Below are 288,358 nucleotides of genomic sequence, written 5' to 3' on the forward strand. Positions count from 1 at the left end.
TGTTTTAATTTATTTAATCTTATATATTTTTTTAATATATAGGCCTAGGCTATATATAATTCCACCAAAACACAAAACTTGGAAAAATAGTAGGTTATACTCTGAACACGAATTTGTATCGACCTGTCAAACAGTGTAGCCTATTTGCTGGACCACGTTTATTTTTTATTTTTTACTTTTTGTGAACTCGGTGGCATCATCTCCCCTTTCCACTATTTTGGAATTAAGTTATTTGCTTTTTAGAGAGGTGAATAATTAATTGATCAGGAATGAGATCTGGGACAGAGAGGAATACTTTGACCTTGTTTTGGGGTCTGATGATGCTATTTGTCTCCACTGTCTGCCTATGGACCGCAAATGGAGAAAGTAAGTGCCATTGTGATGTCCTACTCAAAATAATACGGTATATCCTGTCAGGTTTCTTCGGGTTTATCCTCATTCATGCGAGCCGTTACAATGCAACAATGTTTTGTCGCTAATGGTTTAACATTGTAGCTATTTTATGTTATTATTATTTAGTTACAGCTTTATTGTTGGTCTGACTACAGTATCAGTATCTTGTTTTGGTCCACATGATTGTAAAGAGATACATAGGCCTACATGCTAGGCTACATGTTATTGTAGGCTTCATCGCCAGGCTCACGTCAATTCAGAGATTCATTAATTAGGTTAGGTTGATTAGTAGGTTGAATAGCAAAAGAAAATTGATGATTTTTAAAATAATGCCGTATCTAGCTTGACTTAGCTATGGAAATAGCTGAAAATATGGTCACATTGCATAATGTAAACATATATCACATTAGGCTTTGAGATTGTTGATTTTTCCACAGTAGCCCACAAACATATTAGCCTATATGTTTTTGATTTTGTTTCAATCTTATAGGCTCATATATTTTAGCAATGAATTAGGCCTACACCCGTAAAAATTTGAGCCTTTATAATAATGCTTTCCGGCAAACGAACGAGGATGAATCCATGGATGAAGGTTAGCCTACTACTTCGACCATGTGGCCATTTTGCATTCGTAGCGGTGGTGGTAGCGCGCGGTTTCCGAGTCCCACCAATGTCATTATGTGTATGCACATGCACGCGCATAGTATAGGTAAATACTGTCCTATTGGTTTATCTTAGCTTTTGGCCTTTTATTTTAGCGACAAAAAATGCATATACAACCTGATGTCACATCCTGGAGGACTGTGTTAAATTAAATAAGCCTAGTTTTTCACCAGTTTACAATAGCCTATACAATGGAATAGTGTGTCTCTTTATCCACTTCAGTGCATTCAAATAAAGGTACAGTCTTAGAAAAAAAGGTGCTATCTAGAACCAAAAAGGGTTCTTTGGCTGACCCAATAGAATAACCCTTTGAATAACCACTTTTGGTTCCGTGTAGAACCCTAACTGGTTCCACAGCTGTTTTTTTAGTTTACTCAACTTTTCGATCAGTCTTACCGGAACGTAACATTTTTTTGTTGGCCCAAATTTAGCTCCAACTTGAGAAAATGTTGTCGATTTAAAGTTATGTGTTTGCTCAACTTGTCTCATATGCTTACTCAACTAGAAATTATTATTTGGGCATCTTCACTAAAAAATGCTGTGGAGCAAGTTACACACACACAGTGCTTTTGGCATGCAATGTTTTCAACATACATATTTGACATACATGATGACATTGTGCATGTTCATTTATACAGTAATTATTATTCAACATCTCCTCACCTGGGATTTTAACTCATAATCTCTTGGTTCACGGCACACCGATCTTCCTGCTACGCCACCAATTCTGTGTCAATGACTGATTTCATCTGTGTTGCTATACTTTGCACTCCAAAGTAAATCTCAGCTCTGTTAAAAGTACACTCAAGTAAAAGTATTATTAAAGAGTAACATTAAAACAAAGTAATATTCCCCATCAACATTAGACAACTATACAGAAAAAACCCACATTTCATAAATAAGTCAATCAAATCAATGATGAGAGAATAGTCAGATGAACTGCTAATTGACACAGACATGGTGGCGTAGAAGAAAGATCGGAATGCTGTGAACCAAAAGGTAGTGAGTTCAAATCACAGACACGTTGAATAATAATTACTGAATAGATGAACATGCACAATGTAATCATGTGTGTCAAATATGTACGTTGAAAATATTGTATGTCAAAAGCACTGTGTGTGTGTGTTACTACACAGACTTTTTTTGTGTAAAAATGCCCAAATAATATTTTTCTAGTTGAATGAACATATGAGACAAGTTCAGCAAACACGTCATTTTAAGTTGACTGAGTTTTTGCCTAAGTTTTCTCAAGTTGGTGCTAAAAAAGTTGGAGCCTAAAAATGTTAAGTTCAGGTGACACTTTGACCGAAAAGTTGAGTAAACTAAAACAGGCTGTGGAACCAGTTACTTAATAATAATTAGTTGAAACTACTATATATATTTTTTTGCAGTGTATGCAACCTCTTAAAAGTGGTTCAGTAGGCCTATTCAGAAACAAGGACAAAGTCATTGGATACTCAAGTATCCAAAATGATTGTTAATATGCCATAAGTAGGCAAACAAGTGGTGGAATGCATATGAAATGCAGAAGACCTTCTCTGCAAAATTAAATTTACAATTGAGCTATTCTATTGACAATGCCGCCAGTCTTATCCACATGCATGTTCTTTGTCAAGGAAATAAACAGTTCTCAACAATTTTCTTAAAAGAATTTATACATAGTTCACACAAGTGCACCACAATGACTTTGAAGGACTGAGCAGCTTGTAAAGATGTGGATTATTTTCCATAGCATAAAACAGTGCATAATTCAATGTTTTGAGGACTGTTGCTGTTGTCAGATCAGCATTATTCTTTACATTTCCTGTACCTCATCTGTCTTGCAATTATTTTACATTTTAGTCATTTAGCAGACAGTCGTATCCAGAGCGATTTACAGGAGCAATTAGGGTTAAGTGCCTTGCGCAAGGGCACATTGACAGATTGTTCACCTAGTCGGCTCGTGGATTCAAACCAGCAACCTTTCGGTTACTGGCCCAACGCTATTAACCGCTAGGCTACCTGCCAGACATTAACTATTGCTTGCTCTAGTGGTTACCCTCAACAGCTCAGGGAACCTGGGCACCTGGTTCCTGCAACCTGTCATAGCATCTTCCAATTGTGCTGATTTATGTTAATAGTGTGCTTCATCATGTTTTGAGAAGGCTATGAAAAGGCAATGGCTTATTAGTTAGTGGAGAAGACAACTGGGCTTTGCTATAGCTTCTGACATCATCATTTGGAGCCCAGTTTCCAGCCAGCCTTCAAGAAGGGGCAGGTGTTTTTGGAGAGTGAATAAAGGGGTCAAATGTAATAAGGTTTCGGAGCAAGCTTTGCAAGGTTTGCGCAGTATCCAATTTTCTTGTCTCATTCGTTTACACCAGTAAAGACAGGTGGCGGTGTCTAACTAAATAGAAAATAGAACAAATGTTTAATCTAGTCATGTATTATCGGAATGGGAAAAGTATAATGAGGCTCAATGCATTTCTGAAGGTTGTGTCCCCTCTGAATTGAGTATTTGCCCAGTTTGTGACCATTAATAACATTTAGGCTACTGTAACAGCTCACTTTGATCATGTTTGAGTTTGACTGCTGTTAAGCAACTTAGTGGAATCTCTAAGGCTAAACACCATGTGGTGGAGCAAAGTGACCCAACAGTGACGGAATCATGTCTCCTGCAAAATCGATTAGGGGTGTAAAGGTACACATATTTGTACCGAACACGGGGAGTCAGTTCAGTCCGCACTGTGAACCCGAATGAATGCATAAAAAATATACTGAACAAAAATATAAACGCAACATGCAACAATTTCAAAGATTTTACTTAGTTACAGTTCATATAAGGAAATCAGTCAATTGAAAAAAATGAATTAGTCCCTAATCTATAGATTTCACATGACTGGAAATACAAATATGCATCTGTTGGTCACAGATACCTTAAAAAAAAGTAGTGGCGTGGATCAGAAAACCAGTCAGTATCTGGTGTGACCACCATTTGCCTCACGCAGCGCAACACATCTCTTTCGCATAGAGTTGATCAGGCTGTTGATTGTGGCCTGTAGAATGTTGTCCCACTCCTCTTCAATGGCAGGTTATGGGAGGAAACTGGAACACGCTGTCGATCCGGAGCATCCCAAACATGCTCAATGGGTGACATGTCTGGTGAGTATGCAGTCCTTGGAAGAACTGGGACATTTTTAGCTTCCAGGAATTGTGTACAGATCCTTGCGACATGGGGCCGTGCATTATCATGCTTAAATATGAGGTGATGGCGGTGGATGAATAGCATGACAATTGGCCTCAGGATCTCGTCACTGTATTTTGGTGCATTCAAATTGCCATTGATAAAATGTAATTGTGTTCGTTTTCCGTAACTTATGCCTGCCTATACCATAATCCCACCGCCACCATGGGGCACTCTGTTCACAATGTTGACATCAACCCGCTCGCCCACACAATACCATACACGTGGTCTGCGGTTGTGAGGCCGGTTGGACGTCGGTTGGACATACTGACAAATTCTCTAAAACGACATTGGCTTATGGTAGAGAAATTTACATGACATTATCTGGCAACAGCTCTGGTGGACATTCCTGCAGTAAGCATGCCAATTGCACACTCGCTCAAAACTTGAGACATCTGTGGCATTGTGTTGTGTGACAAAACTGCACATTTTAGAGTGACCTTTTATTGGCCCAGCACAAGGTGCACCTGTGTAATGATCATGCTGTTTATTCAGCTTCTTGATATGCCACACCTGTTAGGTGGATGGAATATCTTGGCAAAGGAGAAAGGTTCACCAACAGGGATGAAAACAAATTTGTGCACACCATGTCCTGGGATCTTTTATTTCCGCTCATGAAACATGGCACCAACACTACATGTTGTGTTTATATTTTTGTTCAAATAAAAACTAAAAACACTAGGCCTATAGGCTATGCTTATGCTGTGTTGTATGCCTCTTGAGTAAATCTGAGCTGAAAACAATTCTGGCTATTCCATTAAAACAACTAGAGCCTATGCGCACGTTGTTATCAAAATTTGAATCTTAATTGGTGCATTTCATACTGTCCTTTTGTGAGGCGCAGCCGGGAACTAGTTCTGTACGATGGTGAGTGGTGGGGTCGATGAACTAGGAGGATTCTCCATCATTGTTTAAATCTCCAGTTTGGGAACATTTTGTCTTCCCAGTAGATTAAATAGCGTTGGACAGAGAGTACGTCGCCACTGCTCAACGTGAATAAGCTATACAGCTGCCAACACCTCAAACATGTTGATGCATTTACACCGACATCACCCCAATATTCCTACCTGCGGAGCAAGACGGAAACGCAAAAAAACAACATAACTACGTCTCCCCTCTGTACTCAAGCAGCCCTTCGCAGCTGATTCTACAAGAGCGATAGGTATGTTTATAGCTGTGGATATGCGCCCATTCTCGGTGGTTGAGAAGAATAAGGGGTTTCAGCACCTCGTGAAAGTGCTCGAGCCACGTTACGAACATTGTCCTCTCGGACCCATTTTTGCAAGCATGTAGTACCTGCTCTATATAAGCAGGTTAAAGCCGAAGTTGTCAATGAATTGGCCAGTGCGTCCTGTGTTGCGCATACTACAGATGGATGGACCCCCAGGTCTACGGAGAGCTACTTAACAGTGACCGCCCATCAACAACAAAAACAAACAAGTAAAACTACAGTAACTGTTGGCATTTCATTTCCCCCTGTACCGGAACCGAACTGAACTGTGACCCCAAAACCACAATACCTACCGAACTGTTGGTTTGGTGAACCGTTACACCCCTAAAATCAATACATTAAGGCCCTTCAGAAACGAATGTTCACAATTGCTCAATAAGGGGGTGCCATTTGTTTATTAGTTAAACAATGACATTACAACTCACAGATTATACTTACATACAGTCTTTATTGCTGCTGTCTGTTAGTTGCTATTTATTGGTTGTCGGCTGTTTATTTTTCATAGCCTATATCTGTAGTACTTTGGTGGTTGCATTTACGTTATAAGTGAGTATGGGTATCTATCAGAAATGAAACTGACACATGGGTTCTTTAGGAGGGGTGGTTGTTTATCTATGTGATGCCTTGTTGATTTTGTATAGTTACTAGCTAGTGTGTTTGTGTAGCCCTGTGGATGTAATTGATGAGAACTGTGTTTTGTACTATGAGGAAAGGAAGGGGATGTGGGATATTGGAGATGATTTTGACATGGAAAGGAAACAGGGAACGATCTCAATTAGCATTAAAAAAGGAGGAGGACTCAAACAATTGAGAGCTATTGACCAGTGTAGTCAGGCCAGTGTTCTCGCCACTGTGAATCACAGAGTGGGGCATTTCCCAGCATCCTGCTGAGCACGACAGAATCCCACCGCCTCTGTAGGGGCATGAAAACTTTTTACTCTTGAACTTTGGGATTCCTTTGGACCTCAGTCCCTGAAGCCATGGGTGGAGTTTCTCAACATATAGCTCACCATCATGTGTAGGAGGACTGGAGACAAGTTCAGAACTTTCAGGTGTCAGACCAATACAGCCAAGATAACGGTAAATAAGTGCATGTTTACCATTTCACTTAGAGCAACAAACCTTGGTCACTTTCATTACATGGTAAAAGTTTTTTTTTACCCTAAAGTAGTATTGATGCCGGCCAATCTGTTTTTACAATATATATGATATTGGCCATTTCCCAAAGGTTTAAAAAAATCAGCAACATTGAATCAAGGGCTATATTTTATGCATAGAATATACAATTATTCTGGGCATAACAAATTAATGGCCATGCTCCATCAGGTCTTGTATACTTTCTACCCTATGCATTTTAATAATCTGTCCATGCTAATAAAATGTAATTAAGCTCGCTTTTAACTCTCACCACAGTAAACTTTCCATGCCATTGCTTCCAAGTATACAGCAAACAAGGCTCAATGATACATTGAGAGGGAGGGAGAGAGAGGGTGAGAGAGGGAGAGAGAGAGAGAGGGAGAAAAGGTGTGAGAGAGAGTTAGAGAGAGGAGAAAGTTGGTGTTTGGAAATAGAATGTGCAAAAATACTCCCACTAGGGAAACAGACATGGTTTTGTTGATTGAAAGAGTAGAGAGTTTGTGAACTGTTTTATTGGTCTTTGCTGTTCACACGGGCGGTCTCTGGACAGCCTGGCCTGGCAGCAGACAGATGCTCCTATCGAACCCCAGCCCCAGCCACACTCTGACACACACACTATTTGAGGTACTCCTTTTGGCTAGCATGACTCATCATTTTACTCAGCTGCCTCCTTGTTGGAGCTCAAGTAAAGGTTTAAGTGAAGTGTGGGATTCAGGGCTAAAATCACAATTTAGAGTAATGATGCTATCCTCACCTAGAGGGCCTTGAATGAAGACAGATCTCACTGTGTGCGTATTGTTAGACTCAGCTTCCACTGTTTGTTCATGTCCTGTGACTGCTGGCTCTTGTTTAACACAGACGCACTGGCATTTCTATTGCATAGTTACGACAGGACCCATTCCTCCTGGAAAGCAGAATGGCATTAGCTGTTACCAAGGTTACGCAGAATGGGGGTTAGATGTTCCTCTGCACTTGACATCCACGCTCCCTTTCTACCTTTGGCTAAGTGGTACAGAGGACTGTGATGCAGTGGTCCTTGTGACTGGGGCTTGGGCTAGTGACTCAGACATGAATGCATCCTCTCTCTCATGGGTGAGACAGTAAGACTCTAGGGATGTAACGATTAACCAATACGCATCAGTCCCCGGTTCAAATGTTTAAGATGCTAATGCATTCGGTTTGCGGGAGCCCAAACTGATCCAAAATAAGCATGCATCGGAAAGAAAACCGATTCAAACGTTACGAATCGCCGGTTTATTAATGTTTTTTATTCCTATTGTTTTATTCCGAAAATAAATCAATTTTGTGACTGAATTGATGCGTCCTCTCCTTCAGTTCAGTAGCCCAGGGGTTCCAAACTTTTCACTCGCACCCCCCTTCCAGCATTGGGGAACATCCCACGCCCCCGCTGCGCGAGCTCGTGCCATATGGGCGCAAGCACTGTTCATGACATAAATTGTTCACCTCTTGTTGGCGGAAAGAAAATGTTGCAGGTTTAAAGCTTATTTCCTGCAATTATGCACATGTTGTCATGGGGTACATAGAAAATGTGGCAGGTTTAAAACAAATTTTCTTGAAATTCTATGTATTTTGCCATGTTAAATGTGTATTCATGTGATATTTGAGTAACTCGAACATTACTACAAAATCTACGGGCTAAAAAGCCTAGCTAAAAAATGTTAGCTGACATGAGCTAGTTGATCTGGACATTTCTGACAAGTTATAAATAGCTCTCTAAGGTATACAATGACTGACATGACAAGAGGAATACTGATGATGCACTACCCAATTTAAAAATGTCACCTTGTGCGTTCTACTATTACAACGTTCAAGAGTAATTTGATATACACTACCAGTCAAAAGTTTGGATACACCTACTCATTCAAGGGTTTTTCTTTATTTTTACTATTTTCTACGTTGTAGAATAACAGTGAAGACATCAAATCTATGAAATAACACATATGGAATCATGTAGTAACCAAAAAAGTGTTAAACAAATCAAAATATATTTTATATTGTAGATTCTTCAAGTAGCCACCCTTTGCCTTGATGACAGCTTCACTTTACAAGCTTGACATTCTCTACTTTGAAGAATCTCAAATATAACATATTTTTTAATTGTTTAACACTTTTTTGGTCATTACATGATTACATATGTGTTATTTCATGGTTTTGATGTCTTCACTATGTCTCATAAGGCAGCGCACAATTGGCCCAGACTGTAGTGACGCCTCTAGCACTGAGATGCAGTGCCTTAGAACGCTGCCCCACTCTGGAGCCCAAAATGTGTAGAATTGTGTTATAAAACAGCAATTTTTCTCTGCACCATGCTAAAATGTGTTGAAATGCAGTAAGTTACCTGATATTTATTTTTTAGGATGAATAAATCCCCTCCCCCAAAAACAATATATACCACACACGATAGTCCTGTCCTAATAATTTCTAACATGCTGACCACACCGCCCGCGTTGCAAAATAAATTTAAACGTACATGTTATTACATTTTTGCATCCACACTGCTCGTGCACGCCAACGAGCGTCTGATTTGCCAAGCGCTAAAATAGAAGTCAGTTCTATTTGTGAAGCTGAACGCGATGCAAGTCCTGCCTCTCCCATCTCCTCATTGGTTTATAGAAGCAGATACCCACGTGCCATCTCCTCATTGGTTATTCCCACGTGGGTGATTGAAAGATGAACTGAGTTTGGTCGGTAGTCGTGGTAACTATGAAAGTTAGATGCCAATCGCCATATAAGTCCAAAGAAGAAAAGGCCTGGAAGGAGGAGAGATGACTAGAAAATATTTGGTTTACCCTTTTATCTGTGGATTAATTGTCAGAGTAACAACTCACGGTTTATATCCTAGGACAAATTAGCTATCAACAGCAAGCTAGCTAAATAGGACAAGTTAGCTAGCTAAATTGCCATAAATATTTAATGCTTTTTGACCTGTTCCCAAATTAACATAATTGGTTCAGAGTTTGTTTTGATATTTCAACCTGCGTGTCATGATCGCGTTTGATGTGGGGGGACAAAATCAATTTGCGCAAAATGGCACACGCGTGCGGCCGGTTTGAGTACGGTGTAATCGAATTGAACCGAATCGCATCAATTCCATCCCCTAATCAAACCGAATCGTACACTGAATCGTTTCAGACTAAAACGTATTGTTCCTGTATCGTATCAGAGCCCATGTATCTAGATGCGTATCAAATCATAATCAAATCAAATCATGAAAGGAGAGATGCACATTCCTATAAGAGTCCTACTCTATCTCGTGACTGGAAGTACCCACTGTGGAAGTACCCACTGTGCCTCTGCCCATCCCTCAGCCCTGGTTCCGCTAAGGGGGCAGTGATGCCGGCATATCGTGTCTCACCCCCAGCGAGGGAGTCAGCGCAGTGTGCATGCCTGTGTGTGTGTGTGCCTTGTGCCTTGTGCTCAGCTCTACTCTCTCACTGCAGTCCACACAGCGTGGCAGGCAGCCTGACAGGAACTGTGCAGGCAGGGATGGGAAAGTGTGTCACTGTGCTAGTTTATGAGAGTGCAGTCAAATCCTGTCCTACGGCCTCTCCAGGCCGCCAGCTGAGGTTTACAATGCTTAATTAAACACTTATTTAAAGTGGGCTGTCAAGAGTATTTGCTCATATGCAATCTCTGGCCAGACGCATACATGATCATGTACTGTGGCCCACGGGTTTAATAGCCCATGTAGTATTGTACAATTTGCAGTATGATTGCAAGTGTTATCTCTTCTAATAGATTGCACAGTGACAGGCTGCAGATCAAGAGACTGTGGCCAGATCCATATTGAAACAGTGACTTTCATCATTTTTATGATTGTTCTGGGGGAACATCCTCTCTTTGGTAATGTGCAGCTCTTTGATTTGTAACACTTGATATGGACAAACCATATAAATAAGCTGCAACATACTGTGGATGTCGTTTCAAATGGCTGGGGAGGTAATGTTTCAGCCTCAATAGCTCAACTGCTCAACTTAAGTGGTATTGGAATGTGACCTGATTGTGCAAACCCATTAAACATGACTATAAACTATATTTAAAAGACGGCAGGTATGTGTGTGTTTACCCCTTCTCTGCCATGCTGCAGTCGGGCCGAGGTGAGGGTTTGGAGTGTGTGTAAGGGGGTGACAGTGTTGTGTTACTAGTCTGGGTCTGATATCTGAACCTGTGCTTTTGAAGTGAGGACCATGCAGGGGAAGTGGCCCACCAGACCACTGGTCAGATGACTTCCAGCATGTGGGGGATTAAGTCAAGTTGAGGTGTCAGGTGTGAGGGACAAGTTTCAAGTTTTATTAGTCGTATGTACAGGATTACACCTGGTATACACCGTCCAATTAAATCCTTACTTGCAGGTTCCTTCTCGGCAATGCAACAGCAATAAGAAATAAGAAAAGATAAGAATACGAACATAAAGTACATGGCTCAGAATAGAATAAACATTTGAGCACAGTATAAAAAAACAAACCAAGGTTGAGCAGGAACCGGCAAGACTTGTGCCCTCCTCAGCGCTGCCATCTTACATTCAACTCGGAGGGATGGAGGGACCTGGTCCACTGCATTTGCAACTGCTCATCAGGCTCTCACATTTGTCTGCATTAGAGGTCGACCGATTATGATTTTTCAACGCCAATGCCGATTATTGGAGGACCAAAAAAAGCCGATACCGATTAATTGGACGATTTTTATATATATATTTGTAATAATGACAAATGCAACAATACTGAATGAACACTTTTATTTTAACTTAATATAATACATCAATAAAATCTATTTGGTCTCAAATAAATAATGAAACATGTTCAATTTGGTTTAAATAATGCAAAAACGAAGTGTTGGAGAAGAAAGTAAAAGTGCAATATTTGCCATGTAAAAAAGCTAACGTTTAAGTTCCTTGCTCAGAACATGAGAACATATGAAAGCTGGTGGTTCCTTTTATCATGAGTCTTCAATATCTCAGGTAAGAAGTTTTAGGTTGTAATTATTATAGGAATATTTCTCTCTATACCATTTGTATTTCATATACCTTTGACTATTGGATGTTCTTATAGGCACTATAGTATTGCCAGCCTAATCTCGGGAGTTGATAGGCTTGAAGTCATAAACAGCGCAATGCTTGAAGCACAGCGAAGAGCTGCTGGCAAATGCAGGAAAGTGCTGTTTGAATGAATGCTTACGAGCCTGCTGCTGCCTACCACCGCTCAGTCAGACTGCTCTATCAAATCATATACTTAATTATAATATAATAACACACAGAAATATGAGCCTTAGGTCATTAATATGGTCAAATCCGGAAACTATAATTTTGAAAACTTAACGTTTATTCTTTCAGTGAAATACGGAACTGTTCCGAATTTTATCGAATGGGTGGCATCCCTAAGTCTAAATATTGCTGTTACATTGCACAACCTTCAATGTTATGTCATAAATATGTACAATTCTGGCAAATTAATTACGGTCTTTGTTAGTTAGAAATGATCTTCACTCAGTTCGCAATGAGCCAGGCAGCCCAAACTGCTGCATATACCCCGACTCTGCTTGCACAGAACGCAAGAGAAGTGACAATTTCCCTAGTTAAAAGAAATTCATGTTAGCAGGCAATATTAACTAAATATGCAGGTTTAAAAATATATACTTGTGTATTGATTTTAATAAAGGCATTGATGTTTATGGTTAGGTACATTGGTGCAACGACAGTGCTTTTTTTCGCGAATGCGCTTGTTAAATCATCACCCGTTTGGCGAAGTAGGCTGTGATTCGATGATAAATTAACAGGCACCACATTGATTATATGCAACGTAGGACAAACTAGTTAACCTAGTAATATCATCAACCATGTGTAGTTAACTAGTGATTATGTTAAGATTGATTGTTTTTTATAAGATAAGTTTAATGCTAGCTAGCAACTTACCTTGGCTCCTTGCTGGACTCGCATAACAGGTAGTCAGCCTGCCACGCAGTCTCCTCGTGGAGTGCAATGTAATCGGCCATAATCGGTGTCCAAAAATGCGGATTACCGATTGTTATGAAAACTTGAAATCGGCCCCCATTCCGATTAATTGGTCGACCTCTAGTCTGCATATCTGAGAAAAACAAACTATGTAAAAAATAGACTAGAACTGAAAAGTGTACAGGATAGCATATTGTGTTCTGATGGTCAGAAACTTGTGGGTGAGTAAATTCAACAAGGTCCAGCCCGTGTTTTTTTCCCATCACATTACATTTCAAAGCCAAGAAAATACTTCCTCCTCTTAACAACTTTTCTGGAGTTTACAGCGGGAAAATATACAATTGATCCCATTCCGAGAATGGTCTCATACTGGTCTTTTAAATGGTTTCAGTAACCTCTGATAAACAGATACTGATCTTGAGTTGGGACTGACTTCCTCTCCTGTTATGGGACGCAGCTTAACCGTGAAAGTTCAGTTAACGCAGAATGTGATTTTTTTTTATCTGTTAAGAGATTGCGGCTGATATATTGTGATAGTCAAGGGGTTTACTAACCTTGGATTTTTACTTTGTTTGAGGATAGCAATATGCTTGATTTCACTCTTTCACAGGGTCACCTGTGTGTGTGTTTGTTTGTGTGTGGAAGACATTCCTATGTAAGGTCAGGGCAAGGTTATCAATCATAACCATGACCCGCTCGATTCCATTACACGCTGGAGATATGTGTGTTTACTCAGCAGTGTGAACAGTGCAAAGGGACAGGAAGAAGCACTTTATTCTATGTGTGCTTATCCCACTGTGAGGACAGTGGCCAGACACAGCTGTTACACAACAATAGGAAATTACTCCTGTCATGGTTGGCATTTTATTAATTTCCCCCATACGCTCTGTTCAAATGAATTTGGACAAATATGAAAATTGTTTAGATATAAAATACAGTCAAAAGGGATGCCAGTGTAATGCACCTTAATTCACCTTTATTGCTTATTAAGTGATAGCCCATCACAACATATGGATCAGGCTTAGCAGGATGCACAGATCCCCGATGGCTTACCTTTGAGGCAGATCTACTCAAGCCTTTTCCAATGAAATGATTGGAATTCCTGGTGCTTAACACAGTTAATGACTATAACAAGTGGGTGAGAAAGGAGGGAGTAGGAGTCTCTTTCTCCTGCTCTCTCTCTCCCCCTTTGTTGGCGTTATGTGGGAGAAGAGGATGTGGTGTTATGTTGGTTTGAGAACAGCGATGTCACGACATATTCAGGTGGAGGAGTGTCACAGGTTTACTAGTACTATTAGACATTCTACTAGTGTGGTCTTTTGTCAATCAATCAATCAAATGTATTTATAAAGCCGTTTTTACATCAGCAGTTTTCACAGTGCTTATACAGAAACTGAGCCTAATACCCCAAAGAGCAAGCAATGCAGATGTAATTGCCACAATAGCGTTCCAAAATACTTCTAATTTAATTCACCTTCTCCTTTTATCGCCGATGGGTTTTACACCAATAGCAAGGCCTCAGATAGTCTTGCCTGGCAGAAACTCTATCTCCTCCGTTGCCACAATATCCACCACTGCCCCTGCTCCTGTCTTTTCCCCACCAGACTCCCCCTGATTCTATTAATGCCTCCAACAGGAAGTGAGGCCAAGAGTTTCTCTTTACTTAACAAACAAATTAGTCTTTGTGTTTGAGTTGCTCCACCCCTCCTCCCCTCTCTCTGGCTGGTCGAGGAGCAGGGAAATTCTCAATGAAACAAAGAGGACATGCAGCTTGGTGGCTCAGAAGTGGATCCCCAGAGCTTTAGTGTCGATAGGAGAAAGCAAATACTATTTTCAACGGGAGTAATCATTTCCGTTCTAAATTTGAAAAAAGTCTACCACACTGACAGGAGAAAATAAAGTCCATTCATCCTGATAAACAATGCGGTCACTATTTTTGTCAGGATAGATTGAAAAAGGAACTTCAAGCATGATATTTTGTCACTACTGAAGTTGAATCTCTTTTAGGCTAGCCTACTGCTAGAAATAATGAGAGAGTAAATGTTTGGCCTATGGTGCAGTATGTGTTCCATGGATGTCATTCATATGAAAGAAGAGATGGCATCTTTTGGCTTCCATTCATTTTCAATAAAATTCTAATCTAAGTAGCAGTAGATCAACATGATTCAACTGGGAAGCTTAAAGATAAAAAAAAAAAAAAGTATTTTATTTCACCTTTATTTAACCAGGTAGGCTAGTTGAGCACAAGTTCTAATTTACAACTGCGACCTGGCCAAGATAAAGCATAGCAGTGTGAACAGACAACAACACAGAGTTACAGATGGAGTAAACAATAAACAAGTCAATAACACAGTAGGAAAAAAAATTGTCTATATACATTGTGTGCAAAAGGCATGAGGAGGTAGGCAATAAATACGCCATAGGAGCGAATAATTACAATTTAGCAGATTAACACTGGAGTGATAAATCATCAGATGATCAATGTGCAAGTAGAGATACTGGTGTGCAAAAGAGCAGAAAAGTAAATAAATAAAAACAGTAAGGGGATGAGGTAGGTAAATTGGGTGGGCTGTTTACAGATGGACTATGTACAGCTGCAGCGATCGGTTAGCTGCTCAGATAGCAGATGTTTAAAGTTGGTGAGGGAAATAAAAGTCTCCAACTTCAGCGATTTTTGCAATTCGTTCCAGTCACAGGCAGCAGAGAACTGGAGGGAAAGGCGGCCAAATGAGGTGTTGGCTTTGGGGATGATCAGTGCTGGAACGTGTGCTACGGGTGGGTGTTGTTATTGTGACCAGTGAACTGAGATAAGGCGGAGCTTTACCTAGCATGGACTTATAGATGACCTGAAGCAAGTGGGTCTGGCGACGAATATGTAGCGAGGGCCAGCCGACTAGAGCATACAGGTCGCAGTGGTGGGTGGTATAAGGTGTTTTAGTAACAAAACGGATGGCACTATGATAAACTGCATCTAGTTTGCTGAGTAGAGTATTGGAAGCTATTTTGTAGATGACATCGCCGAAGTCGATGATCGGTAGGATAGTCAGTTTTACTAGGGTAAGTTTGGCGGCGTGAGTGAAGGAGGCTTTGTTGCAAAATAGAAAGCCGATTCTTGATTTGATTTTGGATTGGAGATGTTTAATATGAGTCTGGAAGGAGAGTTTAGCTTTAGCTTTTGTTATGGTCATTATTGTGAGGTTAGGTACAGTTTAGCTCATTGTTCAACTTTGTGGAAATGAGCAGAAAACATATCGTCAATTAAATGGTGTGTTGACAGGGATCAGGGCCGGGTGGTTTAAAGCAGGACAATTTGTCACTGCACAGGCCCTGTGACGCTGACACTCATTGAGAGGGTGTCCTAAGCCTCTGTAAGAACATTACAGGTTTAGCCAAAGGAGCTCATATGTCAAGACATTTCTTCTACTGATTACTTCACCTTCCAAGTAGCATTTCAAACCTCTTGTAGATCTGTCGGGTGTTCTATGATTTTTTTGTAGTGTTTTACATTTTTAATTTTTAATTTTTATATCACACATTACTGCCTTGACCAATACCTGCCTTGACCAATACCGGCCTTGACCAATACCTGCCTTGACCAATACCTGCATTGACCAATACCGGCCTTGACCAATACCTGCCTTGACCAATACCTGCCTTGACCAATACCGGCCTTGACCAATACCGGCCTTGACCAATACCTGCCTTGACCAATACCTGCCTTGACCAATACCGGCCTTGACCAATACCTGCCTTGACCAATACCTGCCTTGACCAATACCGGCCTTGACCAATACCTGCCTTGACCAATACCTGCCTTGACCAATACCGGCCTTGACCAATACCTGCCTTGACCAATACCTGCCTTGACCAATACCGGCCTTGACCAATACCTGCCTTGACCAATACCGGCCTTGACCAATACCTGCCTTGACCAATACCTGCTTTGGACAGGGAGTTGGTAATGAGTGTAGCAGGTCTCCCTCCTACTCTGAAAGGGCATATGTTAATAATACTGCTTGTTTTGTTTTGCCTTTGTACTACAGTCCTGAGAATCTTAACACATTCCATGGTATGTCATGGCTACAATGTAGCTCTGCTTTCCTGGTGTGAATGGACTGTTAGAAGAAATCATTATTACATCATTACATACTGTACGTATCAATAGACCCAGAGGAGATGGCTTGCTCCAAGTGTTACAGTGAAATTATTAGCTTGGGTTTATAGGGAGACAGGGGCCAAGCAACAGCCAATACAGGTAGATGTGGGACATATAGTTTTGTTTACATTCTGACAGTACATTTAGTGTTATCCATGAAACACTTAGATTAACAGGGACTGGGTTTTATATGGTTTGTTATCATAGCAGTCTTTCAGTGGTGATATCCCATTATGTATGCTTGTATCCATTCCCACTTGGAGTAATTGACAGACACAATTAAAAGCAGAGATGATTGTCATTAATGAATAATAGATCAAGGTGTCAGTGTGTATGAGTGTGTGTGTATGAGAGAGATAGTCAACTTCGGGCACTTTGGTTTCGTGTGTTGCTTTCTGTGTGCTGAGCTAAGATGGATGGGATCTTTTTAAACACGGGTTATCCCGGTAAAGGAGAGGAACCTAGGATCCCAGATCTTACCAAAATATATTGCAATAGAATCTGAAAATATTGACCCTTGTCATTGAGAGAGAGAACTTCTGACGCCTGCTCAGAATGGAGAGCACACTCACCTCAGATGACCCTGTCTGTTTGTCTCTCTCTTGTCACAGTAAAATTAATAGTTATATCCATAAAACAATAGCAAAATAAACTTTTGTACATGAAGAGAACAACATAAGACATCCTGTTTTAAGCACTATCAAGTCCAGATATTTTCAGAGATGATCTCAAGAAGATTAGATTACATGCTATTAATGGCTGCTGTGCTTGTTATTTTGGTGCTGTCATCTTACAGTATGTCTGGGACTGGCTGACAGTGAACCTTTAAGCCAGGTCACTACCTGAAAATACTTGAAATTGGATTTACATCATAGACATGGTAAACAGATTAACACAATGAATAGGTATGCAGACAAATTGATAAATAAATTCTAAAATCAAATTTAATGGTACATTTTATTTAGGTACATTGAATAAAGGAAAAACAAATACTGTGTTTTAAAATTCTTAACTAAGATGTGTAATAATTATGTAATGTGTGATTTTTCTTTCCCTTTCTCTCTCCTCCAGTCTGTGGTCCAAGTATTGACATACGTAATGACATCAGTGAGTTCAAGCGTCTGGAGAACTGCACGGTGGTGGAGGGCTTCCTGCAGATCCTCCTCATCGGAGACAAGACCAACAACCTCAACCAGGAGCTCTTCCGCTCCCTCAGCTTCCCCAAGCTGACCGTCATCACGGACTACCTGCTCCTGTTCCGCGTCTCCGGCCTGGACAGCCTCAGCACGCTCTTCCCCAACCTCAACGTCATCCGCGGACGCAACCTCTTCTACAACTATGCCCTGGTTATCTTTGAGATGACCAGTCTGAAGGACATCGGCCTGTACAACCTGAGGAACATCACGCGAGGGGCCATCCGGATCGAGAAGAACCCGGAGCTCTGCTACCTGGACTCTGTGGACTGGTCTCTCATCATGGACGCAGAGTTCAACAACTTCATTGCGGGGAACAAGCAGTCCAAGGAGTGTGGTGATGTGTGTCCAGGCATCACGGAGGACAATGCTCAGTGCATCAAGACCAGCTTTAACGGCAACTTTAACTCTCGCTGCTGGACATCCAACCACTGCCAGAAAGGTAAGGAGCTCTGAGCTTTTCTCTTTACAGTGTGGGCAGCAGAGACCCAGTCAGGGTCACAGAGGACAGCCTGTTCACAGAGCTCCTGTTTATTGCTATCTATTTTTTTTACGATCTTTGTTTACGCCTGCAGAAAAGGAGATTTGTTTGTTTGTTTTTTAAGGTTTTAAGGAAGATTATTTCCCAAATACCTGGGGTATTTGGCAGTTTGTCTATTCCACTTGTGATGCAAGCCTTTTGCATAAGTCTCTGATATAGGTAGGTGGGTTCCAGTCTCGCAAACATTCTCAAATTGTGCATTTCTTCCCCAGTGAACAAATCCCATGAATCTATGCAGTGTTTTCCCTTCATTTTCAGCAGGGAGAAGGATTGTCCCCTGTCCAGTAAAAACCTTTCCTCTCTGTTTATTATGGAGGCCTTTTCTTTAGATCAACCTATTTGCTGACAGAACTAAGGATGGGTGCATTATACAGCTCTTGGTATTAAATACATGCTCAGTTGAGGTTACTTTTGCTCTTCCTGTCTGGACCATATCAGGTCAATATTTACTATATCTTACCTGATGTGATGAATAAGTTATGACACACCACACTACAGCACAATTATTTAAAGGCTATGAAAAATGAAGGATAAGTTTCAGGTAGCCTCTTTATAGTTATATTATTAAGATGTATATCTGTCTATTACTCACAGATATAACATTTGAATTAAGTAAATATATACAATTAATGTCTGGTTGTAAGACTTTAACAGCTAACAATTTACTTATTTAGGACTGGACTCCTTAATTGGTGAAACTGACACGCCTGTTTGGGATATTGCAACAAGAAAGATGTTTCTACAAACAACAAACAAAGTTTTTTCCCCCCTCAGTCATCATTGCACACACGATAGGACAGCAAAATATGCGCTGCAATGCTCCTCTTCTTTCTTTTCATCAACAAAACAAAAACAATAACAAAGACACTGGGCGAACAGTGGTGCTGTTTACCCTAATGCGGATTCCATCTTTAAGGGCAAGGCATAGTGGAAAAAGTTGTTTTGTTGTCTTTCTTAGGCATAGTGGGTGTTGTTGTTGATGTTGATGTGTGGGTGAGAGGGTGACAGCATTGACCAACCAGACTCCCACCGTAACGTATTTATTTGTTTTGTCTAGACTATTAGTGAGAGCTTGAGTGAGACAGCGCCTGTTTAAAGCCTGTTTAGAGTGTCTCTCTGTGTGGACAGTTTCTGCAGAATCTCCCAGGTCCAAATCAAAGGGGTTCAGATAAATTTGCCAGGTGAAGGAGATGAGGTCGACCTTGACTCCAAAAAGGTTGGGAGGAAAACAGGGCTTCTAGGCTCCTACTCCTCCTGCCTGCCTGTCTGCTCCCATTTCCACTCATCAACATGGAATAATGGTGGGAAAATGTCCTCCCAGCCCTGGCCTTTTGAAGACCTGTCTACAACTCCCATGGATAACTGGTAGTTCTAATCATCTCCCCTTCCCTTCAGACCCAGAAAACAAATAGAGGAAATCAACCTCTAGCGACTTCCTTAGTGACCATTTATGTTTCTATAAACAAGGAATTGTCTTTATTGTTGTGATTATTGTTCTTTGAATGCAGAATTAAATTATTCAGGATGTTGAAGGTATTTGTAGGGCCTCTGGTGTAGTTAACTGTGTTACAGTATAGACAGCCCGGACTGGCCGTGATGGACATACAGTTGAAGTCGGAAGTTTACATACACTTAGGTTGGAGTCATTTAAACTCGTTTTTCAACCACTCCACACATGTCTTGTTAACAAACTATAGTTTTGGCAAGTCGGTTAGGACATCTACTTCGTGCATGACACAAGTCATTTTTCCAACAATTGTTTACAGACAGATTATTTCACTTATAATTCACTGTATCACAATTCTAGTGGGTCAGAAGTTTACATACACTAAGTTGACTGTGCCTTTAAACAGCTTGGAAAATTCCAGATAATGATGTCATGGCTTTAGAAGCTTCTGATAGGCTAATTTACATAATTTGAGTCAATTGGAGGTGTACCTGTGGATGTATTTCAAGGCCTACCATCAAACTCAGTGCCTCTTTGCTTGACATCATGGCAAAATCAAAAGAAATCAGCCAAGACCTCAGAAAATAAATTGTATACCTCCACAAGTCTGGTTCATCCTTGGGATTAATTTCCAAACACCTGAAGGTACCACGTTCATCTGTACAAACAATTGTGCGCAAGTATAAACACCAAGGGACCACGCAGCCGTCATACCGCTCAGGAAGGAGACGCGTTCTGTCTCCTAGAGATGAACGTACTTTGGTGCGAGAAGTGCAAATCAGTCACAGAACAACAGCAAAGGACCTTGTGAAGATGCTGGAGGAAACAGGTACAAAAGTATCTATATCCACAGTAAAACAAGTCCTATATCGACATAACCTGAAAGGCCGCTCAGCAAGGAAGAAGCCACTGCTCCAAAACTGCCATAAAAAAGCCAGACTACGGTTTGCATATGCACATGGGGACAAAGATCATACTTTTTGGAGAAATATCCTCTGGTCTGATGAAACAAAAATAGAATTGTTTGGCCATAAGGACCATTGTTATGTTTGGAGGAAAAGGGGGGAGGCTTGCAAGCCAAAGAACACCATCCCAACCGTGGCAGCATCATGTTGTGGGGGTGCTTTGCTGCACAAGGGACCGGTGCATTTCACAAAATAGATGGCATCATGAGGAAGGGAAATGATGTGGCTATATTGAAGCAACATCTCAAGACATCAGTCAGGAAGTTAAATCTTGGTTGCAAATGGGTCTTCCAAATGGACAATGACCCCACGCATACTTCCAAAGTTGTGGCAAAATGGCTTAAGGACAACAAAGTTAAGGTATTGGAGTGGCCATCACAAAGCCCTGACCTCAATCCCATAGAATATTTGTGGGCAGAACTGAAAAAGCGTGTGCGAGCAAGGAGGCCTACCAACCTACACCAGCTCTGTCAGGAGGAATGGGCCAAAATTCACCCAACTTATTGTGGGAAGCTTGTGGAAGGCTACCCGAAACGTTTGACCCAAGTTAAACAATTTAAAGGCAATGCAACCGAATACAAATTGAGTGTATGTAAACTTCTGACCCACTGGGAATGTGATGAAAGAAATAAAAGCTGAAATAAATCATACTCTCTACTATTATTCTGACATTTCACATTCTTAAAATAAAGTGGTGATCCTAACTGACCTAAAACAGGACATTTTTACTAGGATTAAATGTCAGGAAATTTGAAAAACTGAGTTTAAATGTATTTGGCTAAGGTGTATGTAAACGGCCGACCTCAACTGTACTTAAATGACCTTCCTCTGGGCACAGACATCATTTCAACATCTAGCTTTGATTTACGTTTGCTGGAGATGTCAACAGAAAATACAAAATTCCCTTACGTTGATGACTTTTTGCAAATCCAATCAGTTTTACACGTTGATTCAGCATCATCAGATTTTGTTTTTGGCTGAAATAACATGGAAACAACTTTGATGCAACCAGTTTTTGCCCAGTGGGCTGTGCGGAACGAACTTCCCTGATGTACAAAGATTTGCTTTTGCTTTATCTGATGTTGGTTGGAACCAATGTTAGGGGCCAACATCTTTGTTTTTCATAAGATTTGTAACAGAAAGTAGACAAAGGGCATTTTTGATTTGCTCCCACAGTTCCGTTTTCCCACCTTAATGCAGGATAAATCCTCTGAGCTTTGTGGTCTTAACTCTGAAGATGAAGGCTATCAGAGATAGACTGCGTTGTGATATCACAATAGAATGGCTCATTTAGAGGGTGTGTGATTGTGGTTTAGTGGTTCTACTGTTAGATTTGTAGGCTCAAGTCTCCCCCATACAATGGTCAAGTCTCCCCCATACAATGGTCAAGTCTCCCCCATACAATGGTCAAGTCTCTCCCATACAATGGTCAAGTCTCCCCCATACAATGGTCAAGTCTCTCCCATACAATGGTCAAGTCTCCCCCATACAATGGTCAAGTCTCCCCCATACAATGGTCAAGTCTCCCCCATACAATGATCAAGTCTCACCCATACAATGGTCAAGTCTCACCCATACAATGGTCAAGTCTCTGAGTCTAGCAGAGATGATACTTTCTCTGGCCCTCACTGAAGGGTAGATACTCCACTTGTCTCCACCCCTCTGCATAATTGCCTTGTTTTTCTCCAGTACAGATGTTTCTTCAAGGGCATGCAGTGCAGTGGTTTCCTAGTCAATCCAGACCAGTCCTCTACTCTGAATGCATCTCTTTAATTACAGTACGTGACTAGGAGATGCTTTTTGCTAGTAGGACAAGTTTAGCCTCCGGCGGATGTTTTTTGGAGCACTATTGTTTGTCAGGTCAAACAGGCCTTTACTCTATACTTGCCTTGCCTGCTTGTATATACACACTGTGTACAGATTTAAACAACACCAACCTTCATAATGTTAGATTAAAAGGAAAAGATATCCTCAGAGATGCGCATGAAAATAGCAACACATGACAGGTTCATTCCTGGCTCTATGGCTGGGCGTGGGTAGGATAGGATAGGGTTACCTGGCTGGTATTTGGCTCTTTGTCTGGGATAAGGCAGAGCCGGGCCGTGGAGATTACTGAGTTCTCTTTAGTAGCAGGCTGCGGTGTGTGGCGAGGCGCTAACGGAGGGCTTATATGAGGAGGGGGTTGAGGGAAAAATGTCACAGAAATATCAAGTGCACAAGCACAATGGCAGGCTCTCACTAACACCCTGGAGGAGGCATAACACAGCCCAGCGCCCTCCTCCTCCAATGTTCCCCCTTTCCCTCCTTCCCGCCCTCCTTCCCTTCATCAAGTTTGGTCCAGACGTCTTCTTTTATTGCCCTTCTTGATAGTTTTACCAGTAATTTCCCTTCTCTCTTCCGCCAGCCTTATCAGAGGCTGTTAACAGCTTTGACTGTGCGATATCTCTTGACTGTTTACACACCCCAGCCGCCATGCAGTGCAGTTGAGTGGTTTGGGCTGGCCATGGCCCTGTGACATTGTGTGTTGTCGGTGTGTGTTTTTGGGTCTTGTGACTGAGCGTGCTCTCTGGCCTGCTTCAAATGGGCCCCTCAGGTCGTTCTGTTCCAGACAGGCATGTCTTCCTCACCCAGAGGAGAAGGGAGCAAAGCCAGCCAACGGGAGAGAGAGAGGCTGGTTGATAGGCAGCATGCAGGCAGGCAGGCTGTCCCAAATCTGACACGGCGGCTGGATTAACAAGAAGTTAAGCTTTATTTTGATGTCTAACACATATATTTTCAAGAATGTTAAATATTTGAAATTAGTATTTTTGAATTTCGCGCTCTGCAATTTCACTGGATGTTGGCCAGGTGGGACGCTACCGTCCATTCAAAATCAAAACAAATTTCACACATATATTATTTAGTATATGTAAAGACTTTTTGCTTGGTAGGGCAGTATAGCCTACTGCCATGTGCGGATTGCTGTGCTTATAATGTGAAGAAATAGCCAAATAGTTTATCAACATTTTAAGCTAAACGTTCTGATCTGTTGCGTCAGCCACATTGAATAAAACATGTTTTTTTATGCCAGTGGTTGTATGCATTTTGGATTTATTGCACCGCATAACTGTCCCAGACTATGTTTGGGATATTTATTTCTCACACAGGATAAAAAAGGTTGACTTTTGTACTATGGGGGATAGTAGATTGACATAGGCTTGTACTTTTGCTGTTCATTAGGCCTACTTATCTTGTTGGCTGACGAAAAGTAAATGTGGACAGTTCTTCCAATATCTTCAATATGCACCTCGGAATTGGATAAGGACGCGCACAGTTCCGTCCCCGATGTGTCTGTCTTCACTTGTAGCCTGTGAGAAAGCACCGATCACGTGACGAGAGCCATGTGAGTGAGAGGCGCTTCGGATTGCGCAGCACTCAGGGAGAAGGGCACTACGCAGCACTCCGGGCCGCAAAATGCATGTATTTTTTTAGGGTGCATTATGGCCACAAAGGGGATGCCGCCTTGAAATTCGAGGCATTATCAAGTGCCTGTAAAATTGTGAATGAGAGACTATTGGAGTGTGTACAGCCTGCACAAAAAACTAAGCAGAGCTCATACCTTTCAAGCGACTTTTTTCAAATCATCATTTGAATCTCATCATGCAGCCTTACAATGTATTACAAATCAAAACATATTGTATTCTTCATACTATAAAATAAAATAATGCCACAGAATTATAAGAAAATCTTGTCTGCTAAATTAACTAGTGTAGCCCACAGCCATTTAGCATAGCCACATCAGGATCTAACTCCAGAGTATGCTATTATTTTCTTCTGAAATAGAATACATTTTCTTCATATCATGCTTCTTTAGACCTGTCTAAAATACATAATGGAATTATTGTGAAGGTGAAGGTGTACATGGATTTATTATACTTTAAAACATTTAAATGTTCCAAAGGTCTGCATCAGTGGAAGCCAGGAGATGCTAAATTTGTTTATGTTAATTAACGGTCAATTACCGTGAGACCGACGGTTGCTTGACAATCACCATCTGATGAAATTTTGTGACCGCCACAGCCCTAGTCCCAAACAGCCTTGTTCCATAAGGGCAGGTCACACCACACAGCTCTGGAGAAAACTACTGAGTAAGAGTAACAGACACTCCTCGTCTGACCTCACATATCTAACATATTTGTGTTTGAATAATTACTTAAACATTGCTCAGCTCCAATGAAACTCTGTTGTCTGGTTTCTTAACCACACTGCCCTTGACTTACATATTATTAAGCAATAATGCCCGAGGAGGTGTGGTATATGGCCAATATACCACGGGCTAAGGACTATTCATAAGCACGACGCAACGCGGAGTGCCTGGACACAGTCCTTAGCCGTGGTATATTGACAGTATACCACAAACCCTCGAGGTGCCTTGTTGCTATTATAAACTGGTTACTAACGTAATTAGAGCAGTAAAAATACATGTTTTGTCATACCCGTGGTATACGGTCTCATATACCAAGGCTGTCAGCCAATCAGCATTCAGGGCTCAAACTACCCAGGTTATAACACCTGCTAACACCCTATTGGTTTTTATCTTTCACTTTTTTCCAAATGTGTCAACTGTCCAAGGCAGCTGGTTTGTGATTTGTGATAAATCATCTGTGTGTCTACATGTTTCTACTATGCCCCGTTAGTCTGCATCTTGCAAGACTGGTTGTGTGTTTTCCACAGTCTACGTAGTAGTAAATCTAGGCACTTGCCTTTCCTTGTTTGATGAGAAGGTTAATAAAGAGTCTTTGTGTGAGTTGATATGAGGGTGGGTCTTTAGGAGTAACTGTGGTATTAACTCAACTAGTGTTGTTGTGTCAGTGTTAGGGTCAAGGTTGGAGTGACTGGTCACAGAGAAAAAAATCTAATGGCAGCTGATTTTACAGTTTCAAAATAGCCTAGAATCACAAGTTATCGCTTCTAAACAAAATACCTTTTGGGGGGATTCTAATGAGGCTACAATGTTTTTTGGTTCATTGTTTGAACAGTCGCTGAGATTATATTTGGTTATCAATTAAAAAATAGGCTACTTTGATGCATAGGCTATATAGATCAGCTCAAGGAACCAAGCTAGTTGGTGGTAAAATACAGCGTCATTGCCTACACAACAACTGCCTCCACGGCTGCGCAAACAATTATACGGTGCGTTCCAAATTTAATGGCACACAGGAGTACATAGAATGTTTGCACGTACTACAAGTAGCCACCCCTTTTGTGACGAAAAACGACATTGCAACACTGCGCTACGCCCCGATACTTCCGTCTCCATAGGGTATAAATACTCCTTAACAGAGTAACAGACACTCATCCTCGTCTGAACTCACATAGCTAACTTTTCCCTTGAACGTGTTTGAATATTTACTTACAATATGCTCAGCTTCAATGAAACTCTGGTGTCTGGTTTCTTACATCTGGCCCTTGACTTACATATAACACCTGATAACACCCTGTTGGTTTGTATCTTTTACTTTGCTCCAAATGTGCCAACTGTCCAAGGCAGCTGGTTTGTGATTTGTGATAAATCATCTCTGCATGTGTGTCGACACGTTTCTACTATGCTCCGTTAGTCAGCACCTTGCAAGACTGGTTTGGTGTTTTCCTCAGTCTACATAGTAGTAAAATAAAAACGGTGTCAGCTTTTTGGCACTTGTGTTAATAAAGGGTCTTTGTGTGAGTTGATATGAGGGTGGGTCTGTAAGAGTAATTGTGGTATTAACTCAACTAGTGTTGTGTCAGTGTTAGGGTCAAGGTTGGAAAGGGAAATACCTAGTCAATTGTACAACTGAATGCATTCAATTGACATGTCTTCCGCATCTCTGAATCAGAGAGGTGCGGGGGTTGCTTTAATCAACATCCATGTCAGCGGCGCCCGGGGAACAGTTGGTTAACTGCCTTGCTCAGGGGCTGAATGAAATATCTTTACCTTGTCAGCTCAGGGATTCGATCCAAAAACCTTTCGGTTACTGTCCCAACGCTCCTACCCACCAGGCTACCTGCCTCCTCTAGTGACTAGTGTTGAAAAGTGTATATATTACACATTTAACCAAAGTAATGCGTTAATTTACAATATCACTTTGCATGGAAAGGAATGCCTTATATTACTCGTTATATTACTTTGCATTACTTTCATGCAATAAATCTCAAACCTCACCTTTTTGACTGTCTGAGGGAGTGAGGCGTGCCACGCACACTCTATCAACGATAGGCTACTTACTAACTCAGGTTTGATCACTAGTTTCTCCTTCCATCTGTGGTGCTGCTTTCCTGTGCTAGTCAAGAAGTGCTGCACAATCATATGGGCAGCTTAATTAGACATACTGTACCAGTCAAACGTATTAACCAAAAAAGTGTTAAACAAATCAAAATATATTATATTTTAGGTTCTTCAAAGTAGCCACCCTTTGCCTTGATGACAGCTTTGCACACTCTTGGCATTCTCTCAACCAGCTTCATGAGGAATGCTTTTCCAACAGTCTTGAAGGAGTTCCCACATATGCTGAGTATTTGTTGGCTGCTTTTCCTTCGCTCTGCAGTCCAACTCATCCCAAACCATCTCAATTGGGTTGAGGTCAGGTGATTGTGGAGGCCAGGTCATCTGATGCAGCATTCATTCACACTCCTTCTTGGTCAAATAGCCCTTACACAGCCTGGAGGTGTGTTTTGGGTCATTGTCCTGTTGAAAAACAAATGATAGTCCCACTAAGCGCAAACCAGATGGGATGGCGTATCACTGCAGAATGCTGTGGTAGCCATGCTGGTTAAGTGTGCCTTGAATTCAAAATAAATCACTTACAGTGTCACCAACAAAGCACCATCACACCTCCTCCTCCATGCTTCACGGTGGGAAACACACATGCGGAGATCATCCGTTCACCTACTCTGCGTCTCACAAAGACACGGCGGTTGGAACCAAAAATCTCAAATTTGGACTCATCAGACAAAAGCACAGTTTTCCACCAGTCCAATGTCCATTGCTAGTGTTTCTAGGCCCAATCAAGTCTCTTCTTCTTATTGGTGTCCTTTAGTGGTGGTTTATTTGTAGCAATTTGACCATGAAGGCCTGATTTAAGCAGTCTCCGCCGAACAGTTGTGGTTGAGATGTGTTTGTTACTTGAACTCTGTGAAGCATTTATTTGGGCTGCAATCTGAGCCTTGTAACTCTAATGAACTTATCCTCTGCAGCAGAGGTAACTCTGGGTCTTCCTTTCCTGTGGCAGTCCTCATGAGAGCCAGTTTCATCATAGCGCTTGATGGTTTTTGCGACCGCACTTGAAGAAACTTCAAAAGTTATTGAAATGTAACGAATTGACTGACCTTCATGTCTTAAAGTAAAGATGGACTGTCGTTTCTCTTTGCTTATTTGAGCTGTTCTTGCCATAATATGGACTTGGTCTTTTACCAAATAGGGCTATCTTCTGTATACCCGCCCTACCTTGTCACAATTCAACTGATTGGCTCAAACGCATTATGAGGGAAAGACATTCCACAAATTAACTTTTAACAAGGCACACCATTCCAGGTGACTACCTCATAAAGCTGTTGAGAGAATATCATCAATGCAAAGGTTGGCTCCTTTGAAGAATCTCAAATATAAAATATTTTTGGATTTGTTTCACAGTTTTTTTGTTTACTACGTGATTCCATATGTGTTATATATATATATATCATTCAAAATCTTTCTCTCGAGCCTCCAGTTCTGGTTAGACCGCACGTACACAAACCCATAAAGATGTATAGATGGCATATTTGCCACTATACGGGATAGCCCTCTATGCGGGCTTTGCTATCAAAGAAGTGATCAATGGCAAAGATCAGATGTGCGCCCTCTATACATTTTTATGGACAGCAGCTGTCATGACATTTCTCCAAACACTCTTTCTCCTCTCGCTTGAGAACTAAATGAGGAAGCAAGTCGAGATTGGATCCTGAAAGCATGCACCCGGTAGAGATATGATTCTGAAAGTAACACACGCGTTACTTAACAAAGTAACTATAATTATATTACCCAGTTTTCAAAAGTAACGCAATAAATTACTAGTTACTCATAAAAAATTATCCGATTACATTACGTGTCACTTTTGTAACAGGTTACCCCCAACACTGGGAGTGACTGGTCACACAGGGCTGATCACAGCATGTCCCAGCCCTGAACCCCTACAGAACCCAGCCGGCCAGCAGAGGAACATCATTAGGAGCCTTGGCAGTTGGCACCATTGCTCTCTGCTCTCTCCTGCTCTGGGAGACTTAATCTGTTTACTCCCTGGATGCCAGAGACACACTTGATATCACTGCTCTGTGTGCTCTGACCTGAACTAGGCCTATGGTACAGAGGACAGACTGTGGGTGTCATTGTGGTTAAGGATTTTAAATTAAATGTTTAGTTTGTGGGATCTGATACATTTAACCTACCTCTACAGCAGACCTAGAGTGTGTACTGGACAGGAGTTGGGAAAGGGGCTTGTGACTGTCTCTTTAAGTGAGTATATAAGGTAGGAATTCCTGCTGGGTAAGTCATTGCAGCTCTGAGAGGATAAAGAGGGGAAACACACAGAACAGCCTGTATGTACAGAGGCCATGTGGTATGGTGGAGAAAGAATGTTTGTGAAAAACCAAGAGATCACTGAATGGAAGTACGGATGATGATGGGGGTGGCAGAGACAGGCGCTGGGAATGTGTTTGTGTGTGTGCACAGCGTTAGGTGGCCTGTGTTATGCGATCGGTTGTCTTGTTTTTGTTTAACCAACGTAATCCCAGACCTTTGCCTCGACATGCAGGGAAGGCTTCTCAATTTTTAATGGCTTCTCTGAGGCTTATCAAAGGGCCGTGGTGAGGGACAGAAAGCAGGAAGGGCTCCAGTTCCAGCAGCCTCGCCTGCCCTGGCCTCCAAGAGGCCTGTGCTTTCCTGGGGGTACGGTATTGCTGCTGGTGACTCACTGCCTGGATCCATCTCCCTGTGCCAGGCCTGTCTGGCTCTGCTCAGGCAGTGGGCCACAGTGAAGATAGAGCCATGCCACTCTGTTGATCAACCTCACACCGTGAGCACTCACTCTCTCTCTACTCCCTCCTCCCCCACAGTAAAGACGGCATAATCATATCCATCATCTTCTTCTCCACTGCCCTCAGCCATGCAGCATTCTCAATGGGTCACGACAGTGAAAGAGGGAAAAGCCATGGGAAACTGGGTCTGCACTACACACATTAGCTAGCTAGCCTAACCGCCATGTTTGTGTTGTGCCTCAAGGCCCTACCCACCAGTTTATCTGAGAGCAGTACAACAAAGCATTACAGGAGAGGTTCCCCATATGGAATCTATCCCCAATAGGTGCGAGAAGGGGGGTATTAATCAACACGTGAGACACAGTCCTCCTGTTCAGTTAACCCTGGGTCTACTACTGCTGTGTCTGCCGCTACGCCCTTGTCTTTATTATTTCCCCAGAGGACTGAGTACTGTTGATTCCTGTTGCTACTCCATGGTGCCATTGAAAATAAATACATAGAGAAGGTAGACAAGCCCCTCCCTCTATTTGTTTTCTCAGACTGTCTTTTTAAAGCGTGGTCAGGGGCAAGCAAACTGACAACAGGCTGTAAATAGGGTTATATGGTAGCATAGAGAGCTGCTTTATCAGTGGACAGAGGCTCTCCTCTCTCCCCTCACTACTGCCCCCTGTAGACAATAAAATCAACAGCGTCAACTTGACGACAGTGAGACACTACAACTTGTATCTGTATGAACACAAATATGTTATAGAGCGCTTATTAATGTTTAGGGCAACGTTTTGTTGCCCTAGAGTGGCTCTGTGTGTGTGTGTGTGTGATTGTGTGTGTGTGTGTGTGTGTGTGTGTGTGTGTGTGTGTGTGTGTGTGTGTGTGTGTGTGTGTGTGTGTGTGTGTGTGTGTGTGTGTGTGTGTGAGTGCATTCCATGTAGCTCTTCCCTCCCTCTCACCCCTCGCCCCTCTTCTGGCCTCTGACACATTTTCTCTCATCTAGGTCACATTCATAAATGTGATTCTTGAGAAATGTGAGCAGGAGATCTTAATATGTTTAGCTGTTACAGAGCCGCTCTTCAGTCGGCCCCAAGAACCCGAGCCCTCGGAAAGCAAGGGAAAAATCTATTTGGTTACAAATAGTTTTTCTTCACAATTGGTTTTATAGTTTTCCTTTGGACTTTTGCTAGCCATAGAGGTTGAGTGGCGAGTGTGATTGGTTGGACAGGAATTATTTTCCCTCACTGTTTAGTATGTTTTTAGTTCTCCCCAAAAGCATTTTATTACAGATTATATACTATTTCACTGCATTCACTGTTTGTAGTGATGAGGGAAAAAATCAGTAGAGTAACATATCGGGTTATTATTTTTGATGATGTCTTGTATCGTTTTGACAATATCACAATATTATGTTTGCGCTAGTTGGCTGTACCTGTACCTGCACCAAAACTTCAGTATTCTTCCTTCATAGATTGTTCTTCATTTCCTTTTTAAATAGGGAGACAATTTCTTTTCAGCACTTTTATTTCCATGACTGATCAAAACTTGTTTTCTCATGGCTCTCTCTCGTCCCTCTGCAGCAGACATACTGTTTGGACCATTGGATCGCAAATAAAATCACAGTATCAAATCGCAATAGATATAGAATGGTGAGAATCGCAATACATATTGTATCAGCACAAAGTATTGGGACAATCGTGAAGTCCCTACTAGTAAGTCCCTACCACTTACATGCCTGCCATGGATCTGTCAACAACAAGTTTACTACAAAGCATTTTGAACAGTAATGTCTTTCAAGTTGTCATTTTAAATGTTTTGTTTATCTGTTGTTTATTTGTAAAATGTAAATACTTTTTATCAAAATACTGTCCTCAATGCCCTTCTAAAGACATTAAAAGGCTGGACAGTGTAGCTTATGCTGCCACTCCGGACACACGCACACACACACACATACACACAGTGTGTGCGAGCCACTCAGTGCCTGTGCTGATGGGCTGCCTGCTGCCTTCTGGACGCTCTGCGCGGCAGCTGTGACTCATCCGGCGCTCTCAACACTCATTCATAAATCTGTGTGAATACTATAACTTCCTCTCTCAGCGCCATGGGGCCTCCGCTCCGTGGTAGATTCCGCTCAATCCCATTGTAATGGCAGGAAGGATGAGGCCTATCTCGTCTCCGCCTGTTAGCATTGCTACTCACTAGCTGCTCCATACAGAGGTGAAAGGAGTAGCCGTGCCATGCCACCCTGCTCTGTTCCTCTCCACGCTGCTGGGACTGCCTGGCTGAGCTCTCTGCCCGCTGCGGCCACTACTCACTGCTGGGCAGGCTTGGCATTGCCAGGGAGATAATGCGTCATGCCCGCAAGTAAACTCTTAAAGACCAAGTTAACCTGTTAGGCTGGCTGGCCCGACACCAGTACACTTATGACAACATCCAGCTCAAGTGCAGGGCGCGAAATTCAAAAGATATTTTTTAAAAATATTTAACTTTCACACATTAACAAGTCCAATACAGCATATGAAAGGTACACATCTTGTGAATCAAGCCAACGTGTCCGATTTTTAAAATGTTTTACAGGGAAGACAAAATATGTAAATCTATTAGCTAACCACGTTAGCAAAAGACACCACTTTTCTAACTCCATCAGTTTCTTACTCCATCACTAGCTATCACAAATTCGACCAAATAAAGAAATAAATAGCCACTAACCAAGAAAAAACTTCATCAGATGACAGTCTGATAACATATTTATGTATAGCATATGTTTTGTTCGAAAAATTTGCATATTTCAGGTATAAATCATAGTTTACATTTCAGCTACAATCAGAAATTGCACCGAAAGCAGCCATAATATTTACAGACACCAACGTCAAATACCTAATTACTCATCATAAAACATTTCTGAAAAATACATAGTGTACAGTAAATGAAAGACAGGCATCTTGTGATGCCAGACAATATTTCCGATTTATTAAGTGTTTTACAGCGAAAACAAAATGTAGCGTTATATTAGCTTAGCTTAGCACAATAGAAACACTTGGGCGCCGGCGACTACGACAGATATATGAAATAACATCATAAATTGGGTCTTACTTTTGCTGATCTTTCATCAGAATGTTGAACAAGGTGTCCTTTGTCCAGATGAGTCGTTGTTTGGATTCAGAATGGCAACTTTCCCTTTTCATTTAGCATGGGCACTAGCCGAGTGCTACATATCTCTCCAACGTAAACAAAGTCACAGAACGGAACACGGCAAAACTCCCGAAAAAATTTCAATAATCTGATTAAACTATATTGAAAAAACATACATTACGATGATATGGTCACATGTATCAAATAAAATCCGAGCCGGAGATAGTTGTCATCCATTACGGCAGCAAAACAGAAGGCAATCCCACTTCCAAGTCGCGCGCTTCAGAGTACCGGAAGTGGACAGTCACGTCAAAGAAATAGCTTTTATTCCACCCCAGACCAAGATAAACACAAAATTTCTTCTCTCACATCATCTTGACACCCAGAGGAAGGCGTATGGAGTGTACGTAGACTCCTACGTGTCATGACCATGTATAGGCAGGAAGTTGAACAGAGCATATATTTCTGACATTCTACTTCCTGGTCAGGGAAAGTGCTGCCAAATGAGTTCTGTTTCACTCAGAGAAATAATTCCAACGGTTTTAGAAACTAGAGAGTGTTTTCTATCCAATAGTAATAATAATATCCATATTGTACGAGCAAGAATTGAGTACGAGGCCGTTTGAAATGGGCACGATTTCACTGGCTACTCAATACTTTCCCTTGCAGCCATAAGAAGTTTTTAATTCCACAGTTAGAAAAATAATATCTCATGCCGACAAATTTCTCCTGCAGAATTGAGGGTGTGTGCAATGTTGGTGCCTTGCAAAAGTATTCAGACCCCTTGGATTTCTTCACATTTTGTGTTACAAAGTGGGATTAAAATTGATTTAATTGTAATTTTTGGTGAACAATCTACACAAAATACTATGTAATGTCAAAGTGGAATATTGTTTTGGGGGGGAATATAGTCGTTGCATAAGTATTCAGCCCCTTTATTTAGGCAAGCCTAAATTAGTTCAGGAGTAAAGGTTGGCTTACCAAAATCACATAATAAGTTACATGAACTCACTCTGTGTAAAATAATAGGGGTTGACATGATTTTTGAATGACAAACCCTTCCTCTGTCCCTCATACATACAACATCTGTAAGGTCCTACAGTCAAGTATTGAATTTTAAGCACAGATTTAACTACAAAGACCAGGTGTAACGGCATTCCTTCTCCTCTTCATACGAAGAGGAGGAGTAGTGATTCGACCAAAGTGCAGCGGGTTGTGAATACATAATGATTTATTTAAGCAAACGACGAACCACGAAAACAAACACTTGGAAGGATACAAAATAACAAAAACGAATGTAGACTGACCTAAACCATGAGAACTACATATAACACGAAGCACGTAGGAACAGGTACAGACTATCACAAACAAACGAATAAACGCTACAGTCCCGTGTGGTGCGCAGACACAGACACGGACGACAATCACCCACAAACAAACAGTGAGAACAACCTACCTTAATATGACTCTCAATCAGAGGAAACGTCAAACACCTGCCTCTAATTGAGAGCCATACCAGGCAACCCAAAACCAACATAGAAACAGAAAACATAGACTGCCCACCCAAAACTCACGCCCTGACCAATAAACACATACCAAACAACAGAAAACAGGTCAGGAACGTGACAGAACCCCCCCCTCAAGGTGCGAACTCCGGGCGCACCCCTACAACTCAAGGGGAGGGTCTGGGTGGGCATCTGTCCGCGGTGGCGGCTCCTGCGGCGGACGAGGACACCACTCCACCACTGTCTTTGTCCCCCTCCTTAGCGTCCTTTGAGTGGCGACCCTCGCCCCCGACCATGGTCCAGGAACCTTCACTAAGGCCCCTCCTACATAGAGGAGACAGCTCAGGACAGAGAGGTAGCTCAGGACAGAGAGGTAGCTCAGGACAGAGAGGTAGCTCAGGACAGAGAGGTAGCTCAGGACAGAGAGGTAGCTCCGGACAGAGAGGTAGCTCCGGACAGAGAGGTAGCTCCGGACAGAGAGGTAGCTTAGGACAGAGGGACAACTCTGTACTAATGGCAGCTCCGGACTGAGTGGCAGCTCCGGACTGGGTGGCAGCTCCGGACTGAGTGGCAGCTCCGGACTGAGTGGCAGCTCCGGACTGAGTGACAGCTCCGGACTGAGTGGCAGCTCATGACTGGAGGGCAGCTCATGACTGTAGGGCAGCTCATGACTGGAGGGCAGCTCATGACTGGAGGGCAGCTCATGACTGAAGGGCAGCTCATGACTGAAGGGCAGCTCATGACTGTAGGGCAGCTCATGACTGTAGGGCAGCTCATGACTGAAGGGCAGCTCATGACTGTAGGGCAGCTCATGACTGTAGGGCAGCTCATGACTGTAGGGCAGCTCATGACTGTAGGGCAGCTCATGACTGTAGGGCAGCTCTGGCAGCTCCTGACTGGCTGGCGGCTCTGGCAGCTCCTGACTGGCTGGCGGCTCTGGCAGCTCCTGACTGGCTGGCGGCTCTGGCAGCTCCTGACTGGCTGGCGGCTCTGGCAGCTCCTGACTGGCTGGCGGCTCTGGCAGCTCCTGACTGGCTGGCGGCTCTGGCAGCTCCTGACTGACGGACGGCTCTAGCGGCTCCTGACTGACGGACGGCTCTAATGGCTTGGGACAGACGGGCGGCTCTAATGGCTCGTGGCAGACGGATGGCTCAGAAGGCGCTGGGCAGACGGATGGCTCAGAAGGCGCTGGGCAGACGGATGGCTCAGAAGGCGCTGGGCAGACGGATGGCTCAGAAGGCGCTGGGCAGACGGATGGCTCAGAAGGCGCTGGGCAGACAGATGGCTCAGACGGCGCTGGGCAGACAGATGGCTCAGACGGCGCTGGGCAGACAGATGGCTCAGATGGCACTGGGCAGACGGATGGCTCAGACGGAGCTGGGCAGACAGGCAGTGCAGAAGGCGTTGGGCAGACGGCCGACTCTGACCCGCTGAGGCGCACAGTAGGCCTGGTGCGTGGTGCCGGAACTGGAGGTACCGGGCTGAGGGCACGCACCTCAGGGCGAGTGCGGGGAGAAGGAACAGTGCGTACAGGGCTCTGGAGACGCACAGGAGGCTTGCTGCGTGGTGCAGGCACTGGTGGTACTGAGCTGGGGCGGGAAGGTGGCGCCGGATATACCGGACCGTGCAAGCGTACTGGCTCCCTTGAGCACTGAGCCTGCCCAACCTTACCTGGTTGCATGCTCCCCGTAGCCCGTCCAGTGCGGGGAGGTGGAATAACCCGCACTGGGCTGTGTTGGCGAACCGGGGACACCATGCGTAAGGCTGGTGCCATGTACACCGGCCCGAGGAGACGTACTGGAGGCCAGATATGTTGAGCCGGCTTCATGGCACTTGGCTCAATGCTCACTCTAGCCCTACCAGTGCGGGGAGGTGGAATAACCCGCACCGGGCTATGCACACGTACAGGAGACACCGTGCGCTCTACTGCGTAACACGGTGTCTGCCCGTACTCCCGCTCTCCACGGTTAGCCTGGGAAGTGGGCGCAGGTCTCCTACCTGCCCTAGACCCACTACCTCTTAGCCCCCCCCCAAGAAAGTTTTGGGTTGTACTTGCGGGCTTTTCGGGCTTCCGTGCTAGACGCGTCCCCTCATAACGCCACTCCTGGGCTGTGGCTGCCTCCTTCTCCTCCCCAGAGCGACGATTAACTCCAACCTTCGCCCATGGTCCTTTTCCTTCTATGATCTCCTCCCAAGACCAGAAATCCTGTTTTGTGCGCTGTCCGTTAACCCGCTGCTTGATCCGGGTTTGGTGGGTGATTCTGTAACGAGCCTCCTCCTTCTCTTCATCCGAAGAGGAGTAGCAAGGATTGGACCAACGTGCAGCGGGTTGTGAATACATAATGAACTTTATTAACAAGACGAAACTAAACACACGAAGAACACTTGATAATTTTACAAAACAACAAAACGAAGTAGACAGACCTGAACGAGAGAACTTACATAAAACATGAAGAACGCACGAACAGGAACAGACTACATATACTAACGACAACGAAACAGTCCCGTGTGGTGCGAACATACACTGACACGGAAGACAATCACCCACAAACAAACAGTGAGAACAACCTACCTTAATATGACTCTCAATCAGAGGAAACGTCAAACACCTGCCTCTAATTGAGAGCCATACCAGGCAACCCAAAACCAACATAGAAACAGAAAACATAGACTGCCCACCCAAAACTCACGCCCTGACCAATAAACACATACCAAACAACAGAAAACAGGTCAGGAACGTGACACCAGGAAGATTTTTGAAAGCCTCATAAAGAAGGGCAGTGATTGGTAGATGGGTAACAATAACAAATCAAACATTGAATATCTCTTTAATCATGGTCAATTTAATTATTATGCTATGGATTATATATTAAACCACTCAGACACAAAAGTCAAGGACAAAAGTCCTTCTGAACTGAACTGTAGGAGACGAATGAAACTGCTCAGTAATGTTATGTCACGTTCTGACCCTAGTTATTGTGTTAATCCTTTGTTTTGTTGGTCAGGATGTGAGCTGGGTGGGCATTCTATGTGTTGTGTTTCTATGTTGGGTTTAATGTGTTGCCTGATATGGTTCTCAATTAGAGGCAGGTGTTTGACGTTTCCTCTGATTGAGAACCATATTTAAGGTAGGCTGTTTTCACTGTTTGTTTGTGGGTGATTGTCTTCCGTGTCTGTGTATGTCGCACCACACGGGACTGTTTCGTTTGTTCATTCGTTTGGTTAGTCTGTTCCTGTTCGTGCGTTCTTCGTGTTTATGTAAGTTCACATGTTCAGGTCTGTCTACGTCGTTTTGTTGTTTTGTAATTTTCCAAGTGTTTTTCGTGTTCGTCTTAGTCTTTAAATAAATCATTATGTATTCAGCACCCGCTGCGTCTTGGTCCGATCCATGCTCCTCCTCGTCTGAGGAGGAGAACGAATATGACAGCCGTTACATGTTACCATGAGGCAAATTGGTGAATTTAAAACAGCTACAGAGTTCAATGTCTGCGATGGTAGAAAACTGAGGATGGGCCTTAGTAGAAAACTGAGGCCTTATGTTTGGTTGCAAATCCAACACAACATATCACTGAGTACCTGCCTTTTTATTTTCAAGCATGCTGGTGGCTGCATCCTGGTATGGGTATGCTTGACATCAGAAAATATACTGGGGAGTTTTTCAGGATAAAAAGAAATGGGATGCACAGAATCCTAGAGGAAAACCTGCTTCAGTCTGCTTTACCCCAGAGATTGGGAGAGGAATTCACCTTGCAGAAGGACAATAACCAACAACACAAGGCCAAATCTACACAGGAGTTGCTTATCAAAAAGAAATTGAATGTTCCTGAGTGGCCAAGTTACAGTTTTTACTTAAACTTGCTTGAAAATCTTTGGCAAGATTAGAAAATTGCTGTCTAGCCATGACCCCCAACATCTTCACAGAGTTTGAAGAATTTTTTAAATAATAAAGGGAAAATATTGCACAATCCAGGTGTGTAAAGCTCTTAGAGACTTACCCAAGACGACTCACAGCTCTAATCAATGCCCAAGTTGTTTCTAACATGTTGTCACGTTCCTGACCTGTTTTCTCTTGTTTTGTATTTATTTAGTATGGTCAGGGCGTGAGTTGGGTGGGTTGTCTATGTGTTGTTTTCTATGTTGGGGTTTGGTGCGTTCGGCCTGGTATGATTCCCCATCAGAGGCAGCTGTCAATCGTTGTCCCTGATTGAGAATCATACTTAGGCAGCCGGGGTTCACGTGTGTGGTTGTGGGTGTTTGTCTTTCGTGTTAGTATTCGTGCCACACGGGACTGTTTTCGGTTGGATTCTATTTGTTATTTTGTTTCATTTGTAGTGTTCAGTTAATTTTATAATAAATTATGGACACTTTCCACTCTGCGTCTTGGTCCGATCCCTACACCTCCTCTTCAGACGAAGAGGAGGAAATCTGCCGTTACAGAAACACCCACCACCAAAGGACCAAGCGGAGTGGAAAAGGGCAGCAACAGCAGCAGCGGCCAAAAACCCAGGACTCCTGGACTTGGGAAGAGATCCTGGACGGCAAAGGACCCTGAGCTCAGCCAGGGGAATATCGCCGTCCCAAGGCAGAGTTGGAGGCAGCGAAGGCAGAGAAGCGCTGGTATGAGGAGGCAGCGCGGCGACGCGGTTGGGAGCCCGAGAGTCAGACCCAAAAATTTATTGGGGGGGGGGGGGGGGGGGGGGGCACACGCGGAGTGTGGCAAAGCCGGGTAGGAGACCTGAGCCAACTCCCCGTGCTTACCGTGGAGTGAGAGGGCGTCGTACTGGTCAGACACCGTGTTATGCGGTGGAGCGCACGGTGTCCCCAGTACGCGTGCTTAGCCCAGTGCGGGCTATTCCACCTCGCCGCACTGGTAGGGCTAGGTTGGGCATCGAGCCGGGTGTCTTGAAGCCGGCCCAACGCATCTGGTCTCCAGTGCGTCTCCTCGGGCCGGCGTACATGGCACCAGCCTTACAAATGGTGTCCCCGGTTCGCCAGCATAGCCCAGTGCGGGCTATTCCACCTCGCCGCACTGGCAGGGCTACGGGACCATTCAACCTGGTAAGGTTGGGCAGGCTCGGTGCTCAAGAGCGCGTGTCCTCCTTCACGGTCCGGTTTTTCCGGTGCCACCTCCACGTACCAGTCCTCCGGTGGCAGCCCCCCGCACCAGGCTGTCTCTCCGTCTTCTCCCTCCAGTTGCTCCCACCTGTCCAGCGCTGTCAGAGCCTTCCTCCTCTCCAGCGCAGCCAGAGTCTGAACTGCCTGCCTGCCCAGCGCTGTCTGAACTGCCTGCCTGCCCAGCGCTGTCTGAACTGCCTGCCTGCCCAGCGCTGTCTGAACTGCCTGCCTGCCCAGCGCTGTCTGAACTGCCTGCCTGCCCAGCGCTGTCTGAACTGCCTGCCTGCCCAGCGCTGTCTGAACTGCCTGCCTGCCCAGCGCTGTCTGAGCTGCCTGCCTGCCCAGAGCTGCCCGTCTGTCCCGAGCCGTCAGAGCTGCCCGTCTGTCCCGAGCCGTCAGAGCTGCCCGTCTGTCCCGAGCCGTCAGAGCTGTCCGTCTGTGTTGAGCAGCCAGAGCCGTCCGTCAGACAGGAGCAGCCAGAGCCGTCCGCCAGACAGGAGCAGCCAGAGCCGTCCGCCGGACAGGAGCAGCCAGTGCCGCCAGCCAGCCAGGATCCGCCAGAGCCAGCCAGCCAGGATCTGCCCCTCAGTCCGGTGCTGCCCCTCAGTCCGGTGCTGCCCCTCAGTCCGGTGCTGCCCCTCAGTCCGGTGCTGCCCTTTGGTATAGTGGGATTGACATGGAGGGTGGTTGTTAGGAGGAGGCCACGGGGGCGAGTAAGGAGGCGGACAAAGACATTGTTAAGGTGGGGTCCACGTCCCGCGCCAGAGCCGCCACCGCGGACAGACGCCCACCCAGACCCTCCCCTAGAGTTTTAGGGGGTGCGCCCGGAGTTCGCACCTTGAGGGGGGGGGGGTTATGTCACGTTCCTGAACTGTTTTCTCTTGTTTTGTATTTATTTAGTATGGTCAGGGCGTGAGTTGGGTGGGTTGTCTATGTGTTGTTTTCTATGTTGGGGTTTGGTGCGTTCGGCCTGGTATGATTCTCAATCAGAGGCAGCTGTCAATCGTTGTCCCTGATTGAGAATCATACTTAGGCAGCCGGGGTTCACGTGTGTGGTTGTGGGTGTTTGTCTTTCGTGTTAGTATTCGTGCCGCACGGGACTGTTTTCGGTTGGATTCTATTTGTTATTTTGTTTCATTTGTAGTGTTCAGTTAATTTTATAATAAATTATGGACACTTTCCACTCTGCGTCTTGGTCCGATCCCTACACCTCCTCTTCAGACGAAGAGGAGGAAATCTGCCGTTACACATGTATTGACTCAGGGAGCTGAATACTTACGCAACGACTATATTTTTGTTATTTAATTTCTAATCATCTAAAGAAATTAAATAGAATGCTTCCACTTTGACATTACAGAGTATTTTCTGTAGATTGTTGAAAAAAATGACAATTAAATACATTTGTCCCACTTTGTAACAAAATAAAATGTGTAGAAATACTTTTGCAAGGCATTGTATTTGACATACCGCAGAGAAGGAATATTTTTCTGCCATGGTTGAATAGCTAGTTTCAGGGGCAACAGGATCAGATACGTCTCTCTGCTGGCATCTTCACCTGCTCCCTTTATGGTGTGTGTGTTTGTTTATGTGTGTCTTTTCTGTTCATGTATGAGGCCCCTCACATTGCATAAATGTGAAGGCAGAAGCTTATGACAGACGCACTGAAGGGACAGTGTGTGGATATGGAACGTGTGATAACTGAAAAGCAGGTGGGTCCATCCTGAGATGCCCAGTGGAGCTCCATGGATCTGGGCCCTGACCCAGTCCCTTTGGGTAGTGAGGAGATATCAGCTGGTAGGTAGACGAAGGATGAGACCCCAATGATGTCTCAGTTCCAGAACATTGTTGATCACTGTCTATCCTTTCTAATGTCTTTTATAATTTTGCTTATTATTTTAGCTAGGGTTTTGTTACTCTTTACAGCTGGGTGTGTGATAAGAAAGGGTAACAGAAATCACTGGTCAATGCCATCATGAGTTCATATCATGAAGCAATATGGGAAAGGAGCAGTAAACGGACACTTTAGGAGTGTGGGGCAATTTAAATAATGCTCTTCAATGACAGTAGGCCGTCATTGTAAATAAGAATTTGTTCTTAACTATCTTGCCTAGTTAAATAAAGGTAAAATCAAGTTTTAAAAAGTTTTAAAAAATTGCTGTAGCTGGTCTTCATTGATAGAACAAATGTACTTACTTTTATGACTTATCTCTTTCAGAATGAAGTGGGAAGGAACTTCTTTGAAATAACAGAGGTTAGTATAACAACTTGCTCTGTCACTTCTTAAGAGTTAAAGAAAAGCCACATGAAGGAGTGTGTGTGTGTGTGTGCGCGTGCGTGTGCGTGTGTGTGTGTGTGTGTGTGTGAACAGGCTTCAACGTGACAGCAGCACCAACGTTTGTTCTTATGCTAGCTTGTACACACTGAGGAGATGAAACGGTGTCATAAAATTACAAAATAAATCTTATGGAGTTACTCAGCTCATTGAAATGCCTCTGATAGCCACACTTCCCCTTTAACCCTTTACTGAGATTTTTCAGTCTTCATTGTGAAGAGATTCAACATTTATAGGTAGCTAGCCTCCAGAGTTCTTTAGGTTCTAGCTTCAAATCAAATCTAGCTTCTGTCTATCTTAGCGTTGTAATTCATGTGTGCTCTGTCTGCGATTGTCGGTGTTCGAAGGATGATCTTGACACCATCTGGGAGGAGAAGGAGAGTGCTTCCTTTTCCTCTGTCCCCCGGTCTGTTTGAGTGTAATCCCCGAGCAGTTGTCAGCACCCTGGGTAATATGCTCAGGTGTCTGGGGCTCCTGTGGTCTGCTGCTGCTGCTGGCCCTCAGTCTTGGCCTGTCTCTCTCTCCTGGTCCTGGCAGGCCCACTGCCTCTTGGCCAGACGCCCCACAGGGCTACTCCGACAGACCAACAGGCCTATAACCAGTTGGCGCTTTGCTAGCACCAGGGTGGCCAAGGATGAAATATGTGATCTTCAATGCTCTGAGTTGCTGCTGTTCAGAGAACTCTGTAGGTGTCTTTGGGCACACAAAATGTTTTCTTGAGGCAAGCCGAAGTCGGTAGCTAAAGTCTACGCCCCTTCGTGGGTGATTGGTCAACAGTAGGGATTCGTCAGTCTTTGTTCTCATTCAACGAGAGACGACTCGTTTTCATGTACATTTTCTAATTGAGAAATAATGCACCAAAATTGCGTGACTAAGATCTCCTTAGCAAAAACATAAACATTTATGACAGATTTCTTGAGTTATCTTAGATTAATTCTGATTATTTTGAGGAAGTGTATACAGACTACGGCATCTCAAAATGGACAAACAGTAGTATTGTCGTTTTTTTCTAATTTTTCATGCAAAGGTCTTTTAAGGGAGCAGGCAAGCCCACTCGTTCGGTTCGCCAAACCAACTTTGGGTAGCTGCTAGCCGAACTGAAGCATACTGACTCCTTAAAGAGGAGTTAGACAGTGCTGCAGTTTGTTTCAATATCATTTCAGGCTGATCTTGTTGGAGGTGGAAGTGCTCTTCATTCTTGGAGGATGTTATGTTATTTGATATATGTTTATATCTGGGGTGTATTTATGTGCCATACCCTCACCCCTGTCCTCACCCCTGTCCACAGCCCTGTCCTCACCCCTGTCCACAGCCCTGTCCTCACCCCTGGCTGCATTACTGTAGTAAGGTCGGGGGGCTGAGGAGGTTCAGCACAGCTGCACTCCAGTTTCATCAGCAGACGGAAGGACGGCCGGTGGGCCGTTACTGTGTCAGTTAAATATAGACCATCTCTGGAGCAGCAACAACAGCAGCTCTATCTCAGCCTGTTAGGAGGCGAGTGGGAGGCCACGTCACCTAGGGAACCTCACTATCCTCATTCATCCAGCCGGTTATACACTAATTTAGTGTTACTTATTGTCATTTTAAGGCTGTAGTTTAGGGTTAAAGAGGGGGTAAGGGTTAATATAAGGTGACACCAGTGGATAGTCTCTCTTTTTCTTGTTACGTTTTCCATATTCCCACAAAGTATTCGAAGGTCACCCCTGGTATCACTACCAGTAAATAGTTGGAAAACAGCCTATTTGTAAGTGACATCTGTCACGCCCTGACCTTAGAGAGCCTTTTTATGTCTCTATTTTGGTTTGGTCAGGGTGTGATTTGGGGTGGGCATTCTATGTTCTGATTTCTATGTTTTTGTATTTCTATGTGTTGGCCGGGTATGGTTCTCAATCAGGGACAGCTGTCTATCGTTGTCTCTGATTGGGAATCATACTTAGGCAGCCTTTTCCTCTGTTGTCATTGTGGGAAGTTGACTTTGTTAGGGGCATTATAGCCCTGTAAGCTTCACGGTTGTTTCTTCGTTTGTTGTTTTGTTGGCGACATTTTAAATTAAAGGAAAATGTACGCTCACTTTGGTCCACTTCTTTCGACGGCCGTGACAACATCATGGAGATGGACACTGTTCATGCCATGTGTGGCCATCTCTCTACCATTCCAAGATGGAGTTGTTTATTGGGTATCTGTTCGGATGTCCTACCGAACCCCCCACACTGTCTGGCCTGTTTCCCTATTTCATGTCGTTATCTGGCTCCCATCCCCAGGCCCAGTGCTGAAAGAGCATAGTAGAGTGGAGCTGTGGGAGCGAAGGTGCATTAGTCTTCCTTTCATCTCTTGTGTCTGAGGAGAGCACGTTTGTTGATAAGTGTCCAACAGGCCTTTGAAGTCCCAGCCTCCGTTACTCTCTCCCCCACCATCCCCTATCCCTCCCATTAGTGCATCAATTACTGAGACATGACCAGCCGAGCCAGGCTTGTTTGCACTTGAGTGTGTTTTAGGGTCCACCTCTCTCTGGTCTTCTGATAAACATGACAGCGCTAGCCCAGAGCGTTCATGTAAACACCTCTGATTCTCATTCATGTTTTATTAGGCCACATTACTTACACTCATTTACACAAGGCTGCCTCTTGTTGCTAAACAATGTTTTTGGAGGGTTTTTGTTATACTTGCCTGGGTCCTTTGAATATAATTGTAACATTGACTGCACAAACGTGAATTATTGTGGATACATGAGTTAGAATGGTCTTTTCCGTCACGATACATGGCATCATATCTCCTCTGCTGTGTGGTCCCATCTCCCATCTCTCCAGTCAGGAGTTTTTCTCATGTACTGCAGTTAGCGCTGTTTCTTGGCCAGGCATGTACTAACGTGTTAAAAGGCTTGTTTTTACATTCCACCCTCTTCACTAGGTGATATATGGTTTATCTTGCTGTTTTGTTTAGTTTTTCCCTCCATCTACATGTGGTAATAATACTGATGCTCCGGTTGAGGAAAGCCCCTGGAATCTCAGGCTAGTGGTTTTAGCTGTTACAGTTATGTAACTGCTCTGTCTGTCTGTCTGTTTGTCTGTCTACCCAACCAAACTACTGCTCTATCTGTCCATGTACTGTATCTGCTGTTGATACTGGCACTGAGGGTAGTTAAGATGTTTCTGAAGAATTTAAAAACAATTATGAAAAGATATGTTATATAAGGTTGCTTTAGGGATGCACAGTATATCGGTGAACATATCGGAATCTAGTTTAACGCCAATGTTAAAAACCGATGTCAAAGCTACTGTGCAAACCTATATAACGTAGGTACATGACGTAATGATGCCACGTAAAATTTGGCGCTACGCGTGCAACACAGCATTTCTAACCTAGCCCACACAATGTCTGCTGTGTGGATCGAGCAGTCAACAAGTCGAGCAGTCAACAAGTCGAGCAGTCATTTGAAAGAACATTTCAGCGAGACAACTCAAGGCAAAATCCATTAAAGCCAAGATAATGGAATTCATCACCCTTGTCAATCAACCGTTCTCTGTCGTGGGTGATGTTGGCTTTCGCCGACTGGTCGAGCACTGGTACACACTATCAAATGGGCTACTTTTCAGATGTTGCCCTACCGGAGTTACACAGTAATAGTGTCACTGCTATTAGCTTCACAACATACATACTATGGAATGCCGTTTGGGTCTTTGCATGTCAAAAAAGATACAGTAGCACAGTCAAAGCTGCACAAAAAAGTCTGCAAACAAGAAAACCCTGGACACGAACGATGTGTTTACAGTGCCGCGTTGGAAATAAAGCATAATTTGTTCGACCGCAACTTCTGGGGTAGCTAGCTTAGCTTGGTACCTAGCTAGCACCAATACAACCAGCCTGAAAACAATGACCAGTAGAAACTGCAGTCATTTTCATTATTCTTAGCAATGATTTAGGAATCCTTGTGAGTAAGTATTAGCAATGTTGCCACTTGTTGCCACCTATTGAAATTGAACTTCAGTTCATGAAAATAAATAGCTAGCCACCTACTTAACCCTGTTGCCCAAAGCTAACGTTATAAGCAGCCAGCTAGCTTCATTAAATAAGAACTGTCTTATAAATTAGGGTTATTTTAGATGATGACACCTAGCTAACTATAGCTACTGAAACAGATTATGTAATTTTGCTGTGTTTTTGGGAAAGAACATTGCTTGCATCCATCAGCTAGCTAGCTTTTTTTATGACCAGCACTGTAGGTGCGCGAGACAGTGATAGTGTAATCAATGTGTAATAACTACATAAAAAATGTATGAACGCGTTAAATTATTATGTGATGTGCAGTCATATTCAGGTCCTGATTGGTCAACAAGCTTATTTGACACGCCAAATAGTGTTTTTTTTTTGTTGACACGCAAAGACCCAAACAGCGTTCCATAGAAATCCTGGTTGAGAATGAAACGACTGAACAAATGAACAACGAAATAGCACAGCATGTAAGTGAAATAAATAGTTTTTGATTATGTTTTACTGGTAATGGGAACATACGTAAATGCCAACAAAATAACTTTTTGGTCAGTGTGTGTGTTTATGTGTGTGTGTGTGTGTGTGTATGTGTGTGTGTGTGTGTGTGTAACCTTTGTTTAACTAGGCAAGTCAGTTAAGAACAAATTCTTATTTACAATGACGGCCCGGACGACGCTGGAACAATTGTGCGCCGCCCTATGGGACTCCCAATCACGGCCGGATGTGATACAGCCTGGATTCGAACCAGGGACTGTTGTTACGCCTCTTGCGCTGAGATGCAGTGCCTTAGACCGCTGCGTTCATGTGTGTGTGTGTTAACTATTTAACTGTACTAGAATGCTTAAAAGGCCACAAAAATGTAAAATATCGGTTATCGGTATTGTTTTTTTTGTCAAGGAAAATATTGCATATCGGTATCGGCCAAAAATGTCATATCGGTGCATCACTAGTTGCTTTACACAATTATTTTGTTCGGAACCACATTGTGTTCTCTCCGGCCTGGTGCAGTTGAGAGCTGACAGACCTTTCGCCTGTTACCAGCTTGAGAGTGGCTGTCTGCGAATAACTCTCGGCCTACATACTGGATGCATGTGTTTAGACAAATACGCCCTTAAACGTCAAAGCCCAAAGCCCAGCTCCAGATGTGTGTCCTCCAGCTAGCTGGGGTTTGGAGGCGTGGTGTGATAGGAAGTGTGTGTGTGTGTGTGTGTGTGTGTGTGTGTGTGTGTGTGTGTGTGTGTGTGTGTGTGTGTGTGTGTGTGTGTGTGTGTGTGTGTGTGTGTGTGTGTGTAGCATGCCTGTAGCATGCAGGAACACAACGTGGCTTTTGTTCAAGGGGATTGCAGCATTGCTACTATGATGTTTTTCACTCTGCATACGAAGTCATTCATCCGCACCATGGAATGCTGTTTCCTCTAGGTCATATTTATGCGTGTGGAGTTATTTTCTCTCTTTCGCTCCATTTTTCTCATTCGCTAATTTTTCAAAAGACTGGCTAATTTTGTTTATATCAGAGTCATTAAGGGTGAATCGTGTCCCCAGCACCGAAGAGCGTCTGCATTGTGCCACACAAATGGCCAATTGTAGTCGATGTTGATTATTAGATTAAGCACTTAGTTGACCCCCCTTTCCAATGTGTTTTCATCTGTTCTCGTTAACTGTGGATTCATTCACTCTCTGCTTCCATTGCTCTGCTTTGTGTTTTATACATGGGCAGAAAATGGAATCCAATATGTTTTTAACTGTGGGCTGTCCCACAGGGACTGTGAATATCACTGGGCTGTGTGAGAGAACGAGACCATGCAGTATAGATGGAACTGAAATAAACCATAAACCAGGCTGTCTGTCAGTCCAAGAACTCTGCATTCCTTTGTTTGATTACCACTGGCTGACAAGACGCTTGATCAAATAAAACTGATATGAGAGGACATTGAGTTTCATTGGCTGGCAGTGAGAGGATTATATTACGTACAGTACCAGTCAAAGGTTTGGACACACCTACTCATTCAAGGGTTTTTCTTTATTTTTCCTATTTTCTACATTGTAGAATAAATAGTGAAGACATCAAAACTATGAAATAAGACATATGGAATCATGTAGTAACCAAAAAAGTGTTTTAAAATATATATATTTTAGATTTTAGATTCTTCAAAGTAGCCACCCTTTGCCTTGATGACAGCTTTGCGCAAGCTTGGCATTCTCTCAATCAGCTTCACCTGGAATGCTTTTGCAACAGTCTTGAAGGAGTTCCCACATATGCTGAGTACTTGCTGGCTGCTTTTCCTTCACTCTGCGGTCCAACTCATCCCAAACTACCCCAACTGGGTTGAGGTCGGGTGATTGTGGAGGCCAGGTTATCTGATGCTGCACTCCATCACTCTCCTTCTTGGTCAAATAGCCCTTACACAGCCAGGAGGTGTGTTGGTTTATTGTCCTGTTGAAAAACAAATGATAGTCCCACTAAGCACAAACCAGATGGGATGGCGTATCACTGCAGAATGCTGTGGTAGCCATGCTGGTTAAGTGTGCCTTGAATTCTAAATAAATCACTTACAGTGTCACCAGCAAAGCACCCCACACCATCACACCTCCTCCTCCATTCTTCACAGTGGGAAACACACATGCGGAGATCATCCGTTCACCTACTCTGCGTCTCACAAAGACACGGCGGTTGGAACCAAAAATCTCAAATTTGGACTCATCAGACCAAAGGACAGATTTCCACCAGTCTAATGTCCATCGCTTGTGTTTATTGAACCAAGCAAGTCTCTTCTTATTATTGGTGTCCTTTAGTAGTAGTTTCTTTGCAGCAATTCAACCATGAAGGTCTGATTCACGCATTCTCCGCTGAACAGTTGATGTTGAGATATGTCTGTTACTTGAACTCTGTGAAGCATTTATTTGGGCTGCAATTTCTGAGGCTGGTAACTCTAATGAACTTATCCTCTGCAGCAGAGGTAACTCTGTCTTCCTTTCCTGTGGCGGTCCTCATGAGAGCCAGTTTCATCATAGCGCTTGACGGTTTTTGCGACTGCACTTGAAGAAAAGTTCTTGAAGTGTTCTGCATTGACAGAGCTTCATGTCTTAAAGTAATGATGGATTGTCGTTTCTCTTTGCTTATTTGAGCTGTTCTTGTCATAATATGGAGTTGGTCTTTTACCAAATAGGGCTATCTTCTGTATACCCCCCTACCTTGTCACAACACAACTGATTGGCTCAAACGCATTATGAGGGAAAGACATTCCACAAATTAACTTCTAACAAGGTATACCTGTTAATTGAAATGCATTTCTCATGAAGCTGGATGAGAGAATGCCAAGAGTGTTCAAAGCTGTCATCAAGGCAAAGGGTGGCTACTTTGAAGAATCTCAAATATAAAACATATTTTGATTTGTTGAACACTTTTTTGGTTACTACATGATTACATATGTGTATTTCTGATGTCTTCACTATTATTCTACAATGTAGAAAATAGTAAAAATAAAGAAAAGAAGGAGTAGGTGTGTCCAAACTTTTGACTGGTACTGTATCTGTATTGCTGACCTTGTATAGCAATGTGTTCTGTAGATCCTGGTGGTCCTTGGCTTTATCTGGTGTGCAGCACAGTGAATGTTGATGTGACATGATCTCGTTACAGCCAGGCAAACGGGCTGGCTGGAGCCTCGCTAGGGGCTGAATAGAGGAAAGAGGACGTCTCGCTACCTGACATTTACCCTCCACTCTGCCGTCGCCGTGGAAGACAGTGCTGACATTAGTGCCATATCACAGGATTCCTCAGCACAGCACTTGCTGACCGGGTGGAAGAGCGGCAGGTGCAGCCGGTGCTAAAGTTCACAGGTTTCCCAGCCAGGGCTGAGGACTGAGGCCCCTATTGGTGCTAATGTATTGTCTGCTGCATCTCACTCCCTGTCTCTCTCCTCCCCCTCCTCTAACCAACAGAGAAGCTTGGAATTGGTGTTAGTTAGAGTCTGGAGTGCTTTTTGTGTGTTTTTGATGTTGTCCTCAGCCAGCTGAGTTGGTGTTGGTTAGGGTTAGCTGTTCTGGTTAGTGTTTATTGGCTTATTTCACTGTAGAGCCTCTAGCCCTGTTCATTATACCTTATCCAACCTTTCAGTTCCACCACCCACACATGCGATGACATCACCTGGTTTCAATTATGTTTCTAGAGACAATATCTCTCTCATCATCACTCAATGCCTATGTTTACCTCCACTGTATTCACATCCTACCATACCTTTGTCTGTACATTACACCTTGAAGCTATTTTATCGCCCCCAGAAACCTCCATTTACTCTCTGTTCCGGACGTTCTAGACAACCAATTCTCATAGCTTTTAGCCGTACCCTTATCCTACTCCTCCTCTGTTCCTCTGGTGATGTAGAGGTGAATCCAGGCCCTGCAGTGCCTAGCTCCACTCCTATTTCCCAGGCGCTCTCATTTGATGACTTCTGTAACCGTAATAGCCTTGGTTTCATGCATGTTAACATTGGAAGCCTCCTCCCTAAGTTTGTTTTATTCACTGCTTTAGCACACACTGCCAACCCGGATGTTCTAGCCGTGTCTGAATCCTGGCTTAGGAAGACCACCAAAAAGTCTGAAATCTCCATTCCTAACTACAACATTTTCAGACAAGATAGAACGGCCAAAGGGGGCAGTGTTGCAATCTACTGCAAAGATAGCCTGCAGAGTTCTGTCCTACTATCCAGGTCTGTACCCAAGCAATTTGAACTTCTACTTTTAAAAATCCACCTCTCTAAAAACAAGTCTCTCACCGTTGCCGCCTGCTATAGACCACCCTCTGCCCCCAGCTGTGCTCTGGACACCATATGTGAACTGATTGCCCCCCATCTATCTTCAGAGCTCGTGCTGCTAGGTGACCTAAACTGGAACATGCTTAACTCCCCAGCCATCCTACAATCTAAGCTTGATGCCCTCAATCTCACACAAATTATCAATGAACCTACCAGGTACCACCCCAAAGCTGTAAACACGGGCACCCTCATAGATATCATCCTAACCAACTTGCCCTCTAAATACATCTCTGCTGTTTTCAACCAAGATCTCAGCGATCACTTTCTCATTGCCTGCATCCATAATGGGTCAGCGGTCAAACGACCTCCACTCATCACTGTCAAACGCTCAGCGAGCAGGCCTTTCTAATCGACCTGGCCGGGGTATCCTGGAAGGATAGTGATCTCATCCCGTCAGTAGAGGATGCCTGGTTATTTTTTTTAAATGCCTTCCTCACCATCTTAAATAAGCATGCCCCATTCAAGAAATTTAGAACCAGGAACAGATATAGCCCTTGGTTCTCTCCAGACCTGACTGCCCTTAACCAACACAAAAACATCCTATGGCGTTCTGCATTAGCATCGAACAGCCCCTGTGATATGCAACTTTTCAGGGAAGCTAGAAACCAATATACACAGGCAGTTAGAAAAGCCAAGGCTAGCTTTTTCAAGCAGAAATTTGCTTCCTGCAACACAAACTCAAAAAAGTTCTGGGACACTGTAAAGTCCATGGAGAATAAGAACACCTCCTCCCAGCTGCCCACTGCACTGAGGACAGGAAACACTGTCACCACCGATAAATCCACTATAATTGAGAATTTCAATAAGCATTTTTCTACGGCTGGCCATGCTTTCCACCTGGCTACCCCTACCCCGGTCAACAGCACTGCACCCCCCACAGCAACTCGCCCAAGCCTTCCCCATTTCTCCTTCTCCCAAATCCAGTCAGCTGATGTTCTGAAAGAGCTGCAAAATCTGGACCCCTACAAATCAGCCGGGCTAGACAATCTGGACCCTTTCTTTCTAAAATTATCTGCCGAAATTGTTGCAACCCCTATTACTAGCCTGTTCAACCTCTCTTTCGTGTCGTCTGAGATTCCCAAAGATTGGAAAGCAGCTGCAGTCATCCCCCTCTTCAAAGGGGGGGACACTCTTGACCCAAACTGCTACAGACCTATATCTATCCTACCCTGCCTTTCTAAGGTCTTCGAGAGCCAAGTCAACAAACAGATTACCGACCATTTTGAATCCCACCCTACCTTCTCCGCTATGCAATCTGGTTTCAGAGCTGGTCATGGGTGCACCTCAGCCACGCTCAAGGTCCTAAACGATATCCTAACCGCCATCGATAAGAAACAATACTGTGCAGCCGTATTCCTTGACCTGGCCAAGGCTTTCGACTCTGTCAATCACCACATCCTCATCGGCAGACTCGATAGCCTTGGTTTCTCAAATGATTGCCTCGCCTGGTTCACCAACTACTTCGCCGATAGAGTTCAGTGTGTCAAATCGGAGGGCCTGTTGTCCGGGCCTCTGGCAGTCTCTATGGGGGTACGACAGGGTTCAATTCTTGGACCGACTCTCTTCTCTGTATACATCAATGATGTCGCTCTTGCTGCTGGTGAGTCTCTGATCCACCTCTACGCAGACGACACCATTCTGTATACTTCTGGCCCTTCTTTGGACACTGTGTTAACAACCCCCTCCAGACGAGTTTCAATGCCATACAACTCTCCTTCCGTGGCCTCCAATTGCTCTTAAATACAAGTAAAACTAAATGCATGCTCTTCAACCGATCGCTGCCTGCACCTGCCCGCCCGTCCAACATCACTACTCTGGACGGTTCTGACTTAGAATATGTGGACAACTACAAATACCTAGGTGTCTAGTTAGACTGTAAACTCTCCTTCCAGACTCACATCAAACATCTCCAATCCAAAGTTAAATCTAGAATTGGCTTCCTATTTCGCAACAAAGCATCCTTCACTCATGCTGCCAAACATACCCTTGTAAAACTGACCATCCTACCGATCCTCGACTTCGGCGATGTCATTTAGAAAATAGCCTCCAACACCCTACTCAATAAATTGGATGCAGTCTATCACAGTGCCATCCGTTTTGTCACCAAAGCCCCATATACTACCCACCACTGCGACCTGTACGCTCTCGTTGGCTGGCCCTCGCTTCATACTCGTCGCCAAACCCACTGGCTCCAGGTCATCTACAAGACCCTGCTAGGTAAAGTCCCCCCTTATCTCAGCTCGCTGGTGACCATAGCAGCACCCACCTGTAGCACGCGCTCCAGCAGGTATATCTCTCTGGTCACCCCCAAAACCAATTCTTCCTTTGGCCGCCTCTCCTTCCAGTTCTCTGCTGCCAATGACTGGAATGAACTACAAAAATCTCTGAAACTGGAAACACTTATCTCCCTCACTAGCTTTAAGCACCAGCTGTCAGAGCAGCTCACAGATTACTGCACCTGTACATAGCCCATCTATAATTTAGCCCAAACAACTACCTCTCCGCCTACTGTAGTTATTTATTTTGCTCCTTTGCACCCCATTATTTCTATCTTTACTTTGCACATTCTTCCACTGCAAATCTACCATTCCAGTGTTTTACTTGCTATATTGTATTTACTTCGCCACCATGGCCTTTTTTTGCCTTTACCTCCCTTATCTCACCTCATTTGCTCACATTGTATATACTTATTTTTTTTCTACTGTATTATTAACTGTATGTTTGTTTTACTCCATGTGTAACGCTGTGTTGTTGTATGTGTCGAACTGCTTTGCTTTATCTTGGCCAGGTCGCAATTGTAAATGAGAACTTGTTCTCAACTTGCCTACCTGGTTAAATAAAGGTGAAATAAAAATAAATAAAATAAAATACTCAGTACAGAGTAGCATGGATAGTTCAGGCTTGAACCCAAGCAGTGATACGGGTTGGAAGGGGGAGTATGTAGAGGTTTTTAAAGTTTTACAAAGTTGCACAGCACAGGAGGTTGGTGGCAACTTAATTATGGAGAACAGGCTTGTGGTAATGACTGGAGTGGGATAATTGGCATGGTATCAAATACATCAAACACATGGTTTCCAGGTGTTTGATGCCATTCCGTTCACTGTTATGAGCCGTCCTCCCCTCAGCAGCCTCCTGTGGTGTACAGGATAAAACAGGTGTAAAACAGGTGTAAAACAGTACAGTGAAGTTCTTACCTTGAGAGCTCTTTCTCAACAATGCAATGATAATAATAATAATACAAATAATATCGATAATAAAATAAAATATAATCAAAAATATAAATATAAACCACACAAGAACTACGATGTGAGTTAGAGACACAATAATGCAAGTATATAGAGGTAAGTGCCAGTACATTCCTCAATGGGGTGGCAGGTAGCCTAGTGGTTAGAGCGTTGGTCGGTTGCAAGATCGAATCCCTGACAAGGTAAAAATCTGTCATTCTGCCCCTGAACAAGGCAGTTAACCCACTGTTACTAGGCCATCATTGAAAATAAGAATTTGTTCTTAACTGACTTGCCTAGTTAAATAATGGTAAAGAAAATAAATGTGCAGGGGTACTGGAGTGGTTGTGGTGGGTTTATACATAAAAAGTGACTAGTAGTAGGATATACAGTGCCTTCAGTATTCACACCCCTTGACATTTTCCAAATGTTGTGTTACAGCCTGAATTTAAAATGTATTAAATTGTGATGTTGTGTCACTGGCCTACACACAATGTCCCATGATGTCAAAGTGGAATTATGTTTTTAGAAATGCTTAGAAATTAGTAGAATATTTTAAGCTGAAATGTCTTGAGTCAGTTTGTATTCAACCCCTTTGTTCTGGCACGTATAGATAAGTTCAGGAGTAAAAATTGACTTAACAAGTGATAGGAGAACGCTGAGGATGGATCAACAACATTGTTGTTACTCCATAGTACTAACTTAAATGACAGAGTGAAACTAAGTAAGCCTGTACAAATACTTTTTTTCACAAAACATGCATCCTGTTTGCAATAAGGTACTAAATTAAAACTGCAAACAATGTGGAAAATAAATGTACTTTATGTCCTGAATACAAATTCATATTTTCAAGCATGGTGGTGACTGCATCATGTTATGGGAATGCTTGTCATGGGCAAGGACTAGGGAGTTTTTTTAAATAAAAAGAAACAGAATAGAACTAAGCACAAGCAAAATCCTAGAGGGAAACCTGGTTCTGTCTGCTTTCCAACAGACACTGGGAGACAAATATACCTTACAACTGGACAATAACGTAAAACACAAGGCCAAATATACACTGAAGTTGCTTACCAAGGCGACATTGAATGTTCCTGAGTGGCCAAGTTACAGTTTTTACCTAAATCGGCTTGAAAATCTATGGCAAGACTTGAAAATGGCTGTCTAGCAATGATCAACAACCAACTTGACAGAACTTAAAGAATTCAAAAAATAATAATGTACAAATATTGTACAAGACTCAAATTGTACAAATCAAAGGTGATTCTAACGTGTTAACTCAGAGGTGTGAATATGCATGTAAATGAGATATTTCAATATTTCATTATCAATAAATTTGCCAAAATTTCTAAAGACATGTTTTTACTGTGTCATTAATACATTTTGAATTAAGGCTGTAACACAACATCATTGGAAATTGGGTCAAGGGGTATGAATACTTTCTAAAGGCACTGTACATGTAAACATAAAAGTGACTGGTAGCAGGAATATATAAATACGTATGGTAATATACTAATGGTAATATATACATGTAAATAGGAGTACTTGTGACCAGTAGCAGGATGATAGATAAATACTAATGCTAATTTCAATCAATAATTGTATTTATTGAACCTTTATTTTGACAGAGAAGACATATTAAGACCCAGGTCTCTTTCCAAATGCACCTTGTATAATACAATATAAAATATATATTAAACACACAAAAAAGAAAACAAATATATATACACACACACATTAAAAAAATAAAGTTGTGGTAAGCACAAATAAAACACCACAAATTACCCAGAAGAACAGTTACATTCATCCACAAATAAATCCCCAATCAATATTTTAAATTGCCCAGACGGGAATGTATTTTACATTTTGTTCCAGCAATACGGTGCTTTAAAACTAAAAGCAGATTTACCTAACTCGGTGTAGACCCTAGGAACCTCAAGAGTTAACCAACCCTGTGAACGGGTTAGGAAACTTAGGTGTCTATACTTCAACAGCAAATTTAGATAAAATTGAAGTTTATGAAGTAGGGGCTTGTAAACAAAAAGGGAGTAACGTAGAGATCTACGGGTCTTTAGCAAAGTGCAGCCAACCTTTTGATACAGGATACACCGCTGAGTGTCAAAACTGTTGCCAGTAACAAAATAAAGGACACTATGGTAGATGGCATCCAAAGGTTTAAGAGTAGTAGCAGCTGCACTTTGATAAATAACATCACCATAATCAATAACAGATAAAAAGGTTGACTGAATAATCTGCTTCCTACTGCTTAAAGAAAGGCGCGATCTGTTTCTGTAGAAAAAGCCAACTTTAAATCTTAGCTTCTTAACCATCTATATGGTTTTTTTTAATCAATGGACAGCAGTGTAATGGAGTAATAAATATAATCAATCATCATTTTAGCAACAGTGTAGGTTGTGTCTGAGTGGGTAGAGACCTGTGGATGGGCAAAGAGTCCATGTGGATAGTCTGTGGGAGAGGAAGAACAGTAGTTGTTAGCCATTTATACTGAACCCTGATTGGTTAAAACCGCATTCCAGTTTGTGTCTTTTCGACAAGTTACCACTGGCTAAATCTATGACGTTAAAATGCCTATTTACTCTGTTCCATCTGACTGCGCAATCCACTGTCTCATCAGCCCAGCCAAGCAATTTATAAACTTTATCTCCACTACAAAAAACATCTAGACATTATCTCACATTTCTTTTAGATTAACATTTAGTTTTCAACAGCGGAGATTTGTATAAACCTTGCTGTCTGTCTCCGACATTTGCAACATTGTTTCAATATTCAACTCCATCTGTCCCATAGTAATGAACATGTCTGGAGTCGAGACGAGACAGACAGGCAGGCAGCATTTCTCATCCAGTTGAAATCATGAATCAGTATCATTTTTATGGATGTATACAAAGAAATGTCAATTGAAAAAAGGTCAGACGAAACAAAGTGCATCTAGTTTGCAGTCTTTCCATCTTCAGTTTGAAGTGATTGTTTTAGCTGTGTTGTTGGCTAGCTCCTCTGAAGAACTGTGTCCTGACGAGTGAGTGCATTTTCTATGCAATGCGAAATCGCGCCTCATTAGCTCATTGTTATGGATGTGTCCAAATAAATGTCACTAGAAAACAGCTTCAACAAATGCAAATGCGGCTACTTTGCTGTTATTCTGGCTGCACTTTTTTAAGTGACTGTAAGTTTGCTGTAGTTGGCTAGCTGGCAAGCAAGGGATAAGAACGTTGCCAGCCAGTATAGATTTTTGTCGGGACTATATCTTGTGGAAGGATGAAATAGTATGAATAAATTCATCAAAATACATTTTCTACGAAAATATGTAAATCATTATTTGAATATGTAAATCATTACTCGTCTTCGTCTTGGGCCTAACAACACACGTGCCAATATAACCTCTAAACGCAGGCTTCTCGGGCATTATCACTTAATTAACAGTCTTATTGTATTGATCAGGGTTGATTGTGACATCTCTACCTCAGTCTGACAGAGAAAAGGCCATGTTCAGGGTCGTCTGTGTCTGTATGCCGCACAAGCCCACTCACTGGGGGTCTGCTCTAGCACTGACCCTGAACTCACTATAATCTACTCATGCGGCTTGTGTGAGTGTCTGAGGCTGCGATTACACAGGCAGCCCAATTCTGATCTTTTTTCCACTAATGGGTGTAATGACCAATCATATCAGCTCTTTTGCCAAAAATTGGGCAAAAGATCACAATTGGGCTGCCTGTGTAAACGCACCCTGAATGTCTTTGTGTGAGAGTTCATCTACACTCCAGAGAGCACAGCTAAGATGGAAAGATACATACTGCACTAGGACATCTTGTGTGTCCCCTCCCAAAATAAATGTTTAACACTTTTCTTGAACCATCTTGGATTGCATAAATATTCTTGAACATTGTAATCCATATTGGATTCCTAGTATGTCAGATAGGCTACTGTAGGAAGGAGAAGGTTCAGTCAGCCAGGAGGAGTCAGATGGTGAGGCACTATGTTTGCATGACTGGCACATAGTCAGACATGCTGGACTCTGTCCCGCTCCCTGAGTTAGTCAGTGTTACCATTGGTACACTAAAAATGAAGTGCTTTGTAACACTAAAACTAGTTGCAACTGAGCTTCCATCACCTTAAAGGAGACAAAACCTTAATTTTGCTGGAGTATTGAAAACACATGGTTGTGACAGATTTAAGGTGTACTTAAACATTTACCCTGAGGTCTTCTGAAACATGACATGGTGTGTTGTAACACCACATAATCAAAAGTTGTGCAACACCTTGCCAGAGACTGGGAGCCCAAACCCAGAAAAGGTTGTACACACTTATGTTGTTTCGAGTTCTGTGTAGTGCAGAATTAGATCTCTTCTGGAGTTTCCAAATACTGTAAATGGGCGTCTCTCCCTTATTGTATATTCCCTGCTCTTATATGGTGTTTATAAATGCCTCAGTAATTCTAAAAGGTCAAATGGACAGTATTATGCTCAAAAGACACACAACATTTTTTTGTTAAAATACAAATTAATAAGTTTGTCCAGGATAGTAATTATTGAGTACAAAATTACATTTTCAAGACACGATTGGAGCTTTAAGTGCTTTATCTTTTAGTAACAAGTTATCACATGACAAATCATTAAAAGGTCTTAAACATTTTTATATTGTCACGTTCCTGACCTTATTTTCCTTTGTTTAGCTTTGTTTAGTTGGTCAGGACGTGAGCTGGGTGGGCAGTCTATGTTATTTGTTTCTATGTTTTGGGTCATTGTTAATTAGCCTTATATGGTTCTCAATCAGGGGCAGGTGTTTGACGTTTCCTCTGATTGAGAACCATATTAAGGTAGGCTGTTCACACCGTTTGTTTGTGGGTGATTGTCTTCCGTGTCAGTGTATGTACCACACGGGACTGTTTCGTTTGTCTAGTCTGTTCCTGCGTTCTTCGTGTTCTGTAAGTTTTCATGTTCAGGTCGGTCTACTTCGTTTATTGTTTTGTAATTTCTCAAGTGTGCTTCGTGTTCATCTTGTTTAAATAAATTCATTATGTCTTCACAACACGCTGCGTTTTGGTCCGATCCATGCTCCTCCTCAAACGAGGAGGAGAACAACCGTTACATATATTGGTAAAAACATTTCAAAGATCTACAAGGTATTTATCATATCCTTCAAGATAAGAATGTGGCATATTTCACATTCATGGAAAAAAATAGACAATGACTGCTAATGTCAGAAGTAGCACTCATACAAAACCTGTAAAAAACACACTTCAGCCCAGGGCTCAATGCTATCTACCTGTCATCCATTATGATAATTCCTGAACAAGGCAGTTAACCCACTGTTCCCCGGTAGGCCATCATTGTAAATAAGAAATGGTTCTTTATTGACTTGCCTTGTTAAATAAAGGTTAAAGAAAAAAAAGAAAAAAATTGTTCCGATGAATTGAATAACAGTACAGTTGAGTTAGATGATATGATCGACAGTTGACAGTTCAGTTGGCTGTAGTCTGATCCTGGTCTTAATTGGCTTTGGGTAGGATTTGCCAGCCGGTGGGTAACATGTATGTTTTTCTGCAGGGAGACAGAAATAGCAAATACTGTAATAACAAGCAATAATGATAGTACATGAATACATAATTAGGTTATCAAATACTATATTAATTATTATTATTAAACATATCAATAGCAATATGCAAAAAGCTAATACTTGATTAAGCTATGCAAATATTACAACAAGATAACAATATGAATGTCAAAGGTGGGATGCAATAACAGCGTGTGGTAAGCCAAAACTAGAGAAGGCTAAAATGGCAGTGGCTATATAGTGTAGCATATAGCATGTGGTGTATAGATCAAACAGTAAATACAACTTAAAACTAGTAGGCAAACAAATCAGTAGTATTAACTCAAAAGCAGGCCTTAATTTGCATATAAAACAAGTGCACGAAAGGTGCAAAAAATGACATGTCAATTAACAACATGTAGCATCAAGAAAACGGATCAATGAATCAAAATGTCTGAAATGCTACACAAAACAAATGTTCTTATAGAGCGAATTCCTTTTCTGTTTCCTTCAACGTAATAACATTGTGTTCTCAAGTTTTCATTGACGCATAATTTCTTGGATTGTTTTGGAGAATTTCTTCTGATATGAAGGTATGAAAAAATAAAGGTAGAATTTTACGCAAAAAACATTCTCCCTAGGCCCTATTCAGACTTGAGATAATTTGATTTAACGTGGACTAATTATGACTAGTCCATTTTTCTTCAGTCCATGTTAAGTCTACTTATGTCAAGTCTGAATCAGGCCTTATGTGATCAGTGTAACAAGGGTTGTTCAGCACAACAGTTTACTCCTGAAGACTGGCTGAGTGAACTAAAGGCGCTAGAATGCTTCAATTCTGCTGGTGGCTAGCTGAAGTTGGCTAAGCGAACCAAACCAGTGTGCTTGCATACTCCCTTAAAAGACTTTAAAAACTAGAAAAAAGTGCAATAATCTTAGAATTAATCTAAAATAACTCAATAAATTTCTCATTAATTTTGACATTTTTGCGGAGGAGATCTTAATTGCGCAATTTTACATCTAACTAAGATGTTTGGTGCAGTATTTTTCAATGAAAAAATGTGCATGAAAATGACTCGTCTCTTGTTCAATGACAATAAAGACTTTATTGAATAATCCCTACTGTTGACCACTCACTGGCGAAGAGCCGTAGACTTCAGCTCCGAACTTCAGATTGCATTCAGAAAAAATGTTGTATGCCCGAACAGCAAAAAATAAACTCACAAAAAGTCTCACAAAAACGTTACAAAATATCCTCAGAATATATGCACAAACTCTAAGGAACTGTTTCGGCTTGGAGGCATGCGGACGCCCGAAGACAGTGTTTTGACAAGCAAGAGACCTGGGTTCACATCCACCTTCTCACATGCATACCAGTGATGAAGGCTCACTTTATACATGTCACCTCTGCTATAACTTACATAGCCCTAAATAACATTATTTACAATCTCATAAAGTTGCCTGGCAACTGTAGCCTATAACTAGTGCCAAAGTCTACCCTAGGAAAAGTATTACTTTCCCAGTGTCTTCTTTAAAATGTTAATTCAAATATTGACTGAGAATTCAATCAATATTTATAATAAATCAATCTTTATGTTATGTTTATATGAGAGACAGTCTGCCAAAACATTTGTGCTACCTTTTACATGCACTGAAACACCAAAAAGTGTTTTCACAACACTCTTAAAAACACAATGATTCAGAATGAAGAACCACTTTGGGTGGCTCAGAATACTTCCATTCTGTTTCGAAATCCATTCAGTGTATCATAGCACTTACATTGGGTGTACATTCAAATACCCTCCAAACACCAAACATCTCAGTTTAGGTGCATTACTTTTCATGGTTTTACTACACAATGATGATGTTTTGAGTCATTCTATTTTAACAGTGTATTATTTTAGCCCGTAATCCCTCAGGAAGGCCTCATGGTAATAAAAAGACTTAGCCGCTCCCTTGCCCAACTGGTTATGGTATCGGAGTGACATGGAATGCTCTTGAAGTGATACACCGGCCAATGTTTTAATTAACTGAAAGCAATAAGTGTTGGTGTAGTTGTGTAAGTATTTCAGACCACCAGGGATGCTTTTGACTCTTGACCTTTTTCCACTCAGTGCTTCCTTTGCCACTTAAATCAAGGATTACAGTAAGACTTGATTTTGAGCTCTCTTGGAATTCAGTTTTTCCTAGTTGGTTTCACTTCAAGCTACGCAATTGTTCTTTATTAATGTTCTCCGCTTAAGTGCTTGGTAGTTTTAAGATTTGTATTAGGGTCTTTTGTTTGTTTTGGAGTAGATTTTTATTAATAGTGTAAAGAGTCATGCTCCATACAGTGTGAGTGAACTGCTCCTAGGCTATGGGGGAGTACAACCTCCCTCTACCAAGCTTGATACATTAAAAGTGTTTTAAGTGATCTCCTCTTGGTTGTTTCTCTTCAAGCTGCACAGCAGAACACACTAGCCCATTGTGATTTTGCATTAAAGTGTATGTAAATATCAAAGGCGTTTGCTATTTCTTAGCGTGTAAGTACGTGCTCCGGAGAACGCACTCCCCACACTGCCATGGAGACAGACACTTCTGTGCACTGTACGTCACTTTGTGCCTGCAGGTGACGAAAAGTGCTGCACACAAGTATGTGTTTTAAATCTTGGCTCCTCACAGGCCAGCGCAGTGGGAGGAAGCGGCCTCTTGGAGTACAGCAAAGAAAGGCAGCGCTGCAGCCTCTTTTTTCAACTGCACAGTGGAGACACGGCCTGTGATTTATGGAGTGAGTGGGAGCCGGGCAGGTCACGTCCTGCCGGAGAGCTCTGCTACTGGGGAGGCGGATGGACAGGCAAAACTTTGGATGGAGGGAGGAAGGGAAAGAGAGAGAAAGTAGAGAGAGAGAGAGAGACAGAGAGGGTGAGAGAAAGTAGAGAGAGAGACAGAGAGTGGGAGAAAGTAGAGACAGAGAGAGAGACAGAGAGGGTGAGAGAAAGTAGAGAGAGAGAGACAGAGAGTGGGAGAAAGTAGAGACAGAGAGAGACAGAGTGGGTGAGAGAAAGTAGAGAGAGAGAGACAGAGAGTGGGAGAAAGTAGAGACAGAGAGACAGAGATTGGGAGAAAGTAGAGACAGAGAGACAGAGAGTAGGATAAAGTAGAGACAGAGAGACAGAGAGGGTGAGAGAAAGTAGAGAGAGAGAGAGACAGAGAGGGTGAGAGCAAGTAGAGAGAGAGAGACAGAGAGGGTGAGAAAGTAGAGACAGAGAGTGGGAGAAAGTAGAGACAGAGAGAGACAGAGAGTGGGAGAAAGTAGAGACAGAGAGAGAGACAGAGAGGGTGAGAGAAAGTAGAGAGAGAGACAGAGAGTGGGAGAAAGTAAAGACAGAGAGAGAGACAGAGAGTGTGAGAGAAAGTAGAGAGAGAGAGACAGATAGTGGGAGAAAGTAGAGAGAGAGAGACAGAGAGTGGGAGAAAGTAGAGAGAGGGAGACAGAGAGTGGGAGAAAGTAGAGACAGAGAGACAGAGAGTGGGAGAAAGTAGAGACAGAGAGACAGAGAGTGGGAGAAAGTAGAGAGAGAGACAGAGAGGGTGAGAGAAAGTAGAGAGAGAGTGGGAGAAAGTAGAGAGAGAGACAGAGAGGGTGAGAGAAAGTAGAGAGAGAGAGACAGAGAGGGTGGGAGGAAGTAGAGACAGAGAGAGACAGAGAGGGTGAGAGAAAGTAGAGACAGAGAGAGACAGAGAGTGGGAGAAAGTAGAGAGAGAGAGAGAGAGTGGGAGAAAGTAGAGACAGAGAGACTATCTCCCCACTGGGCTCAGAGGTTTCTGGCCTGGGTCACACACAACACTAAGATCTCTGGTCCCAGGGCTGGTTCTCAGGGTTGATACTGTATATGGGCCTTTACTAATCACCAACTAAGGCTGCTGAGAAACTCACAGGAGATGGAACTGAATATCAGAAGGCCCAAAATACTTCTGTTTGATAGAATAATTTTCTTTCAAAGTAGGCTTACATGTAATTAGCAACATGCATGCCCCGCCCACCTGAGGATCTTTCCTTTTCAGGCACTTAAATCTTGCTGGATTGATTGCTTTCCTTCTAGTCTGGTGACTCTTTCCCACTCTTGCTTGTGCCATTTTGTTTTTTCCCTTTAACGTAACGACTGTGGAAACATTTGTAATGACCTGTCAAACACACTCCAGTAATGGCTGAAATGGGCTCAATTGAATACATTAGGCAGGTTTCCATTGACCCAGGTTTATTCAGCAAAAGCAATGTCGCGACATTCGACATGTGTAATGGAAACGGCAGCTTAAGGAAAAATGTTCTAAAGATTTTTTTAAATATCTGTTCAACAGGGTTGGATTTCTTTTTCCCAAACTTTCTTTATTGCAACAAATTATGGAAACAGTATTTTTCAAATAAATTAAGATAGCAGAATAATTTTGAAGGTATGCGGTGCACGTGATACCATCATAGAGGCCTAACTATAAAGCTCCACTCCACATGCAATTCTAAATGCCTATTGCTTCTAAATCTATTTTTCAACTCTAAAATAATGTTTCTGCAGGACAAAAATGGTCCTGTTTTTCACGAATTTCAGATCTACAGGAGTGCAAGTTTCCCCATGGCACGGACGGTGGTGATTCGTTGGTACATGAGAATTATTAGAATATGGCAAATATTCGTCAATTCTTGCATTCTATCCATGGTGGATTTTGTGAGCTACCTGAGAAATGAAACAGATTATAACGACAGAGCGAGACCCAGATGCAGACACAGGAGGCAGATGGTTTGAGTCTGATATTTATTAAACAACAAGGGGCAGGTTGAGGACAGGCAAAAGTTCATTAACCAGGTCAGAGTTCCAAACGGTACAGGGAGGCAGGCAGGCTCAAGGTCAGGGCAGGCGGGCTCAGAGTCAGGGCAGGCAAAAAGTCAAAACCAGGAGGTCTAGAAAAACAGAGACAAGTAAAAAGCAGGAGCACAGAAAAACACGCTGGTTGACTTGACAAGACGAACTGGCAACAGACAGAGAACACATGAATAAATATCCTGGGAATAATGGGGAAAATGGGTGACACCTGGAGGTGGGTGGAGACAATCACAAAGACAGGTGAAACAGATCAGGGCATGACAGTACCCCCCTCTAGGGGCGCTGGCGTCCTACCTGGGCGCATACCTGGGTGACCGGGGTGCCGGCGGTGAAAGGGCCGGATCCAGGATGTCTTTAGCGGGAACCCAGCACCTCTCCTCTGGGCCATAACCCTCCCAGTCAACCAGGTACTGGAAACTCCTGCCCCGTGGTCAAACCCTCAGGAGGCATCACAGTGTACGCTGGCTGGCCATCGATGACACGGGGGGAAGGATGGACCTCGAAACAGAAGACAAAGGGCTGTGAGACAAGGGCTTAATCCTGGACACATGAAAAGTAGGGTGTATACAGAGGGTACGGGGTAACAGCAGACGAACAGCAGTGGCACTAAGGACTCTAGAGATGGGGAAAGGACCAATGAAACGGTGGGAAAGTTAGCGGGATTTCACCCGGAGAGGCAGGTCCTGTGTAGACGGTACTTGTTGATGGTACCAGGATGTGGTCTTGATGTGGTCTTGAGAAGAGCCGACCGAGCTGAGAAGAGCCGACCGACCATTTGGGCTGATGGTATGTTGACCTCTACTTCTTGCTCCGGGAAGAGCGGGGGCTGATTCCCCCCTCGAGTGCTCCATGGGGTGAGTCCAATGGCTGAGCAGGGAAGAGTGTTCCTAGCATACTCCACCCAGAGCAGTTGCTGTCTCCAGGTGGTGGGGTTACTAGAGACGAGACACCGAAGTGTCGTTTCCATGTCTTGATTGGCTCGCTCCAACTGGCCGTTGGATTGGGGATGAAACCCGGAGGACAGGCTGGCCGATTACCCGATAAGGGTGCAGAACACCTTCCAGAATTGGGACGAGAACTGAGGACCCCGATCAGAGACAATGTCGACCGGGAGTCCCTGGATTCAGAAGACGTGCGGCACCATGAGCTGGGCCGTCTCCTTGGCTGATGGTAAATTGGAGAGAGGGATGAAATGGGCGGCTTTGGAGAACCTGTCCACCACCGTCAGGATGGTGTTGTTGCCATCTGACTGAGGAAGCCTAGTGACAAAATCCAGCGAAAGATGGGACCAGGGACGATGAGGAACAGGGAGTGGCTGAAGGAGGCCAGACGGAGCTTGCCGCAGAGTCTTATTTTGAGCACACGCCATGCATGTGGCGGCGAAGGCCGAGACATCAGGAGCCATGGTGGACTACCAGAAGCGTTGTTTGAGGAAAGCCAGGGCACGATGGGCACCAGGATGACAGGTAAGCCATTCCAGGACCTGAGGGCGGGCCGAATCAGGGACAAACATCTGGGACCGTTGTGCCTTGCGGACCAGAGCTTTAATACCCCAGACAACCGAAGCCGCCAGACATGAGGCAGGGAGGATGGTCTCAGATTCAGGGGGGGTGGCAGGAGAACTGTACAGGTGAGAGAGGGCATTCCTGCTTCACATTTTTGGACCCTGGGCAGTAGGAGATGGTGAAATTGAACCTGGTGAATAACAGGGCCTAACGGGCTTGCCATGAGTTAAGGTGCTTGGCAGTGCGGAGGAATTCTAAATTCTTAAGGTCAGTCTACACCAAAAATTGATGTTCCGCCGCTTCCAGCCAGTGCCTCCACTCCTCCATCTTAACCACCAGGAGTTCCCGGTTCCCAACGTCATATTTCCTTTCAACACAGTTGAGACGATGAGACATGAAGGCACAGGGATGAAGCTTTTTGTCCTAGACGGGTCGCTGGGAAAGGATGGCCCCTACGTCGGAAGCGTCAACCTCTACCACAATCTGACGGGTCAGGTCCGGATGGATGAGGATTCACTAAAGCCCTTTCCACTGCTGGGGACCATGTGAACGGTACCTTGGGAGAGGTGAGTGCAGAGAGGGGAGCCGCCAGGGTGCTGTAGCCCCGAATGAAACTTCGGTAGAAATTAGCAAACCCCAGAAACCGTTGTAGCTGCACCCTGGACGTGGGTTGAGGCCAATCCACCACCGCTCTCACCATTTCCGGATCCATTTGGACATTCCCTTCAGCGATGACGTATCCTAGAAAGGACATGGTGGAGCAGTGGAACTCGCACTTCTCAGCTTTTATAAACAACTGTATCTCCAAGAGGCGCTGAAGGACTCATCGAACGTTTCTTGTGCAGAACGAGAGAAAACCAGGTTATCCTCGAGGTAGACGAATACAAAACGATTCAACATGTCCCGGAGCACATCGTTGACCAGGGCCTGGAAGACAGCGGGAGCATTGTTGAGTCCAAACAGCATGACCAGGTACTCATAGTGTCCACTGGCAGTGTTGAAGGCCGTCTTCCACTCATCTCCTTCGCGTATCCAGACAAGGTTGTAGGCATTTCGAAGGTCCAGTTTGAAAAAGATGGTTGCCCCCGGAGAGGTTCGAAAGCCGAGAAGTAGAGTGGTAGAGGCTAACAATTCTTGATCGTGATGTCATTGAGGCCCCGGTAATCAATACATGGACGCAGGGTCTTGTCCTTCTTCCCCACAAAGAAGAGGCAGAAGGGTGAATGCTACCAGCAGCCAGAGAGTCCTCAATGTACTCCTCCATGGCCTTGGTCTCAGGACCAGACAGGGAATATAGCCGGCCTCGAGGCGGTGTGGTGCCCGGGAGGAGGTCAATCGTAAGGACGATGTGGAGGAAGGGAGGTAGCACGAGCCTTGCTGAAAACCTCCAGGAGGTCATGGTACTCTGCGGGAATGGCAGAGAAATCTGAGGCCATACTTAACACTGGATGCGGACTTTCCGGGGGAGGCTGCGCCACCTTCAGGCAATGTGAATGACAGAACGGGCTCCAACCCAGGATTGAACCCGTGGTCCAGTCAATATCGGCGTTGTGCTTCTGGAGCCAAGAAAATCCCAAAACAGGGACGTGGGGAGACTCAATGAGGAGAAGCTGTATTGACTCCGCGATTTCCAGATACCCGCAGATTAATGGGAACTGTGCGTGACTCTTCAATGGAGCGGCCGTCCAGTGCCCTGGCGTCCATGGGAACGGAGAGGAGTTGAGTGGGGATACCTAGTTCCGATACCATGGTAGCGTCCATAAAACTTTTATCTGCCCCATAGTCAATGAGCACCCGGAGGGACTTAGACTGGTCTCCCCACAGCAGGACCACAAAAAAGGAGTTTGGGTAATGGGAATTAGAGAATTCCCAGTCTGGCTCACCAGTGTACTTGTACCTACTAATGAGTCAGATCTTTTCACTGGGCAGGTGGCAATGTAGTGCCCCTCAGCACCACAATACAGACATCTGTTGGAGGTAAGCCTACGTGAACGTTCCCTAGGCGATAATCTAGCTCTGCCCAGTTGCATAGGTTCCAGTGTATCCGACTCACCCGTCGCCGATGATTAGAGGGAACTTGGGTGACTTCGGATCTTCTCGGAAATGCAGCCGTCGGGTCTTCCGGGTTCCTTCGGAGGTGAGCAAGCAGCAGCAGATGAGCGAGTGTTACCGAGACCCGTCCACGTCTCATTCCTGCATTCCCGTAGACACACATTTTTATTTATTTTATTTATTTCACCTTTATTTAACCAGGTAGGCAAGTTGAGAACACGTTCTCATTTACAATTGCGACCTGGCCAAGATAAAGCAAAGCAGTTCGACACATACAACAACACATAGTTACACATGGAGTAAAACAAACATACAGTCAATAATACAGTGAAAAATAAGTCTATATACAATGTGAGCAAGTGAGGTGAGATAAGGGAGGTGAAGGCAAACAAAATATATAAATAAATAAAAATATAAAAAAGGCCATGGTGGCGAAGTAAATACAATATAGCAAGTAAAAACACTGGAATGGTTGGTTTGCAGTGGAAGAATGTGCAAAGTAGAGATAGAAATAATGGGGTGCAAAGGAGCAAAATAAATAAATAAATACACTATGAGCTGCTCTGACAGCTGGTGCTTAAAGCTAGTGAGGGAAATAAGTGTTTCCAGTTTCAGAGATTTTTGTAGTTCGTTCCAGTCATTGGCAGCAGAGAACTGGAAGGAGAGGCGGCCAAAGGAAGAATTGGTTTTGGGGGTGACCAGAGAGATATACCTGCTGGAGCGCGTGCTACAGGTAGGTGCTGCTATGGTGACCAGCGAGCTGAGATAAGGGGGGACTTTACCTAGCAGGGTCTTGTAGATGACCTGGAGCCAGTGGGTTTGGCGACGAGTATGAAGCGAGGGCCAGCCAACGAGAGTGTACAGGTCGCAGTGGTGGGTAGTATATGGGGCTTTGGTGACAAAACGGATGGCACTGTGATAGACTGCATCCAATTTATTGAGTAGGGTTTTGGAGGCTATTTTGTAAATGACATCACCGAAGTCGAGGATCGGTAGGATGGTCAGTTTTACAAGGGTATGTTTGGCAGCATGAGTGAAGGATGCTTTGTTGCGGAATAGGAAGCCAATTCTAGATTTAACTTTGGATTGGAGATGTTTGATGTGAGTCTGGAAGGAGAGTTTACAGTCTAACCAGACACCTAGGTATTTGTAGTTGTCCACATATTCTAAGTCAGAGCCGTCCAGAGTAGTGATGTTGGACAGGTGGGCAGATGCAGGCAGCGATCGGTTGAAGAGCATGCATTTAGTTTTACTTGTATTTAAGAGCAATTGGAGGCCACGGAAGGAGAGTTGTATGGCATTGAAGCTCGCCTGGAGGGTTGTTAACACAGTGTCAAAAGAAGGGCCAGAAGTATACAGAATAGTGTCGTCTGCGTAGAGGTGGATCAGAGACTCACCAGCAGCAAGAGCGACATCATTGATGTATACAGAGAAGAGAGTCGGTCCAAGAATTGAACCCTGTGGCACCCCCATAGAGACTGCCAGAGGCCCAGACAACAGACCCTCCGATTTGACACACTGAACTCGATCAGAGAAGTAGTTGGTGAACCAGGCGAGGCAATCATTAGAGAAACCAAGGCTGTCGAGTCTGCCGATGAGTATGTGGTGATTGACAGAGTCAAAAGCCTTGGCCAGGTCAATGAATACGGCTGCACAGTATTGTTTCTTATCGATGGCGGTTAAGATATCGTTTATGACCTTGAGCGTGGCTGAGGTGCACCCATGACCAGCTCTGAAACCAGATTGCATAGCGGAGAAGGTATGGTGGGATTCGAAATGGTCGGTAATCTGTTTGTTGACTTGGCTTTCGAAGACCTTAGAAAGGCAGGGTAGGATAGATATAGGGTAGGATAGATATAGGTATAGATATAGGCTCATAGTCAGGGCAGGCAAAAGGTCAAAACCAGGAGGACTAGAAAAACAGAGAAAAGGAAAAATCAGGCGCACAGAAAACCCGCTGGTTGACTTGACAAGACAAACTGGCACCAGACAACCAGAGAACACAGGAATAAATACCCTGGGAATAATGGGGAAAACAGGTGACACCTGGAGGTGGGTGAAGACAATGAAACAGATCAGGGTGTGACACAGAAGTTGGAAGGGCATACAGGCTGTCACCAATTGATACATTTTTTGGGGTGTGATGTCATTATGTCCAGGTGTTTTAATCCCATGACAGTTCAATGGAAACGCACCGTAGCAGGTAACTGACACATCTATTTTCTTTGCAAACTTTTAAAATGTTGACAAAAAATCACTGGACAAGTTTGTTAGGCCTAATGGAAAAATAGCTAATGGCTTTCTGGTGCATCTATAAAAACACTAACACTTCGTCAGGGATTTAACACACCGTCTCTATACCAACTTCACAAAAAAGAGAAGAAAGATAGCTTTATTTTAGTGGTTGTTCTTTTGTGCAACTGAAAAAAGTAATGATTTAATACAGTTGAAATGTTTACAAATTAGATATGCTGAAATTAAGCATGTTCCGAAAAGAAACACTCGGAATATAGTGATATTATGTCTTATCTCGCAAACAATGTAAAGTATGTATAGATAGGTATAATCTAGAGCGAAGTGTTTTGATTTTAAATTGCGTGGGTTTCCTTCTCTTGACACACTTGTTGAATTATGAAAGTGAAAGTTACAACAACAGTAATGAATAATGAATGAGGCAGTTTAGACAGTGCATGTGCTATAAGTTGGCCTAGCCCTAGTCCCAGCCCCAGCCCTGGCCCTAGCCCTAACCCTAGACCTGGCCCTAGACCTGGCCCTAGCCCTGGCCCTAGCCCTATCCCTAGCCCTAGTCCTAGACAGAGCAAGTTTTGTTCCACCCCTTTATATTAATTTAGTCATGTATGCAAATACACCCAGTGCATATGCAAATGAAGCACATATAATTGTCTTTATTTTTATCACAAAGTATTCAAAAAATACCTGACATACTAAGACATTTTATATTTGAGTGCATATAAGAAACATTTTGAAATTTTACAATAAATGAAACATCTGGATTCTCACCAAAATGCCTGAACTGCATTCGTTATTTGTGTCAGTACAATGTTTTATGTGCTATAATTCAGTCAGTATCTGATACATTTTTTTTATTCTAAATGTTTGTAGTATCTTTGTCCATTTATTCAAATTTGTATTAAAATTCAAATGTTTAACCTTTTAACTATTTTGATGACCGTTGCTGATGTAATGTCTTTAGTAAGGGTGAGTGAGTACCTCAGCCCATTGGGGATTATAGCTGTGAGGCATAGCCTAGATGCTGTGGGAGAGAAGAGTAAGAGAAAAGCAGCTCTGTCACCTCACTGTTTGCCGTCTGTAATTGTAGCGAGGGCATTGTGCTGAGAAGAAGTGCATCCGTCTTTGACATTTTCTCTCTTTGTTATTTTTGTGTGTGTAAACGGACACACCCATTACAGGAATCTGGTGGTTTTACTGAGTTGAACTTTCCCATCTAATTACATCCCCTTTGACTGGGGGAAGATTAGGGTTATCATAGATTGATTCAAATATTGGCAATAGGCCAAGGTAGGGATGCTTATAGTGTGGTATTCTCTGGCAGCACTCGATGGAGGAGGTCTTGTCGGTCTCCTTTTAGGTGGTGGGGGCAGGGGTTATGAAAAAACAACACACGACAGCTCTGGGGTCTGTCGCCTGTTCCTAGCCTCTTGGCAGTGAACTTGATCCGTGAAGAAAAATACACACTCTGCCTTTACAATGAAGCCCTTTGTCTCGGGTCGGCATCAGAACCGTCAACCATTTTAGAAATAGTTTCCAGCTTATTAAAACGGTTCCAGACCGTGACTGTTGAACCAGTGAGTTTCCATTTAATTGCTTGGCATCCATCTCCCTCTTGGGCTGCGGGCATCCTTTGAGAGCAAAGGCATTCTCATTCGGATTAAAGTCCTGAGAATGGTGGTGTCACCTCACTGGTATAAGCAGCAGAAAAGAGGGATGGAATGATGACTGGACTACCCCCTCAGAGGGAAGACACATCGTCACTTCAATCCCCTCTGCTTGAGCCTTTCTTTCTCTCCTTTAGTTTACCCTGCCTAATCTTCCCTTCTTCCTGTCCTCTCCTCTTTGATCAACTCTAACATATTTGAAGTGTGGCCTCAGTCTTGAGGACTCATCCTGACTGTGAGTGTTGTAAGCTAAAGCTAGGCTATGTTACTCAAGAGAAATGAAGCAGCTCTCTGTGCTAATAGCCTCTTACAACTGAGGATTAATGAGCTGTTTGTTTAGTTTGGAGTCAACACGGGGAGAATGCACTTATTCTGGACTTATTCTGCTCCACGCAGTTTGACACTTGGCTCTCCCATTGGAGGCCCCAGACAAAAGGCCCCAGATGACCTCACATTGGTTTCTTGAAATGTACATTGGAATGGAGAAGTAATTATTTTGTAGTCTTGTTGTTACGTTGGTTGACATTTGGCAATGTAGCACCATTGCCTTTTTATTAAATCTGAATATTGAATATTTCACTGCTGCTATCATTGTTGAATTGGTTCCAAGACGTAAATGAGCCTATTGTTGTATAATCCAAGGCTAGTCCGTGTCCATCTGGGCAGCCTGGTTGCCCTCTCTCTCTCCCAGGCCATGTGTGACTTGAGGCTGAAGGGCTATAAATCTGTTAATTGAGTTTTCGAGAGTGTGCCGCTCTGTTAAACCCATAGAAGCAAATGTCTCAACCAGGAATAAACAAGCGAGCTCAAAGACGTTATTGAAAAGAAAAGCCTCTCCCATGATTTCATTTTGCCCTGGCTCTCCTGGCATTTTGTCCTCTGGGAGTGAAGTACACAATGCCTTGTATAAACTCTAGGTAATAATGCTCTGTCATCTACAGCGTTCAATGGCTTTGATGGGAGAAAACTGAGGATGGATCAACAACGTTGTAGTGACTCCACAATAATGACCTGAATGAAAGAGTGAAAAGAAGAATACAAATAAAAAATATTCTAAGACATGCATCCTGTATGCAACAAGGCACTAAAGTAGTACTGAGAAGAAAAAAAACACAGCAAAGGAACACACCTTTTGGCCTAAATGCAAAGCCTTATGTTTGAGGCAAATCATGGTGGTGGCTACATCATGGTATGCATATGCTTGACATCAGCAAAGACTGGGGAGTTTTTCACGATAAAAAGAAACGGGAAGGAGCTAAGCACAGGCAAAATCCTAGAAGAAAACCTGTTTCAGTCTGCTTTACACCAGACACTGAGAGAGGAATTTACCTTTCAGCAGGACAATAACCTACAACAACAGGCCAAATCTACACTGGAGTTGCCAAGTTACAGTTTTGACTTAAATCTGCTTGAAAATCAATGTCAAGACTTAAAGATAGCTTTCTAGCCATGATCCCCAACACCTTGACAGAGCTTGAAGAATTTTGAAAAGAATAATGGGCAAATATTGCACAATCCATGTGTGTAAAGCTCTTAGAGACTTACCCAAGACGACTCACAGCTGTAAAGGTGTTTCTAACATGTATTGACTCAGGGGGGTGAATACTTATCAAATCAAGGTATATTGGGGCAGCAGGTATCCTATTGGTTAGAGCATTGGACTTGTAACCGAAAGGTTGCAAGATCGAATCCCTGAGCTGACAAGGTAAAAATATGTCGTTCTGCCCCTGAACCAGGCAGTTAACTCACTGTTCTGACTTGCCTAGTTAAATAAAGGTAAAACAAAAAAACATTTTGGTTATATTTGTCACTAATCTTTAATTTGACATAAGAGTGTTTTGTCTAGATTGTTGACAAAAAAATGACAATTAAATAGATTTTAATCCCACTTTGTAACACTTTTTAAAAAAGAATTCCAACAGGGGGGAATACTTATGATAGACACTATTTCTGGCGACTAACCATGATCAAACAGACACTCATAGGTTAGGTGAAACCCAACAGTATATGTTTCTTGGAAAGAATACTGGCATGGAGAATGGGATATGAGCTTGGGTGGGTTATTCTTCTCTAACCTGCTATCTCTTGTTGGAGGATCCTTGATCTTCCTCAGAGAGACTCACCTGAGGGGTCAGTTGACCCAGGGCTGGCCTAAATTGTGGGCATTCCTGCTGCATTCTGGGGATTCTTCTGTCTGGGCCAGAGATAAGGAGACGAGACAGACAATGGTGTCTGGATCCGAGAGAGACAAAGCGATGAGGGATGAGGCACTTCAAACCAAAGTCAAACAAAAGTCAGATTCTTAGTTAGGATGGGTATGTGGTGTTGGTTGGTATTGACCCAGGCTCTCAGAGTGCCCCTACTTGATTCTCATGGCTTTGTCGTTATTCATCGCCGGGTGATGTCATGTCTAGCTTATGGCAGTTTGCTTCTTGTTATTTTTTCAAAGCAGCGTACGGTACGACTTAGTTACAGCTTACATAACAGCACAATAGGAGACGGCTAGCTCCTCACTATTATTGCTTTTGAAGGCCACTGCTGTGGGCACTCATTTCATTGGCTTCAACTCAAATCAAATGTTATTCGTCACATGCTTCGTAAACAACAGGTGTAGACTCACAGTAAAATTCTTATTTACAGGCCCTTCCCAACAATTCAGAGAGAAAGAAAATAGAGAAATAATAGAAAAGTAAAACATGTAATAATAATAATTCTCTCACAGAGAGAATGATTCCAGGAATGTCTATTGTTTTCTCATTACTTGTCTGATGATCTCTGGGACAGCTCCATCTGGTCCAAAAGCTGATAGCCTCTCTCTTCACCTACCCTATTTATTCTTTATTTACTCTCCCCCTCCTCCTCATTCTTTTCCTCCTGCTCCCCCTGGTCTGCTCATCTTTAGTAGAACAGCTGCAGAGCAGAGCAGGGAGACCTCTCCTCACCCTGTGGGCACTGCTGGCCTGCTTACCCAGGATAAAAAGCCTTGATCTGGACAGGATTACGTAAAGGATACTTTGTCTCTCTCACGTCATGGCTGCTGCTGTTGTTGTTACTCTTCTATTGTTACAGAGGGCACAGTGTGTTTGTGTGTGAGTGTGTGTGAGTGTGTGTATGTGGCGCTTTATGTAATTACATAGGGAAAATGAGGACACAACCTCTGTCCTCCCAAGACCCCGTTCCTCAATCCACCCTCAATCCAGACAGACAGCTGGCACTCCTCTGCCCATCTTTTCCTACCCTCATTTCACTGGATAAGTACAATTAAACAATGTAAGCCGGTACATTTAAGCTATGACTCAATGTTTTTCCTTGTGTCATTTTGTCCAGAGAGTGCAAATGGAAAATGTGGAGTTCTGAGAGGGTATCATCTGGAATTTTCTTTGTAGTCGCTAATAAGAGAGCATTAGGGATGTGGAGTTCCTAATTGGCTAGCAGTGTGTTGTTGAAGAACCAGAGGGCCTTGTTCTGGTTCTGTCCTGTCACCATGACGATGCCGTAGCATGACGGGCTTTAGATTAGTTTAAACAGTCACGGGAACACAGCTCAAGTAAAGAATGTATGATGGGAAATTAGCCTCCCAAAACGTCACTCCCTATTCAGCTCACACCAGGGCGTCAGAACACAGCTACTCTATCATGCCGCACTTAGCCTCTTAGACCCTAACAATCAAGGTATTTATAGCAAATTCCGCCCTTCTTATGCTTTTTAAAACTGTTAATCGTGATTAGCGGATACCGAATGGTATTTGGGATTTCCATTGTTTCTCTCCACGCATTGGAGGTGATGGGGAATCAGGGTGAAGAGTTAAGGGCTATGCTAGGGTGTCATGCAGGTGGTGTCATGAGTTGGCAAGTTTATGCTGTTTTAAGGAAGCTGATCTGGTGTGGAGGGGCATTGGTGTGCTGGTGTTGTTACTCATAGCCTGCCCACCATTTGTGTGTCGTTCTAACCCGGGAGAAAGAAGAGCTGGCTACATGGCCTGCTACTCCTCACTCTCCCATTGGCTCAGTGCCATATTGCACCTGTTCCCAATCTCACAAGACCCTCTCTACAGCCTTTATTGTAAATAAAGTTAAAGATAGATTTATCCACCTCCTCAACAGTCCTCGGTCCCATCTATCGAACCCTGCTGCTAGGTGGTGTCTGTTTCTTCAAAGGTTTTGAGTAATGGCTTGGAATGCACTCAGGGAACGGTTGCAATTGAATTCCAAAAATATTGACAAATGTTAAGACTGTCGTAGGCTGTGGCGGTATACCAGGGTATTTAGACTCGGTTTAAAGCTCGGTTGCGGGGGTGCGTGCTACACCACGGCTTATAACTATAAGTTAACTATCTAAGAAAAATGTATTATCTCCAGCTCAGGGCTCCAGTTATGCATTTGGTTTGCCAACTTGCTAGCTAAGTGGCTAGATTGCAAGATCAAGCTTCTTGTTTACAAGACAATCAATCCCCTCCTTGATCAAGATCCCTTTAGCGTCATTTATCAAAGGCGCGTCACTCTAAACCTTGCGTGCGCCAGTTTTTCCGCAAAGGTTGGTATTTATCAATTTTGAACTCGACGTGAAAGTATGAGTATCTCCACGCAAATCTCAGATCATGCGTTAGCACAACTTCTAGTGGTTGATCAACTGTATTGCAAGCAAATATTTTTATTTTTGGGGAAATGGAGGTGTTTGATGTGCACAGGAATTATAATAATGATAAAACAGTTACATTTGCTGTTGGTAAGAGGATTGCATAGCAGCATGTCTCCTAAAATATTTTTTTCCCTTTCATTATATAGGCCTAAATTATAAGCATATTGCAGGGCATGTCTCTTCTTTTTTGATATGACTGGTTTATTCCTGTAACACAACAAATATTATGCTACCATTTATCCATCACTCATTCAAATGCCAAACATGCTTGAAAGTAAATAGACTGGTAGCCTATGGCAGTATGGGTAGGCTACAGTATTGCTGTGCGATGGGAGCACAGCATAATATCCTATTTAATCTCAGAGCCTATACCAAGGCAGGATATTGTAATCACAATAATGTATTGATAAACAAAATATTGAACAATTTGTCTTAAAAGTTTTTTTTTTAAAGTGTGGGCTGTATGCAGCATTCATTTTTAAATTGTTCAATAGACAAACAGTCTTGCAAAATGCGCGGCCAGTGTTTGGCACTCGCTATAGTCGGCATGCATTTTTTATTTTAAAAAGTCACTGCAAAAGATTAAAACATTCTGCCCACACCTCTACAGAAATGTCATAACATTTGCCATTGCGCTTTAGAAACTGTCATGGCCCAGTTCCAAAATCTCCAAATCATACAGCAAATGAGGGCCTTTTTCCTTTCATAAAAGGTGAATGGATGGCAGGGTTGTACACTCGTTCACAAGCGCAGAAATATAGTATGGCTCTGATTTATCAATGAAAACATGTGGATGTTTGTTGTGTGCGACAGTTTGATCAATCCCAATAATATGTTGCACATGCAAATCCTAGAATCTTCACATACGGCAGAATTTTGTGAGAAATTTTATGCATGGTTGATAAATGAGGCCCTTGCTGCTTAAATTCGTTTTGTGTGTAAAAATAAATACAAACTTTTTATAATAGCGCCACTGGCGGTAATACTGTATACCCGGGTTTGGTACAGGAATGGTATGAACATCTGGATACCGGCCAACCCTAGACTGGTGGAACCTTTTGAAGTCCCTCTCAAGTCTACAGTACCTTTTTTCCTGTTCTCCTTGTGATCGGAGGATAAGTGGGATGGATGCCTTGGAACCATTACCCCTGTTTAATTCACTAAATGGATTAGAGGTACCTTCTGGAGAAAGGTGCCAAAATGATATTTTACAACAGAACATGGAGGTATTCCCACAATAGCCCAAGTCTCAGCTCTCTCATGGCTATTAATCACATACCTGTATATGTATGTGATACATACCTGTATATGTAGATGAATGGGTAGAGAGCCTAGAGCCTTGTGATAGAGGAACTCTGCTGGACAGCTGTCTAGAGAGCCAGCCAAGCAGACAGGTTACCAGTTAATTTCCTCTCATAACCACTTCTTAACCTGCCCCCTGTGGAGGCAGCCTGGCAGGCAGGCTGGCAGTTGAGGGAATGTATGATGGAAGCTCTCTGCTCTGCCCCCTATGTGAGCTTGGTAAACAGAACACTCACTCTTCTGGGCCTCCCTGACGGCTGCAGCGATCTGAGAACTCCAGGAGTCAGGCGACTGGGAGGAGGGGTGTAGGGACACACCTTACAGGAACAGCATCGAGCTGAGGAGGGACAGAGAATGAGGCATAGAGAGAGAGAGCCATGTGTCCCTCTTACAAAGTGGGGTTAAGTGCCACCCTGCCATGTTCTATTATGAGTTGCATTTCGAGGAGGAGACTGAGGGAGCACAGGGAATTTTTCCCATCAGGACTGGGTGTAACTGAATGGTTTGAGTAATGCCTGGAATTAATGTGCGCACACACACACACACACCAGTGTTTCCGTTAGCCGGCAATAACCGGCTTTTGGGCGCCAATTTATTTTAAGTGACGATAAATACAATTGGCGCCTGGCCAATTGTCTGGGAGAAGAAGAAAAAATCCCATTGCGAAATAATGCTTTTTAGCCTATTCATTGATGGAAATAGCAATTGATATAAATACATTTGACTGGTCATGCTTATCAGTCTATAGACAAATTTGCATAATTTAGTGGAATTAAATTGGCGCGTGTGTACAGTATATTCATTATGTATCTTATTTATCATGCTTGTACAGGATACAGATACAGAGCCTTTGAGTGGAAAATCTGCTGCTACAGCATCTCAAACAGCAAATGCAAAGACAACGGAAGGCAAGCTTCATCAGCGCGTCACAAACCACTTTGCAATGAGCTGGAGGCAGTATGCCTTTTGAAAAAATATACTTAATTGATTGAAACCTGAACATTTTACTACATATTATGAGGCATATTTAACCAATCTTCAAAGTAGCCTAGCCAAAATCAGACCATATCCGTGGAGGCAATTATTTTATATCAACTTTCTTTCATTGTCCTGTAGCCAAAGGCACAATCCTAGTCATATTAGCAACCCATGCTAATTGTTGCATATTAGATCTCCCCTCTTTCTAAATGTCTAACGGATATTTTCATCTCTGTCACATGAAACCGCTCGCATGTGCGGTGTGCGTTTGACAGCGGTGTTTTCCCGCAAATGGAACGAACATTTGTGCGTAGCCTACTGCCTTGTGAGCATTGAAATATCAATAATAGTTTATCAACATTTTAAGATAAATGTGCTGATCTGTTGCATCAGACTCATTGCTTTTTAACATTTTCTTTGTTGCCTAGCCTTCTGGGTAGGCTAGGGTAGGTAACAACACATCCACCATTGCTGATCCTTTACACGGGGGCCCCTCAGGGGTGCGTGCTCAGTCCCCTCCTGTACTCCCTGTTCACTCATGACTGCATGGCCAGGCACGACTCCAACACCATCATTAAGTTTGCCGATGACACAACAGAGTTAGGCCTGATCACCGACAATGATGAGACAGCCTATAGGGACGAGGTCAGAGACCTGACCATGTGGTGCCAGGGCAACAACCTCTCCCTCAACGTGATCAAGATAAAGGAGATGATTGTGGACTACAGGAAAAGGAGGACCAAGCACACCCCATTCTCATAGACGGGGCTGTAGTGGAGCAGGTTGAGAGCTTCAAGTTCCTTGGTGTCCACATCACCAACAAACTATCATGGTCCAAACACACCAAGACCTTTGTGAAGAGGGCACGACAAAGCCTATTCCACCTCAGGAGACTGAAAAGATTTGGCATGGGTCCTCAGAACCTCAAAACGTTCTACAGCTGCACCATCGAGGCGTCCTAACTGATTGCATCACTGCCTGGTATGCAACTGCTCGGCCTCTGACCGCACGGCACTACAGAGGGTAGTGTGTACGGCCCAGTACATCACTAGGTGTCAGAGGAAGCCCCTAAAAATGGTCAAAGACTCCAGCCACCCTAGTCATAGACTGTTCTCTCTCCTACTGCACGGCAAGCGGTACCGGAGTGCCAAGTCTAGGTTCAAAAGGCTTCTTAACAGCTTCTACCCACAAGCCATAAGACTCCTGAACAGCTAATCAAATGGCTACCCAGACTATTTGCATCCCCCCCCCCCCCACCCCTCTCTTTTACGGTGCTGATACTCTCTGTTTATTATCTATTCAGAGTCACTTTAACCTTTACCGAACCTCAATCCCGGATCCGGGATCACCCCCCACCCCCCCCACACTGATTAGCATAGCTAGCATAGCGTCACAATTAAATAGTAGCATCTAAATATCATTAAATCACAAGTCCAAGACACCAGATGAAAGATACAGATCTTGTGAATAACCCCATCATTTCTGTTTTTTAAAATGTTTTACAGGGAAGACACAATATGTAAATCTATTAGCTAACCACGTTAGCAAAATACACCATTTTTCCTTTGTCCACCATTTTCTCTCTCCACCAGTAGCTATCACCAATTCGGCTAAACTAAGATATTGATAGCCACTAACCAAGAAAAAACCTCCTCAGATGACAGTCTGATAACATATTTATGGTATAGGATAGGTTTTGTTAGAAAAATGTGCATATTTCAGGTAGAAATCACAGTTTACAATTGCACCCACAGTCACAACTGGACTAGAATTACTAGAGAGAGCAACGTGTATGACCAATTTACTCATCATAAAACATTTCATAAAAATAGACAAAGCATAGCAATGGAAAGACACAGATCTTGTGATTTCAGACAATATTTCAGATTTTCTAAGCGTTTTACAGCGAAAACACAATAAATCGATAAGTTAGCATACCACATTTGCAAACAATACCAGAGCATCAATTCAAGCCAGAGAGCGATAACGTAATCATCGCCAAAAGATATTAATTTTTTCACTAACCTTCTCAGAATTCTTCCGTTGACACTCCTGTAACATCATATTACAACATACATATATTGTTTGTTCGAAAATGTGCATATTTAGCCATAAAAAACCGTGGTTATACAATGAAGATGGTAGCAAAACCAGCATGGAAAAGTCGGTCGCCATCTTTCAGAGTGATCTAGTTTAATCAATAGCTAATCATATACTTGACTAAAAAATACAGGGTTGACAGGAATCGAAAGACAAATTAGTTCTTAATGCAATCGCTGATTTACATTTCTAAAATTATCCTTACTGTGCAATACAGGGTTCGCCAAGCGAAGGGATAGAAAACAAGATGGCGAAATATGCGTTTAAAATATTTCGACAGAACAACGATTTATCATATTAAATATTACTTACTATGAGGTGATTTTCCATCAGATTCTTGGGCAATGTATTCTTTTCTTGGGTCTAATCTTCTTTTGGTCGAAAGATGTCCTTTGTCCGTCGAAATGCCCGCTAACGTTCGACCGGGACCCCGAAACGTGCCCGGTGCTTCACATAGAAATGCATCAAAATCGCACTAAACGGATATAAATTGCTATAAAACGGTTTAAATTAACTACCTTATGATGTTTCTAACTCCTATATCGAATTAAATTACAGACGGATACATTTCACGTTGATAACCGAGCCTTTGAAAATGGCATCCGGAGGTCCCTTCCTGCGTAAGGGCGAGCGTCGAAAGGGGGGCTACTCTCACTCCTTGGTCTTTTATAACCTCTGAGAGCTACCTAGAAGGCCCATTCCACTTCTCATTGGTTACTGACATCCAGGGGAAGGCGGGTGCAGTTCGTGTCGTTCCATAGGATACACAGAGACCTTAAAAACTGATCTGAAACCAGAGCTTCGCTCTCAGACCTTTCACTGTCTGTCATGGATTTCGCTGTAGAAAGAGTTCTGGGTCACCCACAGACATAATTCCAACGTTGTATGAAACTAGAAAGTGTTTTCTATCCAATAGAATTAATAATATGCATATTGTACGAGCAAGAATTGAGTACTAGGCAGTTTAATTTGGAGACGACAAAATGCTAATTCGGAACAGCACCCCCTGTAGTCGCAAGAAGTTTTAACTCTACCTACATGTACATATTACCTCAATTACCTCAACTAACCGTTGCCCACGCACATTGACTCTGTACCGGTACCCCCTGTATATAGCCTCACTGTTATTTTACTGCTGCTCTTTAATGATTTGTTATTTGTTATTTTTTACTTATCTATTTTTTACTTAACACTTATTGTTCTTAAAACTGCATTTTTGGTTAAAGGCTTGTAAGTAAGCATTTCACTGTTGTATTTGGCGCATGTGACAAATAATATTTGATTTGATTTGATTTGGAATTTGGGATCTAGCTTCCCACAACTGTCCCAGAGTCTGTTTGGAATAGGCTATTTCTTTCTCCACAAGCTGACCAATAGAATAGGTAAACTTTTCTGCTATGGGATAGTAGATTGACATAGGCTAGTGATTTTGCTGTTTGTTACTCATCTTGTTGGCTGAGGAAAAGAAAATTTGGTCAGTTAAAATGAGCTCCAGAAGTATTGTGACAGTGACACATTATGTTGTTGTTTTGGCTCTGTACTCCAGCACTTTGGATTTCAAATGATATAATGTATAATATAACTATGATTTTAAAGGGCAGACTGTTGGCTTTAATATGAGGGTATTTTTATCCATATCGGGTGAATTTTTTGTACATAGTCCCTCCGTTTTAGGGGACCAAAAGTATTGGGACAAACTCACTTATATTTGTATTAAAGGGATACTTCGGGATTTTGGTAATGATGGCCTTCATCTACTAGACTCGGATAAACTTGTGGATACCATTTTTATGTCTCTGTGTCCAGTATGAAGGAAGTTAGAGGTAGTTTCGCGAACCAATGCTAACTAGCGTTTGCGCAATGACTGGAAGTCTATGGGTATCTGCTCGCATGCTAGCATATACCGTAGACTTCCAATTATTTTGCTAATGCTGGTTAGCAATTGCGCTAGCGCAAGTTAGCAACTTCCTTCAAACTGCACGCAGAGACATAAAAATGGTATCCACGAGTTAATCTGACTTTGGGGAAATAGATAAAGAGCCTCTTTGCTAAAAAGTATTCCATTAAAGTAGTAAAAAGTTAAGTATTTGGTCCCATATTTATAGCACGTAATCACTACATACTACATTAATGTGGATGCTACCATGATTACAGATAATCCTGAATGAATTGTGAATAATGATGAGTGAGAAAGTTACAGACGCACATATCATACCCCCCCCAAAAATGCAGGATTATTTGTAATCATGGTAGCATCCACATTCATGTAAAAGTGTTTAGAAGCATATTTTGTTCTTATTTACAATAAAAGTTAGTCCTAAATGACACAATACATTATTTACCATTCATTTCTATTGGGCACAAAATAATCTGAAACACCACCAAAACAAACAACAAATGCATCCAACGAATTTGTGGCGTCACAAGCTTGATGTAGTCATTGCATGCTATGAACATGGGACCAAATACTTAACTTTTTACTACCTTAATACACATACAGTGCATTCGGAAAGTATTCAGGCCCCTTGAATTTTTCCACATTTTGTTATGTTACAGCCTTATTCTAAAATTTATTAAATTGTTTTTTCCCCCTCATCAATCTACACATAATATCCCAAAATATATATTTGTAGATTTTTTTGCAAAAAAAACAAACAAACTTAAGTATCACATTAACATAAGTATTCAGACCGTTTACTCAGTACTTTGTTGAAGCACCTTTGGCAGCAATTACAGCCTCGAGTCTTCTTGGGTATGATGCTACAAGCTTGGCACACCTGTATTTGGGGAGTTTCTCCCATGCTTCTCTGCAGATCCTCTTAAGCTCTGTCAGGTTGGATGGGGAGCATCGCTGCACAGCTATTCATTGTCTTGGCTGTGTGCTTAGGGTCGTTGTCCTGTTGGAAGGTGAACCTTCGCCCCAGTCTGAGTTCCTGAGTGCTCTGGATCAGGTTTTCATCAAGGATCTCTGTACTTTGCTCCGTTCATCTTTCCCTCGATCCTGACTAGTCTCCCAGTCCCTGCCGCTGAAAAACATCCCCACAGCATGATGATGCTGCCACCACCATGCTTTACCATAGGGATGGTGCCAGGTTTCCTCCAGACGTGACACTTGGCATTCAGGGCAAAGTGTTCAATCTTGGTTTCATCAGACCAGAGAATCTTGTTTCTCATGGTCTGAGAGTCCTTTAGGTGCCTTTTGGCAAACTCCAAGCGGGCTGTCATGTGCCTTTTACTGAGGAGTGGCTTCTGTCTTGCCACTCTACCATAAAGACCTGATTAGTGGAGTGCTGCGGAGATGGTTGTCCTTCTGGAAGGTTCTCCCATCTCCACAGAGGAACTCTGGAGCTCTGTCAGTGACCATTGGGTTCTTGGTCACCTCCCTGACAAAGATCCTTCTCCCCTAATTGCTCGGTTTGGCCTGGTGGCCAGCTCTAGGAAGAGTCTTGGTGGTTCCAAACTTCTTTCATTTAAGAATGATGTCATAATATATGACCACTGTGTTCTTGGGGACCTTCATGCTGCAGAAATGTTTTGGTACCCTTCCCCAGATCTGTGCCTCGACACAATCCTCTCGGAGCTCTACAGACAATTCCTTCGACCTCATAGCTTGGTTTTTGCACTGACATGCACTGTCAACTGTGGGACCTTATATAGACAAGTGTGTGCCTTTCCAGATCATGTCCAATCAATTGAATTTACCACAGGTGGACTCCAATGAAGTTGTAGAAACATCTCAGGGATAATCAATGGAAACAGGATGCACCTGAGCTCAATTTCGAGTCTCATAGCAAAGGCTCTTGTCATTATGGGGTACTGTGTGTAGATTGATAAAAAAAGATATATATATCCATTTTAGAACAAGGCTATAACGTAACAAATTGTGGAAAAAGTCAAGGGGTCTGAATACTTTCCAAATGCACTGTATAAGTGAATTTGTCCCGATACTTTTGGTCCCCTAAAATGGAGTGATGATGTTCTAAAAGTGCGGTAATTTCTAGGAGATTCACCCGATATATACAGTATGTAAATACCCTCAAGTTAAAGTTGACAGTCTGCACTTTAACCTCATGGTCATTGTATACAGTTGAAGTCATCACATCCCAGTGGGTCAGAAGTTTACATACACTCAATTAGTATTTGGTAGCATTGCCTTTAAATTGTTTAACTTGGGTCAAACGTTTTGTGTAGCCTTCCACAAGCTTCCCACAATAAGTTGGGTGAATTTTGGCCCATTCCTCCTGACAGAGCTGGTGTAACTGAGTCAGGCCTCCTTGCTCGCACATGCTTTTTCAGATCTGCCCACACATTTTCTATAGGATTGAGGTTAGGGCTTTGTGATGGCCACTCCAATACCTTGACTTTGTTGTCCTTAAGCCATTTTCCCACAACTTTGGAAGTATGCTTGGGGTCATTGTCCATTTGGAAGACCCATTTGCGACCAAGCTTTAACTTCCTGACTGATGTCTTGAGATGTTGCTTCAATATATCCAAAGAATTTTCCTCCCTCATGATGCCATCTATTTTGTGAAGTGCACCAGTCCCTCCTGCAACAAAGCACCCCCACAACATGATGCTGCCACCCCCGTGCTTCACGGTTGGGATGGTGTTCTTAAGCTTGCAAGCCTCCCCTTTTTTCCTCCAAACATATCGATGGTCATTATGGCCAAACAGTTCTATTTTTGTTTCATCAGACCAGAGGACATTTCTCCAGAAAGTACGATCTTTGTCCACATGTGCAGTTGTAAACGGTTTTGGAGCAGTGGCTTCTTCCTTGCTGAGCGGCCTTTCAGGTTATGTCGATATAGGACTCGTTTTACTGTGGATATAGATACTTTTGTACCTGTTTCCTCCAGCATCTTCACAAGGTCCTTTGCTGTTGTTCTGTGATTGATTTGCACTTTTCGCACCAAAGTACGTTCATCTCTAGGAGACAGAACGCGTCTCCTTCCTGAGCGTTATGACGGCTGCGTGGTCCTATGGTGTTTATACTTGCGTACTATTGTTTGTACAGATGAACATGGTACCTTTAGGCGTTTGGAAATTGCTCCCAAGGATGAACCAGATTTGTGGAGGTCTACAATTTTTTTTCTGAGGTCTTGGCTGATTTCTTTTGATTTTTCCATGATGTCAAGCAAAGAGGCACTGAGCTTGAAGGTAGGCCTTGAAATACATCCACAGGTACACTTCCAATTGACTCAAATTATGTCAATTAGCCTATCAGAAGCTTCTAAAGCCATGACATAATTATCTGGAATTTTCCAAGCTGTTTAAAGGCACAGTCAACTTAGTGTATGTAAACTTCTGACCCACTGGAATTGTGATACAGTGAATTATAAGTGAAATAATCTGTCTGTAAACAATTGTTGGAAAAATGACTTGTGTCATGCACAAAGTAGATGTCCTAACCGACTTGCCAAAACTATAGTTTGTTAGCAAGAAATTTGCGGAGTGGTTGAAAAACGAGTTTTAATGACTCCAACCTAAGTGTATGTAAACTTCCGACTTCAACTTTAATTTCAAATGTGCTGGAGTACAGAGCCAAAACAACCAAAAATATGTCCCAATACTTTTGGCGCCCACTGTATTCTAATATCTTCAAAGTGCGCATCAGAATTCAGTAAGAAGGGCCGCACATCGTTTCATTCTCGACTTGTTCTGTTAATTTGAATTACCATAATCTCCATGGGATTTCTGTCATTTTGAACGCTGTGGGTGGACACCCTAATCAGGTTACTCACCCAATGGATATAGGTCTGGTAAATTTGTCAAATGTCCGGTAAATAAAAATTCTGCTGGTCAAATGTCCGGCACCACACTTTCCTAACTGAAACCATGACACACACACACACACACACACACACACACACACACACACACACACACACACACACACACACACACACACACACACACACACACACACACACACACACACACACACACACACACACACACACAAAAAGAGATCCCCAAGCTATCACAAGTAATTCATGCAGTCATTCATCTCAGGCTGATACCTGGTTAACGGTTAACAGCAAAGGGAGAGAGGGCAGAGATAGCAAGTACAGTCGTGGCCAAACATTTTGAGAATGACACAAATATAAATTTTCACAAACTCTGCTGCCTCAGTGTCCTTAGATATTTTTGTCAGATGTTACTATGGAATACTGAAGTATAATTACAAGCATTTCATAAGTGTCAAAGGCTTTTATTGACAATTACATGAAGTTGATGCAAAGAGTCTATATTTGCAGTGTAACAGCTGACAAACAGGCTCCATCACACTGTTGTTGTTTTCCTCCTCCCCTCCACATTGTTTGGACCACAGTAGCTCTGTAGCTGTTATAAGCTGGTGTGGAGGGAAATGGCTGCTCTGTGTGTCACACACTCACTTTCCTCTGGTGGTTTATGTCTCTTACACCATAGCAATGCCATAAATGACAGTTTGAACAGCAGGAGACTAAAGACATGGCTACTGCAGAGCTGCGAGGTACATGTTTGTGTAATACACTGAGAGAGAGACAGACGTGTGTGTAGCTGCAGTCCGATCTGTATATCAGTCACCGTCTGCTACACACCCACCCACCCTCTACAGGAGGCTGTAGGCGGTAAAGATGGCGGCTGATCCTGAAAGTCCATAACGAAGGAAGTCAATATTTCCTTTTGTTCTGTTGGAGGAGAGGTTGGCGGTTGGTGGCGTAAATGGGAGGAGTGGCCGCTGCACGGGAGTGTGTTTAGCCTTTCAGAGCCCTCCCTTAAGTCAGTGCGTGAGTGAGGCGCTCTCTAGCCGTCTTTAGACAACAGACAGCTGGTCAAACAGGGTTTAGGAGAGCAGTGGGCAGTCTGGACACTCACTTAAACCCATTAGGCCTCCTCCGCTCCCCATTGGTCACAAGGCTCAGTTCAAACGCTGCTCCCATGTTTTGATGGTAACGTGGTCTGGATGATGGGTGGGGAGGTCTGTAACCTTGACCATATGGAGCCTCACCAGCTCACCAGCACAGGAACATAACAGATATCACAAATCAAAACATTTGGGAAAGGCTTCAAAAACCTTTTTTTAAAGCTATATTATGACATGGCATTGTTTGTGGGAAGGTCTTTGTATTGAGGCCATGCATCCTGTTGTGATTGAGTGTTATTGGTTGTGCTGGGACTGCCCCATTCCTGCCATTGTGTCTGCCCAGCTAACAACAAATGTTACCACAACTTTAGAGAACGTTCCCTTTTGAGTCTCATTAGATGATTAACGTTTTCATAGGAATGTTCCCGTAATGTGCAAGGAATGTTTCCAAGAGACCATTACCTTAATGTCAATTAGAACTTACACAGAACATGGTTGCCATGTTCTTGAAACATAAGATATTAATAATCTAGACACGTTTCATGGGAACCTTGCAGGAACATTTCCGTGTATCAGTTTTCAGGACATTGCCTGATGGTCCCAGAGAAACATTCTCCCTCCTCAAAAAGTGTTTCATTACCTATCATGCCCTCTTACTGTTGCCGAGCCAATCAGTGTTTTTGACTTACATATTTGACGATTACATTGTCCTTGTTCTTTCATACAGTAATTATTATTCAACATGTCCTCTCCTGGGCTTTGAACTCACCAATCTCTTGGTTCACAGTAGTCCAATCTTCCTGCTACACCACCAACGTCAACACAAGAACTGTTCGTCAGGAGCTTCATGAAATGGGTTTCAATGGCCGAGCAGCCGCACACAAGCCTAAAATCACCATGCGCAATGCCAAGCGTCGGCTGGAGTGGTGTAAAGCTCGCTGAAATTGGACTCTGGAGCAGTGGAAACGTGTTCTCTGGAGTGATGAATCACGTTTCACCATCTGGCAGTTCGACAGACGAATCTTGGTTTGGCAGATGCCAGGAGAACGCTACCTGCCCAAATGCATAGTGCCAACTGTAAAGTTTGGTGGAGGAGGAATAATGGTCTGGGGCTGTTTTTTATGGTTTGGGCTAAGGCCCCTTAGTTCCAGTGAAGGGAAATCTTAACGCTATAGCATACAATGACATTCTAGACGATTCTGTGCTTCCAACTTTGTATTAACAGTTTATAGAAGGCCCTTTCCTGTTTCAGCATGACAATGCCCCCGTGCACAAAAGGAAGTCCATACATAAATGGTTTGTTGAGATTAGTGTGGAAGAACTTGACTGGTTTGCACAGAGCCCTGACCTCAACCCCGTCGAACACCTTTGGGGTGAATTGGAACGCCGACTGCAAGCCAGGCCTAATCGCCCAACATCAGTGCCTGACCTCACTAATGCTCTTGTGGCTGAATGGAAGCAGGTCGCCGCAACAATGTGCCAACATCTTGTGGAAAGCCTTCCCAGAAGAGTGGAGGCTGTTATAGCAGCAAAGGGGGACCAACTCCATATTAATGCCTATAATTTTGGAACGAGATGTTCGACGATCTGGTGTCCACATACTTTTGGTCATGTAGTGTACTTTTTTTCCTACATGGTATATGGGGTGTAGATTTCAAAAATACGATATAGTTATATTTGAGATGTTCAGCTGTATAGAATTAATAAATACTGAATTCATGTTGAAAGTGGAAATTTTGTCATAATTCATGCTAAAGGGGAAATCGTGACCGTGGGACTATATGGTTCAATCTGCGCAAACCATAGTTCTGAGATATTGAGCATCAAAGTTTTCACAGCCCAGATCTCAGAACTGTTTTGTAGTGAATATTTTTTATATCAACCATTATTAAGGTCCTCACCTTAAAGGCACCTAAATTGCAGACTATCAAAATCCTGAAACATTTGTAAATAATTTGTTTTAGGGTTGTGCAGATAGAGCCTTATGGTTCTGAAATGTCCATCTGGGTTCAGCCATAAGGTTCTATCTGGCACAGAATGTTATAATTATTTAAATTTCAATCGAAAAGTACAGACATTCAATTATTAAATAAAGAGAATACCCTTCCTTCTTTCTAATTACATCATCAAATATATTAATTCATGTTCATAACACATTTGTTAAAGCGAAAGTTCACTAAAATTACAAGTACACAACATCCTATGGAAAACTAGCAACATTGCTGAAGCTTAACTCTGGATGAGCAAACTCATAAATCTGGCCTCTGACACTCAAAGTCAGTAAACTACTTGCTACTTATCAATACAATTTCAATTTTTGTGAAATACTCCTTCCATGGAGATTTTCATATTGATATAGAACAGGGATGGGCAACTCCAGTCCTCGGGGGCCTGATTGGTGTCACACTTTTTCCCCAGATCCAGCTTACACACCTGACTCCAATAATCAACTAATCATGATCTTCAGTTTAGAATGCAATTAGTTTAATCAGCTGTGTTTGCTAAGGATGGAGAAAAAGTGTGGCATCACTCCAGCCACCACGGACTGGAGTTGCCCATCCCTGATATACTGTAGAACATGACAAAATCAGCAATGCCTCTCCAATGGACCTTAAACATGCTCTAAGGGACCTGTATTTATTTGATTTTACCATAAAGAGCTTAAGTGATGGCCATTCTTCTGAAAAAGTGGTGAAACAAATCAAAGTAATTGCAAAAGAGGACAATAACCTATGATATGAATAATCAAGGACTTGGGACTATAAGGTTCTATCTGCTAAATGTATGGTTTTGGGATAATGAGTATTTTTCAAGTCCCAAATCTCAGAATGTTTTTTTTTTATGTCTTCCTCTTTCATGACTCAAAAAGTACACATGTTATTCACATTACACACAATTATTCACAACCCAGCATTGTGTGATTGGATTGCAGATAGGACCAAGTTCAAAGGTGTTTGTGCTGATAGAACTTTGATTATTATTATTTTTCATTGTAAATTGACCTTTTCACAAATCTGACACATCTCACGTGAGGGACCTCCTAAAGAGCAACTCTATGTGAATAACTTTTTTTTAACCAAAATGTCAGATAGAAATGTATATTCCCAAAGTCTCGAAATCCTACATATTCCCATATTTCAATGAAAAACAAATTTTAATTCGATCAGATAGGTGTGTTGTAACTGTTGTCAAATAATATCAGTAACATATTTTGGTCCGAATTTTAGAGTAGGGTGATTCCCTTAGCAGGTCTCGAGCCCAGGCCACCAGCACCAATGAGGAACAACCTAACCACTGTCCCAATAAGGGATATATCTAGTACATGTGCTTACTGGGCCAGAATAGTTAGGCCCTGTCCTGTACAGAAGAAAATCTACCCCCTCCTCCATAGGCACTTGTATAGATTTGAAACAACTTAATAGGTGTAAGGCTGTAAACAATAGGGTGAATGCACTTTGAAGTAAATCTCAGCTCTGTTAAAAGTACACTCAAGAAAAACATTTATTGATCCGAGTGATTCAGTATCCCTAACCTTGCCAACAGACAAAGAGCTATAAATGGATCAGTGGTTCACCAATCAGGGCCTTGATTGGCTCGGCAACAGTAACAAGGCGTGATGTGTAATACAATATTTTTGGGTAGAGAACGTTTCTTTGGTTCCATCATGCAACGTCCTGACAACTGATACACATAAATGTTCTTGCAATGTTCCCATGAAACGTGTCAAGAAAATTAATATTGTATGTTCTGATGGTAACCACGTTCTGGCTATGTTCTGTTTCACATTAAGGGAACTCTAATGCCAAAACATGCTAAAAAAGGTTCTCAGAAAGTTTTCGCTAACATAGAATGTTCCCCTAACTAACGGAAAACTGGACACTCAAACATTAGGGGAACATTACGTGTAACATTACAAAAACGTTCTCTCTACCTAGAATTGTTAGCTGGGTATGCTGTTGTGTGGTGTTGCAAGTATCCCTGTGGAATGTCAGACCCTGCTCATGCCTCATGCCGGGTGGCCCTAGGGGAGGAGTCCCAGACTGAGGCACAGGGAGGCTGCAGAGGGAGGGATGGAATGCACTCCGAGGTGTATGTTTATGTGTTTTTTTCTCTCTTTCGCTAACCCCCTTCTCGCAACCCAGAGCTACTCCCCTTTGTTTCTTTCATCCAGTCACATCTAGACAACTCAGTTGAGCGGCAACAAGATGCCATTTATTAGTTAACGTAATACAATATCAACCCTGTCATTCTGTTATCCCTCACTGGACAGAGCTGGAGTACATGGTTGCCGTTTTAATAAGGAATGTTGACTTAAAGAAGTCAGTTACATGATTTCATTTGTAGAGACCTGTTTATCCAATTTGACTTGACTTTGATGTACATTGTATCTCCCCCTGTTTAAAAAAAAATGTGTTTATTACTATACACTCTGCCATCCTTATTTCTTCTCTGTAAATATAAGTCAGCACCCACAGGTCAACTAGACGCAAGTGTTTCTATGAACTCTGGCCATGCTGTGGGCACCAGTAATACTTCAGCGTTATTGGAGAGGAGAGCAGACACATAATTATTCCATTACACGGACAGTGATGCTTGCACTGAAATACTGCTGCTTTATTTTGCTACTCTAATCAAAGCTGATCTCACTCTCTCTTATGGTGGGCCACATTTTCAACATGACATCCAGACAGTTTTTTCCCTCCTGTTGAATCAAAGTCCTTCAGGCTTCTGGTCAAAGCACACATCTGTTGACGTCACACAGGCTGCTTGCGGGCTGACGTCTTGTTCATCTCTGGGTATATTAGAGGAGAGAGTGGGCTGCAGTGTGGCTGGGATCTCAATCCACAATGGCTCCTGTTCAGACCTCATACTGACTGAGATACCACAACCACACATGTTTGTGTGTGCGTGCTTGTGTCTGCTTTCACATTGCAGGCTGGTGCAAATCTGATGCAACACTGGATCAAAAGTTCAGTATGTAATTTCTGAGAATACTGAGCTGAGTATACTTATACTGAATATTTTTCTGTCCACATCTGAAAATGCATGGGAGTACTGTACTATGATTATAGAGCCAGAGGTGACTGGATTACTGGTTGACCAGATTCTCCATTGTCTACAGTCTGAAAACCGCTCTCTTGACTGGACATCACATGTCCTGTAAGTCTATGACTGTGGGGGGGGGGGGGGGGGGGGGGGGGGGGGAGAGAGAGAGAGAGAGAGAGTCTTTAGTAGTGTTCATCTCTCATCAGAGGCCACTGCAGGAGGAGTGAGTGATGTATCATTGGTAGGTTGGCCACTGGCAATTCATCATCAGGGGTCACAATACATTTAGCCATGTCTCACAAGTACTCATTGTCATTCAAATGTTGTGGTCCTGCAGGGGCAGGGAGAACTACGCTGGGCTAAGCTCTTCAGATGAGCACACACTTTACCCTGACTAATTCTTAAAATCTCCAATGCAGCTTGACCAGGGCCAATGAAATATTAAAGAAAGGTTTAACCATTTTGAATGGTATATTGTTTTTGTACATCTCTGAGTGATGTTCTATCGATTCCCTGGGTAATTTAAATTACAAATGCGCTGTTCTGTGAAGGGAGAAGTACACAGCGTTGTATGAGATCTTCAGTTTGTTTCGGGCCATTTAAAAAAAAAAAATCCATAACAAGGAAATGTCTAAGTGACCCCAAACTTTTGAACGGTAGTGTATGTGTGTGTGACGTGTGATGATGGGTGATGTTTTGAACAAGTATGTTTAGGATGTTGGTATGTGCACTGTCCCGCCCTACACATCACATGATACTGTCCAGTCTCTCTTTGTCTCTACGTATTTGTAACGTTATAGGAATGTATGTGCTTGTGAACTGTTTGAATGTTCATATTTCCTGTCTTAAGTGTGTAAGTGTGATCATCTGTACTTGTCCCATATATGAATGTTACGACTCTCTCCTCCTTGTGAACCCATGTTGAGGGAGAGTGACATTGATCTCCTCTGGTCTCTCTCTAACTTAGCATCATCTCCTACCTATTTTTTTGTGACTGAGTGTTCCCTGTTCAGACACAGTAGGCTGCCACTCTGGCCCAGTATGTCTCCTCCAGCTCTGGTTCTGTCTTGTGCCTTCTGTCTGTCCTCTCACATCTGGATTCAATAGGTCCAGCTTCCTTCTCTGAAGAAGAGACACATATAAATAGCCTGGCTGCAGTAACCACACTATGCAGCATGGCCTGTGTGTTAGACCGGCCTTCTCCCATGTCGGCCCCTCAGATATGTGTGACGTCGCCATGCTGATGCCTTAGCCCGCCCTCTGGAGTCAGGCTGTTGTCTCCTGGCTCCGCCCCTGTGGCAGCCTTTGGTCCCCAGGCAGTGGTGTGGCTGACGCAGGCTGCGTGCTAGACGCACCGACCGCCACAGAGCCCTTGCCCAACTGTGGAAAGTTTGAGTGGAGCTGGGCCAGGGCTGAGAGACAGGCAGGCAGGCGGTGGGTGGGTGGGTGGGCTGCCGGTATCCTGCGTGGGTAGTGGGTTGAGGAAGGGAAATTGAATATCCTGGTTGTAGCTCAATAACTCAACAACTAAAAATACTGGCTTTTTAAGATGTACAGTGCGGTGTAACAAAGTACAGTACATACAGTGCCTTCAGAAGTATTCATACCCCTCGACTTATTCCACATTTTGTTGTGTTACAGCGTGAATTCAAAATGTATTCATCTATGCAAGTCTGTTAAGAACAAATTCTTATTTTACAATGATGGCCTACCCCAGCCAAACCCTCCCCTAACCCGGACAACGCAGTGCCAATTGTGCGCCACCCTATGGGTCTCACGATCATGGCCGGTGGTGATAGAACCCGGGATCGAACTAGGATCTGTAGTGACGCCTCTAGCACTAAGATGTAGTCCCTTAGACCGCTGCACCACTCGAGAGCACCCAACAATCCTAAACTTATCTAAACACAATACTCCATAATGATGAAGAGAAAACATGTTTTAAGAAATGTTGCTAATTTATTGAGAATGAAATACAGAAATATCTAATTTACATACAGTACCAGTCAAAAGTTTGGACACACCTTCTCATTCAAGGGTTTTTATTTATTTGTACTATGTTATACATTGTAGAGTAATAGTGAAGATATCACAATTATGAAATAACACATATGGAATCATGTAGTAACCAAAAAAGTGTTAAACAAATGAAAATATATTTTATGTTTGAGATTCTTCAAAGTAGCGACCCTTTGCCTTGATGACAGCTTTGTACGCTCTTGGCATTCTCTCAACCAGCTTCTCCTGGAATGCTTTTCCAACAGTCTTGAAGGAGTTCCCACATATGCTGAGCACTTGTTGGCTGCTTTTCCTTTACTCTGTAGTCCAACTAATCCCAAACCATCTCAATTGGGTTGAAGTCAGGTAATTGTGGCGGTCAGGACATCTGATGCAGCACTCCATTATCCTTCTTGGTCAGATAGCCCTTACATAGCCTGGAGGTGTGTTGGGTCATTGTCCTGTTGAAAAACAAATGATAGTCCCACTAAGCGCAAACCAGATAGGATGGCGTATCACTGCAGAATGCTGTGGTAGCCATGCTGGTAATGTGTGCCTTGAATTCTAAATAAATCACTGGCAGTGTCACCAGCAAAGCACCCCCACACCGTTACACCTTCTCCTCCATGCTTGACGGTGAGAAACAACATGCGGAGATCATCCGTTCACCTACAGTGGTTCCTCCTTTAAAAGTTGCATCATACTGCAGCACACCTTGCGAACTGCTGCAACATTCTATGGCACGTTAATTCATTGTCAGCCAATTTTTTTACGTTAATGCAAGTTAGTGCTAGTTTGACCACCAGAGGGCAACTTTGAGAATCTGATAGTCTCCCATATTGGCATTATTAGAGAATTTAAACCCTTTTTTGTAATAACATAGTACATGGATAGATTTTTTTTTAAATGACTTAATTCATTTGATTAATATTGTGGTGTTTCTATTCCGAGAAAAAGGAAAAACGAAACCCTCAGCGTTTCCGTTAGGATGGAATGGAAAATTTTGTGCTGTACAACATGATGGTCGGGAGTGGGCTACAGCATAAGAGGATTGGAGTATTCTAAATTAATATCTAAGGGGCATAACATTTCCACACCCTAATTATAGTGTAACCAATACTCATTTCACCTATGGTAGGCCTGCAGTATATCTACAAATATTATTTTTCAATGACGTGACTCTCCGCCAATAATTACATTGAGAGGATTGGAGGATTCGAAATTAATATCTAAGGGGTATTTTCTGTTAGGATCTGTGAGAATATCTAAGGGGCTTTTATATAATTCTAAATTAATTAAAAATAATAATAATCGCTTTGTTTAAAAAGTAATGTTATTTTGGAGATTTCGTTTTCATTTAACCTAGAGTGAGTGAGAAAAAGACAATTCTTGAACATGGGGTGAGACATTCTCACTAATTTGTAAATAAAGCCAGTTTGTTATTTAGAATTATTTCTTTCTGGAGAAACCTAACTTGATTATTTAGCAGACATCACTTGCTTATATTCAGTCAACACATATATATTTCAATAAGCATTTTTCTACGGCTGGCCATGCTACCCCTAACCCGGTCAACTGCTCTGCACTCCCCACAGCAACTTGCCCAAGCCTCCCCCATTTCTCCTTCACCCAAATCCAGATAGCTGATGTTCTGAAAGAGCTGCAAAATCTGGACCCCTACAAATCAGCTGGGCTAGACAATCTGGACACTCTCTTTCTAAAATTATCCTCCGCAATTGTTGCAACCCCTATTACTAGCCTGTTCAACCTCTCTTTCGAATTGTCTGATATCCCTAAATTTTGGAAAGCTGCCGCGGTCATCCCCCTCTTCAAGGGGGAGACACTCTAGACCCAAACTCTTACAGACCTATATCTATCCTACCCTGCATTTCTAAAGTCTTCAAAAGCCAAGTTAACAAACAGGTCACCGACCATTTCGAATCCCACCGTACCTTCTCCGCTATGCAATCTGGTTTCTGAGCTGGTCATGGGTGCACCTCAGCCACGCTCAAGGTCCTAAACAATATCATAACCGCTATCGATAAAAGACAGTACTGTGCAGCCGTCTTCATCGACCTGGCCAAGGCTTTCGACTCTGTCAATCACAGCATTGTTATCGGCAGACTCAACAACCTTGGTTTCTCAAATGACTGCCTCGCCTGGTTCACCAACTACTTCTCAGACAGAGTTCAGTGTGTCAAATCGGAGGGCCTGTTGTCCGGACCTCTGGCAGTCTCTATGGGGGTGCCACAGGGTTTAATTCTTGGGCCGACTCTTTTCTCTGTATACATCAATGATGTCGCGCTTGCTGCTGGTGATTCTCTGATCCACCTCTACGCAGAAGACACCATTCGGTATACATCTGGCCCTTCTTTGGACACTGTGTTAACAAACCTCCAGACGAGCTTCAATGCCATACAACACTCCTTCCGTGGCCCCAAACTGCTCTTAAATGCAAGTAAAACTAAATGCATGCTCTTCAACCAATTGCTGCCCGCACCCGCCCGCCCGTCTAGTATCACTACTCTGGATGGTTCTGACTTAGAATATGTGGACAACTACAAATACCTAGGTGTCTGGTTAGACTGTAAACTCTCCTTCTAGACTCACATTAAGCATCTCCAATCCAAAATTAAATCTAGAATCGGCTTCCTATTTTGCAACAGAGCACCCTTTATTCATACTGCCAAACATACCCTCGTAAAACTGACTATCCTACCGATCCTTGACTTTGAGGATGTCATTTACAAAATAGCCTCCAACACTTTACTCAGCAAATTGGATGTAGTCTATCACAGTGCCATCCGATTTGTCACCAAAGCCCCATGTACTACCCACTATTGCGACCTGTATGCTCTCGTTGGCTGGCCCTCGCTTCATATTCGTCGCCAAACCCACTGGCTCCAGGTCATCTATAAGTCTTTGCTAGGTAAAGCCCCGCCTTATCTCAGCTCACTGGTCACCATAGCAGCACCCACCTGTAGCACGCGCTCCAGCAGGTATATTTCACTGGTCATCCCCAAAGCCAACTCCCCCTTTGGCCGCCTTTCCTTCCAGTTCTCTGCTGCCAATGACTGGAACGAATTGCAAAAATCACTGAAGCTTGAGTCTTATATCTCCCTCACTAACTTTAAGCATCAGCTGTCAGAGCAGCTTAATGATCATTGCACCTCATTGCACCCATCTGTAAATAGCCCACCCCACTACCTCATTTCCATATAGTTTTTTATTTTTTTGCTCCTTTGCACCCCAGTATCTCTACTTGCACATTCATCTTCTGCACATCTGTCACTCAATTGTTTAATTGCTAAATTGTAATTATTTCGCCAGTATGGCCTATTTATTGACTTACCTTCCTAATCTTACTACATTTGCACACACTGTATATTTTTCTATTGTGTTATTGACTAGACGTTTGTTTATCCCATGTGTAACTCTGTGTTGTTTGTGTCGCCCTGCTTTGCTTTATCTTGGCCAGGTCGCAGTTGTAAATGAGAACTTGTTCTGAACTGGCCTACCTGGTTAAATAAATGTTTTTATTTTTTATTTAGATAAGGGCTGTACTAGAGAATGTGGGCACGCGGGAGACCGAGGTTCAATTCACCGATGGGGAGGAAGGTGTAGCCAGTCCTTGTAAAAAATAATTTGTTCTTAACTGATTCCGTATGTGTTATTTCATAGTTGTGATGTCTTCACTGTTATTCTACATTGTAGAAAATAGTAAAAATAAAGAAAAATCCTGGAATTAACATAATCATAATCATTATCATAATCTTAACATAATCACTAGTTAACTACACATGGTTGATGATATTACTAGTTTATCTAGCTTGTCCTGCGTTGCATATAATCGATGCGGTGCCTGTTAATTTATCATTGAATCACAGCCTACTTCGCCAAACAGGTGATTTAACAAGCGCATTCACGAAAAAAGCACTGTCGTTGCACCAATGTGTACCTAACCATAAACATCAACGCCTTTCTTAAAATCAATACACAAGTATATATTTTTAAACCTGCATATTTAGTTAATATTGCCTGCTAACAAACTTATTTTAATTAGGGAAATTGTGTGACTTCTCTTGCGTTCTGTGCAACAGAGTCAGGGTATATGCAGCAGTTTGGGTCGCCTAGCTCGTTGCGAACTGTGAAGACTATTTCTTCCTAACAAAGACAGCCAACTTTGCCAAACGGGGGATGATTTAACAAAAGCTCATTTGCGAAAAAAGCACAATCGTTGCACGAATGTACCTAACCATAAACATCAATGCCTTTCTTAAAATCAATACACAGAAGTATATATTTTTAAACCTGCATATTTAGTTAAAAGAAATTCATGTTAGCGGGCAATATTAAACTAGGGAAATTGTGTCACTTCTCTTGAGTTCATTGCACACAGAGTCAGTGTATATGCAACAGTTTGGGCCGCCTGGCTCGTTGCGAACTAATTTGCCAGAATTTCACGTAATTATGACATAACATTGAAGGTTGTGCAATGTAACAGGAATATTTAGACTTATGGATGCCACCCATTAGATAAAATACGGAACGGTTCCGTATTTCATTGAAAGAATAAAAAAAATATTTTCGAAATGATAGTTTCGAAACACACCTGTCTATATAAGATCCCATAGTTGACAGTGCATGTCTAAGCAGAAACTATACCATGAAGTCCAAAGAACTGTCTGTAAATCTCAGAGACATATTGTGATGAGGTATATACAGTATCTGGGGAAGGGTATTAAACTATTTCTAAAGTATTAAATGTTTCCAAGAGCACAGTGGTCTCCATCATAGGGAAATATATAAAAAATGGAACTTCCCAGACTCTGCCTAGAGCTGGCTGTCTGTCCAAACTGAGCAACCGGGCAAGAAGCACCTTGATCAGGGAAGTGACCCAATGACCACTCTGACAGAGCTACAGAGTTCCTTGGCTGAGATGGGAGAACCTGCCAGAAGGACAACAGTCTCTACAGCACTTCACCAATCTGGGTTTTATGGGAGAGTGGCCAGATGGAAGACACTCCTGAGAAAAAGGCACATGACAGCAAGCCTCAAGTTTGCAAAAAGGCATGTGAAAGACTCTGAGAGCATAAGGCAAAATATTCTGTGCTGTGAGACAAAAATTTAACTATTTTGCCTGAATGCAAAGTGCTATGTTTGGAGAAAACCAGGCACAGCTCATCACCCGTCTAACACCATCCCTTCCGTGAGTATGCTGGTGGCAGCATAATGCTATGGGGATGCTTTTCAGCGCACAAACTGGGATACTGGTAAGGATACAGGGCAGGAAGGAACAATGAATGGAGCTAAATACAGGCAAATCTTTGATGAGAGCCTGGGGCGAAGATTTACATTCCAACAGGACAAGGACCCCAAGCATACAGCCAAAGCAACGTTGGAATGGATTCAGAACAAAAATGTGAAAGTCCTTGAGTTGCACAGCCAAAGCCCATACTTGAATCCCATTGAAAATCTGTGGAAAAACTTGAATATTACTGTTCACCTCTGCTCCCCATCTAAATTAACAGAGCTTGAGAAAATCTGCAAGGAAAAATGGGTGAAAATCTCAAGTCCAGATGTGCAAAGCTGATACAGACAACCCCAAGATGACTCAAAGCTGTAATCACCGTCAAAGGTGATTCTACAAAGTATTGACCCAGGGGTGTTAATATTTATATAATAACTTTTAATTTTATTTTAAAAACATGTTTTCACTTTGTCGTTATGGGGTATTGTGTGTAGATGGGTGATGAAAAACGTCTATTTAATCCAATTTGAATTCAGGCTGTGAAAGTCAAGGTGTTTGAATACTTTCTGAAGGCACTGTATGTGCACAACGACACTCTTTATAGATGTACAGTTGAAGTTGGAAGTTTACTTACACTTAGGTTGGAGTCATTAAAACTCGTTTTTCAACCACTCCACAAATGTCTTGTTAACAAACTATAGTTTTGGCAAGTCGGTTAGGACATTTACTTTGTGCATGACACAAGTAATTTTTCCAACAATTGTTTACAGACAGATTATTTAACTTAGAATTTACTGTATCACAATTCCAGTGGGTCAGAAGTTTACATACACTAAGTTGACCGTGCCTTTAAACAGCTTGGAAAATGGCTTTAGAAGCTTCTGATAGGCTAATTGACATAATTCGAGTCAATTGGACGTGCACCTGTGGATGTATTTCAAGGCCTACCTTCAAACTCAGTGTCTCTTTGCTTGACATCATGGGAAAATTAAAAGAAATCAGCCAAGACTTCAGAAAAAAAATTGTAGACCTCCACAAGTCTGGTTCATCATTGGGAGCAATTTCCAAGCGCCTGGAGGTACCACGTTCATCTGTACAAACAATAGTACGCAAGTTTAAACCCCATGGGACCACGCAGCCGTCATAACGCTCAGGAAGGAGACGCATTCTGTCTCCTAGAGATGAATGTACTTTGGTGCGAAAATAGCAAATCAATCCCAGAACAACAGCAAAGGACCTTGTGAAGATGCTGGAGGGAACAGGTACAAAAGTATCTATATCCACTGTAAAACGGGTCCTATATCGACAAAACCTGAAAGGCCGCTCAGCGAGGAAGAAGCCACTGCTCCAAAACCGCCATAAAAATGCCAGACTACGGTTTGCATATGCACATGGGGACAAAGATCATACTTTTTGGAGAAATATCCTCTGGTCTGATGAAACAAAAATATAACTGTTTGGCCATAATGACCATCGTTATGTTTGGAGGAAAAAGGGGGAGGCTTGCAAGCCAAAGAACACCATCCCAACCGTGGCAGCATCATGTTGTGGGGGTGCTTTGCTGCAGGAGGGACTGGTGCACTTCACAAAGTAGATGGCATCATGAGGAAGGGAAATTATGTGGCTATTTTGAAGCAACATCTCAAGACATCAGTCAGGAAGTTAAATCTTGGTCGCAAATTTGTCTTCTAAGTGGACAATGACCACAAGCATACTTCCAAAGTTGGGGCAAAATGGCTTAAGGACAACAAAGTCAAGGTATTGGAGTGGCCATCACAAAGCACTGACCTCAATCCCATAGAAAATTTGTGGGCAGAACTGAAAAAGCGTGTGCGAGCAAGGAGGCCTACAAACCTGACTCAGTTACACCAGCTCTGTCAGGAGGAATGGGCCAAAATTCACCCAACTTATTGTTGGAATCTTGTGGAAGGCTACACGAAACATTTGACCCAAGTTAAACAATTTAAAGGCATTGCTACCAAATACTAATTGAGTGTATGTAAACTCCTGACCTACTGGGAATGTGATGAAAGAAATAAAAGCTGAAATAAATAATTCTCTCTACTATTATTCTGACATTTCACATTCTTAAAATAAAGTGGTGATCCTAACTGACCTAAGACAGGGAATTTCTACTATGATTAAATCATATTCCATTATGAATAATGGGTCATACAGGGGTTGGTATCCATATTGGCTCATTAGAGAGTAGTGATGATATGAGGGGTGACAGCAGGTGGCAGCAGGGTTTGTTTTTGTCCTCATGCATCTTGAGACTGGCCCTTGTCAGTCACTAACTCTGTGTGTGTCCCCTTATGTTCTGTAAACACATACCCCTTTGTGTGGCACATGTTGTGTCCTGTCCTGCCATAGAGCCCCCCCCCCCCCCCCACTGCCCCTGTCTGACAAGGGGGCTGCAGTAGCAGGAGGGAGGAGACGGGGAGTGGAGGGTAGGGTGGTGGTGGGGGAGGGGGTATAGCCAAGCCTCTTGCTTGAGTGAGTTTTAATTTTATCTGCTTACAGCAGAAGACACTGCAGTGTGGCGGAAAGGAGGAGGAGCGCAGTACTGCTCATGCACTCATTCACCTCATATACACACGCACGCACACGCCTATACACACACTGGCTGATGCAGGATGCATGCCTGCACCCTGTGGCTTTGTCTGAATGGTTTTGGTGCTGCTGTCTCAGTCATCTCCCCTGGAACTCAACCCTGGTACCGTCCCACTCGCTCTCCCTCTGATTGATCAATTTATAAGGCTGTGTGGCAGTAGCGAATGAGCTGCTCAGGGACACAGTCCATTGGTGCTCCTTGCCTTGTCTGTTTTCTCTTTTCAGATGCAATCTCTCACTGGATCTAGATCAGGGGTGTCAAACAAATTTTGCCTCTGGTGCCGCATTCGGTCTTCAAGGGTGTATGGAGGGCCGCACTGAAAATTGGCTATATTTCCTCGCCGTCAAAATGTGCAGAAAATAGTCCTCTATCAATTTTTGTGGGAATTTTCAGTGCGGCCCTCCATAGAATCAAGAAACAGAATAAATGTAGGTCCATTATCATTTCTACACAGTTTTGATTTGATTTGATTCATTTTAAATTATATTGAGTTTGTTTATAAAATAAAAAGTAAAAAACAAACTGTTTCTGTAGAGAGAAACAGCAGAGCATCATACAGTAACAGTAGGTTCTATGTTTCCTTGCCTCAAGGCTCAGTGTGTGGTGTAGTAAAATGGCAGACACATGAATGTTGTGTTCCTGAGCTGGAACGTGAGAATGTCCCTGCCCCCTCTCGCTGGCCTCTGAGGAGGAGCCACCCGCTCCCACTCCTACCCCCGCTCCTGTCCCCGCTCTTACCCCTTCTACTGCCCCCTCTCTCCTTGCTGGAGACAGAGCTTCAGTTTCCCTCCCAGGCCATTGGGGTATCAGGTTTGTTTTGGTGGGGAAGGGAAGGGGGCTAGGACTGGCATACGCATAGAGAAGAAACTGACTACCGGTGGGAGAAATCTTTACATCGTGTGTAATGAAAAAAGCATGTGTGGAATCAAACATACAGACTGACAGAGCGAAGAAAAATACAAACACCACTTCCTCCCTCCCGTTCCGCCACTGCTGATGACCCTTCATCCATACATCCCATGCCAGCAGCTGGAGTTGTGAAGCGGCCATTTTATGAATGAGGGTGGGAAGGAGGTAGGAAACAAGAGAGGGAGGTGGAGTTGGTCAGGTGGTGTGCCTGACGCGGCTCAGCGAGGCGCTAGTGGGGAAGTTGTGTGTGTTTGTGTACATTCACTGGCTGAGGAGGAGTCTGGGCTCGGCCCACACACTCTGCTTCTCTTCTCCGCAGGCTTTATGTGTTTGTGTTTTGTTCCTGCCTTTTCCGAGGCACAGAGCAGTGTAACAAAAGGCCTAGTTTGGACTGAGCTTCCCTTCCGCCCCGAGCTGCCTCCGTCTGAGGTGTTGAAGGAAGAATGGCTCACTCCAGCGCTCTCCGTTTTCCATTCTCTAATTCACATTGTGAACACCTCAATGACTTGCAGGAATGGTTTTATGTATCTGTTTGTGCATGTTTGTGTGTGAGGTGTTGATGGTCTGGCTCAGCCTGGTCAAAGCCCTTTCTCTCCTATCATGTCCCCCATACATCACCATCTGAAGATTCATTTCTCTTTTTGCATATGTATTTCCAGTATCTTCAGTTTACCCACAAGTGGAGTAAAAAGCTGCATGTATTATTACAATTGATTGGTGCCTGCTTCTTTTCAACAGTTTTCCCAGTAGAATGACATCAATATCAGTGTCTCCTGAAGGCATAGAAGGAACAATGAAAACTGTGAACACTGGAAGTGCTCTCTTTGTCCCAATCTGAGGGAACATTGTTAGTCACATTTTTTTTAATACATTGTCAGTGTAACGTCACAGCGAGGTGAAACCTCTGTTCTCCTTTGTGGAGGCAGTATATGGGGGCTCCCGAGGGGCTCCTGAGTGGCACAGCAGTCTAAGGCACTGCATCTCGGCGTCACTGTAGTACCTGGTTCGAATCCACGCTGTATCACATCCGGCTGAGATTAGGAGTCCCGTAGGGCGTCGCACAATTGGCCCAGCATCACCCGGGTTTGGCCGGAGTAGGGCGTCATTGTAAATAAGAATTTGTTCTTAACTGACTTGCCTAGTTAAATAAAATTATATTACGCGGTGTGTGGGTAAAACCACTGAGGAAGCCAAGCCAGTAAAAAAGCCATATTACAACCTATGTTGTGATAATTGCATTGTTTTCTCTATAACTCATTCATTCATACACCAGCGTGATATACAATAAGGCTGAGACAACAAACAGACAACAGTCACAGAGTAGCAGAATAAAGTCAACTACACATATGTTTGTTTCATCACAAAACCGGAGAGCAACGTCTGTCCGTTGAAGTCCACAAAGCAAATATAGCATGTAACAAACAGTTACATGACCTACAGTTACATTTCCAACAGTTTACTAAACATCCACAGATATAGATCCACCGAGAGTTACCGCAAGTCAGTACAAAGAAAACAGGAGCACTGTTTCCGCTATTCCATCACCATTTCAACATCATTAAATCAACTAGGCTATATTCACTGAGTGTACAAAACATCCATGACATAGACTGACCAGGTGAAAGTTATGATCCTGTTAAATCCACTTCAATCAGTGTACATGAAGGGGAGGAGACAGGTTAAGGAAGGATTTTTAAGCCTTGAGACAATGGAGACATGGATTGTGTATTTGTGCCATTCAGAGGGTGAATGGGCAAGACAAAAGATTTAAGTGCCTTTGAACAGGGTTTGGTAGTATGTGCCAGGTGCACTGGTTTGAGTGTGTCAAGAACTGCAATGCTGCTGTGTTTTTCACTCAACAGTTTCCCATGTGTATAATCTAGTCTACATATTGAACTTCAATCGTCTCAGGCCAGTGGCACAATATATGAATGTATGGTTCGATCAGAATCTCCGTTGTAATCATTGGCCTGTACGGAGAATAAAAAAAAAAAAAGTCAAAATCCCCATCTCTATCCATGGCTTAGGAAAGGGCAGATTTAGCTAGCTAGCTACAGCGGGACAAAAACACAAGCAGACCAGAAATAGACAAATGTTTCTGACAATGATGTTTTGCTTTTGATGTGATTTGATTGGTGTGAAGCCAAATCCAAACTGGCCTCCCTCAGGGGATTGTTTTGCTGCGCCAGGACGACCCACTGTTGAGCTCAGCTCAATGCTGATTGGCTAATTATTCTCTTTTTTTTTTATCAAGGGAGGCCAAATGCTTGCTGGCATCAATCAATCAAATGCTATGGCGGCAACATGTTATACTATTTTGTTCCAGACAGCATCAGATACACGGTCTATACATATTGAGACAGATGGGTCTGTTCCCCTCGATCTGATCATTTTTCCAGTGAGAAATATTCAGCGAATTGAAGGAAAATTATGAAAACACAGACTAATATATTTTTATTTGTCTGATATTTGGGGAAGCCTGGCTTCCTCTGACGTGGTGTTCAGATCGCAAAGACTTATCGATCCATGCTCCCATTACTAGTTGACTTGCATCCATTCTTAAACCGCCAACAATGCTGACATGACCACCACTCCGTCCCGAGAAGTCTGAGAGGTGTGCAGCTTTGTTTGATGCATGATGGGACCAGGGGCCCACATCAGGGGAAATGGGTCAACATTCACCACCCCCCACCACCACTCCCTATTTTTATTTCCAGATAACTCAGGCCTGCTGTTAAATACGCAGACAGGGGCTTTTATGAAGGCAGAAGGCCATTTTGTTCAGGCGAAGAGACGTCTGGGGGAGTCTTTTTCATTTAGCCTGTCCCCTCCTGACACACATTTGTATTAATCTCCCTTTTGTTTTCCGTCTCTGAACATGTTAGCATTTGTTTTTTCCTTACGTAAAATCACACCCCGTAAAAAGGAAAGTACCTAGCTCGTTGAGAAATGAGAAGGCATAGTGTAAACATGGAAGGGTAGGCTAATGCTTGATATACTGTGGATGAACTGGAGGATATACTGATATACTGTAGTGCCTCAGCAGAGTTAGATTTACCTGAGACTTGGCAAGCTTTCCATGAAAGCTGGTAACTCAGAGGTGAACAAGGTTGTGTTTTTCCAGGGCCTGTGAGTTGTCGTGGTGACCCCCCCCCCCCCCCCCCCCCCCCCAAAAAAGACAGTGCAGGTGCCATTAGACAGTAATGGCCAGTAATCAGAGCTGACACGGAATGGCACAGTAGATAGGAGGACATGTTGCCGGCCGGCCCAGGATATGAGTAGGACATCCACAGTGTTGTTTTCTACTCACCATCTGCACTTACTCAACAGAGGCTGCCCTTCCTCTCTTTAGCCTGACCTTACACTGAGGCCATGGAGACAAACAACAGACCCTGGCGCCATTACCATGCTCTACACACTGTTTTAGAGATTGTCTCATTCAAAGTTAAAGCCATATTAATCAAAACACCAACTGCTGAGGTGTGTGAGCTCACAGGTTGTAAGGTTTTATTTGGTCTGTCTAAGTTCCCTCCAGAGAAGGTAGGCGGGCAGGTAATAAAATGCTTCAGGTGTGCCTTGTGTTGCATGTAGTCAATAAGAATGTCCTCCTGCAGGCAGAATAGGGCTGGAGCTACAGAGGGAGGTTGGAATGTGCTTTGATCTGCAGGCTGTCTGGTGCTAACCTAACCTTCAGCTGGGTTGTGTTCCTGTTCCCCCTCTCTCTCCCACACTGTAGAATACACAGACAATCAATCCCAATCCCACCCCTCCCCTTCCCAACCTTTCCCCAAACCCATACTTTCCTGAAAACAAAGTGCTGCAAACCCCTACTTGTCTGGAAGCCCAGTACAGTGTAGTGGTGGGCTGGGCAGTAGCTGGATATAGCCTAGAAGCAGGTACCACATCAGGCTGTAGGACAGAGGGAACTCTTCTTTGAGGGGTCACAGCACCAGTGGTTCTAATCAAATCACCACAAGTGAAACCAATGCTTGGAAATTTGGCCGGAAAAGTCCAAAGTCCTAGCCAGCTCTTTGAGGGGTTTCTTTTGAGTGCTAGTTAAAGGATATGGTCTCTAGTTTCCTGTTTTTGCTCCCTCTCTCTCCATCTCTTCTCTCCCTCTCTCTCTGTGTGATTGATGGATCATTGATTGAGCAGCATGCTCCCACTTCCTCTCTGAGCCAGGCAGCTATCTGCTCCCTGTCTGCAACCCAGCTCAGCCAGCCAGCACTCACAGCCTGTTAGGTTAGGAGGAGACATGTTAGTTAGAGGACCTAACTAATTGATCTAGCAGGTGGGATTTGACATCTCACCCAGTCTCTACACTGTTATACCATTGTTACACAGTCATATATTTATAATATGTGACTAGCAGCAATGCAAAACTAGGGAAATGTTTAACACATTGGGGAAATATCACTTGGTACAAAATCTGTCTCAACTGACATGTGAGAGAAAATGACTTTTAATGAATCAACTTGAGCTCCTGCTCAAGTTAAGCACTGCACACTACGCGCTTAAGCTCTTGATGGTTGCTAGGCAGCGCCCGTTACTACTATCCTCCTGGCAGTTCTAAACTTTGCGAGCCACGTCACTTTACCAATCTCTTCTCATAGCCCACCATATGCACTGTTTTCTTAACCACAACTGGATGGATCCATAAAGAATAACTGTGGGAATAAACATCACCGAATGACGAAAATATTGGAATCAAGTAGGCTAATGCAATTGAAGGCATCAAATTGTTGCTTACTGAAACTCCCAAAGTCATCCAATTGTTATAATGCATTTGAAACAATAGCCTGCCCACGTGGTCAACTATATCAGCACCGTTTCACGCTGCTTTGAGACTCACCTGATCACTGATCAGAAACATTTAGCAATAATGTAGCCTAAATCAGGTGCAGGCCTATTATTTTACTCAAACTCCAAAAGCCTGTGGAGGTTGTAAAATATGAATACGAGACTCGCATGCTTTTGAAAATATAGATTGCTACTAGGCCTATTTTCTATGGGTATCATGATAGAGAAACTGTCAATGTAAGACCCTACGCCTGCTCCCTAACAAAGTGGAGTGAGGATAGGAAAGAGATGAAACATGGATAAAGAACAGCATAGGCTTGCCTTGGCCTCTGTTTCAAAATATCTCTTTTTTATATGACAGCGGTTCCAAACGTTGCTGTGGCGCAAGTTGTGTGGTATTTTTTTAAATTATATATTTGTTTACGTTATATTCTTACCCTACTATTAAATATATGTGTGTTGACTGTGATCAGGGTAGCCTAAGTGTGTCTTGTCTGTTTAATGAACAAAATAACTGTTGATGTCCTGTGCATACCACAGCCATGTAGCCTATAGGCTGCACAGATCATTAAACCCAAAATATGCCATTATATTCCTTTGAAAATACATTTTATTAGTCTTATAATGTTTCTTAGAACCCGCCTAAAACAAATTAATAATATATTTCTTTGTGATGGTGTATGTTCAATGGATTTATTCAAATAGAAGTCCACCCACATCGGCCCACGTCTACTTATACTCCTAAACTTGCCGCCATGTGCACTGGAGATATAAAAGGCTTATCCCAGCAAGAATGTGGTACAAATGGGACTGTATGAATTGGGTTAAAAAAACAGGCAACATACCGTAAAATCTGTCTGTAAAGGGTATTAGTTACTTGGTTGTGGTAGGCTAGGTTTGGGACTTGTGCTGAAAGGCCAGGTCAGGTGCAGGAGCCTCCTTTTTCAGGTTCACACTGGCATTTGAGTGGACCAAAATATCCTCCTTTTGATTGAAGGGAAAATAGAAGTATAGCAATGTGAGGGAAAGCCCCCAGGCAGAATGAGCTAAGCCATAGAATGTATTGTTTGAATGAGAAGAAGTCTGATGTGGCCAACAATTGTTCCATCTCAGACAAGCCCATTCAGTTGACTCTGAGGAATTGTTAGTTTGTTATTGTGTCTGATTGTGTAACGTGATTGGCTGGTAGTGACTCACTGTGACCTTGAGTGTGACTGGAGAACCTGGGAGTCATTTTTCACTTTGGGATCATGTATGGAAAACAAATATTTTGTTTTATTTTCATCAACAGATTAAGATGAAATACTCTAGGGACCATATACAAATATGCTGTAAGTAAAAACACCATGAATCTTTATTATAATATTGGGGGCTGGAACTAGGGGTCTGGTATTGGTAATAATCCATGATTAGGAAACAGTTGCTTCCTACGTTTTTGTTTCGGCTGTTCACATGTAATCATGTGGGTAACATTACTCTGCTTCTCATTCCCCTGTCGTAAAACAGTACAAAGTGGCAGCAGCAGCTTGTTTTTCTCCTCAAGTCTAATCTGGTGTAGTCCAACCCCATAGCCCCGCGCTGGCTGGCAGCGGTAGTGCTGCTGAACCTGCTGGGCCTGCATGGCTGTTGAGCTGTGTGAGGTCTCTGGCGACAAGAAGACAAAGGGCATATTTTTCAGAGCAGGGGCCCCGGAGTGGGCTGGGGCATTGCCTGGCCTCGTCAATGTCCCATCTGAGAGGGAGAGGGTTTGGAGAGGGGAGAGCCTTTTTCAAACTGTGTCTTTATGTCTCCCCTGGCTGTGAGTGTGCCACAACATTCCACAATGGCTCCATTGTTTGTTTGGGGGAGAGAGCGTGGGTATTCCGTTTCAATCATTTCTGGAAGTCTAATGTTTGACGTGGTGGGGGCTAAGCACTTCCTGTGGCTCGGACTCTTGTTTTTGCCCCCTGCTCCTCCTCCTCTCTCAGTAGAGGTTTGTAGGGACTGACTGACTAACTGACTGACTGTTGCCTGTGTCGTGCCGTGGTGTGCCTGTGGAGTGGGAGCAGAACTTTGGCCGTCTGCCCCTGGCCCAGCGGCCTACTCCCTGAGCCCCCCGCTGTGCTGCACTCCTCACTGCAGTGCGTCCCCTTTGACTTCTCCTGCAGTGCTCTGACGACATTTCACCTCTCCTACGTGGAGCTAAAGTTGACTCCTCCTTAATCCGACTAAGGGCTAATCTGTCACGGGGGGATGTGGGTTGTTGGGCCAGGCCTCAGATCAGAACAGAACAGAGCAGAGCTGCCTAGTAGACTGGCTGAGTCACTCCTCCCCTTCCCCCTATCCATCCCTCCATATCTCTGTCTCTCCCTCCCTGCCCCGCAAGACAAGAGACACCTGTCTGGTACAGAGATCAATCCTTGTGATTCCAAGACACCTAAACCCCACTGTTATGTCGCACAGTCTCTCTGTCTGTCTCTCTGTATCTCTTTTTCTCTGTCTCATTCTTGGGTTAACTATATTTTTGTGAAACTCAGCTGGTGTTGAAGCAAGTTAACACACCATAACACATCTACTTTCAGCTGGGGAGTACTGGCCAGTTGTTAGATTGAGGAGCGCTGTGTTTGTGTGCGTGCGTGCGCGTGCGCACGCTCCTGCCCTGTCCAAGCTGACCACACACTGACTCTTGGGAGCCCACATTGACTATGGACATTAATGTTAACTGAGTGTGATCTGGCAGAGGGCGATCACTGGGGGTGGGCTCTGCAGCCCTGCGCACATGCCACATCCTGTGAGTGTCACACACACACAGCGTGCACTTTCTACACCAACGGACGAATGCTGGCCTCGCACAGCTCAACCACCAGCCAGCTCCACCAAGAGGCACAGTATCAAAACAAGGGGAAGCACGGAGAGAGAAAACAGTTTAGTTAAGCCTTTCTACATTATGGGCTTTTGTAGTTCTGATGCTCATACCAGTGCCTACAACTTCTCTTTCTCTCTCCTTTTTCTCTCTTGTTCTTTCCCTTGTTCTTATTTCTCCTCTCGCACTAGGGTGGCCATATGAGCTGCTGAGGTCCCTGAAAGGGGGAGAGACTAAAAAAAGAGAGGTGGAGAGAGAGAGAGAGAGGAATAGCAAAAATCTCCTCCCACTGAAAAGAGGAGGTGAAAAGGGGGAATAAAATGATGATGTCACTGACAGCCAATAGGAAGTGTGGGCTGCAGACTGTTTAAGGGCTGTCAGCTGTCCTGTTCCATCCACATCAGCTGCCTGCTTGTACTGTTGTAGGGCTGACTAGGCCAGGCTTTCTCTGGCCCTGGCCCCTGGCCCTTATCCTCAGTCTCGTGATCCCTGTGTCAGACTACGTGTGCCAGCCAGGGGACCTCACAGTTTGCCCCTCTTACTGACTAACAACAGGACTTGAGTTTTTCCCAGCGACCCTCTCCATGAACTAGATAGGAGCAGAGGCTACACACAGCCTATCCCTTTTTACTTTTAGCTCTTTATATTGTTCTGAAGCCAGTAGTGCAAAAGGTGTGGTATAATACCTTAGATTAACTTCAATTCTACTGCAAAGCTACGACTGTGTTTACTCAGTCTGGGAGAGAAACTTAGGTGACGTAACCCCCAATTTGTTCAGAGACTGTAAACAGTGACATTTTTCATACTCTACTGCATATGTGTAACTGTAGAGCCTTATATGGTGCTGTTGTTACCCAATGCTTAATGAGGACAAGCAATTATGAGTTCATTGTTTACGGCAGTGTAATAGCTTCTTAGTGTAATCAAAGCCTTTTAATGCTCACCGTAACCCATACCGGCTGTTTTTATTGTCCTCTTTAACAAAGGAGCATAAAGAAGAAGAGTGCTAATATCTCGTCTGTACAGTTTGTATTCTGATGTGCCCCTTTGATACAACATGATCAAATTGGAAACAGGGGAGGCTATACTACTCTTAAATCTTTCCCGTGTAACCTATACAAAAGGAGTATATCTTCTAATATGATTACACCTCTATAATGTTATCAGTGTGTTAACATGGCAATAATTGAGTATTAAAGACCTTTTTCTGCTCTGTATGTTTGTTCAAGTGTCCATGAACGGCCAGTGAGCCCTGGGGTTTAATATAGATAGGCAGGTATGAAATGGGCAAAACAAGCATTGAACCCTTGATATTTCTGTGATGTGAAAGACCATAGGCTACGTCTCTTTCATGTGAAATGAAGCTAATGGTACTTTGTGTTGGATACTTGGTCTATGTTATCATGTCCTACCTATTGATACAGTCAGGCTGCGTAGAACCTTAGCAGGCCATTACACTTAAGGCCTAAAACCCAAACAAAGTCCTCAGTGAAGTTGGGCAGACTGCTGGAATAGTCTTTCTGCCCGATCTGAACAGATGTCAAGACCAGACACAACTGCACTTGTTGACCCTAGGCTTGTCCTTATTAAAAGAAAAACAGCCACACACCTCCCCTATATAAGTCCCTGAGAAACACAATATGAACATGAAATGACACTGGGAAAACAGGGCTCCCTGCCAGATGTCAGATCTTAAGTGGCCACCAGCGTTCTCTTGAAGATCGGAATGCCAGCCGGAGAGGTGGCAGATGCATACTGGCATCCCCATAACAAAATGAAACCAAGAAAGCCAGTGAAATGGGCAGCAAAACAAAATGTCTCTCACCACAGGCTGGTCTGGGTGTGCCAGCTGCCTGGCCACGCTCGTACGAGAGAGAGGGAGTAAATAGAAAGTGGGAGGGAGAGAAGGGAGAGAGGGAGCGAGAGAGGAAAGAGAAGAGACTGCAGAGAGTCTGAGGGACTGTGCAACCTAGACTGTGCAGTCACACGTATCGCCCCTGACAACGTATGTTAAAGAGTGGCTCAATAAAACAGTACTGTCATCTGGGTTATAACACACACACAGCTTTATTTTCATGAAATTTCTGTACTTTTTGGGGAGTAAAAATGTTTGACCATTAAAAACGATATTTTTCCTAAACATATCCCTACCTTTAACCTAACCTTAACCTTAACCCCCAAACCCTAAACCTAACCCGTAAGCTTACAAAATAGCATTTGAACAAATTTGGACATAAAAAAGTCCAGACTTTTCTAAAAAAGTTTTTGTTTTCCTACCTTGACAGGACATTCGAATGAATTGTTAGGACACCGGGGTCCTGGTGAAGTAGGAAAACAAGTACACACAATTTTAGGATTTTATATCCATCAGCTGTCTGATTAGCAATTCACTAATGACCTTATCAGTTTAGGTAAAGCACTCCCATTTTATCCAAATGAGGAAGAGTGAATATGAGCTAGAGCTGACCCCATTTAGTCGACTGGTCGATTATTTGGTCGATAGGCTGTTAGTCGACTCAGATTTCTTTAGTTGAGTAGTAGCAAAAAAAAGAAAATAAATGTCATGGTGTACAAGACCTGTCTGAGTCACACCTGTCTGAGTGGACTGATCCATTGTGGAGGCTGTGGGGATTGCACAGTCCATCACTCTAAGACATGTGCTACTGAAATTGTATATGGCTATATTACAGTAATTTAACCATATACAATTTAGGTAAAAATTATATTATTTGATAACAAATGCGCTTTCTCCCGCATCGGATAGCAGTTGCTGTCCACGGTTCTGAAACACATCAGTGCACTGTTGAATTAGCACCTTTTCCTTGACCATGTGCATAATAGCAAAGTTAACCAGCAATGCGCCGGAGGCAGCAGCTGAGTTAGGAGACGACAAAACAGCCTTTTCCTTAATTGTCTAAGAAAAGTGAGGAGAGAGGAAACCCCAACTTAATTATGTCTATAATCAATATCCTAACTGTTAAATGTGCCTGGCTTTATAAATCATCCATATATATCTACAGAAATAAGACAGATCCTGCTTCTGTTGCCTGTTTGAGTGTTTTTTTAATAGCTTACTGATTCCTTGAGCACCAAGCCTCATGCAACCACAACATTCACAAACTGTTCCAAATTGTCCAAAAAAGAGTGCATCCTGTTTAGTCTTAATACCGTAACTTACTTAGGCCTATATTTCAATACTTATATAGGCTACTGTATAAATAAATCATTCAATTCGTTTAAGTCATCACACAGCATACGAGTCATTCATGATTTGAAATGCTATCAAGGATTTTAGTTTTAAAATAAAATAACAAAGTGAAACTTGAATAATTAGCGTAAACAATAAATAAATAGTTAAATTTTTTGTGTTTTTAGTCTTTGCTATAATGTAGGCTTTACAAAAAAACTCAAATGTTACAACAGACTTTCTGGTATGCTTATCATTTATTTAGTGTTGTTTACATTATTCCAAACGGTCTGAAAAAAAATATTGTAATCTAACAGCACCTGTTTGGCACAAATATGCACGCAGCTCTTGCTCCTTATCTTATTTTTCTTGATCTCCAGTATTTTCCACAACTAGTCAAATGTATCCCACACATCTGACTTCCCCTTTACCTCCTGAGCAACCAGTAAACATTCCCCCGTTTCGACATCCATTTTGCTGTCACATGTGTTGCTGTGTTCAGAGTTTGTTATAACCAATTTATTGATGTGATTATTATATGCGATAGGTCAGGCCCTATTGGTTACACATAAAGAGAGCAAGGGTTGAGGGAATAAGGAATGTTTTTCCTAAACAAATTAGGGATTTCGGTAACAGAACTTTTCAATCAGAAATGGCTATAATATCGGCCTCCCGGGTGGCGCAGTGGTCTAAGGCACTGCATCGCAGTGCTAGCTGTGCCACCAGAGATTCTGGGTTCGAGCCCAGGCTCTGTCGCAGCCGGCCGCGACTGGGAGGTCCATGGGGTGACGCACAGTTGGTCCAGCGTCGTCCGGGTTAGGGAGGGTTTAGCCGGCAGAGATATCCTTGTCTCATCGCGCACTAGTGACTCCTGTGGTGGGCTGGGTGCAGTGCATGCTGACCAGGTCGCCAGGTGTACGGTGTTTCCTCCGACACATTGGTGCGGCTGGCTTCCGGGTTGGATGTGCATTGTGTCAAGAAGCAGTGTGGCTAGGTTGGGTTGTGTTTCGGAGGATGCATGGCTCTTGACCTTCGCCTCTCTGTACGGGAGTTGCAGCGATGAGACAAGACTGTAACTACTACCAATTGGATACCACAAAAAAGAAATGGCTATAATTACGCTGCAGCTTCAAAAACGCGTACAGCGTGATAAACTGTTGATCTTCTGTGGTGATCACTGCAGCAGGGATGAGAGCCCAGCACAATCACATCAGTTGTGGTCAGACTCCCTCTAGTCATTTGTGTTTCTTAATTTTTTTCATCAAACAGTGCACTTAAAGGATCAGACAAGCTCAGTGTATATACTGTAATTGATTTGATTAAAACACATGGAAAAATACACGTTGACTTTTTTTGGGACCAAGACTTGTCTATTCTTTCAACTAATCGATTGATAGACATTTTTTAAATGTGTATTTTTCCATATATAAACACATCCTATGTGTTATAATCAAATCAACTACAGTATATGCACTGAGCTAGTCTGATGCTTTAAGCGCACTGTTTGATGAAAAAATTAAGACACAAATGACTAGAGGGACCAAGATTTCTTTTAGTCAGGGAGAGCCCTAATATGAACACAGCTTCATACACTTTTTAAATGAGGGTATATGTTTGTATGCTTAATCAGGATTAGGGCCTCCTTGAAGTAAATGTAAAATACAGATGTGTCGTTTTAAATCCAGATGTTGTGCCAGCAGAGAGAGTGTGTGCAGGCCGTAGTGCCAGGATGAAGTGTGTGTGCTGTGTGCCAATCGTACTGAAGCCTGCCGCAAAGCTGCAGATGGCTATCCACAAAAATAGGGCTTGGCAGCATCAGAACCACCACAATCCAGAGGCTCTGATTGGCTCTGTGCTTGTGGACTCTGTTCCGTGCAGACAGCGTACTTACAGGCAGTGTAATAATCCAGTTAATGAAAAAAGGACCGGTTTGCAGCCAAGGTGTTGGCCTGTTTTAGTATTAGCTTTTGTTGTGATGTAATGTTCCCCTATAATGCTCCTAGTCTCTGACTCCTGCAGTCTGGGGACAGGGAGGTGCAGAGCCACACTGAAGTGCGTCACTCATCCCTCCTTCAGTCAAAACAAGTCGTGTAGTAGGGGACAAAGGCCACGTGTAGTGATATTGTTGTGACTGGAGTCTTATACAACTGAATAAAATATGGGATATGCTATAGAATGTGCCGAGTAGAAGTATGGGGCATGTCTTAGGTGAACATGCAGACCCGTGGCCAGAAATCATGGGCTTAGTTGTTTTTTCTCTTTTGGAAATGGGGAAATAGTACAAGTACATAGTGTGTGGCTGTAGCGCTTAGAGGTGTGATGGTTGGACTCTTCACTGCTGGCATATCTGGAGGGAGGCTGTGGCTGGTGGTTCTACCCCCAACCAGTCAGCCAGCCAATCTGCCAGTCAGTCAGCCAGCTAACTAGCCAGCCAGCCAGCTAGTAAGCCAGCCAGCCAGCCAACTAGCCAGCCAGACAGCCAGCCAACTCAGGGCTGCCAGGAAACACAGTGCATTTAATGAAGCAGATCTGGGAACTCAGGTATTTTTAGAAGCCACTTACAGTGAGAGGAAACACCTCTGAATCTGTGAAAAAAAGCCTGGTTTCTCTCGGAGTTTGCCTTTTCCCATACTAATGTGGGTTTAAGCCATGGAGAAGGCATGGCTGCTTTTGCCCTGCCAGATAAAACCTTGAGTGCCGGAATGCTTCCCATGTTTTTGTTCTACCAATAATGTCATCATCATCATGCCTGACCAGAAAAAAAACGGACAGTAATTTGATTTGCTCCTGCTGACAGTCTTAACATGGCTTTACATTCTTTTGTGAATGGGTTTACCACAGAAATGCAGTATGCACTATATTCCCATAGTTTATTTCATGATACACTTTGCTGGCTGTCTAGAAAGGAAGTTCACAAAACAGGCATCTCAATAAAACTCCTTGATTTAAAAGTGGTCTACAGTGGAGCAGAGTGGAGATCAAATGTTGTACTGTTGTGAATTTTAGCAATGTCATAGTGGGCATGTTAGTCACACTGGGAGATGACAGACGAGAAAACAAGACCAAAAGGAGAGTGTTCCATGCCAGCGAACACAAACTGTTTTTCACAAACACGCCAATTCAAGACAGCCAGAACCACCGTGAGGACTCCTTAGATGAACTTGGAGAGTTTTCTGAATTAATAAGGGAGACTGCTGAAGCCACTGTTTGGCCTAAAAATAAGATCCAGATGCATCCTCTGTGTGTCTGTGTGTATCTGGGGATGAGCTGAGAGACTGGGCTGGGAGACTGGGCAGGGAGACTGGGCTGGGAGACTGGGCAGGGAGACTGGGCTGGGAGACTGGGCAGGGAGACTGGGCTGGGAGACTGGGCAGGGAGACTGGGCTGGGAGACTGGGCAGGGAGACTGGGCTGGGAGACTGGGCTGGGAGACTGGGCTGGAAGACTGGGCAGGGAGACTGGGCTGGGAGACTGGGCAGGGAGACTGGGCTGGGAGACTGGGCAGGGAGACTGGGCTGGGAGACTGGGCAGGGAGACTGGGCTGGGAGACTGGGCAGGGCGACTGGGCAGGGAGACTGGGATAAGAGACTGGGCTAGGAGACTGGGCTGGGAGACTGGGCTGGAAGACTGGGCAGGGAGACTGGGCTGGGAGACTGGGCTGGGAGACTGGGCTGGAAGACTGGGCAGGGAGACTGGGCTGGGAGACTGGGCTGGGAGACTGGGCTGGAAGACTGGGCAGGGAGACTGGGCTGGGAGACTGGGCAGGGAGACTGGGCTGGGAGACTGGGCAGGGAGACTGGGCTGGGAGACTGGGCTGGGAGACTGGGCTGGGAGACTGGGCAGGGAGACTGGGCAGGGAGACTGGGCTGGGAGACTGGGCTGGGAGACTGGGCAGGGAGACTGGGCTGGGAGACTTGGCTGGGAGACTGGGCAGGGAGACTGGGCAGGGAGACTGGGCTGGGAGACTGGGCAGGGAGACTGGGATAAGAGACTGGGCTGGGAGACTGGGCTCGGAGACTGGGCTGGGAGACTGGGCTGGGAGACTGGGCTCGGAGACTGGGCTGGGAGACTGGGTTGAGAGACTGGGCTGGGAGACTGGGCTGGGAGACTGGGATAAGAGACTGGGCTGGGAGACTGGGCTGGGAGACTGGGCTGAGAGACTGGGCTGAGAGACTGGGCTGGGACACTGGGATAAGAGACTGGGCTGGGAGACTGGGCTGGGAGACTGGGCTGTTTCATCTGTGAAGACCATGACCTCACACAACCACTATGATTAGACAACACATTTAAGATCCAGGAAGGTTCCGGGTCAAAGATATTCGATTTTTTCACTATCTGTCGATTATGACCAGAAAGACTCCCTGTATATACTGTACTTGTGTAACACTCAGTACTGATAGTTGATAAATATGAGATGTGTGTCCACTCCCTGATTCTTAAAAGCATTTTGATATTACAGAAATCCTGAAAAAAAGTACAACAACAATATTTCCAATTTTTTATAACAGAAGACCGTGTTTGTGGCTCCTTACTCATTACTGCTTACTTCCTGCTGGAGAATAGGCCTCAATATGCCTGCTCTCCACTAAATGGTGTCTCACACTCATCTCTGACTGGAAAACAGATTTCTATATAATAATGTAGTGCATATGTGTAAGTACATATGAACATCACAACAACAACATCAATAACAACAGCAGCTGCAGTGGGTTGAGGCCTGAGGGTGGAAGGGAGGGTGTGTGTTGTTGTGACTGAACGCGGGTGATGGGAAATGCCATGCATGCCTGAACACACAGACCAGCACATACCTCAGTGAAAACACAGTGCTGGTGTTTAGTGTGCATGGGAGTGGAAGAGACCCAAACACACTGGGCTGGGAGGAATGAGTTCACGTACACCTATTTGTGCAAAACACTGAAGATAAATGTTTCGGGCTTACCTAAGGCAGCTGTCTGCATGAGAAAAATAGATCTGGAATGATTGTAGATTCTACAGAGTTTGACCATGAAAAATAAATGTTAAAGCTAAACATGTACAGTAACTCCATAAACGTGCAGGGGATGTTGTGTCTCTAAGTGTACAAGACATCTGATTAAATTGTCCCATTTAAAATAGTCCTTGAAAACTCTTTGCTGTAATAGGTTAAATAAAGGTTAAATAAATCAAATAATATAACAGCAACAGTAGTATTGGATTGGTGGTGCGGTTTGTCTTTCGGCTGTGCTAGTGTAGGAAGCATCCTCTCCCTGGCTCTCTGTGCTGATGTGGTTTAAACAAGTGTCTAGAGTGATCCGCTGGGGGCTCCAGGGGAGAATCGGGTTGGCGGATGAGGATGTGGCCTGATGGAGACCAGGGAGCTGGGGGTCGGGGGGAGCTACACAGCCAGACGGATGCAGACTGCTGCTCCTGCTCTTGGCTCTGCTGGTAATCTGAGACGCAGAGGTTTGACTGTATACAAAATGAGGGGCTACAGTACCTGACTGCTGGGGCCAGCATTGAGCTCACTATTTTCAACCTTCATAGATGGCCTTGGTGTGCAGGCTGGAAAATGCAATAAATAGATGCTTGTGCAGATTACTTGAACCATTAATTAATCTATGTTAATAGGGCAAGGAAGGAGATAACCAATCTGATCGAACATATGGTACATTTGATTTGCCACAGATGTAGGTTTGTTTCCAGGTCAGATGAAATACAAAGATCTTGGTTTTGTTCCAGCGAAAGCAAAACAACATCCTCTACAACAAAGAGGACTGGCCTATTGGGTTTAGGAGAGTAATATTGTATTGTATCGTATCAAACAACATATTTTCAGGCTTTTCCTGAAGGTATAAAGACACTGCATGCTGAAAAGGGCATGTTTAATCACCATGGTTACAGCTCCCCCTCCCACTCCCCTCACCAGAGAGGACTTGTTTACCATCTCTACTCCAGACTCAATAACATGTCAATCATCCAGAACCGCCCATGCAAGCCTGCTATTGGTCCACAAGAAATCTCTCCCAGTTACACCCCTCAAACTCCTCTCCTGTTAATAATGAATGATTTCCAAACAGTCTGTCCTACATCCTATTCATGACACTGGCAAATTGGATATTTATGATTAGAAAAATATGTAAAATAATACTTATACTAATACTAATAATAATCCAATGTGTATAATAATAACAGTTATTTTTGTTATTACTACAGTATATATATATTTTTAAGTATTTTTTATTTCTGTTTCTAGAGGTAATCTAAAATGGCCTTGAAAAGCATAGATCAGTTGAAATAAAAATCTAAAAGATATATGATCACCTCACATTTTGCCATCTTCATGGCTTTAAATTACATTCCTTTGAATCTGTATCCAGTTCGATTATTTTACCTTCACCTTATGACTTTGTGAGTAAGCAAATACAGCAGTAGAGGTATGCACATAGAATAGGCTACTATTCCACTGCAGCATTGTTGCGTGCGGGCTGCAAATGCGTCACTAGTCTCCCCAGATGTAAACACTGTAGTAGCCGACGCAAGCACCTTGGCTAGAGCGACATGCCACGCATTCAAATAACCCAGAGGAGGATTGGTGCATAATGCTCTCTGCAAGGATCAGTCTTTCAAGAAAAACTGAAATTCTGTGATAAAATATTAGGATTATAAATGTCAAACGGAGAAATGTTGTTCTCCCGATCAACGAAGTGTCATGTGGGAGAAAAACAGGCATCAATTGAAACCTCTCCTTATCAGATCAGAACGGAGCAGAGCATATTGTGACAGACAGACAGACAGGGTGAGAGAGAGAGAGGGGAGGGGGGCGGGCGGGCAGGCGGGGGACACACATGATGTTCCCATAGGCTACTAAACCCAAGATCGCAGATTCACAACAGCTCCCCATCGCATGTCCCCCGCCAGCCAAGCAAGGCGAGCCCTCTCGATGCAAGGATCTGACGCTCTCTCTCTGATGCAGATGCTGCGTGTCAGCAAACCTCCGTTTGTCTCAGATCACTTATCGGCATCCTGGCCCTGCAGTCGCATTCCTGCAGCAAAACAAGCATTCTAATCCTTCTGCTACATCCATAGCCCACTACAACATATCCAGGATTTATGATATACAGTATTTGAGTCAAGTCATAACAAGCTTTCATATTTCTTCATAGTCTCCTGAAGTGTGTTATTGTATGTTGGTGGAGAGGACAAAGGGATTTACATTCTACTCCTTGATTACTGAGCTGATAGATATTCTTTGTTTACTCCACTGACTTCAGACCACAGGCAAACAACATGTCACAGGAAAAACATCCAAGTGGGTCAATGGGCTTTTAAACAGCATGTAGGTTTTCCAGTCTGTTACAGCACTGTTGTGACTGTAGCTCTTCGTTCATTCTCTGTTTATTGAGGGTACAGGAATGTGTGGATGTCTCTGTGGGGAGCCGACTCTGTCGCTATCTCTGTGTTCATTGTGTTGTTTACTACAGAGGAGATGGACCGTGCCGCTCCTTACATTGCAGTAATTTTGCTGCGTGCAGCAGGGGCAGGCTGGGCAGCTGCAGTGTCTATGGCGTCTGACCTGTCAGTTTTCTCTAGGAGGGAGAGATTGTGCAGAAATGAGAGTGTGGTACATAACCCCTACACCCACTCCCCAACCCTCTGGATCTCTGCAGCAAGAGTGTGTTGTCAGCTGTACGAAGCCTCTCTCCTCTACTGACAGTCACACATGACTGGGCACAACCACAACATACCGCTATCTTAGCTTTCTTAATGGGGCCATACAATCTTATCGGAGCCCTGTGTTTGGCATTGATTATTCCAGTATCATAATCAACTCTTGAGTTACTAATTTAAAGATAACAGTAAGTGCACTATTTACACTGTATCTATTTACATTTTATCCTCAATTCATTGATATCCATAAATTGCCTATAGATACAATACTGTGCAATATAGACCATTACTTCCTGATAAGGACTATTGGGCCTAACTAACTAAACTGATGGGACATACTCTCTGATCAGTCGTGCATTTCTTGTTTGATAATCTGGTTGTCCCTTCCCTTTCCTCTGAAACAGTGGAAACCCACGATGCCATGCATAGCTGTGTGTAGAGCAGAGCAGCGTGGAAATAGGCTGGCTGCACTTGGAGCGTTTATAAATATAGGATTGTATTCTTGATACCACATTTTGTTTGGTCACACAGTGAAATTGGCTTGACTTATATGGATTGTGAGGCAGCAGCTACCCCCTCTTCTTCCCAGCGAAAGGTATACATGTTTGGAATTTCTCTTCATTGAGGGATCTGTTCAAATGATGCGGAACCTCTCCTAACGAGGCCCCTTTGAGCTTGTCTGGGCTGCCCCCTTTTGGTGGAATTCCAAAAAATGAATGGCTTCCAGTTTTTTTCTCCCTCTCTGCTTTTCTCTCTCTCTGCTTTTCTCTCTCTGCTCACCTTCATCATGGGATTCAACTTCTAGATCAATGCCTAGTATGTGTTGGTATTGGATAGGCTAGTTAAATTAATGCTTTTGCCTTCATGGGCTAGGTCAAGAATGGCTAGGTATTTATGGAGCATTGAGCTAGAGCCTTGGTTAGAGAGTTGGAATTGGAACAAGGAACTGTCCATCTATATATAGCTCATAAAAGGGCCATATGGCTATTTAAGGAAGTGCAGTTCTCATTTACCACCCATACTCATTCCAACACACCAATCCTGTCTTATGGTTTAGAAAAGGTTTTCAATCAATCCTGTGTGTTAAAGGTGATGAGCGGATTAGTAATAATGGATGGCAATAAATAGAGTGATTAGCCTAAGTCTTGGCTAAAGATATCAGCAGAATTAAGAAGGATCATGTCTGTGTTCTTTTGACCAAATAGATGATTTTTATTTTATTTTTTCAATTGAAAATAACTTGCATTTTTCTGTTGGTTACAAAACTCTAATGGAATGTTTGATGACTAATTTCACCTCTTGTATGTTCAGCTTGTGATTTGACCAAATGTGAGAAAGAATCTCAACTATTTGAGAAATGGTTAAGAGTGGGAATGATGAGTCTCCTCCCTTGTGAAGAAGAGAAGCACTAGGCTAGTTGGTACTGTGGGAGTATGATGTGTTTGCTTTGCAACATTGCTGTAGTGCATTGTCACATTCTTCTTCACTTACACAGATGTTTGCTAAAGCAGCATGAAATATTCATGTTTAGATTAGTTTAGCAGCCCCACTCCCTCTCTCCCCTGGTTCATAAAGCACCGCTGATCTTCTGACACTAGACACATCTTACACAAGCAAACACACGTCTCGAAGAAACACTCCTACTATACACACACTCTCTCTCTCTTTCTTTTTCTAGTGCTCTCTCTGCACCACACCCAGTATACACCTAATATGGAGGAGGTTGGTGGGAGGAGCTATAGGAGGATGGGCTCATTGTAATGGCTGGAATGGAATCCATGGAATGGAGTCAAATGTGGTTTCCATATGTTTGATGTGTTTGATACCATTCCGTTGATTCCATTCCAGCCATTACAATGAGCCCATCCTCCGATAGGTCCTCCCACCAGCCTCCTCTGACCTGATACAATAATCATTCTATATGTCAGTATGTAGATTAATTACCCCAATAAACACACAATGGGTGGATTACCTTATTAGTGCAGAGGCTAATGAACAGACAGAATGATGGAGACGTGTCATGTGTGTGTGTGGTTGTGCCCCCCCCCCCCCCCCCCCCCCCAGCCTGCAGGGCTCGGCACCAAGAGGCCGTTGCCTAGGAACCAGGAGTGTCATCGTGTCGCTCGGTGGCCTTCTCAGTTGGAGTTAGATCCTCTTCAGACAGGGGATAATCATTTGTAAAAAGCACTAAGTCACCAAGAGCTCCTCCACATCCATTCACTTGGGCCCACACCCAGGCCTGTCTCTGTGTAGTAGACTTCCCTTGGCCTCCAGATTAGAGCTCCTGTCATTCAGTTACCATGGGGACATGCTGCCTCACCTTCCCTCATGCATACCTGGGGCCCCTGATGAAGTAATTTTCCCTTTCCTGTCCAAACTCAGGTGGCCCTTGATACATTATAAATAACTACTGAGTTTCCTCACTAGACAGAATCACCTCACCTCCTCTTCCCCTGCCGGGGACAACATCACCAAATAATACATAAGGATTATAATACACATAATAACTATGGGTTAATACCACTTAGGTCTAAACATCTAACAGCATAGGCTTAATACCTGGGCGGATAGTCAGAGCTGATTAAATGTATAGTCTTGTGCTTATAGAGTTCATAGGGCATCAACTCCAAATTAAATGTTTGAAGCCTGTCTTTCCCACCATTGTAACCAAAGTCAGTGCATTTCTCAACCAGAATGTAATGCTGGTGTTATTGATTCCACATTTCTGTGTGGTTTAGTCCCTTTGCTATCCTCAGTAAACACTGACAATTGTTATTCGTGAAGCTAAAATCTTAATTTGAAACATGCCAGTGTTCTCCACATAATTGTTTTACTGTTGATTTTCTCACGGTCTTGAAGGAAGTTCATATGTCTTGGAAGCTACTCTAGGAGTTCTGATTTCTGTAAGTGATGTCATTTTTGTCCCGTTTTTGGCACAGTATTGGTAAACCAATGAAATGTTGTTTCTCAAGCAATTGACTGAAAATGATCTATTAGCTGAGGGGTTTTCTTTGCTGCAGTTTTTTGCTCATGTCTTGGGTGGTAGCTGCTTTAATAAAATATACACTTGAATAAAGGGATGCATTGTAATCTGGTAAGGGTGCACTGTCCATCAGTAGGTTCTTGTCAGTGGGACCTGGTCCACTGCCATGTAGATGTAGTATCAGAGAAGCTCAGTCTGATTGGAGCCCTCCTCTGCTCCTGGAGTCAACGGCAATCCATCTACTGGCGATACAACTGCTTTACTTCTCCCCCCTTTCTCTTTCCCCTCCCTCGAATTCCCTTAATAGTCCCAAACAGCAATAATATTTATCTGTAGTGGGGCCAGCTCTGCAGTTTACTAACAAGGCTGGCATAGAGCAGCATGGGGCCCTGCGCAAACATTCGATGCCCTGACGGCACACCACTTCCTCTCTGAGAGCGTTCTCCAGCTCCCCAGCTCTGCTCAGCGATTACAATTTTACAGCACACTAATCCTAAAGCCTGCCTCTCCTCGACCTCCAACTCGCACAGTATAGGCTAGGCATGCTCACACACACACCGTCCAGCTTAATCAGAGTCTCATCATGCCACCCATCCTCACTCCTGTCCTCAGAACTTGATATAGGTCTAATAATAGTTAACACATTTAACCCTTTTTCCTCTCCAGGGAAAGAAGCTCATAAATGTATTCCAATTTAAAAACCTTTGAATTAATTGTAATTTGACACTGTATATAAGCTAATTAGAGTGATCTGTGCTTTATCTGTTAGCTCCATTAGTGTGTTTTCTCTCTGACCCTGTCAACCAGACCTACAGAAATATGGTGACTGTTTACTCTGACCCTGTCATCCAGACCTACAGTAATATGGTGACTGTTTACTCTGATCCTGTCATCCAGACCTACAGTAATATGGTGACTGTTTACTCTGATCCTGTCATCCAGACCTACAGTAATATGGTGACTGTTTACTCAGACCCTGTCAACCAGACCTACAGAAATATGGTGACTGTTTACTCTGACCCTGTCATCCAGACCTACAGTAATATGGTGACTGTTTACTCTGACCCTGTCAACCAGACCTACAGTAATACGGTGACTGTTTACTCTGACTCTGTCATCCAGACCTACAGTAATATGGTGACTGTTTACTCTGATCCTGTCATCCAGACCTACAGTAATATGGTGACTGTTTACTCTGACCCTGTCAACCAGACCTACAGAAATATGGTGACTGTTTACTCTGACCCTGTCATCCAGACCTACAGTAATATGGTGACTGTTTACTCTGACCCTGTCATCCAGACCTACAGTAATATGGTGACTGTTTACTCTGACCCTGTCATCCAGGCCTACAGTAATATGGTGACTGTTTACTCTGACCCTGTCATCCAGACCTACAGTAATATGGTGACTGTTTACTCTGACCCTGTCAACCAGACCTACAGAAATATGGTGACTGTTTACTCTGACTGTCATCCAGACCTACAGTAATATGGTGACTGTTTACTCTGATCCTGTCATCCAGACCTACAGTAATATGGTGACTGTTTACTCTGATCCTGTCATCCTGACCTACAGTAATATGGTGACTGTTTACTCTGACCCTGTCAACCAGACCTACAGTAATACGGTGACTGTTTACTCTGACCCTGTCATCCAGACCTACAGTAATATGGTGACTGTTTACTCAGGCCCTGTCATCCAGACCTACAGTAATATGGTGACTGTTTACTCAGACTATGGTGACTGTTTACTCTGATCCTGTCATCCAGACCTACAGTAATATGGTGACTGTTTACTCTGACCCTGTCATCCAGACCTACAGTAATACGGTGACTGTTTACTCTGACCCTGTCATCCAGACCTACAGTAATACGGTGACTGTTTACTATGACCCTGTCAACCAGACCTCCAGAAATATGGTGACTGTTTACTCTGACTCTGTCATCCAGACCTACAGTAATATGGTGACTGTTTACTCTGATCCTGTCATCCAGACCTACAGTAATATGGTGACTGTTTACTCTGACCCTGTCGTCCAGATCTACAGTAATATGGTGACTGTTTACTCAGACCCTGTCATCCAGACCGACAGTAATATGGTGACTGTTTACTCTGACCCTGTCATCCAGACCTACAGTAATATGGTGACTGTTTACTCTGACCCTGTCATCCAAACCTACAGTAATATGGTGACTGTTTACTCGACCCTGTCAACCAGACCTACAGTAATATGGTGACTGTTTACTCTGACCCTGTCATCCAGACCTACAGTAATATGGTGACTGTTTACTCAGGCCCTGTCATCCAGACCTACAGTAATATGGTGACTGTTTACTCAGACTATGGTGACTGTTTACTCAGACTATGGTGACTGTTTACTCTGACCCTGTCATCCAGACCTACAGTAATATGGTGACTGTTTACTCTGACCCTGTCATCCAGACCTACAGTAATACGGTGACTGTTTACTCTGACCCTGTCATCCAGACCTACAGTAATATGGTGACTGTTTACTCAGGCCCTGTCATCCATACCTACAGTAATATGGTGACTGTTTACTCAGACTATGGTGACTGTTTACTCTGACCCTGTCATCCAGACCTACAGTAATATGGTGACTGTTTACTCTGACCCTGTCATCCAGACCTACAGCAATATGGTGACTGTTTACTCTGACCCTGTCATCCAGACCTACAGTAATATGGTGACTGTTTACTCTGACCCTGTCATCCAGACCTACAGTAATATGGTGACTGTTTACTCTGACCCTGTCATCCAGACCTACAGTAATATGGTGACTGTTTACTCAGGCCCTGTCATCCAGACCTACAGTAACATGGTGACTGTTTACTCAGACTATGGTGACTGTTTACTCAGACTATGGTGACTGTTTACTCTGACCCTGTCATCCAGACCTACAGCAATATGGTGACTGTTTACTCTGACCTGGGCAACCAGACCTACAGTAATATAGTGAATGTTTACTCTGACCCACTAACCTGTTTCTCTCTGTCTGTTTCGCCCAGTGTGCCCAGAGAAGAAGTGTGAGCGGCGGGCATGTACGGACGGTGGTGAGTGTTGCCATGCCCAGTGCCTGGGAAGCTGTACGGAGCCGGACGACGACATGGCCTGCGCAGCCTGCCTGCACTACTACCACGAGGGCCGCTGCGTGCAGGACTGCCCCCAAGACACTTACAAGTTTGAGGGCTGGCGCTGCATTACCATGGACCTGTGTGAACATGTGCACCTGGCCGGTGACTTTCACTTTGTCATCCACGGAGGGGAGTGCATGCCTGAGTGTCCATCAGGCTTCACACGCAATGAGAGCAATAAGTAAGAGAGTAGAGATCACACTTCACCTCAAGGGCTCCCCAGTATCAGGCATGGTCCTGGTTATGGGTTGTCTACAGTATTATATTGAGTACTATCATGATTTCACTCCAGTCATTGTTACTGTAAACAGTCCTCTGACATATTGATTGTGGGGTGACTTTCTGGCCGTGTGTGTTTTGTTGCATTACAAATTTGCATGCAGATGTCTTCTGAATAATTCACCTCTATCTCAACACCTTCTCCTCCTGGTCCATTAAGAGATAACATTCTTAAAAACAAAAAAAATTGTTTTATTGTCACATACACCAGATAGGTGCAGTGAAATGTGTTGTTGTACAGGGTCAGCCATAGTAGTATGGAGCCCCTGGAGCAAATTTGGGTTTAGTGCCTTACTCAAGGGAATATCGACAGATTTGTTCACCTTGTTAGCTCAGGTATTCAAACCAGAAACCTTTCAGTTACTGGCCCAATGCTTTAACCCACGTGTCAAACTCATTCCACAGAGGGCCGAGTGTCTCCAGGTTTTCACTCCACCTTTGTACTTGATTGATGCATTAAGGTCACTAATTATTAAGGAACTCCCCTCACCTGATTGTCTAGGTTTTAATTGAAAGGGAAAAACAAAAACCTGCAGACCCTCGGCCCTCCGTGGAATGAGTTTGTCACCCCTGCTCTAACCGCTAGGCTACCTTTCCAAGGAGAAGCTTCAGAGCTAAACATGCTTTGGGCAGAATGTAATGTTCCGTCATGATTGATTCAAGCCTGTGGACTTTCCAGGTAATGCCGAATCAGAGGAAGATGCTCACCTCAGTACTCAGTACACAAGACTCATCCATTGGTGAATTTCCGTAAATTACGGCCGGGCCCGTAGGGTGTAGTCATACTGTAGCAAGCATAAATGTAAACATCAGATACAAAAGGGACTTTCTGAACATTGCTTGAATGCGTTCAGGAGGGATTTATCATAGCAGCGCTGTAACTCAGAACATTTCCTGTTTGACATTTCCCCGTTTGACATTATTAATTTTGAATAAGAGGCTGTCTTTGTTAATGTCTCAGGGTAACTTATCACCGTATTTAGATTTTTCATTCTCCAAACTTTCCATGTTGAGTCTTTTTTGCAGGTTTCATCATATTGAGTAGGGCTGTTGCGGTGACGTTATTACCGCCACACCGGCGGTCACGAGTCACGAAGGCAGTCAATTTCCACGTAACTGTTTAGTCCCGGTAATTAGTTTCTCCAGGCTCTGATGGTCATTAGTAGCCTACCAAACTTGCTAACTGCCTGGTACTCAGCACTCTATTGTCCCTCTAATCACTCTAATCACTCAATGCAAAGGTAATCGAAAATCTAATCAAACACTTCTTGAGAGAGCAACTCCTGTGGCGGGCCGGGCGCAGTGCACGCTGACCGGGTCGCTAGGTGTACGGTGTTTCCTCCGACACATTGGTGCGGCTGACTTCCGGGTTGGATACGCGCTGTGTTAGGAAGCAGTGCGGCTTGGTTGGGTTGTGTTTCGGAGGACGCATGGCTCTCGACCTTCGTCTCTCCCGAGCCCGTACGGGAGATGTAGCGAGGAGACAAGACAGTAACTACTAACAATTGGATACCACGAAATTGGAGAGAAAAAGGGGATTCAAAAAAACACTTCATGAGAGCCCATGAGCTCATGTTGCACAACATTTCTATAGCTATGCAATTGTGCGAAAAAACAGAATGATGGCCTCTACTAAAAAGAGGAGGATCCTATCAGGTTTCTATAGACTAGGCCTACTATATTTATTTCTCAACTTTCCTAATATTAATCACATTGTTTATCTTTACAACAGGAGAATAGCCTACCTGGCTGGCGTGAAAATAAACCACAGGAAAAGCATCCTCCATTCGCTATTTAAGTGTATGTATTTTTTCCCTCTGCCCCTGTTTTGAGACAGGTGCATGATAATTGTCCATTCCAAATCAAAACAAATTTCACACATATATTATTTTTTATATGTAAAGACAATATTAAATCACGAATAGTCTGATGAGTGACAATATTAACATATCACTTGTGAATTAAATATTATCACTTGTGAATGATGCCCAGCATAAGAACTGCCTTTTTTTGCGACTTTTTCTAATCATAGTCGCACACCTCATGTAGCCTAGCCCATATGTTTTGATAAGGTTTGTATCACAACTAAAGTGAACAAAATTGATCACCTTAATCTGCTTTACAAAGGGTTTATAGCCTAACTGGCACACATAAGCAGTGCGTGAGTTTCAAGTTTGGAGAAGATAATTTTCACCATAAAAATGCACCTTTATAATAAAAGCATTACATGCATAATCGCATTTGCGGTAACTTTTGATAATGGCGTTTTCGCACTAATGGAACATTTGCGCTTATGGCCTACTGCCATGTGCGTATTGCTGTGCTTATAATGTGAAGAAATAGCCTAATAGTTTATCAACATTTTAAGCTAAACGTTCTATTCTGTTTCGTCAGCCACATTGCTTAAAAAAATGTATTTTTATAATTATGCTAGTGGTTGTATTAACTGTACCAGACTATGTTTGGAATATTTATTTCTCGCACAGAACGAAAAAGGTTGACTTTTGTACTATGGGGGATAGTAGATTGACATAGGCTAGTACTTTTGCTGTTCGTTAGGCCTACGAAAAGTAAATGTGGACAGTTCTTCCAATATCTCCAATATGCACCTCGGAATTGGATAAGGACGCGCGCAGTTCCGTCCCTGATGTGTCTGTCTTCACCAGTAGCCTGTGAGAAAGCACCGATCACGTGACGAGAGCCATGTGAGTGAGAGGCGCTTCGGATTGCGCAGCACTCAGGGAGAAGGGCACTACGCAGCACTCCGGGCCTCAAAAGGCATGGATTTTTTTAGGGTGTATTACGGCCACAAAGGTGATGCCGCGGTGAAATCCGAGGCATTATCAAGTGCCTGTAAAATTGTGAATGAGAGTGGAGTGTGTACAGCCTGCGCAAAAACTAAGCAGAGCTCATGCCTTTCAAGCGACTTTTTTCAAATCATCATTAGAATCTCATCATGCAGCCTTACAAAAATCAAAACATACAGCCCAACGTTTGTAGAACAATTGAAGTTACATTGATAACTCTAAATTAAGCATATAGGAGTACCTAGTTCTTTGTTAACCGCTCAACACAGAATAGCCACAATAGCCACATGTGCGCACATTTTTTTTTGATTTTATTCAGCTTTGTTCAATTGTATTCTTCTAAATGAGTGTAGCCCACAGCCATTTGGCATAGCCACATCAGGGCAACTCAGAGTATGCTATTCTTTTCTCCTGAAATAGACTACATTTTCTTTACATCATACTTCTTTAGACCTGTCTAATATAAATAATGTATTTATTGTGAAGGTGTAGGCTATATTGCATGGATTTATTAGACTTTTTAAAATGTTGATGTTCCAAAGGTCTGCATCAGTGGCTTGTAGGCTATTTGTGGAAGCCAGGAGATGCTAATTGTCTTTATGTTAATTCACTGTCAATTACAGTGAGACCAACAGTTATTTGCTTGACAATCACCAGCTGACGAAATTTCGTGACCGCCACAGGCCTAGTCATGAGTCTTGACCAGGAGGCAGCACTGAGCGATTTCGCCTTAGATAGGCCAGCTGCAAAATCAAAATTGGCTATATTGTAAAAATCCATGAAAACAAAAATGTGTTTTTTGGTCTTAATTTAAGGTTAGGGTTAGGCATTAGGGTTAACAGTGTGTTTAAAGTTAAGGTTAAGGTTAGTGTGAGGTTAATATAAGATTTTATGACATTGTGGCTGTGCCAGCTAGTGACCACTGCAGAGCTGTCTACAGAACAAGATTCATGATGAAAAACGACAACCTGCTATATTTTCTGCCATATCAGTCTTGTTTTGTCTTTAGGACTGTTTAGTGAGTCATTTTCTCATGAAACCATGGGTTCATATGAGGACTCATAAAAAATACATAGTTCACAAAGAAAGTGTCCTTGTATTTTAGAAAGCTAAAATTAGACACATTTTTACTTCTGGAAGTTTGGGATTTTCAAGGTGAGTTGGGGTGAGGTGTCTTAATTATGTTTCTTGGAAATTGTCTTTTTTTGTAGTTTTATTTAGTTAAGGTCATTTCTTGACTGTTTCCCTCTTCTCTCCCCCTCCTTTCTCTTCCTCAGTCACAGTATGTTCTGCAGTGCCTGTGATGGCTTGTGTGATAAGATCTGCGACTCCAAGACCATCGACTCAGTGGATTCTGCTCAGTCTCTAATGGGCTGCACAGTCATCAAAGGCAACCTGCAAATCAACATCCGCCGCGGCAGTGAGTACCAGTACCAGTAACCAGTCTGTCTGTCTCCCCAGAGACCGGGAGGGGAACACAGAGCACGGGGCCACTGGGAGAGCTAGTGTGGGCAACAGAGTCAACATTACATCAGCTGCCTGCTCTGTGCCCCAAACCAATTATCACATTATGCTATTATGCTATTTATTTGCTCAGTTGACAGAGTGACTTACAGCTTATCTTTAGATATGAAAACGTTTGTACAACTCTGGATTTGCTGGAGCCAGGGTAATTATCCTCTAGAGAATTGAGTATAGTCATATAGTATAGTCATACAGTATAGTATAGTCATACAGTATAGCAGTACAGTTGCTTGTGGGATTTGATGTGTTCAGAGCTGTGGTTCTCACACACTGGCTGTTGTATCTGACTAGTGTTTGCTGACTCTCTCCTCTCCCCAGATAACATCGCCTCAGAGCTGGAGAGCTTCATGGGGCTGATCCAGACAGTGACAGGCTATGTGAGGATCCGACACTCCCACACGCTAGGCTCGCTCTCCTTCCTCAAGAGCCTGCGCTACATCAACGGGGAGGAGCTCATGGAAGGGTACGGCAGGCTGCTCTCTGCTCTCTGAGTCTGAGATGTGTTTGGAGACGTGTCAGCCTTGAACCACAGCCTAGAGAGGAAAGATGTTGTCACTCCAATGTCACCGGCGTTCAGCCATATTTTTGACCAGGAAAATTGACACATGGATGATTTAAATGGATTTTTGGAATCCATCATGTCAAATGTATCCCAGCAGGTTTTGAATGCCTCACTCATTATTTATTTATGAGTAGAGGCTACCAGCCATAACATTTACAGTACAAAGGAATTCACACAAAACCACCATAACAAGGCATCTCTCCAAGTTATATAATGAAAAGGTGGATGAACTATCCCACTGGGCACACCATGTTATTTCAATGTGGATAATTGGGTATTATTTGGTTGAGACGTTGATCAGTGAGATTACAACCTACAGTATATTCACTCAAAAAGGCAGCCAAAAATGTGTTGAATTTCCAATGTGCTATCACTATGCTTTCAACCATCTAAAAACACAAGCAAATTCCAATGGAAAAACAAAGCCTGAGTTTTGATTCAGTCGTTACCCAAATGTCTATCACTGTGCTTCCAACCATTTAAAAGCACAGAAAAGTTCCAATGGGTATACAATGTCAGATATTTTGTTTATTTATACAACAGATTAATATCACTGTGTTTCATCTAATAGCAGAATCAAAGAACTGGATTGCAGTTGAAGTTACATTAAAAGCACATGGTGCAAGTGATCAATGCTATTCACGATTCTGTGCAGAATATGACAGCGATTGTGCATGCTATCTTGAACATGCACGTGGTCACTTTATATGATTACATAAGAAAGGTATAGTTACAGTAACTTCAAAATGTGGCCATTGATGTGTTACTCATTTTAAGGTTGAATGTTACATTAGTTTTTAAGATAGCCTTAACTTTAGGCTATTTACTGTATTACAAAAGTAATATTGAATTGTATTTGGTTGACAACACAACCAAATATCAACGTTTAAAAGAGGCATATCTACTGCTTGGATAGTTCCAGCTGAGCCACTGGCTTAATCGTATTATTTAACTGTTATTTTTGGTTGAGTAGGAGACTCATACATATAATTTGTTAACTTTTCGGCAAGTTAATAGGCTATATACAGTGGGGAGAACAAGTATTTGATACACTGTCGATTTTGCAGGTTTTCCTACTTACAAAGCATGTAGTGGTCTGTCATTTTTATCATAGGTACACTTCAACTGTGAGAGACGGAATCTAAAACAAACATCCAGAAAATCACATTGTATGATTTTTAAGTAATTAATTTGCATTTTATTGCATGACATAAGTATTTGATACATCAGAAAAGCAGAAGTTAATATTTGGTACAGAAACCTTTGTTTGCAATTACAGAGATCATACGTTTCCTGTAGTTCTTGACCAAGTTTGCACACACTGCAGCAGGGATTTTGGCCCACTCCTCCATAAAGACCTTCTCCAGATCCTTCAGGTTTCGGGACAAAAATCCAGATAATCACATTGTATGATTTTTAAGTAATTAATTTGCATTTTATTGCATGACATAAGTATTTGATCACCTACCAACCAGTAAGAATTCCAGCTCTCACAGACCTGTTAGCTTTTCTTTAAGAAGCCCTCCTGTTCTCCACTCATTACCTGTATTAACTGCACCTGTTTGAACTCGTTACCTGTATAAAAGACACCTGTCCACACACTCAATCAAACAGACCTCTCCACAATGGCCAAGACCAGAGAGCTGTGTAAGGACATCAGGGATAAAATTGTAGACTTGCACAAGGCTGGGATGGGCTACAGGACAATAGGCAAGCAGCTTGGTGAGAAGGCAACAACTGTTGGCGCAATTATTAGAAAATGGAAGAAGTTCAAGATGACGGTCAATCACCCTCGGTCTGGGGCTTCATGCAAGATCTCACCTCGTGGGGCATCAATGATCATGAGGAAGGTGGGGGATCAGCCCAGAACTACACGGCAGGACCTGGTCAATGACCTGAAGAGAGCTGGGACCACAGTCTCAAAGAACCATTAGTAACACACTACGCCGTCATGGATTAAAATCCTGCAGCGCACGCAAGGTCCCCCTGCTCAAGCCAGCGCATGTCCAGGCCCGTCTGAAGTTTGCCAATGACCATCTGGATGATCCAGAGGAGGAATGGGAGAAGGTCATGTGGTCTGATGAGACAAAAATATAGCTTTTTGGTCTAAACTCCACTCGCCGTGTTTGGAGGAGGAAGAAGGATGAGTACAACCCCAAGAACACCATCCCAACCGTGAAGCATGGAGGTGGAAACATTCTTTGGGGATGCTTTTCTGCAAAGGGGACAGGACGACTGCACCGTATTGAGGGGAGGATGGATGGGGTCATGTATCGCGAGATCTTGGCCAACAACCTCCTTCCCTCAGTAAGAGCATTGAAGATGGGTCGTGGCTGGGTTTTCCAGCATGACAACGACCCGAAACACACAGCCAGGGAAACTAAGGAGTGAGAAGCATCTCAAGGTCCTGGAGTGGCCTAGCCAGTCTCCAGACCTGAACCCAATAGAAAATCTTTGGAGGGAGCTGAAAGTCCGTATTGCCCAGCGACAGCCCCGAAACCTGAAGGATCTGGAGAAGGTCTTTATGGAGGAGTGGGCCAAAATCCCTGCTGCAGTGTGTGCAAACTTGGTCAAGAACTACAGGAAACGTATGATCTCTGTAATTGCAAACAAAGGTTTCTGTACCAAATATTAACTTCTGCTTTTCTGATGTATCAAATACTTATGTCATGCAATAAAATGCAAATTAATTACTTAAAAATCATACAATGTGATTTTCTGGATGTTTGTTTTAGATTCCGTCTCTCACAGTTGAAGTGTACCTATGATAAAAATGACAGACCTCTACATGCTTTGTAAGTAGGAAAACCTGCAAAATCGGCAGTGTATCAAATACTTGTTCTCCCCACTGTATATATTCTATATCAAAAGTGATATTGAATTGTGTTTAGTTGTCAACGCAATAAGATATCAACATTAGAAGGAGATCTATCTTCTGCTTGGATAGTTCCATCTGTGCCACTGATTTAGTCTAGCTTTAAAGGAGAATTTAGAATTTAAATTTAGAATTAAATTTTTTATATAAATGGGATGTTATAGAAGGGTCCAGACATTTTTCCCCCCGCTATTTCACTTGTTTTTGAGAAACATAGCTCAACCAGTGATTCACTTCTTCATCCTCATTGTGCCGTACGGGGGCTCTGAAAAACATGAACAAACAGAAAGGCTCTCAGTATAGTGATGGAGGTCTTTAAATGGTGTACACATGAAATTGCGTCATTCCAAACTTTATCCGCAACTTATATTTCATTTTGTTGCGACTCGAGCGATACCTCTGTCCATTCTAGCAGCAGCCTACACAGAGAATGGAACAGCTGGATAGGGGAAACAGCTTGAGTCGCACAAAATGGAATATAACGTTGAGGATAAAGTTCGTGTGGCTCAGTTGGTAGAGCATGGCGCTTGCAACGCCAGGGTTGTGGGTTCGTTTCCCACGGGGGGCCAGTACAAAAAAAAAAAAGTATGAATGTATGTACTTGTAAGTCGCTCTGGATAAGAGCGTCTGCTAAATGACTTAAATGTAAATGTAATGTAAATGAAATGACACAATTTCATCTAAAGTCCCGCATCACTATACTGAGAGTGTTTCCGTTTCTAAAAGGATGTATTTGGGTCTTTTTTGGAGCATTTGTTGATGTTTTTTCAGAGCAACGCACAACGAGGACGTGGAAGTGAATCGCTGGTTGGGGTAAGTTTCTCAAAAACAAGTAAAAGATGCAAAACAAGTGTTTGGACTCTGGACCCTTCTATAACATGTCATTTACATCAAAAATAGAGATTTGGTTATTAAAAAGCAAACTTCTCCTTTAATTCCAGTTGTCGATAAATTGGTAATAGATATGTTAGATTCACGTCTTCTCAGTTAAATAATAGCACTAAATAAAATAAAATAAAACTTCAAATGCACTTTAAATAACACTTTATTTTATTTAGTCTTATTCTTTAACTTATATTTTTGTTGAAATGGAGATGTGAATCCAACATATCAATTATTAATTTGTAGTTCATATAACAATGAAGGTCTGACATCGTCTATGTTGAAACCTGGTTACCATGATGGCATAATCCTGTGGTTTAAATTTCACCCTAAACACAGCAGTTGATTACTTAAAAAAAAATCAAATGTGCATTATTTTCCACGTAGATTCCACGTCACAATACGCTGACAAATTACATTGAAACAACGTTGATTCAACCAGTTTGTGGCCAGAGGGCTCTATCTGAATGGAAACCCAGGTGTCCCAGCCTATTCTGGCTGCAGCATGACATCACCAGGGTCCTATCCCCTGTCAGAGATAGGGAGAGTGTTTCTGGAGATGACCAGGAGGGTCGTGGGAAAGCCTCTCAGGTCTCTTGTTGTCATCCCTCCCAGGCTAGAGTTACAGTGCGAGGAATGCTCTAGAGAAGGGCTGGCATTCCGCTCGTTCCCAAGGTATTCCATGTAGCTGAGAGGCTCTGAGTCGCTCTGTTTCATCTCTGGCCCTCTCTGTGTGCACAGCTCAATGTTAGACAGACACACCCACGCACACTGAAACACAATCCGCTCTGACGTCTTCTCCTCTTAACACTTTACATATCCACCAGATGGAAAACTAGGCCACCACTCTACAACATTTTGACGACTTTATCCTCAGTGCTCTATTGTGTGCTTAAAGTAAATAAATTGACTGATTAAAAAAATGGTTTGGTCCCATCTATGCCAGCACAGCTGCTAGGTGTGTTAGTAAGTTAACACCTGTCTGTTGTCTCCCCTCAGGATGTATGCTTTTTCTGCCATTGACAACCAGCGCCTGCAGTACCTGTGGGACTGGACCCAACATAACCTGACCATCAGGGCTGGGAGGCTGTCCTTCCGCTTCAACCCCAAACTGTGCATGTCTGAGATCCACAATATGTGGGAGAAGACGGACATCACTGAGAAGTTTGAGGAGGGCGATTTCCGCAACAATGGAGACAGAGCAAGCTGTGAGTACACCTATGTGATTTAATAAGAAGCCTTAATCTAATGCAACACTCTGTTATCACAACTAGGTTTTCTGTATGTGTTGTGAGGAGGTTATCTAAGACAGGGGTTCAGAACTTTTGTGAAACAGCACAGTTAAAAACATATGGCAAATAGAAATCAAACTGGATGCACATCAGAAATCGATGGGAGGTTGAGGGTAGAGGAAGGACAGGACTAACCAAACAAAATATAACTATTGTAAAATAGATTGTGTCTGTAAAATATATATTGTGTGTATTAGAGGTCGACCGATTATGGTTTTTCAATGCCGATACCGATTATTGTAGGACCAAAAAAAGCAGATACTGATTAATCAGACAATTAAAAAAAAATATATATACATATATATATATATACACTGCTCAAAAAAATAAAGGGAACACTTAAACAACACAATGTAACTCCAAGTCAATCACACTTCTGTGAAATCAAACTGTCCACTTAGGAAGCAACACTGATTGACAATAAATTTCACATGCTGTTGTGCAAATGGAATAGACAAAAGGTGGAAATTATAGGCAATTAGCAAGACACCCCCAAAAAAGGAGTGATTCTGCAGGTGGTGACCACAGACCACTTCTCATTCCTTTGCTTCCTGGCTGATGTTTTGGTCACTTTTGAATGCTGGCGGTGCTCTCACTCTAGTGGTAGCATGAGACGGAGTCTACAACCCACACAAGTGGCTCAGGTAGTGCAGTTCATCCAGGATGGCACATCAATGCGAGCTGTGGCAAAAAGGTTTGCTGTGTCTGTCAGCGTAGTGTCCAGAGCATGGAGGCGCTACCAGGAGACAGGCCAGTACATCAGGAGACGTGGAGGAGGCCGTAGGAGGGCAACAACCCAGCAGCAGGACCGCTACCTCCGCCTTTGTGCAAGGAGGTGCACTGCCAGAGCCCTGCAAAATGACCTCCAGCAGGCCACAAATGTGCATGTGTCAGCATATGGTCTCACAAGGGGTCTGAGGATCTCATCTCGGTACCTAATGGCAGTCAGGCTACCTCTGGCGAGCACATGGAGGGCTGTGCGGCCCCACAAAGAAATGCCACCCCACACCATGACTGACCCATCGCCAAACCGGTCATGCTGGAGGATGTTGCAGGCAGCAGAACGTTCTCCACGGCGTCTCCAGACTCTGTCACGTCTGTCACATGTGCTCATGTGCTCAGTGTGAACCTGCTTTCATCTGTGAAGAGCACAGGGCGCCAGTGGCGAATTTGCCAATCTTGGTGTTCTCTGGCAAATGCCAAATGTCCTGCACGGTGTTGGGCTGTAAGCACAACCCCCACCTGTGGATGTCGGGCCCTCATACCACCCTCATGGAGTCTGTTTCTGACCGTTTGAGCAGACACATGCACATTTGTGGCCTGCTGGAGGTCATTTTGCAGGGCGCTGGCAGTGCACCTCCTTGCACAAAGGCGGAGGTAGCGGTCCTGCTGCTGGGTTGTTGCCCTTCTACGGCCTCCTCCACGTCTCCTGATGTACTGGCCTGTCTCCTGGTAGCGCCTCCATGCTCTGGACACTACGCTGACAGACACAGCAAACCTTTTTGCCACAGCTCGCATTGATGTGCCATCCTGGATGAACTGCACTACCTGAGCCACTTGTGTGGGTTGTAGACTCCGTCTCATGCTACCACTAGAGTGAGATCACCGCCAGCATTCAAAAGTGACCAAAACATCAGCCAGGAAGCATAGGAACTGAGAAGTGGTCTGTGGTCACCACCTGCAGAATCACTCCTTTTTTGGGGGTGTCTTGCTAATTGCCTATAATTTCCACCTTTTGTCTATTCCATTTGCACAACAGCATGTGAAATTTATTGTCAATCAGTGTTGCTTCCTAAGTGGACAGTTTGATTTCACAGAAGTGTGATTGACTTGGAGTTACATTGTGTTGTTTAAGTGTTCCCTTTATTTTTTTGAGCAGTGTATATACAGTTGAAGTCGGAAGTTAACCACACCTATACCAAATACATTTAAACTGTGTTTTTCACAATTCCTGACATTTAATCCTAGTGAAAATTCTCTGTCTTAGGTCAGTTAGGATCACCACTTTATTTTAAGAATGTGAAATGCTAGAATAATAGTAGAGAGAATGATTTATTTCAGCTTTTATTTCTTTCATCACATTCCCAGTGGGCCAGAAGTTTACATACACTCTATTAGTGTTTGGTAGCATTGCCTTTAAATTGTTTAACTTGGGTCAAATGTTTCGTGTAGCCTTCCACAAGCTTCCCACAATAAGTTGGGTGAATTTTGGCCCATTCCTCCTGACAGAGCTGGTGTAACTGAGTCAGGTTTGTAGGCCTCCTTGCTCGCACACGCTTTTTCAGTTCTGCCCACATATTTTCTATAGGATTGATGTCAGGGCTTTGTGATGGCCACTCCAATTCCTTGACTTTGTTGTCCTTAAGCCATTTTGCCACAACTTTGGAAGTATGCTTGGGGTCATTGTCCATTTGGAAGACCCATTTGCGACCCAGCTTTAACTTCCTGACTGATGTCTTGAGATGTTGCTTCAATATATCCACATAATTTCCCTTCCTCATGATGCCATCTACTTTGTGAAGTGCACCAGCCCCTCCTGCAGCAAAGCACCCCCACAACATGATGATGCCACCCCCGTGCTTCACGGTTGGGATGGTGTTCTTCAGCTTGCAAGCATCCCCCTTTTTCCTCCAAACATAACAATGGTCATTATGGCCAAACAGTTCTATTTTTGTTTCATCAGACCAGAGGACATTTCTCCAAAAAGTACGATCTTTGTTCCCATGTGCAGTTGCAAACCGTAGTCTGGCTTTTTTATGGCAGTTTTGGAGCAGTGTCTTCTACCATGTTGAGCGATATAGGACTTGTTTTACTGTGGATATAGATACTTTTGTACCTGATTCCTCCAGCATCTTCACAAGGTCTTTTGCTGTTGTTCTGGGATTGATTTGCACTTTTCGAACCAAAGTACGTTCATCTCTAGGAGACAGAACGCGTCTCCTTCCTGAGCGGTATGACAGTTGCGTGGTCCCATGGTGTTTATACTTGCGTACTATTGTTTGTACAGATGAACGTGGTACCTTCAGGCGTTTGGAAATTGCTCCCAAGGATGAACCAGACTTGTGGAGGTCTATAATTTTTTTCTGAGGTCTTGGCTGATTTCTTGTGATTTTCCCATGATGTCAAGCAAAGGGGCACAGAGTTAGAAGGTAGGCCTTGAAATAGATCCACAGGTACACCTCCAATTGACTCAAATGATGTCAATTAACCTATCAGAAGCTTCTAAAGCCATGACATCATTTTCAGCAATTTTCCAAGCTGTCTAAAGGCACAGTCAACTCAGTGTATGTAAACTTCTGACCCACTGGAATTGTGATACAGTGAATTATAAGTGAAATAATCTCTGGGTCTTCCATTCCTGTGGCGGTCCTCATGAGAGCCAGTTTCATCACAGTGCTTGATGGTTTTTGCGACAGCACTGACATTTTCCGTATTGACTGACCTTCATATCTTAAAGTAATGTTGGACTGTTGTTTCACTTTGTTTATTTGAGCTATTCTTGCCATAATATGTACTTGGTCTTTTACCAAATATGGCTATCTTCTGTATACCACCCCTACCTTGTCACAACATAACTGATTGGCTCAAACTTTTAACAAGGTACACCTGTTAATTGAAATGCATTCCAGTTGACTACCTCATGAAGCTGGTTGAAAGAATGCCAAGATTGTGCAAAGCTGTCATCAAGGCAAAGGTTGGCTTCTTTGAAGAATCTCAAAAATAAAATATATTTTGATTTGTTTTACACTTTTTTGGTCACTACATGATTCCATATGTGTTATTTCATAGTGTTGATGTTAAGAAAAACCCTTGAATGAGTAGGTGTGTCCAATCTTTTGACTGGTACTGTATATTTACAAAAAATATATATGGGGGATTGGAAATGATGCAGACAATTGTGTTGTTGGAAGCTACAATCTATCTGCAACATTAAACCTGATCTACCCCTAATATATACTTTCTAATAATACAAATAAAAAAAGACAGGGGTCCTCAAACTTTTTCACTCAGGCCCCTTCCAGCATTGGGGATTATCCCACGCCTCCCCCTCCCCTGCGCGCCCTCGCCATGTCTATTTCTATGGGCACAAGCACTGTTCATGAAACAAACTGTTCACCCCCTCTTGTTTGCAGGTTTCCTGCAATTATTCACATTTTGTCATTGGGTGCAGATTTTTTTTTGAAATTCTATACATGTCTAATGTGTATTCATGTAATATTTGAGTGACTCAAACATTACTACAAAATCTGTGGGCTAAAAAACCTATCCCAAAAAAGTTAGCTGACATGTTCACGTTGATCTGGACATTTCTGACAAGTTATAAATAGCTCTCTAAGATGAAGATGATGATGATGTAATACCCATTTTTGAAATTGCATCTTACGCATTCTACTATTAGCTACAACTTTCAAGAGTAAGTTGAAAGCCGGACTGAATTCCTTTTTGGCAGGGGGCGGAGGGACTACCACACACCAGTTTGGGAACTACTGATCTAAGGTGTGGTTTGTGTTTGTAGGTGAGAGTCATATCCTGAAGTTCAAGTCCAATAGCACGATGAGTAACCGGATCAAGCTGACTTGGGAGCGCTACCGACCACCAGACTACAGAGACCTCATCAGCTTCATCGTCTACTACAAGGAAGCGTAAGTATTCTCATGGAGATATACCATTCCCTTTTGTACTGCATAGAGCCTTTATTTTTTTTATTTTTTAGTTAACCTTTATTTAACTAGGCAAGTCAGTTAAGAACAAATTCTTATTCACAATGACGGCCTAGGAACAGTAGGTTAACTGCCTTGTTCAGGGACAGAACAACAGATTTTTACCTTGTCAGCTCGGGGATTCGATTTAGCAACCTTTCGGTTACTGGCCCAACGCGCTAACCACTAGGCTACATGCCGCCCCAAATACTTATACTTGTAGACAGGACATTATCTGCTGTGTTTGTGGATACAGAGTTGCTGTACCAAATTGACATAAGGTGTCTTAACCATGCAATCCAGACCGCACCAGAACATCACAGAGTTTGACGGCCAGGACGGTTGTGGCTCCAACAGTTGGAACATGGTGGATGTAGACCTACCGCAAGACAAAGAGATAGACCCTGGTGTGCTGCTGTCCCCCCTCAAGCCCTGGACCCAGTACGCCATCTACGTCAAGGCCATCACTCTGGTGGTAGAGGACAGACACATCCTGGGAGCCAAGAGTGACGTGGTCTATATACGCACCAGCCCCTCAGGTAAGACACTATACAGCTGCTGTACACAGACTAGACTACAGTACAGCTACTGTACACAGCAGCAGGTCGCCTCAGCCATGGACATGTTTTCACCCAAGATAAAATGAAACACTTCTTATCAGAACTTTCAATAAGGAAATGTATCACTCTTATTTTAAGGTTCATGAAAACAACACATTTAAAACTTTATACACTGAACAAAAATATATATAAACACAACATGTAAAATAAAATATCCCAGAAATGTTCTATATGCACGAAAAGCTTATTTCTTTCAAATGTGCACAATTTTGTTTATATCCCTGTTTGTGAACATTTCTTCTTTGCCAAGATAATCCATCCAACTGACAGGTGTGGCATATCAAGAAGCTGATTAAACAGTATGATAATTACACAGGTGCACCTTGTGCTGTGGACAATAAAAGGACACTCTAAAATGTTCCGTTTTGTCACAAAACACAATGCCACAGATGTCGCAAGTTGAGGGAAAATGCAATTGGCATGCTGACTGCAGGAATGTCCACCAGAGCTGTTGCCAGAGAATTTAATGTTCATTTCACTACCATAAGCCACCTCCAACGTCGTTTTTGAGAATTTGGCAGTGCGTCCAACCGGCCTCACAACCACAGACCACGTGTAACCACGCCAGCTCAGGACCTCCACATCCGGCTTCTTCATCTGCGGGATCGTCTGAGACCAGCCACACGGACAGCTGATGAAACGGTGGGTTTGCACAACCAAAGAATTTCTGCACAAACTGTCAAAAACCATCTCCGGGAAGCTCATCTGTGTGCTCATTGTCCTCACCAGGGTCTTGACTTGACTGCAGTTCAGCATCATAACTGACTTCAGTGGGCAAATTCTCACCTTTGATAGTCACTGGCACACTGGAGACGTGTGCTCTTCACCAATGAATCCCTGTTTCCACTGTACTGGGCAGATGGCGTCGTGTGGGCGACCGGTTTGCTGATTTCAATGTTGTGAACAGAGTGCCCCATGGTGGCGGTGGAGTTGTGTTATGGTATTGGCAGGCATAAGCTATGAACAACAAACACAATTGCATTTTATCGATGGCAATTTGAATACACAGAGATACCGTGACCAGATCCTGAGGCCCATTGTCTTGCCATTCATCCGCCGCCATCACGTCATGTTTCAGCATGATAATACACGGCCCCATGCCGCAAGCTGAAAATCTCCCAGATCTTCTATGGCCTGGATACTCACCAGACATGTCACCCATTGAGAATGTTTGGGATGCTCTGGATCAACGTGTACGACAGCGTGTTCCAGTTCCTGCCAATATCCAGCAACTTTGCACAGCCATTGAAGAGGTGGGACAACATTCCACAGGCCACAATCAACAGCCTGATCAACTCTATGCGAAGGAGATGCACTGCATGATGCAAATGGTGGTCACACCAGATACTGACAGGTTTTCTGATCCACACCCATACCTTTTTTAAGGTGACCAACAGATGCATATCTGTATACCCAGTCATGTGAAATCCATAGATTAGGGCCTAATGATTTCATTTCAATTGACTGATTTCCTTATATGAACTGTAACTCAGTAAAATCTTTATAATTGTTGCATGTTGTGTTTATATTTTGGTTCAGTGTAGTAAACACCACTCACAGCATTTAAACATTTGTGTGATTTTGTCACAGAGCCGTCTATGCCAATGGATACCCGGGCGTATTCCAACTCGTCCTCCAAGCTGGTGGTGAAATGGTCGCCTCCCCTCAACCCTAACGGCAATCTCACTTTTTACCTGATCCGCTGGCAGCAGCAAGCTGAAGACAAGGAGCTGTACCAACACAACTACTGCTCCAAAGGTCAGCATTCCAACCCCTCCTCTTTCTCTTCCCTTGTCTACTTTTCATCTTTGTGAATTATGGAGTCCAAACTATAGGTATCTCTCCTCCTCTAGTATTATAATGCTCTGTACACACTCTGGTGGAAATTCAACACCAGGGACACCTGAAGTCAATCTTAAATTAATCACTCTTTATTATCAGCAAGCTGGAGAGGTTACAACAAATTCTGCACACCGTACAGGTCTATCAGAAACTCCGCTGGATTATTCCCAGCAGTTGTCTTATATACCGCTGTCGTGTCTTTACTATCATTAAATTGAAGACTTGTTTTTATCAAAGATTCTCTGTAATCAGTTATTACGCGATCAACTAAATAATAACGTAACTAATTAACTAGGAAGTTGGGGCACCAGGGAAAGTATTCAGATTACAAAGTTATAATTTCCCAATATAACCTTTCAGATATTTTCATATCTGATCGATAGTCTTCTGATTAATGATTTATTTATTTTACCTCATGTTAGTCTCATTCCAAACGTCGTAAATTGTTGGTTATCTGCACGAACCCAGTCTTCACTATGAGTCATCCATACATCAATTGTCTTAAATCATTTATTTATTACTAACTAAGTAATTCACAGAAATGCATAAACAAACAAACAAACTTAAAATGGTTACATGAAATGATAGGAGAATATGCCCTAGTGGGCTAAACCGGCATGGCGGCTTGTTAGACAAAGGGGAAATGTGGGGGTCGACCAAGAAGTCACTACAGAGTTCATAATTATAACAATTGACATGCTAATCTTTTACACATGAACGCTCACTCATTCGGGAACAATTGCAATCAATATATATATATTTACGCTCAGTGTGTCGTCTTGATCGCTGGTGAAAAGTTAGTTTCTTTTGGAGAGTTTCGTCCGCTCTCTCCCTCTCTCTGTCGTGGTTATTGTGGATAGTTCAGAGTGACATTCGTTATAGAATGGATGTTTCGGCGGTTGTCGTTCTTCGCGTTCAATGATACTGAATTCCTATCTGCAGACTAGTAATCAATATCAAAGACTTGTTCTTATTCTGTCGGTATCGATAGTATAAGAGTTTAACCACGTGGTATGGTTAAAAGATTCAACAATGGTCCACAACCTTCGTTCCCCTCCTAATGGAGAAAAACATGGTCTAGTGATAATTTCTCAGAGTTGGGTTTTTATTCGGAATTGCAGAAAGGGCTGTCCCAGGATGTCTGACCCAACTGGGCTCAGGGGCAGTCCTCTGATTTAGTTCAAATCAAAAGGGAATTGTATTTTTCTTCATTAAACAGTCCAAAATCATATTACACAATTATACAAACAGTATCATACTCACTCATTCATCTTATACAACAATTAGATGTAAACCTCATATCTGAGGCTATTATATAAACAGCTGTATTGTAATGTAGCCACACAGTCTCCCATGAGTTTCCCCAAGTTGTGACAAACGGACCAGTTAATAGCTGGAATCTTCACCGATCTTTTATACTTTTTCTGGAACATGGAATGTGTTCTTACCTCAAGTTCTGTGAGGTGGAAGGATTTCCTTTGTTCACTATGAAAGTGTACCCTCTCTCTAATACTGTGTGTCCATGAGGAGATTCTCAGGAATTTACAACGTCTCTCTGACCACAGCAACCTAGTTGAAGGAGGAAAGGGGGAGGCAGGGAGTGGTAGGGAGAGGGGGATGGGGCTTGCTATACCCAAACAGGCAACGTCATGACACCGCTATACACAGACAAGTTATATATGCATGATTTAGCATTATTAATTCATCATTACTGGTGGCTCGCACATGTGACTGACCAATACCTCACGAGGCTTTCTCTCTTCAAGTTGAGACCTTAAAACCGAGATACCTTGGTTGTTCTCATAGCAATATTCTGGGTGTACTGCCAAGTTGCTTATCAGTGATAGTGAGGATTCCTCCATACACGATCAGTCAGTTACCTACATGAACCTAGCTAATTAGTTATTAGAAAAGTAGCATTGATTTGTTACACAAACATAAGATTTCCCTCACAACACCACCTAATTCCTTTTCATTTTTGCTTTCTTTGGTGAATGCTGTCATTTGCTAACGGGTCCTGTTCCCCTCCAACTCTCAACAAAAGAGCTGAAGATCCCCATTAGAATCTCAGCCACGGGGTTGGCAGACATGGAGGAGGACACCAAGCCCACCAAGCCTGACCTGTCTGGGGGGGACAAGGGCCCCTGCTGCCCCTGCCCCAAGACCAAGGAGGACCTGAAGGCAGAGATAGACGACGCCTCCTACCGCAAAGTCTTTGAGAACTTCCTGCACAACTCCATCTTCACCCCCAGGTAGGTGCCAGGCAGCAGGCAGGCTTTCTCTATGGTGAGAGATCATTCAACAGTGTGATATTAAAGCGCTGGCTATAACCTCCCCCATATGATTACAGCTTTTCGACCAAACCCTTCTCTGAGACTTTGTCGATTATTATCAAAGAGCTGAGCTCACAGTCTGGGTCCTGTTTGCTTTAATAGCCCAGAGAGAGATCCAGGATCAGGAGGCATTGGGGCTGTAATTACCCAGCCTTGAGACTGGGACTGACAGGATCTAAACATCATGAGGGTTTGGAGGGAGGGGAGGAGGGTGTAGGGCTGCTGGGCTGTAGCTGTGTCAGAGGACCCTGCCTGACAGGATCTAAACATCATGAGGGTTTGGAGGGAGGGGAGGAGGGGAGGAGGGTGTAGGGCTGCTGGGCTGTAGCTGTGTCAGAGGACCCTGCCTGACAGGGAGAAACATGGGGAGCAGGAATTCAATGCCTGCTTACGGCACTTGTGGCTTTTCCATCGCCATGACGACGGCGGCGGCGGATATTAAGGCCTAGCAGGCTGTAATTTAGGCAGCACAAACAAACCCAGGGAGAGGGATCTGATTAATGAGTCTGAAGGGCCTGCGCTGCACTCTGCTCGCTGGGCTGGCTGCACCCTTTCAGCCCGTTAGCCTTTTGTTTGCCAGAATGGGGAACGACATCTGTGTTGTGTTATAATTTTACCTTCTCATGGCTACGGATGCTTTACAGTTTCAAAGACTCCAACCCATTTCCACACACACATTCACTCTATGTCATACACACACAGATGTACTCATTGTGTTTTGAAATTGATCATTTTTCAGGGTTAACTCAGGCCACTTGTTTCTCCATACCAGATGGCAGATCAGGCCCTGTGTGTGTCTGTGTGTGTGAGGTGATTGAGTGCATGAGTGATACTGCATTTGTGTACTCAGTGTATTCAGGGTACAGGTTTGAGTATTCACTGAATTAGTACCATTTCATCGCAAAACAAATTGAATGGAAAACAAATTCTAATGCACTTGTTAACCTCCATAGACTTCTCTGGTGCTTGATACATTCCAGTGTTTATATCTTGCCCTGACGCCAGCCTGCTTAGTACAGTATGCTCTTCATCACCTGCTGGGCTAAGCTCATGCATTTATGTAATGTTATGATGCCCTTTCCTTCGCCTCTGTGATGCTCTCTTTCACAGTATTAAAACAAACAATAAAACAAGACCACTATTCTGCCCTACCAAGCAAAAAGGCAGTAACTGCTCATAGCGTGGAACTGAGAAAAATTGCTTTTATTTACCTTAGTTTCACAGTAACCGAGTGCAGTTACTGCTAACATGACCGCCATTTTCTCCAAAACACAATACAATAGAGGCAGGATACTTGTCCACATGATTAAGCATGTATTTAATGTAGCTGTCTCGCCCTGACCATAGTTTGCTTTGTATGTTTCTATGTTTTGTTTGGTCAGGGTGTGATCTGAGTGGGCATTCTATGTTGTATGTCTAGTTTGTCTATTTCTATGTGTTTGGCCTGATATGATTCTCAATCAGAGGCAGGTGTTAGTCGTTGTCTCTGATTGGGAACCATATTTAGGTAGCCTGTTTTGTATTGTGGGTTGTGGGTGATTGTTCCTGTTCCTGTGTTTTTGTATTTTCACTGTTCAGGACTGTTTCGTTTCGTTCTCGTGTTTTGTTAGATTATTCGTGTTCATTAAAATGGATAATCATCACGCTGCATTTTGGTCCTCCTCTCTTTCGCCCGACGAAGAACGTTACAGTAGCAGAAATGACATTAACTCCTTTTTCGACCAAGTGAGCAGTTACTGCCTTTTTGCTTGGTAGGGCAGTATTGTTACTAATTGTTTTCTTTCACTCTCTTGTTGATTTGTTATAGTTGTCTAGGAAACCGAGGAGTGCCAGGTCTCTGGCCTGCCGCTAAGGACTATGCTTGTGTATGCACAGGTACTCCACCACAACAGAGCCAGCATTATCACAAAACACTCTAGGGAAGTGCCTCTGAATGAGTGCAATTTTTTTTCTCAAAAGTCCAGGGTTAACAGAGAAGGGGAAAGGGAGGGGGGAAACAGAAACAGAGAGAAGAGGAAATGTTTTCCATTCTGTCGCCCTCCTCGCTGCTCTCCCTCCTCCTTCCCTCACATGCTCTCTTTGTCCGCGGCATGGTTCGGAGTGACCGGCTGGAAATGTACAGAGAAGCCATCTGGAATTCAAATGAATGAGGAGAGAAAGGGAAGATCCCCTTAAAGCTGGCCAGACCAGTGAACACCATTCAGCAAGACAGACTGACTGGCTGGAGAAGTAGACGAGAGTAGTCAGGGGACAGGGATGGGCGACAACCTTTCAGATTCACTGAGTGGACATCAGCTGATTGGGTTGTTGCAACCATGACATCACCTAACTCATGATGGACAAGGACATTGAGAAGTACAAGGACACACAGAAGGACATTGAGAAGTACAGCGAAGGTTCCTGTGTTTTTCCTGTTGTTGGCAGTTGGCACTGCCCTTACCATCTGCTTATCACCCTGTATGTCCTTCAGAGAGCACTCGCCATCACAGCTGTGCTTTCATATTGTATATGATCATGAAGTAGAAAAAAGTGTCCTTTCTCTGGCCTCTCTTTTCACTGGCATGAGAGGCTGCTATGTTCAGCTGCTGTGGTAAAAGAGTACCGCTAAATCACACTGTTCTGGCTCCAGACAGAGGGTGCAGTCATGTCTCTCTTAGGATCCTTCGTACAGCGTAAAGGTGAGAAAGAGGGAGGTATTTTTTTAGGAGGGGAGCTGGGGAGGGAGTACACCAGCTGCAGTCAGCAGCGCCTGGTTAGAAGGTCACGCTTCAGTATCAGTCCTCTGTCTAAAGTTCATTTGAGGACAGGTCTGCTTTGCTCTGCTCTGCTCTGCCTCGTAGCTCTCTGGCAACCCAGCCATCTGTCCCCTCTCCTGGGCAAATTGGCACATGGGGGCGTCTACCCATCACCCCTCTCATTCATCTTGGGGCGAACCAGTCTTCAATGGCAGGCTGTCTCGTGCTCCCTTCCATGCACTTGTCTCTTATACAAGATGTTCATTAAAGCTCTGCCAGTCCTCAGTGCTGTTGTGTATTGTTAATAGTAACTTATTGTTTTGGAGCGCTGTGCACCGTGGACTTTGCTGGAGCAGTTAAAACTTTCAGGATGGAATGTTGACAGAGGTGTGCGATGGCTTCTGTTTTCTTCCCACAGATCTGTGTGCCTGTCTGTGCCTGTTTGTGTTTTTCCACTCACGGTAAATACTTTTTTCCCGTGGGTGCCCGGTCAGTCTCAAGGTCTTTTGTCACCCGCTCATATTTGTCATTTTTTTAGAGGAATAGTTCTGAGAGAACATTGGCTTTGTACAGTATTTCTGAAGGTCTAGATGTTGGAATGTAAAATAAAGCAGAAACCACATTCTCTTGTATTCCTGAGTGAACCCTGCTGGCCTGTACTGTTAGGTGGAGTTAGAGAGAGATACTCAGGAGATCACAGTCATTTCAGACACACTCATCCATCGCAGTCACTTTCATTCACTAATGAATTTATCTCTCCTTAAAGACTCTTTACATATTTACTTTATCTTGTTCATGTGTACTGTAAACACCCTATGAATCTAAATATGTTCTGGATTCATTGTTGTTTAAGCCAACATATACACAGCACATCCCACCACTGTCAGACAGTCCTGTATTCTCCTTACCTCAGTTGACTGCACTGTGGGCTGACTGCACAGGAGGCTGCTGAGGGGAGGACGGTTCATAATAATGGCTGGAATGGACAGATCGGAATGGTTTCAAACACATGGTGTTTGATTAGTTCGATACCATTCCATTTATTCTGTTTCAGCCATTACTTTGAGCTCGTCCTCCCCAATTAAAGTGCCACCAGCCGCCTGTGGCTGACTGTTGAATTTTTTCAGAGACCCAGAGAGAGCCAGTCGTTACACGTCTCCTAAAGGTGACTCTAGGTAAGGTCTGCTCCTCTCGGTATCGGCACAGCGCCCCGTGTGTTGTGGAGTCCCAGTGGCCCCGCCTAGTAGTGTCTGGTGATCTGCTACTGCTACCGCTGCCTGCATGTTGTCAGTGGCTCCAGCCAGGGTCCACTTGCAGCCGGCCGGCTCTCCAGCTTCTGTGGCTCACACCATCATCCTCCTCATCATCCTCATCATTGTGTTTACAACCATCTCCATCACTCCATGAAAGAGGGCTGCAGTCCTGTTGCAGGTTCTCTTGTTTGCTCTTTTTGACGGAATGTACCATTTGATTTCGTGTTTATTGCTTTATTTGCCTTATTTTAGTATCATGCAAAAAAAACGCCTCTCTATGCATCAAACATGTGGTCATTATTCTCCCATAACTTTCCCTTGAAAAGTGCATTTGTCCTGTGGATGAGGACATGTAGGCTAACAGAGTCGGTAGGGGTCTGTATGGACAGGCATGGTGCTGACAGTGTGTGGATGTGTGCTCTCTCTGCACCTCTGTCCCACCTCTCTGACCTCATCACACCACACAGCTCCACAGGGAGCAGACCCCTGCAGCTGGACAGACACACTGCAACAACAAATACAACCAGGCCACTTCAACATAATGTACTCTACTCTCAGTTAAGTTGTATCCCACTGGAAATGGTCATTTTACTGCTTGATAGTACTTATTACTACTTCTTATTCCCATATTATATTCCTGTAGAGGACCCCGCCCTGTCCAGTGAGGTTGAAGGGGATGCTTTTGCTCAGTGTGACTCGTGTCAATGACATCATGTGGGCTCGGTATGAAGGCTACAGTATACTGTATGTACAGTATGGTGTTCCAGAGTATATTACTGCAGCGATTCTCAACTGGTGGGTTGCGACCGGGAGGTTTTGAATGGGTCGCAGAGTTTTTTTTTTAAACAGCAAGAAGTGTGTAGAAATGATAATGAACTTAAAAGTTTTTAAATTTAATCTCAGATTTTAAAAATTCTATCACAGAATTTTCAATATAGAGCTATTAGCAGCACTATTTTGGTTGGTTTTGTGCTCTCAAACCAATGAGTTTATTAACATTCTTCATCAAGAACATGGGAATGATTTCATTATTGACAATGAAAGAGGTGGGAATGTTGTTCCCTTGTCATATAATTGCTACATTTACTATCAATATAGCATTAAAAATAGTTTTCCATTTTGTATTTTTTGCAATATGAATATTAGGTGGCAACGGAGACAACCTCGTTCAATTTGGGTCCCGAGGCAAAACCAGTTGAGAACCACTATATTACTGTATGGCTGGCTGACTTGATATTCCCCTCTCTCCTCTTTAACTGTGCCTCAGCTCCCTTCCAGAGAAGCTGAAAGCCCACACATCTTCTCCACTCCTTCTTCTCCTCAACCTTTGTCTCTTATCCTTTGTCTTTCTTTGCCACACGTGCCTTTTCTGCTACAGTGAGTCAGTGGGTCTCTCTCTCTAGCATTTCTTTATGCAACCCCCTTTGTCCTTCAGGCCCCCAGACCGGCGGCGTAGGGATCTATTTGGGGTGGCTAACAGCACCTTGGCGCGGGGTGGCAACACCACAGGCCTGGAGGGTAATGGGACAGACGGAGAATCCCCCGAGAGGGAGTTCCCCTTCATGGAGGACCGGAGCAAGACAGAGTTTATAGAGATCGCCAACCTACAGCCCTTCACTGTCTACCGCATCGACATCCACGCCTGTAACCAGGAGGTCCGCCGCTGCAGTGCTGGAGCCTTCGTGTTTTCCAGGACCAAACCTGCAGGTGAGGCAGTCAAACACACAGACACAGACGACGCTAGACACAAAGGCTTCAACAACAACACCTTGACCATGGCCATCTGTTCTAGGCTAACTGTGCCTTTTTGGAAATGGCTTATGTGTAGGAAGACATCTGATATTTAGTGTCTGTGTCTCTGCCCATCAGACAAAGCGGATGACATGCCAGGCACGGTGAATCAGGAGAGGGATGAGAAGGTGGAGGGGTCGGTGCTGCTGAGGTGGCCGGAGCCTGTCAACCCCAACGGTCTCATCCTGATGTATGAGATTAAGTTTCGCCAAGGCACCGAGGTGAGTCTGTATGGGCCAGGGCGCCTGGGACTTCTGCAGGGCCTCAACCCCTCAACCCACTGTGGCCCTCAGACATCAGGTTGACACTTTGTCTGTGTGTGTGTGTGTGTGTGTTTTCCAGCCTGAGAAACATGAGTGTGTGTCACGCCAGCACTACAGAGTGCACAAAGGAGCTCGTCTGACCAACCTAGGCTCTGGGAACTACTCTGCCCGCGTGCGTGCCACCTCCCTGGCAGGAAACGGGTCCTGGACTGAGCCAGTGTCCTTCTACGTGACCCCACGCACACGTATGGAGAACACGTGTATTTCCTCATTAAAATGCCTTTTATATGGATGATTTTCATGCCCAGAAATTATATTTCTGTTAAATCCTCCTTTTCTCATTGGTCAGATTTGAATAGTTGTTCTGTTATCATCTTGTTGCAGGGGACTACGACATCACGTTCTATCTGGTCATCATCATCCCCATCATAGTGATAATCCTTATTGCCAGCCTCATCACTGCACTCTTTTTTATCAACAAAAAAAGGTAAGAGGAGCTGAATGATCACTATAACAAACAACTGTGTCTCTGTAACAAAATGTTTGACTAGTGCGATATTAATCAGTTTAATAATATAATAGTGCTATTGTGATCATTTTCCTGCCTGCAGTTCATAAGATTGTCGGCTTTTCTGCTGAATGAACGATCCCATTTATCTGTTGCCGAAGCTGCCTCCACTGGCTCACACAGATATGTTTGTGTCCACAGGAACAGTGACAGGCTGGGGAATGGTGTCCTCTATGCTTCTGTCAACCCTGAGTACTTCAGTGCTGCTGAGAGTAAGAACCATCTGAACACCTACAGTGTCATTATAAATGCAAAATGTCCGACTGTCAAGGTCTCCTCGGGTGATGGTGTTTTGTGTCTGTCTCTGATTGTCCTCTCCTCCTGTGTTCAGTGTATGTTCCAGATGAGTGGGAGGTGGCCAGGGAAAAGATCACCATGCACAAGGAGTTGGGCCAGGGTTCCTTTGGCATGGTGTACGAGGGCCTCGCTAAGGGCGTGGTTAAAGACGACCCAGAGACGCGCGTGGCCATCAAGACGGTCAACGAGTCAGCCAGCATGAGGGAGAGGATAGAGTTCCTCAATGAGGCTTCCGTCATGAAGGAGTTCAACTGTTACCACGTGGTGAGAGAGACAAAACACCAGTTAACATCAGGAACATTGGCTCAGAAACACTAGCTTTGAGTGATGAGATTATTGCTTCAATTTCACAAGGTTCACAATTTCAAGGTTAGAAACAAAGGGCCCCAGGCAGAGACCACTGGCAGAGACCGCTGCATAGGGTCGGAGACACCTAGCTGGCTGATGAGGTCAGAGGTCAAAGCCAGGGCAGACTACCCAGGGCTCAGGGAGCTGCAGTATAATTCCAGTATAACCTGAGGCCAGCTGTAACTGTGTGATCTGAGACCTCTGTGCTCTATCACAGCCGAATCCTCATTAATTCAGCTAAACGGAAATGTTAAGGATTTCCCCCTTGGAAAAACTCTGTTACAACCTTTTAGCATGTCTGGGTGATTAAAAGCCAAACACTTAATTATTAAGCTCAATTTGAATAATTTAGAGGCAAGGAGGAGTTTTTTTCTGCTTTCCTCAAAGTTCCACAGTAGTTTTAGTTAAGAGGAGCCAGAGTAGTTTCAAAAGCAAGAACATTCCACATCACTTCAGTCACTTAGTGAATATTAGCACTTAGAAATCTGTTTCTTTCCCAAAAGTTTCAGAAGGAATACTACACCAACGAGAATTGTTTGTGCTCATCTACCCTGATACCCTCTCTGTGCTGTGTTCTGATTGGTGTAGGTGCGTCTGCTGGGCGTGGTCTCTCAGGGACAGCCCACCTTGGTGATAATGGAGCTGATGACCCGTGGAGACCTGAAGAGTCACCTGCGCTCTCTCCGTAAAGAGGTATGCACATTACCCCTCCAGCTCTTTCTAACATAGTCTCTCACAGAACTCAAGTCTATGCGTCAGTGCATTAATCATGTAATACGGCACACACACAAACCTCCGTCAGTTGGTCTCTCACATTGTGTGGTGTGCCCTGGCCATGGTTGAGTGCTGCAGACAGCAGGGAGAAGGAGGTTGGAGAGACTGAATGGCCTGCTTGTGCTCACGTCTCTGCCTCTTTGCCTCTTTGCCACAGAACACGTCCAGCCAGGTTCTGCCCCCGCTGAAGAAGATGATCCAGATGGCAGGGGAGATTGCGGACGGCATGGCATACCTCAACGCCAACAAGTTCGTCCACAGAGACCTGGCTGCCAGGAACTGCATGGTGGCGGAGGACTTCACCGTCAAGATCGGAGGTGAGTGCCTGTGCCTGTTTGTTTAATGCTAAACTCCCTCTGCTCTGCTGTACTCCAAAGTAAGTATTTTGAGATCACTGAGTGCTTGAGGGGGAGGAATAGCTTGCAGATGTAAATGGACAGAAGAGAAGGAGAGGTGAGGAATGGATTAGGCCTCATGAGCATCCACTCCCTCACATTAGTGGGATATTTAGTGGCCACTCAAAATTCTCTTCTCTTCTTCTCAGACTTTGGCATGACGCGAGACATCTACGAGACGGATTACTATCGGAAAGGAGGGAAGGGCCTTCTGCCAGTCCGCTGGATGTCCCCAGAGTCGCTGAAAGACGGAGTGTTCACCACAAACTCTGATGTCTGGTAAGAGCTCCTCGCCTCTGACTCATACACACATGCGCATACACAGACCTGCGCAGTACACTAGCTGTATGTGTGCTAGAATATTGCATGCTCTCTCCGGGACTAGCATGGGGAAAACAGGCATATCACTTCACACACACAGTCCATGTCCTAAGGAAGTTAGGAATTCATCTGGATGCTATTATAGTTAGTAGGTACAGTACATTTTGGCAGTGAAAAGTAGTTCCTGTTTAGTCAAGTTCCTCTGTGCTTTCAGGAACATAGAGTGAGTTTAGAACAGCAGATCAACACTCCTTCCAGTTCTCTCTCTGGAATGGGTTGCTTTAGAGAAATATAGCTGTTTCCTAGCTCCTTAGTTTTTGTTTCCCAATAGAAAGTGTCCCACGGGTCTGTCCCTACAAGCACACTTAAACTCCTCCAGATGTTTTCAAATGATGGTTTAGAGTGCCAACAGAAACCCACCTCCACGTCCCGCTCCCTATCTTCCTCTTTGAAGTCACGCAGATGAAAACAAGCATTGTGGGAACTTATTTTGGGCTCCTATGAAATTACCAGTAGGTGTCTGTTCTTGTTTATCTAAAAAAGTATCTTAATGTGGTTTTGTCTTTCAACACACTCCTGTTTCAGCCAATTAGATACAAGTCAATGTTATAAAAGGCTTTTTTAACCCTCATACTACCAACATCTTTTACATACATGGATTACCAACTGGGGTCATTTTGACCCTAAGAAGAAACTATTGGAAAAAGCAACAATCATAGCAAAATATCAACATATTTCTTATTAAAACATTATTAGGCATGTAAATAATGTGTATCTGAAATTTAACAAAATAGTCAAAACAGATTGTTATTCTAGCAAAATTACAGTTCATTTTAATATTCTGTAAAACAAAAATATATATATTTTCCCTTAAATGATATGCAGCTTTTTTTTTGAAGTACAATCCACATTAGTACTAAAAAGCTAATTTACCATAATTTGGTTGCAGTATCATTTAGTTCTTAGAATTTTGAAGTAAATACTAATTTTGTCATATTTGGTAAAATCGACTGCCATTTAGGGGTGGTACACCAAAATTTGAAGTATTCTTAATTTTATTCACAAAAAGTGATTCATCCATTGATCCTGAAAGACAATGAACAAACTTATGGCATAGTTTTCTTTATTTACCTCACAGATAGCATTAGCATTGCTGCTAGTGAAACAATGTGTCACGGTTTTCTAAAGTAGAACCCAGAAGCAGACCAGGACAAGGAGAGTAAGACGAAGGTGAGTATTTATTTACAAGTTTAAATGTAGTGATAGAAAAATCCAAGTGGCGGAGCGGGCAGCGGAGGTGAGTTGATGGGATTGAATTGGCAGATCCAAGGAAGTAACTGAAGTCACCGACGACCAGGTAGGGATGGGATGAGTGTTCCGGGTGAATGACTGTAGACAGAAAAAACGGAGGTGAGTTCAAGGCAAGCAAGACGTACAAAACAACAAAACAAACTCTATCAAACTGGAGGCTGATACGCTGGCACAACATACTGTTCATGGCTAACGATCCGGCAGGGAATGGATGTCAGGTCAGCGCTTATGAAGTGGAGGGGTGATGATCAGGACCAGGTGTGCAGATAGCTGATGGGATACAGGTGCGGGTACTCAGAGATCCTCCAACTAGCTACGTCACCCGGCAACCAGACAGGGTGCGTTCCAGGACACCGGAAAAAACACTCCAGGACAGAACACAGGCAAAAACAGACTCAGGAAGCGGGATTCGTGACAGTACCCCCCCTCCGACGAACGCCACCGGGCGTACTACCCGGAGCGCCAGGGTGAAGGCGGTAGAAGTCACGAAGCAGGTCAGCATCAAGGATCTGACGCCGAGGAATCCAACTCCTCTCCTCTGGACCATATCCTTCCCAATCCACGAGATACTGGAACCCTCGACCCCGCCGTCTGGAGTCCATGATGCGGCGCACCGTGTAGGCAGGACCACCTCCGATCATCCGAGGGGGAGGAGGACGAGGAGGAGGGGGCAACAGAGGACTGAGGAGAACCGGCTTGAGGCAGGAGACATGAAAAGTGGGGTGTACTCTAAGTGTTGCAGGCAACTTGAGTCGAACCACAACAGGATTAATGATTCTCTCCACCACAAACGGACCAATGAACTTCTGTGACAGTTTCTTCGACTCAGTCCGTAGAGGAAGATCCCGTGTAGCCAACCAAACCTTATCTCCGACGGTATAAGCGGGAGCAGGAATACGGCGACGATTCGCCTGGATCTCATACCGGTCCGAAACTCTAAGGAGGGCCTTCCTGGCCCGATGCCAGGTCCGGTGGAAACGACGGATGTGGGCCTGGACAGAGGGAACTGAGAGATCCCTCTCCTGAGAAGGAAACAAGGGAGGTTGGTAACCATACAGGCACTGGAAGGGAGACATCCCACTTGCAGATGAAGGGAGAGTATTATGGGCATACTCGACCCAGGGTAACTGAGAGGACCAAGAGGTGGGATCAGAGGAGACAAGACAGTGCAGCGTGGACTCCATCTTCTGGTTGGCTCTCTCCGCCTGACCATTAGATTGGGGGTGAAAACCAGATGTGAGACTGACTGTAGCTCCAATGGCCAAACAGAAGGATCTCCAGACAGCAGAGGTAAACTGAGGACCACGGTCAGAAACAATGTCACTGGGCAATCCGTGGACCCTGAAAACCTCCCTAACAAGGATCTCGGACGTCTCAGTGGCAGATGGAAGCTTGGAGATGGGGACAAAGTGAGCGAACTTGCTGAATCTGTCCACAATGGTCAGAATGACCGTGTTCCCAACAGAAGAGGGCAACCCCGTGACAAAGTCCAGGGCCAGATGCGACCAAGGTCGCCGGGGAATAGGAAGGGGGTGAAGAAGCCCAGAGCTGGGCCGATTGGTACTCTTATTCTGTGCACAAACAGGACAAGCGGCAACAAACCTCCGGGTATCTTCTCCCATGGCAGGCCACCAAAATCGTCTGCGCAGTAGCGCCATAGTCCGGGCAACGCCAGGGTGACAAGCTATCTTGCTGGCGTGGGACCACTGAAGGACATCAGAACGGACCGACTCAGGCACGAACAACCGACCGGGTGGACCGTTACCGGGGCCGGGCTGCGTCCGAAGGGCCGCCATCACATCCTCCTCAATCCTCCATGTAACGGCTCCCACGACAAGGTTCTGGGGAATAATCGTCTCAGTCTTGGCCCCACTCTCCTCCGTCTTGGAGAACATCCGGGACAAGGCGTCCGCCTTGCCGTTCTTCGACCCAGGTCGGAACGTCAGGGAAAAATTGAAGCGTCCAAAAAACAAAGCCCACCTGGCCTGACGGGAGTTGAGACGTTTAGCCGATTGCACGTTAGCCAGATTCTTGTGGTCAGTCCAGACCACAAACGGTTGCTCCGCTCCCTCCAACCAGTGACGCCACTCCTCCAAGGCAAGCTTCACAGCGAGAAGCTCCCGGTTACCCACATCGTAGTTTCTCTCAGCTGGTGAAAGACGACAAGAGTAGAAGGCGCAGGGATGGAGTTTACTGTCAGTGGAGCTACGCTGGGACAGGATGGCGCCCACCCCCACATCAGATGCGTCCACCTCAACAACAAACTGACGGGAAGTGTCAGGTTGAGAGAGAATCGGGGGCGTTGGTGAATCGGCTCTTCAAGTTCAGAAATGCTCGGTCTGCCTCAGGAGTCCAACAGAAAGTTCTGGTGCAAGACGTCAGGGCAGTTAAAGGGGCGGCCACCCGGCTGTAATCACGGATAAACCTCCGATAGAAGTTCGCAAATCCCAGGAATCTCTGGAGCTGCAATCTCGTACCGGGCCGGGCCCAATCCCGAACCGCCCGAACCTTCTCTTGGTCCATCTTGATCTCACCCCTGGAGATGATGTACCCGAGGAAGGATGTAGTGTGGGCGTGAAAATCACACTTCTCTGCCTTCACAAACAGACGGTTCTCCAATAACCGCTGCAGGACCTGCTTAACATGCTGGATGTGGCTGGAAAGCTCCTTGGAGAAAATAAGGATGTCATCCAGGTAAACGAACACAAACAGACCGATCATATCCCTCAGCACGTCATTCACCAAACTTTGGAACACTGCTGGAGCGTTGGAAAGTCCAAACGGCATCACCTGGTACTCGAAATGTTCCATAGGTGTATTGAACCCAGTCAACCACTCGTCCCCCTCTTTGATCCGAACCAGATGATACGCATTGCGTAGATCAAGCTTCGTAAACACAGTAGCACCCTGTAAAGAGTCGAAAGCGGAGCTCATCAAGGGCAGGGGGTACTTGTTCTTGACCGTAATATCATTCAAACCCCGATAATCAATACACGGTCGAAGAGAGCCATCCTTCTTACTCACAAAAAAAAATCCAGCTCCCAGGGGTGATGACGAGGGACGAATGAGACCTGCAGCAAGAGACTCCTTTATGTAGGTCTCCAGGGCTTCCCGCTCAGGTCGAGAGATACTGTATAACCGTCCCTTGGGAAAGGCAGCTCCAGGGAACAGATTAATCGAACAATCATAAGGTCGATGGGGAGGAAGTGACTGAGCCTTCTGCTTACTGAACACCTCACCCAACTCGTGATATGTTTCAGGAACCAGGGACAAATCAGGAGGAGCAGACTCACTGACCCGACTGGGGACAGCATGAGAACAGGCAGTCCTGAAGCAGTTAGCATGGCACTCAATGCTCCAACTAGTTACCTTTCCAGTCACCCAATCGAACGAGGGATTGTGTTCTCTTAGCCAGGGGTATCCAAGAACCAGAGGAACATGGGGGGAAGGCAAAATGAAAAAAGAAATAACCTCTGAATGATTCCCCGACAACAACATCTTAACCGGTTCAGTCCTCATAGTGATCCGTGCCAGACTACTGCCGTTCAGAGTGGTTGCTTCAAATGCTTCCGGTAATTGCTCCTTGGAAAGCCCCAGCTGTTCCACTAAGTCGGCATCAATGAAGCTGTCATCGGCACCTGAATCGATGAAAGCGTTAATCGCTAAACTCTGATTCTTATTTATGAGGGTAGCAGGAAAACGAGGTCTGACAGGGCTCTTGAGAGGTTGAAACTGGCTCGCTAACAAACCTCCCAAAGTTAACGAGCCGAGCAGTTTAACGGGCGCTGAGGACAAACGGAGATGTAATGTCCCGAGCTACCACAGTAGAGGCAGCTGTTGGTCTCACGTCTACGTTGGCGCTCGTCCTTAGTTAACCCGTGCCACCCCACTTGCATAGGTTCAGGATCTGGCGGCAGGACTCCTCCACTAATCCCGTGTGAGGAAACATGATTAACACCTTCTGGTCCACCTCCTGACCCGAATGGTAACCGAGTAGCTGATTGATTGGACCGGACCCACTGCTTCTCCCTCCTTCTCTCTCGAACTCTGTTATCCACCCTAATAGATAATGCGACCAAACTGTCCAGGTCACAAGGCTCCGGATAGGAGATCAGCTCATCCTTGAGTTGCTCCGACAACCCCTGGTAAAAAGCCGCTTGTAGTGCCTCCTCATTCCACCCACTCTCCACAGCCAATGTCCGGAACTCAATCACAAAGTCTGCCACGTGACGAGCTCCTTGGCGAAGAGAGAACAACCGCTTAGCTGCGTCCTTACCTCGGACTGGATGGTCAAAAAGCTTTCTTATCTCTGCCGTGAACTCCTGGTATGACGCCATGCAGGTGTCCTGTTGTTCCCAAACAGCTGAAGCCCATTCCAAAGCTCTACCACGCAGCAGTTCAATAACAAAAGCTATCCTAGCCTTGTCTGTGGCGTAAGAGTGGGGCTGCAGATCAAACACTAAACCACACTGCATAAGAAATGAACGGCATCTTCCCAAATCCCCTTCGTATTTATCAGGCGTCGGTACCTTGGGCTCACGGAAGGAAACCGCTCCAGAAGCGGCAGGTGAGAGGGGTGAAACAGGTGGTGGAGAATCCGCCGGCAAACTGAGCTGATCCTGGATACTCGTCAAGCTAGCAGAGAAGTTCTGGACCGAAATCGCTATTGTCACGTTCCTGACCTGTTTTCTCTTGTTTTGTATGTGTTTATTGGTCAGGGCGTGAGTTTTGGGTGGGCAGTCTATGTTTTCTATTTCTATGTTGGGATTTTGAGTTCGGCCTGGTATGATTCTCAATCAGAGACAGGTGTCTATCGTTGTCCCTGATTGAGAATCATACTAAGGCAGCCTGGGTTTCACTTGTGTTTTGTGGGTTTTTGTTCCTGTGGAGGTTTTGTTGCCACACAGGACGGTTTCAGGTTAGTCACGTTTGTTGTTTTGTCATTAAATCATGAATACTTACCAATCCGCATCTTGGTCCGATCCATGCTCCTCCTCGTCTGAGGAGGAGAACGACATTGACAGCCGTTACAGAAACACCCACCAAACCAGGACCAAGCGGATTGGAGAAGGACGGCAAGAACAAAAGCAATGGAGAGAAGAGGAATGGACATGGGAGGAGATCCTAGACGGTAAAGGACCCTGGGCAGAGCCAGTGGAGTGTCGCCGCCCCAAAGCGGAGCTGGAGGCAGCGAAAGCGGAGAGGAGGTTGTATGAGGCTAAAGCAAGGCAGAGCGGCTGGAAGCCCGAGAGGCTCACCCAAAAATTTCTTGGGGGGGGGCTAAAGGGGAGTGTGGCGAAGCCGGGTTGGTTACCTGAGCCAACTCCCCGGGCTTACCGTGGAGTGAGAGGGCGTCGTACTGGTCAGACACCGTGTTATGCGGTAAAGCGCACGGTGTCCCCAGTACGCGTGCTTAGCCCAGTGCGGGCTATTCCACCTTGCCGCACTGGGAGGGCTAGGTTGGGCATCGAGCCGGATGTCATGAAGCCGGCCCAACGTATCTGGCCTCCAGTACGTCTCCTCGGGCCGGCGTACATGGCACCAGCCTTACAGGTGGTGTCCCCGGTTCGCCTGCATAGCCCAGTGCGGGCTATTCCACCTCGCCGCACTGGCAGGGCTACGGGGACCATTCAACCTGGTAAGGTTGGGGAGGCTCGGTGCTCAAGAGCGCGTGTCCTCCTTCACGGTCCGGTAGATCCGGCGCCACCTTCCCACCCCAGCCCAGTACCATCAGTGCCGACACCACGCACCAGGCTTCCAGTGCGTTTCCAGAGCCCTGTTCCTCCTCCACGCACTCTCCCTGTGGTGCGTGTCTCCAGCCCAGTGCCTCCAGTTCCGGCACCACGCACCAGGCCTACTGTGCGCCTCAGCAGGTCAGAGTCGGCCGTCTGCCCAACGCCGCCTGCGCTGCTTGCCTGCTCAGCGCTGCCCGAACTGTCTGCCTTCCCAGCGCTGTCTGAACTGTCTGCCTGCCCAGCGCTGCCCGTCTGTCCCGAGCCTTCAGAGCCGTCCAGCCAGGACCAGCCAGAGCCGTCCAGCCAGGACCAGCCAGAGCCGTCCAGCCAGGACCAGCCAGAGCCGTCCAGCCAGGACCAGCCAGAGCCGTCCAGCCAGGACCAGCCAGAGCCGTCCAGCCAGGACCTGCCAGAGCCGTCCAGCCAGGACCAGCCAGAGCCGTCCAGCCAGGACCAGCCAGAGCCGTCCAGCCAGGACCAGCCAGAGCCGTCCAGCCAGGACCAGCCAGAGCCGTCCAGCCAGGACCTGCCAGAGCCGTCCAGCCAGGACCTGCCAGAGCCGTCCAGCCAGGACCTGCCAGAGTCCCTCAGCCAGGACCTGCCAGAGTCCCTCAGCCAGGACCTGCCAGAGTCCCTCAGCCAGGACCTGCCAGAGTCCCTCAGCCAGGACCTGCCAGAGTCCCTCAGCCAGGACCTGCCAGAGTCCCTCAGCCAGGACCTGCCGTCCCTCAGCCCGGAGCTGCCGTCCCTCAGCCCGGAGCTGCTGCCCCTTATCCCGGAGCTGCTGCCCCTTATCCCGGTGCTGCCCCTTATCCCGATGCTGCCCCTTCATTTAGGTGGGTTTAGTTGGAGGGTGGTCATTGGGAGGGGGATACGGAAGCGGGGAGTGACTATGGTGGGGTGGGGACCTCGCCCAGAGCCTGAGCCACCACCGTGGTCAGATGCCCACCCAGACCCTCCCCTAGACTTTGTGCTGGTGCGCCCGGAGTTCGCACCTTAAGGGGGGGGTTATGTCACGTTCCTGACCTGTTTTCTCTTGTTTTGTATGTGTTTATTGGTCAGGGCGTGAGTTTTGGGTGGGCAGTCTATGTTTTCTATTTCTATGTTGGGATTTTGAGTTCGGCCTGGTATGATTCTCAATCAGAGACAGGTGTCTATCGTTGTCCCTGATTGAGAATCATACTAAGGCAGCCTGGGTTTCACTTGTGTTTTGTGGGTTTTTGTTCCTGTGGAGGTTTTGTTGCCACACAGGACGGTTTCAGGTTAGTCACGTTTGTTGTTTTGTTAATTTGTAGTGTTTGTTGGTTTGCCATTAAATCATGAATACTTACCAATCCGCATCTTGGTCCGATCCATGCTCCTCCTCGTCTGAGGAGGAGAACGACATTGACAGCCGTTACAGCTATCTCCTGTAGCGCCGTGCTGTGTTGTCCCAAGATGGGTAATGGCATGGCGAACGGAGTCCAGGTCCGCTGGGTTCATTCCTGGCCGGATCGTTCTGTCACGGTTTTCTAAAGTAGAACCCAGAAGCAGACCAGGACAAGGAGAGTAAGACGAAGGTGAGTATTTATTTACAAGTTTAAATGTAGTGATAGAAAAATCCAAGTGGCGGAGCGGGCAGCGGAGGTGAGTTGATGGGATTGAATTGGCAGATCCAAGGAAGTAACTGAAGTCACCGACGACCAGGTAGGGATGGGATGAGTGTTCCGGGTGAATGACTGTAGACAGAAAAAACGGAGGTGAGTTCAAGGCAAGCAAGACGTACAAAACAACAAAACAAACTCTATCAAACTGGAGGCTGATACGCTGGCACAACATACTGTTCATGGCTAACGATCCGGCAGGGAATGGATGTCAGGTCAGCGCTTATGACGTGGAGGGGTGATGATCAGGACCAGGTGTGCAGATAGCTGATGGGATACAGGTGCGGGTACTCAGAGATCCTCCAACTAGCTACGTCGCCCGGCAACCAGACAGGGTGCGTTCCAGGACACCGGAAAAAACACTCCAGGACAGAACACAGGCAAAAACAGACTCAGGAAGCGGGATTCGTGACACAATGGGAGTGGTAAGGCCGTGGTAAGGCCTATGGCAGGATGCTTCAAAAAGCATGCCCAAATCCTCAATGTCACGTTAAGCCAAATGTTATAGCAACCAAAGTACCATAACAAGTTGCACATATAGCATATAGTATAGGATTTCTGCTATTTATGTAACATTTCCTGGAGAATAACTATTATTCGGAGAATACACACCAATACAGCACAATGTGTACATTCGGAGGGTAGGTGATTTCATTACTCTAGTTCTATCAAGTATTCATACCACTGACAGACTTTTTATGAGTTGTTTTGACTGCAACTAAGCATATATGTAAGGTCATTTTCATTCTGTACACAGTCATACCTAATTATAAACAGTAATAACCATAGGTGAGTATATAAGGTGCTCCATCTCTGCAGGTGATATATTTATCTGGTCAAAATCACTAATACAAGGTCACCCTTCACCCTCTGATGATATGTAGAACTTAATATTATGTCTCCAGAGTATTCTGGATTCAAATTAAGACTTTTCTCTGTAGATTCTGAGTGTATCTGAGTTCTGTATTGCAGTTCTATCAAGTATTTATATGAGTTTTATATGCAAAAAAATAAGGTAATTCTCCTTTTGTGCACAGTCATTTGATACGTGATATAGAAAAGTACAAACTTAGTACATGGGGAGCTATATCTCTGCAGATGATCTGTCTGTCTGGTCAAAATCGCTGATACAGGTCCCCCTCCAACCTCTGGTGGTAAGGATAACTTGTTATTACGTCTCCAGAGAAACCTAGATTCATATAAATGTCCTGTTCATCAAATGACTATAGGCGGAATTATGTGTGGGTTTTTAAAAGTCCATATTGATACAGGAACACTTAACAATGATTTTGATTTATTGAGAACAAGCTGACTGACAAAGTCATGATGATGCTGTCTACACACAATACACAAACAGATGGAGAAATGTTGTTTTTCATCACAAAAGGGGCGGCTCTTGTAATGCGCTCCAGCATTCAACGCAGTTTTTTCCTACCTGAAAATTGAGACCCGACGTATCATTCCTTGCAAAGACTGAGGGGTAGTATGAGGTGAGTTTTGCACTCTTTCATGGAGAAATATTTGGGACCGGTATGTTCACAATCTGAAAAGGGTGAAGGAGACGAGGAGTGGGGCTGCCTCTGGTGTGTCCCCCACCGATTTTCAGACAACTGGATTGGCTTCGTGTTCACGGGAGACATCGTCAGACAGACACAGACAAAAATATGCCAGAAACGGTATGTACTCGTCATGCAACTGAGTCCTTTTGTATAGTCAGTGTGTGTGTTTGTGACCTTATGCTTAGCATACATAGTTAGAACATGTGAAATCAGTTATTTTCTGGATGGGAGAAATTGTGAGTGGGAAATATTCAGTGCCTGTGTTATCATAATGATTAGCAGGCTAGTTCAAACATCAGAAAACAGACAGTGTGTTGTGTTAAGTCGATTGAGATGTTGATGAAATCAGTTATTTGGGGTAAACATTTTAACTCAAAGGAGCCAATGGAGATGTTTTAAGATTGCTTACATTGTATTCTAATACATTCGCCATCTCCTTGTTGGTGTTGGAGGGAGTGGTGTTTTGGACAGTCCAGAGACGGAGCTGAGCCCTGAGGGCCCATCTACAGGTGGTTCATCATGCCTTCTCACCAACACCCAACCCACCGTCCAGGCGCACCCTTTTCTCTTCCCTGAAACTCCATCAACCTCTACCCCATCTCCCCAACCCAGATCCAATGGCCGGAAGAGGAAGGCAACTGAGGATTCTTTGGACACTGACATTATGCAGCGGGTGGATGACTTAAAGAAACGGCAGCAGGAGTTACAGAAACAGCAGCAGTGTTCAGCAAAGGCTGTCTACAACGTCATGGTACCATGGATGGTGTCTATTCCTGCTGATCAGTCTCCCGTTTGTCTCACCCCAAAAAATATGTTGTTGTGGGCTTTTTTTTCTTATTCATACGTTAAGGTCGTGGGTAATTTCCTAGATTTATTTGGTGCATGTTTCTTATACTTGCAGTGCTTTCGGAAAGTGTTCAGACCCCTTTGATTTTTCCACATTTTGTTATGTTACAGGCTTATTCTGAAATGTATTACATAATTCCCCCCCCCCCCCCCCCCCCCCCGCTCATCAATCTACACACAATACCTCATAATGACAAAGCAAAAACAGGTTTTTATAAATTTGAGCAAATTTGTTAAAAATAATGATATCACATTTACATAAGTATTCAGACCCTTTACTCAGTACTTTGTTTAAGCATCTTTGGCAGCGATTACAGCCTTGATTCTTCTTGCGTATGACGCTACAAGCTTGGCACACATGTATTTGGGGAGTTTCTCCCATTCTTCTCTGCAGATCCTCTCAAGCTCTGTCAGGTTGGATGGGCAGTGTCGCTGCAACGCTATTTTCAAGTCGCTACAGAGATGTTCGATCGGGTTCAAGTCCAGGCTCTGGCTGGGCCACTCAAGGACATTCAGAGACTTGTTCCGAAGCCACTCCTACATTGTCTTGGCTGTGTGCTTAGGGTCGTTGTCCTGTTGGAAGGTGAACCTTCGCCCCAGTCTAAGGTCCTGAGTGCTCTGGAGCAGGTTTTCATCAAGGATCTCTCTGTACTTTGCTCCGTTCATCTTTCCCTTGATCCTGACTAGTCTCCCAGTCCCTGCCACTGAAAAACATTCCCACAGCATGATGCTGCCACCAGCATTCTTCACCGTAGGGATGGTGCCAGGTTCCCTCCAGACGTGACGCTTGGCATTCAAAGAGTTCAATCTTGGTTTCATCAGACCAGAGAATTGTGTTTCTCATGGTCTGAGAGTCCTTTAGGTGCCTTATGGTAAACTCCAAGTGAGCTGTCATGTGCCTTTTTACTGACAGGTGTGTGCCTTTCCAAATCATGTCCAATCAATTGAATTTACCACAGGTGGACACCAATCAAGTTAAAGAAACATCTTCAATGGAAACAGGATGTTCCTGAGCTCAATTTCAAGTCTCATAGCAAAGGTTTTGAATATATACAGTGGGGAGAACAAGTATTTGATACACTGCCGATTTTGCCGGTTTTCCTACTTACAAAGCATGTAGAAGTCTGTAATTTTTATCATAGGTACACTTCAACTGTGAGACGGAATCTAAAACAAAAATCCAGAAAATCACATTGTATGATTTTTAAGTAATTAATTAGCATTTTATTGCATGACATAAGTATTTGATGCATCAGAAAAGCAGAAGTTAATATTTGGTACAGAAACCTTTGTTTGCAATTACAGAGATCATACGTTTCCTGGTTTGCACACACTGCAGCAGGGATTTTGGCCCACTCCTCCATACAGACCTCCAGATCCTTCAGGTTTTGTGGCTGTCGCTGGGCAATACGGACTTTCAGCTCCCTCCAAAGATTTTCTATTGGGTTCAGGTCTGGAGACTGGCTAGGCCACTCCAGGACCTTGAGATGCTTCTTACAGAGCCACTCCTTAGTTGCCCTGGCTGTGTGTTTCGGGTCGTTGTCATGCTGGAAGACCCAGCCACGACCCATCTTCAATGCTCTTACTGAGGGAAGGAGGTTGTTGGCCAAGATCTCGCGATACATGGCCCCATCCATCCTCCCCTCAATACGGTGCAGTCGTCCTGTCCCCTTTGCAGAAAAGCATCCCCAAAGAATGATGTTTCCACCTCCATGCTTCACGGTTGGGATGGTGTTCTTGGGGTTGTACTCATCCTTCTTCTTCCTCCAAACACGGCGAGTGGAGTTTAGACCAAAAAGCTATATTTTTGTCTCATCAGACCACATGACCTTCTCCCATTCCTCCTCTGGATCATCCAGATGGTCATTGGCAAACTTCAGACGGGCCTGGACATGCGCTGGCTTGAGCAGGGGGACCTTGCGTGCGCTGCAGGATTTTAATCCATGACGGCGTAGTGTGTTACTAATGGTTTTCTTTGAGACTGTGGTCCCAGCTCTCTTCAGGTCATTGACCAGGTCCTGCCGTGTAGTTCTAGGCTAATCCCTCACCTTCCTCATGATCATTGATGCCTCACGAGGTGAGATCTTGCATGGAGCCCCAGACCGAGGGTGATTGACCGTCATCTTGAACTTCTTCCATTTTTGAATAATTGCGCCAACAGTTGTTGCCTTCTCACCAAGCTGCTTGCCTATTGTCCTGTAGCCCATCCCAGCCTTGTGCAGGTCTACAATTTTATCCCTGACGCCTTACACAGCTCTCTGGTCTTGGCCATTGTGCAGAGGTTGGAGTCTGTTTGATTGAGTGTGTGGACAGGTGTCGAGTTCAAACAGGTGGAGTTAATACACCCAATGAGTGGAGAACAGGAGGGCTTCTTAAAGAAAAACTAACAGGTCTGTGAGAGACGGAATTCTTACTGGTTGGTAGGTTTTCAAATACTTATGTCATGCAATAAAATGCAAATTAATTACTTAAAAATCATACAATGTGATTTTCTGGATTTTTGTTTTAGATTCCGTCTCTCACAGTTGAAGTGTACCTATGATAAAAATGACAGACCTCTACATGCTTTGTAAGTAGGAAAACCTGCAAAATCGGCAGTGTATCAAATACTTGTTCTCCCCACTGTATGTAAATACGGTGTTTCTGTTTTTTATTTTTAATACATTTGCAAAAATGTCTAAAAACCTGTTTTCGCTTTGTCATTGTGGGGTATTGTGTGTAGATTGATGAGGAAAAAATGTAATGTAATCAATTTTAGAATAAGGGTGTAACGTAACAAAATGTGGAATAAGGAAGGGATCTGAATACTTTCCGATTGCACTGTATTTCCTCATTCACATGTTACAGGTGTTTATTTAGTTTTTTCTCTTATTTCCCCTTTCATCACACTTTTCACCTGTATATTGCATTGTTTTACATTGCACTATTTTCCTCTTGTGATAGTAAATGCATATCTAAAAGGCTTGCAAATGTATTTGTCTGGTTATTTGTACTTGTGGCACAAAATATTACGGTTTTGAATCAGTCACTCAGTAAACTTGCACTGCTTTGTACATGAGCTATGTAGATGAGGTTAATGTATTGGACACATCCATGTACCAAAGCAGGATGGTCTCCATTGAAAGGCCACTACACATGACCATGTACAAACTTGTGTTATGTAGATGAGGTTAATGTCTGGAAGGCCTAGACTTTTTATCTCCAGCTGGATGGCCTTTCTCACCCATTTACCATAGCAGGAATGTTCTCATTGAAAGGCCACTTCACATAACACAAGGTTAGGTAAAACGAAAACACGGACGACGTGATAGTACTCTTTATTGTGATTTGTAAAGTGTGAATAAGAAAAACACCTAAATCCAAACAGCAAAACCAAATTGTGTAGCTCACAACATGAAACAAACAGTCATCAACCAGAAGAAGAGAATGTATGTGTGCTTATGTTTTCCAAACCACAACAACATTTACTGTAGGGTTCCATGTGTAATAGCAACATCTTGGAAAGACACTTGACCTGCTGGTGTGAGGAAGTAGTCCTTGAGGTTGTTGAACATGTCTATAGCCACTCTGGTTGCCCTGTCTGCTGACATGTTTCTTGGGTCCAGGAAGCTGGTGTCCCCTTTGCTGTGTGCTGCCACTCGCCAAAAACCAAATGGTCACAGACAGCCTTTCTGCAGCACTTACGGGCAAGCTGTGAGTTCTCTCGTGCGAGATGTGAGGGGCAAGCCGCTGAAGCAAGTCGTAAAATCTGTCAACCGACATCCGAAAGTATTGAAAATGTCTTTCCATGTCAATGTTGGACAAGAGACGTGCATTCTCCATCGTTCCCTCTTGTAGTGTTCAGTGGACACATTTTCTCAGCCTTTGTGTTCTTCACCTCCTTAGTCGTAGTAACAGTTCAAGCTCTAGCAATTTCAATGAAAAAAGAGTGTCACGTATACTCCCTCTCCTCACCTGTCACCATCGTCAAGCGCACCTGCGCCCCATGACACTCACCTGGACTCCATCACCTCCTTTATTATCTTCCCTACATCTGTCACTCCCCTTGGTTCTTTCCTCAGGTGTTATTGACTCTGTATCATGTCGGTGTGTTGTTTGTGTTTCGTGTTTATTGTTTTGTTTATTTATTAAAACACTCATTCCCTGTACTTGCTTCCCGATTCTCAGTGGACTAGTTACAAAGAGACATGTTTGCTTCTGTAGCTAAAAAATTGTGTCATAAAGCATAAAGCATAGAACACCAGACTAGCCTGACATGTAGCTAGCATTTGTAAACAGGCATATAACAAACGTCGTCGCTAGCTAGTCAAAAAGAGTTCCTCGGCCCCTCTTGCTTGGTAAGCTTCTCTGGCTCCCCAAGCCCCTAGTGGATTTACACTACACAAGGTGGACTTGTTGCTCCCCAAAAAACACCTCCACCCTCGTGCATGTACGCACGTCGATCAACATAGTGTAGCTTTGAGCCGCCTTTAGATCCCACAACAGCGGGGGAAATATGGCTTAAGAGAGCTAACAAATAATCATTGGCAACGATGAACTCGTAGTTATTTTGTGTCAAGCTTAGGTTTAAGTTTTGTTTTCTTTTGCAGTTCCTTAGTGGTCTCTAGGTGTCACGATCGTCTTCTTGTGAGAAAGTGGACCAAGGCGCAGCGTGTGCAAAATACATCTTCTTTTATTATAGAAGAGAGAAAAAACAAGAAACGAACAACTATACACAAACTAACAAACTGACGACCGTGAAGCTATACATATAAATAGTGCTGACACAAACACTACACATAGACAATTACCCACAAACAGCTAAAGCCTATGGCTACCTTAAATATGGCTCCCAATCAGAGACAACAATAACCAGCTGTCTCTGATTGAGAACCAATTCAGGCAACCATAGACTTTCCTAGACACCTACACTGAACACTAACCCATCTACTCTATTTAACCCCCTAAACCATACAACACCCTAGACAATACAAAAACACACAAACTTCCCCATGTCACACCCTGACCTAACTAAAATAATAATGAAAACAAAGATAACTAAGGCCAGGGTGTGACATAACCCCCCCCTTAAGGTGCGAACTCCGGGCGCACCAGCATAAAGTCTAGGGGAGGGTCTGGGTGGGCGTCTGTCCACGGTGGCGGCTCTGGCACTGGTCGTGGTCCCCACCCCACCATAGTCACTACCCGCTTTCGTAGCCTCCTCCAAATGACCACCCTCCACATTAACCCCACTGGATTAAGGGGCAGCACCGGACTAAGGGGCAGCACCGGACTAAGGGGCAGCACCGGACTAAGGGGCAGCACCAGGATAAGGGGCAGCACCAGGATAAGGGGCAGCACCAGGATAAGGGGCAGCACCAGGATAAGGGGCAGCACCAGGATAAGGGGCAGCACCAGGATAAGGGGCAGCTCCGGACTGAGGGACGGCAGCTCCGGACTGAGGAACGGATCCTGGCTGGATGGCGGATCCTGGCTGGCTGGCTCTGGCGGATCCTGGCTGGCTGGCGGATCCTGGCTGGCTGGCGGATCCTGGCTGGCTGGCTCTGGCGGATCCTGGCTGGATGACGGCTCTGGCGGATCCTGGCTGGACGGCTCTGGCGGATCCTGGCTGGACGGCTCATGGCTGGCTGACGGATCTGGCTGCTCATGGCTGGCTGACGGATCTGGCTGCTCATGGCTGGCTGACGGATCTGGCTGCTCATGGCTGGCTGACGGATCTGGCTGCTCATGGCTGGCTGACGGATCTGGCTGCTCATGGCTGGCTGACGGATCTGGCTGCTCATGGCTGGCTGACGGATCTGGCAGATCCTGTCTGGCGGAAGGCTCTGGCTGATCCTGTCTGGCGGAAGGCTCTGGCTGATCCTGTCTGGCGGAAGGCTCTGGCTGATCCTGTCTGGCGGAAGGCTCTGGCTGATCCTGTCTGGCGGAAGGCTCTGGCTGCTCCTGTCTGGCGGAAGGCTTTGGCGGCTCCTGTCTGGCGGAAGGCTTTGGCGGCTCCTGTCTGGCGGAAGGCTCTAGCGGCTCCTGTCTGGCGGAAGGCTCTGGCGGCTCCTGTCTGGCGGAAGGCTCTGAAGGCTCATGGCAGACGGGCGGCTTTGCAGGCTCAGTACAGACGGGCGGCTTTGAATACTCAGTACAGACGGGCAGTTCATGCGGCGCTTGGCAGACGGACAGTTCAGACGGCGTTGGGCAGACGGGCAGTTCAGGCGCCGTTGGGCAGACGGGCAGTTCAGGCGCCGTTGGGCAGACGGGCAGTTCAGGCGCCATTGGGCAGACGGGCAGTTCAGGCGCCGTTGGGCAGACGGCAGACTCTGGCCGGCTGAGACGCACTGTAGGCCTGGTGCGTGGTGCCGGAACTGGAGGTACCGGGCTGAGGACACGCATCTCAGGGCTAGTGCGGGGAGCAGCAACAGGACGCACAGGACTCTGGGGACGCACAGGAGGCTTGGTGCGTGGTGTAGGCACTGGTGGTAAAGGGCTGGAGACACGCACCATAGAGCTAGTGCGTGGAGGAGGCACAGGGCTCTGAAGACGCACAGGAAGCCTGGTGCGTGGTGTAGGCACTGGTGGTACTGGGCTGGAGCGGGGAGGTGGCGCCGGAAATACCGGACCGTGCAGGCGTACTGGCTCCCTTGAGCACTGAGCCTGTCCAACCTTACCTGGTTGTATGCTCCCCGTCGCCCGACCAGTGCGGGGAGGTGGAATAACCCGCACCGGGCTATGTAGGCGAACCGGGGACACCATGCGTAAGGCTGGTGCCATGTAAGCCGGCCCGAGGAGACGCACTGGTGGCCAGATGCGTTGGGCCGGCTTCATGACATCCGGCTCAACGCTCAATCTAGCCCGGTCGATACGTGGAGCTGGAATGTACCGAACCGGGCTATGCACACGTACAGGAGACACCATGCGCTCTACTGCGTAACACGGTGTCTGCCCGTACTCTCGCTCTCCACGGTAAGTACAGGGAGTAGGCGCAGGTCTCCTACCTGACTTCGCCACACTCCCTTTAAGGCCCCCCCCAAGAAATTTTTGGGTTGTACTCATGGGCTTCCAGCCTTGCTTCCGTGCTGCCTCCTCATATCGCCTCCTCTCGGCTTTAGCTGCCTCCAGCTCTTCACGAGGGAGGCGATATTCTCCCGGTTGTGCCCAAGGTCCCTTACCATCCAGTATCTCCTCCCATGTCCATGAATCCTGTGTAGGTGGGTCCTGTTGCCACTTGACACGCCGCTTGGTCCTAGATTGGTGGGTAATTCTGTCACGATCGTCTTCTTGTGAGAAAGTATGCCAAGGCGCAGCGTGTGCAAAATACATCTTCTTTTATTATAGAAGAGAGAAAAAACAAGAAACGAACAACTATACACAAACTAACAACCGTGAAGCTATACATATAAATAGTGCTGACACAAACACTACACATAGACAATTACCCACAAACAGCTAAAGCCTATGGCTACCTTAAATATGGCTCCCAATCAGAGACAACAATAACCAGCTGTCTCTGATTGAGAACCAATTCAGGCAACCATAGACTTTCCTAGACACCTACACTGAACACTAACCCATCTACTCTATTTAACCCCCTAAACCATACAACACCCTAGACAATACAAAAACACACAAACTTCCCCATGTCACACCCTGACCTAACTAAAATAATAATGAAAACAAAGATAACTAAGGCCAGGGTGTGACACTAGGTAGTATACAGGCTCATTGTATGGATAAAATATGGATAATTCAAAATTACACAAACATATACATTTGTCCTTATTTGATTAATATATGTAGCATGAATTTATGAATAAATGTTTCTTCTGTTCTTTGCACAATCTTCTTCCCACTGTTAGAGAACAGTCTTACTCAACATTACACAATGCAGCACCATCCTTGTAAAGCACTGCCAGAGACTATTTACATGCCCTGCTGGGCCCTGTGTATGGATGTTTTTGCCTGTATTACCCTGCATGGTCCTACTACAGTATGCTGCTGCTGATGGAAGATGCCATTTCCATCGCTTTCCACTAGGCCTGGACAAGAGGAACACCTACAGTATGTGAAAATGCTGTTCATTGACTAGAGTTCAGCATTCAACACTATTGTTCCCTCCAAGGTCGACACCAAGCTCAGAGCCCTGGGACTGGAAACCACTGTCTGCAACTGAATCCTGGACTTCCTGACGGTGGTCTGCACAGGCTGTGTGGATTGGAAACAACACCTCCTCCACACTGACTCTTAACACAGGGGAACCCCAGGGGTGTGTCCTCAGCCCTCTGCTGTAGTCCCTGTTCACCCACGACGGCATGGCTTTGCACGACTCCAACTCCTTCATCAAGTTTGCTGATGACATCAGAGTTGTAGGCCTGATAACCAACAACGACGAGTCAGCCTATAGGGAGGAGGTAAGTGAACTGCCATTGTGCTGCCAGGACAACAACTTCTACCTCAACATCAGCAAAACAAAAGATGTTGATTGTTGACTTCAGGAAGCAGAGGGAACATACCATGATCCACATCAATTGGACTGCAGTCGAGAGAGTCAGCAGTTTTAAGTTTCTCGGCGTCCACATCACCGAGGACTTGAGATGGACCAACAACACCACCACTCTTGTCAAGAGGGTGCAACAGATAACTAAAGTTTAAATAAAACAATTAAAATAAAAACAGCGTGTCTACTTCCTAAGGGCGGCTAAAGAAATTCAGCATGCTAGCCCGGGTCCTCTCCAAATACTACCGCTGCACAATCGAGAGCGTCTTGACCGGTTGCATCACGGCCTGGTATGGGAATTGCTCGGTCTATGACCGCAAGGCCCTCCAGCGGGTGGTGAAGATGGCCTTATACATCACTGGGACTATACTTCCATCCATCCAGGACATCTACTTGAAGCTGTGCCCGAGGAAGGCCCGCAGCATCATCAAGGACCCCACACACCCCAGCCACACTTGAACTGGACTGACCACCTGCACTGACTCTCCGCACCTTAGCTTAGCTCACATGCACTTACTCATGCAAACTCCCACACAGACACACATGCATGTATGCACGCACGCACGCACGTCACATCACATCACATCTGCTGCTACCAGACTCTTATTATTATTGCTAAATACTGCACAATTTAAACACTTGCCCCCCAATCCCCCCATCCCCAAAACGGGTAAATATTGGACAATAAATTGTGCTTTCCTGTATTATACTTATACAAATATTTATATATTCTACTGAGCCATTTACTTTATGTTCGTATTCTTATCTTGTATTATTTGTTATTGTTGTTGCATTGTCGAGAAGGAGCCTGCAAGTAAGCATTTCACTGGACAGTGTATACCATTTCTATCCTATATATACAACTAATAAAACTTGAAATAAAACATTTGTGTTGTTTCTAACATACCTGTCTCCTCTGTCTCCCCCTGCAGGTCATTTGGGGTGGTGCTGTGGGAGATTTCTACCTTGTCTGAGCAGCCGTATCAGGGCATGTCCAACGAGCAGGTGCTGCGTTTCGTCATGGAGGGAGGACTCCTGGACAAGCCTGACAACTGTCCTGACATGCTGTGAGTCCCCTGCTCTTTCTTTCAATGTCACTCTTGCTCTGGGACTGAGTCAGACGCAGGAGAATCAATTTCTCAATGACAGTCTTAGCCACACCTTTCAATATGTGGTGTTTTTCCTATTGTCTGTTCCACTGTTAGGATTATTCCTTAGGTGCATTTTCTGAAGATATTGTCCTCTAGTACCAGCTCACTGTCATTGTTAAATAAAGGTGGAAAAAAATATATACAAAAAAAATGACAGAACCCTCACTAATCGGGAATGAGCGGCATCTTTCACACACGGGCCGTGGCATCCCTTCCATGGACCTTGGCTTACTGCTGAGGAGGGAGCTCCCGTAACACCAGCTGAGCATGTGGGCCATGATGTCACTGTGCTCCATTTAACCTGTGATGTAAATGTCACCAGTCAGGCCTTCGCTTGGCTCCCCACTGGCATATGGCTCTCATGATATACACTGCTCAAAAAAATAAAGGGAACACTTAAAAAACACAATATAACTCCAAGTCAATCACACTTCTGTGAAATCAAACTGTCCACTTAGGAAGCAACACTGATTGACAATACATTTCACATGCTGTTGTGCAAATGGAATAGACAAAAGGTGGAAATTATAGGCAATTAGCAAGACACCCCCAAAAAAGGAGTGATTCTGCAGGTGGTGACCACAGACCACTTCTCAGTTCCTATGCTTCCTGGCTGATGTTTTGGTCACTTTTGAATGCTGGCGGTGCTCTCACTCTAGTGGTAGCATGAGACGGAGTCTACAACCCACACAAGTGGCTCAGGTAGTGCAGTTCATCCAGGATGGCACATCAATGCGAGCTGTGGCAAAAAGGTTTGCTGTGTCTGTCAGCGTAGTGTCCAGAGCATGGAGGCGCTACCAGGAGACAGGCCAGTACATCAGGAGACGTGGAGGAGGCCGTAGGAGGGCAACAACCCAGCAGCAGGACCGCTACCTCCGCCTTTGTGCAAGGAGGTGCACTGCCAGAGCCCTGCAAAATGACCTCCAGCAGGCCACAAATGTGCATGTGTCAGCATATGGTCTCACAAGGGGTCTGAGGATCTCATCTCGGTACCTAATGGCAGTCAGGCTACCTCTGGCGAGCACATGGAGGGCTGTGCGGCCCCACAAAGAAATGCCACCCCACACCATGACTGACCCATCGCCAAACCGGTCATGCTGGAGGATGTTGCAGGCAGCAGAACGTTCTCCACGGCGTCTCCAGACTCTGTCACGTCTGTCACATGTGCTCATGTGCTCAGTGTGAACCTGCTTTCATCTGTGAAGAGCACAGGGCGCCAGTGGCGAATTTGCCAATCTTGGTGTTCTCTGGCAAATGCCAAACGTCCTGCACGGTGTTGGGCTGTAAGCACAACCCCCACCTGTGGACGTCGGGCCCTCATACCACCCTCATGGAGTCTGTTTCTGACAGTTTGAGCAGACACATGCACATTTGTGGCCTGCTGGAGGTCATTTTGCAGGGCGCTGGCAGTGCACCTCCTTGCACAAAGGCGGAGGTAGCGGTCCTGCTGCTGGGTTGTTGCCCTCCTACGGCCTCCTCCACGTCTCCTGATGTACTGGCCTGTCTCCTGGTAGCGCCTCCATGCTCTGGACACTACGCTGACAGACACAGCAAACCTTTTTGCCACAGCTCGCATTGATGTGCCATCCTGGATGAACTGCACTACCTGAGCCACTTGTGTGGGTTGTAGACTCCGTCTCATGCTACCACTAGAGTGAGAGCACCGCCAGCATTCAAAAGTGACCAAAACATCAGCCAGGAAGCATAGGAACTGAGAAGTGGTCTGTGGTCATCACCTGCAGAATCACTCCTTTTTTGGGGGTGTCTTGCTAATTGCCTATAATTTCCACCTTTTGTCTATTCCATTTGCACAACAGCATGTGAAATTTATTGTCAATCAGTGTTGCTTCCTAAGTGGACAGTTTGATTTCACAGAAGTGTGATTGACTTGGAGTTACATTGTGTTGTTTAAGTGTTCCCTTTATTTTTTTGAGCAGTGTAGTACGCACATTTGGCCCCTCAACTCTAAATAGTAGCTGCAAGGGAAATATTGGCAGATTTAGCAAGGAACCTTTATTCAATTGAACCTTTATTTAACCAGGTAGGTCAGTTGAGAACAAGTTCTCATTTACAACTGCGACCTGGCCAAGATAAAGCAAAGCAGTGCGACAAAAACAACAACACAGAGTTACACATAAACAAACGTCAGTCAATAACACAATAGAAAAATCTATAAACAGTGTGTGAAAATGTAGAAAAGTAGATAGCTAAGGCAATAAATAGGCCATAGAGGCGAAATAATTACAATTTAGCATTAACACTGGAGTGATGGATGTGCAGATGATGATGTACAAGTAGAGATACTGGGGGGCAAAATAGCAAGAGGATAAGTAACAATATAGGGCTGAGGTAGTTGGGTGTGCTATTTACAGATGGGCTGTGTACAGGTGCAATGATCAGTAAGCTGCTCTGACAGCTGATGCTTAAAGTTAGAGAGGGAGATATATGACTCCAGCTTCAGTGATTTTTGCAATTTGTTCCAGTCATCGGCAGCAGAGAACTGGAAGGAAAGGCGGCCAAAGGGAGGGTTGGCTTTGGGGATGACCAGTGAAATATACCTGCTGGAGCGCGTGCTACGGGTGGGTGTTGCTATGGTGACCAGTGAAATATACCTGCTGGAGCGCGTGCTACGGATGGGTGTTGCTATGGTGACCAGTGAAATATACCTGCTGGAGCGCGTGCTACGGGTGGGTGTTGCTATGGTGACCAGTGAAATATACCTGCTGGAGCGCGTGCTACGGGTGGGTGTTGCTATGGTGACCAGTGAGCTGAGATAAGGCGGAGCTTTACCTAGCAAAGACTTATAGATGACCTGGAGCCAGTGTGTTTGGCGACGAATATGTAGTGAGGGCCAGCCAACGAGAGCATACAGGTCGCAATGGTGGGTAGTATATGGGGCTTTGGTGACAAAACGGATGGCACTGTGATAGACTACATCCAGTTTGCTGAGTGGAGTGTTGGAGGCTATTTTGTAAAGGATCGGAAGGATAGTCAGTTTTACAAGGGTATGTTTGGCAGCATGAGTGAAGGAGGCTTTGTTGCGAAATAGGAAACCCACTCTAGATTTAATCTTAGATTGGAGATACTTAATGTGAGTCTGGAAGGAGAGTTTACAGTCTAACCAGACACCTAGGTATTTGTAGTTGTCCACATATTCTAAGTCAGAACCGTCCAGAGTAGTGATGCTAGTCGGGCGGGAGGTTGCAGGCAGCAATCGGTTGAAGAGCATGCACTTAGTTTTACTAGCATTTAAAAGCAGTTGGAGGTCATGGTAGGAGTGTTGTATGGCATTGAAGCTCGTTTGGAGGTTTGTTAGCACAGTGTCCAAAGAAGGGCCAGATGTATACAGAATGGTGTCGTCTGCGTAGAGGTGGATCAGAGAATCACCAGCAGCAAGAGCGACATCATTGATATATACAGAGAAAAGAGTCGGCCCGAGAATTGAACCCTGTGGCACCCCCATAGAGACTGCCAGAGGTCCGGACAACAGGCCCTCCGATTTGACACACTAAACTCTATCTGAGAAGTAGTTGGTGAACCAGGCGAGGCAGTCATTTGAGAAGCCAAGGCTATTGAGTCTGCCGATAAGAATGCGGTGATTGACAGAGTCGAAAGCCTTGGCCATGTCGATGAAGACGGCTGCACAGTACTGTCTTTTATTGATGGCGGTTATGATATCGTTTAGGACCTTGAGCGTGGCTGAGGTGCACCCATGACCAGCTCGGAAACCAGATTGCATAGTGGAGAAGGTACGGTGGGATTCTAAATGGTCGGTGATCTGTTTGTTATCTTGGCTTTCGAAGATTTTAGAAAGGCAGGGCAGGATGGATATAGGTCTATAACAGTTTGGGTCTAGAGTGGGGATGACCGCGGCAGCTTTCCAATCTTTAGGGATCTCAGACGATACGAAAGAGAGGTTGAATAGGCTAGTAATAGGGGTTGCAACAATTTCTGTGGATAGTTTTAGAAAGAGAGGGTCCAGATTGTCTAGCCCAGCTGATTTGTATGGATCCAGATGTTGCAGCTCTTTCAGAACATCAGCTGTCTGGATTTGGGTGAAGGAGAAGTGTGTGTGTGTGGGGGGGGGCTTGGGAAAGTTGCTGCAGGGGGTGCTGAGATGTTGGGCGGGGTAGGGGTAGCCAGGTGGAAAGCATGGCCAGCCATGGAAAAATGCTTATTTATCGGTGGTGACAGGGTTTCCTATCCTCAGTGCAGTGGGCAGCTGGGAGGAGGTGCTCTTATTCTCCATGGACTTTACATTGTCCCAAAACTTTTTGGAATTAGTGCTACAGGATGCAAATTTCTGTTTGAAAAGTTGCATATTGCGGGGGCTATTTAATGCTAATGCAGAACGCCACAGGATGTTTTTGTGCTGGTCAAGGGCAGTCAAGTCTGGGGTAAACCAAGGGCTATATCTGTTCTTAGAGAGAGAGAGAGAGAAAGAGAGAGAGAGAGAGAGAGAGAGAGAGACTGTCGGTCTGTCTGGGTCTTGGTCTGGTCTTGTCCTGTCTTGTCTGGGAAAGTGGAATGGAACAGCCTCCCTAGCTGTCAGGCGGCTCTGCTGTGTACATGCATTTCTCCTCTCTGCCTCTGATCTCAATGCGAAGGCATTCCCCCTTTCCCTCACCTTACAGAGAGGGGAGAGAGGGGCGGGTGTTATGCAGACACAAACCTTGGGTTTCTATGGCAGCCTCACAGTGGTGTCCTGATTGCAAGAGAGTGTGAATTGTGTTACGCAGGGGAGGGGGAGAGTGTGGGGTGGGGGAGGGTTTGTACTGGAAAGGTTGCCACTGCTGGTAGCCTCTCCTGTAGTGAGTTAGAGGAGAGTTACAGTACGGAGACCTGCAGAGCCAGGAGCCAGCAAGGGCTGCAGAACAATGCTGTAGTCAGTCTGAAGAAAGAGGGGGATTGAGAGAGAAGAAGACAACGAGAGAGAAGAGAAGAAGAGAAGAGAGAGAAGAAGACAACAATAACATAATTTAAAAAAGTATGAGTCATATTTGAAATGTTTTCCCATTTTTACCATATACAGTTGAAGTCGGAAGTTTACATACACTTAGGTTGGAGTCATTAAAACTCGTTTTTCAACCACTCCACAAATTTCTTGTTAACAAACTATAGTTTTTCTACTTTGTGCATGACATAAGTAATTTTTCCAACAAGTGTTTACAAACAGATTATTTCACTTAAAATTCATTGTATCACAATTCCAGTGGGTCAGACGTTTACATACACAAAGTTGACTGTGCCTTTAAATAGCTTGGAAAATTCCTGAAAATGATTTCATGGCTTTAGAAGCTTCTGATAGGCGAATTGACATCATTTGAGTCAATTGGAGGTGTACCTGTTGATGTATTTCAAGGCCTACCTTCAAACTCAGTGCCCCTTTGCTTGAAATCATGGGAAAATCACAAGAAATCAGCCAAGACCTCAGAACAAAAATTGTAGACCTCCACAAGTCTGGTTCATCCTTGGGAGCAATTTCCAAACGACTGAAGGTACCACGTTCATCTGTACAAACAATAGTATGCAACTATAAACACCATGGGACCACGCAGCCGTCATACCGCTCAGGAAGGAGACGCGTTCTGTCTCCTAGAGATGAACGTACTTTGGTGCGAGAAGTGCAAATCAATCCCAGAACATCAGCAAAGGACCTTGTGAAGATGCTGGAGGAAACAGGTACAAAAGTATCTATATCCACAGTAAAACAAGTCCTATATCGACATAACCTGAAAGGCCGCTCAAAAAGGAAGAAGCCACTGCTCCAAAACCGCCATAAAAAAGCCAGACTACGGTTTACAACTGCACATGGGGACAAAGATCATACTTTTTGGAGAAATGTCCTCTGGTCTGATGAAACAAAAATAGAACTGTTTGGCCATAATGACCATCGTTATGTTTGGTGGAAAAAGGGGGAGGATTGCAAGCCAAAGAACCCCATCCCAACCGTGAAGCACGGGGTGGCAGCATCATGTTGTGGGGGTGCTATGCTGCAAGAGGGACTGGTGCACTTCACAAAATAGATTGCATCATGAGGGAGGAAAATTCTGTGGATATATTGAAGCAACATCTCAAGACATCAGTCAGGAAGTTAAAGCTTGGTCACAAATTGGTCTCCCAAATGGACAATGACCCCAAGCATACTTCCTAAGTTGTGTGAAAATGCCTTAAGGACAACAAAGTCAAGGTATTGGAGTGGCCATCACAAAGCCCTGACCTCAATCCTACAGAAAATGTCTGGGCAGAACTGAAAAAGTGTGTGCGAGCAAGGAGGCCTACACACCTGACTCAGTTACTCCGGCTCTGTCAGGAGGAATGGGCCAAAATTCACCCAACTTAATGTGGGAAGCTTGTGGAAGGCTACACGAAACGTTTGACCCAGTTAAACAATTTAAAGTTAATTCTACCAAATACTGAGTTTATGTAAACTTCTGACCCACTGGGAATGTGATGAAAGAAATGAAAATTAAGTGGTGATCCTAACTGACCTAAAACAGGGATTCTTTACTAGGATTAAATGTCAGGAAGTGTGAAAACTGAGTTTAAATGTATTTGGCTAAGGTGTATGTAAACTTCCGACTTCAACTGTATGGGTATCAAATCAGTCCAAAAAAAAATAACTTACAGTGAAATGCTTCCTTAACCAACAATGGAAAAGAAAGATAAGAGTTAAGAAATATATTTACTAGATAAACTAAAGTTAATCAAGTAAATGAGCAACAATAAAATATCAGTAACGAGGCTATATACAGGGGGTACCGGCACTGTGTCAATGTGCGGGGGCACAGGTTAGTCGAGGTAATTGAGGTAATATGTACATGTAGGTAGGGGTAAAGTGACTGCATAGATAATAAACAGCGTGTAACAGCAGTGTAAAATCTGAATTATTATGGGGATGAGTGAAACTTTAAATACACATACGCTATACTACACTGAACAAAACTGTTGGTCCCATGTTTCATGAGCTGAATCAAAGATCCCCGAAATTTTCCATACACACAAACAGCTTATTTCTCTCCAATTTTGTGCACTAATTTGTTTGCAATCCATGTTGGTGATCATTTCTCCTTAGCAAAGATAATTATTCCACCTGACAGGTGTGGCATATCATATAGAAGTTGATTCAAAGGCATGATCATTACACAGGTGCACCTTGTTCTGGGGACAGTAAAATGCCACTCTAAAATGTGTTTTGTCATACAACACAATGCCAAATATGTCTCAAGTTTTGAGGGAGCGTGTAATTGGCATGCTGACTGCAGGAATGTCCACCAGAGATGTTGCCAGAGAATTGAATGCTAATTTCTCTACCATAAGCTGCCTCCAACATTGTTTTAAAGAATTTTGCAGTACTTCCAACCGGCCTCACAACCGCAGACCACATGTAACCATGCCAGCTCAGGACCTCCACATCTGGCTTCTTTACCTTAGACCAGTCACCCGGAGAGCTGATGAAATTGTGGGTTTGCACAACCAAAGAATTGTCAGAAACCTTCTCAGGGAAGCTCATCTGCGTGCTTGTCATCCTCACTAGGGTTTTGCCCTGACTGCAGTTCAATGTCGTAACCGACTTAAGTGGGCAAATCCTCACCTTCGATGGCCACTGGCATGCTGGAGAAGTGTGCTCTTCACGGATGAATACCGCTTTCCAATCTACCAAGCAGATGGCAGACAGTGTGTATGGTGTTGTGTTAGCGAGCGGTTTGCTGATATCAACTTTGTGAACAGAGTGGCCCATGGTGGCGGTGAGGTTATTGTATGGGCAGACATAAGCTACGGACAACGAACACAGTTGCATTTTATCTATGGCAATTTAAATGCCATTCATCCACTGCCATCGCCTCATGTTTCAGCATGATAATGCACTGTACACAAATCCTGGAACCTGAAAATGTCCCAGTTCTTCCATGGCCTGGACATGTCACCCATTGAGCATGTTTGGGATTCTCTGGATCAATGTGTACGACAGCATGTTCCACTTCCCACCAATATCCAGCAACTTCGCACAGCCATTGAAAAGGACTGGAACAACATTCCACAGGCCACAATCAACAGCCTGATCAACTTTATGCGAAGGAGATGTATCACACTGCATGGGGCAAATGGTGGTCACACCAGATACTGACTGGTTTTCTGATCCACGCCCCTAGCTTTTCATTAAGGTATATTTGACCAACATGTGAAATACATGTGAAGTCACAGTCATGTGAAATACATAGATTTGGGCCTAATGAATTTATTTTAAATGACTGATTTCTATATATGAACTGTAACTCAGTATAATCTTTGAAATTGTTGCATGTTGGGTTCATATTTTAGTTCAGTATAGATAGAATTATGGCAATATCTAAGATACTGTTCTATGGTGAAATATGACTAGACATTTGGTCCAATGTTAGAAAGCTCCATGAAAATAACTGATTTTCTGAGATTGTGAAACATGTTAATGGTCAGGCCTGCAGCTGCAGATTCCTGTTTATTAATGGTCTGTCATAGCATAGGTTGCTCTCTTTTGTAGCTCTCTCTATCTCTACTCTGATAGAGGCTTGCATTGGTATGGGTATTTATAATGTTGTGAACGATGCAACCTTTACATATCGTGATGTGAGTGAAATGATGTGAAAAGTAAAATGTGCTGGAATGTGTTTGTGTGTGATGAGGAGCTGGGTGCTGACATGCAGACATGATTTATTGTAGCGTATTTTCTCATTTCACATCAGCGAAAGTTATACACAGCGACAGATTGTCCAGGAAGAATTTTCAGCATGCCAATGTCAAGCAGACAGGTTACTCTGGTGCGTGGGCCCAGCTCCAAGCATTACAGCCATTTTCATGGGAGGTGTTGGAGCCGGGGTTTAGTTTAGCCATCTGAAAGACAACTTTAAGAGACTCACTCACTGAGAGGCTAAAGAACAAACCATGACCAACCCTCCCTCCCGCTGGCTGAAACTTAGTTTGAAGTTAAGTGTCTGCTTCAGAGAGAACTACCCAGAAAGCTTTGGTGCGGAGAGGCTGAGATACCCAGCTGTACAGGCTGTTGTGGGATCGGACATAGAGAGGTGGCTGCTGGGAGAGAGGGAGATGACTAAGTGGTTTATGTCAGTAGGCTGTAGAAGGTATTCTTAGCTTGTTTGTGTATAATGTAATATGTGGTGTGTGGTCGAGCACCACACCAAACTGTAATGATTCTCTTTTTATGGTGTTGTTTTGATGTTTTCTGTGTTCTGTCGCTAGCCTAGCACAGTATGCTCATGTATGATTTACTGTCTAGTTGTACACATGCTGTAGTATGGTATATGATGGTAGATTCTTACTGATGTTCTATGCATAGTTGGCAGTAGCTGTTTGTATAGAAACCTCTGGAAGTCGTTTGTTTCAGTGAGTATCAGAAACATTTTCATTGGCTCTATCTTGGTGCACTCTGCCACCTTATGGTGAGAAGATGCAATGATAGATGTATTGGATCATATTTTAGTTCCTTCATATTATGTATAATAAATGAGATAATGTGTTTGTGCCCTTAGGTTTGAGCTGATGCGGATGTGCTGGCAGTACAACCCCAAGATGCGTCCCTCCTTCCTGGAGATCATCAACAGCCTCAAGGAGGAGCTGGAGCCTCCGTTCAGTGAGATGAGCTTCTTCTTCAGCGAGGAGAACAAGCCCCCGGACACTGAGGAGCTGGACATGGAGGTGGAGAACATGAAGAACGTGCCACTGGACCCTGCACCCAGCAGACCCCCCACTGCTGTTCCTCTGCCCTCCCAGGGACCCATGGGGGCCACAGGGGGCTCAGCGCCCCCTCCTCCCCAGCAGTTATCCCCAATGCAATGCCCTTCTAATACCCCGAAGGGACCTGGCTCTCCCTCCACCTCAGTCCCGGCTGCCTCTGTCTCGGCCTCCCCAGGCCTGGCCTTGGACAAGCACTCAGGACAGATATCGGCCAACGGGCCAGTGGTGGTGCTGCGGCCCAACTTTGAGGATACACAAAACTACGCTCACATGAACGGGGGGCGCAAGAATGAGCGGGCGCTGCCACTGCCCCAGTCTTCAGCCTGCTGATCCCCTCCTCCCCCCTCAGCCAGATCACCCCACTCCTCCTCTTCTCACACAGGGTAACATAAACTTCTCCCCTGCTTTAGTTATGATGGGGTGATGGATGAGTGAATAACTGACACATTATACTACTCTACTGCAGTAGGAGTCTTTCATTTTTAAATAATATTATCAAGATTTATTATTGAATACCAAGACTGAGAAACAGCACAGAAACCTGCTAAAGCGTTTGGAGTATGGTGGCTCAGAACGAACAACAACACTGGGAAGCTCTAGGGTTTACTTCTTGTTTAGTATTTGTTACTTTAAAAACATCATTAAAGAAGGACATCATCAATATTCCCTGACTGACAGGTATTGTAAGTGAGAGACAATAACTTAAAAAAAGAATTTGAAGCATATCTGCTAGAAAATCCAACAGACGAGCCCATTTAGATCATTTCTGAGAGAATAATGTGTATCTCTGAGTGTGTTTATACTGCCTTCGGAAAGTATTCAGACCCCTTGACTTTTTCCACATTTTGTTACATTACAGCCTTATTCTAAGATATTTTTTACCCTATAATGACAAAGCAAAAATAGATTTTGCAAGTATTCCTGGCCTTTGTTATGAGACTCGAAATTGAGCTCCGGTGCATACTGTTTCCATTGATCATCCTTGAGATGTTTCTACAACTTGATTGGAGTCCACGAGTGGTACATTAAATTGATTGGACATGATTTGGAAAGGCACACACCTGTCTATATAAGGTCCCACAGTTGACAGTGCACGTCAGAGCAAAAACCAAGCCATAAGGTCGAAGGAATTGTCCGTAGAGCTCCGAGACAAGATCTGGGGAAGGGTACCAAAAAAAATCTGCAGCATTGAAGGTCCCCAAGAACAGTGGCCTCCATCATTCTTAAATGGAAGAAGTTTGGCATCACCAAACCCGGCCAAACTAAGCAATCGGAGGAGAAGGGTCTTGGTCATGGAGGTGACCAAGAACCGGGTGGTCACTCTGACAGAGCTCCAAAGTTCCTCTGTGGAGATGGGAGACAACCATCTCTGCAGCACTCCATCAGACATTTATGGTTGAGTGGCCAGACGGAAGCCACTCCTTAGTAAAAGGCACATGACAGCTTGCCTGGAGTTTGCCAAAAGGCACCTAAAGGACTCTCAAACCATGAGAATCAAGATTCTCTGGTCTGATGAACCAAGATTGAACTCTTTGGCCGGGTCACGTCTGGAGGAAACCTGGTACCATCCCTGCGGTGAAGGATGTTTTTCAGCGGCAGGGAGACTAGTCAGGGTCAAGGCAAAGATGAACGGAGCAAAGCACAGAGAGATCCTTGATGAAAACCTGCCCGGGACAAGTCTAAGCACGCAGCCAAGACAACTCGGGAGTGGCTTTGGAACAAGTCTCTGAATGTCTTTGAGTGGCCCAGCCAGAGCCCGACTTGAACCCGATCGAACATCTCTGGAGAGACCTGAAAATACCTGTGCAGCGACGCTCCCCATCCAACCTGACAGATCTTGAGAGGATCTGCAGAGAAGAATGGGAGAAACTCCTCAAATTCATTTGTACCAAGCTTTTAGCATCATACCCAAGAATAATTGAGGCTGTAATCGCTGCCAAAGGTGCTTCAACAAAGTACTGAGTAAAGGATCTGAATACTTATGTAAATGTAATTACATTTTTTCATTTTTAATAGATTTGCTAAAATGTCTAAAAAACAGTTTTTGCTTTGTCATTATGGGGTATTGTGTGTAGATTGATGAGGATTTAAAAAAATCTATTTTAGAATCAGGCTGTAACATAACAAAATGTGGAAAAAGCCAAGGGGTCCAAACACATTCCAAATGCACTGTATTTCTATACCAACACATACTTCTCTCGACAGCAAGATATAGCTCCTCTTACAAACCTATTTTCATCTGTATACTTCTCCCACATTTCAGACATTGATGTGTTCTGGACTAGGATAATTGGTTTTCCTGTAAATATTCCTGGAATGATTTCAGGAGTGGGTAGATATGATAGAGGGAGGGCAATTGTGAATTGGACACATTTTTTGCCAAATCAAAGTTAGTAGTTTTCTCCTTCTTGCTCTTCATTTGTCCTTTTGATTTGACATGGAGAGAAACATAATCAAGCATCCTAAAAAAAACAAATTGCTGTTTATTTTGTTTTCTACTTCACAATTACAATCAAATTGTAAAAGGAATTTGCCTGTTTTCTCTTGTTTTTTCCCGAGTTACATCAGAGCCCTTATTGGATTCCTCTTCTATTGTATGTGTCATCTGAGAGATGAAAACACCAACATCACCAACAGAGACATTGAGCAAAAAGGACTTGGCGCCAAAAATGCAACACATACAGAAACATACCTGAAGTGGAAGGTATTGGATCAGTTCTAATTCAAGGAGAACTAAAGGACTCAACAGAACTTCACCTTGTGACTATACATACGTCTGCTAAAAGCATGCGAGGCATTGTACGCAGCAGATCTTTTATAGACTCGTCATTAGTCTCTCTGTACAATTCAAACATTTATATAAAGGTCTTACAGTTGTATGTTAGACCTTAGGATCATTTTCACACACATCATTGGTTTGTCACTTTTATAACTTTTGTACTGTTCAGATGTTCACCTGTACAGAATGAAGCTGCTATTTTATTATTTTTCTTTTTTAAATGTTATATATATATATATATAAAGAAATCCTTCAGGTTTAATAGTTTATGATCTCCACTACAGTCCATTTCTTATGCGTCATACTTCTCCAAGCAAAGAAAATGATCATTTAGATATAAAATGACTTTTCTCTCTTCTTTACCCCAGAAGGTTGTCTGTATCACCACATATTCTCCATTGCCTTTAACTTTTTTATGAACATGTTTTCCTTTGCATTCTTTTTTTGTAGATTTCTATATTATTATTGTTATTATTATTATTAGTTTGAATGGACACCTTAGCTCCATGTGTGAGCGTGTACGTTTGTCACACTTCTTGTACCAGTTGTCTAGCACTGCGCCCAGTTATTCCCCCCTAGGTGCAACTCAATCTCAGGTCGAAGTAAAGGTTTTGCTTTCTCCATACATTCTCATTACTGTCCTCTGCTTGTTTCACCTCTCTGTCGAGTCCAATAGTGCCCTCTCCCCTCCCCTCCAGCCCCACACTGAAATATACAGTATACCTGCCTCCCCCAGTGCCTCCTTTTGAAGTCAGGATTAGTTACACAGGACCTTCTTTTTTTCTACTGCATCTGGTGTTTTAACCCATCCATTTTCCTGCCTCTCAATTAATAGGGCTAATTGGGTTGTCTTGTTTGCCTTAATTATCCCAACCACTCACCATCCCCTCAAAGAACACTCATCCATAATCATGGTTCTCTTTTTGTGTCTTAGATTTCAAACGCAGCATTACTGCTTATTCTCCTTTATCATTCGATTCATTTCTGCTGTCATACTCATTCTCTTATGATGAAAGTGAAAACAGTGGGCCTCCCGGGTGGCGCAGTGGTCTAGGGCACTGCATCGCAGTGCTAACTGCGCCACCAGAGTCTCTGGGTTCGCGCCCAGGCTCTGTCGCAGCCGGCCGCGACCGGGAGGTCCGTGGGGCGACGCACAATTGGGCTAGCGTCGTCCGGGTTAGGGTGGGTTTGGCCGGTAGGGATATCCTTGTCTCATCGCGCTCCAGCGACTCCTGTGGCGGGCCGGGCGCAGTGCGCGCTAACCAAGGGGGCCAGGTGCACGGTGTTTCCTCCGACACATTGGTGCGGCTGGCTTCCGGGTTGGAGGCGCGCTGTGTTAAAGAAGCAGTGCGGCTAGGTTGGGTTGTGCTTCGGAGGACGCATGGCTTTCGACCTTCGTCTCTCCCGAGCCCGTACGGGAGTTGTAGCGATGAGACAAGATAGTAATTACTAGCGATTGGATACCACGAAAATTGGGGAGAAAAGGGGATAAAATTTTAAAAAAGAAAAAGAAAAGAAAAGAAAAAAATAAGAAAGTGAAAACAGTTTCTGTTGTTATTCTCCTTAAACATGGCATCTGTAAACCAAATAAGGATGGGTTAAAGTCCAGGGAAGTGGTCACATTTCAATGTCATGAATGGAATAGGTCTTAGTGGGGGTGTCGGTATGAAAAATGTTTTTGAAGCACTTCTCCTTTTGAAAAAGTGTTGCTTGGTGATTATTTTTTCCTTCTTTGAAGGTTCTCTGTAGGATTGTTATTTATTTTTTTATTTTCCTTTTGTGATATCAGTTTAAATCACTGTATAAAGGCCCCATGATTCAGTATAAAGTTGGATTTTTTTATATGTATTTTCTTTGGTGTCATGACTGGGGATGTTTTTCTTTTTTTCCCTTCAAGTATATATCTACCTCACTCTTTTAAAATATATGTATGTGTATGAAAACAAAAGTACATCTCACCTTTTCTCATTAGTCCGTATAAGGTAACCTCACAGTCCTCTGGATCCGGGTAGACCTCATTATCAATACACACCACACACACACCTAGGTTGGAGTGGAGATGGGATGTAGCTAGGGTGGTTCTAATTCTATTTAGTCCCATATGCTTAACGATTTCTGTATCAACTCAATTTTCTGCTGGTCCAAAGATTTTAAATAGAAAATAAAGTATGTTGGTAGTTAACTGAAAGTATGAGGATTTTTAATGTATGTGGTACAGATTATGTTACAGGTTTGATTTAATAAAAGACATTGTCTGGCCTGTATTTCTCAGGAAATGGCTTAAGTCCGACTCATGGTTTGAGCGCTAACATGCTAACCTGGTTACCTAATAATGCTAACTTAGAATAACATCAAATGACTATTGTGATAGGAAGGGTTTACAGTAGGCTACACAAAGTCACAGTACAGTATGTATTGGTAGAGAGAAGGACACAGCCACCTCAGACATCCAGGGCCGTAGCCAAGACATTTTAATAAAGTTGAATCTCATTTACTGCATTTCTATACAATTTAAAAACTGTAAATTGCTATTTGGAGAACAGCAAAAACAACCATTGTCATATTGGTTGCTGTAGCTTCATTCACCTCAGTCGATCTACAAATACATAGCCGACTAGTTATACAATTAGATTAAAAACTATAATTGAAAATGTACAGAGTTGTTTAGCAGAAAAAGTATTTTATTAACAAAAGGTGAACAAATATGTTTGCTATACAGAACTTTTTTGTTGTTGCAGTTTTATAGTTAATTTCCTGCAATTCTACACATGACTTATGCCATGTTAATATGATATCTGAGTGAGAGTAACTAACAAAATCAATGGAGGCCCCTTGGAGGTCTGGGCCCCTGGGTACGTGCACTGCGTTCCCGGTCAGTAATTTGGCCATGATTACTACAAGTCTAGATAGCTAACTAGACTAATTTACCAATCTACAATGTTTTCTGACATGGGCTGATTGAGTGACTGTCAGTGACATATAAACAAGAGAGAAACTGCTGATGCACAGCCAAGTTTCAAAATTGCACCTTATGTATTCTATTATTCTAACTCTCAACTGTAAGTTGAGAGTTCCTTTTTTTAATTCAACATAATTACGGAGGTCTGGACCTCGGTGTCCTCATATGTAGCTACACCCTGCAGAAATCCCATCTCCCCTCCTCCGCAAACAAGGATTTCACAACAAGAAATCCTCAGATCATACAGCTGCCAAGAAGGGTGAAGATGAACGATAACTTCTTTATTTTCAATTGTATCTATGTATTTAGGTAGATTTCAAACAAATCAGTATGTTGGAGTCAAGCAATTTTTTAAAAACAAAAAATGGGAAACATTGCATTTATCATCTTTAATCATTCAAGACATTTTGCAAGACAGAAATCCTTTGCTATTGTAATATACTGTATATTGGAAAACAAGGTAGATCAGAGGATGTTTGGCTTTAGCCTGAATTCTGGATAACTAAACCACTACTGACATCGAAACAACTCCTGTAGAATGTTTGCCAACACTGGCTTTTGGTTTCAGCTTACACATTTTTCTTGTAAAAATGGTTATTGCTAATATCCTATGTAAAGTACTGATTACCCCTAAAGTAAAACTGACGGCACTTATTTCTGTGAAACCCTCTTGGTGAAGACAACATAAACCATACTCACATACTCCTACACTCAATAGCCCCACAAGTTCTCAAAGTCAGTGCTACAAATGCGAAAATATGCTTTGTCCCTTATGTTGCTGGGAGCAGTTGAGTGTGGAAATAACTGGCCTTAGAGAGATATTAGGTCAATATGGAGTAATTGTGGTACATGAAGGCAAACACAGGTTAAGACACCACATACTCTGTCCTGGGAGGGATGTCTCTCAGACCAACTGTAGAAAGAACATCTCCAGCCGTCTGCTGCTGCTCCACCTCCTCATGCATCTGACAGACAGGACACTGTTGGTTCCTCTGTACTCCTTCATCATCTAATCTCTCCATCCTATCCACCTGCTCCTAATGACTCACTTTTCTAAATAGCACCTACAAAGCTCCCACATTCAAATATTGTAGTATTTTTTTTGTCCCCTGTTAAGATTTTTTAAACCGTTCCAATTGGCTTGGAATAGACTTAAACTCTGAATAGACTCAGATGTTGAGGTAGTTGATGTTAATGTCCCTTCATTGTAATCTTCATTATCCTCCTCATTGTGATTAGTCTTTAGACTGCACCCCCTGCTTTCTCTATTCTACTGCTGCTGATAATGGCGCTGCTTCAAAAAAGGGTGTCTCAATCGGTGGGTGTAAATCCTCTAAGACTGGGCCAATATCAATGGAAGTGTTTGGATTTAGACCTCACATTCTCATCAAAAGGTCTTTGTCATTAAGGTTCATAGAAAGGTGAAGCTCTGATTTTGTAGAGCAAAAGACAAGTGGAGTTGTGGGCATATAAACATGATTCTGATTTATGGAGCGGGATGGAGAAAGGTTTTTGGTTCACAGCTCAACAAAACCTGGAAGGCTTACGTGTTCAATATTCTGAAGTTATACTTTTTTTAGGCTGTAAAACCATGGGGTGGGGGGGGGGGGGTGCAGCAAAAGAGACTTGTTTGGATGAATGGCACATTGGCAGAAACAAATGGCTATATATATATATATACCCTTCCAGATTTTTAAGAAATAATTCAGATCACCGTTTTTAACAAGGGCCCTGTGCTTCTGTTGTTGAGTACAGTATAATGGATGGGAGTGTTTCACATTTAGATGTATTGTTTCTAGTGTTGGTGTCTGTAATGATAAAAGATAGAGACATGTGACATTTATTTCTTCTTTTTTTCAGTTATCAAAATGGGTTAAAGGGTTGGCCTGTTGCGAAGTGATTATTTGTTTTCTTGGAATGCTGGCTGTGTTCCTTAGTTACCAGAAGGTTACATACCTATTATAACCACAACTCAAGTAGATACATGGACATAAATAGTACAGGCATGTCCAGTAGATTACGGGTAGTCATGGCAGAGAGTAAATAGCATGACTAGAGTTTTAAGAAGAGTTGTTTACAGTAGAGAAATGGTTTCTTTTTGCATTGCCAATTTGCAAACATGGAGATAAGATTGACTGAGAAGGTTGCATTTCAATTATTATTAATATAATTGTAATTGTATTTTCTTCAGAATGTTCTATATGCAAACCTCAGGTTTATAGAAGATGCATCCATGCAATCAAATCGCAATAATGAGCTTGAGGTTTATCAGTATAATTTTTCAGGCACTGTTGTTCTGCTTTGCATTCCGACAACTTCAAAAAGGGGCCTTGATCTACTGAGAAGATTTTACTTCGTTTTTATTTACCTATACTTTCACAAAATCTGAATCTCTGTGTCATTTCAATGATTGGCAAATAGATTTGGTTAAACAGCTTGGCTAGACTCTGTCTTTTTGCAAGTTCTGTATCTGAGGCCTCCTGGTTTTTCACACGTATACGGTAGTTGAGATGGTGTCTTTTTGACATGCCATTCTCTTAATGTGTATCTATGAGAATTTCTTGTAATTTTTTCTTAAAATTTGAATAAAAAAAGTGAATGAGAAAGATGACTTGCTGTCATGACTGATTGCTTATGAGTTATACGTTATTGTCACGACTTCCGCCGAAGTCGGCCCCTCTCCTTGTTCGGGTGGTGTTCGGCGGTCGACGTCACCGGCTTTCTAGTCACCACCGATCCATGTTTCATTTTCGTTTTGTTTTGTCTGTATTACACACACCTGGTTTCAATTCCCATATCATGTTCCTTATTTAACCCTCTGGCATACCTTTCTGTTCTGTCCGTGATTGTTGGTGTCTTAGTGGTTCGTGTATTTTGTTATTCTGTCTGTATTTTCCTTATTGGAATATTGCTTGCCTTTTTATGAGTAAACTCAGTTGTTTTGCTCAAACCTGTGTCCTGCGCCTGACTCCGCTACATCTCTGCACCCAATCGCTGACAGTTATCCACATCACAACATACCTGACTATATTCCATACTTGTATATTTAGCAGAATGACTTACTGTTTACAACACATTGATACAGTATGAATAGTAACAATACGAGTGGGATGATCTAACCGGTCATGGATCATCTCCTGTGTGCACTATGCCTGAGATAGCCATGGTTGGGCTTCGGGAGTCTTGGAGACAGTTGTCATGTGGTCTTTGGTTGTTTGTAGGGCCTCCAGCTGGTTGAGCATGGCCTGAATGACAGTCTGCAGCAGTGGTACCAGTCTTTCAGGAGTGGCCAGGCTGCCTGAGGCTGGCACATGGATGAAGGCTGCCCTCCCATGGCCATGGTGCAGAGAGCAGAAATACACAAAATCACACAGGTACCTGGATAAGAGGGAATGCCTTACAAATCATTGTCTTTACTATTAATGTACAGTATATCTGGGATATATGGAACCCTACCTTCCTGCGTCCCTTGAGTAGATGACATCCAGACCCATTTGTTTGAGGTCCTTGGAGAGGGACCTCATGTCTATGATTGAGTCTAGTCTATCTAGTCCTCCCTCAATGCAGCAATAATTAACAGGACAAAAGGCACACATCTCTATCTCTGTAACCATGGTTCTTGCCTGTCTGCTCCAGAGAGATGCCTCTAGAGCCCGGGGCTATTCCAAGGTGTATGGCAAACTGGGAATCACAGAGGAAAGTCAGTAAGTCAACCTTTACATGTGAGTACTGTACAGTAATGGGGCTGAAAAGCAGTATAGACACAGGTAAAGAAGCAAAACATATTTTAGTTATTTGACTGTTAATATAACTCATATAACTCACCCCCCATCATGGTATGCATATTTACCTTTGGGTTAACCGTTTCCCACATGCCAACTATCACCTGCTGTGATTTGATGTAGCTCACTGGTACCTCTTTAATATAGATATTCATGTTCTCTCCCAGTCCAACCTTCTCCAAACCCTATTGCAAATGCAGGACATGGTATATGTAGTTTGCACAATAATTAAATGTATTGAATTAAATGTACACATTCAATTGAAATATCCAACATGTTACATTACCTGAGCTGCCTGCCAACTAGGATTTACCAAGTACTCTCTGAAAGGAACTGTACAAAGGGGAACACCAGCGCTTTCCATTCCAGTAGCCAAACAATAGCCTACATAGCAGAAGCTTACATTTGCTTAGCTGTCAATAAAACATACAACAGCCTAATACAACTTCGAAATACAGCTTTAAAAGTAACACAGCCCAGTTAATACCACGGAGACTTCATCTGCGTCCATTACGCGCGACTGATACTCTCCATTTTAAGCAGGCAGATGAGTCAGACATATTCTGTACGTGCAGAAATTAGAATCCCTACCAATGAATACAATTTTATCTGTGAAGTGTAATCAAGAATAGTTTCTTTTCAAAAAATTGTTACATTTTGATTTGATTTTATTTGTAGGGTGTAGTCAACTGTCTCTGTTGGAACGGGTGTACGGTTGCATTGTAAATTTCTCTCCACTTGGTAGAGCTATAACCCACCATAGGAAAAGCAAAGAAGAATTTCAACCCACTAACATCTGCCAGGATAACGGGACGCTGGAAGCCATGATTAAGCCTCCGCCCACCTTCTGCACTTAACAAGTCAAGCCCTCATGCTGAGTTGCATCAGAGCTCTGCTCCCAGACGCACTCGCAAATAAGACCAGAAGAACATTTTCTCCGTACTGAAATATAAAGAAGCGAAGGAGTAACATTTGTAAATGACAAGATGTTACAATTCAGGAGAAGCGTTGAATCGGAAAAACATCAATTACAGGAGCTCAACAACAGACTGGGCCAGTACCTGTCAAGAACAATGCAGTTGGAGCATGACAATGCAATCCTCATAACTGAAATAAACAAGAAAAGACAAGAGAAGACAGTGGAATGGGACAACCAATGTATGGCCGAAATGCGGGACCTGAGGAGAATGGCAGGGCAACTATCTTTTGAAAAGTCCCGAGCCGAGACTGAACGAGAGAAGCTTTGGCAAGAGTTTCAGATGTTACAGTTGATGTGTTGTGAGGAGCAGGTGGTATGCAAAGACATAGGTGGAGAGATGAAAGGTTGCGAGAAGCAGCTTCATAAAGCTCAACAGACCAATGGGGAACTTGAAGAACGTCTGTTCCAGCTTGAGAACGAGTACAAATTCATTGAGGATGCACACAGACAAGAAATGACCAAGCTCCGGAGCCAGATGCATTCACGACCTATTGTTACCCAAACGTACCATGGTCCTCCAGCGGTCTCGATGGAAGAGATGCAACATTATGCCCTCAGCCAGTCCGAAGGATGGACGGACTCCTTAGAGATGTATCGAAGGAAGGTCGAAGATATGGAGGAATCGATCAAAGCGGACCAGACGAGGCTGGATGATCTCCAAAGGGAAAAGATGCAGTATGCCTCAGAGTTTGACAAATTACGTAAAGAGGCTGAAAAGCAAGGTCAGATTCAAATACACCTGGAGGAACAGCTCATATACATGCAGGAGAACTTCCACGGGGACATCACCCAGTATCAGGTCAGCTAATAGGGTTTGCATCCCATGTTTAGACACCATTCAGTGTCTGTCTTTTGACAGTATATATACAAAAGTCATAACAATGACAAACAAAATTGTGTTATTTTTGGTTCTGTTCATGGATCATGAAATGCATGCATTTCTACAACATGATTGGTGCTGCGCACTTTCCATTAGAGATGACTGCCTCCTCCTCTAGGTGCCACACCCACTATTTTAGGAGAAAGAGCAGTATTGTTACTCCATAGTAAATTCAATTGCTGCAGTCTCAAACATCGTTTTTTTAGTTCGTTTTTTTAGTTATTTCTCATGATCATATTTTATACTATGATGCATAATTCATATGATGAGTGAGATGGATCCTTTACCTCCTTATAATAAATTATACTGCTATGAAATTTCATTATATGACTGAATTTATTGATCAGATATTTCTTCAATGATAATGTTCACAGTATGCTTCAAAGTTATGTTTAAACGACACAACATGTGCATATATTTGTGCATGTACTTCAATCACATTGGCCCACAGGAATTAAAAATGGAGCAAAGGTTACTGCAGGAACTGAGAAATTGATACATGAGCCACACCTCCTTGTGAAGTATCACTTTCCTACTTGGAGGGGCCTTGTACTACTTTGCGATTCTAAATGAGCACAACTACTCCATATAAACTATCAACCAGCACCTGTTCCCTGACAGGCTTGTTGGGACCACAGTGAGGAGTGACATTTGGTTGTATCACACCCACTGCCTACCATCTATCCACTGGGATCAGCCTCTTATAGATGATATCAACACTTGGTCGATGGTTTTGAAGCCAATAAATCTTGAAAATAATCTCAGCAGCTTTGATTTATAGGCCTGTGCCATTAAAATGGCAACCCCAGGGTGGTGGAAGGTCCATAACTTCCCTCATAACTACAGAGAAAAATGCATTCTGCACCAGTTCAGTGTTTCAGGCCAGACTAAAAGGCTTGAATGGCCAAACATATTACGGCTGTTAGCTGTACCAGCCACTTAAACCAATTAGCTGTCACAGAGACTAATCCTCAGTGTCCTACTAACGATGGAGCCCTACCAAGCAGATCAAGCATTTTACTCCCATGCACATTTCCAAAATAATTTCAAGGTACATCATGCATAATGTTGTCATAAACTCTTAAGTGATGTCTAATTGTTCAAAATAATCTTCAAATTCCTGGAAATGGGTTTGAAATTGAACCTGCCACTCATTCAGTGGGATGCATATGTCAGGGATCATCAACTAGATTCAGCCGGGGACCGTTTTTTTTGTTGAGTGGTCAGGGGGCCGGAACATAATTACGAATAATTTGTAGACTGCAAATTGACCGCAAGAAGCCCAAACAGATATAATATTTGACTAAAACATAATAATTTTAAACCTTGCTTACATTTGTATAAGATGACGTCTCTTTATTATGCATGTAAATACTTGAGAAAAGAATCCCAAAATTAAAATCACTTAACCCTAACCCACTTATTTTTAGCTCAGAAAACCAAATAAAACCACCCACGGGCCAAATTTCGCCTGCGTGCTGCCAGTTGGGGAGCCCTGCCATATGTGAACATCAGACTAGACTTAAAGGGACAGTTGTTTACCTAGCTGTTTAGTCTGATGCGTTTGAGGGATCACCCATGATTCAGCCAGTCCATCCTGCTTATCCTTTAAATGAGAGGTGACTAGGAAAGGTGTCTCAAGGGCCTTTAGAACAGGTGCACAACACAAACAGCAGTGCCACATTCACCTGTACACACTCAATACCATTGGATCGGTTACCTACTGAGGGAGAAACGAAGAGGGTTAGATGGTGAACCAAAATACCTTATTGAAACTGACACGTAGTACAATGAATGATCATATGGGTACATTAGAGGGACACATCTGGACAGTAAATTGTGGCCTGAAAGATGGGTTTATATTCGTATTCAGGGTACCACCTCTCATCTGAATTCCCTACATCTGATATTGCAATATGTAATGAGCAATGTAATAAATATATTGATATGTAATCCATATAGACCGACCCTATAATTATAGTCTCATAACAGTATTTGAGAAAAATGTATGACAGGATAGAAGACAATGCACATGCTCACAATTACATTCCATTGTCTCTTTGCAGGTGATTATTGATCAGTTGGAGCGGGAGCGGAAAATGTTGGCCAACACCATGGCAGAAAAGGTCAGAGACCACCAGCAGCTACTGCAGGTCAAGATGGATCTGGGCATGGAGGTGGCTTACTACAGGTAGGTCTTCTTCTGTACTGCTAGTCCTTTCTGAGTTCTATAGAGGCCACTATAGAGACTTTTAGCAGAGATTGCTGTTATGCAACCAACTGTAGTTACCAAGACATAGTACTGACAACCTTACTTTCCACATGATCCAAGCACAGTTAAAAATGTCATGTTACATTATTCTGCCTCATGGGTTAGAGCTTGTGTAGTGCTCCTTTTTACTATAGTATCTTTGGAAATCAGTGGAGGTGGCTGAAAATGCTGATTCTGAGGAAATGCTGAGAGAATTGTGGTGTAGTGCTTTTGTAAATACAGTCAGTTTATTATTGCAGCTTAAAAGTACCATAGAATTACAAAGCAGCCTTTACAGTATAGTAATACATCGGTTTTGCCTGTCGAACCAGAAATTTGATTTGATTCTGTCATGTTAGGCCCAACACTGACCCTTCAATGCTGCAGTGTTGTTGGACTTGAAATGTATTTATAGTGATTTCACCCTTCACTGTAGCTGCAAAGCAACTGCTCTGCTGCCCTCCCATTTGGCAGGGGCATTTAGCATTCCTCCAGAGAGCCTTCTCTAATATTAACTCCTAATGTTATCCACAGTGTGATATCTGTAGGGATATTTTGCTCATTTGTAAACAGCCAAGACCTAAACAGTTTGGTCTTAGGTGAACAGGAAATATTTACTATTTATATCTCTGTTAGAAAAAAAGTATTAAAGTGATTTGTCTTGTTGAGCCCTGATATGACAATGGCAGACTAATACCATGTCACTACAATTCACATTGGATCACTTCAAGAACACTTCAATATTATCATAACAGAGGCAAGTTTAGTCCCACAACACTAGTGCAATCCATGCACATGGTTATATCAAGCAATGGCATTTAATATTAAATAGCCATGTCAATACTCACTTGCTTCACACTTGTTATCCTGCTTTATTTTATTTATTTTAAATTTAACCTTTATTTAACTAGTTAAGTCAGTTAAGAACAACTTCTTATTTACAATGACTGCCTATACCGGCCAAACTCGGACGACGCTGGGCCAATTGTGTTCCTCACTATGGGACTCCCAATCACGGCCAGATGTGATACAGCCTGGAATCGAACCAGGGTGTCTGTAGTGACGCCTCAAGCACTGAGATGCAGTGCCTTAGCCCTTTACCATGTTTGATATCCATGTCTTTACCATGCTTCGCCTCGTGGCTATGACTACATCACAGCCATGATAAAAATGTAATGGTAAAACACATGGCTTCTCATGTATTATTGCTTAATTCAGAAATCTAATACAAACACTAGTCTCTTTTTGGTCTCTTCCGGGGTCTCTCTTTGTGTCATCTGGTCTGTGGCCTATATAAAGGATATTATTTACATAATATTCCCTGGTCTCCCTAGGCTCTTTATGGAGCTCTCTTGTAAGCCTACTTAGGCTGGTACATCTGCATTTTGTTTAAAATATTTGGAAAAAATGTCTTCCTTGAAGAGTTAGCGGGAAAGCTGGTCTGTCTCTTAGTGTGCGTGCCTGTGTACACATTAGAATCCATAGTAGAGAGCAGACAGCAGCACATTGTAGCTGTTATTTTTAGGTCAGCCTTTCGGGAGACACACCGGGGACTTTCACAGGGGTTATAGCAAAGTCTCATAAGGTAGCTTTTGTTTTCCAACTCTTATTTTGTGGAGCCATTACTTTGCCGAGGTAGGTGAGCTGTTCAACTTTACTGGTACAGTATGTTTGTTGTTAGATGTCTTTTGTTCTGTTGTGGTAAAGTGTTCTTGTTGACCTCTGTTCTTTTCTGTATATGGCCAGATCCATGGGTTGTGTTCATCGTTTGGTAGCCTACCTCTGTGTTTTATTTAAGGTTTGAGATGGCAGGGCAGAAAGACCAGCATCCTCCTGTGAGGTGATTGTATTTGTGTGAAAACAAACCGTTGCTTAATTTTGAAGAAGCAATATTGCCTTAAGAATACAAAATCAAATAATTCCATTGCCATGTATGTACACTTGGTTTTAATGCCATTTTGTTTTTGTTTCTCTATAGGGCACTTATTGAAGGAGAGCATCAGCAACATCTGCAGTCAAGAGGAAGAGTCATAGGTATTGTACATAACTTTCAAATAAGTCATACTTTAGGCCGGGACGTTTGTGTTACTATATACATTTGAGAGTAAATTTACTTTAGACATTTTTTCTATGGCTTACATCCTTTTGGTAGCATTTATTTGTTTTACTCAATTCTACAAACTTACTGTATATACGGGTACTTTCCTAAGTAAAAGAAACATCAACATAAAGTGTCTTAATAGGACTTTGGTCAACACGACCCAGAACAGTGTTCAATTGGGTTGAGATCTGGTGACTGAGACGGCCATGGCATATGGTTTATATAGTTTTCATGCTCATCAAACCATTCAGTGACCACTCGTGCCCTGTGGATGGGGGGAATTGCCATCCTATAGGGGCATAGCTATGGTAGCCAAAATAATGGCCTGCCCTGCAGTTTTTAAACATGACCCTGAGCATGATAGGATGTTAATTGCTTAATTAACTGAGGAACCACATCTGTGTGGAAGCATTTGCTTTCAATATACTTTGTATTCCTCATATTTCCATGATTTTGTCAGTTACCTGTATATACACTGAGTGTACACAATATTATGGACACCTTCTCTTTCCATGACATAGACTGACCAGCTGAATCCAGGGAAAAGCTATGATCCCTTATTGATGTCACTTGTTAAATCCACTTCAATCAGTATAGATGAAGGAGAGGAGACAGGTTAAAGAAAGATTTCAAAGCCTTGAGGCAATTTAGATATGGATTGTGTATGTGTGCCATTCAGAGGGTGAATGGGCAAGACAAATATTTAAGTGCCTTTGAAAGGGGTATGATAGTAGAAACTAGGCGCACCGGTTTGTTTCAAGAACTGCAACGCTGCTGGGTTTTTCACACTTTTCACGGGTTTTTCCTGTGTGTATCAAGAATGGTCCACCACCCAAAGGACATCCAGCCAATTTGACACAACTGTGGAAAGCATTGGCGTCAACATTGGCCAGCATTCCTGTTGAACACTTTCGGCACCTTGTAGAGTCGATGCCCTGATGAATTGAGGCAGTTCTGAGGGCAAAAGGGGGGGTGCAACATCATATTAGCAAGGTGTCCATAATGTTTTATACACTCAGTGTATATGCAGTGATAGACATTTCCCAATTTATAACAACATTCATTTGGTGCTTCACTCTCCAACTCAGATATTAAGATGATGCCTCCACAACAGTACAAACCAAGAGTTTTCACATCAACTAGACAGGATGTAAGGAAACATCTGGATGTGAAATACATGGAGCCAACTTCAAGCTTGAGAAGATCACCTGTTCCATTTCAATATGGTCGCACCAGTCCTTCCAGGGTCATTCCTATCTCAGTCAAAGGCAGCAGCTACAACAGGAATCAGAGTCCTACCGCCAGAAGGGACATGGTCTTATTCACTAAATCCCAGTCTGCATCCTCAAGCTCTTCCTCCACTACCGTTAAACCTGTGGCCCAGAGTACGGACAAGAAAAATATAGATGCTCAGAAGAAAGTAGTGGAGGAGAGGAGTGTGAGAATCAAAGAGGTGTCACAACACTCAGCTAAGGATTCTCTTGACCATTCTCGAGGCACAGCAAACACGTCCAGTCCCATTGCCTCAACCACTGCTGACCCCAAATCAGTAAGAATAGTGTCACCACCAATGATGAGTCTTAGCAGAAACACAGAGGAGGACAGCAAAAAGAAAGCAGAGAGGCAAGATGAAAGAGAGGTGAGAGGAGATGCATTTGGTCTTCAGAATATCAAGATGCATGCCAAAGATGGCAGCATTACAGCAACCACGACAAGTGATAAGATGGTCCTAGACTCTGTGTCTATGGAGGAACTCATTGAGAAGGTCATGAAACCTGCTGGTTTGGATCGAAAGGTCTGCAGCTCATCTCCAGACTCCAAGATCACTTACCATGTGGAGAAAACGGAGAAGGAGGACGGGTCAACAAAGACACAGATTATCCTGGAGTCCAAGGTGCAGGAGGAGCTGGATATGTCAGAGGACTCTGCACTGGAGGAACTTCTCAGCAAGGGAGTGAAACACGTGTCACTGGAGGATATCAAGGGCACTTCAACAGGACACATGATTCAGAATCTGCTCAGCCTTGGGCTGCATGGAGGAGAGGACATGGGAAACAAGACTGTCAATGTGGAGATCATCGAGGAACCAGTGGAGGGTTACAGTGACGAGGAGTACGAGTTTGAGGAGAAGTACACACCCAAGTTCTCCCAGCCCTCTTCAATGTTCTTTCAGATTGAAGAACTAGAGAATGACCCTCACGGCACCAAATACCATGAGAGTGGTGCTGAAGTAATGAAAACCTCCATGACAGCAGCAAACTATGGTAGTAATGGTGGATCTGTGAAGGTCCAGGAAGACTTCAGAGATAGTGAATCTCCATACTACAGCCACAACCAAGAGTCTCAAGAGTATTTAGTCTCCACACCTGATGGAAATCTGTCAGAGCCTGAGGAGGGTGGTGGTATAGCATCATATGGACATGGTGAACGACCCTCCAGTGGTGGACGAATGGTGGACGACTTTTCAGATGAAAGGTACTACCAGGAGGGGGAAGTCTCAAAGAACAGAATTTTTGTCGAGGAAAGCGATAGTTACAGACCTGCATCGGACAGCCAGTACATGAAAGATGACCACTCCTTGGCCCAAAAGAGTTACTCAGAGTGCATCATTGAAGAGGAGACCATTCGTGTCTCCCCCACAGTGCAGGAGTCAATGCTTGGATACCTGAGAGAGGAAACTTTACACCCCAAAGAGCAACTGAGGGGAGCCCTAGAGCAGCTCCAAGGAACAGTGTCAGGGAGCCTGAAAGAAGAGTTGGCTCTCCTCACAAGAGGCGGCAGTGATAGTCCTCAGATCATATCTGTGGACATAAAAAAAGTACACCAGTCCTCTGACAACGGAACCATGACTATTGTGGCAGAGCTCAAGAGCTCAACAACTCTAGAGGACTCTGGGCAGCTGGGGGAGCAGGGGGATGATGTATCTGAGGAGCAGATCATGGCGGCTCTACGCTCCTCCAACCTTGGAGCAGAGGGAGGATACACCTTGGACACAAAGGAGATGTGCTGGGTGACTAGCAGTGAGGGACAGGGAGGCGAGTCCTCAACTGATGTCACTGAGAAGCCATTCACCTTCCAGATGGATGTGAATAACGGCCAAGGACAGGATCCCCCACTGAAGGTCACTCATAAGAAAAGAGTTGCCACAGTCTATCTTGAATCTAATGAAGATGAGTTCTGATTCAAATTAGATATTTTTATTATAATACTCCCCATATTAAGTCACACACCAGTCAGTTGCAACGAACTGTAAGGTGATGTTATTCGATGTGATTCATGAATTGCTATGCCTACAATTGTGATAAGAGTACAAATTATAGCCACTGCATATATATATAAAAAAGTTTTAATAGCATTTGTTACCCATTTTCAAATGTCTCTCTGCTTCTTTTTAAGAATATGTTATATTCATTTCCTGCTATATTTTTGTACTAACCTGTACCACAGAATAGGGATGTATTTTTGCCTGAGATACTATAAACAAATATGGAACAATGCTAATATATCCTCTATTGTTATGGTTAATGTTGCAGTCTTAAAACATGTTCAACATGTAGAGTATGTATCTAGAAAAAAAACATTATACCTGTTGTTTCCTGTAATGCCATGTTATTTTTAACCACATTTAAAGCTAGTGGTTTGTTACTGAGGGAGTTCTTGTGGTTAATAAGGGAAATCCTCCAATACAATGCTAAGGATGGCTATATTTGAATGTGTTTATGATAGGGCACAAAAGTATGTGTATCATGTCTTGTCAAATGAAATCTACGCACTATTAATAATTTGAATTGGAAGGAAAAAAATCAAAAAATCGAATGCAATTCTAAATCAGATGGGGTGTAATCGAGTGATTCTGATCACCACTTAGAAAAACCACTAAACGTTTTCTACATGTTTGACATTACTATTAAGTTTCAAAACTTACAATATTGTACCCTCAAAAGTGTTTTATAGTTTATCCTTCCGGTTCCCTCACCATGATCTTTTAACCTGTAAATGGCTTTAGAGGGAGCAAGAAGAAATCCAACCATCTTGAATTCCAAAGAGAGGTGTTTTTCTCTGCTTGTAGAGGCACTGGTAGCAGGACAGACAGACTGTAAACAAGGTGGAGTGAACTTGAGGAAAGGAGAGACAGACAACTAGAGAGAATCTGGAGATAAGCTTATATGGTTAATGTCTGAGATAAGACCTGTACATTTACACTGAACAAAAATATAAACCCAACATGCAACAATTTCAAAGATTTTACTGAGTTACAGTTCATATAAGGAAATGAGTCAATTTAAATAAATCTATGGATTTCACATGACTGGGAATACAGATATGCATCTGTTGGTCACATATACCTTAAAAAAAGGTAGGGGCGTGGATCAGAAAACCAGTCAGTATCTGGTGTGACCACCATTTGCCTCAATCAGCGCGACACATGTTCTGAAACCTGCTGAGATGATGGCGGCGGATGAATGGCAAGACAATGGGCCTCAGGATCTCGTCACTGTATATCTGTGCTTTCAAATTACCATCAATAAAATGCAATTGTGTTCGTTGTCCATAGCTTATATCTGCCCATACCGTAACCCCACCGCCACCATGGGGCAGTGTCCTTACAACACGGATATCAGCAAACCGCTCGGCCACACGACGCCATACACGCAGTCTGCCATCTGCGCTGTACAGTTGAGACTGGGATTCATCCGTGAAGAGCACACTTCTCCAGTGTGCCAGTGACTATCAAAGGTGAGCATTTGCCCACTGAAGTCAGTTACGATGCCTAACTGCAGTCAAGTCAAGACCCTGTTGAGTACGACGAGCACACAGATGAGGTTCCCTGAGATGATTTCTGATAGTTTGTGCAGAATTCTTCAGTTATGCAAACCCACAGTTTCATCAGCTGTCTGAGTGGCTGGTCTCAGACAATCCCACAGGTGAAGAACCTGGATGTGGAGGTCCTGGGCAGGCGAGGTTACACATGGTCTGCGGTTGTGAGGACGGTTTGAAGTATTGTCAAATTCTCTAAAACAATGTTGGGAGGCAGCTTATTGTAGAGAAATTAACATTCAATTCTCTGGCAACAGCTCTGGTGGATATTCCTGCAGTCAGCATGCCAATTGCAAGCTTGAGACATTTGTGGCATTGTGTGACCAAACTGCACATTTTAGAGTGCCCTTTTATTGTCCCCAGCACAAGGTGCGCCTGTGTAATGATCATGCTGTTTAATCAGCTTCTTGATATGCCACACCTGTCAGTTGGATGGATTGTCTTGGCAAAGGAGAACTGCTCACTAACAGGGATGTAAACAAATTTGTTCACAACATTTGAGAGAAGTAAGCTTTTTGTGAGTATGGAACATTTCTGGGAGCTTTTATTTCAGCTCATAAAATATAAAACACTTTACATGTTGCATTTATATTTTTGTTCAGTGTAATTTCAGTAAACCACAGTACATATGAATTCCCTTGGCTTGAGCCATGTTGTGTTGGTGACCAGTGTCAGGATTCACCTTGGCTTAGAGGTGAGTCAGGGCTCTAGTCAATCAGATCCGCTTTAGCCGACATCCACATAGCGTTGTTTTGAAGGTGTCAGAAGTGGAACTGCATTAGAGCTGTCAAATCCACAAATGGCTCCCGGGATTATACCTAAAGCGGACATTGGCAATTATTTCTATATAGCCTACACTTTCTCATTCTGAACTTCTTAACGCGAGTGGGGGTGTGGCTTCGAGACAATGATTGCAAGAGCAGCTGCTCACTGATTTTACCACTCCAATGCAGTACCACCTCCAACACCACTTCCAACACCTCCAAAACATCTACTTTGTGAGAGTGTCTGCTATCGGTTAATGCTTGATCTGATTGAATCTAGACCTTAATGTACATGCTGACCACACTGCTTGCGTTGCGTGCTCGAGCGTTGCAAAATAAATGTACACATACAGTACCAGTCAAAAGTTTGGACACACCTACTCATTCAAGGGTTTTTCTTTATATTTAACTTTTTTCTACATTGTAGAATAATAGTGAAGATGTCAAAACAATGAAATAACACATATGGAATCATGTAGTAACCAAAAAAGTGTTAAACAAATACAAATATTTTATATTTGAGATTCTTCAAATAGCCACCCTTTGCCTTGATGACAGCTTTGCACACTCTTGGCATTCTCTCAACCAGCTTCATGGGGAATGCTTTTCCAACAGTCTTGAAGGAGTTCCCTCATATGCTGAGCACTTGTTTGCTGCTTTTCCTTCACTCTGCGGTCCAACTCATCCCAAACCATCTCAATTGGGTTGAGGTCGGGTGATTGTGGAGGCCAGGTCATCTGATGCAGCACTCCATCATTCTCCTTCTTGGTCAAATAGCCCTTACACAGACTGGAGGTGTGTTGGGTCATTGTCATATAAATGATAGTCCCACTAAGCGCAAGCCAGATGGGATGGCGTATCGCTGCAGAATGCTGTGGTAGCCATGCTGGTTCATTGTGCCTTGATTTCGAAATAAATCACAGACAGTGTCACCAGCAAAGCACCCCCACATCCTCACACCTCCTCCATGCTTCACGGTGGGAACCCCAGATGGGGAGATCATCCGTTCACCTACTCTGCGTCTCACAAAGACACGGCGGTTGGAACCAAAAATCTCACATTTGGACAGATTTCCACTGGTATAATGTCCATTGCTCGTGTTTCTTGGCCCAAGCAAGTGTCTTCTTATTATTGGTGTCCTTTAGTAGTGGTTTCTTTGCAGCAATTCAACCATGAAGGCCTGATTCACACAGTCTCCTCCGAACAGTTGATGTTGAGATGAGTCTGTTACTTGAACTCTGTGAAGCATTTATTTGGGCTGCAATTTGAGGTGCAGTTAACTCTAATGAATGTATCCTCTGCAGCAGAGGTAACTCTGGGCCTTCCTTTCTTGTGGTGGTCCTCATGAGAGCCAGTTTCAACATAGCGCTTGATGGTTTTTGCGACTGCACTTGAAGAAACTTAAAAGTTCTTGAAATGTTCCATATTGACTGACCTTCATGTCTTAAAGTAATGATGGACAGTCATTTCTCTTTACTTATTTGAGCTGTTCTTGCCATAATATGGACTTGGTCTTTTACCAAATAGGGCTATCTTCTGTATACCCACCCTACCTTGTCACAACATAACTGATTGGCTCAAACGCATTAAGAAGGAAAGAAATTCCACAAATTAACTTTTAACAAGGCACGTTAATTGAAATGCATTCCAGGTGATTACCTCATGAAACTGGTTGAGAGCGCCAAGAGTGTGCAAAGCTGTCATCAAGGCATAGGGTGGCTACTTTGAAGAATCTAAAATATATTTGTATTTGTTTAATATTATTTTGGTTACTACATGATTCTTATATGTGTTATTTCATAGTTTTGATGTCTTCACTATTATTATACAATGCAGAAAATAGTAAAAATAAAGAAAAACCCTTGAATGAGTAGGTGTTCTAAAACCTTTGCCCGGTAGCGTATATTACATTTTGAAATAGTCATTTTGAGTTTTCGTACCTGATGGGCAAGTAAAAATAACTGATAACCCTTGAATGAGTAGGTGTGTCTAAACTTTTGACTGGTACTGAACATGTTTTTCAATCATTTCATCTAAACTGCTTGCTCGCGTCAACGAGCATCGGCGTAGCCAGGCGCTAAAATAGAAGTTGGTTCTATTTTTTATGCTTGACGCACTGCAAATCCCACCTCTCCCATCTCCTCATTGGTTTTTAGGAGCATAAACCCACTTGGGTGTTTGAAAGATGAACTGAGGTCCACACTCCAGCCCAGTTGGTTGTGGTAATGCACCTTAAAGTTGGTTGCCAATCGACAAATAAAGTCCACAGAAGAAGAAGAAGAAGAATACTACTATTACTACTACTACTACTGAAGGAGGAGAGATTACTAGAAACTAACTAGGTTTTCTGTTTTGTCTGTGGATTAAATGTCGGAGTAGAGAACACACAATTTTGTGTTACTCAAATTGGTCAAAATTCTACAAAGATCCAGAAAATAAGGACCTTGTGCATTTCAGGTGAAATAACAACCCAATGTTTATATCCCAGGACAAATTAGCTAGCAACAGCAAGCTAGCTAGCTAAATGCCCATGAGTGTTTCATGTTTTTTTCGACCTGCTCCAAATTAATTCAGAGTTCAGAGTTCGTTTTTATATTTCATCCTGCGTGTCTTGGATCGCGTCTGGTGTGGATGTACAAAATCAACATGTGTGCGATGGCACACATGGACGCACACGCGTGTCCGGTCTAGACAGCATGTTTGTGTGTGCACAACTATGGCTATTTTAGGAACAGAGTACCAGCTTAGTATCACTGCCTGTGTGTATGTGGGAGTTTGCATGTGTGTGTGTGTGTGTGACTACGTGTGCAAAATAAAAAATACCTCCAATATGGCTTCACCCCACAAGCCTCTTTTCTTTTTTCTCAATAAGGTGCTTTAGAGTTCTCCTATGCAACAGTGCAGAAACACCGAACACAGGTCATTCACATTACGCTTCCTTGGCACTGTCTTTCTATAAGAGATTATAAAGAGCATGGAATTACAATATCATTGCTTTACAAATGCTATTGCGACTAAGCTAAATGCAAATTAGGTCAAGTAGAGCACTTTGGAGTTGAAAGATTTATAACTGATAATAGTTTGTTGCACTCAGAGGCATCATGCCCATAGGGGGCACAGGGGCACGTGCCCCCTTGTTTTTTCTCTGTAATACTAATACAATTTTAGGAAGTTGGCTTTAGCTAGCCCAGAGAGGTTTCCAACCTCCTAACTAGCTACCAAGAAGACATTTCAGGCTATCAATCAAGTTAGAGTAGCTAGCTAACTATCTTAGCTGGCATGCCTGCTGGCAAGGTTGGTAGACTTTAGAAAATCAAACAATATCTAAATGTACAGAATAGGACTCACATTCTTTTCAAGCTTTTACCCAGATTTTTTCAGAGAAGCATATTAAGTTTCTTAAAAAAAAAAATCAGGAGAATACAGACAGCTCAAGGCATACGCTTAGATATGCTGAATTATTATGTATTTTTTTACATAGAATTAAGCATAATGATTATGGCTCTTGATGAAGCTGAAAAAATAAAGCCATCCTCACATACTTTGTGCCCTTTCAGATTTTTGGGGTGCATGACGCCCCTGGTTGCACTTGCACTTAAGTGCCCAGATACATTAGAAAACAGGTGGCCTTTCACAGTGCTTAAAAATCTCTTTCGTGTGTGAAAATAACATAAACACTGTTTGATCAATACACATATATTGTAGGTTAATTTTGGGCTTAAGAATATTGTCAAAAAGGCAATCTTTTTTTCATTACACTTGCAATAACATCTGCTAACCATGTGTATGTGACCAATATAATTTGATTTGATTTAAACACACTGCAGTGCCCAAGAGCCTTTTATGCCTCCATTTTTTATGTTTAAAAAGGGGTGTGCTACTCATGACTGATTGGTGTAATTCACTTATTGAAAGTAAGTGCTTCATGAATTAGCCTACATTGTTCTTCTTTTATGGAAGATGGGTGAATTGTCAGAATATTTTCAACCATTGTTTAAACAACAGTTCATATTGCAAAAACAATTAAATTACTACTCGAGTGTGTTTTACTGAGTTTGAGTCTTTATTAATGAGCCTCGGATCATTTATTTTACAAAATCAACAACATTGGTACAGCAAACATAACATGGAATCTCTTCATTGTATACACAGAGAGGAATGGAAGAGACAGATAGTGATCTGCTGCAGCTCTTCTCTGAGCAATAGAACCCTCTGGCACTTCATTCTGAAGAGTTCTGTCTGTGTGGTCTTAACAACAGCCTGACACCAATTTCTCAGAAAATGGACAATGAAAACAGAGATGATTGTAAGGGGTCTTCTTGGTCCACTTCAAATATATCTAATTTCTACTTGCGACAAGGGTATCTATTTTCTTAGTGGGCCCAAGCCCATTCATCCAGCTCAGCTCTGATGGTATGTTAGGAGTCAGACATTTTGGCATTTCCTCCTGCTATAGGAAGGTAGGACTGCACAGATAGGAGGCCTTGTTTTCAGGCTGCCTTCCTTCCATCTCCCAGCAACCTTGGGTGCCCTGGAAAAAAATACAGTTCTGTAAAGATTATATGACTTCAATGCATTTAACAGAGCAGCCAGTGTTGGGAATACACTTTATCATTGCGCTAAGACACTATGAGTTGCTTACAGGGCCACCATGTCCACAGTCTTCTGCGCGGCTCTTGTTTTATGCGGAGGACCATACAGGACACTCAATGTCCAGACACTGGAACAGGAACAAGGATGGGCTAGGTTCACTGTGGGGTAAGATGTGGTTTAAAATAGGAGAAGATAAGACATGCTTTTGAATAATTTGGCACAACGTGAGATTATAGTTCATTAAAGTTCAAAGCACTCAGTGAATAAGGTGCTTTTGTGTGAAATGTATGACAAAAAGTAGGGAGGCTGATGGATTGTTCTTGTCAACAAACGATATGAAAAGTTAGAGCTACACTGAGGGGTAACAAAACACTTCCTGTCCAGTTCTGTAGAGAGCTCTTCCCATCCAGAAATAACTCCTCCTGTAAACAGGGTTCAGTTAACACTAGTCTGTCTCACTCTCCCCAGTGAGTAGACACTGACCAGCACAGACCGGCTCATCGCAGGGTATTTCTAGGACCAAACATCAATAACCCTGACATCTGCTCTGGTTTATACTGGTTTACTGGCCCATCACTGCTATCACAAGTAGCAGTGATGGGAATCTTCCATTCCAGAATTACTTGCCTTCAATCAATTAAAATAAGAATGCCATGACCACGTCTATTTGTTTATTTATGTTGTCAGAGCATATTTGCTGAATGTACAGTAGCCATGTACCCAAAACACTATGTTGTTGTTGTCACACACACACAAGTTTGATGAAGCAACAACAAAGATTATTCAACGTTTCCACAATCAACATAAATCACAGGATGTCAACAGAACGTTGTGAAAGCAAGGAATGTGAGTGCTCAATGTTTCCTACCTAGCGATGGAAGAGTCAGAGTAAAGTACTCAGGGAAAGTTTTACAGATGGCCTTGATTAATGTTTTTATCAGTTGTCCCTGCTGCATTATTTAATGGAAGAACTACAAGATGGAGGAAAACTACAAGTGTGTGTGTAAGCCATTGCTTTCCCCTTTCATCAACATGTCATGTTGGAGTCAGGTTTCCTTGGTAGCCCCTATAGAGGAAAAGGTTTAGGATAAGACAACTTTCACTGCCAGCTTTCATGTATTTTTCCCTCTGTCAAATCATCTTTGATCCCATCCAGAATCCTAAATTGAACATCATGGCTCCATAGAGCAGCTGTTGTCATGATTTACTGGAGGAAGAACATGATATCACTGCACGTTATCTATCAGGGGTAATTCAGAAAGGTTATAAGTCCCGTCCTGACGACGAGCAGCAGAGTGTGAGAGCTCTGATCCACTCTGGGATACTTGGACCCCCTTCCTGGCTTAGAAGGACGTAATGGCTTGCCATCCTAATTGAGGTCAGTGGTCCTTTAAATGACAGCAGTAAGGAAAGTTATACTCTCCATCCACCCTCACCAGGCCCATCTCTCTGTCTGGCTGTGTCCAAAGAAAAAGCGGCACAATGTCATTCCGTATGACATTTTACACCAGAGATTGACTGGCTAAGCCTGAACTAGCGTATGTTACCCTCAAGGCACTGAGCCTTAGAGACCTTGGTGGAAATAGCTGCTCTCACAATGACAGGGACTCTGTGTGTGTGTGTAAATAAATAAGTGAGCTTCATAAACATACTCTCAGTGGTGTATTCATGTTAGGGTGCCGCTCCCTGTGACTCCTGGCCTTTAGCAGAGCCCTCTCAAATAGCTTGGCAATAAGAAAGGTCAATATTCTATACGTGGGTGAGAGAGAGAGAACCCCACTTAAACACAACATACACATTTTTCCCAAGCTGAAAATATAGTCTATCCAACTGAACAGTAATACAGAATTGATGGCAAAGTATTAAATATAACTGTGTCTGCCCTACTACGTAATTTACAGAATATTGCCCAGAGATCCTCAAACCACCTTAAATCAGTGTTGGGCAACAGAAGTGAATGGGGTGTGTGTTGCCAGTGTTAACCTGTGTCATCTCCACCCCTCTAATTAGCTGCAGGGTGTCAGCCACCTCAGGACTCAGGTTACAAAAAGTCACTCTCTTCAGGGGGCAGTGACTCCCTCTGGATCTCTACACACCTCTAACATAGTACATTCCAGTTGAGAACGTCAAACTTCTCAGAGCGGCAGAACAGAGTCTGTGATGCTGTAAACACCTGGAAGACATGTGTTACAGGTTTTGGTTTTTCCATTTATGTTTTGAGGTTGTACTTTAGCATGTATAGCTCGTTAGCACATCGGGCATGCCTTGCTATCTCATTAGTGGGAATTTGTTTCGCCTGTGCTGGCCCAGGTGCTATTTAAGAGTGGCTGGCCCTGTGCTCCTGTTGTCTTGAGAGATGTGGAAGGTTAACACCTTTAGTTGGTGTGCCCTATTGTGATGTCTAGACAAACAATCCTTTATCTGATCTTCCATGTTTTTGTTTTGCCTTAAATTTGGTTTCATTTCTGTCTTTAAGTTTGGTTTTGGTTTTTCTGTTTGCCTCTTCTTGGACAAGTTTAGTGGGCGCTCATGGTGGGTGTCTTTTAGGTTCCAGTTGTTGTTACTAGTCAATTGTCAGTGGACAGTGTCTTTCAGAACCTCTCCTAAAAACCCACCTGTTTCGTTTTGATTGTCGGTGACTTTATTGGTTTCCCCTTCTGTTTGAGAAAGATTATTTGGTTTTCTTGCTGGGGAACGTAACACATGCTGTTAATTGTGTGTGTGTGTGTGTGTGTGTGTGTGTGTGTGTGTGTGTGTGTGTGTGTGTGTGTGTGTGTGTGTGTGTGTGTGTGTGTGTGTGTGTGTGTGTGTGCGCGCGAGACTGACCTCTTGCTTCCCTGTAAGGAGGAGTCAGTGACGGTAGTCATCCTGAATGTTGAGTGACTGCATCCTGTGGGCTCAGGCAATTCTATATGTACTCACAGATGGAGGATCACAATCACTTATGATCTTCAACCAACATACTGTGTGTATTGTTTGTTTGCTTGTTGGTTCTGTCTGCATACACTTGTGTTAAGTAGTTTGTCCAACCCTCCACTACATGCACATTTCTGTAGCTGATCATTCCTGGTAGTGGTTGTTCATATACTGTTGCTCATATAATCAAATAATTGTATTTGTCACATGCGCTGAATACAACAAGTGTAGACCTTACTGTGAAATGTTTACTTCCAAGCCATTAACCAATAATGCATATTACATGTTTTTTTTTTTATCCCTTTTTCTCATCAATTTTGTGGTATCCAATTGGCAATTAGTCTTGTCCCATCGCTGCAACTCCAGTACAGACTCGGGAGAGGCGAAGGTCGAGAGCCGTGCGTCCTCCGAAACATGACCCAGCCAAGCCACACTGCTTCTTGACACAATGCCCTCTTAACTCGGAAGCCAGCCACACCAATGTGTCGGAGGAAACACCGTACACCTGGCGACCGTGTCAGCGTGTATTGCCCGCCACAGAAGTTGCCATAGCGCGATGGGACAAGGACATCCCGGCCAGCCAAACCCTCCCCTAACCCGGGCGAAGCTGGGCCAATTGTGTGCCACCCCATGGGTCTCCTGGTGGCGGCCGGGACCTGGATTGGAACCAGGATCTCTAGTGGCAGAGCTAGCACTGCCTTAGACCACTGGATTGGAACCAGGATCTCTAGTGGCACAGCTAGCACTGACTTAGACAACTGGATTGGAACCAGGATCTCTAGTGGCACAGCTAGCACTGACTTAGACCACTGGATTGGAACCAGGATCTCTAGTGGCACAGCTAGCACTGACTTAGACCACTGGATTGGAACCAGGATCTCTAGTGGCACAGCTAGCACTGACTTAGACAACTGGATTGGAACCAGGATCGCTAGTGGCACAGCTAGCACTGCCTTAGACCACTGGATTGGAACCAGGATCGCTAGTGGCACAGCTAGCACTGTCTTAGACCACTGCGCCACTCGGGAGGCCGCCATGTTCTTTTTCAAGTGAGAAAATATTTGCATAAATAAAGTAACAAAAAAAGTAACACAATAATAAGGCTATGTACCGGTACCGAGTCAATGTGCTTAGACAAAGTAATAAACTCAGCAAAAAATGAAACGTCCCTTTTTCAGGACCCTGTCTTTCAAAGATAATTCGTAAAAATCAAATAACTTCACAGATCTTCCTTGTAGAGTTTAAACACGGTTTCCCATGCTTGTTCAATGAACCATAAACAATTAATGAACATGCACCTGTGAAACGGTCGTTAAGACACTAACAGCTTACAGATGGTAGGCAATTAAGGTCACAGTTATGAAAACTTAGGACACTGACTCTACTGACTCTGGAAAAACACCAAAAGAAAGATGCCCAGGGTCTCTGCTCATCTGCGTGAACATACCTTAGGCATGCTGCAAGGAGGCATGAGGACTGCAGATGTGGCCAGGGCAATAAATTGCAATGTCCGTACTGTGAGATGCCTAAGACAGCGCTACAGGGAGACAGAACGGACAGCTGATCTTCCTCGCAGTGGCAGACCACGTGTAACAACATCAGCACAGGATCGGTACATCCGAACATCACACCTGCAGTACAGGTGCAGGATGGCAACAACAACTGCCCGAGTTACACCAGGAACGCACAATCCCTCCATCAGTACTCAGACTGTCCGCAATAGGCTGAGAGAGGCTGGACTGAGGGCTTGTAGGCCTGTTGTAAGGCAGGTCCTCACCAGACATCACACACAACGTCGCCTATGGGCACAAACCCACCGTCGCTGGACCAGACAGGACTGGCAAAAAGTGCTCTTCACCGACGAGTCATGGTTTTGTCTCACCAAGGGTGATGGTCGGATTCGCATTTATTGTCGAAGGAATGAGCGTTACACCGAGGCCTGTACTCTGGAGCGGGATCGATTTGGAGGTGGAGCGTCCGTCATGGTCTGGGGCAGTGTGTCACAGCATCATCGGACTGAGCTTGTTGTCATTGCAGGCAATCTCAACGCTGTGCGTTACAGGGAAGACATCCTCCTCCCTCATGTGGTACCCTTCCTGCAGGCTCATCCTGACATGACCCTCCAGGATGACAATGCCACCAGCCATACTGCTCGTTCTGTGCATGATTTCCAGCAAGTCAGGAATGTCAGTGTTCTTGGAGGTGAAAATCAATAATCTGCCATGGCCAGCGAAGAGCCCGGATCTCAATCCCATTGAGCAGGTCTGGGACTTGTTGGATCGGAGGGTAAGGGCTAGGGCCATTCCCCCCAGAAATGTCTGGGAACTTGCAGGTGCCTTGGTGGAAGAGTGGGGTAACATCTCACAGCAAGAACTGGCAAATCTGGTGCAGTCCATGAGGAGGAGATGCACTGCAGTACTTAATGCAGCTGGTGGCCACACCAGACACTGAATGTTACTTTTGATTTTGACCCCCCCCCTTTGTTCAGGGACACATTATTCCATTTATGTTAGTCACATGTCACATGGAATTTGTCAGTTTATGTCTCAGTTGTTGAATTTTATGTTCATACAAATATTTACACATGTTAAGTTCGCTGAAAATAAACGCAGTTGACAGTGAGAGGACATTTATTTTTTGGCTGAGTTTATGTAGGTAGGGGTAAAGTGTCTGCATAGACAAACAGTAGCAGCAGTGTAAAAAAGGGGGTCAATGCAAATAGTCGGGGTAGCCATTTGATTAAGTTTTTAGCAGTCTTATGGCTTTGGGGTAGAAGCTGTTAATAAGGAGCCTTTTTGGACCTAAACTTGGCACTCTGGTACCGCTTGCCGTGCAGTAGCGGGGGGAATGGTCATTGACTAGGGTGGCTGGAGTCTTGGACAATTTTTAGGGCCTTCCTCTGACAACCTGGTATAGAGGTCCTGGATGGCAGGAAGCTTGGCCCCAGTGATGCACTGGGCCATACGCATTACCCTCTGTAGTGCCTTGTGGTCAGATGCCAAGCAGTTGCCATATCAGGCAGTGATGCAACCAGTCAGGATACTCTCAATGGTGCAGCTGTATACATTTTTGAGTATCTGAGGACCCATCTTTTCTGTCTGCTGAGGGGGAATAGGTGTTGTCGTGCCCTCTTCACGACTGTCTTGGTGTGTTTGGACCATGATAGTTTGTTAGTGATGTGGACACCAAGGAACTTGAAACTCTCGACCCGCTCCACTACAGCCCTGTCTATGTGAATGGGGTCGTGCTCGACCCTCCTTTTCCTGTAGTCCACGATCAACAGTTTTGTGTGGTTCACATTGAGGGAGAGGTTGTTGTCCTGGTACCACACTGCCAGTTCTCTCACCTCCCTATAGGCTGTCTCATCGTTGTCAGTGATCAGGCCTTCCGCTGTTGTGTCGTCTGTAAACTTAATGATGGTGTTTGAGTCGTGCATGGCCATGCAGTTGTGGGTGAACAGGGGGTGCAGACGTCATGAGCCTGTACCAGAAGCACCCACATGAAATAAGACAGATCACACTCTAAGAACTGAGGGGAACATTAGTCAGGGACAGGTCTCAGAAGTATTCAAACAGCCCCAAGCTCATCTTAAGATAATATGGTCAGTATGTGTGCAATATTAATATAGTAATGTTGTGTGTGTTGCTGTTTTGTGCCCTCTTAAGCCTGTGTCCAGATTTCATATGTCCCTTATCTTGGAGGTGCTCTATGGCTCTGTCCAGACTTCCTTGGGCCTGTGCTATAGCAGCCATGTCCTTATAGACAGAGCAGGCCTGGCCTGACCTCCCCTGACCCTCCAGCAGTCCCACACACCTCTCACACTGAGAAAGAGTAAAGCAGAACATTGGCAGCCTGGCCCTTTCTGTAGGCCTGTTGCAGTGTTGAGAGCTTGGCCCAGTGTATTAGTAGGAGCTACTGCCTGATTCTGGGCCAAGCGTGGGGCCTGAAGAGGAATGTCGAGCTAGGCCTGGCTGTGTCTAGCGGACTGGTGCCTCTGAAGTCTGATGCAGTGTGCAGACTATAATAGGGAATTCGCATACAAAGCACTGTTTACTTTGTCACTAGTTGAAGGTCTCTATTGGTCTCTCCTCTGGGCAGACTGAGGAGTGTGTTGCACTCAGAGCCACATTATAAATAGACTTACTGACACTGCCAAACAACTCCAGCACCTTGCTGAGCAACCACACTCCTCTAGAACTCCACACCAGGATGTCTAAATTAGGTTTGTCCTGGTAGTCGCAACACAGTGATCCATCTGCAGCAGCCCCTTATAGAGGCTGTGTGGATGTGAACAGAAATTTGATGTAACATCAAGATAACTGTCAAAATTCACCTATTCTAAAATATTGTTAAAATGTGTCGTTGATATGAGCAGCATGTACTGTAGGTGGTTAATATTATGCCATTCAGTACCAGCACACAATACCAGCTCTAAATCTCTGTACAATAGGCCTTCAGTCTTACACCCTCCCTCACAATACTACGGGTGAGGTGGGGGATGCCAGCAGGAGGCTAAAGCAGAGGAGACTTGCATCATCAGCAAGGACAATAGTCAGACTCCATCAATCTAGCCTGCTAACAGCCTCAACTCCCCCACAGGATTCAGAAGCTCTAATGGAGTCTAAATTCAATTCAGCTCCACTGTCAGAAGGTGGCCTTCCTCAGAAGGCATCTTACACATACAGTATCAATACCACGCTACAGTACTGCCACTGCAGCAGGAAAATTCCCCATTGTTAATCAATCCCTCTACATGGACATTGCACAGTAAAGCAGGGAATTGGTGTCGACAGTAATTGTCTATTATTTACCCCATAAATACTGGTATAAATTACTACAAATCAAACATCAGTGTGTATAGTTGCTGCAGTAGAAAAGATGTGGTAGAGGGTAGTACTAAATCCATCTCTGAGTTTTCCCATGGATGCCAGATTATTCAAACATGCCTTGATAGGAGCTGGCCTACATGGGAGTGGGACTTTTCCACCCATCTGCTGTGCATCAGAAATTCCAGGGAACGGCACGGCCTTTTAGGGCAGCTGGGATGGTTGGCTACAGGAGCAGCTTTGTGTGTGTACTGCCCAGGCCAGTGTAATGCCTTCCTGCCCACATAGACAGACCTGTGGACAATGCCACTGTATCCCCTCATCCAGCAGCCGATGACATCCTCACAGGCTTCCTGGCGCAGGAGGCAGTATGTCATCTGCAGCTGAAATCGAATTCACTGTCCACAGAGCGGAGTAATAATGTAATTAGAGATTTTGCCATGACCTGCCAAGCAGCCCACACGGCCCTCTGTTTAGTAATGTTTACCAGACCAATGCTGACGTAAGTTGTCCTATGAAGGTTTGCGCTTTAAACAGGGAAAATTATAGTGTTCACAAAGTCAGCAAAGTAACTATTCAGGTGAAAATACAGCAAAACGAATACAGAAAACCTGCTCTGTTAGACTATGGTGCTTTGGTAGGCCATTGGAACATAACACAATCGTTTTGTCATTTTTTTTCACTGTTACATCACCTAGATATGAGAGCAAAACATGACATGTAGCCATAGGAATGCAACAGTCAGTGGGCGATGAGAACCATAATCGACGCCTCAACTGTGAACGTCCAATGTCAAGGTACAGGTGGCAAAATAAACTCTATAATACTGTGACTATGATCAGTATTTAATATTGTGCTCATCACACTCCCACCTTGTACCTCTACAATGAGTTAAATCGAAAATCTCCACCTGGACCCAAAACTGTGTTAAAGCTTGTTCCATTGTTCAAGGCTTTTGTGGGTACATTCACACTGGTCACAACACTACAGTCCTATTGACTATGATGCTATAGACGCCGGCCAAGTTCAGAGTCATCATCCAACAAAAGAGATTTAGCAAGCTTACACACCAGCGAGAGTCTGCACATTTTTCCAATTTCACAAATCGCATAAACAAACTGTCAGTCATAAAAACCTTAAAAGGATGACCTCACCCCCAAATACTTTCTACCTCAGCTCCCTGCAAGTTGAAACACTAATGCTACTATTCCAACCTGAGTATATATTCAGAATTACCATGATCATTATATTCGGTTCTATATATTGGTACCACATTTGCATCAGCCATGTCTTGTAATTAATATTGACTTGTACAGAAAATATTAGGCATTCATTAATTACTCAAATTATGTTTGGACAAATCCATAACATTGAAGTCAATGCAACTCCCAGACAGGGCTATCAGATGTTCAGGTAGTGGTTGTGTTTGTGTTGAAGGTATCCAAACCTCAACCTCTATCTTTCCCTGAGCCAATGTCTCCTGTGAGAGCTCCCAAACCCTATCAATGCCATGCTGGTTGTAACAACACATATTCTTGAGTGTAGAAGGGTGGGAAGGCATTAATATTTTGTGGCTTAAACAATGTTGCCTGTAGCGCCTTGCGGTTGGATGCCAAGCAGTGCTCTGCAGCTGTATAACTTTTTGAGGATCTGAGGGCCCATGCAAAATCTTTTTAGCCAACTGTGGGGGAAGAGGTGTTGTAGTGCCCTCTTCATGACTGTGTTTGTGTGTTTGGACCATGATAGATCCTTAGTGATGTGGACACCGAGGAACTTGAAGCTCTCTACCCACTCCACTAGAGCCCTGTCGAAGTGAATGGGGTCATGCTCAGACCCATTTCCTGTAGACCACGGTCAGCTTCTTTGTCTAGCTGACGTTGAGGGAGAGGTTGTTGTCCTGCCACCACGCTGCCAGGTCTCTGACCTCCTCCCTATAAGCTGTGAGTTGTGCAGTCGTGGGTGAACAGGGAGTATAGGAGGGGAGCACACACCTCTGAAGGGCCCCCATGTTCAGGGTCAGCGTGGCGGATGTGTTGTTGCCTTCCCTCACCACCTGGGGGCATCCCGCCAGGAAGTCCAGGATCCAGTTGGAGGGCACTATGGTGTTGAACGCTGAGCTATAGTCAATGAACAGCATTCTCATGTAGCTGTTCCTCTTGTCCAGGTGGGAGAGGGCAGTATGGAGTGCAATGGAGATTGTATCATCTGTGGCTCTGTTGTAGCGATATGTGAATTAGAGTGGGTCCAGGGTGTTTGAGATGGTGTTGATGTGAGCCATGACCAGACTTTCGACGCATTTCATGGCTACAGATGTGAGTGCTATGGGGCGTTCGTCATTTAGTCAGGTTACCTTGGCATTCTTGGGCACAGGGATGATGGTGGTCTGCTTGAAGCATATAGGTATTACAGACTGTCAGGGAGAGATTGAAAATGTTATTGTAGACACTTGTCAGTTGGTCAGTGCATGCTCTGAGTACGCACCCTTTGTAATCCGTGGCAGTTTGCAAGCCCTGCCACATCTAACGAGTGTCAGAGCCGGTGTAGTAGGATTTGATCTTAGTCCTGTATAAAGCGGCAGCTCTATCCCTTAGCTCAATGTGGATGTTGCCTGTAATACATGGCTTCTGGTTGGGATATGTATGCAAGGTAAATGTGGGGACGACGTCGATGCACTTATTAATAAAGCCGGTGACTGATGTGGTAAACTCCTCAATGCCATCGGAAAGAGAACATATTCCAGTCTGTGCTAGCGAACCAGTCCTGTAGCTTAGCATCCGCTTCGTCTGACCACTTCTGTATTGAGTGCATCACTGGTACTTCCTTTTTTAATTTTAGCTTGTAAGCAGGAATCAGGAGGATAGAGTTATGGTCAGATTTGCGAAATGGAGGGCGAAGGAAAGGTTTGTACAGTATGTGTGTGGATTAAAGGAGATCTTGAGTTATTTTGCCTCTAGTTGCACAGGTGCTGGTAGAAATTAGGTAAAACAGATTTCAATTTTCCTGCATTAAAATCACCAGCCTCTAGGAGCGCCTGATCAATGCAGTTTTGTGCAAAAAGCATCCCCAGTACACAAGGGTTAGCTCTTACAGCCAGAGCATTGAGGGGAATCATGAATAATTTATGCAGGTTATGGGGATGTGTTGTCCTCCATGCCCCTGCTCCACTGCTCCAGCACACACTGAACGAGTGGGACGGGCAGTAACCCCACCCACCCAAAGCTGACCTGCAGCTGCGCACACTCTCACCAGTTTTGTACTTGACAACAGGCCTGGGAGAAAGCTTGATGTTGACATAAAAAATTGAAACTTTAAGGGTACTAAATTCACTTCTAATGTGAAGACTTTCCATGACACTACAGGCCTAAACTAGAGCAGAAAAGACCATATTGTCTGAGCTAACTGAACTATTACAATTGATCTCAGGGATCATCAACAAGATTCAGCCGTGGGCCGGAACATAATTACAAATAATTTGTAGGCTGCAAATTGAGCGCAAGAAGCCCAAACCGATCAAATATTTCTCTAAAACATAATAATTTCAGACCTTGCTTACTTTTCCATACGCTCACATCATTTGTTAATTCTTAAAGTATTCAGACCGCTTCCCTTTTTCCACATTTGTTTACGCTACAGTCTTATTATGGAATTGATAAGATTTGTTTTTTTCCTTATCAATCTACACACAATACCCGATAATGGCAAAGCAAAAGCAGGTAAAAATCTTTTTTTGCAAATGTATTAAAAATAAAAAACAGAAATACCTTATTTACATAAATATTCAGACCCTTTGCTATGAGACTCGAAAATGACCTCAGGCACATCTTGTTTCCATTGATCATCCTTGAGATGTTTCTACGAGTCCACCTGTGGTAAATTCAATTGATTGGACATGATTTAGAAAGGCACACATCTGTCTATATAAGGTCCCACAGTTGACAGTGCTTGTCAGAGCAAAAACCAAATCATGAGGTCAAAGGAATTGTCCGTAGAGCTCCGAGACAGGATTGTGTTGAGGCACAGATATGGGGAAGGGTACAAAAAAAATGTCTGCAGCATTGAAGGTCCCCAAGAACCCAGTGGCCTCCATCATTCTTAAATGAAAGAAGTTTGGAACCGCCTAGACTCTTCCTAGAGCTGGCTGCCCGGCCAAACTGAGCAATCTGGGGAGAAGGGCCTTGGTCAGGGAGGTGACCAAGAACCTGATGGTCACGCCGACAGAGCTCCAGAGTTCCTCTGTGGAGATGGGAGAACCTTCCAGAAGGACAACCATCTCTGCAGGACTCCACCAATCAGAAAAATATACAGTACCAGTCAAAAGTTTGGACACACCCACTCCTTCCAGGGTTTTTCTTTATTTTTACTAATAAATCAGGTAGAGTGCTGGGAGTTTGCCACAAGGCACCTAAAGGACTCTCAGACCATGAGAAACAAGATTCTCTGGTCTGATGAAACCAAGATTGAACTCGTTGGCCTGAATGCCAAGCTTCACGTCTGGAGGAAACTTGGCACCATCCCTACGGTGAAGCATGGTGGTGGCAGCATCATGCTGTTGGGATGTTTTTCAGTGGCAGGGACTTTCAGACAAGTCAGGATTGAGGGAAAGATTAACGAAGCAAAGTACAGAGATATCCTTGGTGAAAACCTGCTCCAGAGCGCTCAAGACTTCAAACTGAGGCTAAGATTCAACCTTCCGATAGGACAATAACTCAAAGGACACAGCCAAGACAACGCAGGAGTGGCTTTGGGACAAGTCTCTGAATGTCCTTACATCCAAAAAACTGTTTTTGCTTTGTCATTATGGGATATTGTGTGTAGATTGATGAGGAAAAATAACTATTTAATCTATTTTAGAATAAGGATGTAACGTAACAAAATGTGGAAAAAGTCAAGGGGTCTGAATACTTTCCGAATGAGCTGTATATCTCTATTATGTGTGGGAATACTTTGTAACAGATGTCCTAAGTTAAAATTATTTGTAGCTGATTTACAATATTTTATGTCCCAAAATAAATATATACAGCACCAGCACATTTTTTCTCATCCCAGGGATTTAACAATGGTGTAAAGTACACTATATATACAAAAGTATGTGGACAACCCTTCAAATGAGTTTATTCGGATATTTCAGCCACACCCGTTGCTGACAGGTGTATAAAATCGAGCACACTGCCATGCAATCTCCATTGACAAACGTTAGCAGTAGAATGGCCTTACTGAAGAGCTCAGTGACTTTCAGCATGGCACCGTCATAGGATGTCACCTTTCTAACAAGTCAGTTCGAAAGAATTCTGCCCTGCTAGAGCTGCCCCAGTCAACTGTAAGGGCTGCTATTGTGAAGTGGAAACGTCTAGGAGCAACAATGGCTCAGCTGCAGTGTGGTAGGCCACACAAGCTCACTGAATGGGACCACCGGAGTGCTGAAGCGCATAGCGTGTAAAAATCCTCTGTCCTCTGTTGCAACACTCACTACCGAGTTCCAAACTCCCTCTGGAAGCAACGTCAGCACAATAATTGTTTTGTCGGGAGCTTCATGAAATGGGTTTCCATGGCCAAGCAGCCGCACAAAAGCCTAAGATCATCATGTGCATTGCCAAGCGTTGGCTGTAGTGGTGTAAAGCTTGTTGCCATTGGACTCTGGAGCAGTGGAAATGCGTTCTCTGGAGAGATGAGTCTGGGTTTGGAGAACGCAGGAGAACGCTACCTGCCCGAATGCGTGGTGCCAACTGTAAAGTTTGGTGGAGGATAAATAATGGTCTATGGCTGTTTTTCATGGTTCGGGCTAGGCCCGTTAGTTCCAGTGAAGGAAAATCTTAATGCTACATCATACAATGACATTCTAGATGCTTCTGTGCTTCCAACTTTGTGGCAACAGTTTTGGGAAGTCCCTTTGCTGTTTCAGCATGACAATGCCTCCGTGCACAAAGCGAGGTCCATAGAGAAATGGTTTGTCGAGATCGGTGTGGAAGAACTTGACTGGCCTGCACAGAGCCCTGACCTCAACCCCATCGAACACCTTTGGGATGAATTGGAAAGCTGACTGCAAGCCAGGCCTAATCGCCCAACATCAGTGCCCGACATCGCTAATGCTCTTGTGGCTGAATGGAAGCAAGTCCCCGCAGCGATGTTCCAACATCTAATGGAAAGCCTTCCCAGAAGAGTGGAGGCTGTTATGACAGCAAAGGGGGGACCAACTTCATATTAATGCCAATGATTTTGGAATGAGATGTTCGACGAGCAGATGTCCACATGGTAATGTAGTGTAGCTCAAGTCAATGCTTACACCTATCCAATGCTTGGGAATTAATGAGGAGAGGGATGGACAATTGTCATGCAGCCATTGATTTCAGGTGACTTCATCAACAGATGGAATGTGTCCCAAATGGCACCCTATTCCCTATACATAGTGCACTAATTTTGACCAGGGCTCATAGCGCTCTGTTCCGAAGTAGTGCATTATACAGGGAAAAGTTATAGGAATAGGGTATCCTTTGGGATGCATTCTGCCTGTTGAGCCCCACCCTGCCTATTGTAAAAAATATTCCCCCAGTTAAGCAAATTAAGGGGAGAGACTATAACTATAATTTATGTAGTAAAGTACTTAAGCTGTCAATCAAATCAAATCAAATGTATTTATATAGCCCTTCTTACATCAGCTGATATCTCAAAGTGCTGTACAGAAACCCAGCCTAAAACCCCAAACAGCAAGCAATGCAGGTGTAGAAGCACGGTGGCTAGGAAAAACTGCCTAGAAAGGCCAAAACCAAGGAATAAACCTAGAGAGGAACCAGGCTATGAGGGGTGGCCAGTCCTCTTCTGGCTGTGCCGGGTGGAGATTATAACAGTACATGGCCAAGATGTTCAAATGTTCATAAATGACCAGCATGGTCAAATAATAATAATCACAGTAGTTGTCGAGGGTGCAGCAAGTCAGCACCTCAGCAGTAAATGTCAGTTGGCTTTTCATAGCCGATCATTAAGAGTATCTCTACCGCTCCTGCGGTCTCTAGAGAGTTGAAAACAGCAGGTCTGGGACAGGTAGCACGTCCGGTGAACAGGTCAGGGTTCCATAGACGCAGGCAGAACAGTTGAAACTGGAGCAGCAGCACGGCCAGGTGGACTGGGGACAGCAAGGAGTCATCATACCAGGTAGTCCTGAGGCATGGTCCTAGGGCTCAGGTCCTCCGAGAGAGAGAAAGAAAGAGAGAAAGAGAGAATTAGAGAGAGCATACTTAAATTCACACAGGACACCGGATAAGACAGGAGAAGTACTCCAGATATAACAAACTGACCCTAGCCCCCCCGACACATAAACTAATGCAGCATACATACTGGAGGCTGAGACAGGAGGGGTCAGGAGACACTGTGGCACCATCCGATGATACCCCCGGACAGGGCCAAACAGGAAGGATATAACCCCACCCACTTTGCCAAAGCACAGCCCCCACACCACTAGAGGGATATCTTCAACCACCAACTTACCATCCTGAGATAAGGCCGAGTATAGCCCACAAAGATCTCCGCCACGGCACAACCCAAGGATGGGGGGGCGCCAACCCAGACAGGAAGATCACGTCAGTGACTCAACCCACTCAAGTGACGCACCCCTCCTAGGGAAGGCATGAAAGAGCACAAGTAAGCCAGTGACTCAGCCCCTGTAATAGGGTTAGATGCAGAGAATCCCAGTGGAGAGAGGGGAACCGGCCAGGCAGAGACAGCAAGGGCGGTTCGTTGCTCCAGAGCCTTTCCGTTCACCTTCACACTCCTGGGCCAGACTACACTCAATCATATGACCCACTGAAGAGATCAGTCTTCAGTAAAGACTTAAAAGTTGAGACCAAGTCTGCGTCTCTCACATGGGTAGGCAGACCATTCCATAAAAATTTAGATCTATAGGAGAAAGCCCTGCCTCCAGCTGTTTGCTTAGAAATTCTAAGGTCAATTAGGAGGCCTGCGTCTTGTGACCGTAGCGTACGTGTAGGTATGTACGGCAGGACCAAATCGGAAAGATAGGTAGGAGCAAGCCCATGTAATGCTTTGTAGGTTAGCAGCAAAACCTTGAAATCAGCCCTTGCCTTAACAGGAAGCCAGTGTAGGGAGGCTAGCACTGGAGTAATATGATCAAATTTTTGGGTTCTAGTCAGGATTCTAGCAGCCGTTTAGCATTAACTGAAGTTTATTTAGTGCTTTATCCGGGTAGCCGGAAATTAGAGCATTGCAGTAGTCTAACCTAAAAGTAACAAAAGCATGGATTAATTGGAGGAGGACGATGACATTATTTGACTTTATTTGACAAACTTCCTTTATTGTGTAGGTTTGTGTCAATTTTCGAAGGTTTAGTAAAACCTTTATTAAGCCAAGAAATCCACATTTTCATTGATGGAATATTCAGTAGACTGAACAGTCATGTACCAATGAAATGAATTAGTTGCATTGCAGTTGTGTGTGGTGCTGCTCCATCTAGCCTTGGTATGGAATAACTGATGACTGACAAAATACCTCAGCCTTAGGAAATCATTGGGGAAAGAAGTCACACTTCCAATTTGCAGTCATCTTTGTTTGAATTGCTGGAATACAGAGATACAAACTGTATAAAAAAATAAACCCTGGAGGTGTGTTTGGTCATTGTTCTGGTCATCGTCCTGTTGAAAAACAAATGATAGTCCCACTAAGCACAAACCAGATGGGATGATGGTGTTTCGCTGCAGAATGCTGTGGTAGCCATGCTGGTTAAGTGTGCCTTGAATTCTAAATAAATCACCAAAAGTGTCACCAGCAAAGCACCCTCACCCCATCACACCTCCTCCTCCATGCGTCACGGTGGGAACCACACATCGGATATCATCCTTTCATGTACTCTGCGTCTCACAAAGATACGGCGGTTAGAACAAAAATCCCAAATTTGTACTCATCAGACCAATGGACAGATTTCCACCAGTCTAATGTCCATTGCTCGTGTTTCTTGGCCCAAGCAAGTCTCTTCTTCTTATTGGTGTCCTTTAGTAGTGGTTTCTTTTAAGCTTTTTGAAGCAATTTGACCATGAAGGCCTGATTCACACAGTCTCCTCTGAACAGTTGATGTTGAGATGTGTCTGTTACTTGAACTGTGTGAAGCATTAATTTGGGCTGAAATTTCTGAGGCTGGTAACTCTAATGAACTTATCCTCTGCAGCAGAGGTAACTCTGGGTCCTCCATTCCTGTGGCAGTCCTCATGAGAGCTAGTTTCATCATAGCGCTTGATGGTTTTTGCGACTGCACTTGAAGAATCTTTCAAAGTTCTTGAAATTTTCTGTATTGACTGATCTTCATGTCTTAAAGCAATGAGGCCAGCAACACTGAACCATGCATGAGAGCACCAGCTGTTCTGGAATACTGCATGATTTCGCTCTCCGTAGTAAGACCAGGTTAACATGCACAAGGCCGCGGGGCCAGACGAATTACCTGACCACACACTCAGAGCTTGCGGTGACCAGCTGGGAAGTGTCTTCACTGACATTTTTAACCTCTCCCTGACCCAGTCTGTAATACCTACGTGTTTCAAGCAGACCACCATAGTCCCTGTGCCCAAGAACGCCAAGGTAACCTGTCGAAATGACAAAAAATACAATAAATAAAATGTTTTATTGTCACATACAGTTGAAGTCAGAAGTTTACATACACCTTAGCCAAATACATTTAAACAGTTTTTCACAATTCCTGACATTTAATCCTAGTAGAAATTCCCTGTCTTAGGTCAGTTAGGATCACCACTTTATTTTAAGAATGTGAAATGTCTGAATAATAGTAGAGAGAATTATTTATTTCAGCTTTTATTTCTTTCATCACATTCCCAGTGAGTCAGAAGTTTACATACACTCAATTAGTATTTGGTAGCGTCGCCTTAAAATTGTTTAACTTGGGTCAAACGTTTCGTGTAGCCTTCCACAAGCTTCCCACAATAAGTTGGGTGAATTTTGGCCCATTCCTCCTGACAGAGCTGGTGTAAATGAGTCAGATGTGTAGGCCTCCTTGCTCACACATGCTTTTACAGTTCTGCCCACAAATTTTCTATAGGATTGAGGTCAGGGCTTTGTGATGGCCACTCCAATACCTTGACTTTGTTGTCCTTAAGCCATTTTCCCACAACTTTGGGAGTATGCTTGGGGTCATTGTCCATTTGGAAGACCAATTTGTGACCAAGCTTTAACTTCCTGACTGATGTCTTGAGATGTTACTTCAAAATATCCACATAATTTTCCTACCTCATGATGCCATCTATTTTGGGAAGTGCACCAGTCCCTTCTGCAGCAAAGCACCCCCACAACATGATGCTGCCACCCCCGTGCTTCACGGTTGGGATGGTGTTCTTCGGCTTGCAAGCCTCCCCCCTTTTCCTCCAAACATAAGGATGGTCATTATAGCCAAATAATTCTATTTTTGTTTCATCAGACCAGAGGACATGTCACCAAAAAGTACGATCTTTGTCCCCATGTGCAGTTGCAAACCGTAGTCTGGCTTTTTTATGGCGGTTTTAGAGCAGTGGCTTCTACCTTGCTGAGCGGCCTTTCAGGTTAGGTCGATATAGGACTCGTTTCACTGTGGATATAGATACTTTTGTACCTGATTCCTCCAGCATCTTCACAAGGTTCTTTGCTGTTCTGTGATTGATTTGCACTTTTCGCACCGATGTACATTCATCTCTAGGAGACAGAACGCGTCTCCTTCCTGAGCGGTATGACGGCTGCGTGGTCCCATGGTGTTCATATTCACGTACTATTGTTTGTACAGATATACGTGATTCCTTCAGGCATTTGGAAATTGATCCCAAGGATGAACCAGACTTGTGGAGGTCTACAATTTTTTCTTCTGAGGTCTTGGCTGATTTCTTTTGATTTTCCCATGATGTCAAGGAAAGAGGACCTGAGTTTGAAGGTAGGACTTGAAATAAATCCACAGGTAAACCTCCAATTGACTCAAATGATGTCAATTAGCCTATCAGAAGCTTCTAAAGCCATGACATACTTTTCTGGAATTTTCCAAGCTGTTTAAAGGCACAGTCAACTTAGTGTATGTAAACTTCTGACCCACCAGAGTTGTGATACAGTGAATTAGAAGTGAAATAATCTGTCTGTAAACAATTGTTGGAAAAATTACTTATGTCATGCACAAAGTAGATGTCCTAACCGACTTGCCAAAACTATAGTATGTTAACAAGAAATTTGCGGAGTGGTTGAAAAACAAGTTTTAATGACTCCAACCTAAGTGTATGTAAACTTCCGACTTCAACTGTACACCAGATAGGTGCAGTGAAATGTGTTGTTTTACAGTGTCAGCCATAGTAGTACGGCGCCACTGCAGGAAATTAGGGTTAAGTGCTTCTCTCAATGGTATATAGAGAGATTTTTCACCTTGTCCGCTCAGATATTCAAACCAGCAACCTTTCGGTTACTGGCCCAACGCACTAACCGCTAGGCCACCTGCCACCCCAGAGCACTCACATCTGTACCCATGAAACGCTTTGAAAAGCTGTTCATGGCTCACATCAATACCATCATCCGAGACACCCTGGACCCAGGGTAAACAACTATTGATTTAGAACCAAGGAGTGTTACTGCAAGTCGCAAGGAAAACAATAGCTTTCTCCGCTATTCCAGTACCATTTCAACTTCAGCATTTCAACATCATCAAATCACCTATGCTTAGTCTAATAGAGTGACAAATAAAAGATACGATATGATGTAGCTGTCTATGGGACTGATTTATGTGTGTGAGTATGTGTGCATGAAAGTAGAAAAAACATTTTGACTCACCAATGCCATCCTCCTCTCTTCCATGTCGCCGAAATGGTCTATGACTGTCATAGAGTAGGATACACACTTTTTGCTTTTGTTTTCCTGGCTAAAATGTTTGCTCGCAAGCCTAATTTCCTTTCACGGGCAGTGATGAGCCAGCTAGTTGACATTAGCCTACTACATCTAGCTACATATTGAACTTCCATCCTCACAGGCCAGGGGAACAATTATATTCATTGGCCAGTACAGAGAAGTTCAATCTATCTCCATCCACGGCTAATTTAGGAAAGAGACCATTTTTGCTAGCTAGCTAGCCACTGGAGGACAGAAACACAACAAGATGCAACAATTCAAGTTTTTTTTGTCAATGACGTTTGTTTTTTGTTGTGATGTGATTGGTTTGAAGCCAAATCCAAACTGAATTCCCCTTGAGACTTTTTTTTGGTGCGCCAGGACCATTCACAGTTGAGCTCGCTCAGTTTAGCTCAATGTTCATTGGTTATTATTTTATTTTAAAAAATTTCAAGGGAGGCCAAATGCTTGCTCGCTTCCCTTGCATTCAATGCTACAATATAATATTATTTTTTGAACAGACAGCATCAGATAGATGGTCTACACATAAAGACAGAGGGGTGCTGTTTCGCTCGCTAGGACGCTTTCTCCGGTGAGATACATTCAGCCTCTTTTGAATTAAAAGATAATTATGAAACACATACGAAAGACAAAAAAAAAATTATTGGTCAATTTTGAATGTATGCCACTGCGTTTATTTCAATCTCTAGTTGAGTAAAATAAGTAGTTTTGTTTTGGTCACAAAATAATCTAGAAAATTGCGGTAAACAGCGTCACACTCAGACAGAAAACTGAATGTTCTATTCTCATTCAGGCCCATCTTTTCAAAGAAAACACAATTTCATTCTATCAGTATTTGAGCAAAATAAGTTGTTTTTTTGTGATCACAAGAAAATCCTAACAATTCAGGTAAAGAGTGCCACAGTCAGGCAGAAAAATAGGAATGTTCTATCAAAGTGAGGACATTTAGTTTCCCTGGCTGCTACTTATAAATACTATAATAATAGATGACATTCACTGCTATAAACCTGTCTCCGATATAATCACATAGATCCACCACAGACCTTTGACAAATAAATCTCTGTGTGAAAAGGCATCCCATGTTCTGTTTTGTCGACAAACTCAATGTATTCCAAGCACTGGTGGTAACCTGATGATGTCAATAATTTAGGTAGTAAACGATGCCCCCCTCTGGTATGTTCTATTGCAAACTATCTGGGACTTATTACTTACTCAAATATATTTTACTTATTAAGTCAAAGACAGTTGCAACCTGGTCTCAGAGCATTTCATATGATTTTGTACGTAAAGCCAAAACACTCCATTTAGTATGATATGTTACACTTTGTATCGTTTGTATTCATTTGTGGTTGTCCATCATCCGTTTCACATGATATGTTACAATTTACAATTTGTATGATATGTTACGAATTTGCTAAATGTACAATAATGTTATGAATTTGCAAAACGTATGATATGTTACAAACTCATATTTGTTGTGGCCAGCTGGCTAACTTTAGCTAGGTTAGAGCTTAGGGTTAAGGTTAGGGTTAAGCTTTGGAGTTAGGATAAAGGGTTGGCTAAAAGGGTTAAGGTTAAGGTTAGGGGAAGGGTTAGCTAACATGCTAAGTAGTAGCAAAGTAGCAAAAAATTTGTAAGTAGTTGAAAAGTTGCTAAAATGCTAAAGTTTTCCATGATGAGATTCGAACACGCAACTTTTGGGTTTGTAACCTTCTGTCTTATGTAACCATACTAAATGTAACATATCATACTAATTTCAGTGTCCCAGATTTACATTTCCTATGTTACATCTAGTCTATGAGACCAGGATGAAAGATGAAAAAAACTGAAATACACTAGTCTCAAATATATTAGTATAACTAGGCTACACAGAACCATAGTGGGCCCATTAATGAGAGGCTTTTCTCCATATGAAAACATGTCCAGTCCAACATGCCTAGCTCTGCCCACTGGGGCGTAGCTTACAGGGCACTCTTTGAAATAAGCTCTACAAGTAAGCAGGAAGCAGCTACAAAAAACAGCATTGAGTGGCAACCAATCTGCCCAATTAACTGTTAGGTTTTGACACACCCTCTTGTGTTGGTCCTCCCATTTGTTTCACAACGACCACTTTCAGACACACTCTAATTATCACCATTACTTGAAACTTCCCATCACTAATTTACAAATGGCACACACCGCAAACTCCAGATTGAATTTAGGAACGCGCTGATTGGCTGTGTTCTGTAATTGGATGAAGAAGGCTATGTGCTGGGGCACATTTTTGTTGTTGTGCCGTGTGCGTTAATTTTGTTCACCAGTAGGCCTTCACTGCCTCAACATAGATTATGTCAAAGTATACTTTTGATAGTAGGCCTATGTATACTTCTTGAACTCCATAAAGTTCAAAAGCAAATTCTGGATTCGCCACTCTTGATCCGTTTAAACCACAAACACCAAACCAACGTTACATGTTTTTATTACAGAGCATGTAGTAAAGCTTCATATTACAAAAATTCTTGCTTTGTAGTACTTACGGATGAAACATTATCCTGGGTAAGGCCAAAATTCAATTAATTATTTCTCAACAATACATACACATTTCAAATATGTACCAAACATCCTTGCTCCAAAGGACTTTTTCATGTATAACATTTCAGAAATATCTAAAAAGTTATGGTCTTATTTGACCATAAACCATTAGCCAAATGTGGACCGTGTGCTGATTGTAAAATGTGTGCCAATTGACTGTCCTTCATTATTTTAAACACTGTGTTCTAAACAACTCCAAAATACCCCAAACAACCACAACATATTGGGTTTTGGCAAGACTCTAATGGTCTGGGTTTCAGGACTTTTAAGTGTCAATCTAAAAATCGGCCAAAATACAGACATGAAAGTTGCTTAGCCAATGATGGGTTAGACCCAACCTTTGATCTTCGGGGAATCTAAGGCAGCCAGGCACAGTCCACTCACTGACAAATCAACTTAAAACAAATATTATCTGTGGACACCACCTTGTCGTGGTGGAGAAGCTCCCAAGAGGGGGAGCTTCCAGACTAAGAGCAATCCAAAACTTGCCATCAGTTTGTCAAAACCACTCTTACTGCAACATAGTCCTAAAGCCTAATTTATACCCAACGTAAGTACGCAACACAAAAACGAAGTGCCTGGAGCTGAAGACAAACATAATTGTTTGTGTAACTCAGTAGAAAAGTTGTTAAGTTGTTACATGCCATGTTGTTGCTTCATTCCCATGCACCACTCCCTGATGTAAAGAACCTGTGTTTTGGTGCTAGCTCTGAGGACCTCACCTCATGATACAAAAGGTGGGGTTGTATCAAATGGCTACATAGGACATGTCTGCTTATTGTTAAATCCCCTATGAAAAATGTAGCTTTTCTAGTTTCCTCATTTTATCTCCCCTCTGTTTTGATAACCAACTTTACAGTATGCATACTGTCATAGTTGCAGCATATAAATAATATGCTTTCTTATTGTTTAATCCGTAAAATTCCTTATTTTGGTTAGGATCTTTGAAAGACACTAGGGAAGGAGGAAATTGCTCCTTTACATTTCTAATGTGACTGATCTTTGTGGGTTTATTGGTTTATAGTCAATTGTCCCGGAGTGTAAGGTTATACAGACCACCTTGCTGTGGTCCCACATGGGACGGGGTAATCATTTTCCAATCGAGACATTTAATAAAAGCTTGCTCCAGCCAAGTGGAAATCCAGTTAGAGGAATCCCTATCCATTATTGTTCCCCAGTGTCTTTGCGTCTGTGTATTTGTAAATGTTTCCATGGGCTATGCCAAATCCCTTTCTTTTGCTGTCTGAAGATGTAAAGAAAGGCAACTTGACTGAATTCAAACTGATATGTTATTTTATTAGGGTTGCTTTTAAAGCAGTGAACAATACACAAAATAGTGCCACAATATCAGTAAGCCTATATTAATTAGGGTTTTAAAGGTGCACTATGCAGAAATCGCTCCTCCATATCTTGGTAACAAAAATTATAATACTGTAGTTCGCCTAATTTCAATTTGTGTGACAAAACAAACAAGTGTAATGAATCATTGTACCATCTAAACTGATTTGAAATATATTTTAGATAACCAAAAATGTTTTATTTTCAGCTGTTTTAGGCTGGTGTACAAAACCAAAATTAAAAGATGCAAAAACGGGAAGCATAGAAATATCGCACATCGAACAGATCTACCACTTCTTAGACTTGCTTTCAATGAGAATGACAGATCTATAACTCAAGTTTCTATGTGAATTTGGTCAGGTCACCCAAAAAGTATCTTTTGTGAAGGGGCCTTTTTCGAACATTTGCTAAAAACCTGTATGCTACCCAGCCAGCATAGATGTTATCTGCATATGAGAGTTTTATTGCAACTTTAACATTACTAGAGTTTGGATTGCCAGCTTTGCAATAAAAGTTACTTATAATAAGGGCACTTCAGATAGGTGCTTCAGTATACAGTTTCATTCTGATAACGTGTTATAATAATAATGTGGGTGCTTATTTGTCCTATTTTACACATGTATTAATAGGAAACGTGTTTTTTTGCATATCCCACTTTCCCTGAGACAGGCTCGGAGAATGGGGTCACGGCCTGCCACTATCAACGGCGACTCTGGAGCAATTCGGGTTAAGTGCTCATCAACATGTTTTTTAACTTGTTGGCTTGGGGGATTCAAACTTGCGACCTTTCAGTTACTAGCCCAACACTCTACCTGCTGTCCGTGATTTAGTCCATGCTGTCACAACAGTCTCAAGGTGTTGAATTTATTCTGAGTTGACTGTATCAAGACAGATTAAATCATTGACCATCCTCTTTCTCAAATTCCTGTAATAATCTACACATGCTATCATTATTCCTTCCCTGATAATAGGGGCTTCTGGAACATAGACTGTATTGGAGAGCTGGATAAGTTCTCTAATGATCCAATAGATGTCAGTAAAGTACCAGACATAACTTCCATTTTCATTGTGGCCTCCTTGAATATGGTGTGTGTTGTGATAATTCAACAATATTTTGAAGGGATATAGCCTACTGGCTTTAGACACTGATAGATTATGGATTGAAACATTTATTTTATCTTGGGGATTGAGTCATTGCTTTACATAAGTCAACTCTATTTCTATCAGTAATTAAAATCTTATTAAAGGTTACTAAAGAAGAAAATATTTGACTTCTATGGATGTTCATTAAATGTCTGTACTGGACAAGCCCCTCGGATGTAAACTGTATCAAGTTCTGTCTGAGCGTGATGTCCTGCAGGTCAGACAGGTTAGTTAATGGCTTGAGACCGCTCTGTTCATGCAGGTTGGTGCCTCTAATTTAAGCAGATGTTAGAGTGCCTTTTTACTGAAGAATGTGTTTGTTTCATATGATTGTGTTTTGCTTTTCGTGTTTTGTGTTTGCTTTTCATGTATGTGTAATTCATGTGTATATACAGTGCCTTCAGAAAGTATTCATTTTTGTAAAAAAAATTATATTTAACCTTTATTTAACTAGGCAAGACAGTTAAGAACAAATTCTTATTTACAATGATGGCCTACCCTGGCCAAACCCGGGCGACGCTGGGTCAATTGTGCGCCGCCCTATGGGACTCCTAATCATGGCCAGTTGTGATACAGCCTGGAATCAAACCAGGGTCTGTAGTGATGCCTCTAGCACAGAGATGCGTGCCTTCGGGAGCAGCGCTCTCGTGACTTATTCCACATTTTGTTGTGTTACAGCCTGAATTCAAAATGGATTAAATATTTTTTAAATGTACCCATCGACACATAATATCCCATGACAAAGTGAAAACATGCTTTTAGGAATTATAGCAAATTTATTGAAAATGAAATACAGAAATATCTCATTTACAAAAGTGTTCCCAGCGCTGAGTCAATATTGTGAAAGCACCTTTGGCAGTGATTACAGCTGTGCGTCTTTCTGGGTAAGTCTCTATTATTTTCAAAATTCTTCAAGCTCTGTCAAATTGGATGTTGATCATTGCTAGACAACCATTTTTAGGTCTTGCCATAGATTTTCAAGTAGATTTAAGTCAAAACTGTAACTCAGCCACTCAGGAACATTAACTGTGTTCTTGGTAAGCAACTCCATTGTAGATTTGGCCTTGTGTTTTAGGTTATTGTCCTGCTGAAAGGTGAATTCATCTCCCAGTATCTGGGGTAAAGCAGACTAAACGAGGCTTTCCTCTAGGCTTTTTTTCCTGTGCTTAGCTCCATTCCAATTCTTTTTTTATCCTGAAAAAGTCCCCAGTCCTTAATGTTTACAAGCATACCCATAACATGATGCAACCATCACTATGCTTTAAAATATGAAGAGTGGTACTCAGTAATGTGTTGTATTGGATTTGCCCCAAACATAACACTTTGTATTCAGGACAAAAGGTTAATTGCTTTGCCACATTGTTTTGCAGTATTAAGTATTCCTCAGTTGTCTCCTATCACAGCCATTCAACTCTGTAACTGTTTGAAGTCACCATTGGCCTCATGGTGAAATCCTTGAGTTGTTTAGGAAGGACGCCTGTATCTTTGTAGTGACAGGGTATATTGATACACCATCCAAAGTGCAATTAATAACTTCACCATGCTCAAAGGGATATTCAATGTCTGCTTCTTTTTTTTTACCCATCTACCAATAGGTGCCCTTTGCGAGGCGTTGGAAACTCTCCATGGTCTTTGTGGTTGAATCTGTGTTTGAAAATCCCTGCTCGACTGAGGGACCTTACAAATAATTGTATGTGTGGGGTACAGATATGTGGTAGTCATTAAAAAATAATGTTAAACACTATTATGGCACACAGAGTGAGTGAATGAAACTTATTATGTGACTTGTTATGCAAATATTTACTCCTGCACTTGTTTAGGCTTGCCATAGCAAACGGGTTGAATACTTATTGACTCAAGACAATTCAGCTTTTCATTTTTAATGAATGTGTAAAAATATTGACAAACATTATTCCACTTTGACATTATGGTGTATTGTGTAAGCCAGTGACAAAACATCTAAATGTAATGAATATTAAATGCAGGCTGTGACACAGCAAAATGTGGAAAAAGTCAAGGGGTGTGAATACTTTCTGAAGGCACTGTATATGTATAGCGTAATTGTTGTTTATTGATGTGTTCATGCAGGATTCATCTGAGGAAGAGACTGTGGTCTCAGCATGACGCCCTGCTTAAATAAAGGTTAAATAAAATCTGTTGTCATGAATCTTGCCCTGGAGGCAGTTCTGCAGAGTGGTCACTAGCTGGCACAGCCACAAAGTCATACAATCTGATTTTATAACTAACACTAACCTTTACCCTAACAATAACTACACTGCTAACCCTAATGTCTAACTCTAACCTTAAATTAAGACTAAAATGCACATTTTTATGATATAGCAAATATTACTTTGCAGCTGGCACATCTCAATTCAGCCTCCAGGGCAAGATTCATGAAAATAAACGTCAACCTGTAGTTGGAATTCTGCTTCAGCATACTGATCTCCAGGGTGGCGTTTTAGAAATATGTTTCTAAATAGAAATCCATGTCCTATTCCGTACTTAAAGATCAGGCATAATGCCAACTGCATGAGAGATGAGGAAATGTACATTTCCTTTCATAAATATCCATCTGAACATTTCTGCCTTAAAACCGTGCCAAACTAACAAGAAGTTATGTCTCTGTGGCTGCTTTAAGAAATTGGTCTCTAGAGATAGTCTGTATTTTAATTCATTCTCTATCAGGTTGGCAGTGTGTGCGCTGTCACCAGGTTTAAACCTGCGGCAATGCTCACCTTGTTTGCAGATAACTCCTTAGGGTGGCTGCTGCCGGTTGACTCTGGCAGTGCATTAGAAAAGCAGTTTATTTGTTTGTTTATCCTGTGAGTATTTGGCCGGGGTGTCCTGGGTCCTGTTTGGCTTGGGTCCCTGTTGGCCTTCTATTTCTGAAACCCAAGTGAGTCTTAATGAACCTGGCAGGGCTGGCACGGGCCCTCAGCAAACCCAGGCCTGAGCAGACCCTTTTTCTTCTGCCTTGGCATACACCCTCCGTTTGCTCTCTCTGGATTCCTAATTTAGCAACGGCGGGTCAAAATAAGCACTAACGAACAAGGTCTGGTATGTCAGGCTGGTGTCCAGTGGAGACAGAGAGGGGAAGCGAGAGAGAGAAAGAGAGACAGAGGAACCCAGTGACAGAGGAGTGAAGCCACGAAACAGACTTCTACATCTGTATGTGTGCTCTGAATTTCTTCCCCCACCCAAACACCATTCCAGATCTCTCTCTCCCCCCTTTACCTTCAAATCCCACCGTTAGTATCTTCACAGTGAGTGCCAATGTTACAGTGAGTCTACAATGAGTTTGGCCTCCAGGCTGTATTCATAACAAGGTCTTGTGTGAAGATGCTGTGCGGTCTCCGGCCTCTCTTGGTCTTTCCAGGGCATCATAGGGAATTCTAAAGGGGAACTTCGGTTTGATTATTTTAAAACTTCAGGATTGGTGGGTCCCCTGCGTGGCGGTTGAGCAAACGTAGGCTAATGCGATTATCATGAGGTTGTAAGTAACAAGAATATTTCCCAGGACATAGACATATTTGATATTGTCAGAAAGTTTAAATTCTTGTTAATCTAACTGCACTGTCCAATTTACAGTAGCTATTAAAGTGAAAGAATGCCACGCTTTTGTTTGAGGAAAGTGCACAGTTTTGAACATGAAAAGTTATTAATAAACAGATTAGGCACATTTGGGCAGCCAACATTTTGAACAGATATGCAATGGTTCATTGTATCAGTCTAAAACTTTGCACATACACTGCTGTCATCTAGTGGCCAAAATCTAAATTGCACCTGGGCTGGAATAATACATTATGGCCTTTCTCTTCAAATCAAATCAAATCGAATTTATTTATATAGCCCTTTATAGCCCTGAATTTAGCCCTTTACTTATATAGCCCTGATATCTCAAAGTGCTGTACAGAAACCCAGCCTAAAACCCCAAACAGCAAGCAATGCAGGTGTAGAAGCACTGTGGCTAGGAAAAACTCCCTAGAAAGGCCAAGACCTAGGAAGAAACCTAGAGAGGAACCAGGCTATGAGAGGTGGCCAGTCCTCTTCTGGCTGTGCCGGGTGGAGATTACAACAGAACATGGCCAAGATGTTCAAATGTTCATAAATGACCAGCATGGTCAAATAATAATAATCACAGTAGTTGTCGAGGGTGCAACAGGTCAGCACCTCGGGAGTAAATGTCAGTTGGCTTTTCATAGCCGATCATTGAGAGAATCTCTACCGCTCCTGCTGTCTCCAGAGAATTGAAAACAGCAGGTCTGGGACAGGTAGCACGTCCGGTGAACAGGTCAGGGTTCCATAGACGCAGGCAGAACAGTTGAAATTGGAGCAGCACCACGGCCAGATGGACTGGGGACAGCAAAGAGTCATCGTGCCAGGTAGTCCTGAGGCATGGTCCTAGGGCTCAGGTCCTCCGAGAGAGAGAGAAAGAAAAAAAGAGAGAAAGAGAGAATTAGAGAGAGCATACTTAAATTCACACAGGACACCGGATAAGACAGGAGAAATACTCCAGATATAACAGACTGACCCTAGCCCCCCGACACAAACTACTGCAGCATAAATACTGGAGGCTGAGACAGGAGGGGTCAGGAGACACTGTGGCCCCATCCGATGATACCCCTGGACAGGGCCAAACAGGCAGGATATAACCCCACCCACTTTGCCAAAGCACAGCCCCCACACCACTAGATATCTTCAACCACCAACTTACCATCCTGAGACAAGGCCGAGTATAGCCCACAAAGATCTCCGCCACGGCACAACCCAAGGGGGGGGCGCCAACCCAGACAGGAAGACCACGTCAGTGACTCAACCCACTCAAGTGACGCACCCCTCCTAGGGACGGCATGGAAGAGCACCAGTAAGCCAGTGACTCAGCCCCTGTAATAGGGTTAGAGGCAGGGAATCACAGTGGAGAGAGGGGAACCGGCCAGGCAGAGACAGCAAGAGCGGTTTGTTGCTCCAGTGCCTTTCCGTTCACCTTCACACTCCTGGGCCAGACTACACTCAATCATATGACCCACTGAAGAGATGAGTCTTCAATAAAGACTTAAAGGTTGAGACCGAGTCTGCGTCTCTCACATGGGTAGGCAGACCATTCCATAAAAATGGAGCTCTATAGGAAAAAGCCCTGCCTCCAGCTGTTTGCTTAGAAATTCTAGGGACAATTAGGAGGCCTGCGTCTTGTGACCGTAGCATACGTGTAGGTATGTACGGCAGGACAACATCGGAAAGATAGGTAGGAGCAAGCCCATGTAATGCTTTGTAGGTTAGCAGTAAAACCTTGAAATTAGCCCTTGCCTTAACAGGAAGCCAGTGTAGGGAGGCTAGCACTGGAGTAATATGATCAAATTTTTGGGTTCTAGTCAGGATTCTAGCAGCCGTATTTAGCACTAACTGAAGTTTATTTAGTGCTTTATCCGGGTAGCCGGAAAGTAGAGCATTGCAGTAGTCTAACCTAGAAGTGACAAAGCATGAATACATTTTTCTGCATCATTTCTCTTGCATTTGAAAGATGAACAGTTGTTTTTTTCTTTGTATTATCTTTTACCAGATATATTGTGTTATATTCTCCTACATTCCTTTCACATTTCCACAAACATCAAACTGTTTCATTTGAAATGGTACCAAGAATATGTATATCCTTGCATCAGGGCCTGAGCTACAGGCAGTTAGATTTGGGTATGTCATTTTATGCGAAAATTGAAAAAAGGGGCCAATCCTTAAGAGTTTTTTTAAAAATATTAATGTTTTCATGTATGTCAATGATCAATTAGGCTTATATGAAAAGTTATGTAAGTTAAGTTCCATAGTTTTTCTCTGCTTGTAATTAATTCATCCTCCCCTTTAGACATTGTCATTGCAATCTCCTGCAAGCACTTACTCTTCCGGTTCACAGTTCAAGGGGCTCATGGCAACCTTGTTGACTTGCACATCCCCCAGCTGCAAATGAAATCAGAAAACTCCTAGCATGTGATTAAAGGTTGCAATACCACACAGACAGACAGTATTTTTCTAATATTGCATTTGAAGGCAGTGTGATCATCATGTAGCATTCAGTTCTTGGAAACGTAGCTCAATGAGTGACTCAATAAGAGATTATTAGTGTCTTAAACCAACCTGTGCTATACCTTTGTGGAGAATAGTGAAGTGAACAGGGACTGCTGGTGATTTCCCCTGGGCTGCACTGTAGGTATAAGGCAGCACCTCTGTGTTTGTGATGTTGTCAAACCACTCTTTCTGCTTCTCAACAGCCCCTTTGCCACCCCCCACCTGGTGTGGTGCACTGAGCTCTCTGCCACACAGACACCAAGCTGACAAGCCGCATGACCTCACTGTGCCCAGTATGTGCATAACAGCACACAGAAATCCCTGTAGACTTGCAGTGTGAGTCACGTAATGGAGACAGCTTCCACAACAACATTTTCTTTATTGGTCTGACTCGAAGATGAAAAGACCTTACACACCATTAAGAGTTTTATTTTTTAATTAATCTAATTGCCATGCACCATTTACAGATTTGAACCCGTTTACATCTCATCAAGGAGGGTAATTTGTTTTTGATTTACCCTCAGATTTCTCTGTTTCATTGTTTCACGATTCTGGCATCATGTGGCATGCAGTTTGTAAATTCATTTGTAATTTTGAAACACTGCAAGCATGAGCATAACCCATTACATGAGCATAACCCTTATGTTTATAAGTAAAAACATAAGGAATGGAAAGGAGCATGACAGTAAGATCTTACAATTTCACAAATTTACATATTTTAGGAATTTGTCTAATCAGTTTCAATAAGAGTGACTTATCATATACTCATGTTTGACAAGGAAGTCACGGTTGTTTGACAGAGCCACAAACTAACACCTCACTTTCAGTCATACAGATGTCCCTGCTTCCTGTGTTAGTTTACCCACAAACATTCACCCCTCAGCACTTCATATGATCCCCTGCATAGCTCAACCCACATTCTCTAAGGTTTCTCCAATCATGAAACTTTAGATGTGCTTTTTGAATAGAATACAGAACTTGGAGTACTGTGTTAAACATTGAAGTCACCCTTCCAAGAAAAGGGATAGTTTAACATATCATTTAACATATTATTTAAAGTTGTATTTGTGTTGAGTGCTTAGACTATGTGTTTGTATTGTTACATGATACTGTACTGTCATTTTGCTTGGATAGCCAAGGCTTTGAAATACAGCTCACTACCAGGTAAAAAAAAACGAATCTAAGGAGCCAACTGTTTTCCTAACCCTGAGGTAAAACAATGTTCAAGTGGAACAACATAGTACTGTCTGCCAGAGAGAAGGAAAGATTTCCAACTTTCTCATATTGTGTCCTATTTCATTGCTTTTACAATGCTCTGCTCTGAGTTTATCTCCATCTTATGATTATTTATAATGAACTGAAACTACTTTTTCAGAAAAAGCTGGAGCACATTCTTGGCTGTAAAATTGCATAAGTAGTTTAACACTTTAACAAAGGTGTCTTATTCTGACTCACAGAACATATGCTAATGTGTTCACAGCTGCTGCACTTCAGATAAAGCCCACTATTCACGTGCAGAGGGAGTAATGTGTCCCAGTACTTTAATCAAAGTGTTTGTGCATGAAATGCAGCAGTTAAGAAGAAGAAACAAAGCCAACCCCTTAAGTCAGGCGTCCCTAGCTTTGAATCAGAGTGAGGCTGTCCATAGCAATAGCATGATTTAGTTATGATAAGATAAGCTGTATTTCCATCCAGCAGAACATCATTCCATGCCTGCATTTGGGAACATTTGAATTGTTCTATGCTATGGCCAAGTCTTAGAATGGCTTAGACTGCTGTTTATCCTCTCAAACCTTGGCCTAAATTTGAGGCGTATGCCGAGAACAAATATCCCATTGTTTCAGAGCTAAAGCCTCCACTCACACTCCTATTCAGTGTCAAAATCTAAGATTATAGAAAGCTTTGGAGGTGATATTGTCTGCCTTTGTTTAGACAATGGCGCAGTAAACCAATAACCATGCATGTTTTGTTTGCTGACAGTTTGTAAATTCTTTTGTAATTGCAGTTTTAGCAGTGTTGTGACAGGGAGATACATGTACTGGGGAGTTTTGTCAGCGAGCGATGGCTATGTAGCGCACCCAGGCTTAACTTTGCTCAGACACAGTCTATTTAGTAAACGCACAGCATGCTGCTCCAGGAGTGTGCTCAGGAATTTGTCTGCTTTGTAAGGCTCCCCTGAACTGTCTAGCAGAGGTCAGTGCTCCAGGTAGAGAGGGGGTCTAGTAGCCCGCTGTGTCCCTGGAACACCCTGCTACAACCACAGCCCTCTGTCATCCTGGTGTTAACCACAGGAAAATGTGAGAGATGCTTGTTCGCTCACTTGGGGAGCAGGAATTCACAGTTTATTATGCTAATGCCACTGAGAGGTCCAGTGTCAAAACATCATATTGCGGCCACATTTCACCTGTTTGTTTAACCAGAGTTGTGCAAATGGGTAGGAGTTATCCAGGTGAAAACGAATACTCTTTTCTTCCAAATTTGTATAATTTCCCCCAGTTTTTTTGTAGGTTTTTCTCCTCACTTAGTTTATATAACAACATCTGAGATGATAGACCTCCAATCTCTCACAAGCTGCATGGCTGCAGGCATTGTTGCCAAGGAAATAAGACTTTCCGCTGTGCTTAGATAGAGGCTCTTTTGAGTACTCACAAGTATTCTTGTACATCAATACACAATCAGTTCACTTTGTTGAAGATACTGGACACAAATAGCAACTGTATTCTTTACAGTTCCTGTTGTTTTGACCTTGTGTTAACTACTTAAACTATGTATCTGCACCATCATTAGTTGTGTAAAACCTTTGTAAAAAATTTAAGCCATGAAGTTTTCAACAGAACCATATCTGTACCTGGTGTGTACTAAAACCACAAACGGTACTAGGGATCTCAGAGGGCGTTTTGTTAAATCAAATCAAATCAAATGTTATTTCTCACATGCGCCGAATACAACTGGTGTAGACTTTATCGTTAAATACTTGCTGACGAGCCTTTCCCAATAATGCAGAGTTTAAAAATAGTAACACAAGAGGAATAAAATAAAATACACAAATAAAATACACTCTGTGAATGTCAGTGAGAGGCTAAATGTCTGCCTGTGGTCCTCTGACCTTTGTGACTCCTCTGCTGTGTTGGTTGAGGCAAGTGGTGATTGTGTAACGCAGTGGTATCAATAATGGAGTTAAGGCACCCCACTGTAGCTGCGTGCTATGTGGGTCAGAGGAGGCTCTCGGCGGATGGGGGAGATTGATGAAGAGCACTGGGGAGAGCTCCTGAATGCCCACATCAGTGCCGTACGGCCCCAGCCTCTTCCCCTGCGCTCACTCACAGCCCCCACACTGAGCAGCACAGTCTGACGCTCTTTAAACGACCTTCAAAATAGCCTTGTTTTTCAGGGACCGAACCCCTTCAGGGCCTTCCTGGAAAGATGCTCGTTCTGTTTGCTTTCTTCTCTTTTGTCTCCCTCCCGTCGTCAAATGACACGTGGCACATTAGTGGATGTCTGGAGTGTAGTGGATGGGAGGGGGCTGTGTGGTAGACTGGATGTGAGGTAGACTGGCTGTCTTTGGGACTGCCAGAAGTCAGCCAGTCTCCAGGGAATCTTAAGGCGACTTGAGACTTTACATTTACATCCACTGTACGAACCATCCATGTAACCCCTGAACTGCACCAGAATTTAAGCTGAATTCTGTCAATATTGTATCATGCATCAATATCTATGAGCCACAATGTTCCATTATGCATATGTCTGACCATCTGTGGTGTGTCTGGGTTTGACCATGGAGAGAAGTGTGTGATGGGATCTGAAAGAGAGAAGAGCTGGATGTGTGTGGACACAGTGGGAAATCTCCTCAGCTGAATCACACAGCAACAGTCTGACACACAGACCATCCATCAGTCCTCTAGTTTATGTTCACACAGCAGGCCTTGTTTGTCTGCTGTCCAAGCCATGTGTGTTACAAACCCTAATCAGCACTTGTAAGAGACATGTCTCCTATACTGGAAATAATATTTGCCCCTAGTGAGGGATGCTCCATTCTGTGGTATGGTTTTCTGTTAAGGTTTTAGTTGTTCGGAGAAATTCAAGACAAGGTGCTGTCATACAAGCCCACATAACAAAGTTAGAAACATTTTGTTCCATATCCCTCAACAATCTGAAGAAGTTCGAGTGCCAACAACCATGTAGGTGTTGATTTGTATGGAAGCTAACACAGAGGCTAATTGACACGTCGACAGACCGTTATATCATCCCGAGACACAGTGGCAAGAAAAAGTATGTGAACCCTTTGGAATTACCTGGATAAGTTGGTCATGACATTTGATCTGAGCTTCATCTAAGTAACAAATCAAATCAAATCAAGTTTATTTTATATAGCCCTTCGTACAGAAGGAAAGGCCAAAACCTAGGAAGAAACCTAGAGAGGAACCAGGCTATGAGAGGTGGCCAGTCCTCTTCTGGCTGTGCCGGGTGGAGATTATAACAGAACATGGCCAAGATGTTCAAATGTTCATAAATGACCAGCATGGTCAAATAATAATCAGGAGTAAATGTCAGTTGGCTTTTCATAGCCGATCATTAAGAGTATCTCTACCGCTCCTGCGGTCTCTAGAGAGTTGAAAACAGCAGGTCTGGGACAGGTAGCACGTCCGGTGGACAACAATAGACAAACACAGTCCGCTTAAACTAATAACACACAAACAATTACACATTTTCATGTCTTTATTGAACTCATTGTGGAAACATTCACAGTGCAGGATGGAAAAGGTATATGAACCCTTAGATTTAATAACTGGTTGACCCTTCTTTGGCAGCAATAACCAAATGTTTTCTGTTGTTGTAGATCAGACCTGCACAACGGTCAGGAGGAATTTTTTCTTTCCAAACTGTTTCTGTTCAGCAATATTCTTGGGATGTCTGGTGTGAACCGCTCTCGAGGTCATGCCACAGCATCTCAATCAGGTTGAGGTCAGGTCTTTGACTGGGCCACTCCAGAAGGCGTATTTTCTTCTGTTGAAGCCATTCTGTTGATTTACTTCTGTGTTTTGGGTCGTTGTCCTGTTGCATCATCCAACTTCTTTTGAGCTTAAACTGGCGGACAGATAAAGACATTTAGCAGGAGAATGTAAGGCTAAACTTGGGGAATTCATTTTTCCATTGATGATAGCATTGATGATGTCCAGGCCCTGAGGCAGCAAAGCAGGCCCAAACCATGATGCTCCCTCCACCATACTTTACAGTTGGGATGAGGTTTTGACGTTGTTGTGCTATGCCATTTTTTCTCCACACGTAGTGTTGTGTGTTCCTTCCAAACAACTCAACTTTAGTTTAATCTGTCCACAGAATATTTTGCCAGTAGCGCTGTGGAACATCCAGGTGCTCTTTTGCGAACTTCAGACGTGCAGCAATGTTTTTTTTAACAGCAGTGGCTTCTTCAGTGGTGTCCTACCATTAACACCATTCTTATTTAGTGTATCGTAGACTCGTCAACAAAGGTGTTAGCATTTTCCATAGATTTCTGTAAGTACTTAGCTGACAGTCTAGGATTCTTCTTAACCTCATTGTGCATTCTGCGCTGTGCTCTTGCAGTCATCTTTGCAGGATGGCCACTCCTAGGGACAGTAGCAACAGTGCAGAACTTTCTCCATTTACATACATTTTGTCTTACCGTGGACTGGGCTTCCAGTACGTCTCCTCAGTCCGGTGAGACCTGTTCCTGCTCCACATACGAAGCCTCCAGTGATGATCCATGGTCCGAAGCCTCCAGTGATGATCCATGGCACGAAGCATCCAGTGATGATCCATGGCACGAAGCCTCCAGTGATGATCCATGGCCCGGAGCCTGTAGTGATGATCCATGGCACGAAGCCTCCAGTGATGATCCATGGCACGAAGCTTCCAGTGATGATCCATGGCCCGGAGCCTGTAGTGATGATCCATGGCACGAAGCCTCCAGTGATAATCCATGGCCCGGAGCCTCCAGTGATAATCCATGGCACAAAGCCTCCATTGATGATCCATGGCCCGGAGCCTGTAGTGATAATCCATGGCACGAAGCCTCCAGTGATGATCCATGGCCCGGAGCCTGCAGTGAAAATCCAGGGCAAGAAGCCTCCAGTGATGATCCATGGGCCAGAGCCTGTAGTGAAGATCCATGGGCCGGAGCCTGTAGTGACGATCCATGGCACGGAGCCTGCAGAAACGGCCCCCGGTCCGGAGCCTCCAGCGAGGGTTCCCAGTCCGGAGCCTAGGTCCGGAGATCCCGGCGACGATCCCTGCACCAGAGGCGCCACCGAAGTGGGGGGAGCCTCAAGCAGAGCGGGGTCTGCGTCCAGCACCGGAGCCCCCACCGAGAGTAGATGCCCACCTGGACCCTCCCCTATAGGTTCAGGTTTGCGGCAGGAGTCCGCACCTTTGGAGGGGGGGTACTGTCATGCCCTGACCTTAGAGATCCCTATTATTCTCTATGTTTGGTTAGGTCAGGGTGTGACTCGGGTTGTGCTGGCGAACTGGAAGGCTTCTGATGTTAACGTGCATGAAACCAAGGCTTTTACGGTTACAGATGTCAACAAATGAGAGCGCCTGGGGACACACAGGGCCTGGGTTAACCTCTACATCACCCGAGGAACAGAGAAGGAGTAAGATGAGGGTATGGCTAAAGGCTCTCAAAACTGGTTGTCTAGTGCTTTGGGGACAGAGAATAAAAGGAGCAGATTTCTGGGAGTGGTAGAATAGATTCAGGGCATAATGTACAGACAGGGGTATGGTAGGGTGTGGGTACAGTGGAGGTAAACCTAGGCATTGAGTGACAATAAGAGAGGTTGCATCTCTGGAGGCACTAGTTATGCTAGGTTAGGTCACCTCATGTGTGGGAGGTGGGACAAAACAGGTATCTGAGCATGTTGAGTGGGGCTAGGGGCTCCGCAGTAAAATAAAACAATGATAACTACTATAATCAACAGTATACAAGGCATATTGACATTAGAGAGAGACATAAAGCGAGGCATAAAACAATCACAGGTGTTGATTGGGAGAGCTAGCTAAGACAACAACGGGTAAGACGGCAACAGCTAATCAGCTAAGACAACAACAACAGGTAAAATGGCAATGAATGGGCAGAGAGGGTCAGTTAACTACACACAGGGCCTGAGTTCTAAGGCTAGGGCCGACAGATAAACAAAATAAACAAAATGGAGTAGTGTGATTAATGAACAGTCCAGCAGGCATCAGCTATGTAGCCAGGTGATCATAGGGTCCAGTGAACAGCAATAGATGAAACAGGGAAGTCTTTAATACGCTAGCAAGCGGGAGACACGGGGTTCATAAAGTTAGCAGGCCGGGGCTAGCAGAAGCCGAAGTCCGACAAAGGCCGGTTGAGGGCACATCGGACGTAATTACGTTGGCAGACCAGACGTGGTGGATCGGCGGGGCGCCGTGTCGACAAAGGTTCCAGGCCAATTGGCAAAAGAGGTATTGTAGCTGGAGTAATTTTGTTTGCTAGCCGGGAGATGCGCCTGGCTCGAGGCTAACTGGTGCTAGCTTCGGGACAAGGGCGTTAGCCACTATAGCCACTCGGTAACAGCTAGCTAGTTGCGATGTTCCGATGCAAAGGTCCAGAGCTTACGACAGGAATCCGGCGATGTAGTGGCTTCTAGTCGTGTTAGTGAATTGTCCGGGAGGCATCAGCTGTGTAGCCGAGTGATCATAGGGTCCACTGAGTAGGCCGGGAGATGGGCCTGGCTCAAAGGCTAGCTTCAGGGCTGGGCCACTCGGTAGCAGCTAGCTAGCTGTGATGATCTGGAGTAATGGTCCAGTAATGGAGTAATCTGCAGTAATGGTGGAGAAAAGCAGTCCGATATGCTCAGGGTTGATATCGCGCTGTGCAGACTGGCGGGTATTATCCAGGGTAAAAGCGGCTGGTGTCTGAGCTAGAGGTAAAGGCCGCTAGCAGTGGCTAACAATGACTAAATAGCTAGTAGCTAATTAGCTGGTTAGCATCTGATGGCTAGCTTCTGATGGAGGTTCTAGCTATAAGGTCTAAAAAATTGCAGATCCGTACCACATTGGGTGAGGCGGGTTGCCGGAAGGTATATTGAATTTAAAAATGAAAAAAGAGATTGAAATATATACAAAAAAATACGAAAAAAGACTAAATTTACACGGGACAATGACAAACACGTCTGCACTGCTACGCCATCTTGGAAAGAGATGAGTAGGTGTGTCCAAACTTTTGACTTGTACTGTATATGGTACGGTGCTTTCGGAAAGAACTTCAGACCCCTTGACTTTTTTCGCATTTTGTTACATTACAGCCTTACTCTAAAACTAAATTGTTTTTACCCCCCTCATCAATCTACGCACAATACCCCATAATGACAAAGCAAAAACAGGTTTACATTTTTTTTGCCAGTTTATAAAACAATAAAAACTGAAATATCACATTTACATAAGTATTCAGACCCTTTACTCAGTACTTTGTTGAGGCAACTTTGGCAATGATTACAGCAGCGAGTCTTATTGGGTATGACGCTACAAGCTTGGAACACCTGTTTTGGGGAGTTTCACCCATTCCTCTCTGCAGATCCTCTCAAGCACTGTCAGGTTGTATGGGGAGCATCGCTCTACAGCTATTTTCAGGTCTCTCCAGAGACGTTCGATCGGGTTTAAGTCTGTGCTCTGGCTGGGCCACTCAAGGACATTTAGAGAGTTGTTCCGAAGCCACTCCTGCGTTGTCTTGGCTGTGTGCTTAGGGTCGTTGTCCTGTTGGAAGGTGAACCTTCGCCCCAATCAATTCTGAGGTCCTGAGCACTCGTTAGCAGGTTTTCATCAAGGATCTCTCTCTACTTTGCTCCGTTCATCTTTCCCTCAATTCTGAATAGTCTCTCAGACCCTGCCGCCAAAAAACAACCCCCAGCTGCCACCACCATGCTTCACCGTAGGGATGGTACCAAATTTCCTCCAGGTGTGACGCTTGGCATTCAGGCCAAAGTGTTCAATCCTGGTTTCATCAGACCAGAGAATCTTGTTTCTCATGGTCTGAGAGCCCTTTAGGTGCCTTTTGGCAAACTCCAAGTGGGCTGTCATGTGCCTTTGCCTGAGGAGTGGCTTCTGTCTGGCCACTCTACCATAAAGGCCTGATTGGTGGAGTCCTGCAGAGATGGTTGTCATTCTGGAAGGTTCTCCCATCTCCACAGAGGAACTCTGGAGCTCTGTCAGGCTGACCATTGGGTTCTTGGTCACCTCCCTCACCAAGGCTCTTCTCCCCTGATTGTCTTGGTGGTTCCAAACTCCATTTCAGAATGATGGAGGCCACTGTGTTCTTGGGGACCTTCAATGCTTCAGACATTTTTTGATAACCTTCCCCAGATCTGTGCCTTTCAAAATCCTATCTTGGAGGTCTACCAACAATTCCTTTGACCTCATGGCTTGGTTTTGGCTCTGACAAGCACTGTCAATTGTGGGACCTTACATAGACAGGTGTGTACCTTTCCAAATCATGTCCAATCAATTGAATTTACCGCAGGTGGACTCCAATCAGGTTGTAGAAACATGTCAAGGATGATAAATGGAAACAGGATGCACCGAAGCTCAATTTCAAGTCGCATAGCAAAGGGTATGTAAATAAGTTATTTCAGTTTTTCTTTTCATTACATTTGCACAAATTTCTAAAAACCTGTTTTCACTTTGTCATTATGGGGTATTGTGTGTACATTGATGAGGATTTTTTTTAAATTTCATACATTTCAGAATAAGGCTGTAACGTAACAAAAGGTGGGAAAAGAGAAGGGGAACGCTTTGTGAATGTACGGTGTATATATATATATATCAAATGGAATTTTATTAGTCACATGCGCCGAATACAACAGGTGTAGGTAGACCTTAAAATGAAATGCTTACTTACGAGCCCCTAACCGACAGTGCAGTTTAAAAACATGTGGATAAGAATAAGAGATAAATGTAACAAGTAATTAAAGAGTAAAAAATAACAATGTATACAGGTGGGTGCCGGTACAGAGTCAATGTGCGGGGGCACCGGTTAGTTGAGGTAATATGTACATGTCGGTTGAGTTAATTAAAGTGACTATGCATAGATGACAACAGAGAGTGGCAGTGGTGTGGAGAGGGGAGGGGGGCAATGTGAGTAGTCTGTGTAGCCATTTGACTAGATGTTCAGGAGTCTTATGGCTTGGGGGTAGAAGCGTTTAAAAAGCCTCTTGGACCTACCCGTGGTGCTCCGGTACCGCTTGCTGTGTGGTAGCAGAGAGAGCAGTCTATGACTAGTCAATTACAGCTGCAATTCTCTTGGGGTATGTCTTTATAAGCTTGGCACATCTAGCCACTGAGATTTTTGCCCATTCTTCAAGGCAAAACTGCTCCAGCTCCTTCAAGTTAGATGGGTTCCGCTTGCGTACAGCAATCTTTAAGTCATACCACAGATTCTCCTTTGGATTGAGGTCTGGGCTTTTAAATGTTTCCCCTCATACCACTCAAGTGTTGCTTTAGCAGTATGCTTAGGGTCATTGTCCTGCTGGAATGTAAACCTCCGTCCCAGTCTCAAATCTATGGAAGACTGAAACAGGTTTCCCTCAAGAATTTCCCTGTATTTAGCGCCATCCATCATTCCTTCAATTCTGACCAGTTTCTCAAACCCTCCCGATAAAAATATCCCCACAGCATGATGCTGCCACCATAATGCTTCACTGTGGGGATGATGTTCTCGGGGTGATGAGAGATGTTGGGTTTGTGCCAAACATAGTATTTTCCTTGATGGCCCAAAAGCTCAATTTTAGTCTCATCTGACCAGAGTACCTTCTTCCATATGTTTGGGGAGTCTCCCACATGCCTTTTGGCGAACACCAAACGTGTTTGTTTATTTTTTTCTTTAAGCAATGGCTTTTTTTCTGGACACTCTTCCGTAAAGCCCAGCTATGTGGAGTGTACGTCTTAAAGTGGTCCTATGGACAGATACTCCAATCTCTGCTGTGGAGCTTTGCAGCTCCTTCAGGGTTATCTTTGGTCTCTTTGTTGCCTCTCTGATTAATGCCCTCCTTGCCTGGTCCGTGAGTTTTGGTGAGCGGCCCTCTCTTGGCAGGTTTATTGTGGTGCCATATTCTTTCCATTTTTTAATAATGAATTTAATTGTGCTTCGTGGGATGTTCAAAGATTCAGATATTTTTTATAACTCAACCCTGATCTGTACTTCTCCACAACTTTTTCCCTGACCTGTTTGGAGAGCTCCTTGGTCTTCATGGTGCCGCTTGCTTGGTGGTGCCCCTTGCTTAGTGGTGTTGCAGACTCTGGGGCATTTCAGAACAGGTGTGTATATATACTGAGATCATGTGACGGAACATGTGACACTTAGATTGCACACAAGTGGACTTTATTTAACTTCTTCGGGGTAGGGGGCAGTATTCGGAAGTTTGGATGACTGAGGTTCCTAAAGTAAACTGCCTGTTACTCAGGCCCAGAAGCTAGGATATGCATATAATTGGTAGTATTGGATAGAAAAGCGTCCCACCTACCCCAAAGAAACTAATTATGTGACTTCTGAATGGTACTTGGTTGCACCAGATCTTATTTAGGGACTTCATAGCAAAGGGGGTGAATACATATGCACGCACCACTTTTCTGTTTAAAAAAAAAAATGTAAACAAGTAATTTTTCTAATTTAACTTCACCAATTTGGACTATTTTGTGTATGTTCATTACATTAAATTCAAATAAAAATCCATTTAAATTACAGGTTGTAATGCAACAAAAGAGGAAAAATGGCAAGGGGGATGAATACTTTTGCAAGGCACTGTACCACACCTCCTCATGCATTATTGCTTAAATATACAACGGGTGGTTCTAATCCTGAATGCTGATTGGTTAAAACCACATTCCAGCCGGTGTCTATTCCACAAGTTACCACCAGCTAAAGCTATGACCTTAAAATGCCTATTTACTCTGTGGTATCCTGGTGTTGCTGTCTTTGGGAGTAGCATGGAATATTTTTACCTCCCAATTGGCCTGACTCCAATGTTTTCTTGATGAAAGTTTTTCATTTATACAGGTGTTCATCTTCATATTCAGTTGAGAATGGTGATCAATTTACGTAAATGCTGTTTAATGTAGAATGTTGTTCATGTTCAATTGGACAGGGCTAATCTATCTGTGAGGTGAGAGGGATCTCCTTTCACCTCCTGCTGTGCTGAATGCATATATCAATTATAGGACGCTGGAGCACAATGGGATTTGACATCTCACATCTGAATATTCACCTAAGTGGTTTTGTATTTCTCACTAGGTTGCTGGCTCAAGTCTGTTGTGTTTTCTGGCTTACTGTCTGTGCAGCCTGTACTGTACGGCAGTGTTTCTTCATTCTGTTCCTGGGGACCCAAAGGTTTCATTTCCAGTAACGTACTGTTAAACCGAAGTTTCTTTGCAATTTACAGTAACATACTGTACTTTATTTTTTTTTTACTTACAGGTAATTGGCTTCCAGTAATTGACCGTAAAAACAACAAGATGTTTTTAATAGTGCGTGAGTGAAGGAGCAGAGGAACAGACATGTGCTTGATTAGTGGCTACTGGCCAGCCTCACATCTGACGAGATTAACAGTGGGAAAAGGAATGAATGTATAATAATTTGGTGGTTGCTTATATTTGTCATGTACAAGTGTGTATTCTACACGTGTGAAATGGAAATGTTTTTTTGCATATTCCAACTCCTCCTCAGAGAGTGGGGTCACAGCAAGGATCAGCCATTATCAAAAGCAACCCTGGACCAATTACAGTTCAATTCAATGCTCAATGGCACATCAACCAATTTTTCCCCCACCTTGTCAGCTCGGGGATTCAAACTAACAACCTTTCAGTTGCTGGCCAAATGCTTTAACCGCTCGGCTACAGTATCTACAGGCTACCTACAGAGAAGGTGTAAAGAATTTTAAGCGCACTGGCCCTGTTAAAATCAGAACAGGCTCTCTGTATGTAGCTCCCATCTCTCCCTCCTCAGGTGTTTTAACGGGACAGATGGGTTTTTATGTCAAGATGAATATTATTGCCAGAGTTCTACTGAAGGAGAATTACAACCAAAACTCTCAAAGCCAGTCCTTTTTCCCCCAGGTTTTCAAAGTTTGCTGACTGACACCTTGCCAGACATTTGGAGCTAATTCTCTAGCTATCGAGATGGAAAATCGAGGAAGGGGATCGTAACTCACAGGCAGAAAAGTGAGAAAGGAGTGTGAGTGCAAACAACAAAGGGAATCAAGTTGGTGTAAAACATAATAACTCATCATGTTAGCTATGTGGAGTGAGAGAAATGGTGTGAAAACAGGCGAGAGGACAAGCAGAGGCAGGAGATGACTGATGACTGAATGTGATGTGAGCTTGTTACTCCAGAAGGGCAAACCTAGTTGACTGATTGGTTAGTGTTTCACAGGGGCCCCCAGCCCATTTGCCTATGCTTCTCTTCTGGAGTGCTTTGGTGAGAGACTTTTCCAAAGTGAGAGAAATATAATGACAGAGTGCTGAAGTTGATGAGTCAGCCAGCAAGAGAACGAGCACCCCTTCCAAAAAGAGGAAGATTCAGACTAAAGGGAAGGGATGAGAGTAATCCCCCTAACATTGGTATTTATAGGATTTTGACAAATTTGGTATAATCTGAATACTGCCATTTTAACACTCCTTTAACTTCTAGTTGAAAAGGTTCAGGAGCCTAAAATGGGTATCCTTCCTTTCTATCTTTTTCCCCCCAATTTGTTTTAGGGGGTAGATCAGCTTCAATACTGCAGATAGATTGTAGCTTCCATCAATGTAATTGTCTGCATCATTTCCAATCCCCCATATATTTTTTGGTATATACACACACATACATACATACATACACACATATGATATGAATATACTGTACATACATATACATACATATAAATACACATATAAACAGTTGAAGTCGGAAGTTTACATACACTTAGGTTGGAGTCATTAAAACTTGTTTTTCAACCACTCCACAAATTTCTTGTTAACAAACTATAGTTTTGGCAAGTCGGTTAGGACATCTGCTTTGTTCATGACACAAGTAATTTTTCCAACAATTGTTTACAGACAGATTATTTCACTTATAATTCACTGTATCACAATTCCATTGGGTCAGAAGTTTACATACACTAAGTTGACTGTGCCTTTAAACAGCTTGGAAAATTCCAGAAAAGTATGTCATGGCTTTAGAAGCTTCTGATAGGCTAATTGACATTATTTGAGTCAATTGGAGGTTTACCTGTGGATGTATTTCAAGGCCTACCTTCAAACTCAGGTCCTCTTTCCTTGACATCATGGGAAAATCAAAAGAAATCAGCCAAGACCTCAGAAAACTAATTGTAGACCTCCACAAGTCTGGTTCATCCTTGGGAGCAATTTCCAAACGCCTGAAGGTACCACGTTCGTCTGTACAAACAATAGTACGCAAGTATAAACACCATGGGACCACGCAGCCGTCATACCGCTTAGAAAGGAAACGCGTTCTGTCTCCTAGAGATGAACATACTTTGGTGCGAAAAGTGCAAATCAATCCCAGAACAACAGCAAAGGGCCTTGTGAAGATGCTGGAGGAATCAGGTACAAAAGTATCTAAATCCACAGTAAAACGAGTCCTATATCGACATAATCTGAAAGGCTGCTCAGCAAGGGAGAAGCCACTGCTCCAACTGCACATGGGGACAAAGATCTTACTTTTTTGAGAAATGTCCTCTGGTTTGATGAAATAAAAAATAGAACTGTTTGGCCATAATGACCATCGTTCTGTTTGGAGGAAAAAGGGGGAGGCTTGCAAGCCGAAGAACACCATCTCAAACGTGAAGCACGGTGGTGGCAGCATCATGTTGTGGGGGTGCTTTGCTGCAGGAGGGTCTGGTGCACTTCACAAAATAGATGGCATCATGAGGTAGAAAAATTCTGTGGATATATTGAAGCAACATCTCAAGACATCAGTCAGGAAGTTAAAGCTTGGTCGCAAATGGGTCTTCCAAATGGACAATGACCCCAAGCATACTTCCAAAGTTGTGGCAAAATGGCTTAAGGACAACAAAGTCAAGGTATTGGAGTAGCCATCACAAAGCCCTGACCTCAACCCTATTTAAAATTTGTGTGCAGAACTGAAAAGCGTGTGCGAGCAAGGAGGCCTACACACCTGACTCAGTTACACCAGCTCTGTCAGGAGGAATGGGCAAAATTCACCCAACTTATTGTGGGAAGCTTGTGGAAGGCTACTCGAAACGTTTGACCCAACATTTTAAAAGCAATGCTACCAAATACTAATTGAGTGTATGTAAACTTCTGACCCACTGGGAATGTGATGAAAGAAATAAAAGCTGAAATAAATAATTCTCTCTACTATTATTCTGACATTTCACATTCTTAAAATAAAGTGGTGATCCGAACTGACCTAAGACAGGGAATTTTTATTAGAATTAAATGTCAGGAATTGTGAAAAACTGAGTTTAAATGTATTTGGCTGAGGTGTATGTAAACTTCCGACTTTAACTGTATATACAGTCGTGGCCAAAAGTTTTGAGAATGACACAAATATTAAAGTCTGCTGCCTCAGTTTGTATGATGGCAATTTGTATATACTCCAGAATGTTATGAAGAGTGATCAAATGAATTGCAATTAATTGCAAATTCCCTCTTTGCCATGCAAATGAACTGAATCTCAAAAAAACAATTCCACTGCATTTCAGCCCTGCCACAAAAGGACCAGCTGACATCATGTCATGTCAGCTGACATCATGTCAGAAGTCATTTTCTCTGATGAATCCCCTTTCCGATTGTTTGGGGTATCCGGGAAAAAGCTTGTCAAGGAGAAGACAAGGTGAGCGCTACCATCAGTCCTGTGTCATGCCAACAGTAAAGCATCCTGAGGCCATTCACGTGTGGGGTTGCTTCTCAGCAAAGGGAGTGGGCTCACTCACAGGTTTTGCCTAAGAACACAGCCATGAATAAAGAATGGTACTAACACATCCCCGAGAACATCTTCTCCCAACCATCCAGGAACAGTTTGGTGACGAACAATACCTTTTCCAGCATGATGGAGCACCTTGCCATAAGGAAAAAGGGATAACTAAGTGGCTCGGGGAACAAAACATAGATATTTTGTGTCCATGGCCAGGAAACTCCCCAGACCGTAATCCCATTGAGAACTTGTGGTCAATCCTCAAGAGGCGGGTGGACAAACAAAACCCCACAAATTTTGACAAACTCCAAGCGTTGATTATGCAAGAATGGGCTGCCATCAGTCAGGATGTGGCCCAGAAGTTAATTGACAGCATGCCAGGGCGGATTGCAGAGGTCTTGAAAAAGAAGGGTCAACACTGCAAATATTGACTCTTTGCATCAACTTCATGTAATTGTCAATAAAAGCCTTTGACACTTATGAAATGCTTGTAATTATACTTCAGTATTCCATTGTAACATCTGACAAAAATATCTAAAGACACTGAAGCAGCAAACTTTGTTGAAATTATTATTTGTGTCATTCTCAAAACTTTTGGCCACGACTGTATACATACATACATACATACATACATACATACATACATACATACATACATACATACATACATACATACATACATACATACATATCTTTTTCAAATATATATTTTTCAAATATTTTTTCCTTTGTTATTTTCCACTAACCCTACTTCCCCTTCCCTAATTGGAGTAAACTAATGAACAACAACACTTAGGCTTCTACTTACAGTTTATACATACTATATACATTTTACAGACACAATCTATTTTACAACAGTTATATTTCGTTTGTTTTCAGTCCTGTCCTTTAGTCCTGTTGAGATGTGTCTGTTAATTGAACTCTGTGAAGCATTTATTTGAGCTGCAATTTCTGAGGCTGGTAACGCTAATGAACTTCTCTGTCGGTAACTCTGGGTCTTCCGTCCACATGAGAGCCAGTTTCATCATAACGCTTGATGGATTTTGCGACTGCACTTGAAGAAACTTCAAAGTTCGTGAAATTTTCAGAATTGCCTGACCTTCATGTCTTAAAGTAATGATGGACTGTCGTTTCTCTTTGCTTATTTGTGCTGTTCTTGCCATAATATGAACTTGGTCTTTTACCAAATAAGGCTCTCTTCTTCTACCGCTCCTACTGTACCTTGTCACAACACAACTGATTAGCTGAAACGCATTAACTTTTAACACGGCATACCTGTTAATTGAAATGCATTCCAGGTGACTACCTCATGAAGCTGGTGGAGAGAATACAAAGAGTGTTCAAAGCTGTCATCAAGGCAAAGCGTGGCTTCTTTGAAGAATCTCAAATATTAAATATATTTTGATTTGTTTAACACTTTTTTGGTTACTACATAATTTCATATGTGTTATTTCATTGTTTTGATGTCGTCACTATTATTCTACAATGTAGAAAATAGTAAAAATAAAGAAAAACCCTTGAATGAGTAGGTGTGTCCAAACTTTTGACAGGTACTGTATTTCTGATGTCCATCCAGTTTGATTTCTGTTTGCCATATATTAATTCTGCTGTTTCACAATACTTTTGAACCTACAGTATATACATTTTACAGACACAGTATATTTTACATGAGTTAGCCTTGAGTTATTAGTCCCACCCTTCATCTCCATTCAACCCCTCCCATCTATCTCTCAACACAATCTATATTGGATTTCTATTTGCCATATATTTTTCAACTGTGCTGTGGTTTCACAAAAGTTCTGAATCTTTCTATTCTTATCATTTCTACAGATTGTAAATTAAAGAAACATTTTTGCTAAATGTTTTATTATGATCAGGTATGAAGGTAAGACCCAGATGCAGACAATGTTGAATTAACAATAGTTTAATAATCCAACAGGGGCAGGCAATAGACAGGTCAAGGCAGGCAAGGGTCAGTAAACCAGAGGTGGGGCAAAGGTACAGGTCGGCAGGCAGGCTCAGGGTCAGGGTAGGCAGAGGTCAATGATCCAGAGGTGGGGCAAAGGTACAGGTCGGCAGACAGGCTCAGGGGCAGGCAGATTGGTCAGGCAGGTGGGCTCAGAGTCAGGACAGGTAAGGGTCAAAACCAGGAGGGTGAGAAGAAGAGAGACTGTGAAAAGCAGGCGCTGAGGCAAAAACGCTAGTTGACTTGACAAACAAGACGAACTGGCAACAGACGAACAGAGAACACAGGTATAAATACACAGGGGATAATGGGGAAGATGGGGAACACCTGGAGAGGGGTGTAGACAATCACAAAGACAAGTGAAACAGATCAGGGTGTGACAATTATATTATTGATTGATTGACTATGACTTTTCAAATCACCCAGTAGTGCTATCTGCAGAGTAAGCTTCAGGTAAATGTTGCAATTCTTCAGTCATTCCTGGACCTGTGACCAAAAACAAGCTACATATGGACAGTACCAAAATAAGTTATCTCATGACTCTGTCTCTTCACAGCAAAATCTGCAAGCTGGGAAGGTTGTATCCCCCATATATATAACATTCTATTGATTGCAATAATTTTGTATAATCATTTATATAGGCAAATTCTAAGTTTTGAATGCGGCGTCGTTTTGCGTATCAGTTCATAAACCATGTGCAATGGAATCGGTATATCGAAAATCTCCCCAACTATTTTGCTATCTATATGCCACAGCTGTCAATTTTTGGGTCCTTAAATGAAACTGGTCTACTTTTTTATTTATCACAATTTTCTTTAACCAATTTTGGTCTTTAATGCAGGGCCGACAGACAAGTTCCTTACTTTGATCCTTATATTATTTGTTAAACTCCTTCCTTGCCACCCCTTAGTTAATATGATGCAGGGAGTCACATGCAGGCTCACACACAAGCTGGTCTCAGAGAATTTCGTATTATTCTGTACGTAAATCCGAGATACTCTTTAGTATGATATGTTACGTTTCGTATGGTGTGACTTAATTTGTGGCTGTCCAGCACCCAATTCGTATGATACGTTACAAATAAAAAATCACATGATATGTTACCAACTTTCAAAATGTACAGTATGTTACGAATTTGCAAAACATACAATTTGTTACGAATTAGCAAAATGTATGATATATTACGAATTCTAACTAGTTGGCTAACATTAGCTAGCTGGCTAATGTTAGCTAGGCTAGGGTTTGGATTGGGGTTTAGGGTTAAGGTTAGGGTTAAGTTTAGGAGTTATGTTAAAGGATTAAGGTTAGAGGAAGGGTAAAGGTTAAGTTCAGGGGAAGGGTTAACTAACATGCTAAGTAGTTGTAAAGTAGCTAAAAAGTAGTAAGCAATTGAAAAGTTGCTAATTAGCTAAAATGCTAAAGTTGTCCATGATGAGATTTGAACTCACAGCCTTTGGGTTGCTAGACATTCGTATTATACCCCAACCAACCACCCTACCTTCGTTTTTGCCTTAAGTAACCATCTGTCTTATGTAACCACACCAAATGTAACATATCATACCACTTAGCATACTAATATGTGAGAATGCTTTTCATTGACTACAGCAATGCGTTCAACACTATAGTGCCCTCAAAGCTCATCAATAAGCTAAGGACCCTGGGACTCAACACCTCCCTCTGCAACTGGATCCTGGACTTCCTGACGGGCTGCCCCCAGGTGGTAAGGGTAGGTAGCAACACATCCGCCCCGCTGATCCTCAACACAGGGGCCCCCTCAGGTGTGCGTGCTCGGTCCCCTCCTGTACTCTCTGTTCACTCACTACACGGCCAGGCACGACTCCAACACCCTCATTAAGTTTGCTGATGACACAGCAGTGGTAGGCCTGATCACCGACAACGACGAGACAGCCTATAGGGAGGAGGTTAGAGACCTGGCCGTGTGGTGCTAGGACAGCAACCTCTCCCTCAACGTGATCAAGACAAAGGAGATGATTGTGGACTACAGGAAAAGGAGGACCGAGCGCGCACCCATTCTCATTGGCGGGGCTGCAGTGGAGCAGGTTGAGAGCTTCAAGTTCTTTGGTGTCCACATCAACAACAAACTAACATGGTCCAATCACACCAAGACAGTCGTGAAGAGGGAACAACAAAACCTATTCCCCCTCAGGAGAGAAAATATTTGGCATGGGTCCTCAGATCCTCAAAAGGTTCTACAGCTGCACCATCGAGAGCGTCCTGACTGGTTGCATCACTGCCTGGTATGGCAATTGCTCGGCCTCAAACTGCAAGGCACTACAGAGGGTAGTGCGTATGGCACAGTACATCACTGGGGCCAAGCTTCCTGCCAACCAGGACCACTATGCCAGGCGGTGTCGGAGGATGGCCATAAAAATGGTCAAAGACTCCAGCCAGCCTAGTGATAGACTGTTCTCTCTGCTACCGCATGGCAAGCGGTACCGGAGCATCAAGTCTAGGTCCACGAGGCTTCTGAACAGCTTCTACCCCAAAGCCATAGGACTCCTGATCATCTAATCAAATGGCTACGCAGACTATTTGCATTGCCCACACCCTCTTTTACGCCGCTGCTACTCTCTGGTATTATCTATGCATAGTCACTTTAATAACTCTGCCTGCATGTACATATTTCCTCGATTGCCTCGACTGGCCAGTGCCCCCGCACATTGACTCTGTACCAGTACCCCCTGTATAGAGTCTCGCTATTGTTGTTTTACTGTTTCTCTTTAATTACTTGCTCCTTTTATTACATATTCTTATTCATATTTTTTCAACTGCATTGTTGGTTAGGGGCTTGTAAGTAAGCATTTCACCGTAAGGTCTGTTGTATTCGGCACATGTGACTAATACAATTTGATTTGATTTCATTTGAGTTTCCCGGATTTAAATTTACTATGTTACGTACAGGCTATGAGATCAGGCTGTCACGCCAAAGGGCTCTGACCTAAAATGATCTTATTATACAATATGCTCTGCGCTATTGTTTAAATAAACAGCACCTGATATTTCAGTATATGATAAATGCACATTCATCGGTAGACACTAACCCACTCGCATGCACTTGCAGGTCATGTTGAGAATCTGACTTCATAAAGTTTAGACTACTGACTGTTCATGATCAGAAAACACAAAAATAGCTTTCTTTACTATGTATGTATGTCTTTATCCCTTGTCTCTCTGCTGTATGCTCTCCTGTGATTGTTTTCCACCTGCTTTATGGGGGTGTAGTATTACAAAGTGTATTGAAATGTATTCCAGGACCCCATACATTTACATGAAAAGGTTTTTCCTTCTGAAAGTTCTCCCCCACCTTTACTTGTATTCCTGTAAAATAATTATGCATAAAGGTCCTGGGAAAGTATTTACTCTGGAATAGTAGTTATATGAGAAAAATCTGAAAGTCGTAATGGTTTGGGGATTTTATAGTGGTCTCACAGATCTCTCAATGTTTTATATTTTTTAAATTGAACCTTTATTTAACTAGGCAAGTCAAATTTGATCTGATCTCACAAATCTCTGATTAGTGTATGGCTTTTTTCCAGAGTGGGCTGCAGTGTGCCTGTTCAGTCTCAGCCGAGCACATAAACACTCCTTCACTGTTGGAATCGCCATGGCTTTTCTTCATTTAGTTAAGTGGGATTTGCTGATCTCAAAATTATTGTCAAACCTCTATCAGGAGGGCTATAGAGATATTTAAAACAAAGAAGGTGACCCTCTTTTACATTACACATGAATCACAGAAATGCACGGAGGAAAATATAGAATTTCCAAATAGTAACGCATTTCTATGATTTCTTTTTCTCGGAGGGGAGGAGGTTGTTGGCTGGACAGTTGGCAGATAACAGAGCGTTTTTAAAGGAGGAGACACATTAATGGGTTACTTCCACATTGCACTCTGTCTCCACACTATCTTCCTTTGAACCTGCTTCAAACAATAGCCAGTGTGAACTGCCGACTACAGTGTGCGTTTTGATCCATGCCAGCCATGTGGATGGCATATGCTAACATTATGATGTAAAGGAGCTCAGTGGAGCGTTTGTATGAGGGGACCAGTAGCTCCTGGTCATTTCCCCACACTAGGGCTTTGATCTGAGGGTGGTAGTAGTGTGTGTGTGTGTGTTGGGGGGGGGGGGGGGGGGGGGGGGGGGGCTGGGGGGGTGCAGTCTGAGGCAAAGTGGGGAATGGAAACAATTCAGACGCAAGCAGTGTTCTCGACAGTAGCCACATGAAAAGAGCCTTTGTGGGATTGTGCTAGTTCGCAGATGGACAGCTTCCCTCAGCCATTAAAGAATACCAGTAAATCCTCCTCCAGGCCAGATGTGATGAATCATGGTAGCTGTTTGGGAGAAGCAGGACCACTGGACGTTACACTAGCTACTGTAGCTGGTCACAAGTATTTTTTTAATTTTCTTTCTCTGTTTAATGGACACAATTCTCTCCAGTCTGCCATCCTGCAATGGCCTGTCACACTTGTTTAAAGAGTCTCAAATCCAAGTCAGCCATTCCTGAGCAATCATACCCATACTCACCACAAACAAAATGAAACACTTTCCAAGCAATTAAGTAAAGATAAATAATTATGCCTTGCTATTATTGACTGATGTTTCCTTTGAAAGAATAACACATTGAATAGTCTCCTCCCTGTTTGTCTATGAAATAGGTCTTTGAACAAAATGTTGAACAAGACATTACAGACCCGTCAGAGCTCCATACGTGGATGGCCATGGGTCACTTGCAAGCATCGCACTTACAGTATTTGTACTGTATGACCCTGCATACAGAGGTAACACATGTAAGAGCAGCAGCAGCAGCAGGGAGGTCGGCCTGACATCTTTATCATAACAGCCCTAAATACCCCCATTAGAGCATCGACCCAGTATCTTAAATAACACTAGTCATCTCTGGTCGCACCGCTGCATCTAATTGCCTGCCCCTTTATTTTGAAAGATTGCCTGGCTTGAACACAGCTCCCCCGGCTGGCCCTCTCCATTCCCTGCCCAGCAAAGCATATCATCATCACAGCCTGCAAAGAGCCCCTGCCTCCATGGTCCTGGATAATTAACTGTGTCGCTTAATAGCTTAATGGAAACAGGAACTTTTGTGGTGCGGTAGTTACTCAAGCAGACCTTTGTAGAGTAGGGCAGTGAGATGGACTGGGGTCGTCCCACTCTCTGCTCTGGCCTGCCTGAGTGGAGAGAGTGATACCAGGATGAGGAGTAGAATATCAGGCAGAGAGCCATATGGGGGACTGGTTCCATATGATAATGAGCACCATATGCTAATAGTGGAGGAGCTTTGATTAATATCCGGCTCTCCATTCTCTAGCCCAGTGCTGCCTGACGTTCCCATCAGCTGTCCCCAATGTCCTCATCTTCAAAGGGCTGCTCCATCTTTACATCTGCATAGGATTCACACTCCCGGCTATACACAGCCATGTCGGTGCCAGAGCGGGACGGGACGCCTGAACAAACACTACAACAACAAACTACGTCTGCCTGTGTCATGGATATGCTGTGTTTGACATTTACAAGTCTTTTAGTGTTTTGCATGATGCATATCCTCTTTTGTGTAATTAGAGCAGTGCAGGATGGGATGTAGCTACCTGTATTGTATTTGTGTCTTTGTGTTGTGTATCATGGAGGGAGGCATCAAGGACAAGTGCATTAATGAACACCTGGAGGAGAGAGAACAGCTTGTGTGTCTCCTGGTTAGGGTGACCTCCAGCAGGGCACAGACTCCTTCACTGAGTCAGATGACTTGACTGATGGATGGGGAGAGTTTTGTCAGATCTGGGGCACTCCCAGGAGCTGCAGTTTGTCTACGCTGACAACAGCTCGTGCTCACCAAAGGGGCCCCCATCCCATCCAACACAGCAGCTCTAGTGGGGATAGAGGATGTGCACTCCTGTCTTGTCCTATCCTATCCTGCCCTGTCCTATCCTATCCTGTCCTGTCCTACCCTGTCCTATTCTCCTGCTCTCTCGGTTTCTTCTTAGCTTTTCTCTTTTTCTTCCCTCTCTCAAAAATTGCAAAGCAATCAGTCCACCTCTGAGGGACCTAAGGTATGCAGCTATGACAATACATGAGTTGTGTGAATAACGACATTGTTGGGCCTGTGATGAGGTTTGTTGAAGGTACGTGAGGATATTTTGGTGCCAGGACATTTCCTAGATTTAAAGATACTTACAACCATAACCTGACCAAATGAGGCATCTGTACAGCATATATGGAAAAAAGAAAATACAATACATAGATGAATACATCTCACATAATATATTCTACCGATGAAGGTTTATTATACGACGTCCTTTCATTAAGGTCCAGGAATGAACGGGTCACCATATCATCATGCAAGTGATTATAAAATGCATCATTTTGTCAATTTAACTTGAATGCTCTATGGCTGTTTTGTGAATGGCAGAGGAACAAAGAGAGAAATATAAAGAGAGATGTCCTCTGTGACATATGGATTCAACAGGATGCACATGGATTCACTGATACTAGTTGGATTTTGGCCGAGTCGGGCATGCTTTGAATGTGATCTGGGACTCCATGTCTCTGATCCACAACTACAATGGAATGATGCAATGGACAATGGAGTTGTGCCAATGGAGGACAGACTCGTAATAACAGGTTATTCTGTGCCCTTTTGGTTTCCCAAATATGATCAAGTTGTCACCCTTTGCCTGTGGCCCACATATCTGCATAGAATATTACCTTTAAATGCAAAAGCTTCAAGAATTCATGGAACAGAGAATACTCTTAAATCAACAGAATAATGTCTCAAACATTTAAAACCTCAGTCCAATCTCTGAGTTCTGGACCAAATATTGCTCCATACGAAATGTGTTCTCTAGGTGCCAGCCTGCTGGTTTGAGAGCTGTTAATATGGTCCTGTGTAGAGGTTCCAACCACACAGAACCCATTACACTGGAACATCTCTGCTTCTGCTTTCTGCTGGAGAAAAACTAACCTGCTTAGAAAACTAATTGGAGCAGCATACCAAAGCATCCCTGTGATTTTTAATATAGTCTGGGTTTAGTCCGCCAATTTGGCCACAGCGAGATCTAACACAGTCTGGAATGGAGCAGGAAGAATGGACTGTAGGTGTTCTGCATTGCATTACGCTGAGCTTCCAAGTAAACCCCAGGCTCTCTTAACAGTCTGGGAGAAGTGTGGAAGCTTGGCTTTTCTCCTCACATTCCCCCACAACCACAGCAGTGGAGGCACAGCCAGACATTCGCCTCAAACTCTCTGCAGGTGGTTTTAACCATCAAGGTGTGTGAATTAGACATGCCATGGGTTTTGAGGCTTTGCATATTGTGAAAATGATTTCCAAGGAGAAAGATGATAACTATGTGGGCAGCATTTGTCTTTCATTCTGCAATACATTTCTTTGTTCTCCTTCGAGTACTGTGATTGAATTCAATGTAATATAAACATCAATGTAAACATACAGGGGGAAATTGTTGCTGAACTTCCCCCTATCCATGTCCCTGCTCAAGGTCCCCAGCAGTGCCTGGTGGGACAGTTTTGCCACTGTTGCAGCTGCCCATGTTTACCACCCTTCCCCTCAGGCTCTGAGGCTCTCAGGCCGCTGAGAATGAGAGAGAAAGAGAGAGAGATGGCTGGGGTGCAACAGTGGTAATCCCACTTGGATGTGGCATTTGTAATAAATAACCTACAGGCATAGCTGTATGGCTGCCACCCTCCCCATCTCTTTCCCTGTGTTCCCACTAAGGTATAAAGAGCTGGAGATGTCTGACCTGTTCTTTTCAAGGTAATCTATTTGCGTTTGCATACTCCGATTCATGGATAGGACCAACAACACATGCGCACTAGCACTCAGTGCGCACAAGGAGAAGCGCGAGCAGCGAGTCATCACATCATCCAAAAACATGCCAGACTGGATGAATATTAAATGTTAATATCTTCGTGATGTAAAAAAAATAGGCCTCAGTGACAATTATTTGAACAATTCACTGGATGGTTTGTGAATAAAGGAGATTAAAGACTAAAGACTGAAGTGTCTTATTAGAATTATTCAAATCTGACTTCTCTATGTGGCATGTCTATGGAAATTGTCTTTCTGGGCGTCAGTTAAACTGCAGTACCGAAGCAAGACTATAGGAGCAGTCGAAACCATTTTTCTAGACCAGATCCTTGGTCCCTTGTGTGTTCCCCCTGATGCCCCTTCCCCATATACATCCCTTTACAAGCTTACTGAACCTCATTTGTCCCCTGATTAGTGCCATATATGTTGTGGTTTCTTGTCTCACTCCATTGGTAACATGTGAGATGGGTGCTTTCATTGGAAGCCTCACAGTGCTGCAGCCCAGCTTCATGGTCTCGGTCTGTCCTCCCTCTCAGTCACTTGGAGCGCATGAGGAGATACAGTCATTCAGGGAATTAAACGGCTCATTGGTGCCATATCTCATCACATGTTTTAGGGCCAAATGGCTGAGTTTCCATGGCGCTGGGCTGTGTTTACTGTGACGGCAGGGCCTCTCTGGTACAGAGGGACTTAGCGCGCAGCAGTGGAGGGTATTTCAGTCCCCATCTGGAGTTTTGGGGCTTATTTCTCTGTCTCTCCTCCTCTCTCCTCCCACCTGCTCTCCTTGCTGTTCCTTGGCTGGGCTAGGTGCCTGCCTGTGCTCCGGTGCTCCTGGCCCTCCTCTCAGACAGATGAGGGCTAATTGAAAGGGAAGGCTGCTCTCCGATGATCTGCTCTGACAGCAGTGTCTTGCCAGAGGTGGGTGTGCCACCCAATGCTAGGAGTTTTCACAGTGAAATAACAGCTCTGTCGTGAAAAATACAGTCCGTGCTACGATTACCTGGGCAGTCAGCCAAAGGAGCCAGATGAGTTTTGTGGAGAGAGGAAAGGGAAAAACCCACTCTGTCTGCCTTATTACTCCAGGAAGGAGTTCTCTTACGGTGTTATGTGACACTCAAAGAGGCCAATATGCGTGGGGGAGAGTGGGGTATGTTGAGAATTTTTTTACATTCAGCATAACTCTGTCAAGGGAAATATAGTATTGTTTCTAACAAAGATATCTACATATCAAATCAAATCAAATCACATTGTATGTGTCACGTGTGCCGAATACAGCAGGTTGTAACGCTTGTTCTCCTCCTCTTCGTCCGAAGAGGAGGAGTAGGGATCAGACCAAAATGCAGCGGGTTTTGAGAACATAATGAATTTATTCAACCACGAAGACGAACACGAAACAACACTTGGAATAATTACAAAATAACAAAACGAACGAAGACAGACCTGAAATAGAGAACTTACATATAACACGAAGAACTCACGAACAGGAATAGACTACAAACAAAACGCTACAGTCCCGTGTGGTACGAACATACAATACAGACACGGAAGACAACCACCCACAAACAAACAGTGTGAACACCCTACCTTTATATGGTTCCCAATCAGAGGAAACGACAAACACCTGTCTCTGATTGAGAACCATATAAGGCTAATTACCAATGGCCTAAACATAGAAACACAAAACATAGAATGCCCACCCCAACTCACGCCCTGACCAACTAAACACATACAAAAATAACAGACAACAGGTCAGGAACGTGACACAGGTGTAGTAGACCTTACCGTGAAATACTTACTTACAAGCCATTAACCAACAATGCTGTTCATGAAAGAGTTAAGAAAATATTTACAAAATAAATTAAAGTAAAAAATAAATAAATAACAATAACAAGGCTATATACAGGGAGTACCGATACCGAGTCAATGTGCGGGGGTACAGGTTTGTCGAGGTAATTTGTACATGTAGGTATGGGTAAGGTGACTATGCATAGATAATAAACATTGCGTAACAGCAGTGAAAAAACAAATGGAGGGTGGGCGGGGTCAATGTAAATATTCCAGGTGGCCATTTGATTATTTGTTCAGCCGTCTTATGGCTTGGGAGTAAATCAAATCAAATCAAAGTTTATTTGTCACGTACGCTAATACAACAGGTACAGGTACAACCTTACAGTGAAATGCTTACTTAAGTTAAAGGCTCTAACCAATAGTGCAAAAAAGGTATTAGGTGAACAATAGGTAGGTAAAGAAAGAGAACAACAGTAAAAAGACAGGCTATATACAGTAGCGAGGCTATAAAAGTAGCGAGGCTACATTCAGACACCGGTTAGTCAGGCTGATTGAGGTAGTATGTACATGTAGATATGGTTAAAGTAAAAATGCATATATGATGAACAGAGAGTAGCAGTAGCGTAAAAGAGGGGTTGGCGGATGGTGGGTGGTACACAATGCAGATAGCCCGGTTAGCCAATGTGCGGGAGCACTGGTTGGTCGGCCCAATTGAGGTAGTATGTACATGAATCTATAGTTAAAGTGACTATGCATATATGATAAACAGAGAGTAGCAGCAGCGTAAAAAGAGGGGTTGGGGGGGCACACAATGCAAATAGTCCGGGTAGCCATTTGATTACCTGTTCAGAAGTCTTATGGCTTGGGGGTAAAAACTGTTGAGAAGCCTTTTTGTCCTAGACTTGGCACTCCGGTACCGCTTGCCATGCGGTAGTAGAGAGAACAGTCTATGACTGGTGTGGCTGGGGTCTTTGACAATTTTTAGGGCCTTCCTCTGACACCGCCTGGTGTAGAGGTCCTGGATGGCAGGCAGCTTAGCCCCAGTGATGTACTGGGCCGTACGCACTACCCTCTGTAGTGCCTTGCGGTCAGAGGCCAAGCAATTGCCGTAACAGGCAGTGATGCAACCAGTCAAGATGATCGCAATGTTGCAGCTGTAGAACCTTTTGAGGATCTCAGGACCCATGCCAAATATTTTCTGTTTCCTGAGGGGGAATAGGCTTTGTCGTGCCCTCTTCACGACTGTCTTGGTGTGTTTGGACCATTCTAGTTTGTTGTTGATGTGGACACCAAAGAACCTGAAGCTCTCAACCTGCTCCACTACAGCCCCGTCGATGAGAATGGTGGTGTGCTCGGTCCTCCTTTTAATGTAGTCCACAATAATCTCCTTAGTCTTGGTTACGTTGAGGGATAGATTGTTATTCTGGCACCACCTGGCCAGGTCTCTGACTTCCTCCCTATAGGCTGTCTCGTCGTTGTCGGTGATCAGGCCTACCACTGCTGTGTCGTCTGCAAACTTAATGATGGTGTTGGAGTCATGCCTGGCCATGCAGTCGTGGGTGAACAGGGAGTACAGGAGGGGACTGAGCACGCACCCCTGGGGAGCTCCAGTGTTGAGGATCAGCGTGGCAGATGTGTTGCTACCTACCCTCACCACCTCAGGGCGGCCCGTCAGGAAGTCCAGGATCCAGTTGCAGAGGGAGGTGTTTAGTCCCATAAAAGGCATTTAGCTCGTCAGGTAGGCTCGCATCACTGGTTAGCTCGCGTTAGAGCCAGTGTAGTAGGATTCAATCTTAATCCTGTATTGATGCTTTGCCTGTTTGATGATTCGTCTGAGGGCGTAGCAGGATTTATTATAAGCGTCCAGATTAGTGTCCCGCTCCTTGAAAGCAGCAGCTCTAGCCTTTAGCTCGATGTGGATGTTGCCTGTAATCCATGGCTTTCGGTTGGGATATGTACGTATAGTCACTGTGAGGACAACGTTGTCGATACATTTATTGATGAAAGCGGTGACTGAGGTGGTATACTCCTCAATGCCATAGGATGAATCCCGGAACATATTCCAGTCTGTGCTAGCAAAACAGTCCTGTAGCGGAGCATCCGCGTCATCTGACCACTTCCGTATTGAGCGAGTCACTGTTACTTCCTGCTTTAGTTTTTGCTTGTAAGCAGGAATCAGGAGAATAGAATTATGTTCAGATTTGCCAAATGGAGGGCGAGGAAGAGCTTTGTATGTGTCCCTGTGTGTGGAGTAAAGGTGGTCTAGAGTTTTTTCCCCTCTGGTTGCACATAGAAATGAGGTAAAACAAATTTAAGTTTGCCTGCATTAAAGTCCCCGGCCACTAGGATCGCCACTTCTGGATGAGCATTTTCTTGTTTGCTTATAGCCTTATACAGCTCGTTGAGTGCAGTCTTAGTGCCAGCATTGGTTTGTGGTGGTAAATAGATGGCTACGAATAATATACATGAGAACTCTCTTGGTAGATAGTGTGGTCTACAGCTTATCATGAGGTACTCTACCTTAGGTGAGCAATACCTCCAGACTTCTTTAATATTAGACATTGCGCACCAGCTGTTATTGACAAATAGACACACACCCCCACCTCTCGTCTTACTAGACATAGCTTATCTGTCCTGCCGATGCACAGTAAACCCAGTCAGCTCTATATTATCCGTGTCGTCGTTCAGCCACAACTCAGTGAAACATAATATGTTACAGTTTTTAATGTCCCGTTGGTAGGATAGTCTTAATTGTAGATCATACATTTTGTTTTCCAATGATTGCACGTTGGCCAATAGAACGGATGGTAGTGGAGGTTTACTCACTCGCCTACGAATACTCAGAAGGCAGCCCGACCTCCGCCCCCTTTTTCTCTGTCTTTTCTTCACGCAAATGACGGGAATTTGGGCTTGGTCTCGAGAAAGCAGTATGCAGTATCCTTCACGTCGGAATCTCACTAAAGATGAAATCTTTGTCCAGTTCGAGGTGAGTAATCGCTGTTCTGATGTCCAGAAGCTCTTCTCGGTCATAAGTGACTGTAGCAGCAACATTATGTACAAAATAAGTACAAAAATAAGTTACAAACAACGCAAAAAAATTAACAAAGTAGCAGAGTTGGTTAGGAGCCTTAAAACGGCAGCCACCCCTCCTGCACTATTATTCTAGTCCATATATTTCAGGATGTTGTGTATCCCCAGAAATAATGAGAATTCATGTAAACATAACAGTTTTGAAAACATCCCACTGGGCACAGACATCAATTCAACGTCTATTCCACGTTGGTTCAACGTAATTTTATTGAAATGACGTGGAAACATCCTTACCCCATACCCCGGTTATGGGGTAAGTTGAGCTGAGGGACAGGGTAAGTTGAGCCACCTTGGGGTAAGTGGGTAATGGTGCTGGTACTGTAGTTCAAAGTTCAAATCATGGAATGGGGGTGTGGTATATTGTGTATCTTAAATGTATGCCTACATACAGAATACTGTTGATTTCTCTGTTCAATATCAGTTACCCTTCCATTTCCTGACCAGTTGTCTGGGACAGGGATGTTGTTTGGATGTGCCAATTCATAGGCAAGTTCTCTGCATTTGAGGCTACTAAGCCCAGGAAACTGGTCCCCAAGATTCTTGACATGTTAAGCAAGCTCAGACTCCAGGACTTCAGATAAGACCTTGTATGCCTCTGATATTCTATCACAGACTCTCTTTCAAACAGGTACATCTTAGTTTTCATTTTTGTCAATGTACTTCAGTGTCATTCAGTCAATTCTTTAATTCCTTGCTGTTGCTCAAATGGACTTCTCACCTTCTCCCACTTCATTGGCTGCTCTCTCAAAAACCTGAAGGGGGGCTGGGCCCCTGCTTGCTTTAATTTTGTACACATGGGGCTTGATGATATCTGCTCTGTAACAATAAAAATGCACTACCTTGAGTTCACATGCATAACACATTGCAAAAATACTATGCATACTATGGATAAAACTGACAATGTAATCATAATTTGTATTGGGTATATGGGGACCATTGGTGCAACTCACCCCATGGCCATTGGCTCAACTTACCCCATGGCCATTGGCTCAACTTACCGCAAGGCCATTGGCTCAACTTACCCCATGGCCATTGACTCAACTTACCCCATGGCCATTGACTCAACTGACCCCAAGGCAAACATTTTGACTATATTACAGTAGCTCACACAGATACAAGGATGCACTTTCAACCTAGGTTTATGACCTCATATTGAAACTTATAGAGACATCAAACTGTTGTAAAAAACGATCTACTTGGGTTTAGATACAAGCACAATACATTCATTTGACTTTGTGAAAATCTGTTTTTTGGACCTAACTTGCTTACCACGTTTTTCATGTGGTTTCTTCTTTGACAGACTCCATGAAATGATGACCTCTTCCTAAATATTTGGTCACATGATTCATTTTGTGTATGGTTTCCTAGAAACAAGGGGTGGCTCAACTAACCCTTTGGCTCAAGTTCAACAAAACAGCATATTCACTTTTTGGGCGCAAGGAGCTTTAATTCCATGGAATTCAGTCAGTCCAACATATTTCAGATGTTGACCCGTTCCCAGTGCTGATGTAATAAGCTCTGGTTTTGTCATCCCGTGCTGAGCAGATAGGTAAATCAGTTTCCTTACCTCTGTCCTGGGAGAGGAGAGGCAGCATCTCTTTGGAGCTAAGTTGGAGCTGTTGGCTTGGCCCACATGCAAGCCTGGCCTGGCCTGGCCAGGTCCTCTGCCCCTGTCAGTGGTGCCAGGAAAGTGTGAATGGATGCACCTGGACAGGCTGGGACCCCTCGGCGGTGCCCCAGTGGACAGCTGTGATTAATGCTGACAATAATTTATGGTCCCCCTGATTGAAAACATGAGCGAGAGCAGAAGATAGGATGGCGGGTGGAATAGGCACCACCTTAAGATATAAAGCTGGGGCTGCAGCTGCTGTTGGAAGCAGAACTCCTGCCAAGCGCTGCATGCCTTCTGCCCCTCCAGTCAGAGAGGGGCTTTCACTCTATCCTCTCCTCTTCTGTTTCTCCCTCTATTTCTCGCTTTTCTTTCCCGTTACTTATTTTCCATTGACCCTGTTATCTCTGATTTTCTTCAGTGTGCTTCTGCATAGTCTCACCATCTACCAGTCTCTTCTGATAGTCTCACCATCTACCAGTCTCTTCTGCATAGTCTCACCATCTACCAGTCTCTTCTGATAGTCTCACCATCTACCAATCTCCCTGTGGTGCTGTGTATTCTTGTGTTTGGTCCAGTAAAATGTGTGGTTTGAACAACATCTTTGGTTGCACCACATAGCAGCCCAGCTACCTGGTGTGAGGGTACATTTATAATACTTGGATCAATGCCTAAGTTGCTAGAAATGTGCAGCTCAGGTTTTTGCTGACTGCAACAGAGGCAGAATTAGAGGAACAATGACTTATCCACCTAGGCTAATCATGCGTCTTTATGGTGATCACTTTCAGCGTTTCTTTGTTCTGAGCTGCTCATCCTAATCCCAACTGGTGAACATCATGCTGCTGATTCTAACAAGTATCTTCCCCATTGTTTAAATTGTCATACTCTCGGTCTCGTGCAGAAAATCATTATAGTGGATTTGTAGTTACAATACCATGCAATGGCATAACCAGGAATGAAAACATCTCTTTGAAACAAGTATTCTTGTGTAGCCCACAATGTAGTCCTCAGTCTGAAATTTGTGCTGCACTTGACTATCGTCTTACCAGAAAAGGGGCAGCAAAACTTTTATTAGATAAATACTTTATACAGTATATAAATATATTAGATAATATTAAGAGAGATTCTGTATGAGAACAACCATTTCAATGAATACCATTTGTTATTCATACCACCATCTCAATGTATCACTGTGGTAGTATTACCTGGAAGCTTCAGTCCTCCCCTCTCATGGGTAATATTTAGTCCTTATAGACCTGGCAACAGAGACACTGTTACCGTCTTCTGCCTGAAGCATTTCTTCTTCTTAATCTACTGTGATTACCCTTTGCCACTGGGTTGTGGTCATTAATCCCATCCCCTACAGTGACTGACAATAATCCCTGCACTTTGTGCAAGGGACACCACAGCCATGTGTTACTCTGTCACCTGCCTCTCACATGGGACTGTGCACTGTCCATTTATCTGTGTGAAGAGGAAACGCAAACTGTAACCACAGCCTCCATGACTACAAGAAATTCTACAGCATATAAATCACATTCTAAAGTTGTTATATTTAGTAAGCTGATATTATTAAAACATAATAATAGAGATACTCCTCCTCTGTCTCGTGATTGTTCAGGTAGTGTGTTTTTGCCCTGTTTTCTCCTGAGATGATCAGTATCAGGCCTCCCATCCCTCTCCTCCTCTCTCTCTGCCATCTGCAGGCACAACCAGGAACGCGGCTTTTTGATTAGTACACATTTGTGTAAGTGTATTCTTATTTCAGCTAGTATTCTCCAGGGGCCCTCTCTACTCATAGAGTCCTCTCTCTTAAGTTCCCCTCCAACCCAGTGGAGTCATTAGTCCTCTAGCCATGTTGAACTCTTTAATCATCTGTGTGTGTTAGATAAAAAGAGAACTATTCCTATGTAAAACACACATGGAGCCACCCTCAGTTAGGGATTTGCTTTGATGTACTATACACAGGCTGTCTTACTACTGCTCTTCTTGAATAGTCAGGGTAAGATAACTATTCCTGCCCCCATGGTAGAGCAGTTGTCACAGAGAGGGCAGTGTCAGTGTTCCCAGATGTGGCAAGTGGGCTTGTGTAGACTTGCACCTTATCACAGAGCACTGCAGGGTTGGACCCACACGACCCTGGTCCCCTGGTGACAGTGGGTTGTCTACACATTCATCCCCCTTAAAGTATGCTGATACAGTAATGAGTGAGTGTATATCCGAGTATATCTGCAAATAGTGAGCAGCTCATTTCACAATAAATACACATCTATCAGATTGTATTTCTATACATTGTATCTAACACCCCCACACCTCTCGATTAAGAGGGGTTGGGTTAAATGCGGAAGACACATTTCAGTTGAATGCATTCAGTTGCAACTGACCAGGTATCCCCTTTCGCTTTCCCTCTTCCCATATTAGCATTCTTGATATCAAGCCCTACCCCCACCCAATGCACATACACCCTTGTTCAATCACACGGCTCCTCTGCTCTATGGTGCAGACAGACAGACAGACAGACAGACAGACAGACAGACAGACAGACAGACAGACAGACAGACAGACAGACAGACAGACAGACAGACAGACAGACAGACAGACAGACAGACAGACAGACAGACAGACAGACAGATACACACATTCTGCATCACTAGTCAGCTGGGATGGAAGCAGGCGCCTGCTGCCATGGTATCAGGTTGCAGATCTGTCAGACACAATGGTGAGGTGTTCCCTGTAGCATTGCCTGAGCGGGCAGAACAATGGGTCCGCAGTGAAGGCGGAGCAGCAGAGGGCATGGAAGGCCTATCCATCAGCCTGCCAGGGGCACTGGACTGGCTCCTCTGGCCTCAAACCCCCTTCTCTCTCAAACAATGGTAGGTGGGCGGTCAAGCGCATGGGAAATCGTGGGGAATTCCCAGCATTATGTCATAAAACTGGGCCTTCTATTTTAGTAATTGAAGTAATGGCATTAGGCTACACCCAGTAAATATATCACTGCAGGAAATGTGCAGAATGCAACCATTTTCAATGGGTTAGTCTGTAGGCACTGATAATTAATCTATGGGCCAGTGGTTCAAACACTAATCGTCAAATTAAATATTTTAGTCTTGATCTGTAAGCATTTCGCTACATCTGCAATAACAACTGCTAAACACATGTATGTGACAAATAACATTTGATTTGATTTGATTTAATCTTTGACTGCTAAATAGTTTTTATGAAATAATGATTAATAATTCACAGTAGAAGAAGTCACTGCCATGTGATCAGAATGAATTAAATATCCCCTCTGTTCCCTTCATGGTGGTCAAAATAGAGCTTGTCATTGATTGCATGTGCTACTGCATTAAGGACTATTTGACATTTCAGGGAGAAAAAATTATGTCTATTGGTTTTTACTCTCTGAACTCTAAAAAGCATCTGTAGTAAATATGAATATCTTCTAGAAATGCTTTTGTGGTGTAAAATGTTATCACGTCAAAGCATAACATTCCCTAAAGCCAGTGGCGTAGTGCAGTTTCACGGGGCCCTCCCGCGAGGTCCATCTGGCCTGCCTGTTGAGGTCCGTGCAAGGCCCCCCCACCCCAACCCCATTTAAAAAAATCCAGAATATGCAACTGGATTCATGTCAACTCTGTCAGACACCATAAAAGGCATTTCATTTTTACAATTATTGCCCAACAAATGTTGAAAAGCCTTGATTGTTTAATTCTAATATTAGAATATTTAAATATGTATTACAAATCTCCAAACTTCTTTTTGTTTGGTTTTATAGCACTATTAAATGCTCCAGGGCTGATTTCGTTAGCATTTTGGCACGTTTTTATAGATTTAGAAGACAAAAACAACATTTATAAAGCAAACATTATGCCTTATGTCTAGCACAGCAAATAATTCAACTGTTAAAGCATATTGTTTTACATTTATTTATCCGTTATTTTACCAGGTAAGTTGACTGAGAACATGTTCTCATTTACAGCAACGACCTGGGGAATAGTTACAGGGGAGAGGAGGGGGATGAATGAGCCAGTTGTAAACTGGGGATTATTAGGTGACCATGATGGTTTGAGGGCCAGGGTAATCACTGTTGCAAAACAGTGATTAAAATATATTTTCTGAATATTGAGAAAAAATATTGACTCCATCAGTGACGGAGTTGACAACAAATACTCAAAATAGACCTATTTTTCCCTCTAAAAATAATAGTTTAATACAAACGTTTGTAAAATAGGGAAAATTATTAATTTGAAAATTCGCAATAAAAATATAACCATTGTCACGTTCGTCGTAACATTGAAGAGAGGAGGACCAAGGCGCAGCGTGATAACAATACATCTTCTATTTATTAATGACGAAAATGAAGAACACTTAAACAAACTACAAAACAACAAACGAACGAACGAACGTGACGCTATAAACAAATAGTGCAGACACAGGCAACTAACATAGACAATAACCCACGAAATACCCAATGAATATGGCTGCCTAAATATGGTTCCCAATCAGAGACAATGATAAACAGCTGCCTCTAATTGAGAACCAATCTAGGCAGCCATAGACATACAAACACCTAGACTAGACACTGCCCCATAAACATACAAAACCCCTAGACAATACAAAACACATACATCCCCCATGTCACACCCTGACCTAACTAAAATAATAAAGAAAACAAAGATAACTAAGGCCAGGGCGTGACAGTCATTCTATCAGACCTTTCAGCACTCTGATGGAGTTGACGTTAATAACAGCACTCTGACGGAGTTCATGTTTTACAGAGTTGACATAATTGCATTTATCATTCAAGAAGGTATACAGTAGCAATTTAGTTTTTTTCTCAGTTGCTTTTAGACTCTAAAACCTAATTAAATGGAACATATTTGATCCAAAATTCATATTCTATTTTAATCTATCAGGCAGGTGGAGTTGACAGTTTATCGTTGTGACCATGGTGATTACAATATTGTTTAAATATATCAAAAGTAGAGAACTTTCCAGACCATGAGTGGTCTTGTTGCAATACATGTAATAAGGATATGATTAAGAGGTCATTATGGTATAGCTGACCCTGCTCATTCCTGATTCATTTTAGACAAATCCGCTTAATATACATTTTAAGTTCAAATAATGCAACCAAACTATTAAACAACTATTAAACAAATCCAAAAAGGATTTTCCCAACTTTCAAGAATCTCTGAGAAAATGTTCTGCTATTCTACACATTTTGCCATAAGGATTACAGAAATGTTTGCATTTTTTTTTAGCTAATTTCCTCCAATTTAAAAAATGTATTTCATGTCTTATGATATGTTCATATGCTATTTGGGGGGCCTGACCTCCGGGGGGACCCCCCCACCTTGCGGGGGCTGCAGGGAGTGTGCTACGCCAGTGCTTAAAGCTAAGGGTTATTGTGTTTGAGGATGCAGAGACCTCAGCCCTGCTGTCTCTCTCTCGCTCTCTCGAAGTGGTATGTACCAATCGTGTTTCTCCCCTACAGTATGTGTCTGATCCTTATATCCCAATTAGACAGATTCAGGGAGAGGGTATAGAAAGCATGGGGCCAGACAAACACACAGAGAGAGGGGGTTATCAGTTTGGAACACCTCTGAACCATGACATCTCTATTCTTCCCCTCAAATGTAAGTCCTTCCTTTTATCTATAACATAAAATCTACTCTTCCAAGCTGTTTAGGGATACTAGTGGGAATTAAGGCAGAGTAGTGTAAAAATGGACACCCTGCTTGCCTGCCTGCAGTGCAGACCCTATCAGTGAATAAGGGGGGTGTTAGTGAAATCCAGACTTTGTTAAAGCTCTTAATAAGGAAGGCACAGTATGATCTATGAGCATGGAAGCGGCACATCTCTCTTTGGGTAAACACTTGAGCTGTTCCTGTGATAGGCCCGTCTCTGTGTAGAGCAGTACAAGGGTCTAACAACGTTGTTATTTCTCACACGACCCCATTTGGCCTCCCTGATAACCCTTTTTTTATTTTATTTAATTTTATATAGTGCTGAAAATATTTGCTTAGACACACATTAAAATGGTTTGCTCTGGAGGTTTCGATAAACAAACCGCAATGTTGTACTGAATGAAGTAAATGTTAAACAGTGCATGGAATTAAAGACTTAACATATCTGGCCCTACACACTGAAAGCATGTCTTTCTGTGCTTAAGTTCTATTTTGAAATATCGTTATTCCTCTTCCTGAGCTACTACTATTACATCCAAAGATTAACTATTTATTAGCTGCGAATAAACACTCATGGTGCATGATAAATACAATTCTAAATCTTTGCCAGGAAAACATATTTTGATATTAAAATGTTGACATGATCAAGTAGTATTTCAACTTGATGGCTGAATTCTGAATACACACTGAAAGCCTAGATCTGTTTCATATAGAATTTAAACCTAATGCTATTACAGTATCTAGGCCATCTGTTACCTGCTAGCTCTATGAGCTTCTTGTCATTGTCTGAGCCTTCCTTCCTGCACACTCATTTCTTTCTTCCTCTTCATCGATCCTGCTTTCCACAGTCCTCCTTTTTTGGAGCCTTTCTATGCTGCCTCAAGTCTATGTCTGCCATCACTGTTCTGGAGCTGGGAACAGGAACAATAGCCTTTTCCGAATGTCCTTACCCTGACTGGACCATCAGGATGTGATGAACGAAGGCTCCTGGGTACAATAGATCTAGTCCTTGGGTAACCATCGCAATCTATTTTTGCCAGTATTATTACCATACTTTCCTTTTAAAACTATACAATGACATTGTTACATATAACTATAATCTCTAAATATACACTACATGACCAAAAGTATATGGACACCTGCTCAACGAATGTCGCATTCCAAAATCATGGGAATTAATATGGAGTTGGTCCACCCTTTGCTGCTATAACAGCCTCCACTCTTCTGGGATGGCTTTCCACTAGATGTTGGAACATTGCTGCGGGGACTTGCTTCCATTCAGCCACAAGAGCATTAGTGAGGTTGGGCACTGATGATGCGAGATTAGGCCTGGCTCGCAGTTGGCGTTCCAATTCATCCCAAAGGTGTTTGATGGGGTTGAGGTCAGGGCTCTGTGCAGGCCAGTCAAGTTCTTCCACACCGATCTCGACAAACCATTTCTGTATGGACCTCGCTTTGTGCATGGGGGTATTGTCATGCTGAAACAGGAAAGGGCCTTCCCCAAACTGTTGTCACAAAGTTGGAATCACAGAATAGTCTAGAATGTCATTGTATGCTGTAGCGTTAATATTTAATCTTTACTGGAACTAAGGGGCCTAGCCCGAACCATGAAAAACAACCCCAGAATAATATACCTCCTCCACCAAACTTTACAGTTGGTACTATGCATTCGGGCAGGTATCATTTTCCTGGCATCCGCCAAACCAAGATTAGTCTGTCGGACTGCCAGATGGTGAAGCGTGATGCCTCACTCCAGAGAATGCATTTCCACTGCTCCAGAGTCCAATGGCGGCAAGCTGTACACCACTCCAGCTGATGCTTGTCATTGCACCTGGTGATCTTAGGCTTGTGTGCGGCTGCTTGGCCATGGAAACCCAATTCATGAAGCTCCCGACGAACAGTTATTGTGCTGACGTTGCTTCCAGAGGCAGTTTAGAACTTTGTAGTGATTGTTGCAACCGAGGACAGACGATTTTTAAGCGCTACGCGCTTCAGCACTCCCGTTCTGTGAGCTTGCGTGGCCCACCACTTTGCGGCTGAGCTGCTGTTGCTCCTAGACCTTTCCACTTCACAATAACAACACTTAAAGTTGATCGGAGCAGCTCTAGCAGGGCAGAAATTTGACAAAGTGACTTGTTGGAAAGGTGGCATCCTATGACGGTGCCACATTGAAAGTCACTGAGCTCTTCAGTAAGGCCATTCTACTGCCAATGTTTGTCTATGGAGATTGCATGGCTGTGTGCTCGATTTTATACACCTGTCAGCAACGGGTGTGGCTGAAATATCCAAATCCACTAATTTGAAGAGGTGTCCACATACTTTTGTATAGTGTATCTCAGATTGTAGGGAGGAAGCTATAACAAGTTGTATAGCTATGTAAACTATGACCAGCTCACCTCCACTCAACATGCCTGGACATTTGATCTGATATACATATTAACTTGCTTTTAAACAAACACTGCTTGAGTGCCACTACTTGAAAAAGAGTCACCTGATTGCGCAAATGCAGTGCATGCCTATCATTACTGCAGGTATCTGGATTACAATGGTCCCCTGAACTTGGCTGGGAAGTGGTTATTAAACAGAACTGCCTATCATGTAAAAACAACCCTAAGCCTATCAAAGTCAAACACTGGCTGCCTCGTTTATGTACAATGTCAGCTTCAAGGACACCCTTCCAACCACAAATAAAACTGAAGAGATCTGGGGGCAGTTTAACCCTGTGAGTTCTCCCAGGATACAGCACTGTAAAGGCAGTTCTGGATACCGGGACCAGAGTGCCTGCAAATTTCTAAAAGAGTATCGGCGGCCAACCGTATCTTGTTTATAATTCGAGACGCTTTTACAGTAGCTGTGCATCCCGCTGACTCAGCTCTTTCTTTGCAAGGATAGTGAATTATCTTAATCTTGTGTATCTAGGAGACCTTTTCTGAAGGAGGATGGATATGAGGCAGAGAGACTCAATGCTTTGTCACATCAAAACAGTGAGGAAGCCCCTCTGTACCAGACATTAAAACAAAATATGGTTATAAGGTCCAGCATTGATTGGATTGAATTAAGGATTAGTAACTTCTCAGGGATCATTTGCTCTCATTCTTTTTTCATAGCATAACAAATATTGGCAGATTTCCATGCCGTAGTTATACAGAAGGCCTGAGAGCTGGAATAGAGGGGGTACAAAGAGTTAGGAGCTCTCCTTTTTGGGTTAAATAAACCCCAGCCCCTTAAAATCTGCCTGCTTTTACACCGGTAGCACAGTATTATGCACTGTGTAAGCCCCAGAGGCCTCTGTGCCTAAGTATTTTGATGCCCTGGAGCTGCTGTGAAGGGCTTGGTGAGACCCCAGTCTCCTGGCAGCATGCAGCACAGAGGAGAGGAGGAGAAGACAAAGCATACAGCACTCTGAGGCTTTGTGTGATTAATGGCCGAGGTGTGTGTTGTAGTGGACATCCTCAGTGCAGGTACAGATCAGTCTTCCTGTAAGACAAATCTGACACTGGCTCCCCCCCACTCTAACCCCCCCTCCAACCTCACCGCCATCAAACCCTCAGCTCCTCACAGCCAAGTGCACCCAGGCATCTAAGCTATAAATCATTCCTAAACAAAGCATGTTTAATCTGTGATGCACAGGCCTGACACGCACATTCATTACCTGTTGTAGGAAAACTGCATGAGTCCCCTGTGTCTGTCTCCTGTTTACCTTTGAGAAAATAGTCAAATAAAGGGAAAAACTAAAAACCATGAAACAAAACACAGGAAGCTTATATGATGGCAGTGTTTTTCTGTAGAATTCCAGAGACAGCCTGGCATTGCTGGATCATTTCACTGCCATTTTATGGCGGAGGACGTGCTTGCGATTTGTTCGATTGCTTTTGCCAAGGAGATTTAGCTAAGGATTTTACTCATGCATTTGTAAGACATGAATACCAAATGATCTTTCATGGATTAGAGTTGGATCGTCTATGCTTGCTATGAGTCATAATGCTTTGTTGAAATTGGGTACCTTCAATTTTTTGGCAACTTTTAGAGTCGGCGAATGGAACAAATGTTATCTATTTCCAAACTTGGGTACGTGCGCGCAATGCCATCGGGGGTACACCAAATAATAATAATATATATATTTTGTATTTTTTTAAATGTATTTTCAAACAGTCCATTTATATTTTCCAACGGGGCTATACATTTGGGTGAGGTTTTTTTCTTGCTTAAGTAGCCTCGTTTCACTGCCAAATATAAAATGAAACCATCTAGCATTCAGCGAAATAACAACATAATGTCAAATACAGGTAGCCTAGTCAAATAATTAACATCCAATCACATTAACCGTTACTCTCTCGCGGGAATTCCACTAACGGTCTGTATGTAGCCAAACATAGCTGCTGCCCATTCCGTTTGCTGTAAAATTGATGAATGGTTAAAAAAGTAAGGCCTGCATCCATAGAGACACATACTAGCTCTACAGTCGTGGCCAAAAGTTTTGAGAATGACACAAATATAAATTTTCACAAAGTCTGCTGCCTCAGTTTGTATGATGGCAATTTGCATATACTCCAGAATGTTATGAAGAGTGATCAGATGAATTGCAATTAATTGCAAAGTCCCTCTTTGCCATGCAAATTAACTGAATCCCCAAAAAACATCATGACATCATGTCAGTGATTCTCTCGTTAACACAGGTGTGAGTGTTGACGAGGACAAGGCTGGAGATCACTCTGTCATGCTGATTGAGTTCGAATAACAGACTGGAAGCTTCAAAAGGAGGGTGGTGCTTGGAATCATTGTTCTTCCTCTGTCAACCATGGTTACCTGCAAGGAAACACGTGCCGCCATCATTGTGCTTTGCACAAAAAGGGCTTCACAGGCAAGGATATTGCTGCCAGTAAGATTGTGCCTAAATCAACCATTTATCGGATCATCAAGAACTTCAAGGAGAGAGGTTCAATTGTTGTGAAGAAGGCTTCAGGGCGCCCAAGAAAGTCCAGCAAGCGCTAGGACGTCTTGTAAAGTTGATTCAGCTGCGGGATCGGGGCACCACCAGTACAGAGCTTGCTCAGGAATGGCAGCAGGCAGGTGTGAGTGCATCTGCACGCACAGTGAGGCGAAGACTTTTGGAGGATGGCCTGGTGTCAAGAAGGGCAGCAAAGAAGCCACTTCTCTCCATGAAAAACGTCAGGGACAGACTGATATTCCGCAAAAGGTACAGGGATTGGACTGCTGAGGACTGGGGTAAAGTCATTTTCTCTGATGAATCCCCTTTCCGATTGTTTGGGGCTTCCGGAAAAAAGCTTGTCCGGAGAAGACAAGTTGAGCGCTACCATCAGTCCTGTGTCATGCCAACAGTAAAGCATTCTGAGAACATTCATGTGTGGGGTTGCTTCTCAGCCAAGGGAGTGGGCTCACTTACAATAGTGCCTAAGAACACAGCCATGAATAAAGAATGGTACTAACACATCCTCCGAGAGCAACTTCTCCCAACCATCCAGGAAGAGTTTGGTGACGAACAATACCTTCTCCAGCATGATGGAGCACCTTGCCATAAGGCAAAAGTGATAACTAAGTGGCTCGGGGAACAAAACATCGATATTTTGTGTCCATGGCCAGGAAACTCCCCAGACCTTAATTCCATTGAGAACTTGTGGTCAATCCTCACTTGTGGTGGGTGGACAAACAAAAACCCACAAATTCTGACAAACTCCAAGCATTGATTATGCAAGAATGGGCTGCCATCAGTCAGGATGTGGCCCTGAAGTTAATTGACAGCATGCCAGGGCGGATTGCAGAGGTCTTGAAAAAGAAGGGTCAATACTGCAAATATTGACTCTTTGCATCAACTTCATGTAATTGTCAATAAAAGCCTTTGACACTTATGAAATGCTTGTAATTATACTTCAGTATTCTATTCCATAGTAACATCTGACAAAAATATCTAAAGACACTGAAGCAGCAAACTTCGTTGAAATTAATATTTGTGTCATTCTCAAAACTTTTAGCCACGACTGTACAGGTACTACGAGCAGTACTACACCTGCACCTGTCGACGACACAAGTTGTTCTGCTTCCACGAGCACATCCAATGCTAGCATCAGTAATTCTACATTTGTTGTTAGCCTAGCTTGCATGGACACTGACAGTTGTGAATCTGACGCAGCCGAAGAGCTACTGCCCCCTTACCCGGGAAAGAACCGAACAACAGACAGGGACATTGGACCATAGAACAGGTGCAAATATGATGAGAACTACATTGATTTGGGGTTCACTTATATTGGGAGTAGTTCCTTTCCTCAGCCAGTGTGTTATATGTGCAAAAGTATTATCTCACAACTCGATGAAACCTTCACTCTTGTGCAGACATTTAGAAACAAAACATGCCCATTTGAAAAATAAGCCACAGGAGTTTTTGGAGCGAGAATTAAGACAACTTTCGAGTAGTAAGACATGTATAAAAGCAACAGATACCATTAATAAGAAGGGACTAGAAGCGTCTTATATGGTGAGCTACCGAGTGGCTAGGACAGACAAGCCCCAAACTATTGTGGAGGACTTAATTCTTCCTGCTGCTGTGGATATGGGTGGGACAATGCTGGGGGAAAAGGCCCAAAAAACTATACAGACAATGCCTTCATCAAACAACACTGTTTCACGACGCATCAGTGACATGGCAGGAGATGTTTTGAAACAATTACTGCTTT

At 43.6% G+C, this 288,358-nt stretch overlaps 2 protein-coding genes across 2 annotated transcripts; both read left to right on the forward strand.

Moving 5' to 3' along the window:
• Nucleotides 1–269: 269 nt before the first annotated feature.
• LOC120053452 (insulin-like growth factor 1 receptor) lies at nucleotides 270–187,941 on the forward strand. Its single transcript, XM_039000579.1, has 21 exons — nucleotides 270–366; nucleotides 17,843–18,406; nucleotides 128,086–128,392; nucleotides 132,581–132,717; nucleotides 133,140–133,284; nucleotides 138,140–138,348; nucleotides 142,949–143,075; nucleotides 143,436–143,671; nucleotides 145,343–145,510; nucleotides 147,639–147,846; nucleotides 153,351–153,622; nucleotides 153,785–153,927; nucleotides 154,049–154,214; nucleotides 154,354–154,456; nucleotides 154,679–154,749; nucleotides 154,869–155,098; nucleotides 155,771–155,875; nucleotides 156,114–156,273; nucleotides 156,501–156,630; nucleotides 177,184–177,318; nucleotides 186,930–187,941. Exons 1-21 carry the CDS (start codon nucleotides 270–272, stop codon nucleotides 187,462–187,464), a joined length of 4,248 nt encoding a protein of 1,415 aa, XP_038856507.1. The 3' UTR covers nucleotides 187,465–187,941.
• A 9,699-nt stretch (nucleotides 187,942–197,640) lies between these two features.
• Nucleotides 197,641–206,046, forward strand: LOC120053220 (synemin-like). The gene is made up of 4 exons (XM_039000370.1): nucleotides 197,641–198,432; nucleotides 200,580–200,704; nucleotides 202,743–202,822; nucleotides 203,954–206,046. The coding sequence occupies exons 1-4, from the start codon at nucleotides 197,641–197,643 to the stop codon at nucleotides 206,044–206,046; spliced, it is 3,090 nt and encodes a 1,029-aa protein (XP_038856298.1).
• The last annotated feature ends 82,312 nt before the right edge of the window (nucleotides 206,047–288,358 follow it).

Source organism: Salvelinus namaycush, chromosome 9, assembly GCF_016432855.1.
Source record: "Salvelinus namaycush isolate Seneca chromosome 9, SaNama_1.0, whole genome shotgun sequence".
In the NCBI taxonomy this organism is placed as follows: Eukaryota; Metazoa; Chordata; class Actinopteri; order Salmoniformes; family Salmonidae; genus Salvelinus; species Salvelinus namaycush.

Bases quoted from the DNA above. Each gene is read 5' to 3' on its own strand.
- LOC120053452 (XM_039000579.1), top strand. From the start codon at position 270: ATGAGATCTGGGACAGAGAGGAATACTTTGACCTTGTTTTGGGGTCTG. The intron at 155,099-155,770 runs GTGAGAGAGACA...TGATTGGTGTAG, and splicing joins AGTTCAACTGTTACCACGTG to GTGCGTCTGCTGGGCGTGGT. The intron at 156,274-156,500 runs GTGAGTGCCTGT...TCTTCTTCTCAG, and splicing joins CTTCACCGTCAAGATCGGAG to ACTTTGGCATGACGCGAGAC.
- LOC120053220 (XM_039000370.1), top strand. From the start codon at position 197,641: ATGTTACAATTCAGGAGAAGCGTTGAATCGGAAAAACATCAATTACAG. The intron at 200,705-202,742 runs GTAGGTCTTCTT...GTTTCTCTATAG, and splicing joins ATGGAGGTGGCTTACTACAG to GGCACTTATTGAAGGAGAGC. The intron at 202,823-203,953 runs GTCATACTTTAG...TCTCCAACTCAG, and splicing joins TGTACATAACTTTCAAATAA to ATATTAAGATGATGCCTCCA.